Raw genomic sequence first — 288,358 nt, forward strand, 5'->3', positions numbered from 1 at the left:
TCCTTTCACAAATGGGTAGCTAAGTGAAAGGGGTGCAGACTGCAGTCTTCATTGTGTATGGGAATGACATGGAAAGCTTGTTGGGGTGCACAGTGCTGACCCCCAAACCCAGAGCTTGTGATTCAGCCTGTCTGGGATGGGGCCCAAGAATTTACCTTCCCACCAAGTTTCTAGATGATGCATGCATGCCAAGAACATTCTTAGAGAACCACTGGTACAGGGGTTGACTTTGGGTCAAAAGGACTGGCTCTGAATCCTATATCTGCTGCTCTCTGAGCAAGGGAACTTTTTTCCTAAAAAACCCTAATTTACATATAAGTTTGCTCATCTGAAAATATGGAAAATGCTATTTACCCAATAAACTTAGAAAAAGCAACAATATAGGCACAGTGGCTGATGTATAACAAATTCTCAAAAATATGATTTCCTTTTCTATCCCTTCAGTCTCTGAAGGAGGAGAGAAGACACCCAGCTAGAGACAGGCTTCCCCATCTGTTCGGATCCATATTTTAGGAGTGGCAAACTGGATTTTGGTAGGAAAAAAGAAACACATTCAGTCAACCTCTCCCAGGTTGTCCCACGGTGAACCCAGCAGGATTCCATGTGGGGGAAACCCCAGGTTTTATTGACTATGACTTTTAAGATCAACTCGAAAGGCTGCCTGCCTCACACCTGGCTCTTTCCCAAGGCCTGGACAACACCAGCAAGCTGGGAAAACTTGGTCCGGAACCAGGTGAAGTGACATTATGAATGTTCATTAACAATGATTCCCTCTTGCACTAAAGCAAACCTGGGGCAGAGATGCTTTTAATAGCCATCAGCTTCCATCTAATACTGAGACATTAGATCCATGAGGAGAGACTCAAATGTACCTCCAGGCTAAATATTATCATCAAAACACAAATAAATGCTTATCTAGCTTCAGTGACCACAAGAACATGAGATCGATCGATGGCTTTTTCTCAGGCCTTCCACTGATAACCATTCTCCAATGGAACTAAATTTCAGGACAAACTAAGCTCAAAAATGTCTCAAGCTTGATGCTTTTGGAAAAGCCACTTCACTTCTGAGACTGCTTTCTTATCTGCAAAACACAGAGTCTGGGCTAATGTGTATGCTACTTCTAAAGTTCTTTGGTTCTTTCCTTTCTTATATTCCTCACATTCAGTATTTTCCTGTTCTTCAGTTGACTCTAAGGTGACATGTGTTTATATGTCTCCATTTAGGTTCAGTGAGTTGTTTCTGGGAAGAGCATTCCCAAATTATAATATTAAAAAATGCTTACCAGAATGGTCTGCAAAGAAATGGACACAATAAATAAACACCCCTGCCATACACACCCCCCACCACCTCACACACACAGACACACAACATTTCTACAGCGACTTTTGACATAAATCATTGCATTTGTCCTCATCTCGTTAGAGAGTCCAAGCTCATACTGCTTGCTGCACACAGGCCAATAATCGAGAGAGGAGTTGCTGGGGCCAGGAATGGAGACTTTATCCACAAAGCTGGCAGACGGAGAAGATGGTGGACTCGTGTCCCAAAGGACCATCTTGCCTGAGTTTATTTCTGGTTCCTGTTATACTAAAAGGGGCGGGAGTAAAGTCAACACTTCCTGATTCCCGTCAGCCTCCGGAGGGGATGTGTTCATTTCTTCCTCCCTGCAGTCATTCACAGGTGGGCCTGGTCAGGCTGTTTCCTGGGAGCTAAACAAAGGTATTTTAGCTTAACGCTCATAACCTGGGAAGCAGGGTTCCCAGAGATGGGCCAGTATGTATAATTTAAGCCTATAGGCAACATCCCTTTAGTGATTAACTTGTAGTAGAATACAAAAGGTTCTTCCTTATTACAATCTGTAAACTGAAACTATTCTGATTTTTTTATATTTTCTTCACAGAAAGTCAGTGAACTGCATAGTGATCACAAAACCAAAAATAATCCTTTAGCCCACAGTTGTCTTAGGTTCAGATAACAGAGGAGGTGGCGACATCATCCACGTGTGGCGACATCATCCACGTGTGGCGACATCACCCACGTGTGGCGACATCATCCACGTGTGGCATCCGTTCCATCTTGCTGGTGCTGCCTTGATCCCACTTGATCATTTCCTTATACTGAGAAAACATACAACTGATTTCCTTGTCTCAGTTGTAAACCACATGGAGAAGAGACATAATTCCATCTGAGATGGGCATTTGGACACTGGTGGCTTGTCATTCTATCACTGTGATGGTAGACATGGTGTTGGTTTACCATCCCCTCTTCATTCTGCCAGATTTCACGTGTTAAAGAAAGGGTCCTAGGACGAGGGTAAAGGTACCAGAATACACCACTTTTGCGTGGTCTTCTTCCTCTTCCCCATCAAAGATGTTGTGAACAGTCTAATTCAGCAGAGGGATCTCAGTCTGGTGTGTGGAGGATCGGGGGCTGGGGAGACAGGAAGGGCTGCATGGACTTCTCAGGTAGGAGAGAGAGAGAGCTCAGAAATCTGTGCACCTTGTTTTCTCCAACTACCAATGGATTCTTTCCTCCTTTCCTTGCCTGTTTCTCTCTCAACTAACCTCAATGATGGGCAAATTATGGGATTACCTATATATCATACATGTCAAGTCTCCAGATCTCTTTGGACCATCAGTATGTCTGAAATATCATGAATAGATTCTTGTCCTTTGAGTCTTGGAGGCTTTTCGATGTTCCAGACACCCTACGAGTTGAAGATACTCCTAGTAGTTTTGAGTTGTGACCATCAACTCCTGTAATGGCAATGTGACCTTTTATTGAGAAAGCAAGATCCCACAGAACACAGTACATTGGGCAAAGTACAATAGTAAAGGCAAAGAAACACGCCCTGGAGGGCATCCCAAGGTCAAGGTTGGATCAGACTGCCATAGTTGGTTACCTTGCAAGCCCTGTTTCTCCCGTCTGGCCATCTGTCAGTCTGCTCTTGTCACATTCTGTGTGTGGAGAAATTCTTGGTACGGGGAAAACATGGATTCTCACAAACCCAAGGTAATGTCTTAATTCTCCCATTCCCTAGCTGTGTGGCCTTGTGTGTATTTACCCAAATGCACCAATTGCCCAGTACCTAAAAGAGTATCGATTTTTTAACTCGTAAGACTGCTGTGAGGTGTAACTGAGACCATATACAGAAAAAACTAAATTGGAATTTGGAAAAAAAAATGCAAGGTTATCTCCCTTCCTCCCCATTCTTTTTAGCTTTGCCTCTGAGTTTAAATATAGCTTGACAGTCTCTTCCCTGAAGGATCGTACTTTCTTTCTTATTGATTGAAATAAGATCATCTAAAATATTTCCTGAAACTGTAGATACAAAATCTTTCCTTTGGAAAAGCTTCTTTAAAAAGCAATAGTTATCGTCCTTGGGACGACTGCAAAACAGTCAATTCTTGTGTAACCGCTTTTAAATGTGGAGCAGTGCTGCAGTCAGACCCCAAACAGGAGGAGACTGCTGGCAATATTAACAGAAACAGCAGTAACATAACTTATGTGGAGCTTCTGACACACGCAGGGCACACAGGTATGAGGCAAGGCCCCTTTGTGCCCAGTTAGAAGAGAGAGGCGCCTACTATTTGCCAAGTATGTGATCGCAGACACACAGGCTCTGAAAGATGAATTGGCATGTCCTGGGTCACAGAAATAACTACGAGAAACAGGATGGAACTCAAGGATAAGGTCCAGGTTTCGTTCATGACATCTTGTTGCCCCTGGGGCTGCTACTGAAGATTCTCTGATATGCCGAGGTCTTGACTGACCCCGAAGGAGAGATGAAAATCACATATAGGCTTAAAGGATGAAGAGCATTGCAGGTGAGGACAAAAATACACGAGTAGGCTTGGAGGGATACATATATATACACACATACACACAAAGAATTCTCAGGCTTCCCTGGTGGCGCAGTGGTTGAGAGTCTGCCAGCCAATGCAGGGGACACGGGTTCGAACCCTGGTCTGGGAGGATCCCACATGCCGCGGAGCGGCTGCGGCCGTGAGCCACAACTACTGAGCCTGCGCATCTGGAGCCTGTGCTCCGCAACAAGAGAGGCTGCAATAGTGAGAGGCCTGTGCACTGCGATGAAGAGTGGCCCCCACTCGCCGCAACTAGAGAAAGCCCTCGCACAGAAACGAAGACCCAACACAGCCATAAATAAATAAATAAATAAATAAATAAATAAATAAATAAATAAATAAAAGCCATAAAAAAAAAAAGAATTCTCAAACAAATTTATATTTTGTTGGAAGACTTTTAAAAAAATTTTTGAGCATGAACCCTGGTTTGCTCATCCTAACATAAGTTTGTATTTACTGACTCTGGGCCATTTGATTATAGGGAGGGTCACCCAGATTGTGCTAGGTCAGAGGGAAGATGTTAAAATGTGAAATGTGATATGGTAAGTGAATGAGAATCAGAGTGGCCTGCCCATGATATCACTGCCACCACCACCCCCGGGACGCTGCAGCAACCCACCTTAGCAGACCCCAGACCTTGTCAATAATGCACTCAGAGAGTGCAGACAGCAGAAGCAAGAAGAACTACAATCCTGCAGCCTGTGGAACAAAAACCACATTCATAGAAAGATAGACGAGATGAAAAGGCAGAGGGCTATATACCAGAAGAAGGAACAAGAAAAAACCCCAGAAAAACAACTAAATGAAGTGGAGATAGGCAACCTTCCAGAAAAAGAATTCAGAATAATCATAGTGAAGATGATCCAGGACCTCGGAATAAGAATGGAGGCAAAGATCGAGAAGATGCAAGAAATGTTTAACAAAGACCTAGAAGAATTAAAGAACAAACAAACAGAGATGAACAATACAATAACTGAAATGAAAACTACACTAGAAGGAATCAACAGCAGAATAACTGAGGCAGAAGAACGGATAAGTGACCTGGAAGACAGAATGGTGGAATTCACTGCTGCGGAACAGAATAAAGAAAAAAGAATGAAAAGAAATGAAGACAGCCTAAGAGACCTCTGGGACAACATTAATTGCAATAACATTCACATAATAAGGGTCCCAGAAGGAGAAGAGAGAGAGAAAGGACCAGAGAAAATATTTGAAGATATTATAGTCGAAAACTTCCCTAACACGGGAAAGGAAATAGCCACCCAAGTCCAGGAAGCACAGAGAGTCCCATACAGGATAAACCCAAGGAGAAACACGCTGAGACACATAGTAATCAAACTGGCAAAAATTAAAGACAAAGAAAAACTACTGAAAGCAGCAAGAGAAAAACGACAAATAACATACAAGGGAACTCCCATAAGGTTAACAGCTGATTTCTCAGCAGAAACTCTACGAGCCAGATGGGAGTGGCATGACATATTTAAAGTGATGAAAGGGAAGAAACTACAACCAAGATTACTCTACCCGGCAAGGATCTCATTCAGATTCGATGGAGAAATCAAAAGCTTTACAGACAAGCAAAAGCTAAGAGAATTCAGCACCACCAAACAAGCTCTACAACAAATGCTAAAGGAACTTCTCTAGGCAGGAAACACAAGAGAAGGAAAAGATCTACAATAACAAACCCAAAACAATTAAGAAAATGGTAATAGGAACATACATATCGATAATTACCTTAAACGTGAATGGATTAAATGCTCCAACCAACAGACACAGGCTTGCTGAATGGATACAAAAACAAGACCCATATATATGCTGTCTACAAGAGACCCACGTCAGACCTAGGGATACATTCAGACTGAAAGTGAGGGGATGGAAAAAGATATTCCATGCAAATGGAAATCAAAAGAAAGCTGGAGTAGCAATACTCATATCAGATAAAATAGACTTTAAAATAAAGAATGTTACAAGAGACAAGGAAGGACACTACATCATGATCAAGGGATCAATCCAAGAAGATACGACAATTATAAATATATATGCACCCAACATAGGAGCACCTCAATACATAAGGCAACTGCTAACAGCTATAAAAGAGGAAATCGACAGTAACACAATAATAGTGGGGGACTTTAACACCTCACTTACACCAATGGACAGATCATCCAAAACGAAGATAAATAAGGAAACAGAAGCTTTAAATGACACAACAGATCAGATAGATTTAATTGATGTTTATAGGACATTCCATCCAAAAACAGCAGATTACACTTTCTTCTCAAGTGCGCACGGAACATTCTCCAGGATAGATCACATCATGGGTCACAAATCAAGCCCCAGTAAATTTAAGAAAACTGAATCACATCAAGCATCCTTTGTGACCACAACGCTATGAGATGAGAAATGAATTACAGGGAAAAAAACGTAAAAAACACAAACACATGGAGGCTAAACAATACATTACTAAATAACCAAGAGATCACTGAAGAAATCAAAGAGGAAATCAAAAAATACCTAGAGACAAATGACAATGAAAACATGACGATCCAAAACCTATGGGATGCAGCAAAAGCAGTTCTAAGAGGGAAGTTTATAGCTATACAAGCCTACCTCAAGAAACAAGAAAAATCTCAATAAAACAATCTAACGTTACACCTAAAGGAACTAGAGAAAGAAGAAGAAACAAAACCCAAAGTTAGCAGAAGGAAAGAAATCATAAAGATCAGAGCAGAAATAAATGAAATAGAAACAAAGAAAACAATAGCAAAGATCAATAAACCTAAAAGCTGGTTCTTTGAGAAGATAAACAAAATTGATAAACCATTAGCCAGACTCATCAAGAAAAAGAGGGAGAGGACTCAAATCAATAAAATTAGGAATGAAAAAGGAGAACTTACAACAGACACCGCAGAAATACAAAGCATCATAAGAGACGACTACAAGCAACCCTATGCCAATAAAATGGACAACCTGGAAGAAATGGACAAATTCTTAGAAAGGTATAACCTTCCCAGACTGAACCAGGAAGAAACAGAAAATATGAACAGACCAATCACAAGTAATGAAATTGAAATTGTGACTAAAAATCTTCCAACAAACAAAGGTTCAGGACCAGATGGCTTCACAGATGAATTCTATCAAACATTTAGAGAAAAGCTAACACCCATCCTTCTCAAACTCTTCTAAAAAATTGCGGAGGAAGGAACACTCCAAAACTCATTCTATGAGGCCACCATCACCCTGATACCAGCACCAGACAAAGATACTACAAAAAAAGAAAATTACAGACCAATATCACTGACGAATATAGATGCAAAAATCCTCAACAAAATACTAGCAAACAGAATCCAACAACACATTAAAAGGATCATACACCACGATCAAGTTGGATTTATCCCAGGGATGCAAGGATTCTTCAATATATGCAAATCAATCAATGTGATACACCATATTAACAAATTGAAGACAAAAACCCATATGATCATCTCAATAGATGTAGAAAAAGCTTTTGACAAAATTCAACACCCATTTATGATAAAAACTCTCCAGAAAGTGGGCATAGAGGGAACCTACCTCAACATAATAAAGGCCATATATGACAAACCCACAGCAAACATCATTCTCAATGGCGAAAACCTGAAAGCATTTCCTCTAAGATCAGGAACAAGACAAGGATGTCCACTATCACCACTATTATTCAACATAGTTTTGGAAGTTTTAGCCACAGCCATCAGAGAAGAAAAAGAAATAAAAGGAATACAAATTGGAAAAGAAGAAGTAAAACTGTCACTGTTTGCAGATGACATGATACTATACATAGAGAATCCTAAAGATGCCACCAGAAAACTACTAGAGCTAATCCATGAATTTGGTAAAGTTGCAGGATACAAAATTAATGCACAGAAATCTCTTGCATTCCTATACACTAATGATGAAAAATCTGAAAGAGAAATTAAGGAAACACTCCCATTTACCCTTGCAACAGAAAGAATAAAATACCTAGGAATAAACCTACCTAGGGAGACAAAAGACCTGTATGCAGAAAACTATAAGACACTGATGAAAGAAATTAAAGATGATACCAACAGATGGAGAGATACACCATGTTCTTGGATTGGAAGAATCAATATTGTGAAACTGACTACACTACCCAATTTGCTTCAAAGTTCAAGAGTCCATCTTAAGTCAGGCCAGGTGTGACCATTCGTGTGACTATCTCATACTAGGTATCAGGGCCTAATTCTTATGGGGTAGATTCAGGGAGGAAATATAAATGGACACACAGACAGGGACACACACACACACCTACTCATTTTCTCAGGACTCTGAGTCTCAAATGCCCAACTGCTTCTTTGTTAGTGGAGGGAAGACTCCTTTGCAGGCTGCATCTATTAGGAAGATGCTTTCCTCAGTGTTGTTTTTCAGAAATTCAGGTGGGGAAAGAGGGTAGGTCAGGCTGAGGAAATACTCCAGCAGCTGAGCGGGTACTCGGCTTCCGTCTGAGCAGAGACTTTGGAGGAAGGAACTGGGCTGAGTCTGCTGTTGGGAAGAGCTGGTGTCAGGGGAGGGGAGAGCGGAAGGACGTGAACGTGGAGAGAGGAGGCCTGGGCCCAAGTCCCTGGCCCCTGCTGGTCAGCTGTGAGGATTCGGGACAGTCATAATCCTACTCGGTCTGAATTCTTTTAGCCTGATAATAACTATGCCAGTAACACCTATTTGACCCACACCCCCAGGTGACTTTGAGACTGTAATAAATACCATACGGGAAAGCACTGTTGAAATTTAAAAGGTCTGCATAAATATTCGCTATTATTACTGATTTGGTCCAACTGTATTAATAAAGAGATTGGGAAATTGTTCACATTCCTTTGTCACTGCAAACACTGAGGTGTGAATTAATGTGACTGATGTGACCGTGATCGCGACAGCCAAGGAGATTATAGATTTAAACCTGTTTATAAACAGCAAAATGCTATAAACTGTTACTATCTTAAATGAGAAAGAAATCCAATAAGAAGGGATCACTAGACATCAAACAGTATAATCCCCTCCATTCTACAGGTAAGAAAATTACAAGAGAGATACATTCCCAAATTTACTCAATAAACCTCTTTTGAGTCTTATGATGTAGTAAGCATTGTGTCCACCACTGTATACAATAGCAACTACCACGGCACCGTCCCCTGCACCTGAACTCTGCATTTGTGTGCGTGACCCCATGCTGCCCTCACAGTAGCCCTGGTTATAGGTATGACAACTTCCACATAAGGAAATGAGGTTTGGAGGGCAGAATCAACCTGCTCAAAGCCGCAGCCCGTGTCAGTCTGTTGGTGACTGGACTAGGGTTTTTCCTAAAGGCAGATTTGAACTTTCGCAGATTTCAAATCGTTACAACAGTTCTGCAAAAATGCCTCATTGAAAGAAAGACTCTGATAAATACACCATCATAAAATATCTTCCTTCAGAATATTAAAAATCTTAATCATTTAAGAAAATCTTCCAGATGAGCAAGTAAACTCAAGATTTTAAATATTATAGAGAAAAGGACATCAACCTGGGTTCACACACTACGTCTTCAGGTGACCACTCAAATGGCCTGTGAGGTTTTTTTGCATGTATGTGTGTTCATTTTTCTGAAGAGACAGTCCATTGCCCCCAAAATATTCAACCCTGATATAAAGAATTCCTTAGTTTAGAAATAAAGCTAGTAATGAAGTACATTTCATCACCCTAAAAAATGCTCAATTCGTGTTGGATAAATGAAACAACCAGAACTTTTGCAAATAACACAGGCTCTGTTAGCAAGGGAACGGCATCAGAAAACATCAAAGAGAATTGCTGCTTCTCTCTCGGACCCTTAGAGTGTGTTGATTTAACCCCTTTTTCCTGCCAGGACAAGAATTTTCTTTATCACATTTCTAGAGCTTGGTGCAGTCTAGCTTTAAATGTCAAAGTGACTGAGTTTCCACCACTTTTATTAGGAAACAGTTCTCCCGCCCGGAATATCACACTGTCAAAGCACAAACCAGGTAGCCTGAGGACTGCTTTCCTTGGTTTTACCAAGGGCACGGAGAAGCCCCGGGTTAAATGTCACACGTCCCACTTTGGCCTTCTATGGTTGATCTATGTCGGTGTCTGGACCACGGGGGAGAGGCGTGTGTGTGTGTGTGTGTGTGTGTGTGTTTTGGGGGGGACCCCATGGCTGATACAGAGAAATAGCACCACTGTCTTAGCCTGCTTGGGCTGTGATAACAAAGATACCATAAACTGGCTGGCTTGAAAACGGAAATGTATTTCTCACAGTTCTGGAGGCTAGAAGTCCAATATCAAGGTGTTGGTAGATCTGGGGTCTGGTGAGAGCCCCCTTACTGGTGGAGGGCCATTTGCTGGCTGTGTCCTTTCATAGTGGAGGGGGGGAGGCCCCACCCTCATGACACAATCACCTCCCAAAGACCGTACCTCCTAACCCCCTCACATTGGGGGAATGGGCTTCAATAGCTGAATTTGAGGAGGGGGATGCAAATATTCGCTCTATAGAAACCACCATAAGAACATCACGTCCAAGGAAGAATAAGAGGCCCAACACGGTGGAAAAAACAAAAACAAAACCCCACCATCCACAGCGGCATCTCTGACCTCAAAGCCCACTTACAGCATACTTACAAATATGTCATATGCTTTCGCTCTTTCCACGTAATTCTTTCCCCACTCCTTGCAGTGTGTACTAGGCTTTGTGGTCCATCCCAAGCCCACTGTCTCTCAGTCATCACTGGGTAATTCCTTTGTGTGCGTTCTCTGATCCCTCCTTGCTGCCTCTACTCCTTCCATTAGACAGAGCCCATCGCTGAACGCAGGACGCTGTGTGGGGAAGTATCCCAGCTAGCAGAAACGGAGGGCCAGGCTTTGGAGACAAGATGCTGACCTTTCCTGAGCCCTGTGCGCCCATGAAGAAGTCCCGACCCTTTTGCGTTTCAGGACAGGGCTCACTGCACAGAACTGCCTTCCCCACGTGACTTAGATAGAACTCAAGGGGCCCCGTGTTGGCCTATGACAAGGCCAGACAGCAACCCTCCAAACTCCCATTTTTGGTCTTATAAACGATTAGCAGAACTGTTGGTCCCCACTGACCAACCTGGACAAAATGCCTGCTAACTTGAATGAACAACCTGTAGCCAGGAACCTTTCATTTACCCCTGGACATGGGCTCACCCCAAGCATTGGCATACGGAGCAGTGCCACCGCCCAAAAAGGCACCTCCCCGGAACCGGTAACCTTAGGGGAAAAACAGCCATCTCATCACTCCACAGGCCCTGCTGCCCTCCCACTCCTGGGATTTCTAGCCTGTTCACTCCTCCCTACGAAAGGGCAGCCCATCTCTACCAGATCTTTGAGACCGTGGAGTCTGAGAGTTCTCCCTGCTACAAACATCTCTTCAATGAGGTGTCTCTGTACTAAGCCTGGATTTGTTTGCATTTGACAGGACTCACCTGGGGTCGAGTCCTAGCTCATGAGTGCTGCGATATTAGATCCCCTCTGAGAAGGATACTGAACAGTTTCTCTTTGGAGAACGGTTGCTCTTTCCCCAGATTTATTTTCTTTTTGGAAATGTGAGCTTCTATCACCTGTTCTCCACAGGATGCTACTTTGATCACTTTGAGGCTGGCTCATTTTTTTAGATTCTTTCTTCCCTGTTAATAGAGAGGTGGGCTGTGCTCTTTCTACGCTTGCAGAAATGTATGTTTGCCTCTTGGCTTGTCTACCTTTTGCCCAAATATTAAGTATTTTGCTGTATGTTCTCCAACAGGCTGTTCATTCACAAACTCATGAAAGTTTTACTTTTTTAACAGGAATAGAAAAGAGTTTTATCCGAGCCAAACTGAGGATTATAGCTTGGGAAACACAAATTCAAGAAGCACTTGAATTGTGTTCTGCTGGACTACAAAATGGGGGAGGCTTATATAGGCAAACATTGAAAAGTTGCATAAATTGTTAAGAATTAGGATTAGAGCTGGCAAGAAGGGTGCTTGTCAATCAAGGATTGATTGGGGTCCGAAATGGTTGCATGTTTACAAGGGGAGACCTTGAGGCCATATGGTTGCATCTGGCAGCTGCTAGCAGATATTGTTTGGAAAATGGCCAGTGGTGTCCTTGAGTCTGATACAGTTCAGAAAATTCAGATTCTCAGTTGATGCAGGAATGTGTCTGAAACCACACTCACAATGGCCACCGGGCTCTACTCTGAATGCCCGAATCACAGTTACTCCGTTTGGATATAAAGGGTCTTAATCATGCCATCAGTGGGAGAGTTAGGCTGGTCAGAACCAGTGTGTCCCAGCAGAGCAGGGTGCTGGTCTTGCATGGGTCTGGGGCAGTGTGGAGAGCAGGGTCTGGCAGACTTGCAGAGCAGTAAGGAATTGACATCACCTGAACTATGATGATCTAGGTGACACTCTTGTTGGTTGGTTGGCACTCAGAGGTATGTTTATTTGATTAAGTCCATCCCTGACAGGCTGACTTTCAGCAGCAAGAGGTTCACACTGATCGGATGGCTTACAAAAATATATTCAGGGAGGTAGGTTTTCATTAATTGATTGAATACGCTTAATGGCTGGCAGAAGAGCCAGTCCTTTCTTAAGTTTGGAGGAATGTTATTCTCAACATAAAAAGTGACTTCCATATGTCCCAGTTTTCTCCTCAAGTGGCTGAATATCTCTTAGCTCTAGACAAGGGAACCTGTGGTACTTTCTGGCCAATTGACAAGTCTACACTCTGAATCCAAGTCAATGATGTTTTGTTGGTCTACAGAGGAAGGAACACAGGCTGGAGTCATCCTGGTTCCTCAGATCACTAGTTGTGTGGCCTCAGACAAGCCACGTGACTTCTCTGAGAGTCAGTTTCTTCATCTGTAATTGCAAACAATAATAACTACCTGTTGTTGTAAGAATCAAGGGCATAACTTAAGGGGAATGCCTAGCACAGTATCCATGGTAGTATCAGTTCATGCTTCTCGTCCCTGGCTTATTAGACTCACCTGGAGACCTTTAAAAAAATTGAGAATAGGAGTCTCCCCACCTGCCAGAGCTTCTGATTTAATTAGTGAGGGTTGATTCCAAGCAGGCGATTAAAAAATTCCCAAGGTGGTTCTGATGGACAGCCTGATTTGAGAACCACTATTAACTGCTCCCCAAAGGGGTAATTCTCTCTCAATCCACTCTCTTCTATCTCTATTAGTTTTCCCTCTGAACTCGATGGCCTTCCCAAACTTCAGGAATTTTTCTCCTATATACCCGAGAGGGAAAAGCCCTCCCCATGCCATGTGTGTATAGATTTTGATAGAATGTATATGGCTCTGATATTACTTTAAGGTGGCTATTCTCTTTTATTTTCAGTTGAGGTAAAATTGGTATATAACATTATATAGTTTCAGGTGTACAACATTTAATTTGATGTCTGTATACTCTGCAAAGTGATCACCACCCAAAGTCTAGTTACCATCTGTCACCATACAACTGACCCCTTCACCCCTTTCCCCCACCCCCTAACCTCTTTCCCCTCTGGTAAACAGCAGTCTGTTCTCTGTATCTATGAGACAAACTCATGAAAGTTTTAAATTAAATTACAAGTGATGCAGCTTCTAGACAGCTCTCTAAGCAAAATATTGCTAAACTTAACGGCCATCTACAAATGTTTATATGATTTTTCAGTGAATTTTCAAGTCATGAAACTATATTTAGACAAAATAATTTAAACAAGGTATACATTTTATAGTACTCCATAGCTTGGTCTTAAAAACGTTTGCCATTGAAATCTGCACTGAGATCACTGTAGATTCACACCAGCTGTAAGGAAGGATAGAGTCTTATTGCACTTGGCTCAGTTTCCCTCAATGGTAACAATCTGCCAACTGTAACATAACATCACACCCAGGATGCTGACATTCACATGGTCACTGACCGTATTCACATTGCCCCAGATTCACTTGCACTCGTTTATGGGTGTGTTTATTAAGTTCTATAAAAATGCATCACGCATTCACCACCACAGTCAAGGTCTGGAACAATTCCAACAAAAAGATCACCTGTGTTGCCCTGTACAACCATGCTCACCACTTGTTTTAACGTGCACCTGAGATGTGTTTCCATCAGGTATGGTTAGACATACAGACATGGAAATGACTGTCAGGAGGGAAGAGTGTTTATGCTCAAGATCCCTGGATACAGGAGGCCCAGGAAGGGCCACGTGGGGAAGCACCAGGTCATCCAGGAGGCAAAGAGATCAAGGCAAACATGGGCAAAAGCCTTTATGGTGATTTCTGCCCAAGGAATGGGCCAGGCAGGGTGGGCAGGCTTAGGATGGCAAGTTTGAATAATTTCAGTGGGCTCTGGGGCATAGCAGCTGTCCCAAGTCTTCTGGTACCTGGCCCTTGGGTGATGAGGGCAGGTGGATAGTGGCTCTGAGTCTGAGAGCTGATAAAGGAGGTGGCTGGGGTGTAGAACCTGGACCGGTTGTTTTGCGTAGGAAGGGTGTGCTCAGCAAGGGGTTTTCAAGCTCTCGGAATTAGCCAGCCCTGGGAGCGGCAATCTCCCCAAGATCAGTAAGGTCCCCAGATATCAAAACATCAGAAAGTAGGGAAAATTTTAAAAAGGCATAGTTAACATACCTCCTTTCCTCTCTCTAACACTTGCAACCACTAAGCTATCATACTTTTCTAACATTGTGTCTTTGAAAAATGTTATATAAATGGAACCATACAGTACGTCATCTTCTGGGACTGGCTTTGCTCACTCAGCATTTCTCTGGAGATTCATCCAAGTTGTGGTGTGTATCAGTGGTGCATTTATTTTTACTGCTAAGTAGTAGTCCATACTATGGATGTTTCTCAGTTTATTGAACCATTCACCTGTTAAAGGACATCTGGGCTTATTCCAGTTTTTGGCTATGACAAATAAAGTTGCTATGGATATTCATGTACAGGTTTTTGTGTGAACATATTTTTCATTGGTCTGGGTCATATAGCCCATGTGAATTCCCCTGAGACTTATCTATAGGCTTAATAAAATTCCTAGCAAAATCTCAGCAAAGGTTGGTCTTGAGTATCAGATGGAGCTACAATTGTTTTAATGATCAAATATGATTTATAAAAATCACGAGAAGAATGTTCAATTGCATACACCCATATTTCTGCTCTATCTGTTGTTCCTTCTTCCTTCTTCGTGCTCCAAGGTTCCTTCTTTTATGAGTTTATTTCTGTCTGAAGAATTTCCTTTAGCCAAACTCTGCAGGAATGTCTGCTAGTGACAAATTCTTTTAGTTTTCCCTCATATAAGAATATTTTTATTCCCCTTTCCTTTCTGTGGGATAGTTTCACCAGATATTGAATCTGCAATAGACAGTTTTTTTCTTTCAGAGCTTGAAAAATATTGTGCTACTTACTTCTGGGTTCTATGGTTTCAAATAAGAAATCTGCCATCATTCAAAGTGTTGTCCCCTACAGGGAATGTGTCATTTCTCCCACTGCTTTCAAGAATTTTTCTATATATTTGTTTTCAGAAGTTTTATTATGATGTGTCTTCCTGCATTTTGGTGGGGGTCTTGTATCCTGTTTGAAGTTTACTCAGCTTTCTGAATCTGTAGGCTTGTATCTTTTGCCAAATCTGGGAAGTTTAATCCATTATTTCTTCCAATACGTTATAGCCCTACTTACTTTCTCTCCTTCTGAGACTTCAAGGAAACAAATGTTGGATATTCTGTTATAGTCCCAAAGGCCCCCAAGACTCTGCTTATTTTTTTCCAGTCTAATTCTTTGTTGTTCAGGTTGGGTGAATTCTACTGTTTTCACATTTACGGATTTCATTCTCTATCTTTTCTTCTCTACTACTGGATCCATCTATTGAGTTTTTTTTTTTTTTTAATTCTATTATTGTGTTTTTCATGTTTATATTTCTATTTCATATATTTTATAAATTCCATGTTTTTGCTGAGATTTTCTTTGTTTTTGTTTTTGTTTTTCATTCATTTCAAGAGTTGAAAACTGAGAGCAAATTAGCAAGGACAGGAATTAATCCAGAGCTTTCAGAGGCTCAGAAAGAAGGATCAGAGATAAAAGAGAGTGAGAAAGAGATAAGTAAATGAGGGGGAAATGCCAGAGAAAAGCAGAATCCAGCAAAGATTAAGAGACAGATGCAGAGAAAGCAATGACCACAGATCAACAGCCTTGACAGAAACACCAAGGTCTCCTTCTCACGTGTTTCCATAAATTTCTTATTTAACAAATTATGTTTCCTAGAAACCAACACTGTTGAACATCAGCCCCTCCTGAGATATTATGCTGGAGTTGTCTTCCACAAGGAGCCCAGAGTTGACTACAGAAGCTGCAGGTCGTCACGGCGATGTGGTCCTGTCCCAACAATGATGTGTTCATCAACCATTAGAACCTGAGTTTTCTCTCTTGTCAAATTGAATAATACATTGTCCACAGGATTTCAATGAAAATCAAAAGACATGGTAAGTGTAACAAGTTTTTTTTTAATGTATCAAGTGATTTTTAATACTACTCAATGCACGTGAGACTTGGAGGGGGCTTTTGCTTCTTTGCTTCGGTTCACCTGATCTTCCAGCCTGTGGTGAGGGTTGGGTGCCACTTCCAGCATTATCTTTATCCATTCACAGGGGGCTGGTCTCCTGGTATCTGTCTCCTGGTTCTTCCCCGCAGAGTAAACATTGATTTGGGCCCATTCACCTTTCCCAACTAGAAATCGGATTTCTTTCTTTGACCCACAACCAACTTAGCTACAATTGTTCAAGTCAAGCTGGTCCTTAGGTTTAGGAGGATGAGTAATTGCTTTCTTGATGCTGATTAGGGCTTTATTTTGGGTAGTAGCGATACCAATCATTTCTTAAGTGCTTATGAATGCCAGGAGCTATCTACACACATTGTTTCCTTTAATCCTCACAATAATCCTATGAGGTAAATATTTTTATTATATAGAAATATGTTTGCCTAACCCTTAATCTTATATGTAAATATGAGGAAACTAAAGATTAAGCAGATGAAGGTCTTACAACCACCAGATGGTAAAGACAGGCTTTGAATTCCATCATTCTAATTCCAGACCTTAAACTCTCTCACTTAGCTCTTTTTCTGATGGAAACATACTCAAAGTCTGTCTTAATTCAGAAGAAGAATGAGTGGGAAGAAATATATCAAGAGAAAACATTACTGAGGTCTCTAAAGATTTGAAATTATAACTGAAAACTTTCACAGTGTGGAAAAAAAAAATCTAAACAATAGAACTATTTTCTTCTTTACAATATCCCTATCAATTTGAAACTGAATTTGCGGTTTCAGTGGAGAAACTGTCATTGTTTGTTACCTCAAGGGTTTCCCTCTCTCTCACAGAGTGATAGGATGTACAGTACCCTTTGAGGAAACATCATCCAGTTCCATCAATCTTCCTACACATTTGGGCAAGAAAATCCCAATGTTCAATATCCACCGTGTGAACTCAAGTCTTACTTTTACTCCAGTCCCCAGTAGCTTCAGGGTTATTTCCAGGCATTAATATGATATCACATACAAGGTTCAAATTTTGTTAAAAGATTGATCTAAATGGCCCTAAATCTCTTTTTTTCCCTTCTTACCCTACTATTTACATGAAATCATATTTTATTTTCAGCTATCCTTGTGCAGAGCATTGGCTATATAACAACAGGGTTATCTACACAAAGGGATTTAGTTTCTGGGTTTTTCCAGTAATGAGTCAATATTTAATGCTAATAATTCCACACAAAATTATTTATTTATACTGTGTGCTTCATCAATTCATCTGCTGATCTTTTATTTATAGGTTTACCATGTACATCTATTGGACTAAGCATTTTGTGAAGTAAATATTTAAAAATGGAACACCTGGCCACCATACATGACCTCCTTGGAGCCCACATGGGCACACAATTAGGAAGGGGGGTGAGGAAGGAGTGGATGGAACATGCCCTGTACTGTGGAAATAAAGAAGGAAGGAAGATTATGTGAATTCTCCTTTTTGGTTCTGTTCCTGCTGGGGGTGGCAGTCTGTGAGTGGACTGAAATGGCAGTGATTTTAAGAGGGGGTGCAAAGTGGAGAACAAAGAGAAGAACAAGGTGTGTTCAGGTAGGGGGCCTACAGAAGACAGGTCTTCCTCTCCTACTGTGAACAGAATTTGTTCTGTAAAGAAAAAAAAAACACAAGAAATGGGGTTTACAGGAAACAATAAGGGGTCTTGAATCCTAACCTTGAAAGTAGGCTTATCATCTAAAATAAGGAACCTATGGAATTTATGATTCTTATTTATAAAGGAGTGCAGTAAAATCCTACAAATGATGGAAGAGGAAGTATAAGGAATTAAAGATGAGGATACTTATGCTAACTGAAGGTAAACTGGAGAACAATGGAGGAATATTTGTGGGGAATATCACCCACAGGACAGGTACTGAAAAGCTGGTTTGAAATGCAAAGAAATGGGAGTGTGAGCATAGCCTTGTCTGCTGTGACTAGTACTAAAGAAAAATGAAGCTCGATACTATTGCCCTTTATCTCAGGATCCTCACATGGCAGAGGGAGCAGGGATTCCCTGAGGTCTCTGTTATAAGGGCACTAATCCCATTCATGAGGGCTCCACCCTCATGACTTAAGCATCTCCCAGAGGCTCCACCTCCAAACACTATTGCCTTGGGGGTTAGGTTTCAACATATGAATTTGGGGGACACAGACATTCAGACCACAGCAGCCTCCCTTCAGTCTCCCCTACTTGATGCCCGGGCAGCATTCTAAATGACAGAACAGGAGCAGCCCTCACGGTCACTGCAACTCTGGGGCCTTACTGACCTTCAGTTCTTTCTTACCCTCCCTCTGTTCTCAGGGACCCTCACAGTCCCTTTCACATATTTGCTTGTGGCTGGAATTAAAAGGAATTGTTCTTATTTCTGGAAATTCTTCCCTAGCAATTCAGAAGGTTTAGGTATTTCTTGCCACTTGAACTGTATAAGAACTTCTTAATCCAGAACCCAGAATCCACTGCCTTCCTTCAAACTTGCAAAGCCGTCTTTCACTACTGTAACCTCCCTGTTCCAATCACAAATTGACCCTCATCTCTTCCCCAAAAGGAGAAGCTCTGTCCTAGGGTCTGAGGCCCATTCCTAGTGGGGAGCTGGTGCAGAGCTGGAATACAGTAATGGTTGGTCTCTTCATTAGATGGTGTCTCTGGCCAATTTTTTGTTTTTCTTTTTGTCTTTATTACCACACTCCCAAACACAGTTTATTCTGATACATAATGTTTTCTTTGATCCAAATTAGCTCATTCATACAGGAAAATAATGTTCGTTTGTAGAGATCCTGATGGTTCACTGACAATTTCCACTAGCATGTTAATAATTTGAAGGGATTATACTCAGGATTCAAGATAAAAACATCAGCAATATATGAAGAACTTAAGAAAAAACAAAACAAAAGAAAACACAGCATCTTGCAGAAGTGTCTTATTTCAGGGCAAGAAATTGGTGATTTAGTCATTGTTTCCCAGTATGTTAAGCTGTCTGGAGAAGCTGCAAGGGTAGACAAGGAAGCTGCAAAGAAATATCCCTCTGTGTGAAACACTAATTGATGGAGAAGGTTACCTCTGAGTTGTATTTCTCATTTTGGTGAAATGGTCTCTATTAGAAGTAAATGTCTTCAAAGCTGTGCCGCTCTGAGGAGCTGCAAAGATGGAGGTGGGGATTCTAGGTGGCAGAGCCCGTGGAGAGGGCCAGGGTTCACATTACGATCAGTATTGTTGTAATTAGGGCTCTGGTTACGGAGCTACCCTGGGCTTATGAAGAGTTTGCTGCTGACCTTATCTTCCTTATAAGCCCTGTGACTTTTAGTCCATGGTTTTGCAGAATAGGACATTTCTCAGAACGCTTATGTGGGTTAGAACACTTATGGCAAGAAGACCTTACATTATTTTATGTCATTGTAGATAAACATTATTCCAACTTATTAGTGTCTCTGTTTATAAAAATAAGTTTAAATCATTTTAACAATCCAGATTCTGAGTTAACTGTTGACCCCTCTGGGATGCTGCAAGATTATGTTAGGAGTGTCCCTTTTCTCATTTTTTGCCTCTAGAAACATGGTCCGGTCTGAGGCCAGCTCACCTGATCTCTTAGATTCATGAAGAAGAGCAGGTGAGAAGGAGCCAGTCAGGGGGTCGAAGTGAGGGCCTGAGGTCTCAGAGCCTCCAGCCTACTTCATGGCCAGGTCCTGGGCACGCAACAGTCTTCACATAGGACACATAAAAAATCCAAACATCCTCTTTCTTAACGTTGCTCCAGATGTTACAGGAGTCTTTTTTGTTTGTTTTTGTTTTAATTATAGCTTATATTTTTAGCCAACATTCATCTTTAGTTCATTACTGCTTTGTTGAAGTTAAAGTGACCTTGGTCCAAATAAACGGTCTCTCAGGAGACCAAATGTCCAGCAATCCAGACATCCCGCCTGATCTCAAGAGACACAAACCCTTCCCTCTGTTAGAGTCGGACAATGAAGAACCAGGGCCCAGGGAAGATGGACAGCAGGCCTGGTGCCATGGACTGAATGCTTGTGCCCACCCCCCAATTCATACGTTGGAGCCCTAATGCCCAGTGTGTCTGCATTTGGACATGGGCCTCTGAAGAAATAACCGAGGTTACTTAAGTTTAAATGAGGTTCCAGGAGTGGGGCCCTGATCTCATAGGATTAGTGTCCTTATCAAAAGGGACCAGAGACTGCGCTGGCTCTTGTTGCTCTCTCTCTCTCTCTCTCTCTCTGTCTCCACATGTACTCCAAGGAAATGCTGAGTCTGCAAGCCAAGAAGAGAGTCCTCACCAGCAACTGAAACCTGACCTTGATCCGGAACCTCCAGCCTCCAGAAGTGTGAGACAATCAATGTCTGTTGTTTAAGACTCCCAGTCTGTGGCATTTTGTTATGGCAGCCTGGGCAGACTAACAGCCCTGGAGACAGGCAGTGATGTGACCAGCGGTGGTGGAGAGCTGCCAAAACTAGATTTCTTTACTCTGTTGCTACTATCTGACTTCCTTGTAAATATCCTAACCATAAGGTATTTGAATGACAAAAGCCCTCTTTCAAATTCAGAACTAGAAATGCATAATCATTAAAAACATAAATACCACGTTACCTTATAATCTTGCACTGCAAAATTTCCAACCTAAGGATTTCTTCTGAAATTAGCCTTTTTAATGTGTGTAATTCAGGAGTCCATCTTTGACCACCTACAAATCAAAGTGCTGTGCTACTTCCAGATGAATTTGCTGCCATGGAAACGTGTGAGGTCACCAGGAGAGCTCCATTGCTATGCAATGTACAGGGTGTGGGCTTACACTTCTTGAATTATAGGCAATAATGTCAAGCTTTGGATGGAAAGAGATAATGTTGTGTATATAAAATCCGAGTAGCAGGTATTCATTGCTAATTACCTCATTTTTATTTACTGATTCCTGACTTTCTGAATGGAGAAAATATCTGGGCATATGGCTATTGAGCTAATGACCTTAAAACACTAATGTAGTGTTGATTTAATGCAGGTCTCTCAAAGGTTAAAGATCCTTTGGCTTCTGCATAAACAGCATGGAACAAAACAAAATGCAAAATGCCACTTGATAAGAATCTTAATGTCTAATTACCTAAATTCAGAGACTTTGGAAGAAGTCTATGCAAATTTATTAACTATTTGGTTATGGTAAAATGCTTTTAAAACCAACTCCACAAATGCAGCAATTCTACATCTTGTATCTGTCAGCACACCCCCTATATATCAGATTTCCAATTCTCAGTTGTAAATATGGCAGTTTTCCTCCCTTTGTTCCAATGAATTCAGAACTTTGATAGTCTGCATCTTGACATTTGGCCCACTGAGAAAGTGTACAAAACCTCAAGACATCCGCAGTCATCACACCAGGAGCTATTTGTATGGGCAGATGCCTAAAAATGTTGTACTAGTCACTGTCTTAATTATCACACAGAAAAGTCTTAAAATACAAAAGGGAACATTACATCCAGCTCCTGAGAGCCCTGGGTGGTACAGAGAAGGACTGAATCACCTTAAAAAGCTTTGAGTCACAGCCTGCCTCAGCTGCTCTGGGGCTTTGAGCAAGGATTTTTGCTCAGAAGGAGTTTATTTCCTGACACTAGCAGGATGAAAGTTTAGACACAAGACACGCACATCACCACGATTTATCTCACCCAGGATCGTTCAGGAGTCAATGGAAAGCTGAAGAACACTTATGTCATGTATATGCCCTTTCAAGTCACATTTTTGACATATTCTCAAGATAATAATTTCATTTCCTTAAAAAGCAATCCCTTGCTTCCTTCTACCTTTTACTTGTGATTGCATCTGACAGATAGAAGCTCCGATATCAGATTATTATGTTGCAGCTTAGTTTTTTGTCAAAGTATATTCTTTCTTACTCTTCCTATTATCTTTAAATTGTACTATATGGGTACATCAATATTAAAATGCTGAACATGAAAATAGTTATAAAGACAAACATTCTCCATGACACAAAAGTCACACCCATAGGTTACAAAAATAATTCAGTGAATATGTGGGTATATGTATATGTAAGCATGTGTCCTCCGTGTGTGTGTGTGCACATCTATTCACAGGCATAATGATAACACACTCACTTGAAGAAAGCTAGGGCAGGAAGAAACAGAAAGAAACAGTGAGTCCATTTCTTTTCCCTACATGCTAAAATAAAGCATGTTAACATAAATGTTAACTAGACTTACTGGGGTAATTATTTCATGATATATACAAATATCAAATCATTATGTTGTATACCTGCAACTAATATAATATCATATGGCAATTCTATATCAATGAAAAACAAACAAATGAACAAGAATGAACAAAAATGATTCAGATTTTTCTACCCCGGACATCATGTTAGATTTGTAAAGACACGACCAGATATTTATTTACAGCTAAATACCTCATCTATATTTCAAAAATACCTGAAGTCTTCCACTAAATTTGAAGATGAATGTTGTTTAGGCATAACAATTCAATAAATATTCTGTCATTTTGAAAGAATGTTCACCATGTTAATTGTTGTTAGTAAGAGTATTAGATCAATCTGACTATATATATACATATATTTCCCATTAAAAGAAATCCATTGTATTAAAAGAAATCCATTTAATTCAGTAGAAACCCTGTGATAGTTGGCGTTTGATAGTAAAAGCAAAGGGAGTGACTTCAGCAAAACGGTGGAGTGGGCAGCTCCGAACTCCCCTCCCTCCACAGAAAAATTTAAGAAAAAACAAGCAGAAACTGTTAGAACCAACTATCTCAAAGTTTTACAGCAGCCAGGCAAATGCTGAATCAAGAAGAAGACGACTTGGAAACTGTTGGGAAGCCTGTGCCGTTTTTACTTGCCCTGCCCCACCACCCGCCCCGGCTCGTAGGAAGTCTCGAGACGCAGCCTGCACTCCTGGTGTGCAGCCCTGGTCCCTGGCTTCAGAGGGAGCAGGGTGTCTCCACAAATTATAGTGTTTGCCTGTCCTCACCTGTCTGGGGGCTCCCTGAGGACTGATGCAAGCCTTTCATTTCTGTTTCACCTAACTCAGAGCCCACTTGGGGCAGAAACGTGATGGGCATTGCTTGAAAACATTGTATGGCAGAGGAAAACCCACAGCCATGAGGGGCAAAAGGTAACAGCTGAGACATACAAGAGACCACAAAAGCCTGGGAGAAAAAGTCAGGAGAGCGTTTCCTTCAGAAATTAGGGCATTCACCAGGACCTACGTATACTGGGGTAATTTAGGATGCCATGCATGTGCCCAGGACAAGATGTGTGCTCAGAAAAGACCTGAGAAGAAAGACCCCAAGCTGATCTCTAGGCACAGTGCCAGCAGAAAAGGGAAAGCTGTAAATGGCCAAGCTAGGATTAAAGGAATCCCCAGGACAGTCAATCCACACAGTGTGGGGCAGTATTTTTGTTTGTTTGTTTTTGTTTTTTGTTTTGGTTTGCTTTCTGCTCTTGGCATTGAAGGAAATTTTTGTCTTAACACTATACCAGTTGAACAAAAGGTGAGCTTTCAACCATTAAGAAGAGAAAAACCTAAGGCAGGGAGACAATTTGACTGATAGAGTTACCACAGAATAATATTCTAATGTCCAATTTTCAACAACAACACAAAACCACAAAGCATACAATGAAACAAGAAGATATGACAGGTGCAAAGAAAAAAATAAATTGACCAAAATTGTCCTTGAAGAAGACCAGACATTGGAGTTACTAAAGGAAGACTTTAAATCAACTCTTTTCAATATTTTCAAAAGGTTAAAGAAAACCATAAGCAAAGAAGTAGAGGAAACCAGAAAAGTGATGGATGAATAAAATGGGAATATCAATAAAGAGGTAGAAACTATAAAGAAGAACCAAACAGAAATTCTAGAGCTGCAAAGTAAGTAAAAAATTCATAAGCAAGGTTCAACAGCATATTTGATTGGGTAGAAGAAATAATCAATGAACTTGGATAAGACAACTGAAATTATGAAGTCTGAAGAGCAGAATGAAAAAAGAATGAAGAAAGGTAAACAGAGCTAAGGGACCTGTGGGTCACCAACAAGCAGCCCAATATATGGGAGTCCCAGAAGGACAATGGTCCTCAATTATAATAATAGATTATTCCTCACAACAAACCATGAAGCAAGAAGGCAGTGGGATGATGTAATTAAAGTGTTAAAAAAAAACAAAAACAAAAGAACTGTCAACCAAGAATTTCAAATCAAAAACTACCTTTCAAAAATGAGGGGAGGGACTTCCCTGGTGGTCCAGTGGTTAGGACTCCGTGCTTCCACTGCAGGGGGCATGGGTTCGATCCCTGGTCAGGGAACTAAGATCCCACATGCCGGGTGCAGCACAGCCAAAAAAAAAAAAAAAAATGAGGGGGAAATTATGACATTCACAAACAAGCAAAAGCTGAGGGAGTTTATTCCCTTTATACTGGCCCTACAGGAAGTGCTAATGGGAGTCCCTCAAGTGGAAATGAAAGAACCCTAGGCAGTAAACACAAGCAGTATGAGAAAACAAACAACACTGGTCAAGGTAACCACAAAAGTAAAAGTTAATATTATTGAACCTCCGGTTTATAACTCCTCTTTCATTTTCCATATGATTTAAAAGGCAAATGCATAAAACAATATTTATATTGTTCATATCTATGTTAACAGGCACACAGTGCAGAAAGATGTAATCTGTGAAAATAACAATGTAAAAGGTGAGGGATAGAGATATACAGAAACAATGTCTATATACTTTTGACATTTGGCATTGTTCATACTAGATTGCCATAATGTGACAGCAATCCCCAAGGCAACCCACTAATAAAATAACAACAACAACAGCAACAAAAGAGAGAAAAGGAAAGAAGAAGGGAATCAAAATGGTATAACACACACACACACATCAACTACGGACAAGGAAATGCAATAATGGAAGACTGAAGAACAACATAAAAATATATACATATATAAGACATATAGAAAAATACTGCTAAATGATAGAAATAAACCTTTCCTTATTAATTATTACTTTATATGTAAATAGATTAAACTCCCCAACTAAGGCAGATTGGCAGAATGAATAAAAACATAATTTATCTATATGCTGTCTACAAGAGACGGCCTTGAGATACAAAGACACAAGGAAGTTAAAAATTAAAGGATGGTAAAAGATATTTCAAATAGTAACCAAAAGAGGGCTGGAGTGATTATATTATCAGACAAAATAGGTTTTAAGCTAAAAAAACAAAGTTACAAGACATAAAGAAGTACATTATATATTGTTAAAAGTTTCAAGCCATCATGAAGATGTAACAATTACAAAATTGTGTGCCTAACAAGAGTCCCAAAATACATGAAGCAAAAATCTAACAGAACTGAAGAGAGAAAAAGACAGTTCTACAATAATAGCTGGATACTTCGATATCCCATTTTCAGTGTGGAGAGAACCACCAGACAGATCAGTGGGGAAATAGGACTGGAACCAGGCTATAAATAAATTAGATTTAACAGATATTCAGAACTATTCAACTAACAACAGGAGAACCCACACTTTTCTAAGCTCAACTGGAACACTCACCATAATAGGTCATATGCTAGACCACAAAACAAGTCTTCCTGAATTAAAAAAAGATTGAGATTATACAAAGTACCTTTTCTAATCACTTTGGAATGAAACTAGAAATCAGTAACAGGAAAACTGGGAAATCCATAAATCTGTGGAAATTAACACACAAACAACCAATGGGTCAAACAAGAAAAAACAAGTGAAATCAGAAAATACAAGGGAAATCGGAAAATATCTTGATATGAATAAAAGCAAAAACACAAACTTTGTGATTCAGTGAAAACAGTGCTCAGATATGTAAAGAGTCAATGAACACATAAAAGATAGTCAGCATCATTCATTGCTAAGGAAATAACTTTGTAAATCAAAGTTGGAACCCTTGCACATTGCCAGTGGGAATGTAAAATGTACTGCTGCTGTGGGAACAGCTCAGTTGTTCCTCAAAAAGTTAAACGCAGAATTACCACATGAATCAGATTTCACTACTAGGTATACACTCAAAAGAATTGAAAGCAGGACTGAATTTTTCAGGAGATGGAGAAAATTAATTTGAAACAGGTGTCTTTGTTAGAAGAAAGTGAATTCATATATATATATATATATATATATACACACATACATATATATATATATATATATATATATATATATATATATATATATCTCCACACATATATCCAACATAAAAAAGAGAGACAGAGGACTATATTCCAGAAACCCTGATTACAAAAAAGTAGGCAAGATTACATAAGGGATACATTTCCTTAGTAATGGCAGATAACTGATAAAACAGATCAATCTGATTTTAGATGAATGGAGATTAATTTTTCTTTTAACAGAATTACCAACTATTCACCGGGTCATAAACATCCATCAGTCTGTCCCTGCCATAGAAAATATACAATAAACAAGATATATGCCCTTAAAGCAAAACAAACAAAATAAAGCATCAGTGACAACAAATTGCTTCTCTTATCTCATGGCTCATTTGAGATGAGAATTTCCTAATTATCAACCAATTCTTAGGTTTATAATTCTTTTTACCCACATGCAAAAAAGAAAAAAAAAAAAAGGGATTGAAGAGAGATTTGTACAGCCGTGTTCATGGCACCATTATCCACAACAGCCAAAAGGTGGAAGCAAGCCACATGTCCATCGACAGATGAATAGGCAAGCAAAATGTGCTCTACACATAGAATGGGGTAATTCATGGGTTATTCAGCCATAAAAAGAATGAAGTTCTGAAATATGCTACCACAGGGATGAACCTTTGAAACATTACGCTAAGTGAAATAGACCAGGCACACAAAGACAAATGTTGTATGATTCCATGTATGTGAATTACCTAGACTAGGCAAATTCATAGAGACAGAAAGTAGAATGAATTAAAGCTCATGATGGCCTGTGGGATAATGGAAAACATGCAAAACTGGAAAAGGAAACGACTAGACCAACCCCGTGTGCCAGACGTCATGCTCTACCTCATTACATTTGTGCACATACCTCTAAAATCAAAAAGGAAAAGTTCCTTTCCCATTAAATCAACAGTAATTTCCAAACTACCACCAGAAATTACACCTGCTGTTAGCTTATTTTCATTTACTAAATTATTGAGAGTCTAATCACATCTAATAATGTTTTTGGTTTAATCTACCGATGATAAAATGCACTGTTTACCATTTACATTTTTATATACAAATGTGTTAATGTAGCATTTTGTTATACCTACTTACATAGATGATCTTTTATGGTTTTTGTTCCTGCCCTGACCTCTTAGGCATGTGGTTGAACTTTCCTAAATGCCTACTGAGGAATCTGCTTTGAGCTTAGTCCGTAAATCCTAGGAAAGCTGTCCAATACACATACACATAATTCAGCTGCACCAAGGTTTTCATGAAATTATGCATTAAGACAGACTTAAAACTGTGAACAAATAGATAATTACTGATTAACAGTGATGTTACCAGTAATAGATTTCCTACGGATATTGGAATATATTAACTCCTTTCTGAATATAACTCAGGTGTTTGTGCTGGAGGAGAGTTTCACGCCCATTCGATCAGTTTCCTGACTAAGCTGGCTGATAGAAGCAACCTGGTCTTGCAGGAAGGGAGGGGAGTCAGTGGGTGAAGTGCTGGGTGTGTGTGGTGGTCAGCGTGCGGGGGCCCAGGGAACCCTGAAGGCGTGCACCTGCTCCTGGACATGCTGCCCCAGCATCCTTGGTCCTTGGGTAACTGCCCTCTCAGCTCTTCCTTCTCTGTGCAATTTCAATATCTATTGAGAGCATGTTAAATGTCCAACCTTCTCATTTGACCGTGATTTTGAATCTCTGCTGTCTGTTTCCATCCACTTCATAACTGTGGTAGCGAATAACGAGCAGGAAACAGAGAAAGATGCTTCTGTTTAACCACCTCCTAAAAGCATCCCCCCACAGTAGTGTTTCCGCTTAATCATGATACTCTGAACATCTTCCAGCACTCTCTACAAGTCTTTTAGTCTAATTTCCCTGGCCCTACTAACTCCACTTTAAAGCATAAAGATTTTCAGTTGCTTCCACTGAGAATGAAGAGTGTTGACAGTAAACAAACAAACAAAAACCCTACCTTGAGATTATCTGTCTAGAGATACCTGCAGACCAAGTGGTTTGGAATACCAGTGGGGATAATCAGAGTCTGTGGTAAATAAAGGGCCACTAATCTTCAAAGACAAAAAAAGGTGCATCCTGTGTGTTTAAGTATCCTCCCAACATAAATGCACAATAGCTGGTTCATCTTTGAATACAACATAAAGGAAATATTCATGCCTCCAAGAAAAGTGAAGGATGGATTTTTAAAATGCGTTCAAGTGTTTGCCAATTTTATGAAACAGTCTTCTGATCCCAGGGTTGAATGACCTTGACGGATAGTTACCACTATGCAGTTCTCTCCGCGGTGTACAATGCGTATCAGTGTACTGGATGTTTTAGGGGGCTCGGCAGTAAAGAGACCGATTTAACTTTGTTTAACCCAGCACTTGCCAAATTCACGAACCAGACATCCCTTTTCTGAATTAATACTTATTAATATGTTTTGTCCAATATCACAGAGAGGATGGAGGCATGACTTTTATTTTATAGATTGAGCAGAGAATAAGATAAAAAAGGCATTCACTGAAAAAGGACAGATGATTCGTTTTGACAAACATGACCCTGAGGGGAAAGTTGATAAAAACTAAAACACAGCAGTCAAAGCATTTTGAAAATCTCTTATTTCATTTTCATCGGCCTTTTAAATAATATAGACAGAACAGTGAGAATATTTAGGTCGGACCTGGCATCATGAGAACTCTGGTAATCCTAATATCTCTTACGGTTTATTTTCAGAAGTCAGAAGAACTAGTATACACTATTGAAATACTAGTCGATAAGATATTAAAAAGAAAAAAAGGAAACAGAGTCCACAGTTGTGATTTTGTTCACAGAGGAGGTGTGCTGTGAGGTGGGGCACAATTGCTAGAGGACACTCAACTCCTCAGACCATTCACTCTCGCCCTAGCCTCTGCACTCACATGCAACTAAGGTGCACTCACCTCCCTGCCAGATACAATCCATTCCGAGCTGTCTTACCCCCCAGGCACTGCCTGATGGAGGGTTCAACTACAGTCTACATGAAAGAGAAGCCAACAATCTACATGAAAGAGAACCCAATCTCCCTGGCTCTTTCTAAAACCTGCTCAGGCATGGTTTCCAAACTGCCACGTACTTCCCACAAATTCCAAGAAGTTTAAACCAATCCTGTTATCAGTGTAGTAATTGCCTACAGCTGCTGTCATTTCTTTTTTTTTTTTTTTCCCTCTTGCCCATTTCCTCTGGTCACCAGTGAATCCAACAGGCACCAAGCCCACTCCAGCAAGTACTGCCCATCCCAGGGTCTGCTGAGATTTCTCTGGACAAATAACAATTCAATGCCCTTTCCTTTTCCTATTCTTTACATATCAGGTCAACTTTTGTTGCGTGCGTGAGAAGAATACGACATCCCTTTAATAAAACCATGTACCTTTTATTTTCAAATATGGGGATCTCTGGTATACTTTTGTTACCTTTATCAACGTGTTGGGAAGAACTGCCCACTCCTAATAGATCCACCCTGTTGTGGATCTTTCCACGAGAGAATTCTGCTGACTGGACTTGCTCCTTTGGGGTCACCATCAGCAGGCTGATGCTCAGGGCATTGATGGAGTTGAGGCATGCAACCCCTCCATGTACATCAGGAAGAACAAAACCCAAATCCTACCCCCAAAACAATAAGCCGGTACCAGAGAGGAGGATTTACGTGTTGTTTGTTTCCAGACCAGAGCACATGTTACTGGGGACAGGGTACATATCCATTTTGCTCTTACGTAAGAAATCAAGTCTAAAACGTGGTAACACTCACCATGATTTCAATTTGTTCCCGGGATATTTGGGAAGGGTAATTGTCATCTTTGGCTGAATATCAAATGTATCTGGGGAGCTTTAAAATATACTGATACCTTGGCCTCACCCCTCAGAGAATCTGTTTAATTGTTGATTTAATTTAGTGGCATGTCATATGGGCCTCAGAATTCGTACATCTCCAGGAAACTCTAAGTGCCAGTTAACGTTGAGAACCCCTGCGTCAGACCCCCACAGATATGGGGGCCTCTCAGAAAAGCCCCTTTTCCAGGAGTTTTCTCCCAACACAGTTGAAGCCCAGGGGTCCCTGGTGCCCCAATTCACTGCATTCAGCCGCCAATCACAGAAGGAAAGCCTGTCTCCTTTCTCGGCGGTCCACCCTCGAGGACACAAACCCTGACACCACAAATTCTCCCTAACGTCCTCAACACCCCTACACTAGGGGTCGGCCCTTTAACTTTCGTTTTCACACTATCACACATCTTCTTCCAGTCCGGGAGCGCCAGGATGATAGAAATTAAAGATGGGCCAGACTTACCTTAAAAAGCAGTGTTCTGCACGTCTGGCTTCTGGGCTGAAGTGTAAGGAGGTTGCCAGTCATCACTTCCATCCTCACAGTAAGAATAAATGCTGAAGAAGCCGAAAACCAACAACTCTTTTTCAATGCATCCAAGAAATAAGGTCGTAGAGTAAACGGCTGCCACGCACGCTGGAGAAGCAGGCAACCACCGCGTATCTGAGAAGTCACAGCTGCGGCCTGTTGCAAACACTTAAAGGGGCCCCGAGCAACTGCTGGGCACTGGACTCCACGGAGGGGTGGGAACTCTGGGCCCCGCTTTCGCATGAGTTTTGCCACCGGGAACCTCGTCATGTTCTCAAGGTGATGATGCGAGAGAAACCCTCCCGTGTACCCAGCAGCGGCGGGGGCAGGGAGTCATCTCCGTGCAGGACGCCCGGGGCATCCTGTTACCATCAAGGAAGGACCGTGCACACGGGCAACATTGAACACACCTGGGTTTTACCAGCGCCCACGCGGCATGGGGGAGGGGGGCTGTCCAGGCGCCTGGGGGCGGGGTGGGGACGCCCTTAAGAAGGTCCCAGCCTAGGGACACAGGCCCCGTCGAAAGCCCACATGTAGGACTGCAGGATACTCGCGCTCCCATCTCTTCACTTACGTTTCCCGTCTGTTCCCATCATATTGTCCGCTTTTTCCCGGGGAGCCCTTAGCGTACTAATCACAGTTGCTTTAAACTCCTTCCCTGACAATCCCAAAATCTCTGTCCTCTCTTGGTCTGGCAGTGCTACTTGCTTTGTCTCATCAGACTGTATATTTATTTTTGTCTGTTAGTGGGTTTTGTACTTCCTGGATGAACCCCAAGCATGATGTATCAAGGGGGGAGGCGCTGAAACAAGCAAGCGTTTTCAGCGTGAGGAGCTGCGTGCGTCTGCGGGCGGGTAGGCAGTGTTTACCGTTTGCTAGAGATGAAAGTGTCAGAGGCTAGCCTTTCCTCCGCGTTCTTGTTTTGTTTTGTTTTGTTTTTCTCCCCTGTGGTCCCTCCCGGGTTTTACTTAGAGACTCGTAAGCACCGTCTGAGCCTTGCAGTTCATTTCAGCTGTAAAACCCGTTTTTATCCAGCAGCCCTGTGGACGTGATAGTGGGGAGAAGGTCTTTGTATCCTCATTTGTTCATGCACTGACGTGCTCTGTTGTTTTCCCGTGTCTACCGCTCGGTCTCATGGGCTTCCTTTGTGCGCATTTCCTATTTCTGCATGACCTGAACTAACGGTTGGCGCCCACGCTGCACGAGGGTGCAGGGAAGGCGGTCTGTACACAGGCCATAACTTTGCTTTGGGCTTTTTATAAAAAATTACTTGTGAAATATCTAATTGTCATTGACATGAAGGAATAGCTCCCTCAATATTTGGTATTCAAGAACTTGGCAAGGCTTAGAGACCAACACCTTGAGTAAAGCACTGAGACCTTCACGTTTTTGCACGTCTTTCCCCATCGCATTGCTGGGCCCACAGCCATTTCTTAGGCTTGAAGGCTACGGTGTAAAAACTTAGACGTGGTATTTCAGAGTAACTTCTCCTCTTACTCTGCCTCCCAAGCCTCACATTGAAACTCTAGAAGGTCAGCACAAGATTCTTTCATGATCCGTCCATATCATAAAGGCAATTTTTAACCAAAGATCACCTTCAAAATGTTGGTCCTTACAAAAATATAATTCGAAAACATACATGCACCCTTATGTTCATAACAACACTATTCACAATAGCCAAGACATGGAAACAACCTACATGTCCATCAACAGATGAATGGATAAGGAAGGTTGGGTACATATATACAAGGGATATTAGAAAATATTCAGTCATAAAAAATAATGAAATAATGCCATTTGCAGCATCATGGATGGACCTAGAGATGATCATACTAAGCGAAGCAAGTCAGACAGAGAAAGACAAATACCATATGATATCACTTATATGTGGAATCTAAAATATGACATGAGTGAACTTATGTACGAAACACAAGCAGACTCACAGACGTAGGGAACAGACTTGTTGCCAAAGGGGAGGGGAGGTGGGTGGGATTAGCAGATGCAAACTATTATATATAGGATGGATAAACAACAAGGTCCTACTGTATATAGCACAGGGAACCATATTCAATATCCTATAATAAACCACAATGAAGAATATGAAAAAGAATATATATATGTGTGTGTGTGTATAACTGAATCACTTTGCTGTACAGCAGAAATTAATACAACATTGTAAATCAACTATACTTCAATAAAATAAATTTTTTAAAATGTTGGACCTTATTTTAAAATAAATATGTTTTATTCTCCCCGAGGTCTGAGGATTTAGCTATTGTGTCAGCATCTTCTTTTGTTTTAGGCACATTTCATAGTTTTAGTGAAATACATCATAATGGTTAGGAGTTGTGGCCTACTCCATTTTTCACTGAAGACAGAGGTTTTATTTTTATTTTCTTCCTTTTTTTCAATTTTTTCTCAGTTTGGAAAAAGGAGAATGAGGAACAAAAACTAAAACACAACTAACGAAAACGTTTGTTAACCATTTTTTAAAAAATACTGTCTCTTCTTTGACATTATTACATTCTTCTTTGATATTATTACATTCTTCTTTGACAAATTACACCATTTTGGTTGAAATCAACCTATTGGTGAGTTACTGCAATATTTCTCTAACTGGACCGTTCACTTATATTCTCCACTCCCTTCTGTACTGTACATGCTGCCAGTTTAATTTTTATTAATATAGCATAGTATAAAGGTCAGTAGGGGCTATAACATTTATTCATCCATTCAACAAATATTTATTGAGAAGCTATTGAAATTACTTCAGAAAATAGCTGAGTATAAAAAGAAAAAGACGTTATGGAACAATATAAAAAGAGAGACAGACAATAAAAAGTAAACAAATAGATATATAAGTTATGGTAGCAATAAATGCTATGAAGAAAAAAATTTTTTTTTAATGACAGGAGTGCTTTTCTAGATAGGATTTTCAAAGATTTTTCTAGAAAGCTGATATTTGAACAGAAACAAAAATGTACTAAAGAATTAAGTAATATTAATATCTAGGGGAGAGCATTCCAGGCAGAGGGCAGGGAAAGTCCAACATGCTTGGTGGGAGTGTCCTTGCCACCTGTGAGGAACAGCAAGGAAGCCCTCATGGCTGGAAGGATGGACAAAGGTGAGAGTGACAAGGATGAGGTCAGAGGGACAGTCAGGGCAGGGTCACGTAGGACCTTAGAGGTCTCAGCAAGGACAGTGCACACAGCAGGCATACAAGGGGCTCAGAACAACACCGAGACCCTGAGTTTACAAAAGGGCTTAGAAATGCAGAGAGAACCCTCAGCCATCCATCCCACCTCCTCCTGCTGTTGGCTGAACTGAAGCCCAAAGAGGACAATCTCTTTCCCGAGGTCGCCCTGCCATTCTACAGGGTCCACAGCTCCATGTGAGGGTTTCATCTCCCCGGGGTGGTGGGTCCCCATTATGAAGGATGAGAATTAGAGAGTCTGGCTGCCGTGGGAAAAGGTCAGGGAAGGGATATCCCGGGGCTCAGTGAGCCGACCTTCTGATCTAGGACTATGAAGTCTCTACACCATGACACTTGGTGTTTCCCCAGAAAGTACCCCTTGGCAATGGAGTGGGGAGAACTCTGGGCCTGGGGGCATCAGATGTGAGGCCACATCCTCCTTCTGCCCTTTCACTAATAAGCTGCACGATGCAGACAAGCAAGGGAAGTCCTCTGGTTTCAGCTGTCCCATCTGCAGAATGGGAACAACTTTGCTGTCTCAGAGGGTTGTTGGGATGGTGAAAAGGCAGTAATGAAGGAAAGTGTCATGTAAGAGGTAGGATACAGAGGGAGAGATTGGACAGAAAGTAGTGGATTTCTGGAGTGATAAGAGTCTCCAAAGCCCAGAATTTGGTTGCTTCATGGGCTCTGCTTCATGAAAGGCCCCCCACGTAGAGCTTGGCTGACCTCAAATTCCACCAATACCATTGATGGGGTGATGGTTCCTTGTACCTATCCCATGTCCTTGGCTTTTGACAAGTTATCATTAAGATGCCTATTAGATACCTAAGTAGAAATGTCGGGTAGGCAATTGGAATTCCTAGTATGGAATTTAGGAGAGAGATGGGGATGTGAAATGTCAAATTTGGAAGTCATCAGTCTAAAGATGGCATTTAAAACCTAAGAACTGTTATGGGCTTAAAGGAAGGCGAGCATAGATAGAGAATAGGGAACCAAAAAAAGAGCCCTAGGGCACCTCAATATTTAGGGAATACGGCAAAATGAAGGCTCTAATAAAGGATTTTTTGAAAGGAGTGCGCAGTGAGATAGGAAAACCAAGAACACATATTGTCCCAGGAGCCAAATTAAAAATATGTTTCAAGAAAACAAACAAAAACAACACAACACATGATTCCCTGTATCAAATGGTGAAGGGCAGAATAAAACGAAAACAGAATTAATCATTGGACTTGGCAATGTGGAATCTACCAGTGACCTTGGAAAAGGTGATTTTGGGGGACAAGGTGGGAGAAAATTGTGACAGGTACCCCTATGACGTTTTTCTATTTTCTCAGTTAAATAAGAAGAAGGTCATTAGATGGGAAAGAAGAGAGAGGTGCTGTTCAGAGACAACGTGTGAAATAGTTATTTCAAAGAGAACTTGACTAGAAAAACATAGAAACGTAGTAGGATTGACAGACAGAAAGGGGCCATAGAACTTTGTAGTCATGAATATAAAGTGACAGCAGTCAGCACAGTTGTGTATTCTTTTCCACCAATTTTCAGGTATCGCGATGCTGCCGGGATTGGCAAAATTAGATTTAATTTAGGGATTATGGAATAAAGGTTAAGGAAGCTGAAAGACTGCAAAAAAGGAAGGGCTCATACAAGTGCTAGATCGTGGTATCTGAGCTGGATATAAATGGAGCTGAAAGCAGGGTAGTGAATAAAGAAAGCATGATGCTTCAATGGATGGGAAGTCCTAGTGGTATCAAATATTTGGTCAAACCAGGGTATCTGAAGAAAGGGTATGAGAGCTAGGAGGTGGTGGTCAGAGAAGGTCATCCTTTCAGTCGGCACCGTAAATGTTGCAGACTTGTGATACAGTCGCTGAGGGTACCCACGTTAAGGGCGACCACAAGTGAAATGGGAGACAAAATCAATAGAAGTGAGAAGGTCAGGGAACTAAAAAGCCTGGGATGAGACAGACTGTCTGCAGGGCTACCGAGTCACCAAGAAGGACAAGAATTGAAGTGATAAAAGACAGTGAGCCAGAACGAGGGGGAGGGGAGGTGGGTGGTTAAGTGACGACGGGAAGCACGGGTGTCCACAGTACGGCCTTGTTGTCTGTGCTTCAAGGAAAACACTGTTTACAGAGAGGAGTGGGGACCAGTCATCTGGAAGCGGGAGTGAAGTTCAAGGAGGAAACCTATCGCGTCTCCAAGATCAGGGGCGTGTGGGGAGGTTTGGAGAGGATAAACAGACACCACTCCGGAGGGTGAAGTGTTAGTGGTATCCTCCTGGGAAATGAGTTTTAGAGCAAAGTGTGAAAGCAGCGTGGGGTGTGACAGAGAATGAAGTCAGACTCTCGGGAGGGGCCTCGACCTACAGCCCACGTGTCATGACCAAGCTGTGATTGTGTCCTGCATGCTCTGGTGCACCGCGGAAGATGCGGGCTGGTGGAGTAGCAGGATCCCATGTGAGCATCTGTGTGTAAGGATGGTGGCAGGGAGCTAGGACCGGGGTAAGGAGAGACAAGACACAGGACTGGCGCATTAGTTCCGGAGATGAGGAAGCCATGGACCAGGACGGTGGTGACAGAGAGGGGGCAAAGGGCAGAAGAGAAGGGGGCAGGGAGGGGAGGTAAAGGAAGGCTGAGAAGGGCATACAATTGTAAGGGACAGGATTAACTCTGGGGCCTGAGTAAGGCAAGGCCAGACCGAGAGAGTCTGGAAGCTACTACAGGCAGCGTTGGTTTACAGATCAGAGTTGGAAAGCGGGTGGCCACGTACATGTATTTTCTCTGCACCATCCACCAAAGCATAAGCCCGCAGCACTGGCACCCCTCTATCAGCATCCAATGGAAAGGGTAGGCGAAAAGGATATGTTCTAATACGAAGGCACAACGATGTTTAGACCACATTTGCAAGTGTGTATACCTCCTGAAATGCCTTGTTTTGAATTCCAACTTTTTAATCCCCCCTTCCTAATCCCCCCAAATTCTTTTTCATACGTAAGGGGAAGGGGGTGAGATGGGAAACGTGAAGTGAAAGGGAAGAGAAGTACAGGCAAATCATTTTCATTTTTTAAGATATGTGGGCAGAGAGAAAAATACACTTTTCATGCTTTTTCTGTTCAAATGCCTGGAAATGAAGTGAACCAGGTAACTGTAAAACTCACGTCAGGGACCTGGATAGGGAAAGAAAAACCCAAGCTAAGTCAGAACAATTGGAAGTAAGATGAATTAAAATATTTACATTTAAAAATAAGGTTCCAAACTCCAAGTTTTAACTGCTCTCTTTTAAATGCATTGTGTGCATTTATGCAATGCTGAAAAGGGAAAAGTTAATGTAAATTTTATGCAAACTCTTTTTCATTGTAAATGCCTAAAAAACTGCAACATACTCCCGTAAAGCCTAGAAAAGCTAAGAAAATATGAGTTTAGGCTAAAAAATGAAATAGCAATATAATCAAGTGGAATTTATTTTAACAAGAATATCTCCTCCTGCAAAATGTTATCAATGGACTATTAATTAACAATCGGATTAGCAGTGAGGTCAGAGCTAACAAAAATTATTCTTTATTAGCATAACTTTTAGATTTGTGGTACTTTGTTTTGGTTCTTAACTCTTTACATAACTAAAATCAGAAACAACTTTACTGTCACCTCATCTTTCCTAAAATAGCCATCATTTATGAAATTTGGTCCTGTCAATGAAACAAATTTTATTCATATAAAACCTAACATATAATAGGGAAACATGGACGACATTGAAACTGAAGTGTTTTTCTGAATGACAGAGCTCTTTTTAATAACACCTTTGGCGCCAAGCTTGTTGCTGAGTGAACAGTAGACGCTGGGGTGAAGTCATTCAATTAAGCACATCACCTTGACACATCATTCAAGACAAGCGAAATATGGAAATTCTGTGAAGTAACAGAAATTATGTATGGTTTACAGTGGGCTTGGAAGGCGTCAGGTAAACTCTCCAGGAAGCATTCTGTGTCCAAAATGCCCATTTCCCACTCTTGTGCGAGTCTCAAAACTGTGATAACGGTTTTGATGAAAGGTTGATTCTAACTCAGTGTTTAGTAATTAGGGTCTGACCAATCAAGAGTAAAGAAATGGATGAAAAGAAAGCAGCACTGCCACTTAGGGCAAAATAAAACTTTGAGCAGATCATATCTGGGCCGAGCGAAGGTGTTATCTCCTCCGCTAGACTGTAAAATTCTCTACACAGGATAATAACCCCTGCCCTCCTTTTCCACATAGTATTGGGGTGCATATAAAATGCAGTGGTGCATGTGAATGTACTTGGTAAACTAGACAGTATTCTAGTGATATAAGGTTTATTTTTCCCTTTATTATGTTACTGTTTTGCACACAGCTGGGGTTCTTGTGTTTGGCTTTACCTGTAGAAGAGAGGAGAAGTCAAGTTACAATGGGCCCCCAGGACTGTTTGAAGAATAAGACTCCATAAGAAAAGGGAACCTTCCTGGTGGGAATGAGTAAGTTGGTGCAGCCACTATGGAAAACAGTATGGAGGTTCCTCAAAAAGCTAAAAATAGAGTTGCCATATGATCCAGCAATCCCACTGCTGGGCATATATCCAGACAAAACTATAATTCAAAAAGATACATGCACCCCTATGTTCATAGCAGCACTATTCACGATAGCCAAGTCCTGGAAACAACCTAAGCGTCTATTGACAGCTGAATGGATAAAGAAGATGTGGTACATGTATACAACAGAATACTAGTTACCCATCAAAAAGAATGAAATGATGCCATTTACAGCAACATGGGTGGACCTACAGATTATCATACTATGTGAAGTGAGTCAGAAAGAGAAAGACAAGTACCGTATGATATCACTTATACGTGGAATCGAAAATATGACCCAAATGAGCTTATCTACATAAAACAGAAACAGACTCACAGAAATAGAGAACAGACTTGTGGTTGCTGTGGGGGAGGGATGGATTGGGAGTTTGGCATTAGCAGATGCAAACTATTATATATAGAATGGATAACAACATATTCCTATTGTATAGCACAGGGAACTATATTCAATATCCTGTGATAAACCATAATGGAAAACAATATTAAAAAAGGAATGCGTATATATGTATAACTGAATCACTTTGCTATACAGTAGAAATTAACACAACACTGTAAATCAACTATACTTCAATAAAAATGAAATAAAATAAAATGCAGCAAGAAAAAAAATAAGAATCCATACAAGGCCACACTTGGGAGATTTTTGTAACCAGGGCTTTTTAATAATTGACCCTCAAATCATACCAAAGAATCCTGTTGACTATGCCTGGTGGGAGAGAGTGGGTATTGTGAAAAGAGTGGGCATTTGATTAAAAAGAGGGACCTTGATTTCCAGCTGAATTTCTGTGGTTCCCCTTGGGCTATGCCCTTAACTTAGCCAAGCCAGGTTTCCTCAGGTAAAATAAAGACAATAACATCACAACAACATGGATTGTGTGGGGATCAGCTCAGATAGAACAGGAATGAAATCGGATTGTAACCTGAAAAGTGCTAAAGATAATCATCGTCCTAACCTCTCAGAAAGTTAATCCTACTTGAAGGCTTATAAAATAACCTCAGTATTCTGGAGTCCTGTTAAATATGCTTTTATAAAGTTATTAAAGGTCTTTTAGTTAATTATAGTGGATTCTTAGCTGTCAAAATTTAGTGAACTAAAAAAACCTGTGAATTGCTATTCTTACGTGTTTACGTGACTATTAAAGAAAACATTCTAGGATTCAAAACAAATTTACATGCTCATGTAGATCATCTCATGCAAATCAGCCACAGAGCCAAGGACTCCTAGACTTCTAAGTCTTGCTGTAATTCAGTATCATTTATCATCACTTTTGAGATCAGTCTCTCACTGAGCTTTCATCTCATAAGCTGGTGAGCTAATATATGAAGTAACCAGAATGACGTAGAAAAACATCCGAGATGTTCATTTCTCAGGTGAGAGTGATTTCCCAAAGTATCCACATCTGCAGCATTCCTTTTGTTTGGTAATTGTGTAAATCGGTAAAGCCATCATGGGCTTGGTACAATTTTGATATTGGATTTTCAAACATATATGACTCTATTTCTCTCCAGATGTTTGCAAATAATCACCGATTCACCTACAGCTGAATTTGTTGGCAGGATTCGCCGATTTCCCAGTTTGTGGGGTCTTTTTCCATCTTTTTTCTCCTTTGAAGTCCATCTTCAAAGGAGCCAATGGCTTACAGCAGCTCCACCAGGAAACAGGCAAGGATGGAGAGAAACAAATCATTGTCACCTGTGAGCTTCTTTGAAAATACCTGAAAGTTTTGGCTAACGTGGCTTTTTTGATTATTTATTAATTTGAATAATGACTGATTTCTCAGGTACAAATTTGAAAGGTAAGTTAGATGGAGGTGGAAATATATGAATGAAAATTAAAATGGAATTTCAATACTATGCACGATGCACAGAAGGGCTCAGTGTTACGTGCAACACCTTGCATGGTTAGTTAAATGTGAGCTGAGAATGAAGGCACACCCCCAGTCTAACCAAGTCAGTCATTATTCTGCCACAGTCCTGAGGTTATGCAAACCCATGGTGATGAATGGTGGATCTTTCCAGAATATCCAAAGATACAACTTTCCATGTTAATCTAATTTTTGCTGAAAACATATATATTTTTTAATATTCATGATATGAGGCATACAAAGCAACTCTGTGGCCTAAACTGATCATGACCTTTGTTTAAATTCCAGCTTGCTGACTGGGGACCCTGACTTTCTGCCCAATTGCTTTCAGGTGTGTTCTCCTGCTACTGATGGGTTACTTACTCTATATAATTTTTTTTCCTCCCACTTTAAAAAAATAGCATTCATTTTTACTTTTTCATAGAAACATATATGGGGGCAGTAAAATATGTTCAGTAATTTTATAGTCCAGACGATGAGAGTTAGTAAGTAAAAGTAGTACATGTACAAGGTTAAGAAGTGCAAACAATAAAATTTTCCTACTCACAGTGTACCCCCTGACATCCCCACCATACACACACACACACACACACACACACACACACACACACACACACACAACTATGGGATCATTATCATGCTCAGAACATCTCATGCAAAACACACCATTCCTTTGCCTTGGCTTTATTTCCTACTCATGAAGTTTCAAATTTTTTCCATAAAATTCTCTCATTCTTTTAAATATATGTATTCTATTCCGTGTTATGCTATCATGAGTACGAATGATTTTTTTTTAGTCCATTTCATTCTTGATGAGCATTTATGTTGCTTTTATCTTTTTAGAACTATAATGCTCTGCTGACACCCTTGTTTACACGTCTTCCGATTTTTTTAAAGTATATTCATAATTTAAATGCCTAATCCTGGAATTGCTCATCAAAATTTAATGTGTATTTTAAATGTAGATATTGGGGCTTCCCTGGCAGCGCAGTGGTTAAGAATCTGCCCACCAATGCAGGGGACACGGGTTCGAGCCCTGGTCTGGGAAGATCCCACATGCCACGGAGCGACTAAGCCCGTGAGCCACAACTACTGAGCCTGTGCGTCTGGAGCCTGTGCTCCGCAACGGGAGAGGCCACGACGGTGAGAGGCCTGCGCACCGTGATGAGGAGTGGCCCCCGCTCGCCGCAACTGGAGAAAGCCCTCGCACAGAAACGAAGACCCAACACAGCCAAAAATTAAAATAAATAAATAAATAAATGTAGATATTTACTGGCAACTGTCCTCTGAAATGTTTGTGCCAATTTTCCTTCTTGCCTGAAGTGCAGGGGTGTGGTGTTTTCCCCACAATTCCCAAGGACTGTCGACTGATAAGAGGTTAGTATTAACTTATTGTCTAGAGATGCATGTTTTCCCAAAGATTAGCACCTTTCCGTGTCTTTATTGGGTATTTGTGTCTTTGTGAAATTTCAGTCCACGTAAATTTCTCATTTTTCTGTTTGGGTGTTCCTTCTTTTACAAATTTGCATGAATTTCTTTTGTTATTAAAGGGAGTTAACTATAATATATATCATGCAATTCAAATTGTTCATGAGTATTTTCCCCAGCAGACATTTTAGCAATATTATCAATCTGGAAAAAATGGAGTATTTTTAAAATATTTAAGTCTTTAGAATAATTAGAACAATTTATGACTGACAGTATGTACTAAATGTAATTTACATATTACTATTCTTAATGTTAATAACAAGAATTTTCATCCCAAGAATATATATATTTGTACTTTCTTCTATATCTTATATGCTTTCCTTTTTATATTAAGTTTTGACCGACTTGGATCATAATGCTAGGGTTTTAACTGTGAGCAAATAATCACAATAGCATTTTTTGACAAATTCTCATACCTTCATTGATGCAAACCTTAGAGTGATCTAAATCCTCATATATGTTTGGGTTTGTTTCTGAATAATGATCCCATTGATGTATATGAAATAACAATGTTAATTCTTTGAAATTTCGTAGCATATTTTTAATATATGATAGGGCTAATTTCCACCAAAACCTATATTTTATATTTTAAATTCATTTTCTTTTCTTTTTTTTTAACCTATTTTTTTTAGATGGGCTATGATGTTAATTTGTAAAATTAAACAAAATTCTCTTTAGAGAATTTAAATAATATTCTTTGGGTATATTAAATTTAATCACGTTCAATTTAAAAATTAACTTGGGAAAATTTCCAACTTTACAATATCAGTGTTTCTAGCAAATAAAACAATGTATTTTTATGTTTCTTATTTAAAATTTTTTTTTAACTTTTAAAAAATTTTTATTGGGGTATAGTTGACTTACAATGTTGTGTTAGTTTCAGGTGTATAGCAAAGGGAGTCAGTTATACATATACATATATCTACTCTATTTGTTTTAAAACAGTGTATGTTTATATTACCTTAAATATTTTTATTTAAGTCCCTCAGTTATGTTTAAATATTTTTCTCACATAGTTCCCACACAATTCTTATTAAATTATATTCACTGATTTCCAGTGTGAATGTAATAGTTTCTTGTATTATATTTTCTTACTAGGCATTGTTCACATCTCATAAGCTATTAGTTTTTGTATAATTTTAGAAGCCTTTCTTCAGAACTTTTCTGAATTTTCTTATATACGTTAATAGTTTTAAAATTAAATAATTGTTTCTTGTGGCATATAATGGTATTATATACAAATAAATGTGCCATTCTGCCATGTTTCTCAAATGTTTATCCCCCAGATATTAATTCATAATAGTGATAATGGAGATCATTTTCTTCCAATAAACAGAAATGTTTCTACTTTTTTACCTTAAAGTATGATTCTGATTTTTAAATATATTTTTTCATTATGTTTACCAGAATTTGATGTATTCTTTCCTGCTTAATTTTAATTTTGCCACCTTATATGATTTGAATGTTTATTTTGTCACATTTCCTATAAAGATTATATTTTCTGTTCTTTGTTTTAATGCATATGTTCAGGGGCACACAGTTTCCTACTGGCATTTTGAAAAGTGTATAGTCTAATTTTCACAATAATGAGCTTTATAGATTTGTACATTTTACCCAACATCTTAGCACTTTAGAAAACAGGCATGATTTCACACTATGGAAGAGGAGAGTGCTTGTTACTAATACACCTGCAAGACTCCTTTCCCTCCATCTCTGATTTGTTTTCAAATTATAATTATTTTCAATTATTCAAATTGCTATATGTAGTCTTTCATTCCTTGGTATTCAAACTTGGGTGATATCATTTAATTCCAAGATATATTAAGAATTAAAACAGTCACATTTTCTCCTACCTTTTCTCTGACCAAAATGGAATGGAATGCAGAAATTAAAAACCAAAAAAATTTTTGAAATTTACAGCAATTTAAACATTACAAAACTTATTCCTTATGTAGTAGATAAATACAGGTTAAAGAAGAAATCATAAAGGAAAATAGAAAAAAACTGAAGTGAATTAAAAAATACTAAAAGTTATGATATATAGTTGAAACTATGCTCACAGGGAAATTTATAGCTATTAAGTATCTGTATTTTAAAGGGAGAGGTATTTAAAATGAAGAACTAAATACTCCACCTTAAGAAGTTAGAAAAAGAAAAGAAAATTAAACCAAAGAAAGACTAATAAAGTAAAATAATAAAGATTAGAGTTAAAATAATGAAATAGGGATTAGAGAAAGAATAGGAAAAATCAAAAAAATTCAAAAGGTGAATTTTTTAAATGATTAACAAAAACCAACAAATCTTTACCTACACTGACCAAGAAACTAAACAAAAAAAGATGTATATATATTACAAAAATCAGGAATGAAAAGGGGATATTATTACCAGCCTTTCAGAAATAAAAAGAATAAACAACTGTATACCAACAAATGTGATATTCCTGATCAAACGTACAGATTCCCAAAAAGACACAAGCGACTTGTCATGGACTGAATGTTTGTGTCCTCCCAGCATTCATAGGTTAAAATCCTAACCTTCACCGCGATGGCATTAAGAGGTGGGAGCTTTGGGAAGTAATTAGGTCATGAGGGTGGAGTCCTCATGAAGGAGATTAGTGTCTTTATAAAAGAAGGCACAAAAGCTTCTTCCTCTCTGCTCTCTGCCATGTGAATAGACCATGAGAAGACAGCCACCCACAAGCCAGGAAGCAGGTCCACAGCACACAGTCGATCTACCAGTGACTTGATTTTGGACTTCCCAGCCTCCAGAAGTATGAGGAATAAATGTTTCTTACTTAAGCCACATAGTCTATGGTAATTTATTATAGCGGCCTGAGCAGACTAAGACACTTCTGAAACTGCCTTAATAAAAAAATGAATAAAGTAGAAAATCTGAATGGACCTTCAGTAAGGAATAAGATTCAATTATTCATTAAAAATCTTCCCACAAAGAAAAGCTCAGGCCCAGAGAGCTTTGCTAGTAAATTCTACAAATTGATTTAAGAAGGATTCACACAAATTCTTCAAAAATATTTTCATAAAATAGAAGAGGATATAAAATTTCCCAACTTATTCTATGAGGACAATATTACCCTGATAAGAAAACCAGGCAAAGGTACCACAAGAAAACTATAGACCATTATCTCTTATGAATATAGATGAAAAGAATTCAACAAATACTAGCAAACTGAATCCAACAGCATGTATAAAGGAATATATACCACAACCAGGGAATTTCATGCAAGAATACAATGTTGGTTAACATGAAAATCAATGTAATACACTATATTAAGAGAATAATGGACACAGATCACATAATTATCTCACTAGACTCAGAAAAAAGCATTTGAACTCTGTAATGACCTATATGGAAAAGAATCTAAAAAAGAGTATATATACATATATGTATAACAGATTCACTTTCGCTGTACAACAGAAACTAAGACAACACTGTAAATCAACTATACTCCAATAAAAAGTTTTTAAAAAAGAAAAAAGCATTTGACAAAGTCCAACACCCTTCAATGATAAAATCACTCAACAGAGTTTAGAAGGAAACTTCCTCAACCTGATAAAGGGCATTTATGAAATAGTCAAAGGTAACTGCATTCTGAATGGAGAAGACTCAATGCTTTCCCCCTAAAATCAGAAAAAAGACAAGGATCTCCATTCTTGTCACTTCTTTTAAACATTTTATGGAATTTCTAGCCAGGGCAATTAGGCATGAGAAAGAAATCAAAGACACCCAGTTTGGAAAGGAAAGAGTAATTCTGTCTCTGTTAGGAAAGACATGATCTTGGATACAGAACATCCTTAAAAATTACAAAATCCTATTAGAAATACTTAACAAGTTCAGGAAGGTTTCTGGATGGAAGATAAATATTAAAAAATAGTTACATTTCTATACACAAGCAATATCAATCTGAAAATGAAATTAAGAAAAATTCAATTCAAGATAGCATCAAAAAGACTAAAATGCTTAGCAACACATTTAACAAGAAAGGTCAAGCCTTGTATATTGAAAACTACAAAACATGGTTGAAATAAATTAAAGAAGACCTAAATAAATGGACAGATATCCCATGTTCATGGTATGGAAGACTTAAAATTGTTAAAATGGCAATACACCCCACATTTAACTGAAGGTTTAATGCAGTCTCTATAAAAACCCCAGCTTCTATTTCAGCAGAAACTGACAAGCTCATCCTAAAGCTCATATGGAAATGCAAGGACCCAGAAGAGCCAAACAGTCTTGTAAATAAAGAACAAAGCTGGAGGAAAACTACTTCCTTATTATAAAAATTACTACAAAACTATATATTAATAAAAATGGTGTGGTACTGGCATAAGTATAGACACATAGGTCAATGGGATATAACTGAGAGTTCAGAAATACGATATTTATAGATATTTATTTTTGACAAGGGTACCTACAGAGACACTTCAACAGAGAAAGAATAGTTTTTTCAGCAAATTATGCTGGGCCAGTTGTATACACAAATGCAAAAAACAAAGTTGGACTTCTACCTCACTCTTTATACAAAAATTAACTCAAAATAGATAAAATGCTTAAATGCAAGAGATATTTTTTAAACTCAGAAAAGAGAACATAGGAGCCAATTTTCTGAGCTTTGTGTTTGGCAATAATTTCTTATTTATGAAAACACAGGAACAGTGAAAACAAAAAAATAAACTAGACCATCATTATTAAATTTTTTTTCTGTTTAAAAGACATTATCAACAGTGAAAATACAATTGCAGATTTGGAGCATATACCTGCATATCATATACCTGATAAGGCACTTGTCTCCAGAATATATTGGGATAGCTTACAACTCAACAACAAACAGACAAATAACCCAACTGAAAAATTAGCAGCCTATGTGACTATATATTTCTCCAAAGAAGATATATAAGTGGCCAATAATAACATGCAAAGATGCTCAAAATCATAAGCCGTTAGCTAAATACAAATAAAAACCCAATGAGATACCACTTCTCACTCACTAGGATAACTATAATAATAAAAACAAATAAATAAAAGTTGTTGGCAAGGATGCAGAGAAACTGAAATTCAGTAACACTGTAGGTGGGAAGGCAAAATGCCACAGACACTGTGGAACATATTTTAGCAATTCATAAAATTGCAAATAGAATTACCAACCCCAAAATTCCACTCCCAGGTATATACACAAGAGCAATGAAAAAAAAGTATCCAAATATCACTTGTATAAGAATGATCATCTCAAAATTATTCATGCTAGCCAAAACGTGTGGACAATTCAAATGTCCGTCAACTGATGAATGGATAAATAAATGTGGTATATCCATACAACAGTATATCATTCAGTCATAAAAAAAGGAATGAAGTGCTATTACTAGCTGCAACATGGATGGACACTGAAAATATGCTGAGTGAATGAAGCCAGATACAAAAGGCTATATTTAGATACCCATATCTAAAATATAGTCTTGTATTTTATGTTTTAAAATATACACAGGGGCTTCCCTGGTGGCGCAGTGGTTGAGAATCCGTCTGCCAATGCAGGGGACACGGGTTCGAGCCCTGGTCCAGGAAGATCCCGCATGCCGCGGAGCAACTAGGCCCGTGAGCCACAACTACTGAGCCTGCGCATCTGGAGCCTGTGCTCCGCAACAAGAGAGGCTGCGATAGTGAGAGGCCCGCGCACCAGGATGAAGAGTGGCCCCCGCTTGCCGCAACTGGAGAAAGCCCTCGCACAGAAACAAAGACCCAACACAGCCAAAAATAAATAAATAAATAAATGTGAAATTCTTAAAAAAATATATATATATACATATATACACAGATTTCATGATACTGTGTAAATGCTTCTACCACTTGCTTTTATTCAACATTATTTTCAAGGTTTATAATTGTTGATTTAGTTCATTTATTTGATCTGCCATATAACACATCTATATTAACATACCAAATTTTATTTATTAATTGCTGTATTCATGGACACTTAGGTTGTGTTTCTTTTTTCTTTTCCTATTATAAAAGAATGCTGCAATAAACATGTCCGGATCTTTTTTTTTTTGAATGACAAGAAGATTATAGGACTGAGCCCTTAACTTGTGGGATCTGATGTGAACTTCAATAGTCAGTGTCCAGATGGAATTAAACTGTAGGACATCCAGCTGATGTCTGGAGGGTTGGAGAACTGTTTGTTGGCGTGAGGAAAACCCCACACATTTGATGTCAGGAATGTGTTGTGTAGAAAACAAACAAACAAACGAAACAGATAAGGATGAAGTGTTCTGTAGAAATAGATCGTAGTAGTAAAGGGAAAAGCAGCTCATGCTCCCGAGTGAGGGATTTGGGCTTCTTATATGAGACATCTTGTGACTTAGATTTAGCTTGGGAATAAATTACTTCACCTGTAACTGACTATCCTTGAGAGCCCCTTGGAGATCTTTGGTTTGAACAAACAATACACGCTCCTACCTAAAGGTAGAGGTATGGAGTCTTAAATTCTATTACTTTAAAATTTTAATCTACACATACGGTTAACTGCTAATTTACAAGGTAAAATTCTTTCTCTCCTCAGCGGGATTCAAACCTTTGTGTACATGGATCCCCTCCGTTATTCTCAGTGGGGGTGCGTTTGCTCCATATGAGAAATCCTTACATCTAAATGGATTTTCTAGACATATTATTTCAATGTTTCTGAGTATGTATTCACAGCCAAATAAATTTTATATTTCTTAAAGAATTTATAAAATGCTAACAGATTCCCAAAACTCGACACTTGCAAATCTGCAGCTTTTGGGGTCACTTTTAGATATAGTGGGTTTACCTTGAGGTTAATTAAAATGCTATCTTCCTTATCAAATTCAAAGAATGTGCTCACTGGGTCTTCTGGGGGGTGTCACCAAGAATGTTTTTGGCTTTTTTTTTTTCTTTTCTCCCCATGAACCCATCCTCGACTAAATAAATCTAGAAATATGTTTATTCTGTTTATGGGGGACAAATGTAACACTTACAAGCCAACTTTTTGCCCCAGGGGAGGAATGTCAGCTTGGCACGGTTTCTAATTTGGCTAATTTCATTGCTTGACACCAGCGGTTCATTTTGCAATTTATGGTCAAATACAGCCTAATCTTTCTGTGCCCATCTCATTATGTAAATATTGAAATCTGTAGAAATGACCCTCTGTGGCCTTGTCTGGATATACTAGAAAAGAGTAAACTAGCTTTTAGTCAAGTGATCTTGAAACAAATCACTTTCAGAAAGAGAAAAAGATTCAGCAAACATTCCAGTCATCTATGGAACAGGAATTACCAGGGTCTGGCATGCTCACACTTTTACCAACATCCCAGTGAACCTGCCTCTGGCCCAGGAAGGCAGCTCACTCAAAATAAAATTCTTACTTGATACTCAAATGTCAGGCTCATTGTCTAGATTTCATCCTCAGTCTAATCTTCGGTTGGGTTGAAGCTTTGCACCTGGCTTCTCTCAACTCTTTGCAGGTTTCTCCCTGGTCCTAACACCTCAGGCTGTGTCCTGGGCTGCTGGGACCCAGGTGCTTGTTTCTTCTCTGCCTCTCCGTGGTCCCCGCGTGACCTCCAAGCCTCTGGTACTCGTCATTTTTCCAGACCTTGTCTGTATTCTCCTGTCCCAACTTTCCACCTCCTCCCACTGCTTTCCAAGCTCAGTTGTAATAATGTAAACTTCTCCTAACTTGAGCTCTGCACTGACCAGAGTCGTAGGATCCCACTGAGAAACCAAAATAAAATGTTATCAGAAGTCTGCACTTAAATAACGAGAATGAAAACTGTCTGTGATGTCTCAGCATCACTGAAATCATGCAACGAGAGTTAGGAAGACCAGGTGCAAGTTTGTTTGAAGAGATTTCGTATATTCTCCTCTAACTGCAGTTTTTAAAATTATTATTGTTTTCTTCAGAACTCATGGCAATCAGTACTGATGAGGACATTCGCTTGAATTAATGCTCCTGTGACCTACAGTGGCACCACAGAAGAAAGGGAACTGAGTTGGATGGGGGGGATTACAAACATGAAGGAGGGAGTGAACTTTCTTTTGTACCAGATTTTTGCTCCTGAAAATTTTTTGAAAATTATTTGAAGGGCTCTATTCTTAACGCTATACCACCATCAAATTGATTCCTATATATCAACCATAAGGAACTAACTATATAAACTTAGTGTGGATACATATACACACTATATATATATATATATGTATATATGTATGTGACTAAATACATTGCACTAATAATTGTGGGCTGCATGTATACATATGTGTACGCACACACACACACACACGCACGCACACACACACACACAGACTATGCTAGCTAGTTAATTACAGACTTCATCGGGCAATCTTTGTTCCTACTCATCATCCATCTTCTCCCTTTAGGACAAAATCCTGACTTAGTTCTATGGCCCGTGGACGCCATGCAGCTACAGAACCATCCTCATCCCTAGGTGCAGAGGTAAATGCCAGTTTGTCCGAGCCAGGGATGGTAATCCCATTCCTTTTACCACGGTCAGCCCCGGGATCCAACCATAAGATGGTCAGCCCAGAGCTCTCGACAGAAAACCGTTATTAGTCTTAATGCAGGCTATGAATGAATGTGCTCAGAAGACAAGGTTTGTGGGTAGCTCTGGGGCCTTGATCAGGCACCCACTGTAGGTCTAGTTAACAAAATGATTTTCTTTTCATTTGCTCTGATGTGAGGCAGGTTTCTGGTTAGGTGTGGCTGGAAGCCTCTTTACTGGTACCTATTTCTTACCTACACAGCCGTCCTCCTATCTTTCAAACATTATCTTTTAGACTTTCAGACTGTGCTCTTTCAAAATAAACATCTTGCCATTTACTTTTATGTTTAAAATTATTCATCACTCAATTTCCTATGGGAAAAGGATTAAGAATTTTTATCATGGTTCCTACTACTTTTTTGATCTCCCCACACAAGCACCTTCCTTATCTGCCCTGTACTTGGAGTTGCCACAGCCTAGACTCTGGACCATCTCAAACACCCCCCTCAAAATCCATCCTCTTCCTGATCCAGCTAATTGTAATGACTCATCCTTCATGTCTCAGCCTGACTTTCCCTGTAGGGTTTTCAGTACCATCATCTCCTCCCACTGTCACCTCCTGTGACCCTTCCACTTTGACAAGCAAGATACCTGTAAAATGCATTTCCTCTGTGCCCTGGCACTCATCACATTGCAGTACACTTATGCTTATTTCTTTTTCTAACTGTGAACTCCTGGTGGGTAAGGATGATATTTTTCTTTTTATCCTTAGGATCTGGCACATAAAATTTACTTCTTATTTTTGCTGGAGTATATTATACGGGACTAGTTTTGGGCATCCATTTAATTATTTTAAAAAAATGCAATTCCTGAAAGCTATCAATTTGTATCTAAAAGGATAATCCTGAATGAGTTGAAAGAGTAAAATTTAACGTCTTCTTTAATAAGTATGTAGGGAAAAATAAGGGAAATAAAAGGGTTTTCTGTACTTGACAAAGCAGGACAGTTACCTGAGTGGTTCTCGGATATTTATGCAAAGCAGGTATTTTTATGGGATTTCTTGCCACTTTACCTGATTTGTATATTTTTGAAGTGAAGTGTTTTGTATGCTTGGGTTGTAAGGTCAGTGACTGGAGGCTGGGCAGGGTGATTTTCTTATCTTTTCTCCCCTTCCTTTCTTTTCATTTTTTCTCTTTTCTTGATTATCAATGATCTACCTTTATAAAGTAGTTATTAAGGATATTTTATAGTTTGCCATCTTTATATCTAGAATAGAAGCTCATGACAAGGTTTGCAAATGTAATGAACACTAGCTAGAGTCTTTAGGTAGTCCTTTTCAAGGTTTAATGCATATTCTCTCTGTGCAGTGCAACTGCTTTTCTCATAAAGATTAATCCTTAGGTATAGCCAAGACTTCTTTTGTACTGAATTCATTTGGCACTGGTGTAAGATAAGTACTGTTTGGACGTTAAAGGCAAGACTAAGTGAAATCCACAGAGCAAGGACAGCGGGCTTAAAGTCAGAAGACAGCATTACAAGTTTTACCACCTGTGTTGTAATTCATAAATCAGCCTTTTCTACATATAGGTTGCTTGCAAAGATCTGATGGCACATAACATTACTTTGCATATTAAAACGATATTCAAATCAAGTTATATTATAAATATTCATCCCCAGTAAAGTACGTAGGCATTTTCCCGCAGTGGAAAACATGCCATGATATACTTATATATCCATTTGTGAGATTATTTGATGAATGTTTCTTTAAAACCGGAGCACTCTAGAACAGACTGATAGCACAGATGGCTTGTGTTCTTCTGCTCACTAGCAAGACACACACTTGGGAGGTGTACAATCCCTCCATGGCTCAGTTTCCTCGACTGTAACATGGGGGTGATGATCATGGTAAAATAACACATTCTGTAAGGCTACTGTGACAATCAAAAGAGTTAACACAGATAAGTGCTTGGAAAGGCATCTGACACAGAGTGAGTGTCCGATAAGTATTAGCTGGAAATATGAATGTCTATTTCTCCTGCTAGAATCTATGCTCGAGAAGAGCAGGAATTATGTCTGTTTATTCCATCTCAGAGTTCCTAGCACCTGGCCCAGCACTTGACATTTAGCAGACATTGAAGACCAGCCTGAAGGAAAGCACAAATGGAACTCAGGGCTTTGAATACAATGGTTTTCTCCTGCTAACCGAGTGGGAAGGTCAGAAGTTGAGGGGCGGCACGGGAAAGGAGCAGAATGTTGGGGAGGAGTGGCGATAGCACCTGACCCGAAGGACGTTAGAGGTCGTGACAGTCACCACCCCAAGAGGCGGCTCATACGACACTTTTCCTTGATACAACCCCGACTTTACACCCTCCACCTTTCTGCCCTGCTTCTCTCCTCTTGAGTTCTCCCTGTTCCTTTAGACAGACTCATGATCTCTTTACTTTTGTCTTTCCCGCAATCTGCTCTCTTCAGAAGATTTAAGACTTTTATCTTTTTTGAGAACTTCAGATACCGTGCTACCTTTCCCCAGAAATATTTGCAGTTTTAACTGTATCTTTCATGACAGAAAGAAAAACAAACAAAAAGAGACCTTGCTCTCATGTTGCAAGATAGCAGGCATCACCAGCAGGCCTTGGAATTATCTTGCCGCCCAGAGAAAACTTTCTATTTCTCCTGAAATTCAATTCAGCAGACTCTCCCATGTTTTTATACAGTTGATGTGTATATAGACACAGACCAGCTTGCCAAATTTAATAGACCAGGCTTTATGATCAAAAGTCGTATTTTAGTTGAGACTCAGCAGAAACTAAGAATGAGAAAATGTTTACAAAGATAATAATCACCTTTGTATGGCTCCTTAATACATAGATTTTTATAAAATGTACTAGCAATTTGTTCTTCCCAAAATTTGCATTAGCACCATATTACAGATGAGGAAGCTGAGTTACAGACAGATTAAGTGATTGCCTTTAGGCAGATTCAGGATGCAAACCCAGACACCAGCATCGCAAACCCTGTTTCTTCCATGCTCCCCACTGAAGCAAGGCATCCCCCCTGATGGATGTAGAGTCCCTCCCCTGTGATCCTCCCTCCCCTGTGATCTTGATCTTTACCACCAGCAGGAAGTACCACCACTTCCTGCTCCTGTTGGGCAGGCGAAGAGGTGTAATTTTGGTTGTATACAGCCATAACCGGCAATGTGCAGAACACACTGAAAAGAAAGAAAACTTTCATAAAATAAATTAATGAAAACTTAGTTGAGAAATAGTCAACTTTAACCTACTTATAGATTCGATCACATCATGGGGGGTGGTCAATAAACGTTGGTCAATGTTTGTACGACCAGCGTACAAATAGGTACAAGTAAACTTTGACTAGAAATTGAATTAATGGAAGGAAATGACAGCACAGGCTTCTGTTCCTGAGACTTCTTGACTTTTTTGAGGTTTAGAGCTTCTCTTATTGGCTAGTACTCTTTCAAGACACTGTGTATTTCAGGACCGGCCTTTGTGATAATCATTGGTTAGGTGGGGAATTTGGTGTATCACTGCCTGAATTTAAGAAAGAAGGGGAAGGTAGGGGAAAATGGGTAAGATGCCTCTCAGATGATTCTTAGACGTACACCCTCTTTAGATCGATGACACAAATTGGTCAAAAACTAACCAGCCCGAAGAATCATTCTTTCCTACAACAGCACCCATTTAACAAGGGTTTGTTCAATGGCTGCCATGGTCCTGGACGTGCATAAGCAAAATGGACAAACGTTTCTGATGTTAAGAACCTTCCCTTCAAATCAAATCTATTGACTATTAGATGAATAGTATAGGGGGTAAAAAGCAAGAAAAGTGACAATAGGTTTTCACTAGCAGGTGGGACAGAGCTGATAAGTCTCCTAATTTTCCATGTAAGCCTTAGGCTAAAAAGAAAAAAAAAAAAAAAAAAAGAGGGAGAGAGACTTTCCCTAAGTGAACAGCCAGACAGCCAGGGCAACAGTCAACTGAAGAATTGTATTTAGAACAGAAAAGGTCTAACATCTAAACATATGCACAGCCTATCAGCAGATAACTTAGTACCGAATATTGGAAATGCATCATTAAAAAAGAGCATTTTACAGTTATTGAGTACTTACTATGTGCCAGACCCTCTGCTAAGTATTTTACAAATATCAATCTGTTGAATGTTCACAATACCCAGGAGCAGAGGCACTACCATTGTTCTCTTTTTATAGCGGAGAGCATTGAGGCATGAAGGAGTGAAATGATTTGCCCAAGACTAACAGCTACTGAGGTGTAAAAACAGGGTCTTGCAAGAGATATGGGAACATACGTATATGTATAACTGATTCACTTTGTTATAAAGCAGAAACTAACACACCATTGTAAAGCAATTATACACCAATAAAGATGTTAAAAAAACACACACACAAAAAAACCAGGGTCTTAACCACGAAATCCACTCCAAAGCAAACTCCTAACTAGGACCACATAAGCAGAGGTTTTTGTTTTTGATTTTTCTATGCATTTTTTCCTGACATTCTTATAACGGAAAAGCCTTCCTCTTAGTTGATCCACTGACAAAAAGAGACCTTTAAGTAAATTTATCAGCTGCTTCTTTAGTGCTTTGGTTATCACAAAATCATCCCAATTACTTACCTATGAGACATCTCCATCCTCAAAGGATTGCGAGTTGTGATTTAACACTAGAAGTCTCTCCATCCTCAAGGTTGCATGCCCGTGTTGATCAGACAAATCTTGATCTTCCTGACATTAAAAGATTAAGCAGGTATAAGTGTTTAATTGGGAAACATCAAAGGGAAAAGTTTCAGAAGACTTTACCATTCTCTTAACACCACACTGACTTCAGTTAGTGAGCCTGTTTTACTTTTTTTTTTAAAGAAAAAAAAAAAAGTACCTCTTGGAATAAACAAAGTGTTTTCTTTTTGTTTGCCTTGTTATTTTTTTCAAATACTTTTAAAACACAGGCTAGGATTAAACTTGTCTGAGCCTTAGAAATAGAGATAAAGCTGCAGTCACTAGGGACTTCTGATTTTATCTCCTTTCTGGAGAAATTGCCTCACGTCCAAAATCTTTTATTTGCAAATTTGGTCTGGTAGTCAGAAGTAGTTATTCTATTGTTTGCTTCTCTGACCCAGATACAAAATACACACACACACACACACACAAAACATGCACAGAACTTTTTTGAAAACTATATTTTTGATTGACTGGAAGTAAAGTCTCTTGCTTTCATCATAAATATTGTCAATTCAAGCTGGTTTAGGCATGCTACATTTTTTCAGTTATTTAAGTGTTTTTTTAGTTTTTTTGTTGTTGTTGTTATTTATTGTTTTATTTTTCAGTTAAGTAAAACTGAAATATTCACTGTCTCAACCTGATCTGACTCTCTTTATCTTTACATTTATAATATTTTTAAAAAGAAACAAATTTTAAAACTTTAAAAAAAAAATTTGAAATCATTATAAACTCAGAGCAAGGTACAAAAAATAGTACACAGAGACTCGTGTTGTCTTCACTCAGCTTCTGCCGATGCTAACGAAAGGAGAATTTAGCATTTCATATTATCCATCATTTTAGTGCTCTAGAAATGTGCTCCTCGTTTTCTGAATTTGATGCAAGTTATAAATACAGTACCTGAGGACTTAGGTGTGAATACAATGTTGTAATGAGAAATATTTTTAAAGCTACCTAATTAAAATATATCCTCCAGTTCTTCCAAATATAACCCTAATTAAGCTTTCCAGGTTGTAGATACCCAAGGCTTTTAGATGTACAGGACACTTTAAAAAGTGTACCTTTTTTTTATTTTGAAAAGTAGTTTCTACATCAATGTACTTACTTACTACTGAAGCAGAGAAGCTGTTTGTACTTGGCTGTGGCTTGAGAAAGGCCTTTTGTGTGATTGATTCTATTCAAAACAGAATAGTCGAGGGCAATGCTTTAACACAAAAAAAACAAAGTAGACCAAAATAAGACAGAGAGTAATTATGCACAGTTGCAACCAAGAAACAACTAGCATATACCACAGAAGATGTAATTCAACAACGTGGTTAATTTGTAGATTTGCTAAAAAAAAGGAAAAGAAAGAAACAAGAACTAGAACTAGTGATGGCTAAAGAGATGGGCAAGTCAGTTCTCATCATTGATCCAGGGATGTTCGTCCTGGTCCACAAGGGTTGCAGTTTGCTGACTATGAACTCGGGCTCTGATGGTGGGCAGGCCTGGCTTGGGCTCACCTTCTCTGTTTATTAGTGGTGTGAACTTGGGACAGTCATTTAACTTCTCTACATTTTAGTGCCCTCATCTGGAAAATGGGAGCTGATATTTATTACCACTTAGTTTCATGGGTGTAAACTTATCTCCAAACTCATCACGTTGTATGGACTAAATATGAACAGCTTTTCATCAATCATTCTCCACAAAACAATTCTTAAAAAAGAATCTCTGCTTAGGTCTGTTGTGAGCATATAGTGGCACAGTGAAAAAAAGTATTCAGTGTAATTCCTGACATAGAATAAGCCCCTTGTAACTGCGGCCGTTATCATCATGATTCTGGACATCTTTTAAAGCAAGTGCTACTTCTAATCTGGAGCCTGGTCTCGAAATCCTCTTGAAACTTACCCTGAGAGGATTTTGGTTGCTGTGGATTTGCTTAAATGAATGCCATGAAACAATATGTATGTTTAAATTCCATTACGTCTAACAGGAAAATGAATTATAAATTTAGAGCCAGATAGACGACGAGGAGGCAGGTACAAGGGCTGAAAGCCGAGGGTTTTGGTAGCATCACTTAGCGCTGGGCTTCCCATCCTCCCCTGGACAAGGCAGCACCCTTTTCTCATATATGTATCCATTTTTTTCCTCATAAGCAAGGCTCGTTTCACTCTGACTGGGTTTTACGATGTAGCTGTGAACTGATATTAAGGAAATGCTTGGTTGCCTGGGCATTTTAAATCCATTTGAATGATTCAAATTACCCTCAAATCTCAGACACCCTTTCTGTTGTTTGTATTTTTTATGTTCCACCTTCAGTTCTAGTTAAATTCCTTTCTCTAGTCCCAAATGTGCCTGAATTTTATATCTACCTGGGGATAGTTGTTGAAGTTTTCTAATGATCACATTGAAGTACATGTTTCAAACTTTAATTTGAAAAATAAACTAGATAGGCCTCAAATTAGAGTGACTAGTATAATGAGTCCCATATGCCTATTACTCTGAATCAATTTCTTTAAAAATTTGGTTATGTTTGATTCAAGTATATAATTTTTCTTTTATTGATTTGTTGATAAGGTATTTTAAAGCAAATCGTAGACATCACGTTTTTCTACCCCTACATGCCTCAACATGCACCTCTAAAAACTAAACATTTTCGTACAAAACCAGAATGTAATTATTAAATTAATAAAATTAACAATAATTCTTTGTTGCCCATTCCATAATCACATTGTTTGATATATCTAATATTATGCTATTTTAACATGGGTTTATTTGAATCTGTATGCAAACAAATATACCACAATACTAAAGCATTTTTAAATGAAAGATGAACTTGAACATAAACAGATATTAGTAGAAAGTCAGGGATACCCATATGGGTAGAAGCTTTTTGTAAATTTTGTGGATTTATAATAGAAAGACCTCAGACTGTAATATGGAACTCAGCCAGGAGGGGGAGTAAGCACCAAAGAGCTTTCTTTTCACTATTTCTACTAGGGTGGTATTCACTAAATTTGAGGAGGGAGATAAAATATCCATTGGAGATAAAGCTCTCCAGAACTTTTAATGCCATAATTCCTGTTGGTTAAAATTTTAAAAACAAAACAAAACAAAAAAAATCAAACGAGAATAAAATCAGAAAAGATACTGCAGAAAAAAAAAAGATAAGCAGAAATGGATACTGACTATCAAGAAAATTGTTCATATTTGGGCCTGCTAAATTTGTTAGGCATTATGCAAAGACTGTAGAAATGAAGCCGAAACAAAGTTGAAAACAGAATGTCCAATCAAATGATCTGTCATCAACCACGTTGTGCTTTAGCAATTATGTTTAAAAGTTATAAAGTAACATGCACACCCCTCTTACCACTCACGATTGTGTTCTGTATATTTGACAAAGTAAAAGAATGTCATTTGAAAGTGTAAATAACGCATGGCAACAATTAAATTAACTCTACGTGTTTTCCTTTGTTCAATAGATAATTATGCAGCTCTGAATACCCGCGAGGCACTGGGTGAGGCATTGAGGAAACTAAGAGATAAGTAAGATCATCTTCCAACATTAGTAACACTAAGTATTTGAAATAGGGAGAGGAATTCTGTTTTACTTTCTTTTTTTTTTTAATTAATTAATTAATTTATTTATTTATTTATTTATGGCTGTGTTGGGTCTTCGTTTCTGTGCGAGGGCTTTCTCTAGTTGCGGCAAGCGGGGGCCACTCTTCATCGTGGTGCGCGGGCCTCTCACTATCGCGGCCTCTCTTGTTGCGGAGCACAGGCTCCAGACGCGCAGGCTCAGTAGTTGTGGCTCACGGGCCCAGTTGCTCCGCGGCATGTAGAATCTTCCCAGACCAGGGCTCAAACCCGTGTCCCCTGCATTAGCAGGCAGATTCTCAACCACTGCACCACCAGGGAAGCCCTGTTTTACTTTCTGATATTACTATGCTAGGCCATTGGTTGCTGAACTTCTGCTACATTTTCTCTTTCATAAAATTGGGAAAGTTGTATTTTCATGGAAATTGATGTGGTTAGAATGTACATGCTTTTTGTAAAAATAGCAAATCATCCTGAGACGATACCTTATAAAGTTGAACAATTTGGTCAATGCAAGTATTAACACACAAAGAACTTACTAAAATAAATATTCAAATAAAATGAAAAATGTGTATTATATTAAGAATCTTTAAGGATCATATGCATGACAATATCCCATGCATTTTGGGAAATATAATCTTCATCAGGACTCTCTGCAAGCATAATGTTATTAATTAAAATTACACCTCATATAGAGATGCATAGGTAAAAATTAAATTTCTGGTATTTTCCTTATTTCAAAATTTTCAGTTACTTTCAGATTTTGAATTCTCTTTGGTCATCTATTAGGGATTAATTTATTGTTTGATCAATCATTGCCAGAACTAATAAAAGTATTTTAAAAGTTAGTAGAAAAAATATTTAGAGATTATAGTGTTAAATGTGAATATTGCTTTTGCCTTATCAAATCACTAGCTTCTGTGCTTCTCGTGAAAAGCAAAAAAATCATGTTTATCAAAACCCTAATGGTTTAATGGTTGTTAAATCACATTGTTGCCAAATAAAAAAGAAACAATTCTGCTAAGATATTTGTCTAAGTTTCTAAGAGTTTTTCAAAAGTTGATTTAATTTTTTTGTTGTTTTTCTTGTCTCAAACAGTGAAACTTGGCATATTTTCTAAGTTGACTGATATTTGGAATACTAAACCTTTTTGTAAACAAGACATTTTGAGAATAGGCAACAACGCAAGTAGTTTTGAAACGATCACGTTGTAACCAACAGAGGAAAGAGTATTATACCAAGACAGTTCTCATAAACGACATATAATTTAAATAATCAGGGTGGAACAAGCACTAATATTATTCACGTCAAGTTCTGTAACTCTAAAGAACATTTTAAATGCTGTGAATATCTGTGTTTTGGGTTATGATTCACTTGCTAATAATTCATTACAACCTACGTGAAACCCAGTTAGCTAAATGACTCGAAGGGACTTTGATTCTACCTTGTTATGTTCAAAGACATAAGAATAATTAGTAATAGATCTTTACACAGAGAACAAAGTATCACTGAAATATACTCTTTCTTCCAAGAGAGTTATTGCTATGCATTATGCAAACAGAAGGGGATCAATAAACGTTTATTACAAGGTCCATGAGAGTCCAGGTTTGCTTTTGTTCCGTGTTGAATCCCTTGTGGCTAGAACAGTATCTGGTATCTATTAAGTAGGTGTTGTAGAAACATTTCTTGAAATGAATGAATTTGGGGATCCATGAATAGGTTGCTAGTCCTTGAGATGGAGAATTCAAGCGTGTTGAGATATCTTTTGGAGGCAGAACTGCCAGGATTGTTGGTGGATATTTGGAGGAGAAGACAAATGAAGAGGAGTTAAAGAAGATTCCTAACACATGATTTTTCTGACCAGGTCGAAAGGCACATTTGCTGAAAGGGAGTACAGTTTGCGGTAGAAGTTAATATGTCTGGTTAAAAGAAAAAGTGGCATCCCAAGCAAAAGATAATTATGAAGTAATATAAGCCCATCTGGGGTCCAGAGGCAAGGTTTTGATTGACATTATAAACATGAGAGTGTGATGCCTATAAATAGAATGTTCGGTCCAAAAGGGCTGATGGAATCTCCTAAGAATAAGGGCGAATACAGAGAGAAAGAGACCTCTCCCTCCTGAGAGCTCAATGTCGTCAAACAGAGAAAAGGAAACTAGAGTAACGGCCAGGAGAAATTCCAGACCTACCTTCAACATCTGGGGCCACCTTAAGTGTTCGCCACATTGAGCCCAGCATCTAGGAGACAAAACAGAAAGTGACAAGTCAGATGAGGGGCTCTCCATAAAGACCTTCAGCTCAGTAAAAATAAATGTAAATGTATCATCAACAAAGAACAGCTGTCAAGTACTCCTGATGTTCTGTACTTGATGTTAATTTTAGGGACTTGAAATGAGTCTTCCTCAGGAAGCCTTTGCTTGCAAAATATACCCCAAGAGGAGAAGGGGTTTTGTGTGTCCTGCCATATGCTATTGCGCACTTGGTTCTTTACCACAATAGAATTAATTGCAAGCCCTGAGGCATGGCTTCTATAAAGCACTTTCACACTAAGAGTCAGAATCTCCCCATTGGAGCCAGAAAACCTTGAGCCTTAGTCTCCACATCTTTAAAATGAGTCTCATTCATTTGACCCTGCAGAATTCTGTGAGGTTTAAAATATCTAGCATACTACTCAGTACTTCATAAAGTCTCAATAAATGCTATTCTAATAATAAATATCTTCAAGTTTTTAAAGTTCCATGTCACGTGGTTAAAATAACATAACTGTCTTTGAGATTAAAACATGATTTATCTTAAAGAGGACTTTATGTCTTATACTGTTTTTTAAACTTAAGGTGCTTTTTCAATTGGCTACACCTACTTTTAAATAAAATATGATCTGGAAGTCTCTCCTACAATATGATAATCTTAGAAACTAAGTTTCTAGAAATTGTCTAGAAAAAAAAGTGTTTTACATAGGATTTCAATGGCATGGGGTGTTGGACCTCTACATTTGATACTGATCTTCTCAGTATAAAAATAAACACGAATAAAACTACTAAGAATACCCCAGTGCCATGTCTGTGATAACAATCAAGTGACTGAATCAATTTTATTTAGGTAAGCTACGCTGAGAAGGATCATTACATCCTCTCCATCAGGATTACTTAACTGAAGTTTTCATGAATAGAATTCACCAGGCCGGGGAACTCAAGGGGCAGATATAATTACATATTTATTTTCACTAACCTTTAAGTAAAATTTAGCATCCCTTTCTTCTCCAAATAAAAGTTATTAAACAAATGTATATACCTATATAATTATATATAGTTAAATATATACAGTCAGTCACAATCTATAATTGGATATAATTAGAAATTACATAAGACAGACATTTCACAATGCTGAAAGATATTACCAACACATTGTTTAGATCTTTCTGTTTGGCTTTCCTGAAAAATAAGAAAGACAACAATTTCTAGCCTAGATGTAATTCTAACTAAAAAATTAGATGGAGTATATTGTGTTAAAAATTCATCAACTCAGGGAGACCTTCAAAATGGTGGAGGAGTAAGACGTGGAGATCACCTTCCTCCCCACAAATATATCAAAAATACATCTACATGTGGAACAACTCCTACAGAACACCTACTGAATGCTGGCAGAAGACCTCAGACCTCCCAAAAGGCAAGAAACTCCCCACGTAACTGCACTGGGCAAAAGAAAAAAAGAAAAAACAGAGACAAAAGAATAGGGATGGGACCTGCACCTCTGAGAGGGAGCGGTGAAGGAGGAAAAGTTTCCACACACTAGGAAGCCCCTTCGTGGGCGGAGACTGCGGGTGGCGGAGGTGGGGAGCTTCGGAGTCACGGAGGAGAGTGCAGCCACAGGGGTGCGGAGGGCAAAGTGGAGAGATTCCTGCACAGAGGATCGGTGCCGACCAGCACTCACCAGCCCGAGAGGCTTGTCTGCTCACCCGCCGGGGCGGGCGGGGCCTGGGAGCTGAGGCTCGGGCTTCGGAGGTGGATCCCAGGGAGAGGACTGGGGTTGGCTGTGTGAACACAGCCTGAAGGGGGCTAGTGCGCCACAGCTAGCCGGGAGGGAGTCCAGGAAAAACTCTGGAACTGCTGAAGAGGCAAGAGACCACTGTTTTGCTGTGCACGAGGAGAGGGGCTTCCTGTTCTGCGTGCCCACAGAGGGCAGAGCACTGCCTAAGCAAGCTCCAGAGATGGGTGCAAGCCACAGCTATCAGCTCTGACCCCAAAAATGGGCATAGACCACTAACACTGCCGTCGTTGCCACCAAGAATCCTGTGTGCAAGCGCAGGTCACTACCCACACCCCCGCCCCCCGCCCCCCCCCCTGCCAGGAGCCTGTGCAGCCCGCCACTGCCAGGGTGCCGTGATCCAGGGACAACTTCCCTGGGAGAACACAGCGTGCCTCAGGCTGTTGCAACGTCAGACCAGCCTCTGCCGCCACAGGCTTGTGACGCATTCCAATTATGACTACTGTAACCTCCCTCTCCCTGGCCTGAGTGAACAAGGGAGCCCTAATCAGCCGCTGCTTTAACCCCGTCCTGTCTGGGGGAAGAACAGATGCCTAGGGGTGGCTTACATGCAGAGGCGGGGCCAAATCCAAAGCTGAACCCCAGGAGCTGTGCGAACAAAGAAGAGAAAGGGAAATCTCTCCCAGAAGCCTCAGGAGCAGCGGATTAAATCTCCACAATCAACTTGAGGTACCTTGCATCTCTGGAATACCTCAATAGACAACGAATGTTCCCAAAATTGAGACAGTGGATTTCGGGAGCAACTGTAGACTTGGGGTTTGCTTTCTGTGTCTGATTTGTTTTTGGTTTTATGTTTATCTTAGTTTAGTTTTTAATGCTTGTTAGCATTGGTGGATTTGTTTATTGGTTTGGTTGCTCTCTTCCTTTTTTCTGTTTTTGTGAGTGTGTGTGTATGTTTCTTTGTGTGATTTTGTCTGTTTAGTTTCCTTTTACAGTTTGTTTTGGGGTTCTCTCTGTTCTTTTTTTTTTTCTTCCTTTTCTTCTGAGCCGTGCAGCTGGTAGGGTCTTCGTGCTGCAGCTGGGTGTCAGGCCTGAGCCACCGAGGTGGGAGAGACAAGTCCAGTAAATTGGATGACCAGAGACCTCCTGGCTCCACGTAATATTAATCGGCAAGAGCTTTCCCAGAGATCTCCGTCTCAACACTAAGACTCAGCTCCACCCAATGGCCAGCAAGCTCTAGTGCTGGACGCCCCATGCCAAACATCTAGCAAGACAGGAGCACAACCGCACCCATTAGCAGAGAGACTGCCTAAAGTCATACTAAGTTCACAGACAACCCAAAACACACCACCGGACGTGACCCTGCCCACCAGAAGGACAAGATCCAGCCCCACCCACGAGAACACAGGCACAAGGAAACCCCACCAGGAAGCCTACACGAGCCACTGAACCAACTGCGCCCACTGGGGGCAGACACCAAAAATAACAGGAACTACAAACCTGCAGCCTGAAAAAAGGAGACCCCCAAACACAGTAAGTTAAACAAAATGAGAAGACAGAAATATGCAGCAGATGAAGGAGCAAGGTAAAAACCCACCAGACTGGGCTTCCCTTGTGGCGCAGTGGTTGAGAATCTGCCTGCCAATGCAGGGGACACAGGTTCGAGCCCTGGTCTGGGAAGATCCCACATGCCGCGGAGCAACTGGGCCCGTGAGCCACAACTACTGAGCCTGAGCGTCTGGAGCCTCTGCTCCGCAACAAGAGAGGCCGCGATAGTGAGACGCCCGTGCACCGCGATGAAGAGTGGCCCCCACTCGCCGCAACTGGAGAAAGCCCTCACACAGAAACGAAGACCCAACACAGCCAAAAATAAAAATAAGAAATAAATAATTAAAAAAAAAAAACCCACCAGACCAAGCAAATGAAGAGGAAATAGGCAGGCTATGTGAAAAATAATTCAAAGTAATGATAGTAAAGATGATCCAAAATCTCAGAAGTAGGATGGAGAAAATACAAGAAACATTTAACAAGGAACTAGGAGAAGTAAAGAGCAAACAAACAATGATGAACAACACAATAAATGAAATTTAAAAATCTCTAGAAGGAATCAGTAGCAGAATAACTGAGGCAGAAGAACAGATAAGTGACCTGGAAAAGAGAATAGTGGAAATAACTGCCACAGAGCAGAATAAAGAGAAAAGAAAGAAAAGAATTGAGGACAGCCTCAGAGACAACTGGGACAACATTAAACATGCCAACATTTGAATTATAGGGGTCCCAGAAGAACAAGAGAAAAAGAAAGGGTCTGAGAAAATATTTGAAGAGATTATAGTTGAAAACTTAACTAAAGTGGGAAAGGAAATAGTCAACCAAGTCCAGGAAGCACAGAGAGTCCCATACAGGATAAATCCAAGGAGAAACATGCCAAGACACATATTAATCAAACAATCAAAAATTAAATACAAAGAAAAAATATTAAAGGCAGCAAAGGAAAAGCAACAAATAACATACAAGGGAATCCCCATAAGGTTAACAGCTGATATTTCAGCAGAAACTCTGCAAGCCAGAAGGGAGTGGCAGGACATATTTAAAGTGATGAAAGCATATACAGTGGAGAAAAGACAGCCTCTTCAATAAGTGGTGCTGGGAAAACTGGACAGCTACATGTAAAAGAATGAAATTAGAACACTCCCTAACACCATACACAAAAATAAACTCAAAATGGATTAAAGACCTAAATGTAAGGCCAGACACTATCAAACTCTTAGAGAAAAACACAGGCAGAACACTCTATGACATAAATCACAGCAAGATCCTTTCTGACCCAGCTCCTAGAGAAATGGAAATAAAAACAAAAATAAACAAATGGGACCTAATGAAACTTAAAAGCTTTTGCACAGCAAAGGAAACTATAAACAAGACCAAAAGACAGCCCTCAGAATGGAAGAAAATATTTGCAAATGAAGCAACTGACAAAGGCTTAATCTCCAAGATTTACAAGCAGCTCATGCAGCTCAATAACAAAAAAACAAACAACCCAATCCAAAAATGAGCAGAAGACCTAAATTGACATTTCTCCAAAGAAGATATACAGATTGCCAACAAACACATGAAAGAATGCTCAACATCATTAATCATTAGAGAAATGCAAATCAAAACTACAATGAGATATCATCTCACACCAGTCAGAATGGCCATCATCAAAAAATCTATAAACAATAAATGCTGGAGAGGGTGTGGAGAAAAGTGAACCCTCTTGTACTGTTGGTGGGAATGTAAATTGATCCAGCCACTATGGAGAACAGTATGGAGGTTCCTTAAAAAACTAAAAATAGAACTACCATACGACCCAGCAATCCCACTACTGGGCATATACCCTGAGAAAACCATAATGCAAAAAGAGTCATGTACCAAAATGTTCATTGCAGCTCTATTTACAATAGCCAGGACATGGAAGCAACCTAAGTGTCCATCATCGGATGAATGGATAAAGAAGATGTGGCACATATATACAATGGAATATTACTCAGTCATAAAAAGAAATGAAATGGAGTTATTTGTAGTGAGGTGGATGGAGTTAGAGTCTGTCATACAGACTGAACTAAGTCAGAAAGAGAAAAACAAATATCATATGCTAACACATATATACGGAATCTAAGAAAAAAAAAAAAAGGTCATGAAGAACCTAGTGGCAAGATGCGAATAAAGACACAGACCTACTAGAGAATGGACTTGAGGATATGGGGAGGGGGAAGGGTAAGATGTGACAAAGAGAGAGAGTGGCATGGACATATATACACTACCAAATGTAAAATAGATAGCTAGGGGGAAGCAGCTGCATAGCACAGGGAGATCAGCTCTGTGCTTTGTGACCCCCTAGAGGTGTGGGATAGGGAGGGCAGGAGGGAGGGAGATGCAAGAGGGAAGAGATATGGGAACATATGTATATGTATAACTGATTCAATTTGTTATAAAGCAGAAACTAACACACCATTGTAAAGCAATTATACTCCAATAAAGATGTTTAAAAAATAAATAAATAAAATAAAGTGATAAAGGAGAAAAACCTACAAACAAGATTACTCTACCCAGCAAGGATCTAATTCAGATTGGAGGGAGAAATTAAAACCTTACAGACAAACAAAAGTTAACAGAATTCAGCACCACCAAACCAGCTTTACAACAAATGGTAAAGGAACTTCTCTAGGTGGGAAACACAAGAGAAGTAAAAGACCTACAAAAACAAACCCAAAACAATTTAAAAATGGTAATAGGAGCATACATATCAATAATTACCTTAAATGTAAATGGATTAAATGCTCCAACCAAAAGACACAGACTGGCTGAATGGAGACAATAACAAGACTCATATATATGCTGTCTACAAGAGACCCACTTCAGACCTAGGGACACATACAGACCAAGAGTGAGGGGATGGAAAAAGATATTCCATGCAAATGGAAATCAAAAGAAAGCTGGAGTAGCAATTCTCATATCAGACAAAATAGACTTTAAAATAAAGACTATTACAAGAGGCAAAGAAGGACACTACATAATGATCAAGGGATCAATCCAAGAAGATATAACAACTGTAAATATTTATGTACCCAACATAGGAGCACCTCAATACATAAAGCAAATGCTCACAGCCATAAAAGGGGAAATTGACAGTAACACAATAATAGTATGGGACTTTAACACCCCACTTTCACCAATGGACAGATCAACCAAAATGAAAATAAATATGGAAACACAAGCTTTAAATGACACATTAGACCAGATGGACTTAATTGATATTTATAGGACATTCCATCCAAAAACAACAGAATACACTTCTCAAGTGCACATGGAACATTCTCCAGTATAGATCATATCTTGGGTCACAAATCAAGCCTCAGACAATTTAAGAATATTGAAATTGTATCAAGTATCTTTTCTGACCACAACATTATGAGATTAGATATCAACTATAGGGTAAAAAATAAAAACACATGGAGGCTAAACAATACACTACTAAATAACTACAAGATCATTGAAGAAATCAAAGAGGAAATCAAAAAATACCTAAAAACAAATGACAATGAAAACACAATGCCCCAAAACCTATGGGATGCAGCAAAAGCAGTTCTAAGAGGGAAGTTTAGAGCAATTCAATCCTACCTCAAGAAAGAAGAAAAATCTCAAATAAACAATCTAACCTTACACCTAAAGCAATTAGAGAAAGAAGAATTAAAAAAAAAAACCAAAGTTAGCAGAAGGAAAGAAATCATAAAGATCACATTAGAAATAAATGAAAAAGAAATGAAGGAAACAGTAGCAAAGATCAATAAAACTAAAAGCTGGTTCTTTGAGAAGACAAACAAAATTGATAAACCATTAGCCAGACTCATCAAGAAAAAAAGGGAGAAGACTCAAATCAACAGAATTAGAAATGAAAAAGAAGTAACAACTGACACTGCAGAAACACAAACGATCATGAGAGACTACTACAAGCAACTCTATGCCAATAAAATGGACAACCTGGAAGAAATGGACAAATTCTTAGACAAGTACAACCTTCCAAGACTGAACGAGGAAGATATAGAAAGTATGAATAGACCAATCACAAGCACTGAAATTGAAACTGTGATTAAAAATCTTCCAACAAACAAAAGCCCAGGACCAGATGGCTTCACAGGTGAATTCTATCAAACATTTAGAGAAGAGCTAACACCTATCTTTCTCAAACTCTTCCAAAATACAGCAAAGGGAGGAACACTCCCAAAGTCATTCTATGAGGCCACCATCATCCTGATAGCAAAACCAGACAAAGATGTCACAAAAAAAGAAAACTACAGGCCAATATCACTGATGAACATAGATGCAAAAATCCTCAACAAAATACTAGCAAACAGAATCCAACAACACATTAAAATGATCATACACTATGATCAAGTGGGGTTTATCCCAGGAATCCAAGGATTCTTCAATACATGCAAATCAATCAATGTGATACACCATATTAACAAATTGAAGAAGAAAAACCATATGATAATCTCAATAGATGCAGAAAAAGCTTTTGACAAAATTCCACACCCATTTATGATAAAAACTCTCCAGAAAGTGGGCATAGAGGGAACCTACCTCAACATAATAAAGGCCATACATGACAAACCCACAGCAACATCATTCTCAATGGTGAAGACATGAAACCATTTCCTATAAGATCAGGAACAAGACAAGGTTGTCCACTCTCACCACAATTATTTGACATAGTTTTGGAAATTTTAGCCATGGCAATCAGAGAAGAAAAAGAAATAAAAGGAATCTGAATCGGAAAAGAAGTAGTAAAACTGTCACTGCTTGCAGATGACATGATATCATACACAGAGAATCCTAAAGATGTTACCAGAAAAGTACTAGAGCTAATCAATGAATTTAATAAAGTAACAGGATACAAAATTAATGCACAGAAATCTCTTGCATTCTTATACACTAATGATGAAAAATCTGAAAGAGAAATTAAGGAAACACTCCCATTTACCATTGCAACAAAAAGAATAAAATACCTAGGAATAAACCTACCTAAGGAGACAAAAGACCTGTATGCAGAAAACTGTAAGACACTGATGAAAGAAATTAAAGATGATACAAACAGATGGAGAGATATACCATATTCCTGGATTGGAAGAATCAACACTGTGAAAATGACTATACTGCCCAAAGCAATCTACAGACTTAATGTAATCCCTACCACACTACCAGTGGCATTTTTCAGAGAACTGGAACAAAATATTTCACAATTTGTATGGATACACAAAAGACCCTGAAGAGCTAAAGCAATCTTGAGAAAGAAAAACCGAGCTGGAGGAATCAGGTTCCCAGACTTCAGACTATACTACAAAGCTACAGTAATCAAGACAGTATGGTACTGGCACAAAAACAGAAATATAGATCAGTGCAACAGGATACAAAGCCCAGAGATAAACCCAAGCACCTATGGTCACCTTATCTTTGATAAAGGAGGCAAGAATATACAATGGAGGAAAGACAGCCTCTTCAATAATTGGTGCTGGGAAAACTGGACAGCTACAGTAAAAGAATGAAATTAGAACACTTCCTAACACCATACACAAAAATCAACTCAAAATGGATTAAAGACCTAAATGTAAGGCCAGACACTATAAAACTCTTACAGGAAAGCATAGGCAGAACATTCTATGACATAAATCACAGCAAGATCCTTTCTGACCCACCCCCTAGAGAAATGGAAATAAAAAGGAAAATAAACAAATGGGAACTAATGAAACTTAAAAGCTTTTACACAGCAAAGGAAACCATAAACAAGACCAAAAGACAACCATCAGAATGGGAGAAAATATTTGCAAACAAAGCAGCAGACAAAGGATTAATCTCTAAAATATACAAGCAGCTCATGCAGCTCAGTATGAAAAAAACAAACAACTCAATCCAAATGGGTGGAAGACCTAAATAGACATTTCTCCAAAGAAGATATACAGATTGCCAACAAACACATGAAAGAATGCTCAACATCACTAATTATTTGAGAAATGCAAATCAAAGCTACAATGAGGTATCACCTCACACTGATCAGAATGGCCATCATCAAAAAATGTACAAACAACAAATGCTGGAGAGGGTGTGGAGAAAAGGGAACCCTCTTTCACTGTAGGTGGGAATGTAAACTGATACAGCCATTATGGAGAACAGTATGGAGGTTCCTTAAAAAACTAAAAAATAGAACCACCATATGACCCAGCAATCCCACTACTGGGCATATATCCAGAGAAAACCATAATTCAGAAATAGTCATGTACCACAGTGTTCACTGCAGCACTATTTACAATAGCCAGGACGTGGAAACAACCTAAGTGTCCATCAACAGATGAATGGATAAAGATGATGTGGCACAGATATACAATGTAATATTACTCAGCCATAAAAGGAAACAAAATTGAGTTATTTGTAGTGAGGTGGATGGACTTAGAGTCTGTCATACAGAGTGAAGTAAGTCAGAAAGAGAAAAACAAATACCGTATGCTAACACATACATACGGAATCTTAAAAAAAAAATTGGTTTTGATGAACATAGGGGCAGAACAGGAATAAAGACGCAAACGTAGAGAATGGACTTGAGGACACGGGGAGGGGGAAGGGTAAGCTAGGACGAAGTGAGAGAGTCGCATTGACATATATACACTACCAAATGTAAAATAGATAGCTAGTAGGAAGCAGCTGCTCAGCACAGGGAGATCAGCTTGATGCTTTGTAACCACCTAGAGGGGTGGGATAGGGAGGGTGAGAGGGAGATGAAAGAGGGAGGGGATATGGGGATATATGTATACACAGCTGATTCACTTTGTTATACAGCAGAAAGTAACACAACATTGTAAAGCAATTATACTCCAATAAAGATGTTTAAAAAAATAGCTTAAAAAAATTCATCAAGTGTTATAGAATTTAAGAAGTATAGAGCTTTATATACAACCTTTCAGGCTTGCTATAAAAGTAAAAAAAGAAATCAAAAGAAATAGAACTTATACTTCTAATTAACAATAGTGAAGATAGATTTTCATACTGAACTAAAGAATTATGGACTAGAAAGGAAATTGATTCTCAAGTTTTTAATCCATACACTTAGATTTTAATTCTTTATAAAATCCCATCAGTGTTTAGAAGCTTATTACTAGGATAAATTAATCTTAAACAGTAATTATGGAAGACTTCTTTAGTTGAAAGGTACACACATTTCTCTTGTGATTAAAAAAATGCATCCCTTGTCTTCCATTTTCCTTAAAAAAATTTTTTTCAGTAAAAATACTTCATCCTGTTGTTATTTTACAATTGTCTTATTCTTCTTTCTGGTCCCGCGTTTGCTTTTGTGAGGAAATTAATCTAACACTTTCAACAGTTTAACGAATTGGTCCTGTTGATTCAGTTTTAGCAAATATTCCATTTATAATGTTGTAAACTATGCTAATATCATTTTAGGTTGTATTTAGTACTTAAGCTAAGAATGCTAGGAAAGAGGGTTTTTTTTAACCATGTTAAGTATCAATTCTCTATCATATGTATGTAAGTTACAAAAAAACATACTCCTTTGAATTCTTCATGGTTTGACCCAAGTACAAGTGTGATGTGATTATCATAAATTTTAACACTCTACATTAAGAGAGTAATTAAACACTGTAAACAACTTGATTTGTTACCTTCTTTTGGGGGGAGGTGTTTCTGAAAAACATGTTTTATATTATTTAACAACTATAAAATAGGAATGAAACAAATGTTAGAATTCTTCTAATCTTTGATTTTAAGTATGAAATGGCTTTGACTCATACTTTTCAGGTTTCTTGGATTCATTTTATTATGTTTGAGGGCCCTTTTCCACGCTGGAATGTTAGCTTCACAAGACAGGATCTTATCTAAGTCACTCAGGATGGGTCTGAAGCACTCAAAACAATGTCTGGAACATAGTAAACCCTCTGTTGGTTTCCTGTCTGCTGTTCTGAATGAAGAGAATTAAAACACACAGTGAGACAGAAAGATGGAACATATCCACTTTGTAATTGACTATTTTTATGTAGGCACTCCAATATCTAATATTTAGTAATGTCTCCACTAAACTCTTACTGAGCCACTTGCACTAGCAAAGACCACTCTAGGAATGATGAGAGTATATAACTTTTAATGAAATGAGACATGTTCACTGAAAATGGAATTGCTGTAATGTCTAGAATGGGAATTGATTCAATATTTCAAATCAGGTAAAGAACCGCTTATTTAAAAGTGAGCAAATTATGTTTAGTCAGACGACTCTCTTCTGAAATCTGTTTTTCTCACTCTTTGCCAGAAACAATGAATACCTTAATATGTCTTTACACTGATGGTTGAGATCTGCCATGGCTTTGAGTATATGCTCTTTGAAGAAAGCAAGATTTATCACATTTAAAAGGATAACAGTTGTTATGTGATCACCTAACATTTTTGCCCTTCCGTATTAGCTAACACACACTTAAAGCTTTTTTCTATATTAAGGAAAAAAGTAAAATCTGTACAGCTTGTATTACTAAATGTATATTCTGTAAACATTTTTAAAAGCTTTCTTTTTTTTTACTTCTAGCAAATTTATTTCACTTACTGCATCTTTCACTTTTCCCTTCGGCGCTAAAATCCTCAGCTGTGCTCATTCGTTTCTCAGCAACAGTCACCTCACTGATGAGATTATTTCTTAACTCCGTTTTAATTTTCACTTCAAACCTGCTTTTCCTATCAACATACTGTGGCCATGATTTGTTATGTTCATTTCACCAACCTGAATTTTACTTTTGAACTTAAAAATCCCCTTGGTTCCTGGGCATTTCTGCTTTTACTTTTCTTTCTTCCTATCTTTAAATTCACGCTCATTAATATTTAAATGCTTTGAAGGGATGCTTATTGATTAAAATGGCTACTCTTTAAAAACAAAAAAAAACAAAAAAAACACAGCTTTATCCCAAACCATGACTCACTGTAAGCAATTTATCAGAAGATGCCAAATGACCTGATTTTCCTCCCTTTTTCCAGAAGGAGTAGACGTTGTGGGATCTGTTCAGCTGCCCTGGAACGTCTCTGAGTTGACGCCACATCAATACCTTTCTTCTTTATAAATCAAGCACCATAAATGATATTAGGCAATATCATAGTATTCCAGTCAGTGATGTGTTTAAATCTCTTTTCAAGTATTGGTAGGTTGTCTATTTTTTAAAATGTTTAAAGTGTTTTAGTCAGGGAAAGGGAAAAAGGAATTTTAGAAACATTCACACGAGAGAATTTTGAATATATCTATCATATTATGTAAGATATGCTATATATGTCATATACCATAGATGATATATGCCACAAATATATAGTATATACCATATAAATACAGTATACATATATTATATGCCATATATATGTATATACACACATAATGTATATATAGAAGGAAGATGGATTCTGACAAAAGTTAATACATAACACTGCTTAAATAATTCCCAAGGTTCATACAGCTTAAAATAAAATTCTTAATACATATCTAAAAATAGTCTTTATACTACTCAGCCATAAAAAAGAATGAAATAATGCCATTTTGCAGCAACATGAATGGAAATAAAGATTATCATATTAAGTGAAGTAAGTCAGACAAAGATAAATAACATATATCACTTATATGTGGAATCTGTAAAATGATACAAATGAACTTATTTACAAAACAGAAATAGACCCACAGTCATAGAAAACAAACTTATGGTTACCAAAGGGGAAAGGGGTGGCAGGATAAATTAGGAGTTTGGGATTAAGAGATACACACAACTAAACGTAAAATAGATAAACAACAAGGGTCACTGTACAGCACAGGGAACTATATTCAATATCTTGTAATAACCTATAATGGAAAAGAATATATATATATATATATATATATGTATGTCTGAATCATTTTGCTGTACACTTGAGACTAACACAACATTGTAAATAAACTATACTTCAATTAAAAAAATAAAAAAATAAATAAATGCCTTTAGAAGCAAGACCTTTAAGTTCTCAAGCTTGAAGAAACTGCATTATTTCTGGTTATTTTCTATTTATAAGTCTTCTCCATGTTCGTGTTCATAAAGGATGTAAGAATTTGATGAATTTATTAAGATCACCAGGATAAAAAATTTTTTTTCCTGAGATCGAATAAATATTTTACTTCCCCTCAGCAAGAAGAAAATATGTACCTTCCTGTCAGCCAATTCTGAATATAAGTTTCCAATGGATGAGATGATTTCTGAAGACACTTGTTCTCCTTTTCCATGTGCCAGCTCCCACCTGGGCTCGCGGTACATGGTTTCTCATGCAGCGGGGATGAATCCTGGGGAGTCGGTTACTCTAAACACAGGTGAATGTCCAGTGTTGGACAGGCCTGAAATCTAAACCCTAAGGCCTCATGGGAGCAACTTCCCGTAGGGAGCTCTGTAGTGATGTTACCCTTGTCTGCTGTCACTGAGACTTTTACCTTCACAATTGATCACTGCACATCTGTTAGGCAACGCAATGACTGGATTTTCAAAACAGATGTCTAAGGAATGCATATTCCTCTAGAATTTCTACACTATATCCTCATATCAAGTTAAATGATCAGAAAACCACGGTCCTCTTAGCGAGTGCAACTACACAATGCAGGCTTGTGAACTGAAGTCGTGCTGGAGTACATTGGATCCTCAGAACATACTCAACTTACACAAATGAAACTCGGGAACATGGTAAGTATGTGAGGGGACAGACACATTAATTAGCTTGATTGCGGTGACTATTTCACAAGATAGATACGTATCAAAACATCCAGTTGTACATTTTCAATATATACAATTTTTATTTGTCAATTATATCTCAATAAGGTTGGGGGACAAAAAAGATAGAAAACCCCATTCCTGGTTTATTACGGCAGCTGTAGGGCTGCCCCAAACCTGGTGCCTCCCCTTTTTTGGGCCAGGCCACATGTACATTTTCCTCATCACAGTAAAAGAGAAAGTTCAGGACATTAACTTAATAGGAAAGAACAAATCTGACTCCACATTGGATCTCTTTCTTTTACTTTAACCTTTGTATTCTACTGCTTTTCTACAAGTTAACCATGAATGGGATGTTGCCTACAGCTTGAAGTGTACACAAGGGCCCATCTCTGGCCACTGAGCCCTACCTGCCACTCCTGAGTGTTAAGCCAAAATACCTTTGTTTAGCTCACAGGAAGCGTCCTGACCAGGCCTACCTATGAATGGCTGCAGGAAGGAAGAAATGAACACATCCCCTCCGGAGTCTGGCCGGAGCCAGGAAATATCTGCAACAGCTTATTGTCTTTTTTTCTTCATCTCCTCACCTCCTCACCTCCCACTCTTTGTTCTATAAAAGAAACTAGCATCCAAACCTGGGCAAGATGGTTCTTTGGAACACGAATCCCCCATCTTCTCGGTCTGCTGGTTTCCGAATAAACTTGCTATCCATTGCCCCAACAACTCGTCTCTCGGTTCACTGGCCTGTCATGCAGCGAGCAGTATGACCTTGCACTTGGTAACGTTAAGATCTGGAGACCAGTGAGCATGCCTTTCAGGCCCTCTCTTCCCAGTAGAGTGTAATTCCCAGGAACCATCTGTAGGTACCCTCATTCCTCACTGTTCTAAGCAGTCCTGATACCCCCTGATGTCAGGCTCCTGTTTGACACCCACAGCCAGCACATTTCTTTGAAGATTTGGAGGCAAAAGAGAAGGAGAAGGGAGAGGAAATGGGGCTCCTGGTGAAATCTAACTGTGCATCTCTCATCTCGTTAAAAAAAAAAATAGTCAGCCTGCACTTGATACCAGTTCTGCCACTTAGAAAAATGCATGAATATGGGCAGCATAACTAAATTATTTGAACTCAGTTCCTTCATCTGTAGAACAGGTTCTAGTGTCAATGCCAAGATGAAATGGCTTCATATATGTGAAGCCCTTCCAAGGACGCCTGGCACGTGGGACTACTCTGTGTGTACTTGCCACTGTTTTTGTTGTTAGTATTATTATTTAGTCTCCTCTGGAAATAAGGCATCGGTTTCTGACTCACCTGTGATATCAAACAGGGCAAACACATAGGACCCCAAATGAAGGCACTTTAATCTTGTGATTGGCTGGTTTTATTTATTCTTCTTCAGTGTAACTATGGAAAAGATGAGGATACCTTGAAATACTGTGCTCAAGAAAATGTGCCACCCATTGTCAACCTACCCACTGACAATTGCATTGTCAATGCAATGTGAAAGAACCTCTCACTTTACGGTAGATGTGAAGGCCTTGGTTCTCATTTGAGTTGTTTTATGAGGATCTTCCGTAACAATTGCTTAAAATGCCCAACAAAAAACATTCACAGGACTGCAACCGAGTATTATCCTTTAAAAATGTACACTATATCATAAATTGCTTAACATCTCTCATATAAACTTATACACAAAATTCAGTCTTAACGCTGGTAGTGCAAAAGATTTCACTTTTTTCCCCAAACAGTGAATGTGGTTATTCAGACGAACCCGATAGTTTTGTTAGTTATATCTTTGTAGACAAATGTCTTCTTAACATAACCAATAGCATATTACTATTTTAGAGAGGGGAAATGTGATCAGGGGAAACTTTAGTGACTTTTTAACCCAAAATTTAAATAAAAAGATACATCACAGAATTATCCAATTCCCAATTTGGATCTAAAGGAAATAATGTGAAAGCAAGATTGCACTCATATTAAGAGATTATAGCATCTTTTTATACACGTACGCCACATACACATCTTACTTTATGTTTCCTGTGTACTTTTATCCATATAGTAAAATCTATTGTGCCCCAAATTTCTGAAGGTTTGGTCATTTTTAGATTACATATATTGTCACAATATTTAAGTCTTTAGGTATGTAATTCTTTTCCATCAAGAATGTTCAAAATCTAATTTAACATAAGCCTGATATTTAGAAAATTTTAAGTATTTAAAATACTATCTCTGATTCATGCACTAACCAGTAATGGGCTGGTCTACTCAGTTTATCCACATTCAACAGTTTGGGATAACAGTTTTAGGATAACAGTTTGGGATAACTGAGTCATATATAATATGACTTGTCAAATTTCCATTAGAGAAAGATTTTTCAAAATGTACATTATTCTTACAATCTAAATGAGTGCTAAGACCTGCCACCATTGTTTCATGAAGTTAAACATGAAAACGAAAGTATTACCTTGTGGATAGGATGCGGGATTCAAGAGGAGGGAAGCCGGGGTGACTGCAAGCCTCTTGGTCTGAGCAAAGTGCAGGACGGAGCTGCCACTGACTGAGGTTGGAAAGACTGAGTGAGAAATGGGTCTGAGGCAGAGAGAGAGGAATGGCTCGTTTTAGTGCATGTTGAATTTGAGATGCTCATTACACATCCAAGCAGAAGTGTCAAGTAAGCAGTTTAGATACAGGCTTCTGGAGTTCATCAGAGATGGTTGTGTGGGAAGAGTAGATGCGGAGTCATTAAAAGCCAAGAAACTGGATTGGATCAGCCCGGGGTGAGGATAAGCAGAAAAGAGAGGAGGGCAGGTGATAAGGCGTGATGGGGAGTTGCTGGATGTGTTTTTGGAAAGGAGGTTAAGGAGTGGATCAGGTTAGACTGAGCCTGCAGAGAAGGTCTTCCTGTGGAAGGCAAAAGATGCAAGAGGGCCAGTCAAGGGCGAAGAACAAAGATGCACGGGGAAAGGACATTCAATACCGAGGCCTGCCCATGGAAGGAGCTGAGACAAACAGACTAGTCCACTCTTCTCTCTGAGCCTAATTCCTCCTCCTGCATGTTTTAATTCCATAATGCCATTGCTCCTTTCACCATATGCAATTTCTCTTTGAATCTTTTTTTCTCTCGCTTGGAAACATCCACCCGGTCCCTGTTTATATCCTTCAGCTAAATGGCAGGTCACACCTACAGCCGCATCCTTGCACTGGGGCACAAGTATCAACTCTTCCATTTCTTGAGGACCCTGAGCCATCACTGATTGTCACTATAAAGTCTCTCACACACACACCCCCTTCTTAGGTTTGGGGAGGTACACATACAGATCATACAAGCGTGTCACACAGCAAACCTCTTGCTGTTTGATGTAACCAACGATCCAGTCTCAGAAACCGTTGTAGAAACCGCCTATTCCTTTACAACACTCTGAATCTTGAATAATTTCTCAGAGATATTTGAATTTACATCGCTACTTATTATTTCAATTTAAACCTACCAAAATCCCACAAAAATATTATTAGGAAGTAAACATGCCACAGAGTGTTTCCACACAGTACTGTGCAACTTGGATAAATTACACTGCATCATGAAAAAGTTACAGTAAAACTCAAAACCTCATGAATCAGGTCACACAGAAAAACGAAGACAGTCTCTAGGCTGGTATGTCTTACACTCTGGGGTATACTTGATTAAAATTTCCTATTCACATTTGCATCTCTTCTCCTGTCGAAATACTATTCAAAGTAATTCCCCAATCAAACGATGGCTCCCTCTCTCTCTCTCTCTCTATATATATATATATATTCATGTGCCTGTAATATACACAACTTTATTTTGCATTGATTCAATAGCCATGTATGCATTCTCAATTTTGTGTTCTGGGCAACTATATAACCACCAAAAGAATAAAATAAGACTGTACCTTTTCACAACATAGAAACCCAGGAAGAAAGACATAATATAGTAATAAAATGTTTTCCCAATTTCAACTCAACCCATAAGATGATAAATTCCTGTGTGTAGAAATGTAATCATCTATGATTTTTTTCACTGGAGCTCAGTTAATATGACCAATTAAACCCACATGGACTGTTGCACTTTTATTTAAGGTTGACACACGAAAAAGCCAATTCAAAAATTCAACTAGCAGTTTAACAAAATAAATCAGTAAGGCTTATTAGTTTGACCTTAGCAGCCTTAACCCAATATGATGTCTCTCTACTACTTCTTGCAAACTACAATAAGTCCTTTTTCTATTGACCACATCTAGAAAAGCAACAGTCTTCAGTTAATGATTTTTTTTCCCAATAAGATCCAATCTTTAGAAGAAAATAAATCCTGACAAAAACAGTATTAACACTTTCTCCCTTATTCTGGGGCTCCAGAAATACCCCAGAGAACAGTCAACTTTTAGGACACTTCTTGAAAATGATGACTTACTACATGTTTGAGCATCTCTCCTCCCCAAAACTCCTGGACCACTCTCCCCACCATTTGTCTCCCTCACACAAGGTAATCTAGCCTTCTTCCTGAAACTAGAGAGTGAGAAGCTTGGTCCTACCTTCAGACAAAACACAGAGCTAGACCTAAAAGGCATTTAAAATAATTTCCTTAAATAACATCCTAAAGATGGCTTTTTTATGTTCAATCACACACCATTCAAAACAATGATGTCTCACTCGCCCCAAACACTTTAAAAATTGTTTCAAAGAATGTAGTTGACTTCATTGTTCTAACAAACATCTCATTCATAATAATGAATTATCCAACATTAACTAAAATTTCATGAATTACTCTTTAATATTTGAAAGAATAAGAATTGTTTCTCATACTTAAGCAAATACTTCTTGCAGTTGTGTATTCAAACACACACATATTAAAATTGTTACAGACAGGCAAAGCTTTTTTCCCAAATGAGCCATGTATTTCCTTAATGAAGAATTCGCTATACAAATGTAGCCAGTTTAAAAGCCTACAGAAGTCTATTCTTTCTTCTGTTCCAACCATATCCATTCCAGCAGAGACAGTCAAGCTCTCTAGCAAACGCTGGAACACCAGTTCCTGTTTAATATCACAGAAACATTAGCTCACAGTCACTCCAGTTTCCCAATTATCTTGAGTTTAGAGACTGTCCCAACCTCATAGGCTCAGACAGATGCCTCTTCTTTCCCCGTGAAAAAATAATTCCGGAGGTAATACTAAGAGCAGGAGACCATGAGGCAAGCATTGGCCCTTTACAGCTATTCCAAAGTTGTTTTGTTTGCTGAGTTATTTGGCATTAAAATCAGACTTCTGAGTATTTATTATCATTCTTCCACTCTGATCATAATGGTGTTTTCAGACATCTCTTACCACTTGAGAAATCAACAAGGCAGAGTGAGGTTTGCAGGAAGCATTGCAGGGCGAGGAGGAAGATTTCCCCACACCCTGTAACAGAACCAGTTGTTTATTTGGGCCGCAATAAATTCTTCCCAGATCTGCAGTGTGTGCATTCTACCTGTAAGTTTTGCTTTTCTTATTGCTTTTCTAAAAGTCTGAAGGTGTCAACAGAAAACTCACAGTTTATCATTAGCCAGAAACCCCTACGTCTGGCATTAAATATTAGTTATTTTTAACCTTAATGGCAGACTAACATTATTTTGAAATTTGCAAAAAATAAAGCTAAAATTGTATAGCTCTTAAAAAAAAATTGCCTAAATAAATCTTGGGTTTGAGGATTTTTCAACCTCTCTTTACTCTCAGGGATAATTTCCACACATGGAATTAAACGGATCAGCAGAGACATAGAAAAAGCTTCTACGGAGATTGCTTATGAAACTCATGTAGAGTCTAATCATTCTAATACTCATTTTTCCACCCACTAAATCATTACCTTCATTAACAGTGATTAAAACTAAGCCTCAAAGCTGGCAGAGTTGGATGGACTCTCACATCTTTCTAATGACTACAGTCTAAAGCACCCTTCAGGGAAAATGAGCTCCTCGGAGCCAGTGGACACAGCAGACAGGGAGCTGAAGATGACTCACAGTTTCTGTGGATGTGAAACAGAGAAAAGGCTCAGTTCCAGGAGGGGGCTTTCCAAATTTTTAAATACACAACATCTAATGTATATTTATTTGTAGAGCTGAATTTTGCATGTGAAAATCAATTGATACTTTGAGGATTATCAGAAAACACGACATAGTAGATGAAAAGGTCAATAATCACTCATTTCTTTGGACTGAAGTCAGATCCCACAGGTAGCACAGAAATGAATCACCACTTTTTTCAAGAGATCACTGACAAGTCTTGAGTGCAGTGTCAAATTGGTTTCTAATTTTTAAAATAAATTATGGGGAAATATCCACCAATCTGGTAGTGTAATACTACACATGATTCTTATAAAATACAGGAGCTAATACGTACTTGTTACAGGAAAGGCAGATGGTGGAGAGATTCTATTCAGAAACTCCATAACTAATTATAGAACACAGTTTTAGGAGAACGTGTCGACTGCTTGCTCAAAAGGATTATTTTGGAGTAATAATAATCATAAATTGACCTTTCGACCTTTAAAATTGTACATACACCTTAAAAGACATGACAGAAGAATTTGCTTCCTAAGAAGTATTTTCTTACAGAGTTCTGAATTACTGAATTACCTCTTTACACAAGACAGCTAATTTAACGTAGCAGTCATCCAATAGTGCAAAGAAAAAGGGGTCTTGAAAATAAGCACATCAAAGGGGCAGAAGAAACAATATAAAAGGAGTGGGAATAAAGTAACTATAAGGGGATTTTAGAAATTTTGTCTTATTGAATATATGCCTATTTTATCTTCAAATGCCTGTTTGAGTACTTATAAAGAATGGAAAATAACATGGCTATTGAAAAAAAAGTGACGATGTTTAAAACAGAATTCTTTTTTTCTTATCATTTGTATCTTGCACCTAAAACTAATTTCTAGAAGTTACAGCTCAGAAAGAGCAAATGGCTTCCCTGAAGTATTCTCATGTGACTGTCCCTCATCATAATCTCAGTCTGCCGAATTGATCAGGCTGGGAAAGCAGATGTGAGAGAAAATTCTAGCATGTGTTTTCTCTTTTAAATGAAATGCTAATTTAGAAATATTACTGCTTGACCCAATTGATGCCATAGCTGTAGGGATTAAACAGAAGTTTGTCAAGGGCTACAGAATTTACTACCAAGTCTGCTCATTTACCAATTCCATTATACTAATTTAAAGAAGGAAAAAATATGTATCATCTTGAGATTTGTATTCACAGGAATTGCAAACAAAATAGTTTATGTTCACCATAGTCAGAATGTTTGCTTAGTTTTTAAATTGATCAAATAACAAAGTGAAATGCAGTGTTGCCCAGTTTCTGCTTCTTTAAAATGGTATAACACTCCCAGCCCCATCCAACTTAAAGGATGGGTGTGAGGACCTGTAAACCTGAGTTGAATATCCTAGGAAGGGAATTATGGGGGCGTGATGGTCAGAAGACTGGGGAGGTTTGGAACCAAATATTGAGAAGCAAATTGGAAAGAGCAGCAAATTGGACCAAAAAAAAAAAAAAAAAAAAACCTGCATAGGTAATGACAGCAGAGAAAGCCCTGGAGGGGTTTGATTGTATCAAGTGAAGAAATTTTTCTCCAAGTTTTGGTTTTTGCTGGAAAATGGGGGTCTTGCAAAACAGGAAGAAATAGGGCAAACTGAAAAGACATAAAGACAGAAAAAGAGGATTGGAGTGAAGGCAGCAAAAATTAGAGGAGATACTGATGATCAATCTTGCTCTTCAATCAAGCTGGAGAGAGAGGCTTCACAGAAGAAGGAAGGGACACAGATCTCAGATTGGGGGCTGGAGAACCAGAGGACCATGCCGAAGCAGTGGCTTTGGTAACCACCTGTGGTCAAGAGGGGGAAGAGCTGCCTAGCAGGCAGGCGAGGTGGAGGAAGTGAACAGTGGTGGGGAGGGGAGGGAAAGAGTGGATTCCAAGTGGTGGGAGACAAAGAGGGTTGGGGTGAGGCTTCTCAGGGAGAGGAGAGCTTTGTTGGAGACAGAAGGGGAAACCATGAGGTCAAGCGTGAGAATAAACAAGGGAGGACACAGAGAGCTTATGATATTAGGCAAGATTTAGGCAATATAATTCAATCCAGAGGGTAGGGTTTTATTTTAGGTATAAGCAGATGTTTAGGAGTCATATTTTTGGAGAGAAAATTGATATATGCTTATAGAACAGTTTTAGGTCAAGGATTTGACTTAAGTGATAGATATGTATCACTAAGAAAGAAAGCACCTAAATCTGTTATCGATGGTGCCTTTTTGACAGAATACGTGTTGACAATTTTCTTTTCCTTCAGAGGGGAAAATTCTTGGTTTAAGTTAGTGAGATGACGACTATAAAGCCTGTTCTTGGTAATGACTCAAAAGTCATAGTTTTAGGGGATGTTATTTCATTTAAAGCAGACGGACCAAGACAAACTTATGAATCATAAAGGACAAACTGTGCCACTATGTGATCAGAAAAGCAGTTCACAGCTAAGAGTACTGTTAAGATGGGAAACTTACTTAATTTTTAAGAAATCTAGGGAAGCCACCACAGTTTAAGAAAAATTAAAAAATACTTGAGACATGACTGGAGGAAAGACAGCTCTACCCGTGAGACGCCAAAGGAAGCAGATGTACAACAAAATTTCAAAGCAACTGTGAAAAATCCAAGGCAGCTAACAGTGGTTAGAATGGCCGTGGAATGGGAAATAAAGACTTTCTTTTCATTATTAGTACTCTGATTGGGTGAAATACCTTGTTTTAATAAAATGACCGTGGGAAACACTCTAAAGATGTGGAATAATTCACTAATTTCAAAAAGCAAAATACCTGTTACCAACTACAGAATCAGATCATGAAGGCCATAGAATAGATACAAGTGAATAAGAAGCGAAAAATCAAAAATTGAGGAAAGTTCATTATGACCGTGCAAGGAAAAAGAGAATGCCAAGTAAAAGTAAGGTTTAAGACTTCCTTAAACTCATTTGACAGGAAAGGAAGGTGATGCCCACAGTGGTGCATGTGGGGGGCACAGGGTTGCTTCAGGGACTTGCCCTTTGATAACTCTTTCAGGATTAAGAGAGAAAAAGTGTGAAAATAGAAGCCCATGATGAAAGACCAAGCAAAAGATAAAGAAAAATTGTCTAATGCCAGATGTCACAACTAAAGGAATGTGAACAGCATGATAAACAGCTGGGAAAGGAAAGAGCTCTTTGAACATAACAGTGAGGCTTTGGGGAGGTTCTGCTCCCAACACAACACATAAAATTCGCATCATTTGCCAGTCTCAAATTCTATTTCAACAAAAATAGCTTCCAAATGAACGTAAAATAAAGACTTTTTAGACATAGAAAAGGTGGAAGAATTCACCTGGAGTAGATCTCCAGTAATAGCCATGTTAAGGAATATTATACGAACAGCAGAAAAGTGATACCAAATGGAAATATGGATCTACACAAAGAAATGAAAAGATGACTTTGTGATTAAATACATAAGTTTTTTGGCACTATTTAAATCTCTTTAAAAAAAGGACTGTTTTAAGGGAAAAATGACAATGAAGTGTAGGGTTTATAATACCTGTAAACATAAATTGTATGGCAACAGGAACACAAATATCAGGAGGAGAGAAATGGAATTGACATATCGTTATAAAGTTCTTATTCTAACTGACATGGTGTAATGTAATTTGAAGTTAGCCTGTGGTATTTTAAAGATGTATTCTTTAAACCCCCAAATATCCACTAAAATATAAAATAAGAGCTTATGCCTAATAAGCTAACAAAGGAGATAAAATATAAAAATTAAAAGAAAACACACAAATGATCTCAAAGAAGGCAGAAAAGAAGGAAAAGGGGAACAAGAAAAAGAGGAACAAATATAGAACAAATAAAATGACAGATTTAAATTGAACCATATCAACAATCACATTAAATTTAAGTGATCTAAATACCATCTTTAAAAGGCAGGGATTGTCAGATTGGATAAAAATAGCAAGACCCAGCTATAGGTTGCCTACAATAAACTTTAACTTTGTAAAGAAACAAGTAGGTTAAAAGTAAAAGAATGTAAAAATATACTATGAAAATATGAATTAAATCAAAGCTGGGGTAACTATATTAAAATATAGTTACAAACAAAAATATTTTTCAAAACAAAAAATATTAGCATGGATAAAGATAATTTCATAATGATAAAGAGGTCAGGTCATCAAGAAGAGAAAGCAACCCTAAATAATAGAGTGCCATGGTCTAAATGTTTGTGTCACCCCAAATTCATATGTTAAAATCCTAATCTTCAAAGGTGACGGTTTGGGGGAGGTATTTAAATCACGAGTGTGGAGCCCTTCTGAATAAGATTAGTGCCTTATCAACAAGGCTGCAAAGTGACCCTTCTCCCTTCCATCATGTGCGGACACAGCAAGAAAGCTGTGAACCAGCCATGAACCAGAAGAAAGACTCTCACTAGAACAGGACCTGGCACCTGGATCTTAGACGCCCCACCCTCCAGAACGATGAGAAATGAACATCTTTCGTTTATAAGCCACCCAGTCTGTGGCATTTTGTTATAGCAGCCCAAAGAGACTGAGACATGAAGCATCAAGACACATGATGTAAAAACTGACAGAACAACAAGAGAAATAGACTAATCCAAAATTGCAACTGGAGATTTCAATATTCTTCTCTCAACAACTGCTAGAACAAATAGAAAATCAACAAGGATACAGAAGACTTGAGAAGCATAACTGACCTAACTGACATTTATTTACAGGATACTCTACCCCCTAGCAGCAGAGAATACACTCTTCTCAAGTTCATAAAGACCAGATTTAAAGAGAAACCACTTTCTGGGCTATAAACTGAGGTTCAAATATATTTGAAATAATTCATATCATACAAAGAATGTTCTCTGATGACAATGAGATTAAATTAGAAATCAATAACAGATCAGTGGAAAGTCCCTGATTTTTCAAAAGGAAAATAATAACATTTCTAAATAATTCATGGGTCAAAAGGAAATGAAAAGGTATTTGAACTGAATTATAATGAAAATGCACCATTTGCAAATTTGTAAAATGCTGTTATAACAGGGCTTAAGGGGAATCATCCATATTAGAAAAGAAGAAGGATCTGAAATCAACATTCTCAGCTCACACTTTAAGAAACTAGGAATACAAAAGGTAATTGAACCAATGTAAATAAAAGAAAGAAAATAATAAAGATGATGGTGGAAGTCAACACATAGAAAATCGAAAAACAATAGAAAGAGATCATGGAAACCAAATACCGATTCTTTGAGAAGACCAATAATACTTGTAAACCTCTAGCCAGATAGATCAGGAAAAAAAGAGAGAAGACACAATTACCCATATCAGAGGTGAAATCACCTCAATCTTACAGATATAAAAACATGAAGAGATGATATGAATACTCTATGTAAATAAGTTCAGCAACTTAGCTGAGACAGAAAAAGTCCTCAATGGCACAAACACCAAGGCTTACTTATGAAGAAACAAATAACCTGAATGCCCTATGTCTGTTAAAGAAATTGACTTTGTGGTTAAAAGCCTTATGACACAGAAAAATCAAGGTCTAAGTTTCTTCACTGAAAATGATACCAAACATTCACGTAAGAGTGAAAACGATCCTACACAAATTCTTCTAGAACATACAGAGGTGGGAATACTTTCCAACTCACTCAGTGATGTTAGCAGTACCCCAATACCTAGAGCAGACAATGATAACACAAGGAAAAACCAAAAATGTCAGACCAATTTCCTTCATGAGCATAGATGCAAAAATTTAAAGAGATTTGGAAAATGGAATCCAAAAATAAATAAAACCGTAACATATAACAATCAATTGCAGTTTATCCTAAGAATGCAAGGTCAAGTAAAAATTTGAAAATCAGTCCATGAGATTTTCTATACTAGCAAATTAAAAGAAATTCATGTTGTTATTTCAATAAACAGAGAGAAAACGTATTTGATAAAATCCAACATAAATTCTTGATTAAAGAAACTCTCAGCGGATGGGTCATAGAAGGAAAGTTCCTCAAGCTGATGAATATAAGCCTGAACGTACAGCTAAGCCCTAATATCAGGAACGACAGAAGAATGTCAGAGCATAGCTTAGCAACATTTTCTGCTTCAGGGTCTTGCGAGGCTGCAGCAGGGTGTCAGCGAGGCTGTGGTCTCCTGCGAGACTCAAGCGGGGAAGGACCTGCTTCTGAGCTCACGTGGTTGTTGGTGCTATTCAGTTCCTTGAGGGCTCTGACACTGAGGGTCTGCGTGTCTTCCTGGCTGTTGGCTGGAGGCAAACCTCAGTCTCTTGCCAGGTGGACGTTCCAGTGTTGCCGCTTGCTTCCTCAGTGTCGGCAAGGGAGACAGAGTGTCTTTGCCAGATGGATACCGAATCTTATATAACATAATCACACAAACATAACTTAACAGCCTGTCACCTTGGCCGTATTCTGTTGGTTAGAATCAACTTACAGGTCCCAACCACGCTCAAGAGGCAAGGATCACACACAAGCAAGGATATCAGGAGCTGGAGATCATGGGGGTCACCTCAGATTCTGTCTGACTCAGATTCTGACAAAAGACATGAAGGACCTGTACACTGAAAACTACAGCACTTCTGAGAGAGAGAAACTAAGGTGGACCTAAATAAGTGGAGGAATATCCTATTTTCATAGACCAGAAACTCAATATAGTTAGTATGTCAATTCTCCCCAGATTGGTCTATACATTCATTCAGTCCTAGTTGAAGGTTTTGGAGAAGTAGAAAAATTAAAAATTTTGTAAAAATTGACAAAATTATTCTAAAATTATTATGAAAATTCGAAGGACCCCAAACACCAAATATCTTGAAAAAAGGAGAAATATAGAGTAATAATTCTATCTGATTTCAAGACTTATTTAAAGCCTCAGTAATCATGACATGTGGTATTGGTTTAATGATGGACAGTAGGTTAAGGAAATATAATATTGAATCCAGAGACTGACCCACACATATATGGACAACTAGTTTCTGACAAAGTTTAAAGGCAATTGAGTAGATAAAGGATAGTCTCTGTCATAAATGGTGCTGGCACAACTGAATATATATATGAATAAAGTATTATTCCCCACTTACAAAATTTAGTGCAAAACAAATCACAAACCTAAATGCAAACCCTAAAACTGTAAAACCTCTACAGAAAAAAACAACCACATGTTTTATGACCTTGAGTTAGATAAATGTATCTTAGATACTACGCAAAAAAGCACTATTCATATGGGAACACATGTACAAAAGATATTTCATTAAAATTACATACTTCTACTATTCAAAAGACACTGGTAAGAAAATGGAAAGATTAGACACAGATTTAGAAAAATATTTTAAAATTATATATCAGATAAAGGACCTGTATCCAGAACATACAAAGTGCTCTTGCAAATTAATAAATACAAAATCAAACAACCCAATAAAAAATGGCCAAACAATTTTAAGAGATACCTCATCAAAGATATATGGATAGCAAATAGATAGTAAGAACAAGTTCAGCATCATTAACCAAATTAGAATGATTAAAATAAAAAAACTTAAAAAGCTGACCACAACAAACATTTGCAAACTTGAGCAGAAATTGGAACTCCAATACAAGTCTAGTGAAAATATAAAATGGTATAACTACTTTGAATAATACTTTTACAGTTTCTTAAAATATTAGACATACATACTGTATCATCCAGCTATTCCACACCTTAGTAATTATCCAAGGGAAATGAAATTACATGTCCATTAAATAACTTCTGCATTAACACTCATAACAGCTTTATTTGTTGTAGTCATCAAATACTAGAAGGAACCCAGCCTTGCAACAAGGGCATGGATACACAGACTGTGGTATACCCATGGAATGAAATCAAATTCGGCAATAAAAAGAATGAATAATGAATACACACGTGAACAAATCTCAAGAGAGTTGTTCAGTGAGAGAAGGATCACAAAAAAAGACTGCATGCTGGGTGGCTTCATTTACAAAAATTCTAGAGAAGGTAAACTAAAGTGACAGAGAACAGGTCAGCGGCTACAGGAGGAGGTGGGGGAAGGGTTGGAGGCAGAGATTACAAGGATTTTGAAAACACTTTTTGGAGTGATGGATGTGTCCCTTGTCTTCACTGAGGTAATGGTATCAAGAGTATATACATATCTCAAAGCTTATGAAATCAGACATGTTAAATAGGTGCAGTTTATTGTATACCAATTACACCTGACTAAAGCTATGACAAATAATTTAAATATTCACCAACAAATAGACCCACAGTTGGTAACCTGAAAAAGAAGTTTCTTTCTCTGAGCCTGAAGACTGAGGTTTGTATACTGGGTTCTGACAACTTTTCAAATCCGTCAGGAGACACTTGGATTTGGCCAGATTCACTGCCATCTTCCCTGTGCTACTCACTCCCCTTGAAATCCTGGCATTCGTGTATAAGATCTATATTTTCCATTTAATTTGAACTTATACCAACTCTAGGAAGAAACTTTAAAGTGTTGCATAGTGAAGGGGTGATGTTAATTAGACAAAACCTGGTGTTATTTCTGGTCGGGAAGACTGTCACTTCTGATCAGGTTCCTAAGTAAAAGTTGTTAATTGACTCGGAATGGGTCATATTTTTTCTCCAGTGTTGTCTTCTTTTAAACTTTTCTGCATTGTGCACAAAGGGCATGGTTAGGGTGATATTTTAGTTAAATGATTGTCCAATCTTACACCACTTCATATTACACCAAACTTATATATTTAGAATCCCCCAAAAGAAGCTGCCAGAACCTCATTTTATAATTCATTCATAGAACTGTATCATGGAGTCTGAAAAAACAAAAAAACAGAATACAAGCAAACACACAGAAAAACGATGTTTCACAGATTGCTACACAGCTTGATTTCTGATTCTGCTGGGTCTATAAGTTGAAAAGTTTTGCTCTTAACTCAATACAAACTTGCAACCTTCACAAACATAAGTAAGATCCTATACTGGATTTTCTCCATCAAGATAATTTTGATATTTTGATGCTATTTCTGTGACAAATTCCCATCAGTTTGTAACTATTTTAAGTATAGACTGTCCCTCGAGTGACAGAGACTAGATAGGTGGTCACCTGACATCTCCCTGGGCCCCTGACAGGTGCATATTTCGCAGCCTGTCTTGCAGTTAAATTGGGACAAAGCACTGGTAAAGGCCAGTGGCAAGTGAGCAGAGGTGACCTATGGCATTTCCAGCAGCCAATACCAGGCTCCTTCTCTTCCCTCAAAATACTGAAACAACAAAACAGAAGCAACCTAAAGACCTAAGTTATAGCTTAGAGCTGACCCACATCACCTTCCTCAGACTGACTCATAACCAAGAAATAAACTCATACTGTCGGAGACCATTGTAAGTTTAGTTTTCACAGAAGAGAAGCCCAGCTTATCTTGAGAAATACACCTTGTTTTCAGAAATATTAGTGGTTAAACTCGTATTAAATGAAATCGAGGATGGAATTCAAGCATAAAACCAGTAAGAAATGAAGTGGTATGCAGTCAGCTTGGTGATATCGTTATATTCCTCTCAACTGCACCCGCCCATCAGAATCTCCATGCTCCAGGGTTTTTGTCTCCCAGACCCCTTTATGAAACACTAGGGTTCCACAGAAAGTAGGCTGAAATTTTTCAGGATGAATACCAGTTTTCTAGTTGTATGTGTTATGAATTTTGTCTTTCCCTCCTGATTTTTTTTTAATAAATTTATTTATTTATTTATTGGCTGTGTTGGGGTTTTTTTGTTGCTGCACGTGTGGGCTTTCTTTAGTTGTGTCAAGCGGGGGCTACTCTTCGTTGCGGTGCGTGGGCTTCTCATTGCGGTGGCTTCTCTTGTTGTGAAGCACGGGCCCTAGGCGTGCAGGCTTCAGTAGTTGTGGCACGTGGGCTCAGTAGTTGTGGCTCGCGGGCTCCAGAGCGCAGGCTCTGCAGTTGTGGCACACGGGCTTAGTTGCTCCGCGGCATGTGGGATCTTCCTGGACCAGGGCTCGAACCCATGTCCCCTGCATTGGTAGGTGGATTCTTAACCACTGCGCCACCAGGGAAGCCCCCCTCCTGATTTTTGTTTTATTAACAGACTTTATTTTTTAGGACAGTTTTAGGTTTGCAGAAAAAGCAGAAAGTACTGAGAGTTCTCATATATTCACTCACCTCATCATCTCATCTGCCCTATCACTAACATCTTGCCTTGGTGTAGTACGTTTGTTACAACTAATGCGCCACTGTCGATAGGTTATTTTTCACTAAATTCCATAGTTGACATTACGGCTCACTTCATGTTGTACATTATATGGGTTCCGACAAATGTACAACGACATGTATTCACCATTACGATGATTTCACTGTCCTAAAAGTCCTCTGTGTTCCTCTTATTCATCCCTCCCTGCCCCCAAACTCCTGACAACCACCCATCTTTTATTGTTCCTCCTTTTCCACAATATTGTGTACTTAGGATAATACAATGTATATCAATCAATGGTGTCAATTACTGATAAAGGTGTGTTGGAGTCTCCAACTGTAATAGTGGTATCACCTATCTCTCCTTCCACTTCTATTGGTTATTTGTTTCTTTTTTATGGTGGTAAAGTATCCATATCATAAAATTTACCATATTAACTATTTTTAAGGCACAATTCAGTTGTGCTGACGTCTTGGGCTGACGTATCAAAACACTATAGACCAGGTGGCTAAAACAACAGGAATTTATTTCTCAATGTTCTGAAGGCTGATCATCTCAGATCAAGGCGCCTGCCTATTAGGTTCCCTGGTGAGGGCTCTCTGTATGGGATGAATTTGAGTCAGGAGACTGAGTAAAGCAGATGGCTCTTCCCAGGGTGCGTGAGCCTCATCCAATCAGTTGAAGGCCTGAATAGAATAAAAATCTGAGCAAGAAAGAATTCTGCTTCTCTGCCTGCCTACGTTTGAGCTGAGACACCGGGCTGCTGCCTTTGGACCCAGAGCGCACTTGTACCATTGGCTGCCCTGAATCTCCAGCTGGCCAACTGCAGATCTTGGAATTCTTGTGTGTGTGTGTGTTATTTTTTTTTTCCTGGATAAACCAGACTAATACAGATTTCGGTACCAAGAAGTATGGTGCCACTGTAACAAATATAACAAATACCTAAATATGTGGAAGTGGCTTTGGAACTAGTCAATGGGGAGGGGGTGGAAGAGTTCTGAGGTGCGTGGTAGAAGGAGACACTATTGCCATGAACGGACTTTTCACGGTGATTCTAGGGAGGGCTCAGAGACAAAGAGGAGAGCTGGAGAGAATACCTAGGTAATCATGAACAGAATGTTGCTAGAAGTATGGATGGTAGAGGCCATTCTGAGAAGGCCTCAGGAGGAAATGAGGAACAAGTTATCAGACAATGGAGAAAATGTGGTTAATGTTTCAAGGTGGCAAATAACTTGCTGAAATGTGTGTGTGTTCTAGTGTTTTGTGGAAGTCAGAAGTAGCTGGCGATGAAAGTGGATATTTAGCTGAGGAGTTTTCTAAGCAAAGTGTTGAAGGAGCAACTTGATTCCTCCTGGACTCAAGCGACATGAATTGAAGAAGGAATTGTTAGGTAAAAAGAACCAGAATCATTAGTTAACTTAGTCAAGAAAAAAAGGCAGGAGGAGAGTGTACATATACATTAAATTAGAAGTAATATAGGCTAATAAACCCAAATATAAAAAAAGAAAAGCTTAGGATTTTTTCAGTTGATGCTTATGCATTGAAAACCAAGATGGAATTGATTATTTTTCAAGATACATAAATATTTTATGTTATTGAGGAGTTACTAAAGTCTAAAGTAATATTACCATAGAAAAAAAAGAGACAGTTTTTTAAAAATCTACATTCTTCCCACACAAAATAAATAAATAAGCTCTAGACAATTTCATAGGTGATTTTAGCAGACTTTAAAGAAGAGATACTCTCTTTTAGAGCACAGGAAAGGGAAAGCAATATAATTTTTTGGTACGCAGTGCAAAAACTTTGACACAAAATCAGAGAGACCACACATATACCGAATTTCTAGACTGATATCACTTATGATTAATAATGCAAATATTCCAAATGAGATATTAAAGCTTGAAGTAGAATAAAATCAATATAATAATATTTGAAATCTATTAAAATAATTCAGAATAAGATATCAAAGGATAAACATATCTCCGCAGGAGCTAAAATGCATTTGATAAAATCCATCATTTGATAAAGCGCCTTCAAATGAATATCTGGTTGTTGTTATGACAGGAGTGTGTGTGTGTGTGTGTGTGTGTGTCTGGTAATTAAGGCACAATTACCTTAATTAGTCACTGTTCTTCCTGAGGTACTATTAATATATAGAATAAGAAAAAAATGATGTCCACAAATTGTGGTTTTATAAAGACTCTAAAGAGACTTTTTACAGTTAACTCTCCTGTGCTATCTGATTGTACAGCATTTGCTGTATTACTTATTTTAAAAACTTGTAAAAAATTCAGTGTTTAAAACTGTCCTGTAAAAATATATCTTTCAAGAGTTCATCTTTGTTCTTCAAATCTATGTTATACAAACACTGGCTCGACAATTGAAAAATTCGTTTGAATCCTAACTTTTATATAAATGGTCAATACTCACCATTTAATGATGAAAAAGTAGAGGTTGCATTCCAAAGGATAAAATGTGTTACTTAGAATTAAATTGTTTTGTGTAAACATAAAATTTGTCATTCTTACCCTAATCTTATTTTCCTGTCTACAAAGATATAACATGAGATCATGTTTGTATAATGTATGATCAGCTAAACCTTAAATATCAAACCACAGCCACTGTGCAGCTTTATTTTGAAGTTAATAGATCCTCTAATGACATTATTCCATTTTAGGAAAACAGTTTTACATGTTTTCAGAGTTCATCATCCAACAAACTGTTACATACGCATGTCAAGGGGTTGCTCAACTGCTGGAATATTCATATTAGAAGCAACTTAAATTATTTATCACCCTGTTAACATGTTGGCCCTACAGCAGGAATTATATATATGTTCAGCTATAAAATGCAAAACTCTGTGGAATTAGCCAAGAAGTGGTGACAGTTAAGCTTGCTCTCACAGAAGACATCAGAGGGAGGTAGGGGGAACCTTCAAGAGATGAAGTTTTCAGTGCCCAAGACACTGCCATAAATGCTTCACAAAAAGCATGTTCTCCACCCTTTACAACTCTAGAAACTGACAGTTGATGAGTCAATAAAATTTTTACACTTTCTGGAGGATCTCCAAGCCTCAAAATCACCCATAAAAAGTTAAAAATTCTGACACATTTATTTTCTGACAAAGGATCTTTATAAAGAAATTATAAAACCAAAGCAAATAAAAAAACAAAAAAACTACTATTCGGGGCCAGGGACAACCGTGCTGTTCAATTACTTTCTTTGCTGTCCCAGGTTTCCCTGCCTCCTGATAGGCAGTCAAGTGACCAGTTCTGGCCCATGGGCTGAGGACAGACGGACTTTGTTTCTCATCCATCCTAAGGCATAAGAGAACTGGCAAGACACCCCGAGACTCATTCGTTATCTGCCCCCAGAGACCTGGAAGCCACTTACATCAGAAGGTCCCTCCACAGCCCGGGTCCCAGAGTGGAGCAGTCACTAGACAGAGCACATAGGGCATGAAGAGAGTGACCAATAAATAACCTTCTGTCTCTTTAAGCTCTTGGGATTTCAAAGTTGTTATCACCTGGTCCTTTCTGAACAATACATGTCTCTGTCCCATGTCTGTTCCATATCCACACACGACCTGCCTTCACAGAGTGCTTTCGTGTGTCAGATTCAGTAAAGACTTGGGAAACCACGACCCACTAAGGAAGCAGGTGCAAGTTGCCCACTACGTTTACCCATTGCCTTGAAGCTGCTCCAGTGACAGCAGCTCCAGTGAAGTCTCGGGCAGCTTCGCCTAGAACTCCTCCACTGCTCCCTGTTCAGTAGAGCCTGCCCCATTGGAAGGTCCTCTTTCGTCTCTTCATGATACAGCAGTTTACACGTAATTAGCATGATGTATTTTATAATAACACTACATTTTTAATGCTACATCCAACATTAAACACAAAACATAATTCTAAAATAACAAACATAAGGGAGGATAGAGCATGTGCAATTGTTACTGTGATAGCCACACCCTACTCCCTGTTGTTCAGAATATCATCGTGTGAAAACCTGTGTCGTATTCTAGGAACCTCATGGTAACACAGACACAGAAAAATTAGATCAATGACTAGCCAAGGGTATTGTTTAGAGGGGAACGAGGTTAGAAGAAGTATCTCCTAACCTCGTAACTGAAAGAAACTGGAATACAGGCTAGATGGAGAAGAGAAAATGTCTCGAATGTTCTCTGGACTAGTTTAGGTCTCCCTGGTTTACTCTCTCGCAATTCTCTGTATTTCTTTATAATTTATAACAAATTTAGTTAACTTTTTGCATACTTATCTGTTTAATATTTGCTCTTTTTATTAAAAGATTAGTGAAGGAACAGACATCACATTTAGACATCATGTCTTCCACCACTGTGTTTATTTTACCTACGCATCGTGGGACAGAGTATGTGCCCAATACAAATGTGTCTTCGGGATTTTTCAGGAATATAGGCAGATGCTACAAGCATAAAGAGTGAGCTCAAAAGGGAATTGAGTTCTGGCAGCAAAGAGGTGAAAGTTCCTCAGATGTGAGTCTTCATATCAGCTTTATTGTGCAGAAAGGCACTAGGACCAGGAAGCGGACAGCACAGAGAACCATTTGAGTTCACAACGCAGGAGAACTCTCTGAGTTTATCTCCAGATGAAATACCCCTCATCACGGGATATGACAAAAGAAGAGACTGGCTCACGGGAAACTGGAGACACACAGGCTGAATCAAGGCAAGTCAGCATGAACAAATTAATACTACTTAAGTACAGTTTATAAAACACTACAGACACTGACACCTGAGAAAATTAGTGAATAGACACAGAAACAAAGAAGGACAGAGAATTGAACATGGTGATGATGGAGGTCGGGATCTTTTTTTTTTTCTGGCTGCTCTGCGCAGCATGTGGGATCTTAGTTTCCTGACCAGGGATGGAACCCGTGCCCCCTGCAGTGGAAGTGTGGAGTGCCAGCCACTGGAGCGCCAGGGAAGTCCTCAGTGTACCTTTTGAGGTTGTCAGATTTTCACTTAATTACCAGAGAATGTTGGGGGGCAGGGAGTGAACATCTGGGGACTGATGTCATCTATAAGTGGGACATCAAGAACCATCTAAAGATGGGCATCCCTGGGTTCCACTCTTCCTCTGTCATCTATTTGTTACATGGCTTGAGGTCAGTGCTTTTACCTTGCTGAGTCCATATTTCCTTACCTTTAATATTAAGGAATAAATTGAGATGATTTGTCTCTTTGTGATTTAACATCTTATGAAATACAGTATAGTCAACACCACAGATATTTAATCCTATGCAACCAGAGCTGTACTACTTATAGAGAGAATTATGGGAGGAAGAGTTAGTACAAAGAAGACAAAGCTGGTGAAGAGAGATAGATGCTTCCTTTAATCCCAGATATTGCCGTGATCCCAGGAAAATGGTTCCCTTTATTAGCTGCTTTCACGTACAAAATATGTACTGTGGTAGGACTCTCTCAAAGTTCATTGAGATTTATTATTTAATTTAAAGTGTTTAAGTAAAACTAATAAGCCAAGGTATGAATTTTCAGACTAGGCATTTCCTCAGATTAGAACCTGTAGCTTAGATGGCTTCACTGTTGATGAGTAGTTATAAAGTAGGAAGCAACCAAGGACCCAGGGAAATACATACCACGATGGCTTTCAGAGTTCTTCTGAGAGTTTCCATATTCCTAATTAAGAGAGTCATCTCCACTGTCAATGTACTTATTTATTTATTGTAGTAAGAACACAATGACATCTACCCTCAGTGAACTTTCAAGTGCACAATACAGGATTGTGAACTATGACCACAGGGGTGTACAGCAGATTTCTAGAACTTACTCATTCTTCAGAACTGAAACTTTATACACACTGAACTGGAACGCTCCCTTCCCCCTTTTCCCAACCCCTGGCAACCGCCAGCACGGTCTCTGCTTCTATGAGTTTGAACATCTTAGATACTTCATGTAAGTGGAATCGTGCAGTATTTGTCCTTCTGTGTCTGGCCTATCTCACTTAGAATAACGTCCCTTAGGTTCTTCCATGTTGTTGCATATGGCAGGATTTCCTTCTTTTGTAAAGACATATCTATATCTATAAGACATTTTTCTTAGCCATTCTTCACTTGATGGATGTTTAGATTGTTTTCATATCTTGGCTACTGTGAATAACGGGAGCCCAGGCATTCTCTTCCAAATCCCGATTTCAATTATTTTAGATACATAATTAGAATTGGGCTTACTGGAAAATTGGATATTTGTTTTCAAAATAATAAAAGTGGACCATTATCTTACATCATACACAAACCTCAACTCAAATGAATTAAAGGCTTAAATGTAAGACCTAAAACTAAAACTCCTAGAAGAAAACATAGGGGAGAAGTTTCATGACATTGATCTAGGCAATTACTTATTGGATATGACACCATAAGCACAAGCAACAAAGCAAAAATATGTAAGTGGACTGTATCAAACTGAAAAGCTTCTGACCAGCAAGGGAAACAATCAAGAGAGTGAAAAGACATCCCACAGAGCAGGAGAAAATATGTGCAAAAAATATATCTGATAAGGGGTTAATTTCCAAAATGTAGAAGGAATTCCTACTCTTTGCAAGAGTGAAAAATCAAAAACCTGATTGTAATTTGGGCAAAGGATCTGAATAGACATTTCTCCAAAGACATACGAATGGCCAACAGGTATATGAAAAAATTCTCAAGGTCACTAATCCTCAGGGAAATGGAAATCAAAACCACAATGAGACATCGTCGCATACCTGTTAGGATGGCTATTATTAAAAAAAAAAATCACAAAGGATAAGAAGTATTGAGGAGGATGTGGAGAATTTAGAGAACACCTGTACACTTTTGGTGGGAATGTAAATTGGCACAGCCATTATAGTAATGAGTATGGCGGTTCTTCAAAAAATTAAAAATAGAACTACCTTATGACAGTCAATACATTTTAGATCTTGCCAGAAGACTGACTCTTCTTCCCATATATCAGGTGCAGTCAGTGTATGCGTGTGTGTGTATGTGTGTGTGTGTGTGTTTATTCACCAATCTAGAACATAGCATTGACATGTAAACATCACATGGAAGTCAGTCTGTACCTCTCTATCCCCGTCTCTCTCTTAGACACGTATGTATATGTCTATGGCTTCCCTTCATAGAAGATGTAGGGAGGAAAAAAGAGCAATAAACTAAGAACTAGGTGACCTGGTTTCTCACAACATCATTACTAGTTGTACCCAGGATGTATGCCAGGACCACCCACGCTGAACTGCCTTTATTAACTTTCCTTTTGATATTGTATGATTGGTTTATATTAAGAAATTTAATACATATAACCCTGTGAAACTCACTGTCGTGTTTATTATTATAAGGATGTTCCTGAAGATAATTTGCCATATTACACAAAGCTTATTCTGTGAAGACCCAGGGGATCTATTTCTCTATTATAATTATAAGGAATAGTTGTACTTATTTTGAACACTTCTTTTTTCCTAAGAACAACGTAATTGATTCTATTTCCTTTTTCTCTTTGACTCCATAAGATCCCCTTGTATCCAACCTCTAGCAACAATTTAAGCTTCAGAGTTACTGTTTGCCAGACAACCAATTAAAGTCTTCAATCCAGCTTTAGAAGAATTTATTATAGGGAATCCAAGTACTTGAAGAAAACTAAGGGCAGAAATGTTTGGTTAGAGTTTGTCATTGGGAGCCATCGGGAACCAAGTCAATCATTCTTGCCATTTATCTCTGGGACCAAAAGGTTTCTCATTTCTGTGCATGTATTTTATTATGCTTTCTAGATTTTCTTGCCTGCTCCCATTTTTAAGTAAGATGGAACTTAGTAAATCAACTACATGAGTTAGCTTAGATCACCTCTTTAACATCAGTTTTATAATGCCCTAAATAATTGTGTTTTGATAGTTTTTTTAATAATCATGTAGCTCTTTTAAAAAATAATCTTACTTAAAAGTCCAATATACAAAAGAAATAAAGGATAACACAAAAGTTTCCCCCCAAAATGATATCCATAGCCTCATAATCTCATAATTCCACTCGAAAACTAAGTGGAAGGAGTCTCAGTTCTCAGGAAGGAAAATCTGGACTGTTTCTGGTTCATTTCCCTGTGGTGTCAGAAAACCATCACTTGGTGGGAGCTGTAGTGTCATACTCTGGGAAGGAAGTATGGGAAAGGAGACACTGGGAAATGGAGAATTCTTAGCTCCTAAAATATCTATTAAACACATGTCAGTGTTCCCTACCCCTATTACCTTATCTGTTTTACATTCCATCATATCTCACAGGTATTTCTGTGATCAGCCTTGAACCCTCCTTTTTGAACAAATAGAGACATAGTAAACCACTTTCATGACCTAGGTTAAGTTGCCTCGTTACACTTCAATTCCACAATGCACAAAATGAAGTTGTTTAGATAAAGCACTTAAAAAATATTCATAGAGTCCACACATAGAAACCCAATATATAAAGAAAACAAAAGCTTTTGTAAAGCAGGTGAGTGGAGTTCTAGAGACCCATTTGACCCCTCCATATCTCCCTTGGTGACCCCTGCATTACTACTCAAGATAATCAATAATGTTAATTCTAGGCATAGAAATCTAGTTTCCAAGCTTGAGAGAGAGACTGATAAAGATTAAAAGGAAAACTAGAGGAATGCTACTGGCAGCATGGCTATATTTATAGGCATAGATTTGACAGTATGACCGCATTCATTTTCAAGAAACCCATTATATGATATGATCTACACGACATGCTTTGGATGAAACCAGAATCCTTCACTTATTTTGGCAGTCCAACGTCTTCCCCATTCACTGGCGCTGAGTCTAAAATTTCTCTCCTTAAAGATTTTTTTTCTTCAATGCAAAGACACATGATCTAGTGAGAATATCAATGATGTGAAAGCCAGTCAACTGAATTACTGTCTCACCTGTGCCAGGAACACCCTCTCAGGCGTCAGACACCTCAGTGAACCTCGGGGAAGAAGGAGGGACAGCTTTCAGGTACGGATCAGGCCCCACAGTCCGTTCCAAAATTCTTGACTAATCAACCTGATGTACCTAAGAATGACTTCAACCTGAATTAATGGTTGATGCTCTAAAATCTGGGCCACAGTTTCAAAACAGGAAAGTATTATTCTCAGAATGGAAAAGGAAAAATTAAATGTAGAATCCATAATGTTTTTAAGTGTCAACTACAAAGTGGTACTTGCCATTGGCACTGGCCATCTACCTCTACAAGGAGTAAATCATGTGCTGCTTCAGCTGCTGACTTTCAACACCTCCTGAAAGGAGTTCAGGGTGGAGAGCAGAAATGAGGCCCTCTGTGCTCTGGGAAAAACTGGCAGAACGGGTCTTCAGATAGTTAGATATTTAGAGGAGCCCTTTTTTTTTTTTTTTTTTTTTTTTCTGGAGCCCATTTTATGAGCCCAATTCTTGTAACTCCTCATATCTAGAAAAGCACTAAAATCCTTCTTGGTGACAACTGCTCCTCATGACTAGCAGTAACCTTCACGAGATGAGCAGAAACGTTCTGCAAAAAAATATGTGCTTGATTGCGTGTATGTTCCCCCAAATCACATATATACTGACCTTCCCCCCTACCTCTTTGGAGCAGTTTCTCAGAGCCATCTGAAATGCTGTCTCCCAGGCTGCAGTCCTCATTTTGCCCCAAATAAAACCTAACTCGCAACTCTCACGTTGTGCTTTTTTTTTTTTAAGTCTGCGTAAGTTTGACAGGAAGTTGAGAGAATTTTAAATATGCACATTTTTATTTTTCTCTGATTTATCACATCTCTTGAGATTGGTGGGAAGTGTGGGGTTTAGAGTTTTCAGGGGAGTAGAGAGTTTTTAATGGCCACCGTGGAGAATCTGGGGAGAGTTGGCGAAAAACCACAGTAACTTCCATGCTCAGTGGAGGCTGAGGACTTTAAGGTTTAGTGGTAGCGTGATGCAAGGAAAAGTAGCTCCTGAAAAGCTCTAGTGTAGGTGGAGAAAGAGGGGAAAGTTAAACTCAACTGAGATGAATTTCTCTGCGCGTCCCTGGTAGGAGAGGACAGTGGCAAGAAAGTTAACGATGCTGGCAGGTGTGGGTGTCACCTGAAGCGCTGCAGAGCCTGACAGCTGAGTGTGGAGGGACGTGCAGGCAGGAGACCACGAGCAGATCTGAACAAAGGATGGCGCTGGGAATGAAGACATTTTCCTCTACCCTTCTAGGTTCTTCTGGATGGTCTAAGAATGAAGTCAACATGAGATAGATTGACAGGGGAAAATCAAACACAAGTTTAATAGCATGTATACATGGAAGAGACCCAGGAAAACTGAGTAACTTGCCAAACTGGCCAGAGCCCTCACCTTAAATACCATCCTCAGCTTAAGACAAAGGAGGATGTTGAAGGCTGGGAGAGTCAGTTATGGGAGGTCACCAGGAAACATACAGTAAATGAGGTTAAGATTGTGATGCAGATTTAAGATACTGCCTTCTCCACTGATAAGTTTCTAGAAAATCTGGTCACCCTCCTCTTCCTGGTACAGTGAGGGAGACACCTTTACAAATGGAGATTTCCCTTACAAATGTAAATGTTTCTTACAAAAAAGTAACTCCTACTTGGTTTTCAGAGTTTCTGCTGTTTCTTAGAAAATAACCAGCTTAGAGACACATTTTGGGGTGGCAACTTCTGTTCCCCGACAATGTCTATGGGTTTAAGGCAAGAAGAAGAAGAAGAAGTAAAACTGGTATAGCATTTGGATCATAAAGAAGGAAGAATAAATGGTTCTGACCACAAAGGCAGTTCTAAATATATAATACCACAAATGAAATAAGTCCAGTTGCATGGTGAGAGAGTCAAGATCAGAGTTATGAAAGTTACCAGCTGAAGCCCTTGTTTTTTTGAGTTCCTGGACCCCACTGCAATGTGTGTGGAAGCTTCTCCAAACCAACAAACAATTCTTAGACATCAGCAGGGTGTCTGAGAATGCAGCTCAGTTCTGACACCATCTACCTGGAGTCACAGCATCAGGTTCCACAGGCAAACGCCTGTCTCCCAAGACCGCCCTCCTCTTCAGACACCAAAGGCAAGCCCGGGTTAACGAACACCTGTGTTTCTGACCAACTGGCTACCAACCGGGGGTTCCCCCCTCCACCTCAGAATGCCAGTCATAGGTCCACCTTGTCACCTGTGCCTCTAACTGACTGGTTATAAGTCAGAGGTTCCCATGACGTCCTCCTTGGATTCTATTAACTTGCTTTAACAGCTTACAGAACTCAGGAAACCTGTTTATGCACTAGATTACCATGTTATTACAAAGGATATTTAAAGATGCAAACAAGAGCCAGATCAAAAGATACACGGGATAAGGTCCCAAACACAGGCGCCTATGTCCTCCTGGCATTTGGGGCCCGGTACGGCAGCATGTGAATCTTCTTCCCCAACCTGGAAGCGCTCTGAACACCCTCCTTTTGTTAGGGGAACCAGTGACCGAAACTGCATGCCCTGGCCACGCCCAAAGGTAACCACTTGCATGAGTTATCTTACAACAGGAGGTCCTGGTAAGGAATGTGGAACTAACAAGCTACCACCAACCGGAATAATTCAGGAAAGGTCAAAAGGAGAGAGGAGACACCAGTCCATATGTCCTGCCAACCTCCCAGAGTCCTTCACACTGGAATCCATCTTGGCTGAGTGATGCGCGTGCCACCAGGAAGGACCCTGAGTCAGAGTGATTGGCCAGAGACAACCCAAAAACAAACCACATTACCATAAAACCCGAGACTGCGAGCCCTGTGGCAGAGCAGTTCTCCTGGGTTCCATTACCCTGCTGCTCTATGCCCGGGCGCCCTTTCTCAATAAAGTCTCCTGCTTTGTCAGCATGCGTGTCTCCTCGGACAATTCATTTCCGAGTGTTAGACAAGAACCCACTCTCAGGCCCTGGAAGGGGTCCCCCTTCCTGCAACGCTGTTATTGGTTTTTATGGAGGCTTCATTGCACAGACATGATTGATTAACTCACTGGCCATTGGCCATTGATTCAACCTCTAGACCCTCTCCCCTCCCTGGAAATCGGGGGTGGGTCCAAAAGTTCCAACCCTCTATTCAAGGTTGGTTCCCCTTCTAAAAGTCACCTCATTGACACAAACCCAGTTGTGGTGGAAAGGGGCTTGTTACGAATTATGAGAAACCCACACTTATGGTAATGTCATCTGAAACTTACACGACTCTTGGATACTGTAACATGGTTTTCATCTTAGTGGGTTCCAGGTCGGCAGATTACTTCCAAGCTCTTCCCCTTTTATAGAGATCATGGAAATCTAGGCAGAAGCAGTAAATCTGGTTATCTACCCCAACTGAGAATGAACTGAGACCCCATTTTACACTGCCCCACAGGACACCCAGGCTCCAGTTCTGCACTGTCAAGGAAAGAACCCATTCCCTGAGATTTAGTCCATTCCTTACACAGGTTTTGTAGATCGGTCTCAGCCCTGTCCTTTGGACTAATACTCATGATTCAAAGGCAGTAGCTAGGTCCCTTGTAAGACATCTATTTCCAAAAATCAACATGTATAGTTCATTTTAGCATTTGGTGACCCATCATCACGTTGGTGTGTGCAATCTTCAGCTTCTTTACTGTTCCCTATGCATTGATTTTAACATTTAGACCCAATGGCAATTAATACCACCTAAGTTTGGGTGGCATTTAGTTTAAGCAGTTGACTCATGAGTGCAGTTACTTAAAACCTCTGAGGCTTTTTTTTCTTTTTTTTTTAATGCCCTGCCATGAAGCCAGATTTATCATGTCTCTACTCCCCCACCATGAGATGGTGTAATACAGAAACAATCAGAGGCTGGCAGTCAATGTGTCCCCTAAAAACTGTTATTCAAACAAATAGGGATCCAAAGTCACAACTCAAAGGATTTATAATCAAGTGGAACAAATTAAAAAAGAAAAGAAACCATTAATCTATACACAGTAGAGAACTGCAACCCCTCAAGAGACAGATTATCCAAGAACCCATCACATCCCTTAGTCTAGTACCTCAAATACGTCAATCATCATTAATGCAATTCTAAAACTGAGAAATATTAGAATGTTTTTACATTAGAATAGAATGTAATAGGAATTCTATCTTTTATAATTAAGTTTTGCAATGCATTGAATTTTGGAAATCCATGAAATTATTTAATATCCTTAACTAAATACTGTATAGTATATATGCTGTTTAGGAACTCAGGAAAGAAATTTCAGTAAAAGTTTGTATTACCATGTTTAAACTTAAATAACCACATAAATGTTGCTTATACCACATACGAAAATCTTTTTTTATTTTTTTAATCAGAGAGCATTACCGACTCATGAAATGTCAATGAATATAATTTTTTTCTATATTTCTTTGTCTCTTTATTTTTAAAATTGAGGTATAATTGACATGTAACATTATATTAGTTTGCATATTCCAGTTTAATATTTCAAAAAAGAAACCCTCTGTCAAAAACTTTGTATGCAAACACAGCTCCAAATAATATACTATAATTTACTTACTGCTTGAAAAGCCTTTGGCATACATAATCCAAAGTTTCAGCACATAAGACTGTGAAGACAAAAAAGATGACCCTAATTGGATAATAAAAGGGAGATACTGTGCTTCCAACTAGCATTACGGAGAACTAGAAGTTTTCTCTTTTTAAAAGTTCAGTTCAAAGAAGAGTCCCAAAGCCCTGCATCTATCAACTTTATAAAATAATTATGATATGTTTGAAAACCAGTGATTGTAAACTTTCTCATGTTTCTTCTAGGAAACAAAGTTTTGATTTCATGGTTGAAAAACAATGCATGTTTTATGACAGTTAATTTGAAGAACACAGGACAGAAAAAAGAATAAAGGAAACAAGTCATCAATTATACCCATCCAAAAATTCTTATTAGTATTTTGGTCCATTCCGTGTTCCATGAGTACGATACTGCTAGGTTCTGCAATGGCACTTTTGTGTACATGCATGGGAGTAATAGAATATTATGCATTATTTCTCATCTCCTGTTACCTTCTAAATTCTCCTGGTACAAAGAAGAGAGCACTTTGTCTCGTGCTCTGGGTGTAGATATGCCAGCAGACTGGAACTGGCATGATGGTAAAGTTCTAGCTGACAAAAAAAGGAAGTAAAATGTTTCCATCCACCAAGAAAAGGGTGATACTTTGGAGAGACAATGAGGGAATGTGCAGATCAAAGCAAGTTTTGAACCAGTTAGGCTGGCAGTCACTTTTAAAGGAGGATGTAATATCTTATTAGGCAGCATGACCAGAGATCATTCTTAACTTAAAAAAGTATGCTATGGAGTTTGTGAACCTTTGGCTTGTAAACCTTGGATAAACTCTAATGTATTATGCGCTCGAAAGTAATGTGCCTTTTTTTTCATATTAAGGGCAGATATAACTAAAATAAATGTCATTATTTGCAGATGTCAAACCTGTTTATTCAGTATATCATAAGCAATCTACAGATATCTACTAGAACTAACAAGTGAATTTAGTAAGGTTATAAGGTTAATATAAAAATGTGTGTTCTAGAAGCAAACAATTGGAAAATAATGAATAATTCTCTTTAAACTGGAATCAAAAAACATTACGCATTTAGAATAAACTTAACAAATGAAGCGCAAGACCTCTGCATTGACATCAACAGAATGTTTATAAATAGAGACGGTATGCATGGTTGGGAAGCCTCAATATTGGTTAGTTGTCGTTTGCCTACAAATTGATACACAGGTTCAAGGCAATCACAAAAAAAAAATTCCAACAGGCTTTTGTGGAAACTGTCAAGATTATTCTTTCTTGCATTTACATGAATCCAAATGACTTAGAATAGTCAAAGCAATTTTTAAAAAGAAGAAATTTAGAGTATTTAAATGGCCTCATTTTAAGACTTATGAAGATTCGATAAACCAGAAAGTGGTGAATTGCTTAAGTAGAGACATATAGACTAATCAAGCAGATCACTTACTGAAGAAAAATTGATCCACAGAATTAAATAACTGATTTTGGTGAAGGTGTCAAGAAAAGTCATTGAGGAAAGAAAAGTGTTTTCAACAAAATGGTGGGAGAATAAATTCATGCAAAGTGGATCCTAGACTTGAAGATACAAATCTAAAACTATAAATTTTCTAGAAGAAAATATAAGGGAAAAATTTTGGAACTCTCTTTGGCAAGGATTTTGAAGATGGGTAAAAAAATGCATTAACTATTAAAGAAACACTGATAAATTGAACTATATCAAAATCAAAAATATTTGTTCTATGAAAGCACCATAAAGAAAAAAAAAGTCAAACCACAGTATGGTATCAATTTTCAAAACATGCATATGTGATAAAAGACTTTTATATGCAACAAACCCACAGCAAACATCATTCTCAACGATGAAAAACTGAAAGCATTTCCTCTAAGATCAGGAACAAGACAAGGATGTCCACTCTCGCCACTATTATTCAACATAGTTTTGGAAGTCCTAGCCACGGGAATCAGAGAAGAAAAAGAAATAAAAGGAATACAAATTGGAAAAGAAGAAGTAAAACTGTCACTGTTTGCAGATGACATGATACTACACATAGAGAATCCTAAAAGTGCCACCAGAAAACTACTAGAGCTAATCAATGAATTTGGTAAAGTTGCAGGATACAAAATTAATGCACAGGAATCTCTTGCATTCCTATAAACTAACAACGAAAGATCAGAAAGAGAAATTAAGGAAACAATCCCATTCACCACTGCAACAAAAAGAATAAAATACCTAGGAATAAACCTACCTAAGGAGGTGAAAGACCTGTACTCAGAAAACTATAAGACACTGATGAAAGAAATCAAAGATGACACAAACAGATAGAGAGATATACCATGTTCTTGGATGGGAAGAATCAATATTGTGAAAATGACTATACTGCCCAAAGCTATCTACAAATTCAATGCAATCACTATCAAATTACCAATGGCATTTTTTACAGAACTAGAACAAAAAGTCTTAAAATTTGTATGGAAACACAAAAGACACCAAATAGCCAAAGCAATCTTGAGGGAAAAAAACGGAGCTGGAGGAATCAGGCTCCCTGACTTCAGACAATACTACAAAGCTACAGTAATCAAGATAATATGGTGCTGGCACAAAAACAGAAATATAGATAAACTGAACGGATAGAAAGCCCAAAGATAAACCCACACACCTATGGTCAACTAATCTATGACAAAGGAGGCAAGGATATACAATGGAGAAAAGACAGTCTCTTCAATAAGTGGTGCTGGGAAAACTGGACAGCTACATGTAAAAGAATGAAATTAGAACACTCCCTAACACCATACACAAAAGTAAACTCAAAATGGATTAAAGACCTACATGTAAGACCAGACACTATAAAACTCTTAGAGGAAAACATAGGCAGAACACTCTATGACATAAATCACCGCAAGATCTTTTTTGACCCACCTCCTACAGTAATGGAAATAAAAACAAAAATAAACAAATGGGACCTAATGAAACTTAAAAGTTTTTGCACAGCAAAGGAAACTATAAACAAGACGAAAAGACAACCCTCAGAATGGGAGAAAGTATTTGCCAATGAATCAATGGACAAAGGATTAATCTCCAAAATATATAAACAGCTCATGCAGCTCAATATTAAAAAAACAAACAACCCAATCAACAAAAGGGCAGAAGGCCTAACTAGACATTTCTCCAAAGAAGGCATACAGATGGCCAAGAGGCACATGAAAATCTGCTCAACATCACTAATTATTAGAGAAATGCAAATCTAAACTACAATGAGGTATCGCCTCACTCCTGTTAGTATGGGCATCATCAGAAAATCTACAAACAACAAATGCTGGAGAGGGTGTGGAGAAAAGGGAACCCTCTTGCACTGTTGGTGGGAGTGTAAATTTATACAGTCACTATGGAGAACAGCATGGAGGTTCCTTGAAAAACTAAAAATAGAATTACCATATGATCCAGCAATCCCACTACTGGGCATATACCCAGAAAAAACCATAATTCAAAAAGACACATGCACCCCAATGTTCATTGCAGCACTATTTACAATAGCCAGGTCATGGAAGCAACCTAAATGCCCATTGACAGACGAATGGATAAAGAAGATGTGGTACCTATATACAATGGAATATTGCTCAGCCATAAAAAGCAATGGAATTGGGTCATTTGTAGAGATGTGGTTGGATCTAGAGACTGTCATACAGAGTGAAGTAAGTCAGAAAGAGAAAAACAAATATTGTATATTAACGCATGTATGTGGAGTCTAGAAATATGGCACAGATGAACCGGTTTGCAGGGCAGAAGTAGAGACACAGATGTAGAGAACAAACGTATGGACACCAAGGGGGGAAAGCTGCGGGGGAGGGCGGGGTGGTGGTGTGATGAACTGGGCGATTGGGATTGACATGCATACACTGATGTGTATAAAATAGATACCTAATAAAAAAAAAACCTTAAAAAAATCTTTTATATGGAACTCTTAAAACTCAATATTATAAAGAGTGTAAGTTAAAATGTATGGGCAAACATTTGAACAGATGATATTCAAAAGAAGAAACACGAATGGCTAACAAGTATATCAAGCACATTCACTATGTTTGCTATTGGAAAAACACAAATTGAAACCTCAAATTAATGCCACCATACATCCATTAGAATGGATCAAATTAAAAATACCCACAATACCAAGTCCTGCAAGGATGTGGAGCAACTGGAACTCTCATACACACTAATGAGAATTTAAACTACTACAACAACTGTGGAAAATTGTTTGGCGCTTTTTTAAGAAGTTAAATATGCCCTTACTATTTGTCCCAGCAATTCATTTTTACGTATTTACGCAAGAGAAATAAAAACATAAACTTACAACATACTTGTAAACAAATGTTTATGATAGCCTCAAACTGGAAACAAAATGTGTATCAACCAGCGAATGGATATAAAAATGCGGTGTATCCATATAATAGAACACTACTTGGCAATAAAAAGAATGAACTGCTGGTACATATAACCAGTCTGCTTATTAAAAGAAGCCAACTGAAAGAGTGTACACCATATGATTCCACTGACGTAAAATATTAGAAAATGCAAACTAACTGATGGTGACATCAAGCAGATTGCTGGTGACCTGGGGCTAGGTGCAGAGAGGGCTAGACCAGCTAAGGTCTTTTGGGGGTGAGGGATACGCCTTGTCTATGGTAATAATATCCTGAGTGTGTATATATCTCAAAGTCATCAAACTGTACCCTTTATATTGATGCAACTTACTGCACATAAATTATATTTCCATAAAGTTGAATTTTTAAAAAGCAAAGTTCAATGAAAAAAATCAAGATACAAAATTGAATATAACCTAAAATAACAACAATTCACAAGACAAGTGACCACAGTTAGTTAGTGGGTAAGCAGGGAGTTAAAATGAAGACAGCACTTCTGTAACATTACAAGTGATGCTTTTCCTCTGTGCTCCAGCATTTGAAAATCATTTTATAATTTTAATCACTATTAATAGTAATAAAATTGAAAACACCACGGCAGAACACTAAGTCCTCTATGCTCTGATGGGAACACTCTTTGTTCCTGCATTGAGACAGAGGGGACAATTTGGCTGAATGAAATATTTGGAATGCTTTTTATACTGGTATGAGAAAGTTCTGTCACTATTGCTTTATGGATGAAAGAGCAGATAGGACCTCTGTCTCACATGAATGTATCCCTAAACTGAAGATTTTTCTCTGCTAGTTCTCTCAGGACTCTCAGTGCCATGGATGCTATGTTGTACGGTCCTGATGCTCTGTTCCAGACGGAAGCCTTCATCCTCAAATCTGGGGTTAGTGCTGGCTGCTGAAGGCTCACAGTTGAGTCTCACGTGGAATTTATTGAGCATCTCCTTGGAATTGTCTTTAGCCAAAGAGAATTTCTTTGTTCAGGTTATAGTTCTTCCCCAGGAGCAGCCTGCAGACAGTGACTTGCTCCATTCTAGGGTATATGCCTCAGTCAATCCTGGACAAATTTCAAGAGCCATCCTAGCACCAGAGTTCCCATTGGGACTGGCTGATACCACTATTACGAGTGCATCACAGCTGACCTTCTAGCTCTAATTCTAACCTCCTTCATACCATCATATGTATCACTCGATCATTCCTTGGTGAATTTCCTGCCTCAAATTCAGTATTCAGGGACCTCCCTGGTGGTCCAGTGGTTAAGACTCCGACTTCCAATGCATGGGGTGTGGGTTCGATTCCTGGTCGGGGAGCTGAGATCCTACATGCCTCGTGGCCAAAAAACCAAAACATAAAACGGAAGCAATCTTGTAACAAATTCAGTAAAGACTTTTAAAAAACTCAGTATTCGGGGGTTTAAGTATCCCTATCTCAAAGACTGAGTCTCAGTGACTTTGACCTTAGACAGTGGGTACTAGAAGTAGTCTGATAACTAAGACTTTATAATGAGATCTTAAAATTGTATCACATCTGCTATGGTCTGAACGTCTCCCCTCTCCAAATTCATATTTTGAAATCCTAACCCCCAATGTGATGGTATTGGGAGGTGGGGCCTTTAGAAGGGGCTTAAGTCATGAGGGCAGGACCCTCACGGATGGGATTAGTGCCCTTATAAGAGAGACCCCACAAAGCTCCCTTTCTCCTTCTATGTGTGAAGACCCAGCGAGAAGACACTGGCTATGAACCAGGAAGAGGGCCCTCAACCAACCACGCTGGCACCCTGATCTCAGACGTCCAGCATCTAGAATTGTAAGAAATAGGTTTGTGCTGTTGATAAGGCACCGAGACTACGGTATTTTGTTGGATTAGCCAGAACAGACAAAGACGACGTCTCTTGCCAATTGTTTGGCCATCACTGGTCCTAACTGGATTTTGGGTAGCCCCCAGTATGCTGTAGCCATGAAATTGCTAAAGTGTCACTGGTGGTGAACAGGGATGGGCTAACAGTGGAGGACAATGCGCTGGCCTGGGCCACATCTACAGCACCTGAGAGGTAAGTGGGCGTCACAATAAAAAGAATAATGGCAGTAGGTGACCCTTGCTAAGTGCCATAGCTGTACTGGAGAAAGAGAAAGCGTTACTGATGACCAATTTAAGGAAAGTCTGACAGTCCTTTGGACATCTCCGGTAGCATAGAAATAGAAACGCTGTCTCCTGAAGCCAGAAAGATCCGGTCCAGGACTTAATGACAAGGGTAGCGAAGCTCTGGAGAAAGCTGACTTCTATCCGGCAGTGCTGCTACCCCAGAGTCAGGGCCCTGGACAGAAAAGGTGCGGGGATGGGACCCTGAGACCTGGGATGGAGACTTCAGGGCCGATGCTCTACCGAACCGTGAAACCCCACGTCCCCCTTCACCTCCTGAGCCTGCAGAGTTGCCCCCGCCTTTACCTATTCCAGCCCAGTGGTCTCCCCCTTTCACAGCTGAAAGGTAACACAGAGGCCTCTGCTTTACAGGGCAACATGCTTTCCTTCAGAATCTGCCTCACCTCGCTCAGCTCCACCAGAGAATACAAGGGGCACATCATCACTTAACCTGATAAGGAAAGAGCTGGGTCCCTAGAGACAGTAAGAGGCTACACTGGGGTCCACACTGGAGAACCAAACAAATAAACAAAAACCACCGCTGATTGGATGAGTTGCTGAGAAACAGAAGGCTTGTAATACTGCCCCCTCACCCCCGGAGGCCGCCTTAAAGATCAAAGTGGGCCCTGGGGAAAAAAACCAGCAACGGAAGACCCAAGATTGCTGATGACAATAAAATGCAACAGGTGGTGAGGCAGTTACAGGCGACGAACCTGCCTCAAGAGCTCTGTAAAACGCAGAGGCTCAAGGTGTTTGAGGGCTGGCGGTGCTGTTTACAGGCGGGAAAACATCGTGCGCTCCTTTAGTGACAGGAAAATAAGAGCAAGATGAATGATGCATTTCAGCGTCAGAGTAAAGGGGCTGGACGGCTGCATTAGAAGCGTGAGGGCACTGAAAAAGGAGTTTAAATAATTAAATTTAAAATGTTTCCATGATATGCCTGGGAATATCACAGGAATCTCGGTGCTGGTGGGTTTCAGGGACGCTGGTTAAGGTGGAAGAAGAAAGAGAACGCACAGCCACTGTCCTCGCCTTATGTCGGCGCAGGCAGCGGATGAGTGTGAAGCCTGGTCCTCATCAGAATGCACACGTGTATGTAATTCACTAATATTTACGACAGTTTTGTTCACCGGTGGCGATAAGAGTATTGCTCGGTAAGCCACTGAGGAAGGGTATTTTCTGTTTTAAAAATTCACAACTTCAGGAAAGCACAATGAAAAATTTACGATCACCTTTCTCCTTTTAAGAGACAACTTGCGGAAATTAACTGAAATGATTTTTTTTTTTAACATCTTTATTGGAGTACAATTGCTTTACAATGGTTAGTTTCTGTTTTATAACAAAGTGAATCAGTTATACATATACGTATGTCCCCATATCTCTTCCCTCTTGCGTCTCCCTCCCTTCCACCCTCCCTATCCCACACCTCTAGGTGGTCACAAAGCACAGAGGTGATCTCCCTGTGCTATGCGGTTGCTTCCCACTAGCTATCTATTTTATGTTTGGTAGTGTATATATGTCCATGCGTGGAAATGATTCTCTTTAGCAATCCGAAAAGTTTAACAGGTTCTGTCAGCAAGTTTACAAACCAGGCAGATACAGCAGACTAATCTGTCAGTTTTTGGGTAAAGCAGAACATAATTTCAACATCGGCTTTGCCAATTACTAGCTCTGATACCTGGGGTACCTTGTTTAATGGCTCCGAGCCGCAGCTTTCTCCTTGTGAATACGCGGGCATTGCCTAGTGTCATTTTAATAATTTAATGAGTAAATTGGGATAAACCACCTGACAGAATGTGGTTTATTGAATAGCCGTTGTTTTTATTAACCAAGTGAACTGAATCAACATGATTTCCAACCTTTTCATATTGTATAAAAAAATCTATATTAGCTTAAATCTGATCTAATAGGTGTCCGTTGAAGTTTGTATGTATGTCTTTTTTAAAAAACTGTGATTTTTAAATATGTGAATGAGAAAGTCCTAAACCTTCTGTAGAGTAAGTAGGGTAAAACACGTAGATTGAGAGCCTCCAATGTTTAGAAGACCGTGCTTTTCACCCACTCCTACCGGACCGTATACGTAACAGGAGAACTCAGAAGTTCATAATAAAGAAATACAAGAAATATTATACATGTTTGCTACTAGTTACTATCCGGAATCAGACGGGACTATCCAGAAGCACATTAACTTACGTGCTTCCTTTCTAAGTAGTTTTCATAGGAGTGAATATATAAACAACTAATCGATGAGATGTAAGTTAAATAAGGGAGCAAATATTTGCTCACAGAAATGCTCATCAAAGATTCTTTTTTCTGATTTTATACAGAAATGAAAATTATAAACGATGTTGAATATATTGTAGTAAATTCACTTAATATACTATATGAAATCTATTAAAGCTACTGTAGAAGGAATGGACATTTCTGCAAAATCATTTATACAATATAATACCACCAAAATAAACATGTAACTCCATGTTTGACATTTTTGGAATTTTATGTCAGAATGTTATGAGTGTTTATCTTTAGGCCATGTAGTTACGTCTTTCTTCATATCTAGGTTTTCACATCAATAGATATTTTTTCTTTAATTAAGAATATATGTTATGATTAATAAGAATAAAAGAAAATATACATTCATCTGTTGTGCATATGAAGTTTCTCCCCTTTTCAACACACGGAGAGTGAAAAGTTGCTCTCTTAGGAGATTTTTTTTCCCCTGTAAAATATTTATAAGGTTTCTCCTCTTTGCAGAGTCTCCAATGAGTCTATATAAATTTGTTCATAAAGATGTAAACACTAAAGTAGTCCTTAAAATGATCATCACCAATCATGGAATTTCTCTCTGCTGTGAGTTCTTTGACCTTGAGGGTATGATCGCAAACAAAACCTTCTTTTTAAAATTTATTTTACTGAAGTATAGTTGATTTACAATGTTGTGTTAGCTTCTGCTGTACAGCAAAGTGATTCAGTTATATATTATATATGTTCTTTTTCATATTCTTTTCCATTACGGTTTATCACAGGATATTGAATATAGTTCCCTGTGCTATACAGTAGAACCTTGTTTTTTATCAATTCTAGATATACTAGTTTGCATCTGCTAATCCCAAACTCCCAATCCATCCCTCCCCCACCCCCCTCTCTCTTGGCAACCGCAAGTCTGTTCTCTTTGTGAGTCTGTTTCTGTTTCACAAATAAATTTATTTGTGTCATATTTTAGAGTCCACATATAAGTGATATCATATGGTATTTATCTTTCTCTGTCTGACTTACTTCACTTAGTATGATAATCTCTAGGTCCACCCGTGTTGTTGCAAATGGCATTATTTCCTTCTTTTTTATGGCAGAGTAATATTCTATTGTGTATATACACTACATCCTCTTTATCCATTCATCTGCTGATGGACACTAAGTTTGCTCCCATGTCTCGGCTATTGTCAATTATGCTGCTGTGAACACAGGGGTGCATTTACCTTTTGAAACATAGTTTTGTCGCAAGTAGAATCTTTTATCCCACTTATCACATTTATAAGTTTGTTCTCTCCATAGGATCTTGGATGGTTATCAAATCCTGATCTTTATATATGTTTTTCTCTTTATGAAGCATTTACAGAACGTATTTCTCAAGGCTCCTTTCATGCCTTCATGGGTCCCATGCTCCCATCTTTAATGTGAAATGTATTATAGCTGCTGGACCCACGGGGCTGCTGTTCTGCTGTGAATCTCGGCTGCCCGTTATGAGGAATGCGCTAGCCAAGGTGTCACGGGGAGGCTTAGGTGATGAGAAGAGGCTGATGTGACACTGTTTCTGTGCACCTCTTCTTTCAAACATGTTCTAATTAACAAAATGGCATTGGGTTATTAAATGCCCCATGAGAAGTCATCATTCCCAGGGGCTTATGAAGCATAAATACTTGAGCTTTTCAATTCTGTCGGCTCCTTCTGTGAAGACACATTCCCTTCCTCTAATTTCTGGAAATGTGAGGAGATAACAGTCTCCACCGGGGGAGCCAGGAAAGTCTTGCTGCTATTGCCTCTTGGAGGGTTCTTGTGGGAGTGTCAAAACGTGGTTCTTAGCTCTCCCACATCTTTGGCTTTAAGATACCTAAATGGTCATCTTTAGGCAGTCCTGACCATCACACAGATCAACACGTTCCAAAAAGCTAAATCTGGGTCCCAGGGGATTTGATTTCCAGAGTAGTTTTCACTCAAATTTTATAAAGATCAATCATCACCTCTGTCCTGCTTTGTGACAAAGTGACCTGCTCTCCCCTGCTTTCTGAGAACTCTAAATCTTTCCATTCCTCACCAGTAAGAGGCTGGTTGGATCTGTAATTTCACTAACACGTGAGTGAAAGCCACAGTCCACAAGAGTGTAAACTCTTGTGGGGAAAAGAGACAAAAAAAAAAAAAATTCCAATAAGCATTCTTTTTAAGAAAGCACTCTGACAGCAGTCCCCAGAAATTGAAAATATTCAGAAGCCAAGGCAAAACAAAACAAACAACTGTGTCCCTACCCTGATTTAGTCTCAGGTATATTTACTGTGTACTATTAAACATCTTTTTAATTAGACTCCACAATGATAATTTAAGGTACGCTAAGTTATCTGTTGGTACTTTTAGAACATGTTTTATAGTACAATAAATAGAGATAAAAATGTGGCTCATAAGTTCCACATAGCTTGTACCTACTCATAATGAAGTGTACTATACACACTCCAAAACGTTTTCTAAAGATATTTAATTCTTCATCCATGTTAGACTGTATCACTTACAAGGAAATTCTAATAAAATTTCAAAATGCATAAATATGTCTTCTTTCATAAATGTACTGAAAATTTGCCTAAATAGAGAGGAGAGATGAGAATAAACTTACAGTGTACACTGTGAATAAATCTTGTACAACATTCTGCTATTTTCCAAATTTATGTTGTCATAAGCTGTTAGTCCTTACCCAATTAAGCAACATACATAGGATTGGTAAAGTTTTCAAAGAGGCAATATATATATATCATCAACAGGAATTTTATGTGGTAAAAATGTATTATTGAGTGTTTCACATTAAAACGAAACCAATAGCTGTGCTTTTACGGCTGGAAGGTCCATTTTGACGTAACACTCCAGGTATCTACTAGGAATCTGTTTCCCTTGGGATATGAGAACTGGTCAAAGAACGAATTAAATAAATTAAAATGAATTAAAAGTCGGGATCTCACATTCCAGTCCTTTCTCAGTGACTAACCGGCTGTGAGACATTTGAATATTCCCTGTCTTATAAGGTCTAGGTTTCTTCTCTGTAGAATGAGTAGTTTTGACTATTTTAGTTCTAAAGTCTTTCAGCATTTTGTCTATTTGAATCACATTTGTATCTCTAGTGTGTAGAACAAGGTCTAATTGAATTGAAGTAATTCAATAGACTAATTCTGTACTAGATTCAATAAATCTAGTACAGAATGCACAGAAAAGCACCAGGTGCTGAAAATTAAAACTTAACAAAAGCACACATTGTACAGGATCTTGCATTATTTACCAAATAGTGTTGGTCAAAGATTCCAGCCTAAAAATTCTATGAGTCCAAATAGTCAGAATTGGAATCAATCTAAGCGTTTGCCTTGGGAAACTTTAATGATTTCAGATCACGATTTTTCCTGTTTAAAATTTCACTTGCATATTCTTGGGTAATTATACATTTTCTTTAGTGAAACAGTTTATAGCTCTTTCAATTCCCTGAACTGCCTCAAATATCTTAATTATTATTATAGCCTTAGTATATCTTTTTTCATAGGTATACTAAAAGGTAAATTTCATCCTTATTTTAAAAAGGTCAGGGGACTTCCTTGGTGGTCCAGTGGTAAAGAATCCACTCTGCAATGCAGGGGATGCAGGTTCGATCCCTGGTCAGGGAACTAAGATCCCACATGCCACGGGGCAACTAAGCCTGCGTGCTACAACTACTGAGCCCATGCGCCCAGGCTTGCGCGCCACAACTAGAAAGGAGAAAACCCGCACGCCACAACTAGAGAGAAGCCCATGCTCCGCAACGAAGAGCCCACATGCCGCAACTAAGACCCAATGCAGCCAAAACTAAATAAAATAAAATAAATAATAAATAACTCTTTAAAAAACTAAAAAGGTCAGTCCAATTCCTCTACCAATTACCTTAAATATAAAGTTGGCTAGCATTTCTTTCCTAAGAGTTGGTTCTGTGTTCAAGATGATATAAAGTGTTCTGTTTTTATTACGGATTAAGTATAATCATGAGGCTAGTGTTTAGTCTTGACTTTAGAAGTTTCTAAAATTTGGCCCTGATTTACCTTGGATCACCTACTAGGCACCTATCTTGTTCAGACTTGCATGAAACTCTCTGAGAGGGAAAGAAAATGAACTAATATTTACTGTGTCCGTAGTATAAGATAATATATCCTGGAGTCTAAACACCAGAAGCTTCCAAATAGGCCTTGCTAACGAGGATTTACCTTCTCATGATCACTCGTTTTTAGTCCCTCTTTACATAAAGAATGATTTGCTACAGTATTAGCAAGTGATACCAGTTCACATTGTGATTTCTATCCTACTGTGTGATGGTCTCTTCCCAGAATTCCAAGCAGAAAGTGGAGAACAAGATTCCCTTGACTTTGAACCCCTAAAATGTACCTGGGGTTCCTAATCCTCCTGAAACCCACTGGGGCCTTTCAAGCAGGAGTGACTGCGGGAGCCCAGGTCTCACACCACCCTCCACACCCCCAAGCTTTCTTCTCTCAGACCTTTTCAGACCTCCTCACACCAGCCCGAAATCAAGGAGGGATTTACACGAACCTCCTGAGAAGTGAGAGAAAACTGGCCTTTTTCATGTTTTCCATCTTACTAGTGTTCTGGATTGTAGTAAAACCTTCTACAATCAGTTCACCAAATTTCTCTCTTGGTATTTAGATACCAGACTTGAGAGTTCACTTCTCTGACATTTTATATGGTGGTGGTCTGTCTTATGAGCTTTTAAAAGTCCATTTAAAAAGTTAAGCTGAAAAGTGACTTCTCTGCCCTTGGCAAAGGGTTCTGTCTTTCCCACAAACCAATGAAGAATGGTAATACTTTGTGAATTTTACCCATGTATCTTACATTTTCCAGAAAGTCCTTGTTTCACAAACTCTGATATGCTTCTCTCAGTAACAATATTTATTCATTAATCAGCCAATAATTACTGAATAACGATTAGGTGTTAGGCATTTCTAAATCCTGGGCTATGATAGAGAAAAAAATATATGCAATATAAAACATTAAAAAATTAACCAAGCAATAAAAATCTATACAAACCCAAAAAGTCCTAAAGATTTTAAGCATGTAAGAGTCCACATATTAAGACAAATAGTTGCCTTGTGGTGACCAATAATTAAAACCCTAGACTATAAAATTCCATGATTTCAGTGTCACACTGACATAATCAAGAAGAGATTTCACATTTACATATTAGGCTAATCATTGCCAAAATTACTGTGCCCTCCCCAGCCATCCGCATTCCCCATGCTCTTACGGGAGGTTTGTGTATAACCCCTGTTAACCAACACTGGCCTCATTTCCACTACTTAAATATGTACTGGTAGGATTTCCCTCTATATGTGTGGTATTTCCTCGTCACACTGAATCCTGTATAAAAGTTTCATGGGAGGACCAAAGAGGATCATTCTCTTTATGTATTCTGTGTATATTGCTAATACAGATCTATTTAGGACATTCATTTTTTGTGTACTCTCTTTACCAGCTGTGAAAAAGAACAATTACTCATTCATGAAGAATTGCCATATTTGATCATTAAGTCCTTCCCCAAATCCACTATCGCGAATTATTTCTTAACTTATAATAGGACTCCCATATTTTAAAGTTAACAGCATACTCATAAAATATGGAAAAGAACAATACAAAACAAAAGTAAATGCAGTTTCAGAAAGACCTGTGAGTGTTACTCTTTTTTCTAGCATTCCTGGATGCCTCTTGCTTCATACAAGTGATGGGAGCTTTGGTAAAATTTAGTTTCCTTTCAAAAATAGAATTTATTTTTTTCTATTACAAGGCTTTTAAGAAAGAGAAGACAAGAGCTAAGATGACCTTTTCATTTCCCTTTCATGGGCGTTCTTAGTTACATATCTAAATAATATTTCCCACTCTCCAGGGAGTATATAGGACCGTGACTCCCAAAACAGATGGAGTGTTCCCCCTACGAGTTCCAGAGATTTTTATTTAAAGTATACAGTTCATAGCCAAGCAACTCCCTCTTAAAATCCAGAGTCTGTCTGAACTGTCCATTTAGTAGCAAGTGTAGCTTGCATGGTATTATCCCGACAATCATTCTATGTATTTTATTAACCATTAATCATGGAAGGTGGAAAACAGAGGATACGAAAAAGGGGTGAAAGTGGGAAGAGTTAATAACAGAAAAAGAAAACTGAAGCAGTTATTCTCAGGTCTTCCTTATAGAAATTCTGTATTATGTCTGCCTTATTTAAATATGTGCAGGTCAATGACAAAATGTGTCATGAAGCCTAATAATCTTAGTAGAGAACAATAAACAACAGCCTCTCAATAGCTGCTTAACCTGTCACTTCTAAGCGCAGATTCTCTGGAAACTACTGTTGAAAGTGGCAGAGGGAATCTGAGCTACATTAAAACAAAAGCGATGCCAAGGGGGAGGGGGAAAGAGAGGGAAGGAGTTTGGGAGTAGCAGAGGCAAACTACTATATATAGAATGGATAAACAACAAGGTTCTACTGTATAGCACAGGGAACTATATTCAATTTCCTATGACAAACCATAACAGAAAAGAATATGAAAAAGAATGTGTGTGTGTGTGTGTGTGTGTGTGTGTACATACACACACGTACACGCATAACTGAGTCACTTCGCTGTACAGCAGAAATTAACACAATATTGTAAATTAACTATACCTCAATAAAACTGAAGAAAAAAAAAAAAAAGAAGGGAATTCCCTGGCTGTCCAGTGGTTAGGACTTGGTGCTTTCACTGCCGAGGACGCAGGTTCAATCCTTGGTCGGGGAACTAAGATCCCACAAGCCACGCAGTGCAGCCAAAGAAAACAACAGAAAAAAAGAAAAGAAGAGAAAGGGAATCATTGCTTGGAAGTAAAATCACTAGGCACAATCAGCTGGAACATCCCAAAACGCCAGTTATGCTTCCCATTGGATGATTAAGTTTTATGAGTCAGGACATCACTGTTACTTAGGAAACCTTTTCTTAACGTTGTCTCTAGAAAAGTTGCCCATTTGCACTAATGTTCAGAAAGGCATCTATTAAAACAGTCCCTAAAGACAGTTTGCTGTCCCAGAGATATAAAACGTGGAAAAGCTGTTGTTTTTCCTCTATAATCACGTGATTTGACAACCTTAGTTCTTCAGATACAAAGGGATTTCTTATTCTTAAAATAAGGGCATACTTGTTTTCGAGTCGCATGTATAAAATTGGTGTCACAGATGACTGTGAATGTTCATGCTGAACGTGTATTTCTGAGTCATGCTATCCCAGTCTTTTCCTGAAATTGCAATTGGAAACAGTCCTTTTATGGCTCATTTTTATGGCTAAAACTGAATGAAATTCAGTAATCACAAAAATAGTCAGTGAGTTTCAATTTTGTGTGTCCTGTCACTTTTTGAATTTGGAGCACCTCCCATCCACTCTCAAGCTATCGTGTTGTCTACGTCAATCGTACTGGTGTGCTCGCACAGTTGTGAAACGTCTCCATGAGTTCGTAACTAGCCAAGAGTCCCAGCTGAGCACTTACAAGCAGGGGGACAGAATTAAAGATGGGCTATTGCTCATCCCGCCAAACTCTTTCCCTTCCATTGTTTGGCTTCTGTTGAGAGTCTGTGATGGACAGAAGACACATCACCTGTTGCCAGAAAGGACAGACCCATCAACCCTCCCTTTACTCGCATGACCTTTAAACAAACTGTGAAGAGAAAAATCGATTGAGTAGATCTAATAAGACCTTGGAGAGATAGTTCTCTGTTAAACTCACAGACGTTATTTTTAACCAGTAATTTACAGGGGCATTTTGTTTGAATAATTGATTATGATTTGGCTTTTACATTCATAGATTGGCTAATGGCTGGCTGTTTACGGCTTATTCACAAATTGTGCGGTTGATTCCAGTCTACAAAGGAAAAAGTCTATGGTATGTGTACTCAAATCACGCTATTTTCACTTATGAATTTAGGTTTGATGTTTGTATAATTAGCTTTGCTAACTCCTTAGCAACTAAAAATGTTTTCCTGAATACATTCTATTCATCTCAGAGATGGGTACAAGGGCTGCAGAGAACCCAAGAGACTGGAAATCACAGACTTTGCCAAATGATTATCACATGGGATTTTCATTTTCAACATCCTTCTGGGATAGTATGTCTCTATTATATGGTTATTGGTAGAAATCATTGTTATGGTGTTGAAGAAAGATGAACCAATTCAAACTTTATACATATTCTGAACCACAACTTCCTTGGGGAAATAAACTACTCTTGCTACAAAGACATTTTGGGCATTGATGTAATAAATGAAGCAGTGCTAATGGCATGTTGGCACTGACCGCCATGGATACTTTCCTCAACCAAACTAGCCCTGGACTCCTCTGAGCCCTTTTAGATGAGCTGCCGTCCTCAGGCACATCCTCAAGAGACCAAGTTCAGCAAGATTCTTGCTAAGTCAGTTTATGCAGAATCCACCCTATCCCCAATATTTCCTTTCAGTAATTTTCTAGCCACTGACTCCACACTGCTTTTTAGCTATAAATCCCCACTTTTCCTTGTTGTATTTGGAGTTGAACCTAATCTCCCTTCCCTACTACAAAACCCCATTGCACTGGTCCCTACACCTGTGAAGATAGTCTATCTACTGTTTTAACAAGTATTGTGAATTTTTTTTTTAATTTGACAATGCCTCTTTGTAATTTACTTTTGCATGTTGCATGTGGGTACAAAACCTTGACATTTAAAAAATTGATGGAAATAAACTCAAAGTTACTTTAACTTCTAAGGTATAACATTTCTCTGTGAATTATTTTCTGGAACATTTACAAAGGATACCAAACATCTTTTTAAGAATGTGAAGTTTCTTCCAAATGATCAGGTAGAGGACAAAATCATCTGTTTCTTCAACAAGTATTTATCATTTACTTATGCTACGGGCTATGGGTGCAAAAATAAAAATAACATATGGTCCTTGCCTGCAGAGGGCCTCAAACTTTGTGATGAACAAAACAGATGATGATAAAATATGCTAAGGGTATTGTTAGACAGATGCTCAGGGTTTAAGGGGAGTAGAGAAAAGGAGAGAAGCCAATTCAGACTGAGGGATGGAGAAAAAAGAGAAATTTTCTAGAAATGATCCAGGGCTAAATCCTTAAAAAGAGAATACATAGGTGAGGGGTAGACCAAAAACAGGTGGGTTAGCATTCCAGTAAGAGTGGACCCTGTTGTAGGGTCCTTCTCAATCTTGGGAGAAAACTACAAATCACCAGTTAATGGAGAAGGGAAGAGATGCCAGGTCACCCAGCTCCTGCTACGCCATGCTAAGGAACATGGCTTTTAGATACTTTTCTTAAAAAATCATTTTGTTTTATCTTTATTTAATTTTGACCATGAGATAGTTGCATACTTAACGTAGATTTTCTAATGGTTATACAGGGCACAAGCCTGGAGGCACGGAGTCTGACCATTTCCGTCAGTATATTCCTGTAGAACAAGATAACAAGGATGAGAAGCTGACCATGGGCACTAAAAGTAGAGATAAAGAACAAAGGATGGAGTTGAGATATATTTAGAATGTGATACCGCAGAATCCTGTAATTAAACTGATAAGAACAGATACTACACTTAAGCTTAGCCAAAAGGCCAAGAAGTTTCTGTCTTCTACCTCAGCCGAAGACCAGAAAATTATTTTCTGGAAAAGGCAGATCTTAGGATCCCTGGACTTTAATACTTCAGGCCTAACTGAGGGTAGTATATTCATTTTGAAAGTAGCAAAATTAAGTAAATGTTTATACATGGAATCTTGAGACTCCCAACTTCTTCCTCTAATTGAATTCTAGAATGTAAGCCTCATATTTTCAAATCGTTAGTTTAAGATTAGGGGTGCCTTTTATTTACGTTGAAGTGATGGCAAATTGTGAAGGGGCAGAAAGCAAAGTGGAAGTCTGGACATTTATATTCTTTAATTCAAGGTGTAAGACAGTTTTCATTTGGTATGACTCAATATATTAAACTGTATTCATATTCATGATTGCACTAAATGATTTTACAAGTACGCAGATGAAACAACGTTTTTGCAACTGTTGGAATTTGGAAGCGGTTTCCAAAGACTCAAAGAAGCTCTTGGGTTTTGAATGAGTTCTGAGTGACCTCAGTAAGTACTCGTAAATAACCTTGGTGGGTGTCCCTGGAATGTCTCGTGTAATCAAGCATGAAGAAATCTTGAGTGTTGTCTAGAATTCTTTTATCTTTACAGCAATTCCACGACAAAGATGTGCTTATAAAGCTTCTCAACAGAGACAGCCAGTGACAGTACCCACTTCCCCTGTTTCTTCAGATGCAGGTGGAGTCATGAGGATCATTAGTCTCTCATCTAATTGACGGTCAAGAAGGGAAATGTGGCGGCGACCTTGTACACAATTGTCTTTCTGGGGAGAAAATAGCCTAACGTTTGAGAAAGATACAAAATGAATGGATCCTTTAGTTTTTAATGATCAACTCTAATATATAACTTATTAACTATGGGAACCTCCTAATTCATGAAGATATCCAATGTGGGTGATTTGAGTTCAAAAGAGTAGAGCATCAACCAGATGGTCCAGTCCAACTCCATGTTTGCAGTGTAACTGTTTTTTCAGAAAATTATCTTAGGACAAAAGAGAAAGGAATAAATGCTGTATCTCATTAGACAGCATCACTATGGAAACCTGTATTGATGAACCTTATTCTTCACCTGTGATTAGTAAGAGGGAAGTCCCACATCCACTCCTCCACTTCAATTTCCTTCCTATTTCTATCATAGCAGATGACCTCAAATCTGGCTGGGTATGTGTAGATACGTAGGTAGTAAAGATTATTAGCTTAGTATTTGAAGCCAACAGTGGAACACATTTGACTGAATGCCAAGATATGTGTGTGTGAGTGTGTGTGTGTGTAGTATGAGACGGGTGTCTGTTTTTTGAGTTAGCTGCAGAAATGCTCCACGTCTCTACTTTCAAGCCACATTCTGGCAGACGGTGTACTCCAAAGATGCTCACCACCACAACCCCTGACCTGCAAGCTCTTCTGCAGTGTCTTACTGCCACTCCTGTGCCTTCTGAACCTGGGCAAATCCTGGGACCCACAGACTATGAACAAAGTGGCCGTCTGCCAAATGCAGGCGAGACAAGAGGGCAGGGGGCAGGGCACAGCCTTTGAGGGTACGGCATAAACTAGTCAAAGCCAGCCAGGCCCAAGATGGCAGAAGGTTTGACTTCCGGTAGACGTTGAGCCTCGGTATACACTCATTATAATACACTAGCATCTAAGTGACACACCCACAGGCATCATGACATAAAAGTGGGCAGTGGTGCAATTCCTGGAAACCCCTGCCTCTTCTCCAAGATAGTTGGAATAATCCTCCCACTTGTTAGCCTATGAAGTTAACCAGCCCATGGGACTTCCCTGGTGGCGCAGTGGTTCACACTATGCTCCCGATGCAGGGGGCCCGGGTTCGATCTCTGGCCAGGGAACTAGATCCCACATGCATGCCACAACTAAGAGTTCACATGTCATAACTAAGGAGCTGGCGAGCTGCAACTAAGGAGCCCACGATCCACAACTAAGGAGCCCGCCTGCCGCAACTAAGACCCGGCACAACCAAATAAATAAATAAATAAATATTTTTTAAAAAAAATTGCCCAGCCCATTAAAAACTAACCACCCTGAACCCTGGGGCCTCTCACCTTCTGAGATGGCCCACACTCTGTCTATGGAGTGTGTATCTCCCTGAATAAACCTGTTTTCACTCTACTTTGGCTCACTCTTGAATTCTTCCCTGTGTGAAGCCAAGGACCCTCACTTGGATGTCCGTCCCAAGGACTCTCCCAAGACCTGAGAAGTAACCATCTCTCACACCCCAATTTTCCTGCAACAGAGGGATAGTCCTCTACAGCAGTGGCCCCCAACCATTTTGGCACCAGGGACCAGTTTAGTGGAAGAGAATTTTTCCAGGGACTGGGGAGGGGGATGGTTTTAGGATGATTCAAGCACATTACATTTCTTGTGCACTTTATTTCTATCATTATTATACTGTAACATATAATGAAATAATTATACAACTCACCATAATGTTGACAGGAGGCAGAGCTCAAGCGGTAATGCAAGCAATGGGGAGCGTTTGTAAATACAGATGAAGCTTCACTCACTCGCCATTCACCTCCTTCTCTGCAGCCTGGTTCCTAACAGACCACGGACCAATAACGGTCTGTGGCATGGGGGTTGGGGACCCCTGCTCTACAGAACTGGAAGTTTCTTCCTATTCCTGCCTCACACTTACCCTTTACTTTTTTTCTCCTAAATGCAGCCGTCATGCTATAAGAGGTCCATGTCTTCAGAGAGAAGACAGTGTAGACACTTGGGTTGGAAGCCCCAGTGAACTCTCTGCACCAACTGACATCCATGTGAGTGAGCCACTGGGACACCCAGTCTTGTCCAGCCTTCGGATGAAGTAGTCCCAACTACCTGACTACAACTACAGGGACCTGAAGCAAGAACCACCTAGCTCAGGACAGTGTACCCACAGTGCCACGAGAGATGGTAAATTGTCTTACGGTATGTTTGGCATTATTTTCTATGACACACCAGAATAACCGCTGAGGGGACAGCTGACATTTTTGGAACATCTCCCTAAATTTGAATAAGGTGCCCATATTCTAAGTAGTGCCTTTCCAAGATAGAGTCCAAAAACACACATTTCTTAGTTTGCTTGTGGTTAGAATACAGACTTGAGATGTAGATTCACAGATGCCTACAGGCCTCAGTGTACAGGTGGGCAACTGTAGGAAAAAGACTCCGTGGGAAGAATTGACTCTGCTGGTAGGAGTGGTAGCTGTGAACATGCTGAAGATTTCAAAGGTGGACTAATAAAGCAGTAAGGTTACAGGACTGACAATAGTTTGCACGTTAGGACATAGCAGGAGGCCTATGGTTTAATGGTATGGTTCTGAGCATTATCCCTGCAATTTTATCCTTAAGTATATTTCTTTGGCCAGCCCAACAATTCTATGATTCATGTAAGAACCTCTTAAAAATGCATTTTCTACTTAAACAACTTTGAATGCATTCCTATTTTTTTTTTTGAAGTTAGAAAAAGTGGTGCATGCATGACCCAGCCTGGCAACTTGAAAAAAGCTTGGGTATGCCAAGACTTCTAATGGTCACCAAGAGCACGGTTAACAGAAATTCCAGTGAAAGACGTTACATCATTCTGGCCTGCAGATTAAGAAGAATGCAGCTTGAAAGGGCGCTTACATCACATCTGGACTTCTCTCTCCAGATGGCGTCAGAGCTCGTTACCTCAGGTGGGGAGTCAAGCACAGCGTCCCGTGACTCTCCCAGTGGCTCTAAATGGGATTCCAGCATCAGCATCACCTGGAAATCTGTGAAACATACAAATTCTCAAGTCCCAATCCAGACTTCCTGACACTCTTGAATGGGAGCCCAGCGGTCTGTTTATCAAACCCACCAGGTGATTTTGAAGCATGCTCAACTTTAACAACCCCATTTTACAGATACCTTTCCCAGGTCCTCTTTAAAAAGAAATGAATTCGTGTGACATGGCTTACTCTAAGAGAATCCATATTGAACGAAGCATAGTGGTGCTACTTCACCTGGGTTTTCACAAACTCAATAATCACGTTTCCTCGGAGGTCACTGACAATATTTTAAGCAAACTAATTTGCAAATTTCTAACTCCCTATCACAAAAATTAACTGGGTTAAGTGTGCTCTTAGGAATTCTTCAACCATCTTGGGTTTCTTTTCCTTTGTTAAAGTTAATCTCCTGGGACTTCCCTGGGGGTCCAGTGGTTAAGACTCCGTGCTTCCAATGCAGGGGGCACGGGTTTGATCTCTGGTCAAGGAACTAAGATCCCACATGCTGCACAGTGCGGCCAAAAAATTAAAAAAAAAAAAAAAAAAAAAAGAATGCTTTATAAAAAAACAAAAAAAACCCCAGTTAATCTCCTGCATTTAGTTCAGAGTATGTCAATCCCAGAGTGTATCTTGGAAGCTGTTTTTATCATCTTTGTGAATTCATAGCTCTTCTTTTACACTTAATAGTTCATAAATAGTTCTGCTTAATAACAAAGCCTACTTAGTCTTGTTACAAATAACCACATTTTTTTCTGTAAGGTTTACTTCCCTTTACTCATGGACTGCAAATGAGACACACTCATAATGCTCTTCCTTCACGAAGCTGCATGATTCTTTAAATGTTTCCTGCCCTTGTCAGTTCAGCATTTCATATGCTCAGCTCTGCTACTCTTAACACATTATTGACTGGGGGATTTTTGCAGAAACTAACGCCTGTGGCCAGCGATTTTTATTTTGGCTGGCCAAAAAATTAATTCCGTTATTTCACTAACACTTTGTGTGTTATTACATTCAGTAGTTACACCTAACATACCTGTACGGTCTTCTAATTTTCATGAAATATTGTGTTCAATCCACTCTTGTGTAGAAGCAAAAGAGCATTCTCCAGCACCGTGAGTTTCATTTTCACTTTCCGTATCAGAATCAATCACTAAGGTTTTTTTGTCTCTTTGTTTGGTCTAACATTCACATCGTCTGAATCAGAACTATATTGTGAAGAACTGTCATCTTCTGAGACACTCGTATATATGTCGCTTGGACAATCAGAGATAGTATCTGCATAAAATTCACCGAAAAATTCTTCTTCACTCAAAATTTCGCGATGCGTCATTTTTGAAAATTTTACGTTTATAATATACACAAGGTTGCAACAAAAACCTAACAGAGCAAAATGTGAATTACAACGACAATCATAAGTTGTATAATGAACCCTTCATCAATTTTAAGCTCTAACAACTTCGCATGGTGATGTTAATTGTATCACTCTCTAAAAACGTATTGATACATCTCTGTCAGTAACAAAAGACGTATTAATATGTCTCCAGTCAATAATGTGTTAAGCTACCTTGATTTTCCAAGTCTCGATTACCTTATATGTAAATGGTGTGCTTGTGGTCCTCAGACAAGGACCTTGTGAAATTCACATTAAACAGTATATCCAAAAACATCTGTAAACTAAAGAGTTCTACATCAAACACAGAGATTTAGTCAATAGGACTCAAACATAGATTGACTTGATAAGAATCTAAAACACAAATTCTTTAATCAATAAAATTAAAGAAATCAATACTGACCAAGTTGGCTTTTATTTTGTAAAAGTGTTCAGTATAATATGTTTAGACATATTTTAAGTACTCTGCCTAGGAGGACCGCAATTAAGAGAATATGAATTCAGAGGCACCTCCAGATATGAAGATTTCATGTACTACGGTAGGTTGGTGGGTGAGGCCATTTTAATCAAGCGTGTCTCCTACCCACCCCCTCTCCCAAATGAGCTACTGGAGAAAGTAAATAACTAGGATCATTCATGCTATTAGTAAGCTGATAGGAGATGAACATGTCCTTCAGGTCAGGCAGACATGGCTTTACATCCTGACGCTATACCCTATTCTTCGTGTGTAATCTGGGGAGTACACAGCAACTTCTCTGTACCCAGGTTTTGTTCTTTTTAGAGCAAGAAAAATACTATCTAGTAGTCATCAAAGTCTGACAAACAATGCGCCAAACACACATCTACCTTGCTTTTTAAATAAACTGCCCATCTCTATTTTAGGAGATACTGGGGGGATGGTTCAGCGTTTGCTCTAAATGTGATCATCTGAATTTATGTCTGTCTGATATGCCAAGAATGCATGCTGTCCATGGCATCAGCCAATTGATCCCTGACAGGTTCAGCTCTCTGGATCACTTACTTGCTGTCTCTAGTATCCCCTCCTGTCTCATCAGCAAGAGGATTGCCTACTTATTCATCAGAATTCTTTCCACTGCAAGAAACCCTATTCTCCCTGGTTTATGGAAAAAATGAAATAAAATAAAATCCATAGACCTAATTTGAGGCATCCCTTCCTCCCCATCTTTGGCTTCTTTCCTTGGTGTGGATTTACTCCTGGCAGGCTCTCTCTACACCGCCCTCAGCATCCCCATGCCTGCCTCTCATCAGCCAGCAACTTGCTTGGAAAGGAAGACCTTCTTTCTTATTAGCTCAAAATTATAGGTCTCTCTCATTGGTTCAGAATTACCTTGTAAACTTAGTATGGTCAATCTTTGTGTCCGAAGTCTGGGTCAGATGTTCCCTTCTAGGACTGAAGGGAAAGGGTCAAACACAAGCCAACTACATAGACTGAGAGTGGGAAAAGGTAGGTTTCAAAAGAAAGCCGACTTAACAGAAAAGCAGGGAATGACTGACTGGGAGGGAGAAATGGCAGCTGTCCAGTGTGTTGTGAATTACAACTCCTGCCTGGACTGATAACTAAATAATGGGCAGCTCCATCATGAGTGACAGCATTCTGGTTCTGCAGACGCTATAAATCGGAATAAAATAAGCAATTCTTTGGTGATATGACAGAAGAATCTATCTTCCGTCACTTCACCTACGCAGGGCGGACAGCAGCCTCTGAATTCTTGCTTTGTGTGGCTGTGTTCTGAAAGGTGTCTACCGCAGTCACCAAGGATGGTGTATAAAAAAGTAAGAAAAAGGTGGGATGTTGAAACCAAATTAAGATGTGATTAATATTCATGTCATTTTGGTTAACCCTTAAAATGTGTTCTGTTTTTAATTTTATAGATAATTGAAATTTAAAAAGTATTTTTAACCCACACAAAGAATAAGTGAACGCAATCTCTGGAGGAGAAGGAATTGGTCAAATACGAAGATTTGGAGCTCATTTCTTTGGGAATTTGGCCATGAACACTTCAAAATTATGATGAGATTAAATGGCATAATTTAAATAGAAGGTTTTCTTCAGGCCTGAAAAGTAGAAGGAAAGTGGAAGGAACTCTGTTGTGTCCTGAACTATTTTTGATGATAAAGGAATACAGGGAAATGGAGAATCTTTATGACTTCACCTCCAGTGTTTATAAGAAGATGGCTAACAATAAAACGCTATTTTTTCTATATTTGTTTTAACTTCTAGATTAACAATAAAATATCCCTACCTATTCATCATGTCAAAAATAAGTTAAACGTAAGCCAATGATCTTATCAGGAGCAGCAGAATTTCATTACAACAGCTGTATTTCAGCTGTGCTCCAGTCAAGACGCTTCTTTAATCTCTCGCTCTGCGTGATCACCGTACCCTCATCTTCTCTCAAAACTAAATGCCATTTAGATCCACATCCTGCTTGATGGTGGCAAAGCGGGGAGCAGACGCTAGGAGATTAACTCCTCTGGATAAGGTGGCTGTTCTTTTAGCAGCAAAGGATGATGAATGTTATATAGAAAGATCCTCTTCCTTCCTTTATCCCCCCAGTAAGAGTAATGATTAACCTTGCTTTTTATGTAAATGCTCCCTAGCATACACATCTCAGTTTACTCACTAACAGGTTACCCCCTTCACCTGGCTTGTCCAAACTCCCAAAAACATCTGTAAAAAATATGATAGTCAATTAACTGCACATGCTTGACCTCTTCAGAGAACTACTTGGACGGGAAACCAGGATCATATCAGACCTACGATCACCAGAGAATAGTATCAACCCACCCCTTTGCAGGAACTCAGATTTACAAAGAATGAGTTAAAGGTTAAAGATAGAGTTGAGATCTTACTGTGTTCCATCCTCTTAGACCAGGATAGAAAGACTTCTCTTGGCATCCCTTTGGCTTGGGAAGTCCGCCATTCAGGGAAGCAAACAGCAAAGTGGTAGGGTTTGTGGGAAAAAGGAAAAGGTGAAATAACGTTCATCTCTAATCCTCTCTAGGCTTTGAAGGAGAAGGATAAGGTAGAGATGTTTGGTCCAGGTATGCAGCAAGGTAGGGGTAAGGGAAGGGATTTGAGGTAGAAATTTAAGCTAGATCACAAGAAAATTGACCAGCCTAACATCTTATATGTCTTTACAGACAGCAATATAATTCTGTATAGGAAAGGAAATCTCGGACCCTGGATTCAGAATGAGTTACTGCAAATCACTCAACACTTTACACTTCCGCAGAATTTTCACAAAAGTGGTTTAAGTTGCAATTAAGAGGAAAAAAAGTACATATGTCTCCCACTTTCATGGACATGTCTTACTATGATCTACATGACACATGAAGATACTTGGTAGGAGAAGGAAATGGGAAATATTTCTGAAATGGAAAGAAACCTTGCAATATTCCAGGATACTCATTTTTCATGTGACGAACAAGCGTGTGTTAGTAAATCTAACTTCACATTGAAATATTAACTTGTTATTTATAGGTAATATGTAGAAAATGAATTATTATCAAAGGTTAAGTCAATCTTCCTCTATAAAATGCAATTTTTAAGTCATCTTATATATATGATCTTATTTCAAAACACAATTTGTATAAAACATTTGTGACTGGGCAGAATATACGTAATTATGTTCATTTTAAAAATGTAGAAACATATCATAATTAGATAAGTTTTTCATGGAAATACAGATCATAAGTAGCAATGCTTTACATCCAAGACTTTTTGACTTCTCATCTAATGTGTAATCTTGGTAGAGGTTTAAATACATTTTTAAAAAGTATGTTTATAATATATTAAAAATCCTAAGATAGAGAAAGCACACATTAAGTATGACATAAGATCAGTGAAGGTAAATGGACACAAAGAACATCATTTGCCCACACTCCCAAGTCAGAGCCTGAGACAAGGAACTGAATGCATGTAATTGGTTTTTGAGGTGATTGCAAGATGTAAAAGCAAGGGAGTGAGGGGCAGGAGAAACAGAAAAAGGCAATATCAATATGCATTAATAATCCAGGAGGATATTATTGTAGAAATTAAAAGATCACACACACACACACACACACACACACACACACACAGACTTAGAAAAACCAAAGCAAGCTTGACCAAAAAAAGAACATAGTTAGAAATCTTACACTATCTGCTTTCAAGATTTACTCTAGAACTATAGTAGCTAAGACAGAGTGGAGCTGACAGAGAGCTCAGAGATAGACCCACACATGTAATTTTTGAAAAAGGTGCCAAGATAGTCCAATAGAGAAAGAAAAGTCTTTTTAACAAATAATGCTGTAATACCTGAATATCCATTAAAAAAAAAAAAGAAGCTTATCCCCCAAGTCACACCTTACACACAAATTAAGTCAAGGTAGATCAAAGAACTAATGTAAAATATAAAATCATAAAGCATTAGAGAAAAATATGGAAGAAAGACCTCATGACTTGGGTGTAGGCCAAGTTTTCTTAGACAAATCATAGCAATTAATATGATACGTTAGACTTTACACATATTTTAAAAAATGCAAAACTTCCATTTATTTTCTTAAGAAAATAAATAAGCAAGTCACAGACTTAGAGAAAATAATTACATGATTATAAAACATGCATTTGACGAAGGAATGGTACCTCAGATTTACAAAAGAACTTTTATGACACTATTTAAGAAACTCACACAAATAGAATAAAAATGTAAAATATTTGAACTGACACTTTGCAAAAAGAAAATATTCAAATGTCCAATAAACATGTGAAAAATTGCGGCCCATCATCAGAAATCAGAGAAATACATATTAAAACTGCTATGAAATGTACATCATTAGTATACCTAAAAAGAAAAAAAAGAATTTATTATAACACAAAGTGTTGGCGAGAATGCTGGGCAAATGGAACATGCAAACATCGTTGGTGTGAGTTTATAATGATATATATACCACTTAGAAGAAAGGCCTGGCAGCCTCTTATAAATCAAACTCACACCTGACATATGGCCCACAAAGTCAAGTCCTCGGTATTTACAAAAGAGAAAGGAAATATAGAAACAAAGACACACAGACACACACACACAATGTGTTTGGAACACACAATGTGTTCCAAAATGTTTACAGTGACTTTACCCATAAGGGCAAACACTGGAAACAAACCAGATCTTCCTCAATAAGGGAATAAGCACCCTGATGATATTCATCCAACGTAATACGAACTGGCATAGAAAACAGTAAACTGCTGACACCCATGACATCACAACATGGATGGAGAGCAAGGCATTGTAGTTCCTTTCATTTTATTCATGGTAATTTTTGACAGAGTGGATTCCAAATTTACAAATCTATCAGTCTTATCCTTAGAAGTCCTTTCTCACCCCTCTTGTCGATAAATATTCTCTTAATTGCTTCTAGTTCTTATGACTTCATTTTGTACATTTCCAAACATATTTGCAATTAAGTATGGTGGACAGTCTGAGGAAAGATTCCAATTTCCGGTTTCTCTAAATAATTAATTATGATTCTTCTTAGCATCATCATAGAGTAACTCTTTCCCTACTTATTTGTCATTACGCTTTTAGCATTTACAAAATTCTCATCTACCCTAAGTCTATTGTTGGCCTGTCTTTTCTGTTCTAGTCATATCATTTTTGTGTGACAATAACAGGTTTCAGCTATGATGAGTTTATAGTTCACTTAGCTTCAAATAGCACAATCTTTTTTTTTTTGGAGCTCTTTCAAAGGATTTATTTGCTACAGAATTGCCTGAGCCCACCAACAAGATGAACTCAGGATTTCTGTGTTTAAAAGGATTTTGCTCACTGCTTCATTTTTACCAGAAATTCAACATTCAAAAAGCAATTCTTTTTGCCAGCAATTGGCATGCCTAAAAGAGGTTAGAAAAAGATGGAATCTATAGAATAAGATGTCTAAAAATAGGGGAAAAAAATTCCAAACATTAAAAAATTCCTAATTTGACTTGAGGATGTGGGGAGGGGGAAGGGAAAGCTGGGATGAAGTGAGAGAGTGGCATGGACATATATACACTACCAAATGGAAGATAGATAGCTGGTGGGAAGCAGCCGCATAGCACAGGGAGATCAGCTCGGTGCTTTGTGACCACCTAGAGGGGAGGGATAGGGAGGGTGGGAGGGAGATGCAAGAGGGAGAAGATATGGGGATATATGTATATGTATAGCTGATTCACTTTGTTATAAAGCAGAAAGTAACACACCATTGTAAAGCAATAAAGATGTTTAAAAAAATTTCCTAATTTGGACAGGTCCTTAGTTGAAATCACATTCATCTGCAAAAAGAACAGTTTTAGGTCAGAAATGCCGTATTTTATAACTCCAGATCCCGACCTCGGACTTGCCTGGGGAGGATTCTAGGAAATGCATGAACTGACAAGGAGGGATGCCATTCCGTCGGCCAATTCTGGCATGTGTCCTGGCTTGTGAAGTTTTATAAATCTCTCTTAAACCCAAGCCTCCTGGTTCTGTGATGCCAAAGGCCTAAATCTGATTCTCAATACTCTTTTAAACAAATAAACAAAAAACCTTCCCTGTAAGACCACACATTTAAGCCTTTGCTGCTTGCGGATACATACAGAGAAACCGAGCACGGAAGTGAGTTAACGATTCCGTGATGGAGCTGGGAAGCTCTGCATGGCTACGTGCGCTGTAAGAAAAGTCCCTCACTGGACCTGCGCTGGCTGGGCCCCAGAGGTGACCGTCCAGGCAAGGGCAACCTGAAGAGGGTGTGAACCCCAGCACTGCTCGACGGGTTTAAATCGCCCCCCACCTGCCTCCAGCTCTTCCAGCAAACCAGCTAGTTTTCCCGTCCGAGCAACTTGTTGACCATATTCCACCTGTGTGAGCGTAGATGCCACTTGGTAGCTGAAAACGGGTTCGCAGAGGAGTCTCTCAGAGCCATCTTCGCGGTCTGGCACCTTCTCTACAGCCCCGCCCCCTTTTACTGCGACCCGGGCGGGCGGCCGCGCGCCCCAAACAGCACAATCTAGCAGTTCCTCAAACTCGACACTAGACTTCTTATCCTTTTAGATGAATCAATCAGCCAGTCTTTCCTTTCATACACTTTTTTTAAGTATCTGTATTTTCTTGTCGCAACCATTTAAAAGATGCCTGTCTTGTTAAAACTGCTGATATAGAAAAGAGGACTTAAACTACAGTCGTTTGATTCTAGGGAGATTTTTAACTTCCTGAAACTTAGTATATTACAGATTTGGTCGTAGAGCTATCTAATTCTGCAGAAGTGTCATAGACCATAATTTAAAAATTTACATAGGAGGGAGAGTTTTATAGGTGGGGTTGAGAATGCATAGATTCTAATCTTCTAATGGCTTTGCAGTAAAAAAGCAACTTGGATTTTATAGCTAAAAGTAATCTCAGAAGCACCCAATTCAAAATCTTCATGTCACTGATAGGAAACAGAGGTTCAGATGCAAAGTAATTTGTATTAATACAATGATAAGCCCCTTCCATGTGGCTGAATCACAGGGAGAGCACAGATCTTCTTATTCCTTTACTGTCTCCTTTCTACCCATCAGGCTACCTCGGAGAAATAGCTATATCTCAATATGGTTTTGTACAGGGATCTTATATGCAGAGCCGGGCAAGTTTGAAATCTTGTTAGAAGAAAGGCAACAGGAGGAAATCTAAGCCACCAAGGAGAGCAATTAAAATGCAAACAGGTTTGATCTGTCCCAAGGCAGGCACTTTAAAGGTGCTCATTAACTACATCATCTGGTAACCACGCCGAGAGAGCCGCAATTCTGCACTGGGCCAGCCCCAAGTTCATTGCCAACAGGAGCTACTCTGATGATGAAAGCAGCTGAGCCCTTGGTAACCCCTTGGCTGTCTGTCTCATTGTCTAGTATCTGGAAATGGAAGAAAGACATTTCATCATCTTAAAATGAATTTTTGAATATTTTTGGAGAAACAATTGTTCAGGAGCTGAACTGCTCAATCTCTAAGGCTGTGCCACAGAGGGGAACTTTTCCATCAAAGAAAAGTGCACACGAAGGGGATGGGAAATGGCAAACTGGGAGAAAATTATAGCATTTGCTGAGATGAGTCTTCAAGAAAGTCACTGCCACAGAGAGAGCTTTGCCACACGGGAAGAGCTGTCATTTCAAAATGAAAGATATAACCTACAGTTTAAAAACTTTTCAATGTGTATTGGAAGTTTGCAATGCGACCTGCAGAATCCCTGTTACTTTTGGGGAAGAAATTTTTTCTTCCTGTTATTGTAAATGAATATCTTTAGCTTAGCTATTAAAATCACAGATATTTTCAATTAAATATACGTATCATTTTATTACATATTATTTATAATTATATTTGCACACACATAGATATATAAACTTCTTCCCTTGTTTTTCTTAAAAATGTTTTCACTTTTAAAATCTAACTTAATCTACACCCTTTAGAGAAAGTTGTAGTCCTAATTTTACAGATGAGAAAACTGAGGTGGATCTGATCCTGTTTGTCTTAGAAAACTCATCCCAGTGTTTATCTTTGATCTGTTCAATGAAAAAGAGAAAATTTGAGTTCTAAAAAATAAATGTCAAAATCTTCTCTTCTGCAGGAGTAGATATGTGGATGCAACCACGTAATTTTAAGTAATTATGTACCCAAATAAATTTGATGAGCCCTTTTGATAACAGAGTATTTGAGCTGGGAGAAATTTTATGGGGGAAATGACTCCTAATCCTATATTCTACTGTACACTTTTGACTTCAGGCTGATTCTAAATAACTGTCTTTAATGGGTAAAAAAAAAAAAAATGAACAGGACCTTCAAGATGGTGGAGGAGTAAGATGTGGAGATCACCTTCCTCCCCACAAATACATCAGAAATACATCTACATGTGCAACAACTCCTACAGAACACCTACTGAACGCTGGCAGAAGACCTCAGACTTCCCAAAAGGCAAGAAACTCCCCACATACCTGGCCGTGTGGCTGACAGGGTCTTGGTGCTCCAGCCGGGTGCCAGGCCTGTGCCTCTGAGGTGGGAGAGCCGAGTTCAGGACATTGGTCCACCAGAGACCTACCAGCTGCACATATTATCGTACAGTGAAAGCTCTCCCAGAGATCTCCATCTCAACGCTAAGACCCAGCTCCACTCAATGACCAGCAAGCTACAGTGCTGGACACCCGATGCCAAACAACTAGAAAGATAGGAACACAGCCCCACCCATTATCAGAGAGGCTGCCTAAAATCATAAGAAGGTCACAGACACCCCAAAACACACCACTGGATGTGGTCCTGCCCACCAGAAAGACAAGATCCAGCCTCATCCACCAGAACACAGGCACCAGTCCCCTCCACCAGGAAGCCTACAAAACCCACTGAACCAATCTTACCCACTGGGGGCAGACACCAAAAACAATGGGAACTACGAACCTGTAGCTTGTGAAAAGGAGACCCCAAACACAGTAAGTTAAGCAAAATGAGAAGACAGAGAAACACACAGCAGATGAAGGAGCAAGGTGAAAACCCACCAGACCAAACAAATGAAGAGGAAATAGGCAGTCTATCTGAAAAAGAATCCAGAGTAATGATAATAAAGATGATCCAAAATCTTGGAAACAGAATGGAGAAAATAAAAGAAACGTTTAACAAGGACATAGAAGAACTAAAGAGCAAACAAACAATGATGAACAACATAATAAATGAAATTAAAAATTCTCTAGAAGGAATCAATAGCAGAATAATTGAGGCAGAAGAATGCATAAGTGATCTGGAAGATAAAATAGTGGAAATAACTACTGCAGAGCAGAATAAAGAAAAAAGAATGAAAAGAATTGAGGACAGTCTTAGAGACCTCCGGGATAACATTAAATGCATGAACATTCCCAGAAGAACAAGAGAAAAAGAAAGGGTCTGAGAAAATATTTGAAGAGATTATAGTTGAAAACTCCCTTAACATGGGAAAGGAAATAGGCAACCAGTCCAGGAACCACAGAGAGTCCCAGACAGGATAAATCCAAGAAGAAACACGCCAAGACACATTAATCAAACTAGCAAAAATTAAATACAAAGAAAAAATATTAAAAGCAGCATGGGAAAAAAACCAAACAACATACAAGGGAATTCCCATAATGTTAACAGTTGATCTTTCAGCAGAAAATCTTCAAGCCAGAGGGGAGTGGCAGGACATATTTAAAGTGACGAAAGAGAAAAACCTACAACCAAGATTACTCTACCCAGCAAGGATCTCATTCAGATTTGATGGAGAAATTAAAAGCTTTACAGACAAGCAAAAGCTAAGAGAACTCAGCACCACCAAACCAGCTTTACAACAAATGGTAAAGGAACTTCTCTAGGCAGGAAACACAAGAGAAGGAAAAGACCTACGATAATAAACCCAAAACGATTAAGAAAATGGTAATAGGAACATACATATCAATAATTACCTTAAATGTAAATGGACTAAATGCTCCAACCAAAAGACATAGACTGGCTGAATGGATGCAAAAACAAGACCTGTATATATGCTGTCTACAAGAGACCCACTTCAGACGTAGGGACACATGCAGACTGAAAGTGAGGGAATGGAAAAAGATATTCCAAGCAAATGGAAATCAAAAGAAAGCTGGAATAGCAATTCTCATGTCAGACAAAATAGACTTTAAAACAAAGACTATTACAAGAGACAAAGAAGGCCACTACATAATGATCAAGGGATCAATCAAAGAAGAAGATACAACAATCGTAAATATTTATGCACCCAACATAGGAGCACCTCAATACATAAGGCAAGTACTAACAGCCATAAAAGGGGAAATCGACAGTAACACAATCAGAGTAGGGACTTTAACACCCCACTTTCACCAATGGACAGATCATCCAAAATGAAAATAAATAAGGAAACACAAGCTTTAAATGATACATTAAACAAGATGGACTTAATTGATATTTATAGGACATTCCATCCAAAAACAACAGAATACACATTCTTCTCAAGTGCTCATGGAACATTCTCCAGGATAGATCACATCTTGGGTCACAAATCAAGCCTTGGTAAATTTAAGAAAATTGAAATCATATCAAGTATCTTTTATGACCACAGCGCTATGAGACTAGATATCAATTACAGGAAAAAATCTGTAAGAAATACAAACACATGGAGGCTAAACAACACCTTACTTAATAACCAAGAGATCACTGAAGAAATTACAGAGGAAATCAAAAAATACCTAGAAACACATGACAATAAAACACAACGACCCAAAACCTATGGGATGCAGCAAAAGCAGTTCTAAGAGGGAAGTTTATAGCTACACAAGCCTTCCTTAAGAAACAAGAAACATCTCAAATAAACAACCTAACATTACACCTAAAGCAATTAGAGAAAGCAGAACAAAAAAACCCCAAAGTTAGCAGAAGGAAAGAAATCATAAAGATCAGATCAGAAATAAATGAAAAAGAAATGAAGGAAATGATAGCAAAGATCAATAAAACTAAAAGTTGGTTCTTTGAGAAGATAAACAAAATTGATAAACCATTAGCCAGACTCATCAAGAAAAAAAGGGAGAAGACTCAAATCAATAGAATTAGAAATGAAAAAGGAGAAGTAACAATTGACACTGCAGAAATACAAAGGATCATGAGAGAGTACTACAAGCAACTATATGCCAATAAAATGGACAACCTGGAAGAAATGGACAAATTCTTAGAAATGCATAACCTTCCGAGACTGAACCAGGAAGAAATAGAAAATATGAACAGACCAATCACAAGCACTGAAATTGAAACTGTGATTAAAAATCTTCCAACAAACAAAAGCCCAGGACCAGATGGCTTCACAGGCGAATTCTATCAAACATTTAGAGAAGAGCTAACATCTATCCTTCTCAAACTCTTCCAAAATATAGCAGAGGGAGGAACACTCCCAAACTCATTCTACAAGGCCACCATCACTCTGATACCAAAACAAGACAAAGATGTCACAAAGAAAGAAAACTACAGGCCAATATCACTGATGAACATAGATGCAAAAATCCTCAACAAAGTACTAGCAAACAGAATCCAACAGCACATTAAAAGGATCATACACTATGATCAAGTGGGGTTTATCCCAGGAATGCAAGGATTCTTCAATATATGCAAATCAATCAACGTGATACACCATATTCACAAATTAAAGGAGAAAAACCATATGACAATCTCAATAGATGCAGAGAAAGCTTTCAAAAAAATTCAACGCCCATTTATGATAAAAACCCTCCAGAAAGTAGGCATAGAGGGAAATTTCAACAGAATAAAGGCCATATGTGAAAAACCCACAGCCAACATCGTCCTCAATGGTGAAAAATTGAAACCATTTCCACTAAGATCAGGAACAAGACAAGGCTGCCCACTCTCACCACTATTATTCAACATAGTTTTGGAAGTTTTAGCCGCAGCAATCAGAGAAGAAAAAGAAATAAAAGGAATCCAAATCGGAAGAGAAGAAGTAAAGCTGTCACTGTTTGCAGATGACATGATACTATACATAGAGAATCCTAAAGATGCTAGCAGAAAACTACTAGAGCTAATCAATGAATTTGGTAAAGTAGCAGGATACAAAATTAAGGCACAGAAATATCTTGCATTCCTATACATTAATGATGAAAAATCTGGAGGAGAAATTAAGGAAACACTCCCATTTCCATTGCAACAAAAAGAATAAAATACCTAGGAATAAACCTAACTAAGGAGACAAACGACCTGTATGCAGAAAACTATAAGACACTGTTAAAAGAAATTAAAGATGATACAAACAGACGGAGGGATATACCATGTTCTTGGATTGGAAGAATCAACATTGTGAAAATGACTATACTACCCAAAGCAATCTACAGATTCAATGCAATCCCTATCAAACTACCAATGGTATTTTTCATAGAACTAGAATGAAAAATTTCACAATTTGTATGGAAACACAAAAGACCCCAAAAAGCCAAAGCAACCTTGAGAAAGAAAAACGAAGCTGGAGGAATCAGTTTCCCGGACTTTAGACTATACTACAAAGCTACAGTAATCAAGGCAGTATGGTACTGGCACAAAAACAGAAATATAGATCAGTGGAACAGGATGGAAAGCCCAGAGATAAACCCATGCACATATGGTCACCTTATTTTTGATAAACAAAGAATATACAATGGAGAAAAGACAGCCTCTTCAATAAGTGGTGGGAAAACTGGACAGCTACATGTAAAAGAATAAAATTAGAACACTCCCTAACACCATACGCAAAAGTAAACTCAACATGGACTAAAGACCTAACTGTAAGGCCAGACACTATAAAACTCTTAGAGGAAAACATAGGCAGAACACTCTATGACATAAATCATAGCGAGATCCTTTTTGACCCACCTCCTAGAGAAATGGAAATAAAAACAAAAATAAACAAATGGGAGCTGATGAAACTTAAAAGCTTTTGCGCGGGAAAGGAAACCATAAACAAGACCAAAAGACAACCCTCAGAATGGGAGAAAATATTTGCAAACGAAACAACTGATAAAGGATTAATCTCCAAAATTTACAAGCAGCTCATGCAGCTCAATATAAAAAAAACAAACAACCCAATCCAAAAATGGGTAGAAGACCTAAATAGACATTTCTCTGGGAAGATATACACATTGCCAACAAACAGATGAAAGGACGCTCAACACCACTAATCATTAGAGAAATGCAAATCAAAACCACAATGAGGTATCATCTCACACCAGTCAGAATGGCCGTCATCAAAAAATCTACAAACAATAAATGCTGGAGAGGGTGTGGAGAAAAGGGAACTCTCTTGCACTGTTGCACTGTTGGTGGGAATATAAATTGATACACCCACTATGGAGAACAGTATGGAGGTTCCTTAAAAAACTAAAAATAGAAGTACCACACGACCCAGCAATCCCACTACTGGGCATATATCCAGAGAAAACCATAATTCAAAAAGAGTCATGTACCACAATGTTCACTGAAGCTCTATTTACAATAGCCAGGACGAAGCAACCTAAGTGTCCATCGACAGATGATTGGAAAAAGAAGATGTGGCACATATATACAATGGAATATTACTCAGCCATAAAAAGAAATGAAATTTGAGTTATTTGTAGTGAGGTGGATGGACCTAGACACTGTCATACAGCGTGAAGTAAGTCAGAAAGAGAAAAACAAATATCATATGCTAACACATATATATGGATGGAATCTAAAAAAAAAAAAGGTCCTGATGAAACTAGGGGCAGGATAGGAATAAAGACACAGACATAGAGAATGGACTTGGCGACACGGGGAGGGGGAAGGGTAAGTTGGGATGAAGTGAGAAAGCAGCATGGACATATATACGCTACCAAATGTAAAATAGATAGCTAGTGGGAAGCAGCCGCATAGCACAGGGAGATCAGCTCGGTGCTTTGTGACCACCTAGAGGGGAGGGGTAGGGAGGGTGGGAGGGAGACGCAAGAGGGAGGAGATATGGGGATATATGCATATGTATAGCTGATTCAATTTGTTATAAAGCAGAAACTAACACACCATTGTAAAGCAATTATACTCCAAAAAAGATGTTAAAAAAAACACAATAGCTCAAGGAGTTTAACTTCTGATAATAAAGTCACCTTGTTTGCTATATCTTAAAAAAAAATAATAATAAACAGAAACAGATACTGAATTCATAATTCCAGGATTGCCTTTACCCTCTTAACACAGATTTCTAAGCCCCCTAAGATATTCTAGAGTAATCCAGAATATATACATTATCTTTAGGATGGCAGGTTTTCATCAGGTTTCATGGTCACTAGATTATATATTACAGGTGAAAGAAAATGCATAGTACAGCAGGGTGGTAGTCAATTTAAGGCCCTAGGGTTATGTACATGACATGTATTTAAACACATGTATATATAAACTTCATATACAAATATATAGTTATATATAATTTATAATATATATTGCTAATTCACTACAGCTGCAAGGTCTTAGGCGATGAGGTGACATTCTTGAGGCCTTTATTGCTAACAGATTCATAGTTTTTAAAGATAAGCTCTCTGGAGGCATGATTTTGATCCCCAGATCTTTTAAGCATCAACCCGCAGCAGCAACCAAGTGTGTCCTGTTAATTATCTTTGCCCAATTCTAATTGATGGCACATGGCTATGCCGTGGACTAAACACCTTGCAAAACCATTCAGAGGTCATCAAGGAGAGGGTATTAGTCTTATCAATAACTGGCCCACGATTATAGGATCCAGAGAATAGCTGTTCAGTGTGGACAGTAATCTAGCACTTCTGACCTTGCATTTTAACATTTGAGAGTGGATCTTAACCTGATTTATGAACAAACTGGGTCTTTTTTTTTTTTGAACTCTACACAATTATTTTATAATCACTTGCATAAGGATAACCTAATGATGACTCCAAAGAAAGAAAAAAATATATAAATGAAAAATTCCCCTTGTTTATAAACAAATTCAGGAAGAATGATATAGAGGAAGGAGGTAGAATAGAAGATTCTTCACAAGCCTTAATAATACCCAGCAACTAACGTGGAACCAAAATATTAGCACAATATAATGATATGACATGTTTCACAAAGTTCTTAGAATCTGAGTTCGCAGATTCTGTATTTTTTATAATATCACAAGCGTGTGTATATTTTAAAAGTCTAGTTACACAATGGTCACATGACTATAAATCAGAATGTTCTACTAGTCATAATATTTTAACAGTATATGAATAGTTTAAAACTATGTGAGTTAGAGCATAGGCACTAATTTCTACATATCTCACTACTGGTACATGATTAGGACATATATCCACCTATAGTTTCTCACTAATGAGGAAAATGAGGTTGAAATTGAATTAACAGTTTAAGACTCTGTGGTTGGAAAGTTTCAAAGCCAGGGATGAACTCAGGTCTCTTTGTTCCTCTTATACAGCTCTTTATAATATATGTTTCCTTTCCCAAGAAAATGTAACACAACTGAAGGTCTGTTACAAACCAACGAATAAAAAAATAAAGTACATTAAAATAATGTTACTGAGCTTCAGATGCCATCTTACTATGACTAAAATAATCCTGTACAATGTATAATCTTTTTCAAATCATAAGTCATCAAGTACCAGTAATTTATAAACAATGAGGCATCGTCCCATATTACATATATTGATCCGCTTAGGGTTTTTTGTCCAAATGGAACTCAGCTATACATGGGAAATGCTAGCTAATTTGAAAACAAAACCAAAGAACTTCAAATTAACTTTATAAGATAATGGACCTTTTTTTCATTATTTTATCCAGTTTTACTGAGATGTAATTGACATAAAGCACTGTGTAAGTTTAAGATGTACAGCATACTGACTTGACTTTCATATACTGTGAAATGATGACCACGATAAGATTAGTTAACATCCATCATCTCATACAGATACAGAAAGAAAAAGAAAGAGAAAACAATGACTTTTTTTTCTAGTGATGAAAAAACTCTTAGGATCTAGTCTCTTAGCAACTTTCCAATTCACCACACAGCAGTGTTAATTACAGTCATGTTGTATACTACATCCTGGGATTTATTTGTCTAATAACTGGAAATTTGTTTTATCTTATAACTTGGAAATAGGTTTGAAACTTATTTTTAGTCAAGCAATAGTGCAACATGGGTGGTGGCTTTCATCCTAGTGTCTTGGGTCTTTCCATCTTGATGCCCACCCCCATCTCCAAGGTCCTCACTGCCATCTGTCTGCTGACTCTGGAAGAGGAGGAGAAAGAAAAGAGCAGAAGAGAAGAGAAGGACTTTCTTACAAGCCCCCTGACCCAGAAGAGAAACAAGTCATTGTCACTCTCACCTTCCTTTTCTGACAGTTTGTCACGTAACTACAGCTAGATACAAGGGGCCTGACACATAAAGTCCCAAATCTTTTCTGGCAATAATGCTATTCTCTGAAAGGGGGGGCATCTACTTTTTTGGACATCTGATCTTATCTGCTGTGTTAATGTTTCATCACATTTGATCAGGTAAGCTAATCACCCCCAAGTTTCCAAAACCCTATTTCATGGTGATAAATAAAAAACTCTGTCCTTCTATCCACAGGTGAAACTATTCTGCACTCCTCTAGAGCCGTCGACGAGAAGGGTAGTATACAAGAAAAATTTTAGAGGATCAGGGTTCAAAATCTAGTCTAAGAGTTGTGTCACCGTGGACATATCATTCAGTTTTGAACCTCTGTTTGCACCCAAGTAAAGAATCATTTCACGTGGAGGTAAACACGGGGACGGGGGATGGACGTAATGTCTGATAATAACTCTTGGTATAAAGCACTTGACAGTTTCCATAACCATTTTACATGCTCCTCGCAACATTAGTAGGAGTGGTTAATGAGAAAGTGTTTTATAAAAAAACTGTGTGGTGATCAGCCCAATCCTGCCTGGGATTTTGTTAAGGGGAAAAATACTATGCAATCCTGCCCCTTTTGGATGGAGATTTTGGGGGACCATGAGAGGTGATAGTGCTTATTAAAAACCCCATGCAATAATAAGCTTGCTGCTCGGCACTTGGTGTGTTGTAACTTAGTTACCCCAGTAGCTTTGTGAATGGGAATATTATACCCATGTTAATCAATAAAGAATTTACAACTCAAGAGAGTCAGGTATGCCCAGGATTCAAATTTAGGTTTCTCCGAATAAAAGTCCTATTGTCTTTCTATTAGGGCTCAGATCTCTGCTCCATAGACTTCATGGGGCGGATGGTCATGCTACTGCTGGACCAGACTTTAAGAATTACATCAGCTGCTACGGATGGAAACCGGGCCATTTGTCATGCACCCCAGCTGCATCGGAAGCTTATGCTTTAGATGAAAGTTGCACGTACACTGCAGGCTGAACAAACTCAACTCCCTTGCTCACTCTTTCTCATTTATGAGATTTGTCCTCTTCCAACGGGTAGAACTCTTCTTTATTATTTCTGTGATTCCCTGAGCCTCATCCACTATACTTTGGGTGGGAGGAAGGCTAAATACAGGCATGAATAGATGGTATTTATTTAATCAGAAAATGAAAAGGATGTATTTGCGGACATAACACACATGACACTGACCCAAATTACTTACGCCATCTCCTGTTTTTATGATACCATCTAATTTGCCATTATAATTCAAAGTAACTTCATTTTCCCAGGTGGAAGACGGGACATTACTGTAACTTATAATTTGATGGTAATTAGAGTGCGAACTCACATAATTAGTGTAGCAAGATCACTCTTCTGTTTGTTTCCCAAATGAATCACATCCCTCATAGGGGAAGCTCTTGAAGGGTAGGTTTAAAGTTTCAAGTGCTATGTATAGATTGGATGGCATCTCAATAATCATAACATGATCTTCTTTCCATTTCCAGAGAATATTCTGAAATAGTCTCCCTGGCCATACTGAGGAAAGATCTAAGTTCATGGATGAATTCTAGAAGCATGGATGTGCCTGGGACACTCAGGCTATACCGTGAAGGATGAAGAGAAACTCACGGCACTTAGAACACTTACTCATGCTTGGTCTCCAGATTTTCATGCATAATATTCATTTATTCTACAAACAAATTCCGCTCTGAGCGCAGGACGCACCTGCCCCGAATCCTCCTTCCCCGTGTGGACTGCTGACCGCACACTCACCTACACTCCTTACTCACATGATTTGACGACCAGCCCCCTGCCCAGTATCTTCACCCTTTTAAAGTGACTACCTTCTTCTTCTTTCAGTTTTTAGCTTCAACTTGTGATTTAGTAACAACCTTACTAATGTCTCAAGTCCTCCTCTCCAGACCCATCGTTTCTGCCTTAGTTACTCCTGGCTGCATTCAAAGTCTCCTTGGAAACACACCCACCTGTAGAGATTATCACTCCATTCCTGTGCCCCAGGTATCCTTCCACAAACCTGAAAATGTCTTGGCAATGACATAGAGCAACAGGCACTTTCATGCAAAAACAAGTGGGTATTTTATACAAAGTAAAAATGAATGCCAGTTACAAGTTGGAAACTATAAATGACTTTGTCAGTTTTGGTAATTCAAATGCATAAAATGGATTAAGGATATGTAAATTGCAGAGAAAAGTGAAACTTCCATACTTCTCATACAATATCAAGTAATATTATGAATACATATATAGTGAAATATCCAGAACATTGGCTGAGCATTATGTGCCCAGGTATGTTCTAAGTATTTTGCTCTTGGGAAGCGTAAACATGGAATTTATGAGAATATTTTTCCGTGCTGAGGGGTTCGTGGTGGAGAGGGTGAGAAATAGGTACAGGAAAGTTGCCTAGGCTTCATGTATAATGTGCATTTTCTTTTCAAAGGTGTCTGCAGCAAGAAGGGAATTTTCCATATGTTGTCCTCTCTGCTATATTCTTATTTTTGATGTCTGTTCAGCCTCACAAGTTACAATCATGCCACTGTTTTCTGAGAAAACCTTTGTAGATTAATCTTCTCTGAGTTGATGTTCTCTGTGTAAAAATGCTACTTGTAATAGGATGCCCAAATCTAAATAATCTTAAGCATATAAAATCAAGAAGAATTAAGAAACTATCAAGGTGTGACACTGTCATGTTTCCTTCTAATTCAGTGGGCACCAAACTGCAAAAATATATAAAAATGAAGATAAACTATTGCCCATGGATGAAGTTTTAGGACATTTATTATACATAATAGCACATGAAATGGCCAATAGTATCTTTATTTCCATAAAAAATAAGTTTCTCTTGAGAAGTCTAGTCAAACTGGGAGAAAATATTTGCAAAAGACACATCTGATAAAGGACTGTTATCCAAAATATACAAAGAGCTCCTGAAACTCATCAATAAGAAAACAAACTGACTAAAACTGGGCTAACAACCTTGACAGACACCTCACCAAAGACAATGGCAAATAAGCAAATAAGCACAGGAAAAGATGCTCCACATCACACATCATTAGGGAAGTGCAAATTAAAACAACAATGAGACACCACTACGCCCCTATTACAATGGTCAGAATCCAGAGCACTGACAACGCAAAGAGCTGCGGAAGATGTGGAGCAACGGGAACTCTCGTTCACTGCTGGTGGGAATGCAAAATGGTGCAGCCACTTTGGAAGACAGTTTGGCAGCTTCTTATAAAGCTAAACATACTCTTATCATATAATATATCAGTCATACTCCTTGGTATCTACTCAAAGGTGTTGAAAACTTACATCCACACAAAAACATGCACACAAATGTTTATAGCAGATATATTCATAACTGCCAAAACCTGGAGGCAACTGAGATGTCCTTCAGTAGGTGATGGATAAACTATGAAACATCCAGACAATGGAATATTATTCAGCAATAAAAAGAAATGAGCTGTCAAACCATGAAAAAATATGGAGAAAGCTTAAGTTCATGTGACGAAGTGAATGAAGCCAATCTGAAAGGCTGTATGCTGTATTATTCCAACTATGTGACATTCTATAAAAAGCAAAATTATGGACACAGTAAAAGAATGATAGTGGTTACCAGGATTTGGTGGGGGAAGGAAGGATGAATAGGCTGGCAAAAAAGGTTTTTCAGGGCAATGAAACTATTATGTAAGATACTGTAATGCTGGATACATGTCATTATACATTCGACCAAACCCATAGAATGCACACCACCAAGATGTTGTAAACTGATGTAAACTATGGACTTGGGGGGATAATGATGTGTCAAAATAGGTTCATGGGTTATAAAATAATACATATCATCTGGTGGGGTTGTTGATAATGGAGGACACTCTGCATGTGTGGGGGGACAGGGGGTGTATGGGAAATCTTACACCTGCTCATTTTTGCTGTGACCCTAAAACTACTCTAAAAAATAAAGTCCATTAAAATATATAAGTTTCTCAATTTTGTCAATTACTTTAAAAAATAAGTCTCTAAAAATCCCTTCTAAACTCTAAATGCATATTGAATTACAAAACCAAAATATCTAATTAGGGTTTATAATATATGTCAAATCAAAATACATAATCATGGACTTCTGCTTTCATGAACAATCATCTGTTGTGGAAAATGCTCTCTTGTAGTAAACAACTAGTAAGCTACACAGGATATATTAAATTGATTTTTTTCATTATTTGGGCAAAAGACAAACACAGGGTTGTCATTCTTGAGAGAAAAGAAACCAATGAAATAAGTCTTATGCCAGCCCCTTAAGGCTAGGAGAAAGCTTCAAAGCCAGAGTACACGGGGAAAAACAAAAACAAAAACAAAAAACAAAAAAGCTTAACTAATAGAGCCCAAAGTTCTCTGAGTCTAGGAGACAGAGATCAGAATTCACTGAGGCAGAGCTTGTTAGATTTTGGGGATGAGAACATCAGAGGGGAGACAGGTGGATGGAAAGAGAACTTTAGAGATATGCAAAAGAATTCCTGAATTTTTGTTTATTTAATCCAGCACGTATGAGGTGAAATTCAATGATGCTAGAGAAAAAACACAGGAAGATGTAGGCCGAAAAACCCCCAGAGCCACAAAGAGCTGGAAAAATTCTGTATCCAACCAGACAGAATGTAGAGACCCTGAAATACACACAGCATCTAGTGGAGTTCTCCCAAAGACAGTAGCAGGCAACATTAGCTCCAGGCTGAAGCGTCCTCTGGCTCAGCCCTGAGGAAGCTTAAAATAAGCACTGCATGGGTAAAACTGACTCTAAGTTATCGGAATTTCTGAACAAAGCTCAACACCATTAAAGGAACAGAACAAAACTCAGTACCCAGCAGTGTAAAATCATAATGTCTGTCATCCAATAAAATATTACCAGACATATGAAGAGACAGAAATATATGATCCATAACCAGGAGATAAATCAGTAATAAAATTAGAGAAATGGCAGAGATGATAAAATTAGTAGATGTGGTAGTTAGCAAAGCCAGTATAAATATAATCCATATGCTCAAGAATGTAGAAGAAAACATGAGCATGTTGAGGAAAAACATTGGAAAACATAAAAATCTAAGTTGAACTTCTAGAGATGAAAATTTAACATCTAAAATAAAAAGTACACTGGGTATGATGAAGAGGATTAAAAACCCAGAATAAAACATTAGTGAATTCGAAGAAATAGCAATAGAAACTCTCAAAAATTAAACACACAGAAAGAAAAGACTGAATTAAAATGAACAGAGTATCATTGACCCATGGTAAAATATAAAGCAGTCAAAAATGCATACGATTTGAGCCCTAGGAGGAGAGAAGGAACTAAAAACAAAAAATATGTATATATTTAAAGAAATAGTAGATAGAAACTTATTTGATGAATAGTATAATCCTACAGATCCAAGAATTCAACAACCTCCAACCACAAGAACATACGAAAATTCTACAAAGATGTATCATAATAAAATTGCTGAAGAACAGTAATAAAAATGAAGATCTAAAAAGCAGACAGTATAAAGGTGGAGGGGATAACTTACTTTTAGATTAAAAAAATAGGAATTATCACAGACTTCTCATGAGAAACTGTACAGGCTACAAAACAATGGAGCAACAATTTTTAGAGTACTAAAAGACAAAAGTCTGTATCTAGTAAAAATACATTTAAAAAACTAGTCAAAAAGGGGCATTTTTAGACATGACTCTCTCAGTAAAGCTGAGAGAAGTCATCACCATCACATGTACTACAAGAATATCATAAAGGGTATTCTTCAAGCCAAAAGAAAAAGCTTAAGAGATGAAAAGTTGTAACTAATCAAAACATCATAAATATTTTGAATGTGGCTCAATATTATAAAATACATTCCTCCCCAGTTTTGAAATCTCTAAAAGATAACTGACAATTTAATGCAAAAATAAGATCAATGTATTATGGGGTTTAAACATGTGTAAAAATAGTAAAATGTTGACAACAATAGCATAAAGGATGGGAGCAGGGAAATATAACTATGCTTCTATAATGTTCTTATAATATATGTGAAATGGTATAATGTTATTTGAAGATGAATTGTGATTGGTTAAAGGGGTATATTATAAATCCTAGAGCAGCCACTATTAAAATACAACAAGATGAAACAAGGTAACAATTATAGCTAATAAGCCAATTGTAAAGAAAAAACCTGAAAATACACTCAATCTACCAAAAAAGCAGAGAAAAAGAAAAAAAACAAAAACACTTGAAAAAATAGAAAACAGATAGCAAGATATGCATAAGTACATTAAATATAAATCGTCTATAAAGATAAATAGTCTATGCAACTCAACAAAATTCAGAGATTGTTGGATTGCATGAAAAAGCATATCTTAACTATTTGCTGTTTTCAAGAAACTAACTTTCCATATGAAGACACAAATAGGTTAAAAGGATGGACAAAGATGTAACTGAAGTACCTCACCTATGTCATGATCCCTTTATTTGCTTGCAGACATACTTCTAGGGAGAACCCAAGTCTCCACATTGTAGTTGATTGTCTTCCCAAGATGTGTCTAACAAAGGACTTGTATCTTATGTAAAAATCTCTCATGAATCAATCATGAGAAGGCAGGAACTCTGTAAAAAGAGTAACTCCTTTATTTGCTTGCTGGTCCGCTGGAAGAGGTGCACAAAATGGCCAGGTAGTATTTCTTAGCTTTGAGTTCAATAAAAATCAAATTGCATCCCAGGGCAGAAGTACTCCTTCTTGGAAACCAGAACTGTGATCCAGACAGCCTACTTTTGTAGGTTCGAGAAACACAGATTTTGGCATTGGATCACAAGATGTGGCCACCACATAACTAGGCTAATTGGTTCTCCTCAACAAAAAGAAATTGCTGTTCAGCCTCAAGGAATCTAGTTATTGAGGAATTCCAGATCTAGCACCTGTCAGAAGTGACCTCATGGTCTTCTGTGTCAGTTGGTAGACACTTATTGAGAACAGGGTGGGCTACACACATATATACTGCAACATGTTTACCACAGTACGGTTAATTAATACGTTATTTACGTCACGTAATTACCGTTATGTTGCCCTTGCTATTAGACGAAGAACATCAAATCTCTTTCACAGCAACTTTCAAATGTGCAGTATTGTTAACTAGAGTCACCATGCTGTATGTTGGATCCCTGGAACTTATTCGTCTTATAACTGCAAGTTTGCACACTGACCAATGTCACCACATTTCCCTCACACTCCAGTCCCTGGCAACCACCATTCTCCCCTCTATTTATATGAGTTCAATGTTTTAAAATTCCACATATCAGACTACCTATCATACAGTATATGTATTTCTCGTCTAACTTAGCATAATACATTCAAAGTCCATCCATGTTGTGATAAATGGCAGGATCTCCTTCTTTCTTAAGGCTGAATAATATTATATATATATATATATATATATATATATACACATTTTCTTTTCCATTCATTTATCAATGGACACATAGGCTGTTTCCATATATATATTTTGGCTATTGTAAATAATGCTGCAATGAACATGGGCATGCAGATACCACTTTGACATAATGATTTTATCTTCTTTGGATATATAACCAGACATGAAATTGCTGAATCACATGGTAGTTCAATTTTTAAATGAGGAACCTCCACACTATTCCATAGTGGATGAACCAATTTACATTCCCACCAACAGTGAACCAAGGTCCCCTTTTCTCCACATTTTTGCAAGCATTTGTTATTTCTTATTTTTTTGATGACAGTCATTCTATTGGATATGATCTTTAATCAATAACTTAACCTTCAATGTAAAATAACAACAACAACAAAAAGAACAAATTAAACACGGGGTGAGCAGGATGATGGAAATATAAAGAGAAATAACTGATGAATTATAAAGCATAAAAACAATAGAATAACAATCAAAACAAAAGGTGACAGATCAGTATAGTGGCTTATGGCAGTGAGTACTTTCTTAAGAAGAGCATAAATAAACTTTCTCAATTGAGTAGAATATTCTAGGTCTTGATAAGGTGGTGGTTACCTGGCTGTATAAGTTTGTAAAACTCCACCCATGTTTAACAGTTGGGCATTTCACTGCATATAAATTTTCCCAGAATAAAACCAATAAATCTCATACAGGAAAATACCATATGAATGGTTGTTGACTTCCCATCAAAAACAATGGGGACAGTATATTTAAATTGTTGCAAGAAAGAGAATGTCAACTCAGATTTATATATGCAGCAAAAATAGCCTTAAATAATGGACGTAAATAAGACATTGCCAAACAATTGAAGACAGACAGAATCCACTGCAGTAGAGTTAACCATTCTACTGCATTTTTAAATGTTAAAAGACATCTTTAAGCTGAAAGAAATGAAAACAGATGGTACGTGGAATCTTCTAGAAGGAATGAAGAGCACCAGAAATAAAAAAATAAAGAAGAAAGAAGAAAATTCCTTAGTAAAATAAAGATAGTATTAATTAATAACAGGAAACTTGACAACTTCTACTCTCAACATTTTGTGTGATCTGGAGGATATTCAATGACATTTTTAAAAATTTCTGATTATTTATATGTGTGTGTATATATATGTATACATATATATACACACACATATATATCAGAAAAATAATTAATAATCAGGATAAATAATTGATTAAAAAGTAATGTAAAAAAATCCATAATGGGTGGGATTCATATATATCAAAGGAACTAAGGAGCCAAGTGAAAAGGATGTCAATGGCCAAAGCTGCACCATTTGACCCCCCCCTCAAAAAAGTAGTATCAGATTATAATACAAAGTACAAAATAAAAATCCATGAGTCCATAATGTCCTAACTAAATGACTGAATAAATAAATGGTGGAGAACAGATAAATCTCCTGTGTAAATGAATTCAAAAAAAAATTTCCAAATGCTGTCATCTGCCCGCAGTTTGTTGGAGCACAGCCCCTTACCCCTTAGGTGTGGGCTCTGCATAGTGAATTCTTCCAAAGAATACAGTATGGAAAGAGGAAACAGAGGAGGGCCTTTACAGGGAACAATCCTGAGAAACACTAACTTGGTCAGGTGATCAAAGTAAACATCAATAATTGCAAAGGTACATAAAAATGACTTTACATACCCTTGATGTGATATGATGGAAATGGCGCTGAATCTCTGTCGTTTTCCTGCCCTGAACTCACAATCCCAGGGTGGCAATGAGGAAAGAATCAAACAATCCTAATTTAGGCACATCCTATAAAATACCTGACCAGCTCTTTTCAAAGCTGTCAAGTTCATCAAAAGCAAAGAAAGTCTGAGAAACTTAAGGCCAAAAGAAGCCCAAGGAGATGGGACAACTAAATATAATTTGGTATCCTGGGTGGGCTCCTGGAACAGAAAAATGACTTTAGGTAAAATCTAAGGAAATCTGAATCAAGCATGGACTTCCATTAATAATAACGGATGAGTATGTGCTCACTGTATTAAATACACCATGCTAAGGTTATTTTTATGATTTATTTAAAACTTTTTTTATTGAAGTATAATTGATTTACAATGTGTTCACTATGCTAAATTAAGATGTTAATAACAGAAGGAGTAGGGTGTGGGATATATGGAGATTCTAAAATTCATTCTCAACTTTTCTGTGACTCTAAAACTATTTTTAAATTCGGAAAGTTTATTCAAAAATAAGGAATAATAATGCTGGGCACTTGATCCTCATGTTTTTGACCAGATGATAACATAGCCAAGCTGTCACTACATCCAGCATCTCTATTTAAACATACATTTTATTATCCTAACTAGTAAACTTGTGAAGGTAAAAGAAGGAGGTACTAAACAATAAACAAAATGATAGTCTTCTTGTTAAATCGCATCGGCAAACCTAAAACACAGCTCACCAAACATATTACAGACAGATTCTTTACTAGAATCAAAGGGACATGTGTACACACATTTAAACAAAATTATAAAAGCAATTTATTCATACTGCTTATCTCACCATTATAAAAGTGTAGTCAGAATCATTTATCTTGGTAATACATATTTAAGTATTTCATAAGTTTCTCAGTCCTATCTGACACTGGTATTTTCAATTTCTTTTCTTTTCTTTTCATTTGAGGATTTCTAATTTCTTTTTTAATGATTATTGTTTTTTTAATATTTATTTATTTTATTTATTTATTTTCCTTTTTTTTTTTTTTTTTTTGGTTGCTTTGGCTCTTAGTTGCGGCACCCGGGATATTTGTTGAGGCATGCGGGATCTTTTCGTTATAGTGGGCTGTCTGCTCGGGTTCCTCTCTAGTTGTGGGGGGCGGGTTTTTTCTCTAGCTGTGGCGTGCAGGCTTAGTTGCCCCGCAGCATTTGGGATCTTAGTTCCCCAACCAGGGATCAAACCCACATACCCAGCATTAGAAGGCAGATTCTTTACCACTGGACCATGAGGGAAGTCCCGAGGATTTTTTAAAATATGTGAGCTTTAAATAAAATTGTCCTCAATCTTCTTTAAAGTTGCATCTTATGGTTAACAAATTTGAAATTATTGACACCTTCAATTGATACCTTTGTATTTTTAAATGAGAAAATCCTGTCTTTGCAATGCAGTAGGTACACGTTAAGTTTAGCAAGTTATTCTAGATGGAGTATGTTCTTAGTTCTCACACGGTTAATGGAGTCATTTGTAAATATTTAAGGAACATTAGTGTACCACTTTTTCCTCTTTTATATGTAGTCATGACACCTCCCACTGAACAAATATGTTTTACAAGATAAAGCATGTCTAATAGGTTTTCTCTGTTTATAATTCTTTCAAATGTTGCACCAAATTTAGATACTACAGAATCACAGACCTTTGCATTTTCATTTTATTAGAGTCCAGGATATAAATGTATATAACTAAAATTAGAACCATTTTCAAACAAATCAAGATATCCCATAGGGTAATTATAGGTTCTGAAAATTAAATATTCTAGGTAGTTTGGGCCTCCATGCTGTTTGCTAGCTTTGTTTTAAATAAATGGAATTTTCTAAAACTTTCAGAAGCTGAAGTTTGGTGTTTCTCTTGTTTACATATTTTCAACTGATTTTTAATGAACTGCAACCAAACTTTAGAAGAACTTATTATAGAAGTATTTAATATTGTTCCAGGATACAGAACTGATTTATAACGTAGGTTTTAAAGGCTCAATTATTTCTAAAATATAATTGATCATGAATAGCAAAGAGGAAAAATGCATAAAAATAAGCTGATTTTCTATTCAAAACAGAATCATGAAACATACTTTTTTAATTTAGTTATTCTGAAAAAAATACATGAGCATTATTTATGAAGTTTGAAAACTATGGTTTCTTTCAGTTGCTTTTAGATGCTTTTTGGATGACATTATGAACTATTTTAACCACAATTCATCTCAAAGATATTCATGTTACGTAACCTTCTTAATTTAGTAAGACGACTGTGTTACTATGTTTCCCCACCCCCAAAAGTCTTTGTACATTTTTATGTTTCAAAAACAACCACTGCTCTTCTTCAAGGTTGAACTGCAGAATTCATGGTAGCCTTCACAATAATCTCTGCTCTTTCACTTTTTACTGAACAAATTTTCAAGAGCTTTGCTTTTCTTCCATAAATGTGTGTTAAAAAATAAACTGCTGTCGGAGTTAGCCTAATTTTTTTTTGATAAACACTGCTATTAAAGTGGCACCTTTTCAAATGTCTGTGAAGTTCTGCCACTGTTCATGATGCCGATCCAATAACATCTATTTCTTGACCTTTCACATATGCACCGCTGCCCACACACACACTTTGAGTTGGAAATGAGATGACTTAATTGACAAGAAGACTCATTTGATCTAAATGAAAACTCACGATGCACAGAGAGGTCCTTCCATATCTGTTCTTCTGCTCAACACGTTAAACCATCTCTTTGGGCACAGACTTTGAAAAATGACTGCACACTGTTGAAGTACATGCCGCTGCTTCTGACTTGCATCTTCTGGATTTTAGGTGAACAAATGATGTCAACCAGTAGGAGCACCAGAGCAGATGGTAAATGTCGACAAATCTTTTCTGCAAGTTACATGCTTGTCAGGAATCTTCTTCAACAACAAAATCATTACTTTATTTTTTTAAATTAAATACACATTCAGTTTGTTGTCTTCTGATTGATGCTGAAAGGGTTCCTTGGAAAGAGGAGCGGCCAGTAGAGGTCAAGGGGTCATTGGAGAATGGGTGTCGAGGATACAGCTAACAGGTGAGGATGTTTGCTGAGCCCCACCATACACCCTGGGGGCCAGGTGGTCATAACTAAGCAAAATAGGTTTTGAAAAAAGAAAAAAAAAGGTCAAAATTGGTGAATGAAAGTAAAAACCTTCAAAGGACCAACTGCAGATAAAAATGTTAAGCCAGGATCAAAGCACAACACTACTCCATCAAAAGTTCCACTCCTATGTGGCTTTCCCTGAGAATGCTCAAAAAACCCCTCCGTTAAAGGAAAATCCTCTGACTCATAAAAGGTTTATTTCCTCACAATAGACTGAAACGAAAGTCACCCAATTGATTTTGTAAGTTTAATACAACCTTGATTACAAAGCCAGATAAAGAGCAAAAATTCGTAGCATAGCTCTGAAAAATCCAAAGTATGATATTATCTAACCAAATCCAGAAGTGCATCAAAAAATAACAAACCATTGCAATCAACATGAGTCTATTCCAGAAATGCAAGATTTTAAAACTTCTGAAAAATCCAACAACTGAATCCATCACTTCGATCAACTATATAAAAATCACATAATTATCTGAATAGATGCATACAATTGTTGGTAAATTTTAAAACTGAAATTAATATACAAGATATATATATAAATTGAAAAAAATAGAAACTGCCTCACATGGAAAAAAAAGCATGTACAAAAATCTTACTGCAATCCCACTCCTAGGCATATATCCAGAGAAAACCATAATTCAAAAAGACACATGCACCCTAGTGTTCACTGCAGCACTGTTTAACAGTAGCCAAGACATGGAAGCAACCTAAATGTCTACCAACAGATGAATGGATAAAGAAGAAGCAGTACATATATACAATGGAATATTACTCAGCTATAAAAAAAGAATGAAATAATGCCATTTGCAGAGACATGGATGGACCTAGAGGTTATCATACTAAGGTGAAGTAAGCCAGACAGAGAGATATTGCTTATATTTGGAATCTAAAAAAAAAAAAAAAAAGATACGAATGAACTTATATACAAAACAGCAATAGACCCACAGACATAGAAAACAACTTATGGTTACCAAAGGGGAAAGGGGGAGGGAAGGATAAGTTAGGAGTTGGGGATTAATATATACACCCTACTGTATATAAAATAGATAACCGACAAGGACCTACTGTACAGCACAGGGAATCTACTCAATATTCTGTAATAACCTATAAGGGAAAAGAATCTGAAAAATATATATATATATGCATAACTGAGTCACTTTGCTGTACACCTGAAACTAACACAACATTGTAATTCAACTGTACCTCAATTAAAAAAAAAAAAGAAAAAGAATTCATGAGAAAAATCTTACAGCAAATCTCACGAACAATAGAAACAACTTGGTTGTGCTTCCTTTATTACTCAGAACAAAGCACATACTGTTACCATTATCATCCAATATAATAAGTCTAGAATAGAAAAGCAAGAAAGAAAAATCAAGAGAAAGAGACAAGTGAAGTTTAAAACAGGTAGGTGTATCCGACACCTAGTATACACCCTTCCTGCCTCCCCAGCCTTTTCTGACTTGCGTTCCAGCCACTGTCACGGTGACTAAAGTTGTGTGAACTCCACCCGAATTCTCTCTGAGGAAACCTCACCCTTGCCCGTGGGTCTCCTTTAGCCAGTTTCCTCAGTCTCTTTGGCCACACAGCTGTTTTCTCCCCGAGCAGAGAGCTAGTCCCCTCTCTGAATGAGTTGTGACCTGCCTCTGGTTCTGGCCAGGAAGCGGTGAGAAGCCAGGTAGCAAATCCTGAGGAAAGTCTGCGTCTCTGGGGCACACCCCTACGTCTGGAACTCATTGCATCGTCTCTGGGTAAAATGTCTCAGACACCTCTTTGCCAAAAATCAGTAGAAGGCTTCTACCAATCAGAAGTTTCAAGAGTATCTCAAGATTCAAGACAGCCAGATTCATCCACCCAGATATCCCTACCTTAGCATTCAGGGCCCAGTCTGCATCTCAGGGCTCTGATTCTCATTTTGGAGCACGTGGGCATTAGGCATGAGTCTCCCTTGAAGCCTCACCACCACAGTTACAAGGCAATTCTGCCCATGAAGTTTAGCATAGTCTGCTCTGCTCCTACAGACAAGAAAAGCTCTTTGAGAAAAGTCCCTCGGATGGATTTCATGGTGCACCTTGTGATGGAAGTTCACTGCCCTAAACCTATTATTTTCTTTTGTCCAAGATTCCAAACGTATTTAATCTAAACCGACTCACTCTACAACCCTCGTTCTTTTCTTTGCTCTCCATGCTATTCAGGTGCCGTTGTACACTAATGTTTCACTTCCCACCTGTTTCTCACCACGACTGACCACAGACAAAAGCCTTCATAATTGCAACGCTGCTTAAGCCAGCAGTTATCACTGTCACATCTGCACCAGGATTTGGTTTGTGTGTAACGTTGAAACTGTTAAATAACACAGATACAAAATCCCGACGTGACTGTCTGTGTTCTAGGGCCGAACGTTAACTTTTGTCTTAGCTTTAGTTTCTCGGAAAGAATCTCAGGCAAAGGCTCCCATGCAGCTCCTTCACTAGGGGACATAATCGCAAAGAGAAGGAGTGACTGACAAGGATAATGTCGAGGAAAAGTATGGAGAAGCAATGAATTAGCTACTGCTAATTGCAACACCCTCCAAGAAGAGGAATAAACTGCGTCTCTGGAGAGACTGTCTGGAGGAGAAAAGGGGAGAATTTACCATCTGGCTCCTACATCTCATTCGTCAAGGGTTGGCCCATGGGACATGAAATAACCCACAGTTCTGAGTTTCACAACCGTCCTGCCAGGTAGGGGTCCCATCATGTCCCAGCTTTGGCATCAACAAGAAACCGCGGGGCAGGACACACAGCAGAGAGAGAGGGGAATTATAGTCTCTGCTCTGAGAGGAAACAGCTATATGGCCAAAGAAACTGAAGCGACTGGCTCATCGACCAATGGGAATAGGAGAGCACAGATGGATCACGAGGCTGGATGTTAAGGGTATTGAACTGAAGGTTAGAGATGTATAAATAGGGTGCATTTATTGACACGGGGTACGCAGGTCACGAGGCACATGGTCAAGGGTTCGGCGTTCTGGCAAACACACCACAATGCGATCCTAATAGTTCACTGAGCTGCTCCTTGAACCAACTCTGACACTCAAAGCCTTGCCCAGTCAATAAGGTAAATATGCCAGAAATTTCTTGGCACAGTATTGAGGGAAATATCAGTCATCTCAGGGAAGTGAGAATGTTAGAACAGACTTGCTATGTAAGAACTGAGAAACTACAGCCAACCATGTTCCTCGAGATGGTCCAAGGACACGCCCTTTACTAAGGAAATTAGGAATATATTTTTGAGAGAAGTCATATAATATCTGAGGAAATGGAGGCTATGTTCTGTAGGCCAAGGTGGCTGTAAGATGTGCTGCCATAGACTGAGTTCCCTAATAGCATTGAGGGTGATAGGATTCCAAAAATGGCACGGTGACATGCAACACATTCTGAGGCAAGGCGATATACAATTACCGCAATGGCGAGTAAGGCTAATGGGTCAGCAATGGATATGTGACCATAGTGTTTTCATGGTTAAGAGAGATGGACAGCCAATTAGGGTGAGAGGGACGATAAATTGATAGATAGATCTATCCTTTAGTCAATCTATCTATCCATCGATTGATTGATAGATAGAACTTTTCTGTGCTGATATGTCCTACACAGCCTGGTGGACTGAAGGCTATTATCAGCTGACAAATGGAAAATCATGGTTCTTCACCAAGTTTCCAGATCAAAATCAGTCCACAGACCAAAAGCTCTCTGCAATGTCACCACAAGTATATGCCCAAATACTTCTTCAACTTTTCTCAAAGAGATCTATGACGATTTTCTGGGTAGCTGTGCCCTGGAGATGGAGATAAGGATACCCAGATATTTTGAGGATTAGCAGAAATGAAGCCTGAGCTGACACTGATACCAGGAGACAGTCATTACCACCGTGATCCTCTGGATAGAGGGGGGGCATCTGGAGGTTATGTGATAAATGGAGTTTTAGCTAAGGCCTGTCTCATAGTAGGACCAATGGATCTGAAGATCTACCCTGGGGTTATTCTTCTGTTTTTCCAGTGTATAATAGGAATATATGTGCAAAACTACCACCTGGCAAAAAAAAAAAAAAAAAAAAGAAATGAACAACTCAATTCTCTTGGGGATGAAGGCTGGATTACTCCACCATTTAAGCAACAAAGATCAGCCAAAATACTGGCCAATGGTGAGAGAAAACCGAAATGGATGTCGAAGGGTTAGAGGATGAACATCAGTTACAACCTGTAGCTTGTTGCACTCTCCATTTTGCCTGAAATCTTTGTAGCATCTACATCTGGCTGCCATCTTGGAGGAGACTCTGGGACAAACTGGACTTTTCAATCTCTTCTCAGAGAACGAGTGACAGCACCTGTTCTCACCCTTCTGGAGATCCCATATTGCAACAGGGGGGCCAGCTCTAGCGGAGGGAACAAGTGGTGCCCAGGAGGGGGTCTGTCAGACGCATCCCACGAGCCACATCAAATTTTCTTGGCCTTCCTTACCTACGGCCAGTTCTAGCCATTGCTAGAGATGAACTCACCTGTGATTTAACCAATTTCCACTCAGACACAACTGGGGAGGGCTTTGTTGCTTGCCCAAACTGTAGTCCTCTCTCTTCCTTTACCGGTTATGATGGTGCATGGAGCTTGTTTGGTGCCCAAGGAGGTGAAATTTGTAAGTTCAAGGAAGTTAATGCACATTGGTGTAAATCTTTAGCCAAGCGGAGGTGTGAGCCAGTGGGCTCATTTTTCTCCCTTCTTCCTCTGGATGCACTGCCCTAAACTGCAACTCAAATGACTTCTTGGTAAACAAAGCCAAGGATTAGCCTTGGGTTGCACTTGGGGGCAGCTGCTTGACTGAATTCTCCGTCCTCTGCTTCCCTCTTCCCTGGCCCTCAGTCCTATTTCTGGAATTGTCCTCTCTAATATGTCATTAGCACATAAGCCACTGCATTAGCTGCTGCTTCCTGGGAATCCCAGGCTAGAAGAGAAGGGAATCAACAATTGGCATTATGTGTATACAACATGCTCATTGTTAAAGAAAACACAATAGAATCATCAGATAAACATGTTAAACAAGTTAGAGTTCAGCAAATTTGTCAGCTACAAGATGATCTCCAACAATGAATTAGAAAAACATCCTGAATAGAAGATATCATTCATAGGAATAGTATTAAAAACAGTGACAAATTAGCGCAGAAAGAAGAAAACGTAACTGATTATATACAAAGTGAGGAGTTTCCATTCAGTCATAGATACAAAGGAAGCTTGCCTATGATAGAGATGGCTTCAAAACAGTGGGGAATTTTTAATAATAGAATCTGAAACATTATCTTTTTAATATATCATACATGGATTTCAAATGAATGCTTTGTGAAAAAACATTTTTATTTGATCATGACCTATGAATAAATGCAAATTTCATTTCCCTGCAGCCCCAGATTTCAGGTTTTTGTTTTTTTTATGGGAGCCTACCATAATTTTAATTTTGTGCCTGCAGAATAAGAAGCAAATGTGTCTTCCAGCAGTGTGGAGGAGGGCAAGTGAGGAAAACAGAGCTCTGAGTCTGGGTCGCTGTGTCACCACCAACAAAGCCCTGCTGGCTTGTTTGTAGGTGCAAGAGCATCAGAGTGTGAACAACGGCTTGAGCGTTTCAGGTGTTGCCCCTTTGGCTTGTAGTATCCACCTGCAGTTTAAGAAAAAGCCTGGCAGTGTAAAAGGAGGAGAGTAAATCAAATGTTCTGTTGTCTCAATTTTCAAAATGATGGGAGTTGGAGCAATTTCCACACCTTTCTTGTATGCAGGTCAGCTGGGGGATTTAAGTGACATGGCACTTATTGTGATGAGTTTCAGACACTCATCACAGCTGGCCTAAAGCCTAATCACAGACTCCCGGTAAGGGGACCTATGCTTGGCAGGCATTCCTGGGAAAGAACTTACAAGGGTTCTTCTGGAAACATCTTCACAATACGTGCATCTCCTGAACCCTATGGTGGCCCACTGCTGGGGTCATCAGTGCACCTGCTTGCCTTGTTCCCTGGAGAATCTGTTATGCTGTAAGGGAATCTCTCCCTGTGTGAAAATGGATGGATCAACCTCAGAGTATTTATAAAAAATGGGCTGTGCTTTCTGCATGTGTAAAAGTGCATCACAGGAGTGACAATACCGTTTGTAGCAATGGAGACGGTAAACGTCAGGATGTGACCACTGGCCCTCGGGTTCTGTCTCCATTGGCTGCCGTGGAAAGCCAGCGAGGGAATCACTCCCATGACTGGATGAAGATGGTGCTGAGATGGAGGCGGGGTGGTGGTGCTGGTGTTAGTAGTTGGTAGTTAAGGCCACGTACCTACCGGACACTTACCATGAACCCCAAACTGACCTAAGCCCTTTATGAGCACGAACACATTCAATCCTCTCAAAGGTATTATGAGCTCAGCACTTCTGCTATCCCATTGGGAAAATGTCATCCCATCTAACTCTGGGTACCATCTTCTCTCTGATGCTCATTTGCCTTTTATCCATCAGTTCCCTCTGACACATAACAAAAGCCCAGGAACAGAGGTAGGAGAATTAAAGGAACCTCACGCTTAGGTGTCACACCTACCTTATCTCCACGAAAACTGAGAGTCTTTACCACTTTCTGTTAGCGTCCTAGTGCTAAGGGCAAACACAGGCATTTGAAAAAGAGCCCTGAATTAAGACCAATAAAGTATCTTTACAACCTACTAAAAATATTTAAAAATGAAGATACAAGGGGAAAATGTAAAGTCGAGACCTTATGTTTCAAAACAGCTTTCTTGAGTAAGGGAAAGTGGATACTATGCTCAATGTGTGGTTGTGTGGTTGTGTTTGTGGTTTTCTCCTCTTCCTCACTTTCATAGTTTATCAAGGGAAGCATGCTACATAATTAGTGTCAACTTAGGGGCAGGCTAACCTTCAGGTCTCCAAATATTTTCCCCCAGTTTCTGTACATGGTAAGATGCCATGCAAATGTTTAAAGTGCATGGTTCAGAAAGTACTATTAGTTCTCCAGACACGGTTTCTGCTCATAAACATAATTACTCACAGGAACATTTTTTCCAGGAGTGACTGGTGTGACTTTTCCGTTTGTACAAGAACAGCGCCTAACATCCAACTAAAATGCCAGAGCGAAGACCAGACTGTCTCGGAAGCCATACTCGTCTCATTTTAGACAAAATGCCACAAAGTTTCAGCCTGTAAAGTTTGGATACCAGAGCAGGCAAGGGACCGGCCAGCTGACATGGAGGGCTCAGGCCAGCCTTCTGGTTTGTCTCTGGAACTGGGCTCAAAGGAGACTTTGCTATTTGACAAAAGTCCTGAATTCCTCAGGGCTGTTGTGTTGGTGAACATTTTGGCCACCTGAGCCCACCCTTTCCGTGTGACAGATTCTCAACCCAAAGCCTTCAATGAATAAACTGGGAGAATGATTACAGAGCTTTGTCAAGTAATTTACAAAGTATGGTTTAACATAATGCGTCGTTCCATTCGGGAAAAGTTGTCTGTCATTTTTTCATCTTCCAACTATATGCCTCTCTATGAAGAGAAAAAAAAAAAAAAAGTTGTTCCTGTTGTTTGTTTGTTTGTCTTTTTTTCAAGTTTGGACGCCCTGTTCCGGCTTCCACTAGCAAATCAGGCGGCTCAGTTTGGCAAATGACCCTCCATGAAGATACGAACATCATGCAAGAAACTCAACATCGCACGCTTCTTTTAGGGTAAGCAACTTAACGGAAAACAAATCGAATGGCCACTGAAACAACACGAATGCCAGCCCCAGCACCGGCTGGCCCTGCAGGCTGTACGGATCAGTGAACAGGAACAGGGGTGTTGCCGCCAGACGCATCTAGGTTCAAACTGCCTTCCAAAATTCCAACATTTACTAAGTAGACAACTCTGGACATGTACCTTAATTTTCCCACACCTCTCTTCCCTCATTTGTTAAGTCATACAAGGTCAGCATCCTTTTACTCCAATGTGAGAATTTAATTAATGTTCAAATTCTCTGGACATAGGATATGCTCAATAAATAATTTCTATCCTGCCACTAAACCCTTGTCATTTCCATCTTATGTAAAAAGAATGTGATAACTTGGGTGGAAAGCAAAGAGGACTGGAAATGCTTTGATATCAACTCTCACACAAGATCCGAGCTGGTGCTACACAGAATATTAGGGTCGCTGGACCAACACGTTTTGGAAATTAAACGGTTTGGGCTGAAGGACAGCAAAGGGGTTCATTCTTTCAAAAGAGTTTTGAGTACATTCTATGGGCAAGTCCCTTTTTCCAACAAGCCCTTAAAAATAGTTATGAATCAGGTCATGTTCTCAGCATGTTAAATACTTTATTTGAATTATCATAACAATCCCAAGAGGCATGTAGTATTTATGGCACCATTTCACAGATGAGGAAAAAATGGCATAGAGGTGAAGCAGGAAATGTAGCAGGTTCCCAAGCTACAGGGCAGAAGAACACACAGACTACGATGACCATGTTTGTTCGGTTTTTTTTGGCTGCTCCATGCAGCTTGCAGGATCTTAGTTCCCCGACCAGGGATCGAAGCCAGGCCATGGCAGTGAAAGCACCGAGTACTAACCACTGGACCACCAGGGAATTCCTGATGAACATGTTTGTTACAACTACATTCTCTGCCTTTTCAGTTACCAGGAGCTGCTTACTACACTGACTTCCTGTCTCTGGTGAGATCAGTTTGTAATTTTTCTTTCTGTTGAATTTTATTTGTGATTTTTTTTTTTTTACCTTTCAGATCTGTCTCAACTGTATCAGTTTGTCCTAATTCCCTGCCTCTTGCTTAATTTTTTTTTTATTATTTTATTTATAAACAATGAAGTCTTTTTGGTGCAGCTTTAATGGGTACTCTGAGTCTCTGTTCTTTAAAGGGTTTGGGTCAGCCTGGCCTGGCCTGGCTTGTCATGAAGAACCCTTGTCAGCTCTGACACTATTTATTTTGTTTTGTTTTGTTTTTGAATTTTATTTTATTTATTTTTTATACAGCAGGTTCTTATTAGTTGTCTATTTTACACATATTGGTGTACACATGTCAATCCCAATCTCCCAGTTCATCCCACCACCATCATCTCCCCCCACCACTTTCCCCCCTTCCTCTTGCTTAATTTTTGTGAAGGTCAGCTAACTGCTGCATCTGCCTCTGACATTTTCAAATCTCTATATAACCTTGTCACATTTTATCAAAGACTCTCTCCTTTTACCCAGGTAAATTCAAGCCAGATTTCTGATAAAAATGTCTGCACTGTCTCCTCAGCACATGGAGTATAAAATCCATACACTTTATGCTGGTGCGTGAGACCATTCATAATTGTGCTTTGACGTACCTTTATTTTTTTTCCTGCATAATCCCATCCTCCCAAAACAATCTTATTCTTGAACCCTGGACTCCTTTTCTCTCTTGAAATGGACCCTACATTTCCTTCCTTCCCAGCTCATAAAACATCCCTTCCTATCACCTCCGCCTCTTAAAATCATATATTTTTTTCTTCGAGGCCCCACTTAAATGCATCTTCTCGAAATCACCTCCTGAATTTTCCCAAGTAGAAGTATTTTTCTTCTTTTTAATAACTTGGGAGAGTTTGGCCTAAGTTGGATTCTGGATCTGTCACATGCATTGTGTGTGCCTTTGGATGAGTTATATCATCTCCAGGATTCTCGGGTCTTTATGTAAAAATCAGTGAGCCCCTCAGGAAACGCCGAACAAGATACCCGAAGATCTCCGGCCTCATCATGTTATGCTTCTCACTTTTCACTGAAAGCAGATGAGGCCAGCACACTATGACTACATAGTGTCCTTAAGTCAGTTACACTTAGACCTCTGTGCCCGTCCTCACAGACAGACACGACACGGAAGAAAAGCAGGTGTCATCTCCAAATCTTCTGCTCAAATAATTTTTTTAGCTATGACTTTTGCTTTATTATTGTTATAAAAATTAGATAAAACATGTCTTCTAGTGTACCAAGTTAGGAAATGATTGCAAAAGTGACAAAAAATGAAGTAAGTGGGAAATGACCTCTTCTGTCTTTCTCCGAGCACAGGGGTCATGCCACGCCAGCTCTAGAGCAAATTATCCTATGGGTGACAAACCCCACCCTCAGACTGATGACAGGGCCAGCAATACTGGACATTTCATTCAATAAGGAATCTTGTAAGTTACACCCTTCTATTTGTAACTGACTCTTACTGTCCTAAGGTTTCTAACTTATTGCAATCACATAAAATAAGGTAAGATCTTTCCCAAGAGGTGAGATAATTCTAAGGTTGACAGAAGGTAAGTTCTGAGCTCATAAGACTGCTGTGAAGATATAAATAAAATAAGGTATGTTGAGTACCTAGCACACTACAAAGCATATATTAGACAGTCAGTAAAAATCCCCTTTCCTATTTTTTCTATTTTTACCAACACTTTGTTATGCCCTAACAACATGCTTTTACATTTGTCTTCTTTCTTTTACACACAAAGACCTGGACCTCTTTAATGCACACAATTTGATGAGTCTTCTAACTGTGGTGGGCCATTCTTCTTTACTGTCCAAGACTGTGAACTCTTCGTGGACAAAACCCCCAATTTATTCACCATTGCATATTTACCCAGTTTTTGCATAGAGTAGTTATTAGTAAATGTTGGAATTAAATTGACTCTGCTAAGTTTGATATACTGAGACTACACTTATACTTTTAGCTGAAGAACGACTGGGGAACAGTTTGCACAGACTTTTCATTGGACTAATGAGTGAGCTCAATATGCAAATAGCTTAAACAGGCAAGACAGGAATTAACACAAAGACTGTTTTGTTGTGAAACTCACCAGGCATGAGTTTTGAGTTTAAGAGAGCCTCGCTTGCTTAGGCATTTCTAAAGACCTGGATGAATGTGCTACATCTTTCACACTATCATATATTTTTATAAATTTGTAAAATCACAGTTGATTAAAAAACCTTTCTACTTCCTCTCCAATTTGTCCTTTGCCTCGCTTTTGCTTTTATTGGGTAAATGGCAGTGGATGCAGATACTTTCAGTATCCAGTGAAGGAGAAGTTGGGTGGAGAAACACATTTAATCCGATTACATGGTTTGCAGCTACTCTGTGAACCACTCTTCCAGTATATAAATGGTTTCCAGTTACACTTCTTTAGCCCATGGTGCCAACCTACACAGCACTGTGACAAATTTTCAGGGAAAGGAGATGAGTCACTGTTTGGACATAGCCTGGCATTGTAAATACACGGGTAGTAGAGAAAAAACAAAGTTTGAAATGTGTGCATCCAACAGCTAGACTTGCAAAAGTCTTCTAATCATCAGATGTGTAAAAAACATAGACAGAAGACCTGAAGATACCTCCTAGAAGGAGTATACTTAGTAATCCAGTATATAAATCAATATAAATGCAGGTGGTGGATTGAACAACCAGCCCTATTTCTTCATGTCTCTATCCATCCACATTTCGCTATGCTCTTGTTACAGGGAAATCACACTTGCTCAGCCATCTCTTCACTCTTCCAAGTGGCATACTTTGCCCAAAGGAATGAGGTGGAAATATCAATGTGTCCATTCTGGCCTGGGCTTTCAGAGACAAAACGTAGTTCTGCTTGTCTGCCTTCCCTCTGCAACTGCCATGAGCAAAATATGCCCTGTTTAGCTCCCAGTTCTAGAAGAAAAAGAGTAGAGCCACCTGGCTGACCCACAGAACTTCAGTGAGAAGCTAGGTTGTCCCAGCCATCTAGCTGAGGCACCCAGACCAGTCAAGCACCAGGCAACCCATAGATCCATGAGAATGAATAATTCTTACCTAAGCCACTAAGTCTGGCAGAGTTTGGTCATGCAGTAGTGTTACGGAAGTAGATAAATGAATGATACAATATGATCACTCCCTTTTTTGTTGGAGATTGTATGACATAAGTTTATTAGCACTGAAACGTTTGAGAACAGTGTAATTGAAGTAAAGTGTACTAAGTGTAAAGTTGTATGTTTTAGGAACCCAAGCATCCCCAATAAATTTTGACCAGTAATAGTAGAGACTAAATTTTGACCAGTAATAGTAGAGACTAAATATCCCACTGTGTGAATTGGCCATAGTTTGTTTAAACATTCACCCCCTGATGAACATTTAGATTATTTCCAGCATTTGGGTAACACAAACAAAGGTGATAGGCACATTCACGTCTAAGTCTTTATATGGACATATGCGTTCATATCTCTTGGGCAAATGCCAAGGAGTGGAATGAATGAATATTTGGTAGGTGTGTATTTAGCTTTTTAAGAATTTGCTGATCCGTTTTCCAAAAATCGTTGTATCATTTTATATTCCCACCATCACTGTGAGAGAGTTCTAGTTCCTACACGTCCTTGCCAAGACTTGGTCTGGACAGTCTTTTTCTTTTCTTTCTTCTTTAGTTATTCCAACAGTTGGTTAGTAATTTCTCATTGTGGCTTCATTTGCATTTACCTAAAATGACTAATAAGTTGAGTATCTTTCAAGTACTCAATTGCTATCTGGATATCCTCTTTGGTGAAGTGCCTGTCCCAGTTTTTTCCCATTTATATATAGAGTTGTTTTCTTATTAATGAGTTTACATCATTATTTACATATTCTGGATACAAAGCCCTTTATCAGCTGTCTGATTTGCAAATATTTTCTCCAAGTCCTTGACTTGTCTTTTCATTTCCAAGCAGAGTCTTATTAAGAAGAGATGTTTTCATTTTGATAAACTCCAATTTATCAATTTATTCTTGTATAGATAATTCTTTTGGTATTGTACCTATAAAATCTTTGCCTAACCTATAGTCATAAAGGTATTTTTCCCTATATTTTTCTTCTAGAGGTTTTATAGATTAGTTATGCCATATTTTGAATTAATATTTGTATATGGGACAAGATACAGAGTAAAGTTTGTTTGCTTGCTTGTTTTTGCCTCTGATTCTTAAAAAAACTATCTTCTTTTCCACTGAATTGCTATTGCACTTTTATTAAAAGTCAACTGACCGTACACACGTAGGTGTTAACCTGGAATCACTATTTTGTTCATTGATGTATATGTTTATCTTAATGCTAGCACCATATATATATTGTATTATAATATAAACTATATTATAATATATATAATATATTATACATATATAATGTATTAGATTTGTTGGAAATGTGTTAAAACTTTTTGCATCTATTTTATGAGACATATTGTTCTGTATTTTTCTTGTAATATCTTTGGTTTTTATATCAAAGTAATTCTGGCATCATAGAATGAATGGTGAATTTTCCCTTCTTTTCAGTTTTCTGGAAGATTTTTGTATAGCATTGACATTATTTCTTCATTAAATATTTTATAGAATTAACCAGTGAAGACATCTGGATATACAGATATTTCAGGGGAAGGTTTTCAGCAATAAATTCCCTTTCTCTAATAGTTGTAGAGTGACTCAGGTTATCTGTCTGTGTGAGCCTTGATAGTTTGTGTCCTTAAGGAAACTTTTCCACTTCATCTATGTTGTTGTATCTATCATCTTGAAGTTGTCTGTGATATTCCCTTATTACTCTCTTAATAGCTTATTATCATTTTAATATGTTTTATTGTAAATATTCACTTTTCTGTTCATAACTTTGTATTCTTTGTCAAAAAAGTATTTAATCTTATGGAAATACGTATTCTGGAACTGCTCCTGTTATTAACCTGCATAATCTTAGAGGTGGCTGCTCTTCTCAAATGTACTTTGCTGCTTCAAGAATATGTGCAGGACCACCCTTCCCCCACTGGCCCACCATCAAGTCTCCTTCCACCAGAAGATAAGTGGTAATGAAGACAGGGTCAGCAGGTGATATTTTTGGAGGATATGTGGCTATTGTGACTGTTTTCTGAGCACAAATCCATTCATCTTCTAGAGTGTCAACTCTAAAATGCTGTAGCTACTACTGACCAGAATTCCTTCCATCACGAACACCAGATATGATTTAGATACTACCGATAATGTGCACTAAACAAGTACTTGCATTAAGAATTTGCATAAGAGAAGAGGAGGAGCTATCAGACATATGACTGCCACGGTCAGCTACTGTTTACCTGTTCCTGATACCTTTTACAACAACAGTAAGGAAGAACAAAGAATACACCATGAAAATAAAATATATGAAATACAAAGAACAAGAGATGAATGACTAATCATTCCATGGGACTTATAGGTCTTTTGTTATGATTTTCTGCTGTGCTAATACCTGAGCTTTTAGCTCCTTTCTATTTCTTTCAAAATATATTACTGAAGATTGTTTCCTTAATTTAAAAGGCACTTTAATGTTTTTCCAATTTCATAGATTATCTGTCCATACCATGCTCTTTGAACAATCTCTCCACCTCCCCACTCACACACAATATAATGGACCTCTTTTACCACTGATCCTCAGGGAAAGATAATTCAAAATTGTCCATAACCATTTAATACAACCCCAAATGTGTTTTGGGCACAGTTTTACCCAATTGAATACTTAATCATCCATGTCATACTGGCTAACTTGGTATATTACCATTTATTACTCCATATTGAAAAGTTCCTCTATCTATAGAAACATATACCTAATGGTCTTCCAGGATTCTTTCATTGCAAAATTTTCAGAGACATTAAGAAAATCTGCTATCCATAACATTCCTTTTCAAATCTCTGTATGTGTCAGGTTTTATTCTACTTATCCAAAAGCTGATGACTATGAAAGGTACAGGATTTAATATGTCACACCAATTTCGCTCTCCTACAAAATTCCTTATATCCACATCACACTAAGGAAACCCTCATAGACCAGGTGAGCAATTTTCATGGAGTAAATTAAAGAATCAGTATTTTGAAGACAGGGCCAGCTCCCAAGTGGCATCTACCTGTGATATATCCATGTATTCACAATACTCAGGAAAAATGGGACCTTGTTTTTGATATAAAAGTACCAAGATTATGAATGGTCATAGGGGTGGGTAATTAGAAAGTTTGGGAGAAATGCTCAAGGACTGAAGTCAGGGCAAGTTTTAGTTCCTCAGCAGGACTGGATTCTTGAGTACTGGAGACACAAGAACTGATGCCATTATAACAGAGCCTCATGAACGGAGGCAGTGTATCTTAGTGGTTAACAACAGACCCTTGGACCACATAGATCGAAACTGAAATTCTCACCCCTCTTCTTCATGTCCTCGGGAGAAATTTTTTTAATCTCTCTAATTACAAGTTCCCCAATCTATGTAATAATAGAACTTACCTAATATTCTTACAATAATAAATAAATAAGGACTAATGAAAAAAGTTAGTACAAAACTTGACAAACAGAGGACAAAAATGTTAGTGCCACAGACTGGATATTTGTGTCCCCCCAAAATTTATACGTTGAAACCTAATCCTTAACACGCTGCTATTAGGAGGTGAGGCCTTTGGGAGGTGAATAGATCATGAGGGGTAGGGCTATCGTGAATGGGATTAGTGCCCTTATAAAAGGCACCCCATAGAACTTCCGTGTCTCTTCTGCCAGGTGAGGACACAGCGAGAAGACAATGTTTATGAAGAGGAAGGGGGTTCTCATCAGACACAGATGTGCCAGCACCTTGATCCTGGACGCCCCAGTCCCCAGAACTGTGAGCAATGATTTCTGTTGTTTATAAGCCATCCGGTCACTCTGAAATTTAGTGACAGCAGCCCCAGAGAGTTGGCCTGTATTATCTTAGCCTGGTTTAGAAACAGAGGCACTGAGAGGTTAAGAACAGCCTAGTCTCCACCCAAGTAAACAGCAGCTTCCACACTCAAGCCAGGCTCCCTCACTCCAAGATCTCGAGAAGTATTCCCACTCTCCTACTGTCTTATCCCATCTCCACTTTTGCGGAAGCCTATCACTTGTTACTATATTCTTGCAGTGGACGTCCCAACCTAAATACTTAAGGTATATACATGCCTGCACAGTCCACAGAGATGATGTGAACCCATGTCTGTGCCTGGAAACCCACAGCATCCTTCCACCTCGACGATGCGCAGCACGACAACCAGAGATGTGCAGTCACACGAGAAAATGTAACGTTACAGAGAGCAAAGGCAGAAGAGGACAAGGTAAGTGGAACGACTTGAGACTTACAGACTGAGAGAGTTACAGAGACAAGAGAAAAGACACCTAGTAAGGGTGTTCGCAAGCATTCAAGACACTCCACCTAAAACGAGGAAATGAGACAATAAACAAAGTTGGCACTGGGTGAAAAGTGATGTGGTGAGAGACTGTTGTTTTCACAATCATCAGTCCTATAAATTAGACTTTTTAGTATTGAAGTATAGAATAAAAATTACAGGTGTACAGCTTGAGTTATTATCTCAAAATCGATACACCTAGGCTAAGAAAGAGCCACAATCCAGAATAGAATTATATGTATATATGTATACATATACATACATGTATACAGATATATGTCATTACGTGCATCTATCACTTGGATTTCAAATGTTATTATCGATTTAGTGATGATTAACTTGATTATAGTTATACGGATATTTATTTACTCTCACCGATAGGATAAGTTTTTCTGAAAATTATTTTTAAAATAAAAAAATTCAGGATTTCATACTAAGAAAATGAAAAGCCCAAATCCTTCCTGGATTCAAACTAAGAAAATCATAACCCGAATCCTACCTGGTAACATTTCAGATGGTTTATGACCATTTTCCACAATGATATACCAAGTGAATCTCATATTTATAGTAGATTCCAGTGAAAATCACCCTTCATTAAACAAGAAGGACAGCAAGGAAAAGATCGTATCTTTTGCATCTTTTTAGACCAGGAGAGAAAATGCATTTACAAACAACAAGGTGTTTTTTGTTTGTTTGGATATTGGTTTGTTTTTCTTCCTTCGGGAATACCACTTGGACCTCAAGAAGAGCTACTTGTGAAGTTCTTGAGTCCAACCAATAAGAGCCATGAGTCCGACGCCACCTTCTAAAAGACACACTCTCATGGAAAGACTGCACTCTTGGGTGCATAGTCAGACTTGTGGCATTCAGTCCTAACACAGGAGGAAGGTGAAACTGCGCCTCGTCACACCAGATTCTAATCGCAGTCACTCTCACGGGCGGTCGGCGCCCGGAGATGGAGAAGGAGGCTCCCTAGCTTCTGTCCTGTGAGCTCCCACGTTGAGGCTGATAGAAGTTATAGGTGTGAAATGTGCTGCTTCTACCTAGAAACTTCTGCCTCCCAGAAGTGACCACCTCTCCACCTCAGGTATTCGTTTAAACACAGGAAAGGGAAGAAAACACTGAGTCTTAAAGAGATGAGTCCCATTCTGCCCCTGTGACGACCGATGTATGTGTCAACTTGGTTAGACTGTGGTGCCCAGATACTTGGTCAGAGACCGGTCGAAATGCTGCTGTGAAGGCATTTTATTAGGTATGATTAACATTTAAATCGGTAGACCTTGAGAGTACACATTACTCTTTAAACTGCGGGTGAGCCTTAAGAGCAAAAGACCTTCAAAGAAAAAGACTGAGCTCCTCCAGAGGAAGAAGAAATTCTGTCTCCAGACTTGGGCTTCGACATCCACCTCTCCCTCTGCCCCCAGCCCGCTGGCTGGCCCTGCAGAATGTGGACGTGCAAGCCCCTCCAATCACGGGAACCAACTCCTCAAAATAAAATCCTCTGTCTCTCGGGTTTGCGATAACTGTCTTTCCATCTATGATAATAACGACTGCATCACATCTTCTTTGCATGCAATTTATATGTAAGGCGAGTTTATTCATCATGACAGGTGAGGTCTCCCTGACCTTCACTCACCCTGCACGGCTAATGCAGGGTGATGGGAGCCTTGTCTTCCTCCCTGTCACCAGGGCTCGTGGTGACAGGGGACCCTTCTCATGCAGTGCACCCACTCACTGAGGTGACCTGTGCGCTGCCTTTTAAAGTGTCTGCCCAGAAAAGACTCGGGTACTTTTGTTCCGATTGCATTGGCCAAAATATGACATTATTTCACTTAATTTCACAGAAGGTTGAGAGGTGCAATTCTATCATCTACCCAGAAGAAAGAGAAATGATGTTTTGTGAGCAATAGTAATAAAAAGCAGTGTGTGGCCTTCTGAACGTGGCCTTTATGTGAGACACGCTCATCGTGTTCCCAAGGGTCTTCATCACTCCCATCAGGCCAGCGTGTCAAGGTCATAGCCTGGGATCTGAACCAGTGCCCTGTTCTCACATGATATTCTCTGGGTGCCGCTCTTGGTAGACAGACGCCGAGCCGGAATGAAAAGAAACCTCCCTTGCACTCCTACAGCCCATAGTAACAGAACAGTCACAAGATCACCACAGAAAACACCTCCCTCTCGGAGTGGGGAGAGATGTAAGGCTCACCAGTATCACCAGTCCCTGGCAGCTCTAAAATACCACAGGGACACACTGCTGGGGTGGAGAATTTTCTCTGGTTACACCGGATGCTTACCTTCAGGGGACCAGGGTCTGCCCTCGGGAGAGGCCTTACTTTTCCATGTTCATCCTTGGCCACATCTGCAGTAGACGACAGAGAAGAAGCTCTCCTGGGGTCCGAGCAGGTGGTCCAGGATGCTTCCTGCCAATGGAACATGGGAAGCCTCAGTTTTGCTTTGCAGACTAAAGGGTCACAAACATGTCTTGAGACTAAGATTTTGGTGTCTTTAGCAATAAAACTCTCTTAAGACAAATCTTATGTATTTGATGACCATCGATCTTTACTAAAGATTTTTTTTCTCCAGCCAAAGACTCACTTCTTCCATTTTGTTTTCTCATGGAGATGCCTCGGAATGTAAATACCACTGTATGTGGGTAGTTTCCCTAAAATGGACAGAAATTTCTTTCTCTGCCCTTATTTCAGAGAAAAACTGATATAAGTAAGAGAGATAAACCAGATGCAATTTTAGTAAAAGAAAACAAAGAAGCTAAATGCAGGCCAATTAACTCTGTGAACAATAAGACCAAATATCAATCCAACTTCAATCACAAGATTCATAAGTTGTTGATTTCAGAGAAAGTATAGCTAAATATGTTCAAGAGCATAAACTTTTAGGATTTGAAAAGTAATTTCCTCTCATATTATTTGAATTTTAACTGATAACGATAAACAACTGTGACCATGTTGAAGTGACAAAAAATGTGTTTATTTGCAGAACTGCACAGGACGGAATATAACATTTTTTTGTAAAAATGGGTATAAAATTATAAACTATTGTCCTGTGAATACAGATAATGCAACATCACTCCAATAGGGTCTGAGCTTTCAGGATTCCATTTTATGAAATTATACAATTAATGGAGCAAACATTCCATTATAATATTAGGAGAATAAGAAACTAATCTTTTCATATCAATATTTTTCTCTTAGTAGAGAAGCTACTTACTTGGAAAAGGGAGATCAATGTGACATAATTGCCCCCCATTTTATTATTTTTGAATGCATTTCAAAAATATATTTTCCATTGGGATTTAAAGAATAAGTACATATATGTCCATTTGTTTTCAATATTACTCGAATATTAAGTGTGAAATTAAAGAAGACATTTCTTAGATTTTATTTAAGAAACATATGATTTTAGTAGAAATTTAAAATTGTGTATAACATTCAGGTGAAAAGCACATACAACAGTGCTTCAGAAATATAACCATAAAGATGGAAACTTAACCCCTGTTTAATTTAAAACTAAGAAGATAATAAACACAGTGGAAAAATCTAAATGTCTGGCAACTAATCTTAATCAAGTATTGACTTAAACGTGAGTTATGCTAAAATATGAGCACTTTAAAAAAGCCTTCATGTTAAAAGATGTTAAAAGTTTGTCTAGTAAAGCAAAGTAAGCTTTTATTAAATTAAACTTTTTATATGAGCTAATTGTAGACTCACATGCAGTTGTTAAGAATAATAAAAAGAGATTCCATTTACTCTGTATCCAACGGTAATATCTTGTACAACTATAGCACAATATCATAATTAGGATATTGACATTGATGCCCTCAGGGTGCAGACATTTCCATCACCACAAGCATCCCCCATGTTGCCCTTTTAAAGCCACACTCAATTCCCTCCCACTTCCCCCTCACCCCCAGGAACCATTAATCTGCTCTCCATTTCTGCAATTCCTTCATTTCTAGACTATGTAAGTGGGTTTATCCATCATGTAACAACCTGATACTGACTTTTTCACTCAACATAATTTCTGGAGATTCATACAAGCTGTTGCCAAGTAACATTTCATGGGATGGTTGGACCACAGACTGTTTAACCATTCACCTGTACAAGGACATCTGGGTTGTTTCCAGTTAGGCCTATTAAGAAATCTGCTGTAAACATTCACAAATTTTCTTGTTTCTTTTTCGTATGGACATAAGTTTTCATTTCTCTGGGATACATGCCCATGAATGCGATGGCTGGATAATGTGGTAACTGCATATTCAGCTTTTTAAGAATCTGCCAAACTAGTTCCCAGAGCGGCTGCACGATGTTACATTCCCACCAGGAATGCATGTGTGCTTTGTTTCTCTGCCTCTTTGTCAGCGTTTGAATGTTATCGCTATTTTTTATTTTAGCCATTCTGATAAGTGTGTGGTGATATCTCACTGAAGTTGTGCTTTGCATTGCCCTAATGGCTAATGTTGAATATCATTCTCTGGGCTTATCTACAATTTTTATATCCTCTTCATTGAAATGTCTCTATGTATTTTGCCCATTTTCTAATTGGATTAATTTTTTTTAACTATTGAGTTTTGAGAGATATTTATATATTCTACAGACTGGTGCATTGCCGGATATACGGTTTGCAAATATTTTCTCCCAGTCTGTAGCTTGTCTTTTCATCCTCTTGACAGGGTCTTTTGCAAAGCAAAAGTTTTAAATTATGAGGAAGTCCAATTTACCTGTTTCTTTTTTCTTTTATGGATTGTTTATGTGGTGTCAAGTCCAAGAACTCTTTACCTAGCCCTAGATCTTAAAGATTCTTTTTTCCTTTCTCCCTCAGAGTCTTATAGTATTAATTTAAGTCTGTGATCCATTTTAAGTTAGTATTCGTGTAAAGTGTGAAGTTTAGGTCCAGGTTTGTTTTTTGTTTTGTTTTTTGGCCCATGAATATGCAATTGCTCCAGCACTGTATTCTGAAAAGGCTATTCTTCAATTGAATTGTTTTAACCCTTTGGTCAAAAATCAGCTGGGCATATTTGTTCACATCTATTGCTGAGTTATCTATTCTGCTCCACTGATTTATATTAAACTCTTTTTAAGAATTAAAAAATATAGGGACCTTCCTGGTGGCCCAGTGGTTAAGAATCCGCCTGCCAATGCAGGGGACACGGGTTTGAGCCCTGGTCTGGGAAGATCCCACATGCCGTGGAGCAACTAAGCCCGTGAGCCACAACTACTGAGCCTGCGCTCTAGAGCCCGCGAGCCACAACTACTGAAGCCCACACGCCTAGAGCCCGTGCTCTGCAACAAGAGAAGCCACTGCAATGAGAAGCCTGTGCACAGTAATGAAGAGTAGCCCCCGCTCGCCGCTACTAGAGAAAGCCTGCGCGCAGCAACGAAGACCCAACGCAGCCAAAAAATAAGTAAATAAATAAATAAAATAAATTTATAAAATATATATATACATATATCATGAAGAAAAGTAGAGTATTTAGTAGTTAATTCCTTTTGTTAATTGTAATACAGAACAAACTGCTCTCATATTCCATTTCCTCTCTCCTCTGCAGAGTCAGCCTCTATTGCACACAAGCGAGGCCATGTAAATGAGTCAGACCCATAGACTTTATGTATGGAATGTAGATAGATTTTACATAAGCCCCTTACAGTCCTGGCTCCTAAAACCTCTTTGGTAATCCTACGTGCTTTCACTTTCCCATCTATTGGTTTGGCCAAAAAGTTCATTCCATTTTAAGTAAAAATAAAAGACACAGTTTTCATTTTCACCAAGAACTTTACTGAACAACATATTTACTAACCGAACAAACTTTTTGGCCAACCCAATACCAGCTAACGAAGGACTACTGAATGACCATAAAGGAAAGTGGGGACACAGAGACAAGGATACTGAGCTCCTGAATGACTGAACGGAGTAGATCCCTTCCCCCAGCTAAACTCCAGTGCATGTGCAAAATAAACTTCCTCTGTGCTAAGATATGGAGGTTGTTCATAAAAGCAGAAAATATCCTGATTTTCTTATCCCCTCTCCCTTAATGACCTGGGATTCTACTTCTCTATAAAGCATTGCCACATATTCCAAGAAATCGTAGCTTTTACCCAACATCAAATAAAAACAAGAAGTCACAGCCAGTGACGTTCTGTTTGGCCTACCTCTCCCACAGACACCAACGGCAACCCGCTGAGTCCACTTTATCAAGGCAGGACACATTTTGCTTTCTGAGTGACAGAATAATGCCAACTGCATATGTGATATGAGTTAGTATGCGTCTTTCTATTCAACAAACAAGGAAGTCTGGTCTAATTCAAAACTGCCTTCTTCAGGCATTCCGAGGAGGGAGGGAAACAAATCAAAACGGGAACACAACATACTAAAATGTACGGGGTGCTGCAAAAGCAGTTTTAAGAGGGAAGTTTATAGCTATAAATACCTATTGATACATTAAGGAAAGTGAAAGATAAATAAACAACCTACCTTTATACCCCAAGGAACTAGAAAAGGAGGAAAAAATGATCCAAAAGTTGTTAGAGAGAGGAAATTACAAGGATCAAACATAAATAGATGAAACAAGACTAAAAAGAATAGGGAAAACAGTACAGCTACATACAAAAGAATCTAAATGGACCACTTTCTCACGCTACATACAAAACTAAACTCAGAATGGATTAAAGACTTAAATTAAGACCTGAAACCATAAAACTCCTAAAAGAAAACATAGGCAGTATGCCCTTTTACATTGGTCTTAGCAATATTTTTTTGGATATGTTTCCTCAGGCAAGGGAAACAAAAGCAAAAAATAAACAAATTGGACTACATCAAACTAAAATGCTTTTTGCACAGCAAAGGAAACCATCAACAGAATGAAAAGGCTGCCTACTGAATGGGAGAAGATATTTTCAAACAATATATCTGATAAGGGGTTAATAACCAACATATACAAAGAACTCACACCTCTACACCAAAAAACAAGCAACCCAATTTAAAAAATGAGCAGGTGACCTAATAGAGATTTTTCCAAAGAAAACATACACATGGCCAACAGACACATGAAAAAGCACTCAACATCACTAATCATCAGGGAAATGCAAATTAAAACCACAGTGAGATATTACCTCACATCTGTTAGAATGGCTATTATCAAACAGACAAATAGCAAGTGTCGGCGAGGATGTGGAGAAAGGGGAACCCTCGTGCACTGTTGGTGGGGATGTAAATTGGTGCAGCCACTGTGGAAAACAGTATAGAAGTTGCTCAGAAAAATTTTTTAAAAAATGGACTACAACATGATTCAGCCATTTCACTTCTGGATATTTTTCCAAAGAAAACAAAAACGCCAATTTGAAAAGATACATGCACCCCTATGTTCACTGCAGCATTATTTACCATAGCCAAGATATGGACGCAACCTCAGTGCCCATCAATAGATGAATACATAAAGAAGTGTGGAAATATATGCAATGGAATGTTACTCAGCCATAAAGCAGAATGGAATCTTGCCATCTGCAACAACACAGATGGACATAGAGGGTATGATGCTAAGTGAAATAAATCAGACGTACACTGTATGATTTCACTTATATGTGGACTCTTAAGAAACAAAACAAAACAAACAAACAAAAGCAAAACCAACCATAACAAAACAGAAAAAGAGTCATAGATACAGAGAACAAACTGGTAGTTTCCAGAGGGAAAGAAGGTAGGGGAGGATGAGTGAAATAGGTGAGTGAGATCAAGAGATACAAACCAAATAATAATAATGATAATAAATAAATAAAATTAAAATAATGGAGAAGCTCAATGAAACTAAGAATTTTTTAAAAAGATAAAATTGACAAACATTTATTAGCTAAATGAACCAAGATTAAAATAGAGAAGATTCTAATAAACAAAATCAGGAATGTAACAGAGGCATTACAACTGATAAAGAAATATTAAGGATCATAAGAAAAGAGCATGAAAAATGTTATGTCAACAAATTAGATAACCTAGAAGAAATGGATAAATTCCTACCAAGACTGAATCATAAAGAAACAGAACAGACCAATTACTAGTAAGGAGATTGAATCAGTAATCAAAAACCTCCCAACAAAAAAACATCCAGGACCAGATGGCTTCACTGGTGAATCCCACTAAACATTTAAAAAAGAACTAATACCAGTCTTTCTGAAACTCTTCCTAAAAACAAAATAGAAGCAAATACTCCCAAACTAATTTTATGAGGCCAGTATTATCCTGATACCAAAACCCGACAAGGATGCAACAAAAAAAGAAAATTACAGGCCAACACCCATGACGCACACAGAAGCAAAAATCCTCAACAGAATATAGCCAACCAAATGCAACAGTACATTACAAGGGTCATGCATCATGATCAGGTGGGATTTATTCCTGGGATGCAAGGATGGTTCAGCATACACAGATCAATAAATGTGATAAACCACATTAAAAAAATGAAAGGCAAAAATCATATGCTTCTCTCAATAGACACAGATAAAGCATTTGACAGAAATCAGCATCCTTTCATGATAAAATCTCCCAGCAAACTGAGTATGTAAGGAGCATACCTCAATATAGCAAAGGCCATGTATTACAAGCCCACTGCTAATATCATATATTCTATAGAGAAAATGTGAAAGCTTTTTCTCTAAGATCAGGAACAAGACAAGGATGTCCACTCCCACCACGTTTATTTAACATATTGCTGGAAGTCCCAGCCAGAACAATAGGATAAAAATATTGCTTAATATTACAATTACCAAGTATTTCTTTCAGAGGTGAATTTGAAGGGATGGATTCCCTTTTCATTCTGCCTATACTTACAAAAAATAAATGTTTTAGTTAAAAACAATAGACTATCTCAAATCAGACAACAGGAAACAGTTTCAAACTGGAAACATGAAATCCAGATCAGGGAGTATGACCATTAAATTTGTAGCCAGGTTATGATTATTATATATAATTTTTCACATAGGAAGCTAATTTTATTAATAACACAAAAATAGCTTTTTGAAACTATATTAGGTTGTATCTAAGGAATGTATATAGTTCCACCATTAAATGTTAATTAAATGTCCTATTTTTTCTTCTAATATAAACCTGTACATTCTTTTTTTTTAATTTTTTTTTCATTATTTTTAATTTTTTTTTTTTTTTGGCTACACCATGCGGCATGTGGGATCTTAGTTCCCCTACCAGGGATCAAACCCATGACCCCTGTGGTGGAAGCACAGAGTCTTAACCACTAGACCACCAGGGAAGTCCCTAAACCTGTAAATTCTTAACATTGTTTCATTTTTTAAGCTCTTTTGAGGTACAATTGACAAATAAAATGGCATTATATTTAAAGTCTAAGTATGATGCTTTGATAGATGTGTACATTGTGAAAGGATCTCCTCCATTAGGTTAATTAACACATCCAGCACATGACATATTTACCTTTTTAAAAATTTTTGTAAGGACGCAAATTATACTCTCTTGGCACATATCAAGTATACAATACAGCAGTATTACCAACTAAGGTCACGATGCTATTCTCTATCATTGCACCCTTTGTAATTCATCAGGATCCTTGTCTAAAGGCTTACACTCGTTTGATGCTCCTAGAACATAACTCCTTAAGGACAGAAATCAGAGATTTTACAGAATAACGTTAGCACAGTCCTAGCAGGAATGGTGTGTGTGTGTGTACAAATATATAAATATACATATATATAAAATTTAACTAAATGCCTGAATGAGTGGTTGGCACTCAGTTAATTTCGGATAAATGAGTAATGCAAGACAGCCCCCAGGAGGCCAACAGAGAAATAATAGAGCGTTTGGCGGGTTTATTTCCTACAAATAAAACATATTTGACATGAGACAAACCAGAACTATTGTCATGGGTTCAGGAAACACAAGAGGTCTAGGAATTTCAGTCTTCCATGTCCCAGATAGAAGAGAGAACTGGACTTTGCTGAAAAGCTGCAATGACTACTACAAGAAAAAAAAAAAAAATGCAATGAAAATATTCTTCATAAAACATTTTGCTTTTCAAATTACGTTTAGTGACCTAAGGTAGAAATTATATTTACATTTCTTTCTATCAGACAGTGTTTATCAAACTAGGGTCCTATATAATAATTTGAACATTTGTATTTTGGTTTAAAATAAAACAGTTTAACCGTAGTTAGAGATTATCCGGACGATTACCCTTATGGACTGAATATTGTACCCCCTCCCCCAAATTCATATGTTAAATCCTTAATCCCCAGTGTGATGGTATTGGGACTTGGGGCTTTGGGGAGGTGATTAGGTCAGGAGGGTGGAGCCTCACAATGGGATTAGTGCCCTTATGAGGAGAGACAGAAGAGAGCTTGCTTGCTTTTTTTATTTTTTATTTTTTCTCTTTCTCTCCACCATGCAAAAAAAACCAGGAATAGAGCTCTTACCAGAACCTGATCATGCTGACACCGTGATCTCAGAGTGCCAGACTTCAGAATTGTGAAGCATAAATGCTTATTGTTTAAGCCACACAGTCTATGGCATTTGCTACAGCAGCCCAAACTGACAGAGACAATTACAGTATAGCTAAGCACCGTTACATGATTTCAGTCCTAGATTTGCCTCACATTTGATGGTTTTATGGGGCCAAATGATTACTTAGAGATTGTTCAACTTGTAAAGTATTGGGTGGTGTGTTAACTGCCAGTAAGTTGTCACATCGCAATGTCAAGATGACAACTCTGTGGCATATTTATAAACAATATTCTAAGGGATGGGAGAGCATTAGGTGAGCTAAATTAAATTTAATTAATTAGATTAAGAGTCTCCAGCATTTGGAGATCCCATTTCTGGATGGCATAGACATGATAGGACTGAGGTCTCTGAAGGCACCAGGGTGACAGGGACCCCTGTGCAACCCTGCCTTCTAACTTTTGACCCTCTGTTTTGTTTTTTTCCTGAATGGAGTAAACCCAAAAGTTCACTGGAAAAGTGGCTCTCTTTAAATTTCATTAAATATCACTGAAGATATTTGGGGGTCCCAATAAGCTTATTGTAATGAAATTCCATCTGTGTAATCTGTACCCTCTGCCACGCTTGAGACATTCTTTTCTCAGACTCGAAATTTTAGCATTCAGCAGCTATGAATTAAGAATAACCAGATTAGATAACTGACAGATTTAAATATAAACACACACATGCACCCAAGTGGAATAGAGAGCATGATTGCCATACTATTATATAGTATCTGCATTTAATCTAATCGCCAAATGTCCTAACCTCTTGAGTGTTTGCTTTGTAAACTGTCCTGAAATTTCAAACCTGGAAAGGCCCTGCCTCACCACTGAGCTTATATCTCCAACTTTATGCAAGTAAAATATTAGGCCCAGCAAAGTTAAAGGATATGCTTAAAACTACCTAGTTTGCCTATGGCAGAGTTAAGATCAAATTTAAATCTCTTGGCTATCAATCTAAAGATGTTAAAAAAACAAAGCCATTATGAAGTATTATCATGTTTAAATAACTTTTTTTTTATATTGGCCCCTTGAAAATAACAGTGCCAGGGCTTCCCTGATGGCGCAGTGGTTAAGAATTCGCCTGCCAATGCAGGGGACACGGGTTCGGGCCCTGGTCCGGGAATATCCCACATGCCACAGAGCAACTAAGCCCGTGCACCCACAACTACTGAGCCTGTGCTCTGGAGCCCACGAGCCACAACTACTGAGCCCACATGTTACAACTACTGAGCCTGCGCTCTAGAGCCTGTGAGCCACAACTACTGAGCCTGCATGCCACAACTACTGAATCCCATGTGCCTACAGCCTGTGCTCTGCAACATGAGAAGCCACTGCACTAAGAAGCCTGTACCCCACAACGAAGATCCAATGCAGTCAAAAATAAATAAATAAAACAAATAAATTAAAACAAAAAAACAGTGCCAATCTGACATGCTTGCTGAAGGGAGTAAACTCTGGTGAAGAGCTCAGTACTCAATGTTATCTGATAATGATGGCAATGATGATATTAACAATAATAATAGCACTTAAGGCACACTATCATATAAGGTAATTTAGAGATAAGACTTTGATTTATTCAAAATTCACCATTACATTCTCAGTCTGGTAGTTATAGTATCTTTAAGCTAAGCATTCAACAAATGGTAAATGTTATTGATTGAATAAGGTACCATATATGAACATACATGTCTATATCTGCCTATATCTATCTATCTTTCTAGTCTTATCCAAAATCAGAAAGTTAGGACTATGAGATTATATAGACTCTAAAACCGGTATTCTTGAAAGTAATATAGGAAAAGGGATCTATGTAATCAATATAATCTGAAGGACAATCTTAAAATTTAAAATCAGATCCAGGATAGAACATATTTCACAGAAAACAAGGGAAACCTCTGTAATAGGTTGAATGGTAGCCCTTTCAAAAGATACGTCCACATCCCAACTTTTGAAAACCGTGAATATGACCTTATCTGGCAACAGGGTCTTTGCAGATGTAATTAAGTTAGGGAACTTGAGATGAGATCATTCTGGACCACCCAGGTGGACCTTAAATCCAATGACAAGCGTCCTTGAAAGAGAAGAGAAGGCCATGTAAAGACAGAGGCAAAGGTTGGGTAGTCACAAAGAAGAAAGCAAGCCACCAGAAAGTGGAAGAGTCACGGAAGAATTTTCCCCAAGGGTCTTCTGAGAGATTGCAGCCCTGCTGGCTCCATGATTGTGGACTTTGGTGAAAGAATAAATTTCTGCTGTCTAAAGCTTTTCAGTTTATGGTAATTTATTATGGCAGCCACAGGAAACTAATACAGTCTCCAAGACCGAAAAACAAACACAATTGAAAATTATAGGGATCTATAATCATTAAGTAAAAGAATAAGGGAACCATGAGCACTAAGTAAAAAAGAGTGGGGAACCACGAGCAAACATGGGGATGACTGGGGGCAAGAACCAAAACCAGTGCTTTCACTGACCTTAGATGATACTCAGAGCCCATAACAAATCCGCAGAACTGAATTTGAAATTACTGAGTTAAGACCTGACTTTTGAAAGGTACTAGGACAACAGGATTCCTGAAGATAAAAACCAAGCAACTATGATTTCACAATCCAAAATTACCAACACACGAAGAAGAAGTCAGCATGAGAATCAGAGACAACAAATAATTTAAACTCTGAAGATATGATCTTAAAATATAAGATACTAGTTACAGTAATAAAATAAAAATGAAGACAATGATTAAAGAAATAAAAAATAACTAAAAATAATGAGCAAGCAACAGGGGTCTCTTAAGTGACCACAAAGATAGGAAAATAAACAAATATTTACATGATAAAAGTGTACTATTTTTATATTTAAAACTCAAAGGATAAGTTAAATAAATTAGATACAGCTGAAGAGAAATAGCAAACTCAAAGGTGGATCTGGAAAAAATTACCCAGAAATTGGCATAAAGCAAAATGAAGAAAGAAAACATGAAATCTGAGAGACACAGGTGATAAAATTAGGATTACTATATGGCTGAGTAAGGTCCACAAAGAGTTAATAGCGTAAATGAAGGAGAAGTATTATTTAAAATGTTAAAAACTGAACATTGTTTACAACTTAAGGCATGAATACAAAGACACAGGAAAGGCAATGGCTATATCAGGCAAAAAGGAAAGCAAATTCACTTGTAGACATAATTTGATGAATTTGTAAAATATCAAAGATGATGGAAGAGAGGAGACATTGCAGGAACAGATCCACAGTCATATGAGAAAATGAAAGTCGCAGCATAGCATAAAAATAACTGATTATTTAACAATGATCCTGGAACAATTGGTTATTATCATGGAAAACAAATTAAACTGGATTCTTACATTAGGCCATAGCTTAAAATTGACTTAGGTATATTAACAAAGACAAATATAAAAAGCAAAAATTTTAAGGTTTTAAAAGAAAATATAGGATTTTTTTTTTTCTGAATTTAGAGAAGTAAAAAATTTCTTAAGTATCACCCCATTTTAACCACAATCCAATTACATGAAAATGAAAGCCTCTGTTCTTCAAAAGGCACCATTAGGTAAAAGAACAGACAATTCTCCAATCAGAAGAGGTTCACAGACATTTTTACTGAAATATCCTATTCACTTGTAAATGTGTCACAGCTGTATTAGTCCACGTTCAACAGAAAAATGTATCAATGCATTGCATCATTCACAAATGAATAGTAAAGTTGCCTGAGAAATACTGAATATCAAATATAGAATGCTGAATGAAAATATTACAAAAGTCTACACAGAGTATACTGTTTATACAATTACAAAGTGAACTAGACAAAACAATATGTTGTTCAAATATCGCAAAAAATGAGAAACACAAAGTCCAGTTGGGTGACAACGTCTAGGTTGGGAGCAGGTTGGGGATGGGGTTTTGGGAAGAATGCATTTATTGAATCATGAACAATTAAGTTAAATGAATTCTCTTCTGAACTATACATTTTTAAATACATTTTCTTATTTAAAGGTAACTCAAAACATATTTAAATAAATTTAATTCATTTGAACTCTTTTAATAGCCCTGAATAAAGTTCATGACAAACTACTTTGTAACACCAGCCTTCAGAATAGAATTCAGTATTCTCCATAGAAAGCAGGGTTTCAGTAAACATTTTTAAAAGGTGTTTTCTACTCAGTGAATATGGGCTTCAACCTCCAACTGCAGTATATAAACAGCATTTGGGGGCAAAAATAATCACAACATTGATGAGATGAAAATGTCCTAAATTTGAGTTACATATTTAAAAGTTATTATCATAATTTTAAGTTAATATCATAAATGACATTTTCAACAGGAGGAAAATACTTGTGGTTTCAACTGAGTCCCTGGGCAGCGGGGGAGGTGAAGATGTTAATTTAGAAATGTTTCTCCAAGATTACTGAAAGAAAAGACCACAGTTCCATTCAAAAACTACTGTTTGACAATGCACTGATTCATTCACCAAATAAGAATTTATTTCCCACCTACTTAAAGAAGGACACTGCTAGGTAATGTGAGAGAGATAAAAATTATCTCTTTCCTCCAATAGCTTATAGACTGCTGTACTGGTATGAAACTGCATGGTAAGACCTGCAGTGGTGGTATCCTGCCTACATACAAATTCCTCATATTTGAGTAAGAAATCTCTATCTTTCTTGCTACTAACTATGGCAAAACCTACTAAATCATGCAAACTCATGATTTTCTCCCCTAAAAATCTCTATGTCACAAAGAAAATAATTTGGTTTGATTATGTGAAAAATTACATTTTCTAAATAAAAGCTTATGTAAATGGACAAAATTCAATTTTAGACCCATTTTGGAATTCTGAAGCACTCCACATCATTTTAAAGTAACATAATACAGAGATTAGAGGGAAGAGGCAAAAGGTATTTTATCCTTGGCTGCCAGCAGAGTACCAGGTCAGCAAACAATTTCGTTCAAATAGCCAGAGGTCAACTTATCAACATTCAGTGAGGGAAAAGAAAGCCAGTCTATCGATTTTAAAGTTTCCTTTAACTCTAGAAGTCCTGAGTCTCTGTTTTCAATTCACTAGAGCTCACACCCACTGTTCCATGCAGTCTTCAAATGCGTCATCTTTGTCTGATACTTGTACCAAATTAAGTTTTCCTGATCATAATAAAGGACTTCAAAGTGAAGGATCCAACCAGAGTAGTCATAATATTTTGGTAGTTTAAAAACTATGAGAATTAGATGGTTTGATATCCCACAATTACTTTTGGAGGAACAATTTCTGAAATACACAGTTGTGCCCAAAATGTTAATAAAATCTAATAAGGCATCAATAATGAAAACTAATCTTTGTGTGTGTGCGAAGTACTGTCCTGAGCATTATATACGTTGACTTATGTAATTATTAACATGACTTTACAAAATATATGCTGTTATTATCTCTATTTTGTAAATTAAGAAACCAAGATGGAAAGAATTTTAAGTCACTTGTCCAAAGCCACAGAGTTAAGCAAATGGAGTGCTGAGTTTAAAATTCTGTCACCCGGATTCAAATCCCATGCTTAGAGCTCCCAACCACCAAAACAAAGATGATTTACCACCTAAGTTCAATGTCAACAAAACAACAGCACACAAACATATACACGGCAGAAGTGCTGTCTCTTGAGCTTAATCATGTGATGAGATGATTCACTTGACTTAAATTCATATTAGTGCTAATCCTTGAGTAGATTTTTGTGGGTTTTTGTTGTTGTTAATCATACAAAAAACTGTTTAGCTGTAATATTATTTGAATCTATGTGAATAGTTCAAGTGCTTCTCAGATGAAGTTTACATTAAATTAACATATGTGTCTTTGCATATATTTTAAAATCAGCAAAAATCCAAAGATACTGTCTAAGCAGAGTGAGATTTTAAAAATAGAGTTTTAAAAATATTTGTAAAAAATATAAAATATTGAATATGGTAACATAGCTTGAGCTCCACATAAATGACCAAGACAGTGCAGCAAAAGTTAAAGGAAACAAGCTATTCCTATAGCTTGAAGTAGTTAGGGTATCCTTCACATGAAAAAAATCAAATTGAAAAAACCCTTGATGGATGGACAAAATATATGAAACTGAATTGGCAGAATAAATATTTTCCAAGCAGATGAACACTGTGAGCAAAGGAAATGAATAAGACTCATGATGTTTTGTGATGAAAACCACTGATATGAGTCCATACGTGTATGATTATAAGTCCTTGCATCTCTCATAATACAAGATACTTCATTTACTTTCAATAACTAAGTACTATTTGAAAATTTCATATTAGTGTGACAGCACCCAGATTGATACTAGCTTTTAGTAAATTAAATGCTTATACATATCATCTGGTAGAATTCCTGAAAATAAACAAAAATGAAAGTATTTAATACAAAGTGAATAATAAGGGGCTACTGACTACACAATGGTAGTGATGGGTGTCTTAGTAAATAAGTTAAAAATAATACTGTAATTGCTCAAAATGTGGACATCACACATATATCTTTACATGATAAATATAAAATTATATATAATTATAGGACATACCTACAACAGTTTATTTCCCTGAAGACGGATATTTATGAATTAGAAATTTTCTGCGTATCATAGTTTTAAAAGATGAATAGAAATAGTCTAGAATAGTTTCATAAAATATGAACCTACATACAGTAAATATTTGGCATTCTCTATGTCTAACCAGCCTCATAGCATAATCTCTCCTTTACTTGCCTGTATACTCTTTTTGAAGTTTCTTCAATTGTTAATATTTTGCCATTTTCACCACATCACATCAAGGGTACACAGCATCAACATGACTCATCATAGCTGATGTTTAACTTGATCACCTGACTGAAGGAGTGTTTGTTAGGCTTCTCCACTGAAAAGTCATGCTTTTTCCCGCCACTTTCCATACTCCATCTTTTGAAAGAAAATTACTATAAACAAGTGAAATTTATGGAATGAGGAGTTATGTTCCACCTCCTTCAGGGCAGAAAATATACATAAATTATCTGGAATTCTTCTGCATGGGAGAGTTGTCCCTTTTTCAGCATGTATTTTAATTCTTTGATCCTTAATTTATAACAGTATGGATGCAAAGATATTTATTTTATACTTGAGGTTATTATCCAATGATTATTATTATACTCAACTCATTCCAGTTTGTAGCACTTCTTTCACTTGTTAATATGCATTTAAGGTTTCACGATGTCTGTTGCCAGATAGCTCATTTCTTTTTTATCACTGAATAATATTCCATTGTATGGATATACCACAGTTTGTTTAACCATTATCCCATTCAAGGACAATTTCCACTTCTTGATGCTATTGTAAATCACGTTTTATTAATTTCAAATTCAAACAGTTTATCAATGATATTTAGGAAACTAATTGACTATTGTATATTACTTTGTGTATCTTGTGATCCTATTGTACTCACTTATTAGTTCCAGAATGTTCTGTGTCCATAGCAGCATTATCTGTAATATCCAAAAGGAAGCAGCTTATCCCAAGTGTCCATCCACAGATGAATGGATAACCAAAATGTGGCAAATACACACACACACACACACACACACACATGCACACACAAACATCAGAATATTATTCAGCCTTAAAAAGGAAGGAAATTTTGATGCACACTATGATATGGATGAACTTTGAGGATATTATACTGATTGAAATAGCTAGTCACAGAAAAACCAATACTGTATGATTTTATTTATGCAAGGTACCTAGAGTTGTCACACTCATAGAGATGGAGAGTAGAATGGTGGGTGCCAGTGGCTGGCGGGAGAGGGAATGGGAGGTACATCTTAATGAATATAGAGTTTCAGCTTTGCAAAATGAATAGAGCTCTGGAGATCGGTTGCACAACAATGTGAATATACTCAATCAGTCCTGAACTGTGCACTTAAAAATGATTAAGATGATAACTTTTACGTGTTTTACCACAATTTTAAAAATGTTTTAAATGAAAAATATTAAGAAAAATAAAACTTTCTATTTTACCTTCATTTTCCTTTCTGATGCTCTTCCTTTCTTTCTATAGATCTGAGACTCTGATCTATGTAATTTTCCTTCCCCCTAAAGAACTAACATTTCTTTCCTGCAGGATGGTTTTGTTTGTCTAAGAAACTTCTTATTTCCTTCTTTTTCAAAGATTCATTTCACTTGATATAGAATTCTCACTTGTTTTTGTTGTTGTTGTTTTCTTCAACATTTTCAATGTTTTAGTTTACCCTTTTCTTCCTTGTATGGTTCTGATGAGAGTTTGCTATTATTTTTATTTTTGGTCCTTAAAAAAAAAAAAACCACTTTACCTGTTAAATCTGGCTTCTTTACATTTTACATTTTTTCCTTTGTCTTTTGAAAAAGATTGACAAAGATACATGCACTGAATATGATATGCCTAGGAGTATATTTCTTTTACGTTTCCGGACTGGTATTCATTGAGCTTCCCTAATCTGGGGTTTTGTGTCTGCCATTAATTTGTAAAATTCCTGTCATGATTACTTCATATATTTTTTTTCTACTCCACTCTTTCCTACTTCCCCTTCTGGTATTCTAATTATGTATATGTTCTCCTTTGAAATTGTACTACTGTTCTTGGATGTTCTGATCTTTTATTTTTTATTTTTTGGATTCTTTATTCTCCTTGTGTTGTTAAGTGTGAGAAGTTTCTATTGACTTATCCTCAAGCTCACTGATTCTTACCTTGGCTGTGCCTGGTCTACTGATGAGCCCAGCAAGGGCTTTCTTCACTTACGTTACAGTGCATTTGATTTCTAGCATTTCCTTTTGATTCTCTCTTAGGGTGTTCATTTCTTAGCTTACTTAAATCCATCGGTTCTTTGATGTAGTCTACATGTTTTTCCATTAAAGCCCTTAACATATTAATCATGGTTATTTTAAATATCTGGTCTTACAATCCCAACATGCATGCAGTCTGAGTCTGCTTCTAATGTTGCTTTGCCTCTTCAAATTTTTTTAATCTTTTCTTTTATTTCAGTATGCCTTGTAATTCATGGTGGAAACCTGGACATGATGTATCAGGCAATAGGAGCTAAGGTGAACAGGCCTATAGCACAAGGTTTTATGCTATTCTGGTATTTGTTCAATATTTGCTGTAGCTGTAGATATCAGAGACACCAACTTCCTCCAGTGTCCTAGTTTTCATCCACAATGTTGACATTTGCACCCCCTCTTTCTTGGAGACTCTGTGTTTTACAGCTCTTTCAACTCTAACCCACTGTCTTATACTGGGTCCCTGTTGGAGGTTGGTGAAATGAGTGGAGGGGAAGGGTTCTATAATCTTATGACTAAATTTAAAGTCTTTTAATGGGTCTGTGCCTCTGAGCTGTGACCTTCGCGAGTGTTTCTCCACTGTCCTGGCTTTTCCCTCGGCCTGTACAGTGAATGAGGAAGGCTAGAGGGGGGTGGATTAGAAACAGTGCCCTCCCTCCAGCTGGGAGAAGGCTCCGTTAAATCTCTTTCCCCAGAGATTAAGCCTTTGTTATAGAGAACACACTTGGTGTGTTTCACAATTATAACCCTTTCTCTCCTCCTTCCAGGGTCAGTTGGAGATTCCTCTTGGTTCTTCATTGTGAAACCCAATACAGTTCCCAGAGGTAAAACCTACAAGAGTGGGGCCACCTCCAGAGAGCACGGTCCAAGTAGTTCTTTCCGCACTCAGCCTCCAGCAGTTCATCAAACGTACTCTTTGAGCCTTCCTACCAGCTCCTGGCTCCTGAAGCTCCTGCTCCAGGTAAGCAAACATCAGCCCTGATGCTTTGGGGTCCCCTGTGCCTCCAGAATGGTGGTTTACCTGCAACCACAGTTGTCTGAAATGCTCAGGAATGGTCATTTACTTTCAGTTTGCTTGGCGATTTCCTGTTGTAACGATGTGACTGACAGCTTCCAAGCTTTTTACACGTTAGGAACTGAAACCAGACAAATAAAGAAATCCTGTGGGTGGCATATATGTGGAAAAGAAACCCAGAGAGCCAGCATTTCAATTCAGTGGTGGATTCCGATACTGGATTGGAAAAATAATTCCAGCCAAATTTCACTGTCTATTTAGCCTTAATTTACTCACAATTTGAAGAAACAGCCATTAGCTTAGGAGTATCAGACTTTGGTAGCAGTAGGCCAAGTGGCACTTGTTGCCAACTACATCCAGTGCCAAGATTTAGAATGCCTGCCTGGATACTATAGTACACAACTGTTGGCCATTGTTTTGGCTGCTGCCATCTGTCTTGCTTCCCAAATAAATTCTCTCCCCTGTTGACTGACATAAATGACATTCTGTAGAAGGCCAGCGCACGAATTTCTGAAAGACATTCCCAAGCAAGGGCTTTCTCTGTCATTCACGGCTGCCAGGCTTCTGACGTGACTTGCTGGTGTGCTGATTTGTAAGGCGACTTCCAGGGTAGCTCCTGTGTGAAATGTCTGAGGAGCCAGATTATTTACTGCTTTCCTCCTACAGCCAAGGCTCATTCAGCCCTGGATTCCACTCAGTGTGATTCAAAAGTGGGATTAATAGAGCAGGCATGGTAGTTTGGTACTACTGCCCATGTGAAGCTGTGGGAAAAATAACCTCAGATGCATCACATTCACGAGCACAATACCATCATTGTGTTTCTCAGTGTATATTTGTCTAATCTCCCCTCCTCTTTGCAAATTTGTGAGTAACTACAACTTCAAAAATAGAGACATATATATAAATAGATAGATAGATAGATAGATAGATAGATAGATAGATAGATAGATAGATGATAGATAGATATAGATAGATATAGATAGATATATTAGCCTGTGGTAGAATTAGGTTTCCTGGGAACAGAAGATACTGGGTACTCATGGTAACCGACCACCACTGCCAAAGATTTTAGTTGGAAATAATCCCAGAACTTTCTGTTTATTTATATTCTGTTCAACACTTCATGCTGTACGAGAGTTAAATGAATAAAAAAATCTGTAACTAACTTTACCCATGATTCACTTATCTTTAAAAGAACTGAGATTCACCTTCCCGGTGTCCAATAAAGGGGCAGTATATTAATCCAAGGCTGGTGTTAATTCATGTACCAATTTAACACAAAATATCTTTGAGAAATGTGTGTCTCAGTGACAATTCAACTATCCTTCTGTTAGTGACAAAAAATTCATTAAAATTCACCCTGAGAAGCACAGGGAAGGAAGACCTCACTGAATTTCTAGAATATGAATTTTTTTAGCTCCCAGTCATCCTATTCTTCACATTGCTTTCAATTCTTAGAACACAGAAATGAAAGATGAGAGAGAAAGACAGGGCGAGTTAAGGTGTGTATTTAGCCTTAATGAAGGGTCTTAACGGTAATCTATCATGTTAAAAAATAAAACATTATATCCACTCCAACTTAATCTTCTATTCCTCCCTCAAAATAGTTTCATTATAATATTATCTACTTTAACTAGAAAACATTAAAAAAAAAAGGAAACATATTAGGGAGAACCACGGGCTAAATCTGGTTCAAACCAAATGCTAACATTATATTGATTTAGACAAATGATTTTTTTTAACTCGGAAAACCACACAGCCTGAATTTAAAAACTAAGTCAGCCTTGAACATCATAGTGATAATGACTAAACACTTGAATGCACATAAATCAGGAAAATGGGGATCATGAAATTAAAACAGCACTCTCATTTATTTCATTTACTTACAAATTATCTTTTAAATATCAGTGGATTTGGAATATGAACCTAAATTTTCAAGGAGTTTTTTTTTTTTTTTTTTTTTGCCAACAATATGAGAAGAATCTTAAAACAACAGTTATTCAGGAGGGAGGTAAGAAGTGATGTAATAAAATGGAAAGCACCTGAGTTTGGAAACTGACACCTTGATTGAACATTTAGCCCTGCTTACTGCTTATTTGAGACCTTAGATAAACTGAGGCTTAGTTTCCTCATCTGCAAAATGGGAATAATAATAGAATATTCTTCTCACAGTCACTGTTAGGATTTAGTCATTGTCAGGATTTAGTCTACCTGTGTCAGTGAACACATCTGACTAGCAAAAGATATACAGGATGTATTCGTAAAGAGAAATCCAGGAATATCCCTAGAGAGTGATAAAATGGGATATCACTGAAAAATTACTACTTCTATAGCTTTTCCCTTAGGAAGACACGCTTTTGTTTTACCTCCACCATTTCACTCCCCTGATTTTTGAAACTGAATTTAGACTGTGGATGTACTGAAAATGATGCTGAGAACTTAACTTTGAATCTCTGTGGTGCCATATTGTATCAGGACTCAACTACACTTTAATCTAAAATCCAAACTTCAGAGTCCAGCTGCAATGAACTTACTTTCTCACAGTAAACAACTATAAAAACTTGACAACTTACATGAAACAACTGGCTTTATAAAACTGATCAGACAGGATCCGGCTCAGGGTGCAAAAACGAACATCATTATTCACTGCAATTTTCACATTACGGCAATTTCCAAGGGAGAGAAGAAAGACACAGAGAAGGAGCCCCTAAAATATGTGAAAAGTCTCCTCTTAGGTTTCTGGCTGACCCTTAAGCTAGACATGGACAGTGAGAGCCGAGGAGAGATTTCAGCAGCTGTGCAGCAAATGGGAGATATCAGTGTTTAGACTTGGGCAGAGTGGATTCCCCATAGTGGAGACCACAGGTTTTCACTTAAGGTCCAGGAAAGATCATATCCTGGGCATAAGTGTCATGCTCTGAACACCCAGAATCACTTTTGAGAGATTCTTGTGTTATTAGGGAAAAGGTTAGAGTGTAGCACATCAAATAAAACTATTCTAATATTGTGAAAGTTTGTTAAATTGAAAAAATAATACTGGTGTAATAAACAGTACAACTCCATTTTTCCTGTTGGGTTCGTAATGACTTTCAAGCCTCACCACCCCTCTTTCTGCTCCTCCCCACCTGCCCATATCTCAGCAAGCTAATAAGAAAACCCTGGTTTTCCTCTTCCTTTGGCGCTGCAGGACACCAAACTGTGCGGACCCAGCCCCCATGTGGAAACCCTCCTTCCAGCCCTACCCTTTAACCACTATAAAAATCCAAGCCAGTCCCTTTTCCCTGCTCTCTCAAGCCATTTCAGACCAGTTTAGAAGCTCACTGTGTTCTCACAGGAAAGACTTAACATGTAAATAATAAATATCTTGTCCCATGTGTGACATCATTGGTCTCCATATCCAAATCGAACCTGAGAGTGGGGTTTATTCTGTTATGTGGAGTAACCACAACAACTGGACAAAAGGATTTTATAATAATAAAAATTATAGTAATAATAATACAATATTTGAATAATCAAACATAAGGAGACAAAAGGAGATATAAATCAATAAAGATTGTTACGAATCTGTTTTCCATTACTATAATTATAGTAAAACTTACCAGTTGCTTAGCTTAAATATGTGTAGTTTAATGTATATCAATTATACTTCAGTAAAGCTATTAAAAAGATTGTCAGACTAGATTAATTAATAAAATCCAATTATATAATATTTATAAGATATACTTTTAAACATAAAGATAGAAAAATTTAAAGTAAAAGTATGTAATGGTATATCATGCAATCTCTAACCAGAAAGAGATATCTGATGTGGCTATATTAGTATTAGACAGAAAAAATATTTAATGCAAAAAGCATTAAGGTAGATAATGAAAATAATGTTAAGTGGCTCAAATTAAAAAAATATATATATATATGTAAAATTGAGATATATAGTTATATAGGTATAGCTCAATTATAAGTACGGACCCCTAATAATGTAACTTCAATATACAGAAAACTGAAAGAAATTAAAGAAATAGACAATCCTAGTATTATATTTGGAATTTTTAACACACATCTCCAGTCACTGATAGAAGAGCAGACAAAAATTATTCATACTATAAAAGATTTAAACATAAAGAGTAACTTGAATTAATTGACATATATAAAGGGCTACATCCAACAACTGCAGCATACAAATCCTTTTAATGTGTAAATAAAATATTTACCAAAATAGACTGGGTATCTGACAACAAAGCTAAGGCCCATATATTTTAATTAGCTAAATAATTCAGTGATTTTTTTTAACTTCTGTAGAATTACATTAAAATCAAGAATATTAAGGTAACTAGAAAATCAACAGATGATTGCAAGTCAGCTAAGTAATAACGAGTATATGACAAACAGTCAAGCAGTGGTTTAGAAGAAAATGTATAGCTTAAATTGCATATAATGGTAAAGAAAATTTAAAAATGCTTAAAATAAAGAATCTTGGCTTTCAGCTAAGGAGCTAGAAAAATAACAGAAAATTAAATACACAGAAATTAGATGGATAAAATTAATACAAATAAAGGAAGAAAAAAAGAAAATAGAAAACAGACATAGAATAGAAGCAAAATCCAATACAGACAGAAATTTATTCTTTGAAAATATTAATAAACTTAATAAACCCTAGCATAAGTAATCCAAAAAATATTAAAAGGCAAACAATCATTACAAATAGCAAGACTGAAAGAAAGATCTCTACTACAGACCCTATGGACAGTTGAATGGTAATGGGATTATTATAAAGAACTTTATGACAATAAATTTGAATATTTTGATGAAATTTTCAGATCCTTTGAAAAATAAACATAAAAACTGACACAAGAAGAAATATAAAACATGAATGACCTATATCTTTAAGGAAACTGAATCCTTAATCAGTAACCTTTTGATAAAGAAAACTGCAGTCTCAAATGTTTTTGAAGTGAAGTCTCAAAAATTTATGAGAGAAATAATACCAATTTTGCATGAAAACTGCGGAGGACAGTAAGCAGAGGGAAGATTTTCAAACATATTTTACAAAACCAGTAGAAGCTTTATATCAAAATCTTATAAGACATTCCAATTAAGGGAAATAAACAACCAATATCTCTCATGAACATGGATACAAGACTACTAAGCAAAATGTTAGCAAATGGAATCCAGTTACATATATAATAATGGAAAAAAAAAGATTCAAGTAATAAGATTCATTCCAAAAATATAGAGATCATTTAATATATTTGAAAATAATGAATATAATTCATCACATTAATAGAATAAAGGACATAATGATCACTTTAATAGATATAAAAAAATTTCATAAATTTAAAAAATTCTTAATTAAATTTGTAGCAAATCAGGAATAGAAGGGGACATTCTCATCTAATACAGAACATGCTATAAAAGCTACAGGTAACATAATATCTAATGATAAAGTTTTGAAAGCTTTTCCCGTATAGTTGAGTATAAACATGGATGAGTACTATCACCGTTTCAATCCAACATTGTACAGAAGCCCCTAGCTAATGTAATAATGCACGTGTTCTCAACGTGGTTCCTGGAAACAAAGTCAGCAGAAAAATAATCAACTTTATTTCTATATGCTAGCAAGACAGAGGAAGGCAAAACAAAATATAATTTATGATAGGATTTAAAAAATCAAATATCTAGAAATAAATCAACTAAATTGTTTGTAAGACTCACACACCATAAACTGCAAAATGCTCTTGAGTGAGAACAATGGAATATTACTGAATCATTACAAAAGAAAAATAATCTTGCCATTTGCAACAACATGGATTGACCTAGGGGGCATTATGCTAACTGAAATAAGTCAGAGAGAGAAAGATAAATACTGTATAATTTCACTTATCTGTGGAATCTAAAAGAGAAAGCAAATGAATAAACATAACAAAACAGAAACAGAGTCATAGACACAGAGAATAAACAGATGGTTTCCAGAGGGGAGGGGAGATTAAGAGGTACAAACTTCCAGTTGCAAAATGAATGAGTCATGGGTATCAAATGTACGGTGTGGGTAATATAGTCATCAATATATTGGGTTGGCCAGAAAGTGCCTTTGGTTTTTTAAGTAAAAATAAAAGACACATTTTTTCATTTTCACCAAGAACTTTATTGAACAATGTATTCACCCTTTTGTTCCACTACCTTCTGCCATCTTTCAGGCAACTTCATAATTCCATCTTCCCAAAACTTCTTATCTTTTTGAGCAAAGAACTCTTCCAGGTGCCTTTTACAGTCTGCCAGGGAATTGAAATTTTTTCCATTAAGAGAATTTTGTAAAGACCTAAATACATGAAAATCTGAAGGTGCAATGTCTGGTGAATAAGGCGGATGAATCAGAACTTCCCAGCCAAGCTGGAACAGTTTTTGCCTGGTCATCACAGAAACATGCGGTCTTGCGTTATCCTGATGGAAGATTATGCATTTTCTGTTGACTAATTCCGGATGCTTTTCATCGAGTGCTGCTTTCAGTTGGTCTAATTGGGAGCAGTACTTGTTGGAATTAATCCTCTGGTTTTCAGGAAGGAGCTTATAATAGAGGACTCCCTTCCAATCCCACCATATATACAACATCACCTTCTTTGGATGAAAACCGGCCTTTGGTGTGGTTGGTGGTGGTTCATTTCGCTTGCCTCACAATCTCTTCCGTTCCACGTTATTCCACAGTATCCACTTTTCATCGCCCGTCACAATTTGTTTCACAAATGGAACATTTTCATTACATTAAGTAGAGAATCTCATGCGGAAACCATGGTCAAGAAGGTTTTTTTTGCTTAACTTATGTGGAACCCAAACATCAAAGCGATTAACATAACCAAGCTGGTGCAAATGATTTTCAAGGCTTGATTTGGATACTCTGAGTATGTCGGCTGTCTCCCGCATGGTATAATGCTCACTGTTCTCAAGTAATGTCTCGATTTGATCGCCATCAACTTCAACTGGTCTACCCGACTGTGAAACATCATCATATCTAGCAAGAAATCTCCAGCACAAAACTTCGCAAACCACTTTTGACATGTTCAATCAGTCATAGCACCTTCTCCATACACTGCACAAACCTTTTTTTGCACTTCAGTTGTGTTCTTACCTTTCTTGAAATAATAAAGCATAATATGCTGAAAATGTTGCTTTTTTCTTCCATCTTCAATATTAAAATGGCGACACAAAAATTCACCAATTTTGATAAGTCTTCTTTTAAGTGCACACTGATATGACAGCTGTCACATACAATCTAACGACATTTTTTTGAATTAAGTTAAAGACAACTAAGTGCTACTAGAGCCATCTTAGGGAAAAAAACAATGGAAACTTTTGGCCAACCCAATATAATACCTTTGTATGGTGACAGATGGTAACTAGACTTATCTTGGTGATAATTTTGAAATGTATAGAAATATCAAAACACTGTATTGTGTAACAGGAACAAACATAGTTTCTGTAGGTCAATTATACTTCAAAAACAATCAATCAAACAAACTCATAGAAAAATAGATCAGATTTACGGTTACCAGAAGTGGGGGGATAGGGGAAGGGGGATTGGATGAAGACAGTCAAAAGGTCCAAAATTCCAGTTATAAGATAAACAAGTACTAGGGATGTAATGTATACTATGACAAACATAATCACCATTTCTCTATGTTATATATGAAAGTCGTTAAGAAAGTAAATTCTAAGAGTTCTCATCAGAAGGAAAAAAATTTATTTCTCTATTTCTTTTATTTTGTATCTATATGAGACACTGGATGTTCACTTGACTTGTGATAATCATTTCATGATGTACGTAAGTCAAATCATTATGCTGTACACCTTAAACTTATACAGTGCTGTATGTCCAATGATGGACATACAATAAAACTGGAAGAAAAAAGATCAAACATCTAGAAATAAATCAACTAAAGCATGCGCAAAACTCCTACACTGTAATTTGCAAAATGTACTTGAGAGAGATTTAAGAACACCTAAATCAATGGAGAGAGCGATGTAGTTTTCATAGACCAGAAAACTTGATATATATCAATCCTTCCAAACTTACTGTCAGATTCAGTGCAATGTCATTCAAATCACGAGGATTTGAGTACATTAACTTTCCTACTGTAAAGTTCACACAGAATCACGAAGACCCAAGAAGAGCTACAGGTAGCCTTAAGTTGGAAGCTACAGGTCTTAACTCTACCAAATCTTCTACCAGATGATAAGACAGTACAGCTTTCTGGAAAGCCCCAGAGCGGGAGAGCATTTGCTATTGACGAATAGACTAGGGGACAGAATAGAGGGTCCAGAAAGAGATTCACTCACATAAGTTAACATGATTTCAGAAAGGCATAACTTGGTATCAGTTCAGAAAGCATGGTCTTCTCAATTAATGGCACTGAATCACTTGCATAATTATTTAGAAAATTAACAAAATTTAACTTGAGATGGAGCATGTATGTAAAAGTGAGAGCTAGAGTTTTAGAGCTTCTAGAAGAAAACTGAAGAGAATCACTTCGTGATTAAGGTAGATTTATTAAACAGAATTCAAAAAGCATTTTTCATAAAATAAAACTTGGATACTTTTACTTCAAAAATAAAAACTTTCACCCATACAAATGTCATATAGTAAGTAAAAAGTCAGGCCCCAGATGGGATAATATATTTGTAACCTATTTATTTAATAGACTCACATCCATCAAAATATAGAACTATTTCAAATCAATTATAAAAAGAGAGAAACTAATTAAGATTGGGTAAAATGCTTTACATAGGAGAATATCAAAATATCCATTCACATATGAAACATGGTTAAACATCATTATTCATAAGACAAATGGAAATTAAAAATAACAGTGAGATACCCATTAATCCTACCATAATTGCTGAAATTTAGAAGACTGGCAGTACCAAGGCTGCAGAACAATGGGAACCTTCAGACATTTCTCATGTGAGATGAGTAGTTAGAAGCATTTGGAAAAATGTGAGTAATGTCTACTAAAACACTAAATATTAGCATAACCTACAGACCAGCAATTTCACTCCTGGCTATGTGATACGTGACAAATGATTACATCCATGAAAATGCAAGATGTACAAAGGACAAGAATGCTCATACTAGCTTTATTTGTCATGGCCCCAAACTGGAAATAATCCAAACAATGATCAATGGTAGAACAGCAAATCATAGGACAGTCATACAGTGGAACAGCAGAGTAATATACTAAAGCATAGAACAACATGGATGTATCTCGTAGGTATACTGATGAGTAAAATAAGTAAGATACAGAGTGCATACCATGTGCTTTTACTCATATATAGCCCAAGAACAGAAAGAACTAATCTACTGTAATAGGAGTAAGAGTGAATGCCCCATGATACCCACGGGGAGGTTGTACTGAGTGGGTGTGGGTGTGAGGGAGCTTTCCTGGGGGGTGGAATTGCCCCATATTTGGTCTGAGTGGTGATTATAAAAGTCAATACCTGTGCGTAAAAATGGCTGAGCTGTACACCTAATTATGATAAGGGCATTTGCTGTCAATGATTCCCCAACTTAAAACATGTAACTTTTAAAAAAACTTAGTGTGTAATACTGAACAACCTATTTAAATTCCCTCAGACGTGACTCTTTCACATGCAAAATGAGATAAGTAATACCAACCAAAATATGAGATTATTACAAATATTCAATATTAAATGAGTTAATGAATAATAATAACACACAATCCATTATGTAGGAAACATGGTTTGCATTCCCATATGAAGCTAGCCTTCGATTTTTTCTCACTCCATTTAATTCATTTGTTGTCAGTCACATTGACATTTAACTCTATCTATTTAAATGCCCATGGAATACAAATTTCTAAACATCATATGCAACACAAAGCGTGTATTTCTTCATTCATAAAAATAAAATGAAACATCCCAATTTGAGGGTACAATTGCTTTCATATCAGAAAAGGAACACAAAAATTTCAAGTAACAGGAAAACATTTTCAAAAAAAGGAATAGCGGGAATTTTAAAATTAAACATGTTTTTACATTTTATTTGCAACTAGGGGCAGTTTTTGCCTCCCCAGGGTAGACTGGGCAGTGTCTGGAGATATTTTAATTTGTTACAAGGCAGGTGTGCAACTGACATCTGGTGGGTGGAGGCAAGAGATGCCGCTAAATATCTTATGATGCACAGGACAGACCCCACCAACAAAGACACATTGGGCCAAAATGTCTATAGTGCCCACGTTAAGAACAATCTAAACCCTGGCTCAGGACAATGAATATCTACTATCACTGCCTGCAGACTCTGGCAGAAATCAGTCTCATCTTTCCCCAGACAGTTTTCACAAATTATAGATTTTGAAACTCCATATAAGTTTGGACCAAAATTTCTTACTCAAAATTATAAAATCCAAAACATCCTTAAATCAGAATTCATATCATCATGAACTGACTGGACCTGTTTTACTGTGAGGTTATTTATTGCCTTTATTTATCCAATATCATGTATGTCTGCCTTCCATTGTAGACATAATAATGCATGTGACTAAAGGGTACTGCCCCAGAGGTATCTGGGGGGTTATTAGAGTTTTATATGATATATGCACTGTAGTGCTTTCTTGAAAGTCAAGAATCCTGAAAGGTATCTATCCCCAAATGTTTAGGATAAGGAAGTGTTGATCAATATTAGACCAGGGCATTATAAGGAAATTAGAAAGCAGCATTTTTTCCCTTCTCCCAACCACTCCACTTATTAGCAAACTAATTCTACATGGGTAATTTACCCCAGGTTCCTCACGTAAAAAACATAAATAATAATAACACCTAGGTAATAATAATAACACCTACCTCGTAGGTAGAGTATTAAATGAGTGAATATTTTAAATGACCACAATAATTCCCAATATCTAGCTGGTGTTCAATGAATGACAGCTTTTCTATATGTCTTTTCTCTGTTATTATTTATTATTATTTTATTAATAAATGAAATATATTGCTTTTTAATACTTGAATTGAGCACTCACAAATTAAGAAGTCTTTTTTAACTGACTATATATATATATATATATATATATATATATATATATCAATATATATGTTATATATATATAAATAATTAGAGATGATCTGGGCACACCACTTGGAAACCTGATTATATTACATCCTTACTTGAATCTACACAGTTAAAAGGTCAGAGTCACCTGCTAAAGGCATAGCAGCAGAAGCTCCAATCTGGAGCAAGGGCTCTACTGGGGTGCTTTTAAAGAATGGGGCTTGACTGTGCATGAGGCAATAATGTGTAAACTGTGGACACGGTACACACTGCATTCAACACCGATCACCTTCAATGCCTTTATGCAGCCATTAAGAAAAATCTTCACATATGAATAAATGGGGGATTGCAAGTGAAGTTGCTGACAAGTCAGTGAGTCAACCTGGATAAGCATTCTGTACTTCTCATCCCTGCAGCTGTATGTTCTGGAATGTATGTACGGAATATCTCACTATTCCATAGTCCTTTGTTCCAATCCCCATGTGTTCTAGTGAAGGAGAATCATTTCTGCTTTGGAAGCATTAGCTTTTTTCAGTGAATAAGGGCAGTAATTTAGGACTAAGAGAACATATCATGGGTGTATTGTGTTTGTGTTTTCTCTAGTTAAAAAATTCCTAAGTATGGAAGAAACAAAGTTGAATAGGAATGTATACTGAGCGAAACAGACTCACAGAAATAGAAAACAAACTTATGGTTACCAAAGGGGACAGTGGGACGATGGGAGGAGGGCGATAAATTAGGAGTATGGGATTAGCAGATACACACTACTATATATAAAATAGATAAACAACAAGGACCTACTGTATAGTACAGGGAACTCTACTCAATATCTTGCAATAACCTTTAATGGAAAAGAATCTGAAAAAGTATATACACACACATATGTATATATATGTACAACTAATCACTTTGCTGTACACTTGAAATTAACACAACATTGTAAATTAACTATACTTCAACTAAAAGATAGAGTTCAATGGAAAGAAAAAAAGAATGTGTGCTGCGGTGCTGCACCCAGATTCCCTCTCGCACTCACACTCTCGGACACTGAAAACATTAGCTGCTGACAGCTCACAGCTGCCTCTCCGTGGAAAGTGCTTTCGGTAGCTTCACCCAAGATGACGTTTCCTCCAAGGCGGTAGTCCACGCTGAGAACCAGCAAGGATAAATGGCCTAACCCCTTGCCTTAATTTGGGACCGTCCCAACTCCAGAGCTCCCTACAGGATTGGCTGAGGCCTCAGGTGCACACGTAGGTCAGATCAGCGCTCTTCCCCGCAATCCTGCCTTCCTCTCGCCCTTCCAGATGTTTCTCCCAAGAACACTCCCCAACAGACCTTCTGCTCACATTCTGTACTCAGAGTGAGAAACTCAAGCTGGTACAAATAATTATTTTATTCATTCAACAAATATTTATTAAGTATCTACTGCACAATGCAATGCACTGGGTCCTGGAGATACAATGGCAAAAGAGATTAAACAATTTCCCATATGAGGTAAATGTACTAACAGTTTGCACTGGTTTTTAACCAAGGGGTGGATCGACCCATATTTGTACTTTCTTGCAAACGCAAAATCCATTTCGAATGCCTTCTAAACTAAACATTAGGTATCGATTCCTAAATTTGATATATCGTCAAGTTGGTGGTGGCAGGTGAGTGTGGAGGAGTGTGGCAGGATTTTAAGTGTTTTTTCTGAATGGTAAAAGACACAGAACAGTAGAATTCTAACCTCGGCTCCCCTCTTAATTTTCTGCATAAATTAGTAAGTCACTTTGCCTTCTTAAGGGTCATTTTTCTATCGCAGAGTGAGGCTGCGAATTTCTTTGAGATTAATATTAAATATTATTGAACAGTTAGCCACTGAGGTTTTCAGGTGGCCATAATGTAGGGGGAGACCAAGGGGACCCCATCTGAGTGATTGGTGTGGGGAAAAGAGCTATAAGTAAGAACTGAGAGATACAGAAGAGCCAAAGAATTTACGAAATAATGAGAACTATGAACTAAATTTCTAGGCACTTCAGTATTTAGACGTAATGGTTCAGATTCTCTAGTTTTGTCCTTTTATTGCCTATGTGACAGCAGATGTTAAAATGAAAGACAAAAATAACTGGAGAATTAAAAGTGAGAATGAAGCTAGACTTACTAAACTGCACATGTATTTATATGCTAGAAATAGCACTTCAATGAAGAACAAATAACATACAAGCCCCTGTAACATAAGAAAATGTTAGATTTAATGTTTTACTCCTGATTTATATGTATTACACAAACAGTATGCAACAATAAAAATAATGTTAAAATGTCAACTACCAACTTCCCTTAATTACAGTTTTTCATTTTCTAACACATGCCATAGGAAATAATGGAATGATTGGTCTAACTCGAATATAAGGAAGAAATATTTTCAACACAGCTAATTAGAATCTTGTAGCATCTCTCTTGTCAAAGGTATTGATTTGTTTACAATATTCTTCTTTCATTTCTTCTCTAGTGCTTGCTCATGAGTGAATCACATTCCCACATTTTTATTTCATGAGACAGTAAATCTTAGCATCAAGTTTGTGGTTTGTTCTTACAAAAGAGAGTATATGGATCTAAGACTTTGTCCAAACATCAAGAATGTAACCTGCACCTACACTGTCAACTTTTAAAAGTGTGCCTTCTTTATATATTTGATTTGGTATAAGATGACCCTTAAGAAAACGTGGGAGACGTATAAATCTGACTCAGAAGACTCCATAAATCTACTTTCCCTACTTCCTAGGAAACCGCTTTGGAGTAGATGCCTTTTTATCAGCTAGGCTCCATATGGAACAATGGAACCCAGGCCAGCTTATTCCATGGAGAAAATTGATACAGCTGGTATATTTAGTGGAAGAGCTAAAAACAGGAAAAAAGTGAAGCAAAACAGAAATAAAAAGTGGGAGGGGTACCCTGGGAATGCAGGGGCACGGAGAGAAATTGGCTTCTGCAGAGTGCAGGAGCTGAATGGCCTGGCCAGCACTGTGATCTTGAAGAAAAGGCTGCCAGGTGGGAGCTAGGACCCTAGAAGGAGGAGCTGACTGGTGGGAGTGGAAACCAGTGAGGAGAACCATCGCCTCCAGAAATACTATGAGAGACAGAGACAGAGAGACAGAGAGAGACAGAGAGGGAGGGAGAAAGAGCGGTAGGTTCAAATTCTTTTTAGAAAAAATAAAAATGTTTTGGTTCTCTTAACTGAAATATTCAGGAAGTCAGAAATGCTGGGAGGAATCTTGCTAGCTTTCAAGTTTGAGCTCTGCTTTCCTCTGTGCGGCCAACATGTTGCAGTAGGGCTTCTTGTGTTTTTAGAAGAATTGTCTCCATCTTCTTTAGGTTTACTTGGTCCTTACAGCTTGTGAGATCTCGGAAGCAGAGGCTGCAATCCCCTAGTGTCCACAAGGAAGATCCTGCCCCTCCATCATGTGAACATCCCAGGACAAATGATTGGGTTCAAGTGGATGGCGGCCCTCTGGCCAGTTTGGGTCACGTGTTTGCCACGATGGAGAAGGGAGGTGCCTCACGTATGAGAGAGGGAGCAATAAACATACACAAACAAATTGGAAGCAAGACGGATGACAAAGTGGTATCCATCGCACTTGGTACTACGTTATTTTCATCACGTTCTCTATTTATCAGCATGTCACTAGGCACGAAGTGGTTAAATGGGTCAAGGCAATTTAGAAAGATTAACCATCTGGAAGTAAATTCCTTATGGAAAGTGCAAAGATAGGGGAGTGGACATACATGGCTCTAGACAATAAATACAATCCAGTTTGCAGAAATATAGGCAAATAAGGTCAGGAATAACTGTAAGAACATGGCTAGAGATTGGGCATCTGGTCTCAAAATCACAACAGAGACCAATGATCTGACTTGGGTCTTTAGCAACAAAGACGAGTTTTGCACTTTTATACTAGACTTCCTTAAATCCCCTCTTCCTAATCTGAAATAGTTCAAGATAGTGGGGGTAAAGCTATTCCCTGTTATGTGCTACAGAAATCATCAGAGACTGGCAAAATTAGGCAAGGCCTGAGAATTTCAGTGCTTTTGAGAGGAACACCAACCCCTCTGTTTTTCAGAAACAATTTTTTTCTGATTTTCTCTTATATATCATCTGGCTCATAGCTATTGTAGAATTTTCAACTAAGAAAATACTATCCAGGTCTCCTTCTACTTCTTAATTCATTTTCGTCTCCTCTTATTGATTGAATAATGTAATTAAAGCAACACCATTTGCTATATTGCCTGCAGTCATGATATTTCCACCATTTTTTTTTTTTTGGAGCTGTGTATAATTATATTAATCTGAAGCTTTTCAAACTAGCTCAATCGATCTTCAATAGAATGTTGAATTAGGTAATTGATGTCAGGAAAGTCTTGTTGTTGTTGTTATATCTTATTCACTTTGAACTGAATGGCCCCAAATGTTTTTTACATTTGAATGAGTCCATTCATGTTGACTGTATATATTACATACAACTTAACTTTGGTTCAAACCTCATTTATTTTTATTTATCCTTCTATGTATTTATACAAATGTTGCCTGTAGGTTGCCATGACCTTTCAGAGTTGTAATAATCTTCTAAAAGTGGACCATTCTTTCAGTGTTCCATATTATAATTTAAGGTATAGCATCTATTATAATCAATCATTCATAAAAGCTTAATACTGCAGAAAGCTAAATAGCAACCCAAAAATAATCTTTTCATCATTAAGAAAAAAAATGGCAAATTATGCATGAATGCTAACAGTATAAGCTCTTAAGTGCATCTGATGACTGTTAAATATTGATGTCGTAGAAGAGGCCTCCTTTATATTTGTCAAGTCTTACTGGAACACCCTGATATAAAAGCCACAATTACATTTATGGTGACAGAGTTAATGTATTGTTAGCAAATCTACATTTGTCAGTGGGGTCAAGAATACCTTGGTGTCTACATTAAACTTTAATACAGGAGTTTTTAGTGAATAATAATTACTGGTAGTATATGTATAGCTGATTCACTTTGTTATAAAGCAGAAACTAACACACCACTGTAAAGCAATTATACTCCAATAAAGATGTTAAAAAAATAATAATAAATTTTAAATAAACAAAAAACAAAAAAAACCCAAAGAGGCAGTAAATATCTACTTTTAAAAGGGATACCTGGAGCGATCTTGTTTGGCTATGACCTCAACCCAACTGTCTCTGTGATTTACAGTCTTCTGATGCCAGTCTAGATACTAGTTACCTCCTGGGCTCTGGGCTCATTCTGAGACTGGCCACTGGAAGGATTTCTACTTGTCCAGATGCTCCTCGTCCTAACCATCCTTTGCACCGAAGTGTTTTCTCAAAGACTCTAAAATACTGTCCCTTCCCTTCCATGTTTAATAAAATTAGCAGGTGATTCTGGTTTCTCCATTAAGTTGAAAGATCCTTGAGAACAGAGACTATGCCATGTATGACTAAATGGATGAATAAACTGTATTTTTCCCATAAAAATAATAATTACTGGTAAAGTAAAGCTCTAAGGAAACCTCTTGCAAACATGCATATGTGAGATACTCTGTGAGTCCAGGGTCTTTTAGAAACAAGTATAGTGCGACAGTAAAAAGCAAGAAAAAAATAGAGTGCAATTTAAAAACAGAAATCTGAGTCAGCAGTGGAGTCTAGCTCCGTGTTCCTTAGAGAAATGCGTTACCGTCTTTTCCGTCAGAGCTAAAACATCAATACATCTGGGTGGGTCTACCCTACTACCTAACTTACTGGAAGGAACTTGACCACTGCACGAAGGACTGCAGCAGCGGCATGAAAAGAGGGAGGGGGGAGAGAAGGAGTTATCAATGGTTCTGTTCTAGTCCTGATCTCTACTGCCCATTTTTACATTCTTTCTTGTATCAAAATGCTTCAATGTGTTATCTTATAGCATCACACAGTTACATAATTTACATTAATGGCCAGAAAAATCCTTACAATCAAGATTCTTAACGGGGGGTCCCAGATCTACACGTGGGCTTCAGACAGCCTTTGAACACTGAATTTTTTGTACTGACATTTGCAATTTGTTTCTGGAAAGGACATCAATGGGATCACAAATGATTTTTCACATGGGCTACAAAACACAGTTTAAGAATTCCTGCTGTAGAAACTAGATTCAAATAAAGTTATTTTGGGGGGAGTGATTATGTTTTGGAGAGACAGTCCCCCGTGGATCCCTTGTGTTTCTACACTCTTGCAAGCAGAGACACTTACCGTCTGTTCGGGACTGTCTTTACAAGGGTGTCCCTATAGCAAGTCCTCTTGGAAGACAGAGCTCTCCCTCCGGCACAAGGGGAAGGTTTGCATATAGACTTAGAAGATACAGGGAGTATCTCTCTCTGGAGCCAAAGGCCAATTTGCTTACTGCAATTATAGTAAACACTTTGGGCTCCCTAATCTCAGGGTCCCTTTCTTGTAATGGAGGTCACTGCATGTTGCCAGTGTCGCCTGAGTCTCTTAGTGTCATCCTGTGGGGATTAGGACTCAGAGAACTGGGATAGGGAAATGCTGGCCCTCTGGCTTCTGTGTTGCTCTGTGTAATCAAGTCCTTTGTCTTGACTCAGGAATCTGATACCTTCAGCCCAGCCAGCATCCAGGAACCAACTGCAGGCTACCTGTACGATATCATAGCCTTCACAGTTTTGGCCATAAGCATGGAAACGCTGACAAAGGCATGCCTTTGGAAGAGGAAAAATCAAAGCCCTCTTGGACAGGCTGTAACCGAGCAGGACCCTACGAGGTCTTCCCAGAACAGACCCCCACCTGTGTCCTCCACCTGCCTTTTGTCTGTAGAAAAACTTTGGTCAAAGAATAAATTTCCTCAGAGAAGCGAGAAAACGCAGAAAGAAAGGAAAATAGTCAAGCAAGACAAAATAATAATACTTTAGCCACTGAACAAAGTCAAGGACCTTTAGCTCGTCCTCAAGGGCTGTAGATAACACTCTGAGCCGTGTCCTTTGAGCTGTTTTGCAGATACTGAAACTCCCACCAGGTGGAAGAAGTTAACCGCATGCTGCCCACCAGCACGTAGACCGTGGACCGGGTGGAGCCAGAAGGCCGATGATGCTGATTCCCCATTACCTCACCACCAACCAATCAGAAGAAGGTCCACGAGCTGACCACGCCCTGCTCCCTGGACACTGTAAGACTCCTCAATACCCCTCCAGGGGGGACACACAGTCTCGAGGGCAGTAGCTTGCTGTGGCCCCCTTTGCCTGGCAAAGCAATTAAGTTATTCTTTTCCACTTCACCCAGAACTCTGTCTCTGCATTTCTATTCAGCACCATTGAACAGAGGCTGAGTTTCAGCAACAAGATTAACAGGATTTGAGGGAAGTCCACGATCATCAATAGCAACCATACTGACCAAAATGCACAGTCAACTGGGCAATCAATGGTTCTTTACACCATAGCTGTTGATTAGTAGGAACTGGGGAGGCGGCTGCCGGCTGAGTACCATCAAGTAAGTTCAAGGACTTGTGTCCAAAGACTGCTCTAGTCATGGTTAGCTCTCCTAAGGAAGCGGCACTTCCTGGCCAGTCTGATGCCAGCCTTAGGTTTGCCCCATTATAAAAACTAATACTAAGATTCTTCCTGGGGGTGCTGAATTTTCCACTCCTTTTCAGACAAGAGTTGCGGAATTGCATAACCATACTGAATATGAGGGGAGAGACATGGCAACCACTGTGGGCAGAAACCAGGAGTAATGTGAGGACAGACTGTCCAGCCTGGGCAGGGAGAGCGTGGGGTACAGGACATTTTGTCAAAGAAGGACCACAACAACTATTCATTATGGCTGGACCCCTTCTGTGGTCTCTCAGGCCAGCCTTAGATCATTCAGAGACAACAGGAAAAGATGCTACAGATTTTTGCAATGGGTCCACTCAGCTACAAAGGAAGTTCAAGTCTTCAGGGAAGATTTCCCTGAGTCAGACAAACTCCCATGGGAACCCACAGAAGAGACTGACCCTTGTATGAGGCTCTCACTGCCCTGGGCTGGGTTTACAAGGTAAAAGATGACCCACTAGACAATGAGACTGAACAAAGGGATTTCAGACAAATTATTTCAGTCATCCATGCATCCCTGGAAGACTCTCCTAGCTCATTTGTTGGAAACGGGAAGAACTTAAGAGATGACGTGGTAATGGAACACTGAGGTGGGTGGACGCCTTTAAAGGATGCCACAGTGCGAGTCCGTCCCAGGTCAGCCGAAGGGGGCAAACCCTGCAACCCAGCAGCAATATGGGGAGGACTGCTAAGAGGCTCCCAACGCTGAAACAGATGGTGTCAATAGTGAAGACCTTGCTACTCAATATATAAAACAGATGGTGTCAATAATGATGACCTTGCTACTGAAACACTGAATTTTGTTCGAGTTGCTAGCAGTAGCCATGCCACTCAGAGACAAAAGCCAATGTGTCTCAGGGGCTTCCCTGGTGGCGCAGTGGTTGAGAATCTGCCTGCCAATGCAGGGGACACGGGTTCGAGCCCTGGTCTGGGAAGATGCCGCGGAGCAACTAGGCCCGTGAGCCACAACTACTGAGCCTGCGCGTCTGGAGCCTGTGCTCCGCAACAAGAGGGGCCGCGATAGTGAGAGGCCCGTGCACCGTGATGAAGAGTGGCCCCCACTCGCCGCAACTAGAGAAAGCCCTCGCACAGAAACGAAGACCCAACACAGCCATAAAATAAATAAATAAATAAATAAATAAATTAAAAAAAAAAAAAAAAAGGTCAATGTGCCTCGTGTATTGGGTGGAGCCAAACGCTCCAACACGACCCCGATGCTCAGACCTTCTCTGTTGCTCGGACCTCAGCTGGTGTAAGGAAAAAGATGGTTAGGGGTTGAGGCCAGGATCTCAAACTTCAGGGACGGGAGGAGCTCCAACCTGTGTGACTTTGTTGGAGCCCCAGTCACTGTGTGACCAACCTACCTGACACTGTGGGGAGAAGGGGCATCTCCCTGTCCCCTAAATAGGTTTTACTGGTGTTCTCAATGGGAAGGGACGTGAAACTGACCTTGACCTTGGGGGTACAAGAGATGGACCAAATCAGTGTTCTTTAGTTGTTCCTACAACCAAGTATAGAGTAGGCATTGAGGTGCTGTGTACCTGTTCATCCCTGTCGCATAAATTCTAGGACTCTTTCAATTGGGGGCTTCTCATGCAGAGAGGCGCTAGCACCTTTGGGACCCTGCGATCCTGAAGAGCACTTTGAGCTGTAAGTTTCTCTGCCTGAGGCTGTTGCCAAATGGAGCCCCTGGCAAAGGAGGTGCTCTCCGCACAGACACAGCCCTCCAGGGTTTTGGACTTGTTGCCCCCTTGACACAGCGACCAGCCACACCCCGCTTCAAAAGCAGCCATTAGCTTCCTAATGGGACGATGGGCTTTTATTCAAACCGAACACTTGACCCAGGAGGCCTTGTGACTGAAATGCTCCTGTTGGGTGTGTCAACTCAGACTCCAGGACTCGCAATGAAAGAAAGACCCGAGGGCACTCACTTTTCAGATGGAAATGACGTATTCAAGAAGCAACACCTCTGAGCCCTCTTCCTGACCTGGCCTCAGCCTTGACCTCCGAGAACCACAGACTCACATCATAGATTCTTTTGTCCTCCCTCCACACTGAGAGACGTGAACAAACATGTCTTAGTCAGCTCAGGCTCCTATAACAAAATACCATATTTTTCACAGTTGTGGAGGCTGGAAGTCCAAGATCAAGGTGCCAGCTAGCTGGGCTCCTAATGAGAGCTTTCTTCTTGGCTCGCAGACAGTAGGTCCTGGCAAGGTGGAAAGAGTGCTACAGTCTCTCCCCCTTCTTATAAGGACACTAATCCCATCATGGGGCTCCACCCTTATGACCCCATCTGAACCTAACTGCCACCATAAGGCTCCACCTCCTAATATCAGCACATTGGGGATTAGGGTTTCAACATAGGAATTTCAGAGGGACCAATGTGCAGTCCATAACAAAGCCCCAGCATCGTTTCTAACAGCTTAAGGCTGTATCCTAGAATGTCCCCAGCCTCAAGTACTTCCTGAGAAAGCTCAGAGCTGCCAGGAGAACTTACTGTTTGTTTCAGCCAAAACTCAATGATAGGCAGATAGACTCCTTAACCCCTCTTGGATCAGTTACTTTAGAAAGGCTCGCAATTATAAATGCTTTCTCTGACCCTTTGAGATGTAAATCTTCTAAGATCCAGAGCTCTCTTCTCAAGGACCTGAGAACCATCTCTTTACAAGGCAAACACTCAAGTTACTTTGGGCTCCCAAATCTCAGGGTTCCTTTCTTGTAATGATGGTAGCCTTAATTAGATCCTGTATCAGGAAAATTGAATGGATTTCATTCCACCCTCTAGGTCCTATGAATCAGAATGGACAACAGAGTGCCTTACTCTTAGGAAATGTTTTCGAAAAGCAAGGTAGCATAGAAATGAGTGGTGTTTATTATCAGAAGACAATTCCCTATGGGCTTCTCACATTTCCGCTTATCTTGCAATAAAGCAGAGGTGCTGACTGCCTTTGTTCCACAACATCTTTGTTCCAAAATGTCAAGGGTGTTTTCAGAGTGATCAGTCTTGGAAGATAAGAGATAGCATCTCTGTCCAGAGCAAAGGGCAGGTTTATTTACTGGCCACTATGAAAGAGTTATGTTCCAAAAGCTCAGACTCCTCTCTGGTAACGCGACCCGCTGCATACATAGGTGTCACCAGGCAAGTCATGTTTCTCTGAGGGAATTAGGGCTGGTGGAAGCAGCTGCAAGAAAATGCTGATATTCTGACCTATTACTACTTTTGGGAGTAATAATGTCCTTTATTTCTGACCCAGGAATCTCACGTCCCAGCCAGCATTCATGAAACTGGAGGCCCAGAATTTTAATTGCAAGTAGGGTAAATTAGTAAACCCTTCACAATTCTTGACATATGCTGAATTTGTTTGCTGGGATTTTTTTTTTCTATCAACTCATTTCTATAATTTTTATTTATTAGCTCAGTTAGCATAAAAGAGTAATGCATTGGGGCTTGCAGAGAGATATATAATATTTTTAAAAATTCTGTTCATTAGCAGCTAACTATAGTTTCATACAATTACGAATCTATTTATTAAACAAATACTGATTGTCAACAATGCTCTAAAAGTTATAGGGATACATATAGTATGTCCTCATGGAGTTAGGTACACACCGTTATCACTTACTTCATTTTGTTAGAGCTAAGTTGAGAAAAGATAAGTATATAGTGCTTTCATGTTTATCAGACAGAAGGGAACTCACTTCAGTCTGGCTGGGCAGCAGAGAGGTTTGGGGCTGGGGAGATACACCAGCTATCTCGTATGCCCACTTGAGATCCTCTGGCCTCACTTGCCTCTATTTTTCATTCCAGCCACTACTGTGTAGGGGATTCAGCTCTTTTCCATATGCCTCTCACCGCCTGCCCTAGAGCTTCCCATGTGACACTGAGGCACACGAGACCTTGGAAAGCCACTTAACGGTCATGTGTGAGCAACCAGGGGTGCAGGTGGGATCATGCCCTATGGGGTAAACCTCTGACCAGCAGAGTCAGGAAAGGAGGCATACATTTGTTTCCCTTTCTCATATACCTAACCCAACACGTGGAATATCCTGAGACACCATAGCTATATACTCTGTTGGAAGATGGTCGCTTAAGATTGAACAATTAGCTTCACTTGAGAGATAACAGGTGGTAGACATCTGAGAAAGGTGCCTTCGTTTTGACTCTTTCTTTTTTCCCTGTCTCTTCTTTTTCCTTACTCCTGCTTCCCTGAGATAATACACTAATAAAGTTATAATGCATAAGGTTATAACACACATGGTAGGGATTGTACTTTTTAGAGAAGTCAATCAAGAACGAGGTAGAAATTAAGTGGAACACAAAAATAGTTGAGATGTGTGGAGAGGCCATAAAGCCTGAAACAAAAGGTCATCTAGCTGAAGCCAAGAGTAAAAATACTTATAATGGGAAAACGAAAGACAAGGCATGCATCAGAAATGGCAAGTGGAATTTCATTGCAGGGCTTGTTGTATAAACGTCAGCTGGGTGATTCTGTGCTGAGAGTTTAACAATTCAGATTGAAGGGATTTGTGGTCCCATTACAGAACCTACATGGCACAGATCACTGTAAGCAGGATGTTAAGAGCATCAAATCCAAATTCAAGCAAATGAAATAACTTAAAATGAAGACAGGTTATCAGGCAAGGATTAGTGCCAATGAGAAGAATATGCCCCCTTCAAAACCCAACACATTTTCTCTCATCTTAGGCTCAGCCTTGGAATTTTCAAATAAATACAAGTCTAGAAGTTATTCTGATATAGATCTCGCTAGCCCCTCTGGCTTCTGTAGTTGTCTTCCATAAAGGCTACGTTTACTTTGATCAGTCCTAGTGACACAACAGGATCCATAGACGAGGAGGTGGTGTGGGCAGACATGTGGAAGACGGCAGAATCTCCTTAGTGAGGGGAACTAGAGGGGCTCTACACGAACTTGCTTGACTGGTTTTTACTTGGTCACGTGAGGATGAAGAGGTGAAGGGAAGTAAAAAGGACTCAAAGGAAGACAGAACATGAGCAGGAAAGATAAAAATCGGGCATTTAAGAGACTACAAGGAAGACAGAAGATTCAGTAAAGGTGCTTCCAAATTTAAACCCAAAGTTAATGACACAGGGCCACAGGCTAGGGAATGCAATGGGCGGCTTATCGTAGAATAGGAAAAACTCTGCGCCACAGGGAAAACATCCTAAGAAAGTTTATTCAACCTCATTAGCAACCAAAGAAAAGAAAAGGAAATGTGCCTTTAAAAACAGTAGATTTTTTAGTAATAGTTTTGGTTAGGTTGGGCTATGACAAAAGGCTCTTTTTTGTCTGAGAAAGCCTTTTGGAACTGAGTTTTGGAACGTAATTTGCTAAAATGTATTGGAAACTTATAAATACTTAATACTCAAGAAGATGATCCAACTCCTAGGACTATGTATCTATAGCACATTTATTGAGTGCACAATATATTTTAAGTGCTGAGCCGATTGTTTTCTGAGTGTTACACCTTTCCACTCTTTTGCACCTCAGAAGGTAGCTGATATTTTCATCTTCATTCTACAGACAAAGAAATTGAGGCTTGGTGATGCTAAGGATATTGCCCAAGTTTAAATAAATTTTAAGTGATAAAAACAGAATTAACTTCAGATTCTCACCTTTAATTACTCACTACACATACTCTGTTTAAACTACTCACAACATACACTTTAATCCTAATTTATCTTAAAGAAATATGGATATGCCAATGATTATAAGGATATTCCAAAAGCAAGAAACAAAGTTAGAAACAACCTCTTTGTTCCACAGCAGAAAAACTACATATGTATTTTTTCTTGGAGTATTATGATGTCTTTACATATAATTTTCATGGAAGAACAACTAACAAAAATGATACAATGTCATGATACAGTCAGTTCTGTATAAAAACATGTTTTGAAAACATGACATTGTTCCAATAGGGTTGATACACTGGGAACAATTTGAGCATAAGGGGAGTTTTGTTTATTCTCAGTTTCATCTTCAAAAGGACTAGGCAAGTGCAGAAAACTGCACTCAGTTGAAATGAGCTGCAGAAGAATACACTACCTGCACACACATACACACACACACACCTCCGATATCTACAAGCTACCGCAGTTTACTCCTTGTATCATGAGCAACACACATCTACCTCTGCTGTGTCAACCTCAGTTCCATTTCAGGTCATCCTCCTTTAGAACTTTATCATAATTCACAAGCTCCAGCCCTTCTGAAGGGCTTCCACAAATAAGGTTTAGGTCTTTGTGAACGCAAGGTACCACATTTATTGTAGTATTATGTATCCTGTAATCATTTGACATGTATAATATTGTGCCTACTTTTTTATTAGATTCCTATCTTTTTTTTTAATCACTAACCAAGTTGTTGAGTGGTGTGACCCTAGCCCAATTCTCCCTTTACTTAAGCCCTGTGTTTTGTTTTATTTTGCTTTCATTGTGTGTTTTTTTTTACACTATGTGGTGACGTTTAGGAACACACATTGCATTATAGCAGAACTGACTGCACAGTGTTGAGAGGGGAAGGATATGGAACTCTAGAGAGTGTATTACATCTGCATAAACAGTACAGTAGTGGAAGAAATTATACCAAAATATGGAGTGATTATTTCCTGGTGTTTATATTTCTATAAGATTTCATGGGCAGTGGTATTTCTGGTATTTCCTCCCTCTCAGGTCCAAATACTTTACTATGATGCCTTATACTTCATCTTTTTCCTTCCTGTGTTAAATTTGCATTATTTTCATTCTAAAACAAAAATTAAGATCGGCTGAGATCTTATTTTTTAAAGTAAAATGACCTTTTATTTTCTAGTAATAAAAGTAAAATGCTAAGTGATCCCATAGCTTAAAAGCCAATTGTACTTATATTTTGAATTATCCTTATATATATAGTTGTGAGAGAGACTGTCATTACAAATTAACATTGGATATGATAGAAAATATCAGTGATTCAATTTTGGAAGATGAGAGTATAGGAATGAAGGAGACCTCAGCTGATTATAACAATACACATATGGGCTTATACATCCTTGCTTTAAAAATACTGCTGAGCTCTTAGTTATAAAAATTACAAGATTTCTGGCATGTTATCCTTAAACTCTGAGAATTAAACCTTATTCAATATATATTTTCCAGATTATCTGCTCGCAAGTTACTCTGCTGGGAATATTCTAAATTAACATAACTTGAAAAGAAATATTACACTGTAAAGCTTTTATCTGAACATTTAAAAATGAGGGGTTTTTTTGTTTTTTTTTTTTTTAGAAGCAGTGATCTCTGAGGACGGGGCATTGCTTAGAAATCAAATAACATACTTTCAGGAAATAAAGCTTAACTGCGTCACCCAGAGTTTTCACCTCACTAAAAATTCAATGAAAATAATATGATATTATGGTGTTCATGTAATAGGGAAGAACGAATCTGACTCCACATTAGATCTGCTCCTTTTGCTTTAACTTTTGTGCCCTGTGGCCTGTGCTTAGCCATGCTGGCTCTGCACCTTCTGTAAAATAATGTTGCCTGTAGCCTGAAATATACAGGATAAGTCCTTTCTCAGGACTCTGACTTTCAAGAGTGTAACACTTCTCCATTCATATAAAGATAAAAAGTTGCAGAACAGAAAATAACATTTGTCTTGTTTGGAAGTTTACAGGAACATCCTGACCTGACCTAGGCGGACAGCTGTGAGAACAAAGGATTCCGACACCAGGAAGTTTGCAGCAACTAACCACTTCCCTCCCTCACCGGGCCTTTAAAAGTGCTTTGCTGAAACCCTTCAGGGAGTTCTGGGTTCTCTGGGCACAAGCCACCAGTCTCTTCGTATGGCCCTGCAGGAAACCTCTTCTCTGCTCCAACTCCAATGTTTCAGTATTGTTTGGCCTCACCGTGCATCTGGCGCACGAGCTTGTGTTCAGTAACATTCACTCTGTTTTGCATTTTGCTATGCTTTTATCATGTGTAAGTCCCTGTTATCTGAGGCTCTGATGTGCTCAGAATGGACGGTGCGGTTCAGAAAATGCGATGAATTCAGGCTTAAATCTTGAAGCCCTGACTTCAGATTAAATGTCTCCAAAAATGCACCTTATTAAAGGCTGTGTCAGTAGCCCTTTAAAAGATTGATCTTTAGAGTGAGTTCTCTTATTATTTTATATGATGTCAAAAAAATCTTACACATATCAGTTTTCCTTTATTTCATTTACAGGTAGTAGGTTGTAACCTTGATCCAACTGTAAATTTAACAACATTAAGATCAGAGAATTGTTATACCAGGTTTTATTTTTATGCTTCCTTGGACAATACAGTGCATGAAAAGGTGATCTTCACCTTCTCAGAAAGCACCCTATTGTTGCCAAATATGTACTTTCACCAGGCATAGTTGCAGGACCCTTGAGGCAGGTCCTATTTCTCATGTAGTCACTCAAGACAAGTGTTAACTATAACACAAATCAACAATACCTGAGTATTGACTCAACATCTGGGTCAATCAAAAATAATTCTCTTGGGCTCTAAAAACTCATATAAAATGAGATAACTGTCATCCAGTGTGAGAGGAAGATGAATCTGAGCGAGAACTAATAACACAAGCTAGTGAAATACAAATTCCAAAGAAGTTTAGTAATATCTGTGTTGTGTCATTAACTGGTATGAAAAAAATCCTGGTTTGTAAAATTGGGGTAAATAATCATAACTCCCAAGGGTGATATGAGGATTAAATAGGAGAACTTTGTGAATATACTTAATGCAGATTGCCATATTCTGTTGATTCTGCATTTGTACATGTGGAAGAGAAGGCAGGGGTGGTCACATCAGCTTCCGGATGAATATGATAGAATCAAATGAGGTATTGTCACTAAACTACAAAATGTTTCCACTGCAGGATGTGTTTTTGTAGTAGTTATTCCTAGATAGATTCATGTACTTCTACGAACACTATCACTACTCCTAACCTAGACCCAGGGTAGAAATGAAAACAATAAGAAGTTATCCAGTTAACTAACTTGAATGAGTGCTTACCATATTCTAGACAAATTTCTAGGCACTGGGACTAAATTAGTGAATAAAACAATAATAAATATCTCCATTTGGGGGTTTAAATTCCAGTATACTGTAACCTAATACAAATAAGGTTACTTTATCATCCTTAAACAATGCAAACATCTCATGGATGCTATGGTCTGAATATCTGCATCCCTCAAAAATTCATATGTTGAAATCTTAATGTCCAAGGTGATGGTTGTTAGGAGGTGGGGACTTTGGGAGGTGATTAGGTCATAAGGGTGGAGCCCTCATGAATGGGATTAGTGCCTTTATAAAAGAGGCCACAGAGAGCTTTCCAGCCCCTTCCACCATGGAAAGATACAAGGAGAAGTTGGCAATGTAGAAGAAGACTTTCACCCTGCTACACTGGTACCCAGATCAGACTTCCAGCCTCCAGAACTGTGAGAAATGAATTTCTGTTGCTTACAAGTCACCCAGTGTATTGTATTTTGTTATAGCAGCCCAGCTGGACTAAGACAAACCATACATACAAAACATAACCATACGCACAAAAACAGTTACCAGAGCCACAAGTATAACACAGGCTCCAGCTTCAGAAATAGATCAGTGGCAGGTAAGCTTAACTCCTCTAGGATATTTTGGGCCAGAGAGGGTTTGGTGCAATGTCAGGATAAAATACAAAGCCACACCTGGAAGTCAGGGGCTGCATGTAGCACAGACCCCCATGGAGAAGACTTCCAGGAGCTGCCCTCAATACCTGGATCTACAGATCACTGAAAGACACATCCGTTACAAGTAGAACCTGGCAAAGCCATGTGTTTGACTGTGTAACGGGATCTGTGATATCACTAATGTCCTAGCAAGATGAATTCACAAGCGGCTATGATCTGGTTTGAACTTTAGCTACATAGATGCTCAAGTAATTATGTAAGTATGTATGATAAGTATTTAGTGGAAGAATTAAAAAAAAAAAAAAAGAGAGCATACTTATACAGTAACTCATAATGTCCAAATTACTAACTGGAATGAGGAGGGAAAAAACAGTCATAATAATAATGATAATAATAGCAATAATAATAATAATTCTATAATAACATATAAGCTAATAATTTAAAATTTTTGATAAAGTAGACATTTTCATAGAAAAATGTAAATTACCAAAATTGGTTTAAAAATAAAATGGAAAACCAGAATATCTTTAAATTACACAAATATTGCCCTAAAAAGTGACACATCAGGCTAAAATAATTTTTTCAAAGGTAGGATTTACCTAAACACTGAAGAACAGATAACATTTGTGATAGTTAATTTTATGTGTCAACTTGACTGGGCCATAGGGTGTCCCAATATTTGGTCAAACATTATTCTGGGAGTGTCTGTGAGAGTGGTTTTGGGTGGGATTAACACTTGTACTGGTAGACTAAGTACAGCAGATTGCCCGCCCTATTGTGGGTAAGCCTTGCGCAATCAGTTGAAGGCCTGAATAGAGCAAACAGGCAGAGGAAAAGGGAACTCCTCTTATCCAACTACCTTGAGCTGGGATATCCATCTTTTCCTGCCTTTGGACTTGAACTGAAACACTGGCTCTTATTGGGTCTTGAGCCTGTGGGCTTTCCAACTGACACTACATCACTGATTCTCCTGGGTCTCCAGCTTGCTGACTGAAGATCTTGGGACTTCTCCTTAATTGGCATGATCCAACTCATTATAATAAATCTATATCTATATCATCTTTTGTCTATCTATCTCTATTGAGATATACCCTATTGGTTCTGTCTTTCTGGAAAACACTGATGAATAGCATTAACAGAAATAAATAGAAACAAATAAGAAATAAATAAATGGATTTGTATAATTTTTCAAACAGAAAAAAAGTAGGACAGGACAGTACATAGCAAAAAATTAAATATGCTCACCCATGAACAAAACAGAAAACAAGATGTAAAAATGTTAACTAAAATATTAACAAATAAAATACAGAAGAATATGTCTATGAGTGTGTGTGTGTGTATTCCCAAAAGTTTAGTACAGTTTCAAGCTTTTATAACTTCTGAGGTATAAATTCTACAAACTGTGTAAACATCACTTAAAGTGTAATTACAGTTGACCCTTGAACAACATGGGTGTGAACTGCGTGGGTTCACTTAAATGTGAATTTTTTTCAATAATTGCATACAGTACTACAAGATCCATGGTTGGCTGAATCCGTGGATATGGAGGGCCAACGGTAAAGTTATACACAGATTTTCGACTATGTGGGGGGTCAGCACTCCTAACCCTCACACTTTCTAAGAGTCAACTGCACTTATATTTCTTAATCACTTATATGAGTGATATTTTATTTATTTATTTATTTTTGGCTGTGTTGGGTCTTCGTTTCTGTGCGAGGGCTTTCTCTAGTTGCGGCAAGCGGGGGCCACTCTTCATCGCGGTGCGCGGGCCTCTCACTATAACGGCCTCTCTTGTTGCGGAGCACAGGCTCCAGACGTGCAGGCTCAGTAGTTGTGGCTCACGGGCCTAGTTGCTCCGCGGCATGTGGGATCTTCCCAGACCAGGGCTCGAACTCATGTCCCCTGCATCGGCAGGCAGATTCTCAACCACTGCACCACCAGGGAAGCCCTATGAGTGATATTTTAATAATGCATCTTCAGTTCTTCTTTGTGTGCTTTCATTTGGAAAATTTGAATTAGACTGTGTTTGAGTTTACTGATTCCTCCCTCCACTGTGTCATGTCCACTAATGAATCTTTCAAAGACATTCTTCATTGCTGTTAACATGCTTTTCTTTTCCAGCATTTCTAGTTAATTCTTTTCATTTCCATTTCTCTGCTGAAATTCTTCACCCATTCATGCATGTTTCCTACCTTCCCACTGAAGCCTTTTACATATTAATCATTGTTATTTTAAATTGTAGTTTTAAATTTTGAATTGTATGATAGTCCAAACATCTGGGTCATATGTGAACCTGGTCCTATTGTTTTTTTTTTCTTTGAATATCATGTAATTTTCAGCTGAAAGCTAAGTGTTTTATGTGGGGCAAAGTAGACTGAGGTAAATAATATTTAGGCCTGGAAATGGAATGTCTCTTCTCTTGCCAAAACTATAGTTTGCGGTGTTGAGTCAACCTGACTGAAGATGGGAAACCTTGAAAAAAATTCAAATAAATTTTTTTCACAATTAAAAGACTTCAAAATAATGCTTTTTAAAAATATGTACCGATTACACTTGTGAAGTTATAAAAGCTTAAAACTGCATGATTATTTGTGTATACACACACACATATGCAAACACACACACACAGAGTATTGGTTTTGTTAGCCTGCCATAACAAAGGGTCAGCTTAAAACAACAGAAATTTTTCTTTATCAGTTCAGGAATCTAGAAGTCCCAAATCAAGGTGTTGGTAGGGCCATGTTCTCTGAAGAATCTAGGGAAGAATCTGTTCCATGAATTTCTTTTCCTAGTTTGTGGTGTTCCCTGGCTTACAGACAGAGCACCTCAATCTCTACCTCCATCTTCACATGGCTTTTTTCTCTTGTGTGTCTGTGTCTCTGTGTCTCTTCTCCTCTCCTCAAGTACACCAGTTATATTTGGTCAAGGGTTCATTCCACGCCAGTATGGTCACATCTTAAATTAACTAATTACGTCTGTGCTGACCTTATTTCCAAATAATTAATGCTCTGAGGAACTAGCAGTCAGGACTTCAACATATCTCCTTGCAGGACACAATATAACACATAACACATACTCACACATGCACAGAATTCTGACAGGGCTGATTGTACTCTAGGACTGCAAGGATGGTTCAACATCAGATAATACAGCATCATAATTCATCACATTAATATTCATATAATCATCTTATTTGATAATGAAGGAAACATTACATTTAACTTTACCCATTCATTTTACAATAATACTACTTTAATCTAAAAAAGCTCATCTACTAGAAATCTTTCTTAAATAGCTTATTATTTATGAAACTTTAGGAATACTACCAAATGATCACAGAGGGAAATGACAGCCAATCTCCCTCTTACTATGATATTTTGTCCTGGAGTTCTTAACAACTTTCAGAAAAAAAAAACCAAAAAACAAAACAAACACACCAAAAAAAAAAAAAACAAGAGAGAGAGAGACTTGCATAAATGTTGGACAAAAAGAAACACCATTTTCATTTATTCAGATAATCTTATATTTTCCTAAAATTCTACATATACTTACCAAAATGTATAGCTAAATAGGTGTGTTTTTAAATGTTAATCATTTGTCAGTAAAATATAAAAAAACAAATATTAGGAGCTTATGGAAAAAGAATATCACCGAACACAGTTCTTTTATTACACGGATTCTAAAATAATAAATAATAAAATCAAACCAGCTAGAAAAATAGAAACATAGTGAAGTTTCCTATTTGTTCCAAGTGTTTAGTATTTATGTTTTTACTACCAGCAACGACTGAGAACTGGGATTCTGAATCACAGACTGCAAATCAGAGATAAGGGAAAATGTTCTACTCTGAATATCTGTATCTAGAAACACGTACTCACCAATATTCTGACTGGATAGTGTCGGTTAGTAACTCTGAATATCCTTTTATTTACACCCATAGGTAATATTTCTATTTTATATATTTAAGTGTAAGCACACTCTAAGAATGACATCCATTTCATTACACAGATTTAATTCTTCACATCATTTGCTACCCTCCTAAAGTCTAAAGATAAAGATCAACCATAAATATTGCTAAAGAGATAAACTGATCTTAGTAGATACAACTATACTTTCGTAGCTACTATTCTAGGATACAGGTGTGCACTTTTAATCTGAACACACTGTGTGATACAGAACTCTCAATGTTTGACTTTGAATGGGTTCTACAGCTGCACGGAGAAGATCTAAGAGAATGGAAGGTGAACTTGAGCTCAAAGACCATGCAGAGGCATTGGCCATGCTGAACACCAGCCCCTGTCGTGTTAATTATATGCAGTGGTCAATTACCCACACCAATGACCCCCTTTATGGCACTAGAAAATCGAAATTTCGATACTGTACTCAGATCACATACAAATCAAGTTGATCTTGGAGTAGTAACATCCTTAAATATGAAGGACAAAAAAAATAACCCTTTAATTACCATGTTTATGTCGCCTTTTTTAGTTACCCACAGAACATAAACATGCTCAAGAGCATCATGGCAATTACTGCCTGCTTTTCAGACTGTTTAATTATGAGTGAATCAATCAATATGGTTCTATTCACTGCCTCACTCCAATGCTTTATACCAGTTCTGAAAGTGAACATTTCCCATAGACTTGGGCTTATATTTCCCCCTTATATAGTTATCTTAACCCTTACAATATGGCTAAATATAAAAGCGCATCATTCCCTTGTACTTTCCGTGGCACTAGCTTTTTCTCAAGTTTTTTTTTTTTTTAACATCTTTATTGGAGTATAATTGCTTTACATTGTTGTGTTACTTTCTGCTGTATAACAAAGTGAATCAGCTATACATATACATATATCCCCATATCTCCTCCCTCTTGCGTCTCCCTCTCACCCTCCTTACCCCTCCCCTCTAGGTGGTCACAAAGCACCGAGCTGATCTCCCTGTGCTATGCAGCTGCTTCCCACTAGCTATCTATTTTACATTTGGTAGTGTATATATGTCCATGCCACTCTCTCACTTCGTCCCAGCTTACCCTTTCCTCTCCCCATGTCCTCAGGTCCATTCTCTACGTCTGTGTCTTTATTCCTGTCCTGCCCCTAGGTTCTTCAGAACCATATATATATATATATATTTTTTAGATTCCATATATATGTCTTAGCATACGGTATTTGTTTTTCTCTTTCTGACTTACTTCACTCTGTATGACAGACTCTAACTCCATCCACCTCATTACAAAAAACTCAATTTCATTTCTTTTTATGGCTGAGTAATATTCCATTGTATATATGTGCCATATCTTCTTTATCCATTCATCTGTCGATGGACACTTAGGTTGCTTCCATGTCCTGGCTATTGTAAATAGAGCTGCAATGAACATTTTGGTACATGACTCTTTTTGAATTATGGTTTTCTCAGGGTACATGCCCAGTAGTCGGATTGCTGGGTCATATGGTAGTTCTATTTTTAGTTTTTGAAGGAACCTCCACACTGTTCTCCATAGTGGCTGTATCAATTTACATTCCCACCAACAGCGCAAGAGGGTTCCCTTTTCTCCACACCCTCTCCAGCATTTGCTTGTAGATTTTTTGATGATGGCCATTCTGACTGGTGTGAGGTGATACCTCATTGTGGTTTTGATTTGTATTTCTCTAATGATTAGTGATGTTGAGCATCCTTTCATGTGTTTGTTGGCAATCTGTATATCTTCTTTGGAGAAATGTCTCTTTAGGTCTTCTGCCCATTTTTGGATTGGGTTGTTTGCTTTTCTGATATTGAGCTGAATGAGCTGCTTGTAATTTTTGGAGATTAATCCTTTGTCAGTTGCTTCATTTGCAAATATTTTCTCCCATTCTGAGGGTTGTCTTTTTGTCTTGTTTATGGTTTCCTTTGCTGTGCAAAAGCTTTTAAGTTTCATTAGGTCACATTTGTTTATTTTTGTTTTTATTTCCATTTCTCTAGGAGGTGGGTCAAAAAGGATCTTGCTGTGATTTATGTCATAGAGTGTTCTGTCTATGTTTTCCTCTAAGAGTTTGATAGTGTCTGGCCTTACATTTAGGTCTTTAATCCATTTTGAGTTTATTTCTGTGTATGGTGTTAGGAAGTGTTCTAATTTCATTCTTTTACACGTAGCTGTCCAGTTTTTCCAGCACCACTTATTAAAGAGGCTGTCTTTTCTCCATTGTATATTCTTGCCTCATTTATCAAAGATAAGAGGATCATAGGTGCATGGGTTTATCTCTGTGCTTTCTATCTTGTTCCATTGATCTACGTTTCTGGTTTTGTGCCAGTACCATACTGTCTTGATTACTGTCGCTTTGTAGTATAGTCTGAAGTCCAGGAGCCTGATTCCTCCAGCTCCGTTTTTCTTTCTCAAGATTGCTTTGGCTATTCGGGGTCTTTTGTGTTTCCATACACGTTGTGAAATTTTTTGTTCTGTTCTGTGAAAAATGCCATTGGTAGTTTGATAGGGATTGCATTGAATCTGTAGATTGCTTTGGGTAGTATAGTCATTTTCACAATGTTGATTCTTCCAATGCAAGAGCATGGTATATCTCTCCATCTGTTTGTATCATCTTTAATTTCTTTCATCAGTGTCTTACAGTTCTCTGCATACAGGTCTTTTGTCTCTTTAGGTAGGTTTTTCTCTCAAGCTTTTTAATGGCTGTCCTTTTGTTTATACCCATCACACAGCCCTTCTTCCATGTAGATGGCACAATTTCATCTGTCACCCCAGAATGAGTCTCTGCCATATGCCTCAAAGCCCACAATTTCTGTACAAGAGGCAGACACTTTCATTTGCTCCTTAAAGGTGAAATTTTAAAAACTAAATAATTCAGTGTATAATAATATCTGCTATGCCTTTGGGAAGCTATTGATGACATTGGACCCAGGCGGTACCCATCTTTTCCTGGGATTTAACATACAGTGTAGGCTTGCTTCAATTTTCCCACATAGCAATTAATTTCTCCATTATGTTCAACATCCTCTCTTTCCGTTCACATTTTCCTCTCAAGAAATAAGCCAGGATTACTAAAAACAAAAAAAACAGAAAAACAAACAAACAAAAAAACACAAGAAAGAACAAGTGCTGGTGAGGATGTGGAGAAAAGGTAACTCTTGCACTCCGTTGGTGTAAATAGGTACAGCCACTTTGGAAAATAGTAATGAGGTTCCTTAAAGATAGAACTACCATATGATCCAGCAATCTCACTTCTGGTTATATATCCAAGGAAATGAAATCATGATCTTGAAAAGATATCTGCACCCCCAAGTTCACTGCACCATTATTTACAATAGCCAAGACACGGAAACAACGTAGTATCCGACAACGATGAATATATAAAGAATGTGTGCTATGTACATACAATTATTCAGCTATAAAAAAGAAGGAAATCCTGTCATTTGCAACAACATGGATGAACCTGGAGGACACTGTACTAAGTTAAATAAACCCGAGACAGAGAGACAAGCATGGCATGATAGCATTTATAAGTGAAATTTTTAAAAGTCAAACTCATAGAACAGAGAGTAGAATGATGGTTGCCAGGGGCTGGGGTGTGGGGGAAATAGGGCGACATTTGTCAAAAGGTACTAACTTTCATTTATAAGATAAATAAGCTCTGGGATCTAATGTAGAGAATGGTGACTATAGTTAATAATATTGCATTATATACTTGAAACTTGCTAAGAGAGTAGATATTAAATGTTCTCACCACATATAAAAAGGGTTACAATCAATGTGAGGTGATAAGTGTGTTAATAAACTTCATTTTACAATGTGTTTGTACATGAAATCATCACATTATACACCCTAAACAGATATTTTAAAACTATTATGCTATTACAAATAAGTTAAGTCAGGGTTAACAATGTTTCCGTGGGCACCAAGTTTGGGATATTCCCTTACTGGAGGCAGGCTATCCTGATGAGCTAGAACTTAGCGTTTCTAAGTCTTTGAATTCCAGTCTTAGTCCTAAAATTTCCTGCTAGCCATGGTTGTACTCCTACCATGACCTGTCTATAATTATGACCTCAAAATGGAAAGAGTGGATATTAAGAAAAGATAAATATTTGGTCAAATGAAGATATTTGCTTACTGAAATAATATAGCCAAGAAGTGCTTTTTCCCTTATATCCAGTGAGTGTACAAGTATTTTTTAGGTGTTTTTTGAATTCCAGTCAATAATAAAAGCACTTCCACAGTTCATGACATTTGACTGATACTTGACTAAATATTTTTCTTGTTGTTGCTCTTTTTTTGGGGGCCTTTTCTTTTGTCCAGAATCTTCCTTATTAATTATCTGCCAGATACTAGAAGAAATGCAAAGAGAAGTGAACATCTCGTCCTGTTCTCCTATTTTAAATGGAGATTGTCAAGGTCCTTTTTTGCTAGCAAATTCTCTGAAATTTGCTAGTGTAACCCCAAGACTAATGCTTTCCCCATTACTGTGCAGCTACATGCTTTCCAGAACTGACCTTAAACAAATCACATGTCTTTGATGCATGTCCATGTTTTGTGCACTGAAAACTTAGAGAAGAACTGCCAATGAGAAAACTCACACACAATGTATTCTCCACTGAGTAGCGCATGTTTGGGAAAATGTACTTGTGTGAGTTCTATGGGGGCCCAACAATAAAACTCATCTATCCATCAGGACAAACCAAAGGGCAGCAGAATTGCTTCTGTCTGCCTTCGCTTTTTTTTTTTTTTTAATTGACGTGTAGTTGATTTACAATGTTGTGTTAGTTTCTGCTGTATTGCAAAGTGATTCAGTTATACATACATATGCATTCTTTTTCATATTCTTTTCCATTATGGTTTATCATAGGATATTGAATAGAGTTCTCTGTGCTATACAGTAGGACCTTGTTGTTTATCCATTCTATATACTAGGTTACATCTGCTAATCCTAAACTCCCAATCAAACCCTCTCCCATCCCCTCCCCCTTGGCAACCACCAGTCTGTTCTCTATGTCTGTGAGACAGTTTCTGTTTCATAGATAAGTTCATTTGTGTCATACTTTAGATTCCATGTATAAGTGATATCATATGGTATTTGTCTGTCTCTTTCCGACTTACTTCACTTAGTATGATAATCTCTAGGTCCATCCACGTTGCTGCCTTAGCTTTTGAAGTGATGGTTTACAGCAGTGTGTCCATAAGAGCTCCCACTGCTCAACCTAACACCGTCTTCCGATAAATCTTCATTAGTTAAAAATACAGATAAACACAGATCTAGGACTTCTGATATGACAATGTCTAATTCCTCGCTCACTACACGAAGCAAAACTTATTCACAAGTACTAATCAAATTGCTCTTGCTCTAGACAGAGCAAACTCTGTTAATGCTTTCTTTGATTTAAAATCAATTTAAAAGCCAACCTCAAATTTGCTGTATTTTGAAAGGGTTATTGTGAATCCTCCCCAAATGCAGCAAATGAGCAAATAAATGAAACTCTCTCTCAGGAGAGAGTCTGACCAAATTCATGAAGAGAAGACACTGAAGATTTATGGTGAGAGGTTAGAGGAGTGAAGCCCAAATGAGTAAGCATTCAAAGTGGTAGAAATAATGAATGGAAAGCGATCCTTTGAGACAAATATTTTACTCTGTCCTGTTATGTTATGTTATAGTTTATACAATAAAATTCACATTTTTAAGTACACATATGACAATCATAGTCTACAAAGCACATTTTAAAACGTTGAACTTTTTCATATAGAAGACAATATTTGTTTTATCAAAATAATATTTTAGACATGTTTTCCTACTTAGTTTAAAATATGTTCAAGGATTTTTCCAAATTCAAACACACACACACACACACACACACACACACACACACACATTCTACTGTCTGGTTCTACATTTATGCATCCTTTTACTTATCAAAGTCTGAGGTATTCTAGAAGCAAGAATTCTTAATCTTAATATTTCAGAAATTTGGACTTTGCACAAGCAAAACCCACATTTTTCTTGGAAAAATTAATGGTAATATTTTAGAGATGTAACGTTAAAACAGGCTTTCTTTTTTGAATGATGACTGAGCATGTAAGTGATAGCCTACGCTGTACATGTACATACGTCCACAAGGGGTCACAAAATGATATAATGAAATCTGTCTTTATCTTTTGGCAAGTCTTAACGGTATACTGAAAAAACTGAGAAAACAGTAGATTCATTAATAATGAAAAAATGTAATGACATGAATTAACTGTTTCACTGTATCTTTTCTTTTAAAAATAAACAAGAAAGAAGGATACTGCTCTTAACTAATAAAAAGATAAGTATTCCTTTGGGAAAGAAAAAGAGAAAGAAAATATAGCATTTATAAACTACCTTTTAATTATATAACTTAAAATGGTAATGCAATTTAGGTTTACCTTTATCTAGAACCATTTTGAATTAACATTGTAACAATTTTTTTATATCAGTACATGGATACTGCTCAGATAAACAAATCCCTCATGTCTGGAAAAAGAGAGTGAGTCTAATAGAAAATGTCAGAAGAAAATACGTATAAAGGAGAGAGTGGTAGAATGCAAAACATAAGAAACAAGAAGGCAATAAAAGAGGATAATGGTACGGCTGTAGGCAGCTATTTTTCATACACACAGTTGTAATTTTAGCCATGCAAAATTAAAAGCAAAAAAAAAAAACAAACTTTATTGCAAAATGCAGTCTAGAAACAATACATGTATGAAATCCTGGTTTTCTTATTTGGCTGGTTTCATCCATTTCAGTGAAGTAGTTCACAATGATGGGTAGAAATTGGGGGATAAATAATTTGTAACTTTGCTCTAAAATTGCGTGTTTTTTTTTTTAAACCACTACTTGGTGTCTCTTACTATTTTAAAAAAAATTATATTGCTACAATTTTTAAAAGTGTAACATAACACGATGTGATCCTGGGAGGTGCCAAGAAATAATGTTGATTTAAAACTCTACTGTCTTTTCTTATCTTATACCTTCCTTCATTGAGAGAGAGGCATGGTGTTTCCACTCCTTATAGTTGTTACTTCAAAAGAGCTACCACAACTTTGACAGCTGAACACACTGCTCTTAAGAAACTACCGTTTTCAGAAAAGAGAAAATCACTATCTCATGCAAAATGAAGACATTCTGGAAAGATCTCTGGGTATCTAAGAATCAAAAATCAAGACCTGTACCGGTGTCATGGGTGCTCCAGAGAATTTAGCAGCAGAAATCCGTAGAGCTTTATACTAGGGCCCCATCGTTAACCTGACTTCAATACATTCTTGAGTGAAAGGAATTCTGTGGACGGTTGCCAGGCAAACATGAGGATGAAGTAGTCTACACGGTGAGGGTCATGTAACGGAGACATGGATGCTGTGCTTTACCTTGAAGTTGTGATTCAAGTTCTCAGAGAAGAGGGATTGGCTGAGAAGCAAGCTAAACGCTTCCTACTCTAATGCATGGACGGATATTTCACATCACATTGCCTCACCGAGCAGAAAATCATTTTCCTCATCTCTGTCTCCAGCCCTTTCCCCTGAGAAAAGCATATTCTTTCTTAAATCAGTCAAAATCCCTTCCTAGCTTCAAAAAGATAATTACTTGAAATACCAATTGTAGTATTAAATTACAGAGGCTCTGGATCAGAAATATATTGCCCATGAACCCCAGACCTAACTACGCAGTATACTGGAACTTAAAAGAATAAAGTGAGGTAATTTCTTTACGGTGATTTCAAACATCCGCTTTTCCAATGAGAAATGTCAAATGGAGTTTGTTCACAAACCAGGGAAGGGGAACAACAGTCACTCTGGAATAGCTGTAATTCAGCCCTTTGAATTTTGAGAATTTTCTAGAAGCTAAATATATACATCGACTCCATAATTATTTCTATCTCAAGGATTAGTCAAAACATGATTCGCAGCTAGTCAAAATAAGGTAACGGTTTTTTAAATGTGTTCGCGTACTTTAATAACAATACATCTACCGTGTTATCACCAAAGAATGGAGTTAGTTTTTGACAGATTTTAACAAGTAAGCCAAAGTTTGTGTCAAATGTCTCATCAAACCGACTTACTCATAAATCATCAATCACTGCCAATATGGAGTAATGGATTTAGTTTAACATTTGTGACTCTTACAGAGAAAGTAACTGCACACATTTAAAAAGTGATCGTCATTCATTTTTGAATCTGCACTTTGTATTACACAATTCTATTTAAAATGATATTCAAAATTATTCTAATATGACAACAGCAAAAGTGTAATTCTGTAAGTATAAAAAAATCTGAACTGCTCCCCCAAAAAGTCTAGGGCTGCCAAACACATGGGGGCTTGGTGAATGGGCATGGCTGTGTTTCTGTGACTGTTTGATTTATATAATCTATACATAATAATTGCTGCAAAGCCTGTCATTTCTACTGGCATGAACCCCTGATCTTCATCATATAAACAAAGAGACCTGGGTCAACTAAGAAGGTGATTTACTGAAAAATCTTTCACTAGATAGCAGAATACTTCATACTCCTACGGGCTTCACAAGCACACAGGCTTTTGATATAATCACCTTTTTATTAAAAAAAGGAAAAAAAATCATTCTAATCTTGCTTTTTTTCTTCTCTCTCTCTTTCTGATTCACAGTCTCCTTAAAGAGAATATATTATGGTATACGATCCAGAGTTGACCAGTGAGTTCCTGAATCTTCTATAATACAATTCTAAGAAAGTAAAACATTTCTTTATGTAATCCTTATCGGGTCCAGAGATCATAGAAAGAGCCAAAACAGACAAACAAAAGAACCCTGTAGCATGTGGAGAAAAAAGGGGCGAGACTCATTCACCACACCAAGTTGCTTCCATAGGACCCTGATTTTATAGTAAAGTGAGTAAAACTCAAATCTTTGAATTTGGAAATATTCGTTTCCATGTAATCCATGTATATTCTTCACAACTCACAAGGTTTCCTAGGTGTTTGTAGAAAGATTCGAGATTTTAGTCCCTTTTTTTTTTTTTTGGATAATGCCTCCTTTGCTCAGTAATCAAGGCCTCACACATGATCAGGACTCAAAGTTGTTAACTGTTTTCAAGTACACAGTAAAAAATATCGGTGTGTTCTACCCAAGCCTGTAGAAATAACAAAGAAACGGTATATGCATTTCCATTCATATGTCTAAAAATTCTTGATGGAAATATCTTGGACTTGGCTAAAACAATGTCTTAAAAACATCTAATGAGCAGATCATGCCAACTGAAAGCTTTCCCTGGGCACAAATACTTCCCTTTACCTTCACCTAGAAGACCTGGCTTTCATAGCTTTCCTTCCGTGCTGATAAATTCCCAATTGATCCTCAAAACTTACCTAAAATAACTCCTTTCTTGAAAAGCTTCACTTCTCTGCTTCACTCCTCCAGGCAAGTTTAAATACACTCTTTTCTTTCAGAGTGCACTGTTATGCCTCTGGGGCAGTGGTGGTGAAGTGCTGAAACGATGTGTTTGTGTGTCTCGACCTCCTCTTCCCAGACCAGATGAGACTCTTTGATGAGCAAGGCCTGCCTCTAGCTTTCTTAAAATACAGTCTTACTGAACAGCCCCATAGCTATGGTTGTGGGGGGCACAGCAGCAAGAAAAATAATAATATGTGGTAGGGAACATGCTAAGAGTTTACCCACATATAATCCTCAGAAGTCATCCCTGTTCTCTTACCCAAGGCAAAAAGGAGAAAACCAAACGTTAGGAATCACAGAGCTGGGAATCAATCCATATCTGTCTGAGCACAAACTCTCAATCACAGTGCCATACTGTTTCACTGTTTTTTAGAATATGTATCAAATGAACGATGATAGAAAGAACTTGTTACGTTGATTGATTTGACTCAAATGTTGAGGTCCCACTCCAATATCATTTCCTCTGTCAAGTCTCCTTTCCCACCCAGCCACTTTTCCCACAGGCGATCCTAATTGCACTTTCTTTGACATTGTTCATATGAGGGTATAACACCTAGCGCGTGCTATTACCGTTATCGTCCTACATTGTGAGACTCTTGAGGACTGGGGCAGTGCTTTTCTTCTTCGCTGGGTCACCAGAGAATAAATATTTGCTGAAATAACTGGAAAAATTAAGTCACTTGCATAGTCATTAAAGTGCATGAAAATGCAGCTTTAGTTGTAACTGTTGGTCTCACTCATCTTTTAAGGTGGTAGCTGTGCATTAGAACTATCTAGAGAGGTTTTTAAAACACGAATTCTCAGACCCCATCAATGGGCATTCGGATCACATGGGTGGGGCCCTGAAATATACAATTAAGAAAAACCGCAGTGTGAATCAGGTGCTGTGACTGCTTGGCTTCTCTCCATTGCTCTCAGCTACTTTCTCTATCCATGTATATTCACTTTAACCCTAAAAGCAGGGGTGGGGGAAGCCAACCCCGCTCATATCAGACCTAAGTATTTTCTTTTTCACAGATTGCAATTATCTAGTTTTGTGTTAATTTTGGTACCTGTGCCCTGTATAGCAGCTGGTGCATATGGGCATTTAATGAGTATTTAATGATTTGCTAAGGATGATTTAGTGTACTGGACAGGTATTATAATGAATAATAGCTGAAAGTTTTGAGATGTTAACTACAACACTGGCCAACTTCCACCTAAGTAACTTTAATCATCTGTCAGAATTTGTCACAATATTTTTTTTAATAAAAGTTGTGTTATTTTGTTTCATTTTCTGATGAAGAACATTTTCTCCAGGTACTGTATTAGTTTACTGTTGCTACATAACAAATTAATGCAAATTTATCAGCTTAAGACAGCACAACTTTGCGAGGTCAGTGTTTCCTGGGAACAGGGATCTAGGCATGATGACTTGGTCCCAGAGGTAGGAGTCAAGTTGTCAGGCTGCGCATCTCATCTGGGAGCCAGGGGGGCTCCTCCAAGGTTATTCAGGTCAACGGCACAATGCAATCCATTGAGGGAGCAGGATGGAGGTCCCTGTCTGCTCACTAGCTGGAGTTCACTCTCAGCTCCTCCAGGCCACACACAGAGGCCTCCTGTGACCCCCCACCCCCCATGTGCACCAGGAATTCCTGATGGGCAGGTGTGAGCCCATCAAGTTGACTTCCCATCCCCCATCCAGTCTGCTCTCTATATAACTTAATCATGAGAGTGACCGTCCACCACCACTTACTGTGTGAAGTAACTAAATCGAGGGACCTGATATCCAGATAATTCATATTCAGAGGTTGTATCCACCCTCAAGGAGAGGGAACATGCAGGTTGGCATGCCCTGTGCCAGGAATCACAGCGGCCATCAGAGAATTCTGCTTACCACACTTTCCTAGGGAGCTGCGTGACTCTAGAAGCTCAAATTCTATCTTTTAGAGCTATTCCCCATTGAAGGTCACATGCCTGAATTTTACATCAGCAAATTTTCTTCACCTTACAATTTTATAGGTAAAAAAATACGATATTCTATTTCATCCATGCCTTGGTTGTTGTTTTTATTTAGAGTCTAACAATAGGCTTTGTAGGCAGGCTTGGAGGTTTTGCATTCTAAATTAGAGATCAATGACCTTGAGGCAAACTACACTGGGTTTTTATTTGAAACACAAGAGAACAAAAAGGAGAACGGCTGTTTCAGTGTTTTTCTGTAAGCCCATTTGCCAACATGAGAAGATATTAATCCTCAGGGTTATAAAGTCCATAAATGATTTTGATTTCTTTTTCTTGCAAAGAGTATGCATACATTAAGAGTTTATGTGATGATTCTCCATCATTATTATATTTTACTAACCTCGAGGGATGTTCTCACCTTCAGCATTTGGCTCTCAGCTTTTTTTCTACAACTTGCTCTGCTATCATTCTTGTGACTTCTATGCTGAGGATGGTTCAGACTAAAGTTAGACTGGCTATATGGCCTCGTAGCACAGGACACTGGGGGCAGGTTGCCTGGATTAGAATCCCAACTCTGACACCTATAAATCTCTCTGTGCTTTATGCATAACAGTAACGGAAACTCTTTTTTGGTGACTGTGAAACATAAATGAGTATTTACGATACCTGTAAAGTATTTAGGACAGTGCCTAACACATTATAAGCATCATATAAGTGTTCACAGTTATTTTGAGCTTACAATCACATCCTCTTCACTTTTATCTAAATTCCACCCTGGCTCACCGCTAAACTGACCAAGCCTTATACCCTCTACTTCTGAGAAAGGACTTTAGGATTCCTGAATGTAAGAAGACCAGTCTCATTTTAATTTATACTTATGCTCTTTTGAACACTGAATTAACTATCATCTTCTATTATCAACTTTATATCTTGGCGTTTTCTTAGTTAATCCTTGGAAGTAGATTTCATTTTATTCTCTTCCCAGCCCTCCATCTCTAAACTTAAAGTTTTCTCATCTCTGTATTGCCAACTCTAACAATCCAAATTTTGCGTTTGTCAACGAATATTTTCCAATATCGAACACGTTATGATTAAAAAAAAAAACAAAACTCTAGGCAATATGTAAGAGCAGAAAGGAAAAGCCTCTTCTCAGTGATAGGCACGGTTGCTTTTAGTCTACATGCCTAAACACAACTCTTATGTATGTATATTTATATGTAATCATATGATGTGCATTTCTGTGAAGGCTGCTTTTTCACTTAATTTGATTTTAGTGTCATTTTATATGAAATACAAAACTATATCATCATTTTAATTGTGGAATGGTATTTGGTTGTGTAAGTGAACTACAATTTATTTAATAATCCTCTGTTATTGAGTTGTTTGCAATTTCTAACACACACATGTACGTGCACACACACATTCACACACCTACACAAATCCAGATTGGTCATTCATGGAGTATCCTATATCTTAGATTCTTCTTCATCTTAGATTAGTTCCTGAAAACCAATATTTAGAAGTGAGATTAAAACAACAAGGTCCTACTGTATAGCACAGGGAACTATATTTAATATCCTGTGATAAACCATAATGGAAACGAATATAAAAAAAGAATGTACATATATATATATATATATATATATATATATATATATATATGTATAACTGAATCACTTTGCTGTACATCAGAAATTAACACATTGTAAATCAACTGTACTTCAATAAAATTCTTTTAAAAAGAAGTGAGATTACTATAACGTACCTCACTAAGATTTTCTATATGTTACCCTATTTTACTAAAACACGATACCAATTCATGATCTGATAACAGTATACATGATGGAGGCTGTGTCTTCTCTTCAATGACAACATTGAAAATGGTCATCTGAATTAAGCTGTGGTATTCTTCCTTCTCAGCTAAACCTTGTACTTTATCACCTACTTCTCACCTCACTAAACTTACTAAAACCTGTCAAGATGCTAAAGACAGCCACAAGTCATGACACAGAAGTGACAGACTGAAGGCTCTTAGTCTTTTACAAAGTCTTACACTTACTTTAGATTAAAGTGATAACAAATAGAGGAAAAAATGATCTAACACCATCATCACATGTGCAGGAAAAGAATAAGTCAAATGTTGCAGAAGATTACTTATTTCAATATCTCTCTTAAAATCTTATACCTGAAAGACATGAGAGCATTGAAATAAAATGTTTGCAATGTGTAACACCATAAATATCATGCGCCATTATTATCTTTTTACATGAGAATTTTCCTGAGAAATTTTATGTCTCATTTTTTTTTCACATCTTACTCCTGAAATTTTTTGAGTACTTTTTTGTCATTTTCAGACTCCTTCTGGGATAGTGGTTTAAAGAATAATTTCCAGAAGTATGATAAGATAATATAGTTTTCTGTGGCAGAGAATGTGAATTTTAAGTATCTGCTTCTTTTCGCCTTAATGCAGATTCTTTACAAAATTTGCCTCAAAAAAGAAATTCTTGGAGTGATGTTAGCAAATGGCAAACTAGGGCAGCTCCAAGCTCTCATTCTTGTACACAAATGCTGAATAAAAGAGCAGGATCAACTTTGTTGGAGCTCTGGAAACAGTCAAAGGTTTACAGCAAACAAAAGCCCCATCAACAATAAGCACGTTCAAAAGGATAAGAAAGATTTGTGGCATTTTCACTTGCCCCGGACCCACTCCCTCCCTGAGCAGTGGAAGCCCATCTCCCTGGTCCCTCCCCTTGAGCCCGAGGGAGGGAGCAGAGGAGACTTAATTGCAAGTTGTCCTGTGGGGCTGCGCTAACCTGTCTACAGGATATCTGAAGGAATGGGGCAAGGTGGGTGTCTCTGTTTCAACTAATGAACAACTCAGTTTGGAAAAGCAGGAGGCACTGTTCATTTAAGCATAATGAGCTCATAATACACTTTAAACCAAATAAGGTTATGAGAGACCAAGAAGGACATTATATATTAATAAAAGATTCCATACCTTAGGAAGATATAACAATTATAAGATATAACAATTATAAATATTTACTTAGGTAACAACAGATACATTACATAAAGCAAAAACTGATAGAATTAACGGGAGAAATGGACACTTTTACAATAATGGTTGGAGACTACAGTTCCCCACTTTCAATAATGGATAGAAAAACCAGACCAGAAGATCAGTAAGGAAATAGAGGACTTTAACACAGTAGGATGACTAAATCTCACACACACGTACAGAACTCTCTACCCACCCAACCATAGCAAAACACACATTCGTCTCAAATGCACAGAGGACATTCTCCATCGTCTCAATGTACCCACTACTGGCTAATGGCCCAAACATAAGCTCTGGTTCCTGAAATTCAACATCATCATTAAGACTTTGGCATAAGATTTAAAGTGAGAATATGTTCTGTCTTGATTCTATCACATCTTTGAAGACGTACTCATCAAAGTGTGCAGGAAATAATTAAGTGATTATAGGCTTAATTCTATTATCTTATATGATAAATTATTTGATATAAAACAACATCAACAATAATGCTACCTATTTAATCAACTCCATTATATTTGGATCTACAAGTCTCCTAAAACAACTTTATTATAACATTTAATAGATAGACATTTCCAAGTCTCTGGGTGGACTTAAAATTTTAGAAAAAGATATATATTTAGATAAAGATATATTGGTATCTTGACAACCAAATCCTATGCCTATTCATGCAATAAGAAATTTTCCTAGGGGAAAAAAAAATGCAGGCTAGATGTCACCTATCACAAGTTGGCACTATGCTAAAAGGAAATAACATATGTCACATTTTCTCCCCCAAATTCAAACTCTGGATTATCACTCTCCATTTGTTTCAACAAGATAAACACAGTACACCTGCCTTGTATTGGTCAGAATTCAGCAGCAGAGGACAGATTTCACTTCAGCTGGTTTAAACAGAAAGAGATTAATTACAAAATATTCTATGGCATCCAGAAGTTCTGGGAGTGCTCAAGGGACAGATGCTGGGCTAAGTTTGCAAGAACAACTCCAAAACTCCTGTCACAGATAAGCGTTGCCAGGGGAGCTTCTGCTCTTCCACTGTTGGAGAGCTACCTCTGCCACACCAGAAAGCCATCCCTGCAGCATCCAGCTCCAGAACACATTATCTTCCAATTAATGTTGAAACAGAGCAGGACCCTATGGTCCTTGCTCCCCCCGACCATGTCCTCAGCCTGCCTTTTGTCTGCGGAAAAACTTTAGCCAAAAAATAAGTTTAATCAGAGAAGTGAGAAAATGCAGAAACAAAGCAAAACAGTCAAAGGAGACTAAATAATAATACTTTAGTCATTAAGCAAAGTCAAGAACCTTTAGGTCCTCCATAAAGGCTACAGATAATATTCTGAGCCATATCCTGTGAGCTGTCTTACAGCTACAGAAACCCACACCAGGTGGAAGGAGTTAACTACACGATGACCAGGCTGTAGCCATGACATAAACTGCCGCAATTCCGAGAACTGGCCTCAAGGAAATGGGAACAAATCAACCCTGGAACGGAAGATTAACTATACCTAAAACAATCAAGATGACGCTGGTCAGAGCACCGATGACCAATTTCAAGATGACGGTCAGAGCTGACTGTGCTGTTTCTGCAGGTAGCCCCTCCCTGCGCCTATAAAAGCTCTTGCCCGCTGACTGTCGGGGGAGGGGGAGCTGACCTTTGGACAGGTATCCGCCCTCCCCCCCACCCCCGCTCGCCAGCATCCAAAATAAAGCAAACTTTCCTTTCCACCAACCTGGCCTCTTTATTGGCTTTTGAACGGCGAGCAGCCGGACCCCACTTTTGGGGGGGTCCACAATATCATCACTTAATCCAGCTCTGAATTCAGCACCCAAGTAACATATGCAGTCTGCAAAGGGGTCTGAGAATTCTGAGAAATAAGTGTTTCTTGTTTAAGCCACCCATTCTCTGGTATTTTGTTACAGCAACCTAAACTAAGACGATACGCAAACATGCCATCTGCAAATAAGTAAAATAAGTACAGCTTTACTTCTTCCTTTCCAATCTGTATGCCTTTAATTTCCCCTTCTTGCCTTACTGCACTGGCTAAAACTTCCAACACCACCAAATAAGAGTGGGGAGAGCAGGCACCCTTGCCTTATTGATTATAGGGGAAAAACATTCAGTTTTCCAAAACTCGTATTTCTTCTCAAAATTCAAAATGAAATATCATGTTTGTTGTATGTTTTTTGTGGTTGCTCCTTATCAAGTTGAGAAAGTTCCCCTCTGTTCCTACTTTTTTGAGAATTTTTATCTTGAATGGATGTTGAATTTTGTCAAATGCTATCTCCACAATGAGTATATAAAAGTGAGAAAACAGAGTAGATTACATTGATTTTTGAATACTGAACCAGTCTTGAATCCCTAGAATAAACTCTCCTTTATCATGGTGTGTCATTCATTTTATGAAAGGGTGATTTCTAATTGCTAATATTATGTTAATGATTTGTACAAATACTTTCATATAGATTTTGGTCTATAGTTGTTTTTGTGTGTGTTTATTTTTGTACTATATTTTTCTGGTTTTAGTATTAGGATAAAGCTACCTTCATAAAATGATTTGTGAATGATTCACCTTCTAATTTCTGGAAGAGACTGTGTGGAATTGGAGTCAATTACTCTTTAAAGTTCTGGTAGAATTCTCCAGTGAAAACCATTCTGAACTGAGGATTTCTTTGTTGAAGTTTTCATTTGTTTGTTGTTTTAAGTTAGGAATTCAAATTCCTTAATAGATGTAATAGGACAATTCAAATGATTTACTTCATATTGAGTGAGTTGTGGTAATTTGAGGGGTTTTTGTTTGTTTTCTTGAGGAACTGGCTCATTTTACCTATTTTTTCAGATTTATATGAGCAGAACTGGAGTATCCCTTACTTTCCTATTGGTGTATACAGGTCTGATTCATTCCTGATATTGGCCATCTTCTATTTTTCTTTGACAGTTTTGCTAAACATTTGTTAATTTTATTGATCTTTCCAAAGAACTTTTTCATTCACTTTCTGAATTTTTTTTTTATTCATTTCTACTTGTCTTTATTTCTTCCTTTCCCTGTTTGTTTTATTTTGCTCTTCTTTTTTATGTAATTGAGGTGGGAGCTTAGATCATTGATCTGAAACTTGTTCTTTTTTCTAATGTATGCATTTAGTGCTTCAAAATTTCCCCTTTATACTGCTTTAGCATGATTTTTGATACATTTTATTTTCATTTCAATCAGTTATATATGTGTGTGTGTGTATATATATATATATATATATATACACATATATAAAATTAAATATATATTTAATTTTCTTTGAGGCTTTCTCCATCCTTGGATTATTTTGAAGCAGACTGTTTAGTTTCCAAGTATTTGGGAAATTTCCTGTCATGTCACTATTATTGATTCCTAATTTTATCTTACTGTGGTCAGAGAACATACACTGTATGATTTTAGTTCTTTTAAATTTGTTCAGCCATGTTCTATGACCTAGGATATAATATATATCGGTATTTATTCAATGGGTATTTTAAAAGAACATGCTATTCTTACATGGCATGTTCTATAAATGTCCATTAGATCCTTTGGTTGGTGATGTTGGATTCGTCTACATCCTTGCTGATTTTCTGTCTAGTTTCATCCACTGTTTATAGAGGATATTTAATTATCTAAATATAATAGTGGATTTATCTATTTCTCCTTTCATTTTTATTAATTTTTGCTTTATATATTTTGAAGCTTTGTTGTTTGATGCATAGAAGTTTAGGATTGCCATATCTTCTTGGTGGACTGACTTATCATTATATAATGTTTCTTACTGTATCTGGTAATTTTCTTTGTTCTGAAGTCTACTTTATCTGGTGTTAATATAACCATTTTTGTTTTCTTTTCATTATGTTTTTATGACGTATCTTTTCCAATCCTTTTACTTTCTAACAGCCAATATTATAAGTGAATTTCTTCTGGACAGTGGGGTCATGATTTTGGATCCACTGTACCATTTATGTCTTTTAATTGACATATTTAGACTACTTACAAATTTGGAAAACAACAGAAGCCTCCAGATTAAAAAAACTGAACAAACTCTAAAGAAACTCTAAACAAGATAAACAACAAACTCTAAACTCTAAACCCAAAGAAATCCACATCAAGACAAACTATAGACAAGCTTTTGGAAACTAAAGAGAGCTATTATTTACTTTTTTTTTCAAAAGTAATTGATTTGTTTATTGGTTATCTATTTTAAATATAGCAGTGTATACATGTCAATCCCAAACTCCCGGTCTATCCAGTCTATTATTTACTTTTTAAATTTTAATTTTCATGTCATCTCCTCTAGGAATAACCCCAAGTCACTGTCCCCATCACATCATAGACTAAAAGATTAGATATTATTCCCATGGGCTTCCTTCTAACCCTGACCATTCCTTAATATGACTTTCATCAATTAGAAATGACTGAAGTTCTAAAACACAGAATATCTGACTGATATTTGCTTAAGTAATAGTGACTTTTTTCTCATGCAAAAAAATATAGAGTTTAGTAGTTTCAGTGTTGATGCAAATCTCAGTTATGCCAGAGATCTTGGTCAGCATTTTGGCAATGATCTTGGCCACTGCCCTAGCTGCACGATGGCTGCTGCAGTTGTGGTTTTTACATCTTTAGATTATCATTTCAAACTTACAGAAAGGAACGGTCAGAAAAAGAGGAATTTCTTTTTAACAGGGAGAAAAATGTTTTCCAAACAGCCTTTCATCAGGTTTTGACCAATAACTCATCTGGCTTCCAGGGAGGTTGTCAAACAAGTGTTTTTTTTTTTTTTCCTAGCCTTATTACGGGAGGTGACAAGACAGGTTTGAGAATGGCTTTTGGAAAGCCAGGAAAAGTCAGCCACAATCCTAATGATGCTACATTTAATTTATTTAGTAATTTCTCTTAGATCAAACTTTCTTGAAAATATATATTAAGTACTTAGAATGTGGTTTTTAATAAATTTATAACAAGTATCTGAACATCAATAAAATATTTCTATCATTTATGGAATGATTATAGGCCAGACAATGTTAAACCTAAAAGATTAAAGTATAATATTTCACTTATCCTTAAGAGGTGTGAATTATCATTTTCAATTTTGTAACCGAGGCTGAATGAAGTTCATTAATTTATCCAAGGTTAAAGACATTAATGGAGAAGTCTTCTTTGAACACAGACATGTATGTTTTCAAAGGCACTTTTACTCTAGATCATTCATTTTGTCCCCAGAGCCCAGCACAGCACCTGCAGCACAAGAAGCCTTGATATAACTAATGAATGAGTGGAAGTGGACTAAAAGTCAGGCATGGATTTGGATGAAAAGCAAAGGACAGAATGAATTCAGAACATTTATTTTCACGGAATAATTACATTCTGTCTTCCTGTTTACCTTTTCATTTCCCATCACCACAATCACATCTTATTTGTTCTAAAATAATTTTATCAAGTGTTCCAACCAATTCAAAATGTTCCTTACTTTTCTTATCTCTCCCTAGTGCATACAGTTAATAACTACAAGGATAATTCAAAGAGCATTCTTGGTTGGTGGAGCTTTAGCTCGAGATAGAGGAGATCTTATTTTTAGGGTGTTTGCAGCCTCATCCAATTCTAACTTCTATCCCAACTGTTCTCCTGTTAAACCTGAATGATTTTAGTTTCAAATTTGGATGATACAGTCAGTCAACTGGTTCTGGTTTTAAAGCACTTAACCTAATAATGTGTCTTCATAAGAGAAATTAGATCCCTCTCTTTTACTGGTATTTTTGGAATCATTCAGTATACGTTAAAATAGTCAAAATTATAAATTAGTTAGTATTTAATTTCAATTTGCTTACGTTAGGGGATATGCATTTACAACATGGCCATCCAGAGTAGAGAAATCACAAAACATCCTTTAATACCCATCCACAATCAAAATTATTTGAGTATTACCTTTCCTTAATTTATTCCGAAATAAGAGTCTAACTTGACTGAGAAACATAATTTTCTCTCCCTTGTGACCAGTGATCCTCATTATGGTTCCATCTTACATGTGTCTAGCACTTTCCAAGAAGAATTCAGAGGTGCTAAACAGGATCACTATCTCCATGCATAACCTTTTAATAACATTTTTTTGGAAGCCCAAACCCCTTTAAACTGACAAAGGCAAAATAACTGTCTTTCCTCTCTAGAGCATCATTGAACTAGTAGGTAGCTCTGTTTTCCATTTTCTCCCTACTTAAAAAAAAAAAAAAAAAATTGATGTTAGCTCTATTCAGCGATATTTACCAGGGAAGCCCTTTTAAGAGCTCACTTGCCAAGTACAAATGTGTTAATGTTTTATACATGTTAAATGGCAACCAGCACACAGCCTCCCAAAGCTCCTTAGGCTGTGATCCACCAGCCTCATTCCTCAGAGCACCTATACTGCCCTGGGATCAGCCATCACCTGATTGGTGGGGAACTCCCTCACTTGCTCCCCCCCTCCCAAATCCTTTCCTTCAGAGAAGCAGTGCTTCTTACAAACCCCACAGCTCCATTAATTCTGCCCAGAGTGCCACTGCCTTCCAGATGCATGGGTCCATTCTCCTGAAAACCCTTCTCTTCCCTCCTCTTCTGACATTTTGCCAGTTCCTTTTTTTGTTTCCTTTTGTTCTTTTCCTCTTTCATTCATCCTATTAGTGAGTGAAAGGAAAACATCTCTAAACCTTGCTAATTGATAAAGATATCCTTAATGATAAAATCCCATCACGTAAAAAGTAAAGCTAAAATTAATGAAATAAAATATTACACACTACAAAACTAACCTTATCAATCTCTGAGTTTATAAACCAAAATGTTCAAAAATAACTGCAGTGTAAGTAGGACCTATTTGAATTCAAATAGGAAATCACTGATACCTGGACCCTAATGTTCATAGCAGCACTGTTTACAACAGCCAAGACATGGAAGCAACCTAAGTGTCCATCGACAGATGACTGGGGATAAAGAAGATGTGGCACATTTATACAATGGAATACTACTCAGCCATAAAGAAGGATGAAATAATGTCATTTGCAGCAACATGGATGGACCTAGAGATTATCATACTAAGTGAAGTATGACAGAAAAAGACAAATATCATATGATATCACTTATATGTGGAATCTAAAAAAATGATACAAATGAATTTAAAAAACAGAAATAGACTCACAGTCATAGAAAACATACTTACGGTTACCAAAGGTGAAAGGGGGTGTAGAGATAAATTAGGAGTTTGGGATTAGCAGATACAAATTACTATCTATAAAATAGGTAACAACAAGGTCCTACTGTACGGCACAGGGAACTATACTCAATATCTTGTAATAACACTTAATGGAAAAGAATCTGAAAAAGAACTGAATCACTTTGCTGTACAGTTGAAACTAATACAACATTGTAAATTAACTATACTTCTAATAAAAAAAGAATACAATTTATCAACATGGAAAAAAATAACAAATCACTGAATTTAACAAGAAAAGTAAAATGACGTTTAAAAGTAGTGTAGTAAAATTTTAATTTTAGGACTGCTTTAGCTTTGAAATAAGCCCTGGAATATCATCAGCATTTTACCAGGAAATAAAGCATTTGTAACAACATTGGAATTTAGCCGGTGAAATTAGGCATTTGTTAAATCTTGGCTATGCACTTTGAGACAGTAAAACTTGGACAATTCATTTAACCTGAGAATCTTAATCTATAAAAAGATGAGGTTGTCATATGTAATCTCCCTTGTCCTTTTAAACTACTGGACATTAAACCTTTTGCAATTTTAAAACTATACTCCTAAACAATAACACTATTTCATTGCAAAGATATACGTGTATTTGTGTGTATGTATGTAATAAATATACATATATGTGCTTTTAATAATTTGAGATCATTGTTCTGTCTAAAGTCAGAAATTATTTAAATTTGCATCAACACACTTTTTTAAAAAAGACCGTTAAAAATATACATTCCAAAAAAAAAATACGTTCCAATAGACTTCATTCCATTATATTTTTGGAACATGTAAACATGCACGTTGAGTCTAAAAGGCTGAAATAAATAGCAGTGATTTTTCCTCCTGGGACAGGTGCTGGATTATTCTGTTTAGTCTAAGTGGTTCTGACTGCTCATCAAAGGTATCTATGTACCTCCCAGTTTGCATCCACTCATTTTGACCATAGCAAATGAAGGATTAATGAGGAAAAATTAATCTAATGGAAAGAAGAAAACATTATAAGCAAACAGACTATAGCTGATAGTAAGCTGATAATTTACTCACAAAATCTTGCTTCATATGTCTGCCTGTTAAACATGCTAAACACAGCTGCTGGGAGACATACCTCCTTATTTCCATCAGAAATAAGGAATTTATTTTCCAACCTGTTTTTAATAATACGCCTAGGAAATGACTGCTTATTGCTTTGTTTATTCACCACCATTTGCATTTGCGTATGACTTTCTCTGCTCTCCGACGCTAACTTATTGAGAGGATAACTCAGAGTTACGAGGGGATAAGAATTTATCCTTAAGAGGACGTGCAGCTGTCAAGCACAGAAAATGTCTGTTTAGTCTAAATTAGAGGGATCGTGTTTAATTTATATGCTTCCTTTCTCAAGGAGCAAGTAGAATTTATCTTTAAAAAATGTTTTTAGTAATATTCCACTTTAGAATTTTAAAGTGTTCACATCTTATTTTTTTAATATCCTGATTTTTTTTCTTATTTGAGAAAAATGGATCTTTCCATTGATAAATACAAGTTCAACATAAATTAGATGATAGGCACATCAGAATTCAATTTGGTTCAGATATAAAATATTGTGAGAAATGTTTACTACTTGAAATTAGTTTAGAAACATATGTCCGTTACTAAAAGAATAAAGGAATTCTCATTTTTATTTCGTGGTACAGAAACAATCTATTAACAGTCATCTTCAAACAGTCCCCTTCAAAAACACGTGTGTGATTGGACCTAGAAGGAGCTCTGTTGTCATGATTTGGAAACTGATGCTCAGTCATTAGGACTTTGTCATCTACTGTGATTAGTAGGTTAATATGCCTCAATTTAGATGTTTTTCAATGCAAATTCTGCTTTTGATTAACTTTCAGTGGTGAAGTACGGAGAAATGACTCAAAGTTCATTTAAAGATGTCCAGGATGTAAAAGTAAGGAAGAAAAACACCAACTTTAATGCCAAATTTCTAATGTTTCAGCCTTTAAAAAAATCATTTCTTAGAGTTTTGTGTTATTCAGTTAAACTTATAAAATCACAGTTGCTTCATCTATTAGAGGTACTTTTTATTATCTCAAAATTAAATTAGCTTATTTATGTGGAAGGAACCAGCCACGAGTAATACTATAATTATGTTAGATAGATCAAAAGTTTCATTCATAAACAATTTATAACAGCTTCAGGAGCTAATAATTCACCCAAATATAGTCATAATGGAGGACCCAAAAGTATCACTGTTATCAAGCTACCTTTTGTAAGATTTGATACTGTCTAGATTACTGACTTGCAAGATCAGAATTTATAGACAGGCCAGAAACCATTCAGTAGCGATTCTCAATATCTTAATAACCCCTTGATTATATTATTCCATTCATTAGTTATGGATTACTTATCGTTTATTTAGGGTCCACTTTAATTATGTATGAAGACTTGGACAATCAAAATAGCCGGATAAACATTAATGATCATACCAATAACACCTAAGGAATATGTCAATCTCATGAAAACCAATATAACACTTTTTTTTTTTTTTAATATAACACTTTTTTAAAAGATTTTTTTGTCCTCTTTTATTTCTTTTTTTTCCTGCATCAAAATGGCATATAATTATTTAAATCATTTAAAGAGTGTCCACATATGAACACAGAAACTTGCTCAGGGTCGTAAGAAAATATACGATTGGGAAGTCTGTCAATGATAATAACTTTAAAATTTTTCAATGTGTTTTCACCAGGCTCTCTCACTGTGTTATCACAAGAGCTCTGAGAAGGATGGGGTGAGATTTCATGAACCATGGTTGTGGTTGAGCACATGAAGTCATGATCAAGCAGTCAGAGCACAACTGGAGAATAACCCTCCTGATTCCAGGTGTGGCATTCCCTGAAAACACGGGAAGGATGGGCTCCTGGTTAGTCTGCTTTTAGTCTATCTTTGCCAGTTCTTGCCTTTGCATTTATAAATTATTCACTACAAGTGGGTACATGCCAAGCTGTTTCGTATTGATTTCCTCAGCAATATAATTTCCTCTTACCAGGTCTCTCTTCCTTTATTTTGAGCATTTATCACAAGTTGTAATGTAGCCTTTCAGGGCCCAAATGGCTACTCTTGGAAGGAGCAGTTATCAATATTTCAGAATCATAATTAGTTTAAAGAGAAGAGAGCCCATGGAAGGATTATTTGACTACTTATCTCTTTAAATATCAATAGATTAATATGTGTTGAAGCAACCATTCAGAATCCTTTTTTGCAGTTAGATGACCATGATTTTAATACATGAGGGAAGAGATGGAGTTTCCAGGGGTGGAGATGAGGCTGATTAGTACTTGTATGGTCTTACTGTCATCAGTTGCTGATGCTTTCTTTCGTTCACTCATCATGCACTATTTTATTTGTTTAGAAGCAATTGTTTACTTGGACCTAAAGATGATTTAGGAATCCTTTCTGTGTCATTTGTGTTAGCTGTTCCTCTCTATTTAACATTTATATTGCATTGCCTGTTAAATAAATAATTTCACAAGCTTAGTGATTCTTAATTTATGGACATATCTCTTCTGTTATATTTTTCTTTTCTTCCACTTTTCTTACTGATAATTGACATACAGCGCTGCATAAGTCTAAGGTGTACAGCATAGGGATGTGGCTTGCATACATCATGAAATGATCATCACAACAAGTTTAGTGAACATCTGTCAGCTCACATAGACACAAAATTAAAGAAACAGAAAAAAAAAATTTTTCCTTGTGATGAGAACTCAGGATTTACTCTCAACAGTTTTCATATGTAATATAATACATCAGTGTTAACTATATTCTTCATGTTGTACATCCCCAGGACTGACTTGCAACTGGAAGTCTGTACCTTTTGACCACCTTAGTCCAGTGCCCTCTCCCCCCACCTCCCCCCCACACTGTCTCTGACAACCACAAATCTGACCTCGTTTTCTATGAGTTTGCTTGTTTTTGAAGAATAATTGACCACCAACACTATGTTAGTTCCTGTTACACAACGTAGTGAATCGGTATTTCTATACATTTCACACTATATTATAAACTATACTAGGTATTTCTATACAAGACCATAATGTCTAGTTCCAATATTATACCATACAAAGAAATTACACAGTTATTGACTATATTCCCCACACTGTACATTTCACACCCATGACTCATTTATTTTGCAACTGTAAGTTTGTACCTCTTAATCTCCCTCACCTATTTCTTTCCTGCCCTCACTCCCCTCCCCTCTGGCAATCATCTGTTTGTTCTCGGAATCTATACCTCTGTTTCTGTTTTGTTATGTTTGTTCATTTATTTTGTTTTTTTAGAGTCCACATATAAGTGAAATCATACAATATATGTCTGACTTATTTCACTTAGCAGAACACCCCCTAGGTCTATCCGTGTTGTTGCAAATGGTAAGAAACAGGATACTGAGGAAGGATGGATTCAAACACCAGAGGTGTTTGGGATCATGAAGTCTGGGATTCAACAAACTGGCTGTACTGTGATTTTAGAAGAGAAATTTGACTCTCCTGCTTTTTCATACATAAAACAGTGGAAAAACCCCAAATCCTTGCTTTCTATTTTTGTTTGGCTTTATATTTTTTGGTTAATTAAATTAGATAATTATGTTTGTTAGTTTGAATTATTAAAATGTTAAATTTTCATTACATATACAAATAATATGCATAGGGGTTTTGTTGTTGCTGTTTGCAGCTGGCAATAGAAATATAAGACAAAGAATTTTTTTTTTTTTCTTTTGGGACTAAAATAAAATAAATTACTTTAAAAATAGGTGATTTTTCTCGAGTACTTATTATATTCCAGACATTACACTAGATTTCTTCAAGTGAATTAGTTCAGAGTCAATTATTCTTTCACCTGGATATAATTAGCTTTGCAATGGGTTTTCAATCTTTTACACATTCACTATGGTCTAAAATATCACTTGCCTTTATAAAATGAGGTCCCCATTTAAAAAAAAATAGATGTCTCTCAAACCATCTTAGGATATTTATATATCAGGTACAAGAATATGATTTAGATGGACCATTTTCTTCAGTATGGTAGAGCTTTCTTTTAGTCATTCTTATAATCCACGAATTTAGGAATGAAGTTTTGTACAGTAATATACCAAGGATGTTGGATCTCATGGAGTTTGTTTTTTTATTCCACAATAAATGAGCCAAAAAATATACATTTTCCAGTGATGTTTCCATTTTTCTTGTGTCATTAAAGGGTAATATTATGACAGAACATCATAATCATTATGACAGAGGTTCCTTTATATGCATTCAAATCAACATGGGTGCATGTCTAACTTGATCCACTGACTTGACCCTGTTTGCTTTACTAAATGCTTATATTTTTAGGAACATAAAATCTGCTTGACTATAATTTCAGATTCTTCCAGTAGGTGAATAGGAGACTACTGATGTATATAATAGAATTCATTGATCATTTTTTTTGAAACAAACAAGCAAAGATTGAGTAATCCTAACCTAAGTTGCATTGCCTTTCAAAAATCAGCATCTCAAAATTCCTTGATTAGAAAATGTGCTTCATTTGCAGAAGATTTTATCATTTTATGTATGAAAATCTTGCATACATTCTTAAGAGCACGAAATTCTTCTATTTGATTTCATAAAAGTCAGGCAGACTGAATATTTTAAAATATCATGTACTTTATGAATTTATACATATATATGAGATTATTTTGTAACATGGAATGAAAGTAAATGAATACTCAACCAAAGCAATAAAGTCCAAACTCTGCATTTTTGAAGTTTACCATCATTAGTGATTTGGGCTCATTTTAGCTACTCAGTAAATACAGTTAATTTTAGGAACAGTTGAATGAATTAAAGAAATCTGATGCAACTAGAGATTATCATACTAAGTAAGTCAGAAAGAAAAATACAGATACCATATCACTTATATGTGGAATCTAAAATACAACACAAATGAACCTATGTACGAAACGGAAACAGAATCACTGACACAGAGAACAGACAGGTGGTTGCCAAGGGGGCGGGGGTAGGGGGAGGGATGGAGTGGGAGTTTGGGGTCAGCAGATGCAAGCTTTTATATATGGAATGGATAAACAACAAGGTCCTACTGTAGAGCACAGGGCACTATATTCAATACCCTGTGATAAACCAACATGGAAAAGAATATTAAATATTAAAAAGAATGTATATATATACATTATTTTTTAATATATATTCTTTATAAGTATATGTATAACTGAATCACTTTGCTGTACAGCAGTAATTAACACAACATTGTAAATCAACTATACTTCAATTTAAAAAAATAAAATAAAGTTCCAAACCTTAAAAAAAAAAAAAAATCTGGAGGTCTTTCCATCATATGTGTTAGGATATGAGAAAGTCTAAAGACAAATTTATTTCATCTGCTTGGAGATGACTGAGAGAGAGAATTTATTGAGTATTCTGACTCCAGAAGTCATATTTATGAAAGACAAAGTGTTCTGGGGCTAAAGATTTTTATAGACATGCAGTGGAAGTGTGCAAAGGGCTCAGGCTTTTCCTTATTAACCACTGGGGCTGAGGAGTCCCTACTGAGCTATTTGCAATTCGAGAGGAAGTCCTGTACAAGAGCACAGTGCTGTGTTCATTATTCATTTAACAAAATCACTGTGTGTCTCTTAAACCAGATTTTCCTATTACTCACTTTCCTTCGGGGAGGCAATTCAGCCTGAATTTGATTAGACAAAAATGTGACCCACAGTGAACTCTGCTAACCTGTCAGTTAATGAAAACATACTTAGAGCCATGTAACTTACACAACTATAATCTTACATTCAGTATATATACAGTGTAAACATCACACACTGTTTACCCGATGACAGTGCAAGCTAATGATAGTGACAGAGCAGAAATATTTTCACTCCTTACTAAATTTACTGCTATTTTTAGAAGAATAAACACATTACAATAGAGTTTTAGGCAGGTTGACGCACTGCTTAAATGCAGACTATAGGAGATAATTTGATTTGCAAAACAAATGCAACACGGTAGTATACAGCATGCAGGGGCATTTTAAATCCACCGTTTATAAAATCCCAAAGAGCAGTGGCTCTCTTTTTCCACGTGATTCTCAGCAAGGAACCTACATTTTTATTCTGTTTCTGCCAATATTATAGCATGGCCTTAGGCTGTGGTCCAAAAGGCATTCTAATGATCTTTAGATGACAGGATGAAAGATGAGAAAAATCAATTTCTATGCCCTAAAGACATAACTACTACCACTGAATTTCACCGGACGTCAGTTGCTTCACAGGACCTTAAATAAGAACCCAAAACTATTGAGAGTGTAGGATTTACTGTATAGGTATCCAATAATCTATTTCTTGAAAATAGCAAAAATAAAATGAATCACAAAAAAGTACATAAAGGAAAAAGAATTGAAAAGAACTCAAAAAAGCAAAATTTTTTTTGCTAATCTTATTGTGGACTATTTTCTAATCTCCTCCAGTACAAGGCATAGAGAACATCTAAAGAGATGTTCTGAAGTAGATATGCTTGGACTTTAGACATCTGTAATTATGCCTTGTGCACTTTTCTGGATTGTTTTTTAGATACCTTCAATTTCTTAAGTAGCCATTGAGAATCTGGGATCATTGCTTAATGTTAAAAGAGAAGGATGCTAATATTTATTAACGATCTACAACATGTCACCAATTTGGGAAACTTTTTCCATGATTACTTTTCACAATACCCCTGTGAGGAAGATATCATCCAAACTTGAGAAGACCAATCCTCAATGACTTGCCCAAGTTCTCACAGCTAGGAAAGGATGGCACTAGACTTTATCCTACCCTTCCAATGCCAAGCACAATGCTCTGTTTTTTAATATCTTCTCAGAAACCACATATAATGTATCATTTCCTCTTTGTATTCTTTTTTCAGTCTCTCCTATTTATACACATGGATCATATCTGGACCGAAGCCGGTGCCCAGCTCATGGTACGTATGTGCTCGATGCTTGCTTTTGGAATAGATTTGTACATATGAGCCATGTGTACTCCATGAATGCATATATCCACATAGAAACTACCTGTATCTATTCTCACTTCACAGCTTCTCAGAGACACAGACATTATTGACTGATGTGACTGCAAAACAATGTTTTTAAAGACAGAAGTGGATAAATTATAGAGCTGGAGCTTTTAACACTAGAAAAGCACTAATGGATCGTGTAAAATATGTGACATATCACCATCTTTTTAGAACTCAGAATTCTAAGTAGACATAAGCATATATATATATACACACACACACACACACACACACACACACACAGCGTTCTGACTAGAACCAACCACTAACTGTAAAAGCACTTTATTCCATTTAGCACTTTACACTTTCAAAATCCTTCTTAATCACTTTATTATTTATATCATATCAGGCCAAAGCATATTAAGAAATAGTGGTCTGGAGATTTTGTGTTTTTAATCCATTAATGCCTCTGCCTATAAAACAGAATGCTGTAGACAGTGTTTATGGGAATTAAAAATGAACTCTCTCAGCAGTATATACCTGATCCAAAGGCCCTTTGACAGTAAACTACACATGCATATGGGACGCATGCACCCTCTCTGAGGCCCAGACACCAGTGTGTGATTCAGGAAATCCTATTTGCTGTACACCTAACGAGACACAGAAGGAGTAGCAATGCTATCTTGGGAAGGTCTCTGATGACTTGCACACTTCCATGGATGGAGTGAGTACTTTATTAAACTTTCCCCTTTGAAGTATGAATAGTTTGAACATAGAAAACCTCTCATTGGAAAAATAAAAATCATTCAAATTAGTGCAACTTCATAGGTATGACCAACATTTAGCTCTGAGTGTAATGATTTCAACCTTATGTAATTTTACAGGAAATTTTCTAGAATGTTTTTATTCCTGGAGGCTAGTGATTTCTATGATGCTTCCACTCATTTTCAATTTGATTTCGAACGATTTGTGTTTTTTTCTAAAATGTCTTGTTATTTCAAGGGGTTTCTTTCTCTGGGCAACACTTGGGGTAAACAGTTTGGAACGAAAACAACTCTATTTCTACTCTACCCATAATCCCAGGTGCATTTCTCTCTATTCGTATTCCAACTAGCAGCTGAACAAATAAAATACTTTTTAAAAAGTATCAGAGAATGTCTATATCTGAAAATTTAAAGAATGCCTCAGGAACGTCAAAATTATATTACAAATTTACAGACAAACACTTGTAAATATTTACAATATTGTTTTCATAATTCAGTGCTGATAGTTAATTTTATGTCAACTTGGCTAGGTTATGGCACCGAGTTTTGGGGTCAAACACTACTTGAGATACTGCTGTAAAGATATTTTTTAGATGTGATTAACACTTACATCAGTAGGCTTTGAGTAAAGCAGGTAACACTTCATAATGTGGGTGGGTCTTGTCCAATCAGTTGAAGGCCTTAAGAGAAAAGACTAAACTCCTCCAAAGGAAGAAGGGATTCTGCCTCCAGTCTGTCTTTGGTCTCAAGACTGAAACATCAACTCCTGGTGGAACTTCCAGCCTGCCAGACCACCACTCAGATTTCAGACCTGCCAGCCCCCCACAATCGCAAGGGTCAGCTCCTTAAAGTCAATCTCTCTCTCTTGCTCACTGGTGCTATTTGTCTACAGAACCCTAAAACAAGTGAGATATAAACCTTGAAATAAAAATCACATGCTTATATTCATGGAGATGTCTTCACTCCCGAATACTCAAGCTACTTAAATTCACTCCCTAATATTCAAACATCTCAGTTCTTCCAGAAAGTAAAAAATTTATCATTTTACTGCAAAATGGTGACTTGAGATGACTTCTCAACGTTAAGTCCAAATCAAAACAAAGAGTGCAACAAGAAAATAGAGAATAAAGTGTACGCATATCCAAACTTCAAAATGTACCTGTATACGTCTCAAATTTGGGAAAAATTCTTTTAAATATGATGCAAATTGACCAATTTGTATAAATACCTATACCTAACCTATATCACACTGAATATTTTCTTCCTGAGAATTCATCCCAGTCGACGGCAAACAGTGTGTGTACTGGCTTCTTACTAACGTTCCTACTTTGGAGGAAGAATAATGAGCTGGGGGTAGAAGGGAATCATTTATTCCTTTTTTTTTTTTCATTTATTCTTGAAATGTGTTTGCCACTCTAAGAGATCCAGAGTCTGCATCAGCTGGTCCCTCTCGGGCTATGAGTACACACAATTGGAAAAGAACCAAAGGTATCTGAATTCTACTGGATTCAGTAGGCAGCAACATTGGGAAGAAGACCAAAGACTGAGGACATCCCTGACTGCAGGTTAGACCAGATTGAAAAAATGGGAAAGAAGAGTGCAGGAAAACAAAAGTCAAGATAAATAAAACTAAGCAGAGAAAAACAAAAGCTCATCCTGGGATTTACCATACTCAGATTCCCCGAATGCTTTCTTTATAGTGCTGTCTGGTAGCACATCCTTTAATGAAATTTTTACTGAGCTCTCACTGTATGCTCGCCCTCGAGCTGGTGGCTGGGACGAAAACCGTGAGCAGAAGTGGCCCTGGACACCTTAGCTTTTCCACGTGTAAATCACGTGTGGTAATTTGCAATCACGCCCAGTGCTGGGAGGGAGGAAGGCTCGGTGCTATGAAGTGCGTGACCAAGGGCTCTGACGCGGTCAGGCAGGTCAGTCAATGTTCTTTTAAGTTATGATGCATAATTGAGAACTGTGGATCACAGTGTACATATGCCTACAGCAGGAGAACAGGGCACCAATCAGAGACTCAAAGAAGTAAATAAGCTGTTGTGTTGGGAGGCCAAGCAGGACTGTGAGGTGGGAGAGAAGGCCTGAGGGGTGGCTGGGGCCATGATGCCTGGGACCTGATGGGGCACGTTACTGGGTTTGGATTCGCTGCAAGAGCGCTCTGAAGACACCCAGGCATTTTAAGAAGGGACTGAAAATACCAGGCTTGAGTTTTAAGAAGATAATTTGAGCAGCGCTGTGGGGATGGCTGGGCGGAAGGCAAGCAGGGGCTGGAAGCCTGCTGGGAGGGTATCTCTGGGGAGCACACCGCAGTCGCTACCGTCTTGGAGGGAAGGGGCAGAGGGGCTGGAGGGCAGTGTGGGTGGTGCCGCTGCTGGAAGGTCCAGGTCGCTGGACTTCACGGTGGGTGAGGCACAGGGCAAGGGGCTGTCCAAGGTGAAGGAGGAGAAGATGCCAAGATTCACACTCTGGATTCCTGTCTGAACAACTGGATGGATCACGCTGTCTTTCAATGACATCAATAAAACAGGAAGAACCAAGGAAGGAGGTGAGTTCATTTGTGTATTGTTGAACCCTAGATGCACCAAAAAGAAGATATAAATTAAGCAGTTGGATGTAATGGTGTAGAGCACTGAGAAAAACTGGGGGCTTGAAATGTATTTTCTGGAGTCATTTCCACCGCAAAGCAAAGGATCTGGTTGGTGTTTCTAAGCATGAGTGTTAGTTAGTGTTAGTCTTCGCATTTCAGCGTAAGAGAAATGACCTTGGGCTGTCCTCTGATAAAATACAATGTCCAAAAACTCACACTGTAAACAATGAAGGAATAACCCCAAAATGGAAAGGAGGCAAGGGCCCTGTTACATGAGAGAAAGCAAGAAAAAAGAAAGCAATGCTGAAAATGTGGGAAGGGTTCAAGTACAACAGTAACGTTTACATGACCATTATATTTTGCAGGGTGACCAGTGCAAATGACCTTAGTCAAGGGTGTTTGGTTGAAATAGTGTAGACAGGATCCACAATCGGAATGGGTAGAAGAAGCAGATGGGAAGTGTGTAGACAACCCTATTATGAAGTTTGTGTAGTTGAGAGAATAAGGAGTGTGTGTGTTTGTGTGTGTGTGTGTAGACGTGCACTGGATACATATTTTGGCAGAAGTTTGAATAGTCAAATACTAAAATCAATATTTGATTGGAGCTAACAATTACTGTTACTAAAGGAACTTCTGGAATACACAAGTTAATATAAGTAATATAAATATATTAATTCATTTTACTATTAAAATAATTCATTCAAATGAAATTTTTTTACAACAAAGAGGTAAGGTATCTCTGGACTATAAATTGGAAGGTTGTACCTGAAAGTCATCAGATGGCACACTTTTGTTTTTAAATATGCATTATATTAATGTAAATTTTAATTAAAATATTATATATGTGTGTATACATACATCTAGAGAAAGTGACAGAGAGAAGGAAAATGCAACTACTGTAAATGAAAATCTTGATTATGTTTTACAACATGAACATGACTGTGAAACCAGCACACGGCCTGATTCTAAAAGGCCAGAAGGCCCCGAACACCCTTCAGTCACTGCAGAAACCCTCAAGGTACATCCATGTACACAGCCAAGGGCCTCACTATCCTGACTGCTAACTCCATAGGTTTTTGTTGTTATATATACCACACTGTATGACTTTCATTCTACATTACGGTTCTGAGATCCATTTATTTGGCTACAGGTAACTGTAATTTGTTTATTCTCGTTGCTGTATAATATTCCATTGTATGAATACCCCACAATATTTTTATCCTTTCTTCTGTTGATGGACATTTGAGTTGTGTGCATATTTGAAACATTTCAAACAGTGCTGCTATGAACATCACTGTACCTGTTTTTTGGTGAATGCATGCACATATTTCAAGAAGTGGAATTTCTGGGACATAAGAGTATGTGATAAACAGTTTTCACAGACAGTGTCTATTGTTGAAAAATGTACACTCGATCCAGAAGTATATAAGAGTTGCAATTAGTCCACATCCTCACCTTCACTTGTTAGCAGGCTTTTCAGTTATTCCGGTGGGTTGGTATCAGTATCCATTTGAGGCTCTCATCATTACAGGATAAGTAAATAAACATCAACAAAATGAAACACAGACCATGTGAAATAAGGAAACAGAGGATTTACAAAGCATTCGAGGTATTTTATTCATATTTTAACACATTTCTATTAAAAATATATTTAAGAGACAATCTGCTACTTAAAAATAGAAAATAATATAGACTTTATCCAATGATAAATGAAAACTGAAAATAAAAGACAACACATTGAGATAATAAGGGACCTAAAGGACAGAACAGAACAAAAGAGAGACAAAAACAGGAACAAACAGGGAAAAAGCAATGCTCTGAGTAATTATAATCGCCTTGAAGTCAGTAAATCACACTCAAGTTCATGAAAGAGGGTAAACTTGAGAACTTCTTTAAAATTTTACCTAAAAATGAAGAAGACCTAGAATTGACTCTGAAGACAGTGCTACGTCAGGAATGCAAAGAAAGAAGAGAGATTTGACATACAGATAGATCATTGGTTTCCCTTAAGTAAAGGTTGGAACATATTTCTGAATATTTAGTTCAGATTTTTATAGCCTTGAATGTCATTAATGACATCATTAATATGAATTGCGAAGTAATTAAGTTGCTCTTTTCATTAAGCAGAAATATAGGACAAGAAAGTTCCCGAGACCCAGACGAGGGCATTAGTCCACCTCTGCTGACTTCCTCCTGGTCGGTTCACTGGCCACACATCATCAGTCCAAGAAAGAAGAGTCTTTATGGCCACTGAAATCTAGGAAGAGTTTCTACCAACATTCCAGAAACACTGAGGAACAGTGGCAGGAAATCTTGAAGTTTAAAGAAGACGAGATCACTGGCTACCGAAATTCACCCCCAAGGGAGAGTGCAGCATATCATTCCCAGTGGGAACCCCGGTGGCAAACTCTAGTCCAGTCTGGACAACGATTCTCAAGTCTCTGAACAGGCTCCAGCCTTTGTGGAAGGGACACAGCGGTGACACTCATGTGCCATCAGGTGGCAAGTGCAGGTGGGGAGGGACCTGGGCGTCGGTGCCTCCCACCAGTTGGAGAAACAGTCACTGTCCCTGCTGGGTCAGGTAAGGGTGCTTGTGACTGACTGAAGCAGATGTTCTCTGCACCTAAAGCTCACTCTTGTGTGCACAGCTCTATCTCCCCAGTATGAACTTTCACATATGCAGGGTGGCAAAAAAGAAGCAAAAATAAAACTGTCATTATTTAAAGTTTATTTTCTCATTAGAACTAAATACTAAGAGTAATCTACATGGTTCCCAAGGATACACTCTAAACTATAATATGACTAAAAGAACAATTGTCACCAGACTATTGGGGGAAAAAAAAAAAAAAAGAAGAGATCCTCAGCTCTTAACACTCAAGAGCTAGTCATACTGAAGTAAAATCATTCTGGAATCAGTAGAACATTTCTGTAATATTGATTTTTTTAAATGATAATTAAAAGACTATTTCTTCAACAACAGCTTGAATCTGCTATCATGAAAAAGGATAAAACAGACAATAAGAGAAGCTTTCTAAAATTGAAAAGTATCATTACTGGCATATTGAAAAAAATCAGTGGAACTATTGATAATCCAAGGACTAAGGCTTAAAACTGAAAAAGTGAATTATAATCAGAAGAAATTTGCTTACAGGTATAAAAATGAATTTCCAAATCTAGACATTGTGCTGAGTAACTCTCTACATTTTATGAAAATGTACCAGGAGCCACCATTTTGTGAACGAAAGTTTCCTGCTATGCACTCTTCATAAGTATGAACCACAGAAGGCAATTTAATTACGATTATACATGGAACATAGGGGAATATTATGAGTTTCATCTTTCAGGGTTTTATATGCATATTTTTGACACTTTCATAAAATATTCTATATTGCATGTATTTAAAATCCTCTCTAAAATTTAAATCACTATAAATGGTAGTGAGACAGAATTGCAGCCTCCACCATAATTTATTTGGGTACGACTGAGTGAAATATGATGTATTTAGGATGAAAATAAGGGCCAACGGCATGTGCAGAAGGCTTTTTAATAAAATCATAGAGACTTTATTTGATATTAACATGTAAATTGTGTACAGGATGATGATTCTCTAGTTAATTCATAAAGAAAAGACTGAAGGATGAAAATATGTCTCCCCAGCACTGGACAGTGCATTAACCTGATGTTCTCAAACATAGATTTAATTTAGATTCCATCAAATAACAATTGCCAGTTCTCAGTTTCAAACACTTGCTCCGTGACAAAATCATATCCATTAAAGAAAGATAAAAAGGCCTGAAGCAAAATAGCTCATGGATTAAAAAGCAACATTAGAGGTTATAAGGTGTTCATTTATTTTTTTCTAAATCAATAATAACACTGCATTTGCATATCAGAGTTTTTAAAGCTCATTCAAATATGTTATCTCATCTGAAACACTCATGAAAGTGTTTTGAAAGTTCAATAAGACCCTGTGATTTGCTCAGGAGAGACTGTTACCCCAATATTATTGATGAGGCAACAGACGAAGACTGAGAGAAAAAGTGGCTTTCTCAACTTAACACAGTTCATGGAATGGCAGATACAAACCTCAAAAGATGAGAAGCATCAGTATTGTTTATGGTGTTCAGGTAATCTCAAGATCTTTAAAATATCTAACATAAACTAATGGTCAGGTAGATAAAACAGACAGGTAGATAGATACAGATAGGAACATGGTTATTGACATATATAGATGTATATATGGATTTGGACATAGATATATATTAATGGCAACCTGTTCATCTAGAGAATCAATCTCCTGTGGTCTTGGCAGCCTTGTCAAAAATCATTTGACCATATATATACATAGGTTTATTTCTCGGCTGTCTATTCTGTTCCACTGGTCTATGAATCTGTCATTATGCTAGCATCACAGTGTTTTAATTACTGCAGCTGTGCAACATGTCTTGAAATCAAAAGTGTGAGCCCTTCAACTTTGTTCTTCTTTTTCCAGATTGTTTTGACAATTTGAAGTCCCTTGGGATATCATGTGAATTTTCAAAATTTTTTCAATTTCTCAAAAAAAATACCATTGGGATTTTGATAGGGATTAACCTGAATTTGCAGATGGCTTTAGGGAGTGCAGACATTTTAACAATACTGAGTCTTCTGATCTATAAACATGAGATAAATTTTCATTTTTTCCAGGCCCATAACTAGTAAAGACATTGAATCAGTAATCAAAACCCTCCCATCAAACAAAGGCCCAGGACTAGACAGCTTCACTGGAGAAATCTATGAAATATTCACATAAGAATTAACACTAATCCTCCTGCAATTCTTCCAAAAAAATAAAGAGGAAGGAACACTTTCAAATTTGTTTTATGAGGCTAGAATTATCCTGATACCAAAAGCAGACCAAGAAATTAAAATGAAACAAAATAAAACAAACAAAAAAATCCACTACAGGTCAATATCACTGATGAATATTGATGCAAAAACCCTCAACAAAATACTAGAAATCTGAATTCTACAGCATAATAAAGGACTTTACATCATGGCCAAGTGAGATTTATACCTAAATGCAAGGTTGGCTAAATATATGCAAATAAATCAATGTAAATACCACAGTAACAGAATGAAGGACAAAAACCACATGATCATATCAACTGATGCAGAAGCAGCATTAGGCAAACTCCAACATCCTTTCACAGTAAAACCACTCCACAAACTAGGAACTGACAGAGATTATCTCAACATACCAAAGGTCATATATGAAAAGCCCACAGCTACTATAATACTCAAGGGTGAAAAAGTGAAAGTTTTCATGGAAGATCAGGAATAAGGTAAGGATGGGTTACTCTGTCCACTTCTATTCAACATGATACTTGAAGTCCTAATCAGAGCAATGAGGCGAGAAAAATAAATTTTAAAAAATCCAAATTGGAAAGGAAGCAGTAAAATTACCTCTTTCTGCACACAACATGATCTTACATGTAGAAAAACCTAAAGATTCAAACAAAAACAAAAGCAAAGCTGATGAGAGTCTAGTGGGCATTGTTAAATAGTACTTGTGACTGAACAGTAGGGATCCTTGCCTCATCTACGATTATGAGGGATAAATTTACATTAATTCCCCCACTAATATGATATTTTTCTTTACATTTTTAGTTTGCTTGTTCATTTTTCATGTTTTATGGTGTCCTTTGACAAATAAGCATACTCCTTTCTATCCCCAGTTTTTTTAATGAATCTGTATCATAAATGGAAGTTATTATTGTATTATATTATTGTATTCAATTTGCCAATTTATTTTAGTGTTCTAAAAAAGGGTTCATGATAGACATTGATCTGTTGTTTCCTTATCCTGTATTATCCATGTGTTTTGGTTTCCTGCTACTGTAACTAGTACCAGACTCAGCAGTTTAAAACAACATTCATTATTATCTCAATATTGCTGGGTCATGAGTCTAGTTACAGGTCAGCATGGTGCTCTGCTCAGGTCTCACAGGCTGAAATCAAAGTGTCAACTGGTGTTACAATGTTCATTTGAGGCCCAGGGTCTTCCTAAAACACACTGATTGTTTGTCAAGTTTGTTTCCTTGTGTCTGTTTTGTTTTTTGCTTTTTGTTTTTTTTTCTGGCTGTCAGACATGATGCACTTTCAGCTTCTTAAGGCCCCCTTCTCTCCATCAGCAATTCAGAACATAGCTGTTTACTTCCTTCTCCAATGCCAGCAAGAGCCCACCTCTCTGAATTCTCCTGATACCAGCTGGAGAAAATTTATCTCTGCTTTTAGAAGATCAGGTAGCTACTTAAATCTAGACATGCCAGTAATTTCCATATCTTAATGTCAACAGACCTCAGACTATAATTACTTATGAAAATTCTCCTTTACAGCTGTACCTATATTAATGTTTTATTGAATAGCCTACAGGCAAGAATATTGAGGGTGTATATTTTAGAAATTTGCCTACCACAGTACACTCTCTACCCGCAAAGAGTCACATCCCTCCTAAGTAAAAAAATACATCCACCTCCTTTCAAGGTCCTAAAAAAATCTTAGCCCATCATAGCATCAGTTCTATGTCTAAAATCTCATCACTAGTATCAGGTATAAATGAAGCTCCTGGGTATTAAATCTCCTGGGATCTAATTCTTTTCCATTTGTGAAACTTTAATACTAATACATAAGGCATTTGCCTCCAATACACCCAAAATACAATGATGAGACAGGCATAGGATAATAATTATAGAAAATGTGGCTCAAAAAAACATGGGAATAGGAGGTAAAAAAGAGTTTCTGGTCCAAAGCAGTTTTGAAATCCAGCTGAGCAAACTCTATTAGATTTTAAGGCTTGGAAATACTCTTCCCTGGCTCTGATCTCTTGATCTCTGGGGTCTCAGCTTTGCTCTTCGAGTCATTCTGCCTTTTTCGTAGTTTTTTTTTTTTTTTGAACTACTAGATATATGTTTAACAATCATGGGTGCAGATGTGTGCCAAAGACATGTACCAGCGTGTTCTTGGCAACACTATTTGAATAGTCCCAAATTAACAACTAATGCCCATTAACAGTAGTCTGGATAAATAAACTGTGGTCTAATTTCATAGTGATCTAGACATGGTGGTGAAAATTAATGAATTGCAACAATATATATGAATATCATAAATATAATATTGAGTGCAAATGATGACACAGAAAACATATAGTAGGATTCTACATAATTTACAAAACTTAGCAAGATTACTTGACACTGACAGAATTCAGAAAGTAGTAACTTTTGAAGGGCTAGTGACTAGAATGGGGCAGAAGAAAGGGCTTTTGGGGATGCTGGTAAAGCTATGCTTTTAGATCTGATATTTAATTACCAGAATAAGTTTGTTATTAATGAAAATCCATCACAGGCATTGATTTGCAATATGTACTTCTTTGCATGTATATTATACATTAATAACAATGTTTTAAATATTGAAATAGAGTTAAAATACCACCAGATTAACACTGCATCTACCTCAAGGAAATGATGTGGATGTTGAAGCATTATAGGTTTTTGTATTATGTGAGAGGTGTCTAAAGACAAGAATTAAATTTAAAATTTAAGTGTAGATTTCAGAATTTTAAGGGTAATCAGGAAAATAATGACTATTTTTTGTGCACCTGAACTCATGTATACTCTCTGTTCCTGTTAGGTAAGACTTCTTTACATAAGTATTTCATAGATTCATTCTCATTTCAACAAAGATCATTTTTGCGCTTATGTGTGCAGATATCATTGTCTCATAACACAGCTAAAGATTAAATCTATAAACCTCAATGTGGCTTACAAATTCCTATACACTATATTCCTTAGTTACTTCTCCAGCCTCATTTCTGGCCACTTGTTAACTTGCTCTCTTTGTTCATGGGTATAAAAAGTCTTCCTTCAACTCTGGGAGGTCCCATCATCTCTGGAGTTGAGAACTTGATGTTCCCTTTCTGTAGGCTGTTCTTCACCCAAACTGCTGGCTAGACAGAAAATCTAATTGATGCTTCAAGCTTGAACTGTAATAGCTCTTCCTTACAGATGACTTTGCTGACACTTCAGACTTTATGAATCCCTCTCATTCATGCTTTGATAATATCCCATATTTCTCCTGTTGTAACACTCATACTAACAAAAGTAATACACTTCTGCAAGCGAGTCTAAAGGTTATAAAGCTATAATAATACTTTCCTCTTTTCATAAAGAAAAAAACAAGTGCTTGAATTTAAATCTGAAATTCTGAAGTTTTTCAGGTCTGATAGTATTTTAGATTTAAATGAAAGCTTGTATGTTTTAATGAAGAGTGAAAGTGTATTAACACATGGTAAGATGAGGTTATATTAATACCAAATTGAAACACTGTGATTACATTGGAATATTATTGCATGAAAAATACAAATCAGAAAAGGATGTGGATATATAGATATTTCCTACTTAATTTACTTAAAATATTTTAGCTGCTGAGAGGTTAACTTTGAATCAATATCTTCTAAAGAACTTAACACTGGAACAAAAAAAAACTTTCTTAATATCTTTTCCATCAATTTAATTTGGAAAGCATTTTTTTCTTGCATATTTTAATAGTTTTAGAATAGCTTCATTGCTGCAAAATGCATGTGCATTGATCTATTCTCTCAAAAATTGTCTTAAATACAAATTGTATCCAAACATATTCTTAAAATAACATTTATCTGGGTTTCCCCATTAGCCTCCATTTTGGTTGCTTTTCAACTGTGCCCCTTAGAAGTGTACATTAAAAGATTTTTTTTGTCTGTTTAATGTGCATTTATGGCATAGCAGATATTTTAAAACTAAATTTTCTTGGTTCATTTGCTCTCTTCTTTTAAAAGTAGGCTGTTAATTGGTCTATGTCTAAATAGCTTTGTTAACTTGAACATATTCTATGGCATTTGACTTTAAATATTTCATGTTACTTCATACTTAAGACTATGAAATTAGATAAAATTTTAGCTAAGAATTTCCCTGAAATTAAAGAAGAAAAAATCATGGTTTTAATTTGAAATATAAAATGATGTATGATATATTAAGAAAATAATTATTTATTTGTACTGTACCAAATATATACTACATATAGAATATATAGCATTTAAATAATGTTCTAGTGACATCAGTATATTTGAAGTAGAAAAAAAAATTACACTATGTTTGTGACTTTAAACAAGTAAGTGATGTTTTGTTTGATGACATGAGAAATGTGAATTAAGAAATATTTAAAGATAGATATAAGCACGGCATAATTTTAAAATGCCTCATCTAAACAAGCAATGGAAATTATTTAAATATAATTTGACTGCTATTAAGAGCTGACAGTTATGAAAAATGCTTCTGAAATACAAGGCTTCAACTAAAATTAGAAATATAAATTCATTGGTAACTGTGCATGTTTTAAAATCTTTACAAAGATAGGGATTTACCATTAAAATAAATATATATATATTTTAATATCGGTGAACTGGAATAGTACTTTTCCATATTCAATGTAACATTTGATATTATTTTTACAACTTTTTACATAAAAACAAGAATTCTGCACAATGCTGAAAGTGATAATTAGGAAAAAAACATTCCTTCTTAAAGGTGCTATATATCATTCCTAACACAATGAATTAGCATTCATGCATTGTTTTAAAACCATATTATGCAGTCTATGGTATATTTATATTTGCACATAAATCATATATTCTGAAAGGAACTTTGCTGATTTAGTCCAGTAAGTTCCAATAAATCTAAACAAAACAAAGCAAGGATAAAATGATCACTGAGAACTATCTGAATGGGGGAAAATAAAGTTTTAAAAAGTACAAACCCATATTTCTGAGTGAGAACTGAAGCTTCAAGAATTTTATTATATACCTAATACAGTCATCAGAGGGAAGACAGAAGTGGTCAAACCCGTATGGAGACTCAGGGTTCATATAATTTTACACAAAAAGGATAAGATGGGGTTCCTAAGGCACACAGCATGGGGAAATGTGTCCAAGACTCCAAGGCACGGAGCAATACTACTGGTGTAGGACCGGCCATCATGTCCAGATGGACAAAGGATTGAGTCTCCTGTTCACAGCTCTGGTAACAGTTCCAACATGTAAAAAGCTTGGACGCCATCCTCCTATCCCTGTTCCTCAAAAAAAAGGCTAAAATATCAATATCCGTCCTTGGATCCATCAGTGAAGTGAGGTCACAGAGATCTCTGCCACCAAAATCTACAGAGACAGGTAAATCCAGAGTCACAGTTATGATGTGCTTCCCTGGAACAGGAGCTACTAGACCCTCCTTGTAGGGCCGGGTACATTGAAGTGGCAATTGGATGAATTACTGGAGACTTTATCTGGACTCTATGGAGAAGAATTCCTGGGGGCCTTAGTTTAGGGTGCACGCACATTTTCAGGGGGTTTATCTGCAGGAACCCCACCAGGTTCCCCACCAGGAACCCCAGCCAAGAATGTTCCCTGTTGGCCTTGGCAGGGATGCTGAGAAAACCAGCCATGGTCAAATCCACTCAGGGCACTCTCCACGACAAAGGCCAATGCCGCCCAGTGGAAAGACTGGAGAGCAGTATTTCTCCCACTCCAGGCCCCTCTGCTTTCCTGAATCACCTAAGGGAAGAGGGAAGCAAAGGAATGTTTGTGAAAGTCACAGCCCAAGGACTGCGGCAAAGTAACATACTGACATTTAGTTACCGGATTACAGAACTCTTTCCTTCTCTCACAGCTACCACTACATCAACAGGCCTCCGGTGGGTTATAGCTGAGAGAGCTGTAAGGCACAGACTCTCTCTCTAAGCAAAGTCCAACGTCAAGAGGAAGGACAAAAACCAGGCACAAGAGGATTTGAAATCTCTGTCACCTAGAACTGTAGCAAACAGTACGAACAGCAGAACTCGTTGCCACATTAACATAAACTTCACTCGGAAAGGCTACTTAGCTCAATTCCTGTTACTTAATACACCTTGTTCAGCTTTCGACAAAAAACTGCAAGGCCTATTAAAAGGTGAGAAAGCACAGTCTGAGGAGCAAAGGCAAATGTCAGAACCGGATTCAGATAACAGAGATGTCACAACTAACAGAATGGGAATTTAAAATAAGTATGATGAATATGTTAAGGGCACTCTGGAAAAGTAGAGAGCAGACAGACAATGTAAACTTAGAGATGAACACGGTAATGATCAAAATAAAATGCTAGAAATTAAAAGCACTGCAACAGAGACGGAGGCTGCCTCTACCGGGCTCCACTGGACACTGGACGTGGCCAAGGAAGAATAAGTGTGATGACAGGTCAACAGAAACGTCACCGACTGAAATAGAAAGAGAAAGAAAAAAAAAGGTAAAAAAAAAAAATAATAATAACAGAGCAGAACATGTGAGGACTGTGAGACAATTTTAAAAAGATTTACATACACGTAATTGGAATATCAGAAGCAAAGAAAGAGAATATGGAGAAGAAACATTTTAGGTAATAACGGCTAAGAACTTTGCTAAATCAATGTCAGACACCAAACCACTAGATAAATGGCAGACACCTGATGAAGGAGGCTCAGATAATAACAAAAACTATAAATATCAAAATATCTACATTTGGATACATCATAACCAAACTGTAAAAAACCAAAGACAAAGAGAAAAATCTTGAAAGAAGCCAGTGGGGGCAAAAGACACATTACCAATAGAGGGACAAGGATAAAATGTAAGCAGGTTTCTTGTCAGAAACCATGCATCACACATTCAGGGAAGTGAAATACTTTAAGTGCTGGAAGGAAGGGAGGGAGGGAGGGAGGGAAGGAAGGAAAGGCAACCTAGAATTCTATATCCAGGAAATTACCTTCAAAAGTGAAGGAGAAGTAAAGACTGTCAGACAAACAAAACCCAAGAGACTTTATTGTCATCACATTTGTTTTGAAAGAAATATTAACAGAAGTACATCAGGGAGAAGGGAAATTATATAGACTAAAAACTGGGATAACAAAAAAGGAAAAATGTTGAAAAAGGAATGAAGGATGATAAAATAATAGTTTTTAAAATTCTTACCTGATCTAAAAGATAACTCTTTGTTAAAAGTGATAGTAGTAAAGGTGAACTGAGTGAGTATAGCAGGAGGATAAATGACATGAATAACAGTGACCTGTACGTAAGGGGTGGGAGGGAGGAATTGGGAACATTGTCACAAGGTAACTGCCCTACACATCAATCGTTATTTCAAGGTAGACTTAGATTAGTTTAAAATGTATATTGCAACCTCTAGGAAACCACTATTTTTTCAAAACAAGTATAACTTGTATGTAAAGAGAAGAAATAAAGTAAATTATATAAAATGCTCAATTGAAACTGAGAATGCATAAAAAGAGAAAAAAAAACAAAAGAAACACAATGAACAGAAATAGTTACAAACATGGCAGATACTCATCAAATCATATCAATGTATTTTCTACTGCTTCCATAACAAACTGCCACAATCTTAGGGCTTTACAATACAAGCTATTATTTTACAATTCAGTAATTCAGAAATTCAACATGGGTCTCACCGGGTTAAAATTAAGATGTTAGCAGGGGTAGCCTAACTCCTCACTCCTTGAGTGCGGGCTGCATATAGTGACTTCTTTCCAAGTAGTTGAGTAGGTAAAAAGAGAAGAAGAGGAATTTCACAGTGCAGAACGCTGACAAACACTATCTCAGCTCAAAGTGATCAAGGTCAACATTGATAGTGATAAATCATGTTGATAGTATGCACTGGTGATGTGGTGTGATGAAAGTAACACTTTACCTTTGTAGTCTTCTTTCCAAAAATCATAACTCCGGTCCGATATTGAGGAAAATGTCAGATAAATGGCAATTGAGGAACGTTCAACAAAATGCCTAACCAGATCTCAAAATTGTCAGTCATTAAAAAAAAAAAGTAAAGTGTAAGAATCTGTCGTAGCGAAGAAGAGCCTAAGGACTCATAACGCATCATTACTTTAATGTGTCATGTATGGAATCCTGGATTGGAAACAGGACATTACGTAAAAAATGAGGAGAATATGAAAAATGTGCATTTTAATTAATAATAGTGTACCAATATTGCTTCATTAATTGTAGCAAATGTACCATGCTAATTGCTAATAGGAAAAACTGGGTGTGGGGTATGTAGGAATTCTCTACACTATCTTTGCAGGGTTTTTGTTTTTGTTTTTGTTTTGGTACCTCTCATACTGTTCCAAAACATACAGTATTTAAATAAAAGGGGGTGCTAGTAGTGTCAGGAGTAAGGTTTGAGATTATAAAAGGCCTTCTACCCCAAAACAGAAGATGCTAAATTTTATTCCAAAAGGTTTTAATCAGTGTTGGAATGTGACAGTCCTTCTAATTAAGAAAGATAAAATGTAATTTCTAAGAAACATGCTGGCAAAATAGCAGAATGGTCAAAAATCCCAAAAGGGTAAAAATAAAACAAAACTACAATTTCTGAAACATAGAAATGGTCTAAAAAACCATAGCACCCATTTGAGGAATTCTGGACCAGTACATTAATGATTGATCTATGCTGGATAAGAACACACAATTCTTTTCATCCTTCCTTGAAAAGGCAGCGCATTTTCAGGGAAAATTAGTAGGAAAAAATACAGAAAACATCATCAAGAGCACTAATTCAAGGACCGAGGGCTGAAGCAGATGTAGACACTGGGAGAAATGGTCATCACTGCATTTGCTGCCTTGTCTACATCTGAGGATTTAGCTGTGGGACTGGAAGAAAAAATTCATATAACCACTATCATCTATTTACTCTGGTCCTATATGTTTTTCATGATCTAAGTCTACTATAATGTGGCAGGGTTCTTCTTATCCGGATAACCGAAATTTATGCGAGGGAAGATAATGGGTAAACTTAACCACATTATTTAAATCAACTTTCAGACCCTCAGAATAAGATCAGTGAAGTCAACTGTGCTGCGGAAATTATTCTTGTCTGGTGCACTCTGAAGTGGAAGAATACTTTAAAAAGTTAGAGGAGGGCTTCCCTGGTGGCGCAGTGGTTGAGAATCTGCCTGCCAATGCAGGGGACACGGGTTCGAGCCCTGGTCTGGGAAGATCCCACATGCCGCAGAGCAACTGGGCCCGTGAGCCACAATTACTGAGCCTGCGCGTCTGGAGCCCGTGCCCTGCAACGGGAGAGGCCGCGACAGTGAGAGGCCCGCGCACCGCGATGAAGAGTGGCCCCCGCTCGCCGCAACTAGAGAAAGCCCTAGCACAGAAACGAAGACCGAACACAGCCATAAATTAATTAATTAATTAATTAATTAAAAAAAAAAAAAAAGTTAGAGGAGACCACCTAACAGGGAATGAGCCCTCCATCCTCACGTAGAAATAACTTTACAAAGCTTTAGGGAGGAGGACCAACAAGCACAAGGAACAGGGGTAAGAAAGAAAACCAAGCAAGGAAACTGCCTCCTAGTGAGATAAAATGCTTAAAAATTGCTCAGAATTCAGAGAAAGAGGATAAAAAAATGAAAATTATGAGACCATAAATTTAGTAGAAAGACACTGGAGAATGCACATAATTTTTTTCTTGCAGTAAATTATAAATGAAGTCGAATTTTAAATGGTAAAATACATGAAAGAAGTAAATTTTTTGAATTTAGAAAGAAGACCTAAATCTGAAGAACCTCTCAGATTTGCTTTGTTTCGGTTCCCACACAACACCACAAAAGAAAAAAAAAAATTAATTTGAATGAAAATAAACATTTTATTCAAACAAGCAAGTGAAACAAACAATTTAGCTAGAAAGAGACAAGCAAACCCACTCCCACTCTACTCACCACCAGGAAAGCCTTTGGTCCAAATTCACCAACCACGCTCAACACTAAATGAGCTTCAAAACTGACAAATTTACTGTCTGCTTGTAAGAAAGAATTTAGATCAAGAAGCCCAGCAGGAGCATCAGTGGCACAGGGGACATCTCATGACTCACTGGTGAGGCCTCCGTGTCACAGGTCAGATGCAGCTGCTCATCACAGGCATGACTAGGAGGTGTGGGCTACCTTTACTCAATGAAACCGGGATTCCCTCAGGTGTTACATTCTCTAGCCACAGAGCAGCCCACTTGGGGTAAATGAAGAGCACCGATCTCTCAATACAGGTGTGTGTCATAAATATTATTGACTCATCAATTACAATTGCTTATTACTCAATCATCAATCCTTACAGTGAGCTGCAGGTGTCTGATTGTGCAAAAAGTAAGCTTCATCGGATTCTGATATCTTCAGTCTCCAATGGAATTTTTTTTTTTTTACATTAGGAAAGGAGGATTCAACCAAGACTCAAATCCTCACATGTCCCTGATCATAGAGAGGAAGCATTTGCTTCTACTCTAAAATTCTGAAAGGAGACATTCGGACAAAGAATCGCCAGCCAAATGCCAACAAAGCTGAAGCAAGGACGGCAATATTAATATGAGAAAAACAGACTTGAATTTAAAAATTATTTGTGCAAAAAGGTCACGTTTTAGTGGTTAAATATTCACTCTTCAACATGCATAGATGTCATGATTTAATATATGCCAAATAGAGTAATACTAAAACAGAAATTGTTCACGATAAGAAATGAATGATAATTTTTTGCTGACAAATATTAATGGGACACTTGAGCTTATGTTCATGTATAAACATGTCAAGCCAAAAATAGAGAGGTTTTGAATAATATAATTATTAAAATATGCATTATATATACACATACAGACTCAAATATTTTTGACACATAAAAGTTCACCTTCCTCTCAAGTACCTTGAAAAACTTAGAAAACTACTGGTTGTTGGATTTCCAAAGCACAGAGCACAGAGATGACTGTGAAATCTATCATTCCCACATTTTCTATGACAGCCGTGTAATAACAAAATACTTAGATTGAGCAGGTGAAGAAAAATAACACGCAAAAAAGAAGAGACTTGCACAGCAGATCAAGAAGGCTAATGGTATAGGAATATGAGTTCTGGAAAGAAAAAGGAATGGAAAGAAGAGTTTCAATTATTATTATATTGTTTTTAGAAAGAGTAGAAGAAAATATTCCCAAGTTGCACTAAAAATAACACAGAATATTAGAAATCATAACTGGTATTAGAATAACCCTACCAAAGATAATGACTTTGAAAGTATACTGAATAGTGTGAAAGATAACACTTTGACAGCATCAGGACTCAACACTTGAGGAGCCAAGTTCCCAGAGAAAAGGAATGTACAACTACGTGTATTCTGCACTTTCAAAAATGTGGTTCTCCTCAGAAATGTCCTGATTTTCATGCGGCATGAAGGCAGGAAAGAAAGTGGGGCCTGGAACTTACTTGTGGCAACCTCACAGGGCTGAAGGTAAAATGCATTGGATTTCATGGATACCAACAGAAGCCTCAAGAGCCAATATTCCAGGGAAAAAGGGGTCAAATCTGATATTCTCTGTGCAATTTCCCCTCCAATCATTTGTTAACTCACAGTTTACATATGAGGAAGATATTCCATGGTTAACCAAGAAATAGGTTGAGGCTCACAAGCCAAAAGCACATTTTATCAACCTCCATGGTCTGGGGAAAGAAAGAATGGATCTGCTACATATTCCAAGATGTCAGCTGAGAACCTTGAAAGGTACCCCAAAGTGGGTCACACTGGAGATGGGTAAGACTCAGCTGGATCAAGGTACCTAACCTGTACACACTCCACTTGTCTAAAAAAAAAATCCTCTCTGGAGAAAGATAATCATTAACAAATAACTCTAATTTTTCTTATGCAATATCCAATACTCAATTTAAAAATTACTGGATGTGAAAAGATATAGGACAACATGCCTGAAAAACCAAAGAATGAACACAGAGTAGAAACAGACACACATCATCCAGATATTGGAAATAATAGACAAATAATAAAAATAACTATGATTAATCCATTCAATAAACAGGTGAAGGGATTAGAAAACTTCACCAGAGAACTTCAATATGTTTTTGAAAGGATATTCTAGAACTGAAAATTTAGTCCAGATATAAAAGGACTCCAATGCTTTTAAGACTAAAAATTAAAAATTTTGTTTTATGAACTTCTGATACCACAGCAACCATCAAAAGACCACCAATCCAGGACTCATGTTTCTTTCCAACATTATTCAAAATTCCAGTCAAAATTCTCAAGCACAACAGTAAATAGAATCCAGTATGTTTAATAGTAAATAACTACTTCCATGAATTCAAGAATGGTTCAATATTTAAAATGATGTTAAGGCTAACTTCATACATGCTCTTCTATCTTTCTCTGATGTTATTTCTAATTTTCTTGGCGTCACAATTAATCTTCCCAAGCATTTGCTTTTGCTCTTTTTGATGTGTAAAACCTTTTGTAATTTTCTCCAAACTGTTCCAAATTTCTCCAAATTGGAAAATCAGAATCTCCCCACTGACAAATAGTTAAAATGGAAAAATGACTAAAGTCTCAAGACAGCAGAAAATAATACAAAAACATGTAGGCTGCATCTTAAGGGAGAGAAACCTCTCCAGAGTACTGTGTCCAGGGCTCAGAATCACTAGAAATTTTTACATTGTCTGAAACTGGAGAAACTATGAGATACTCAGAAAAATGCAATTTTACATTAGATCCAATAGCTTTACTTCACTCCTGTAAAATAACTTCAATGAAAAAAAAATCAGCAAAAAGTGCTGAGAAGGAAGAGGTTGAGAACCCCTCAACAGTGTGAAAATTTGGATTTCCCCAAATTTCCTCTGAAGGAACACAAGCCAGCAGCCATCTGAAATGTGATGCCACCTTGTCTGTGACAGTGGAGTGTTCTTACGTCAATCTCACCATCAGTTTCATTAGTAACGCAACGTACACTGTTGCCAATGACACCTTGCAGGACAGCCTGTGCAAACTCAAAAGAACAAAACTCTTACAAAGACGAAACTACTGATGATTTTATTCCACTTTTAACTTAAAATGTTAGAGAAGTATGTGCCCTTAAAAAATATTAAAAATGTTCAATATAATTAAACTGAAGTGGTAAGCAAAATGATGAAATCTTAATCAAATGGACGGTTCTACTGAAGGCTAAGTAAGGTGAAAGTGAATCTTGAGACTATCCACTTGGGTCAAAGTGACTTCACCAACTAGTAGATGATATTAAAATTATGGAGAAAAACTGTTGTACATTTTATCATTAAATTAGCTTGATAAAATCTTAAACTTGACATTTCAGAAAAGGCCTAGATAAAATTTAATTTGTAATATCCACCATTGTGTAACCTCTGATAATAAGTAGTATGGACACATATTAGAGGGAACCAGTGTGAATTGATTTCTCTTTTAGTTGCAGGAAGTGACGATATTGAATTATTGTCTACCTTTAAGTAAAAAACTAAATATAATTTTGAAATATTTACAATCTGGTTAGACTAAACAGGAAATATACTCAAAGACCCCTGTAAAGCAATTTAAGTTCAACTCCTTGTGACTGATTATAGGAATTAAAACTCTGATCTCCTTATTTGCAAATAAGTAATCTATTCATAGCTGTGAAACTGTATGCACATAACCTAGAAGCCTTAAAATATAAAGAAATCAGTATACTGAACAGAATAAAGGAAGATAAAGCAGTGCTATAGCGTGAAAAATATTTTGCTATTTCTAGAAGGGTAAACTACTTAAACTTCTAGGAGATATATGACTTATCTTGGTCTCTAGATCTGATTTTCCTAACTAATTAAGCATTCTTCAAGGGATTTTTGATATAATAAGATACATTGACTTAAAATGAACAAATTGTTTGTGTCCCTAATTCTTTGTGAAACTCTTCAACATGTTTAGTAAAATCAAAATACCATTCAATGGTTATTAATGAGATTGGGAATTTCATGATTTCATCCTCAATTAGTGTCACTATTAAATAATAAATCTGGTTTCTCGAACCAAGATGGTGGAGTAGAAGGACGTGCTCTCACTCCCTCGTGCGAGAGCATCAGAATCAAAACTGGCTGCTGGACAATCATTGACAGGAAGAACCTGGACTTCACCAAGGAGGATACCCCACATCCAAGGACAGAGGAGAAGCCACAGTGAGACGGTAGGAGGGGCGCAATCAGAGTAAAATCAAATCCCATAACTGCTGGGTGGGTGACTCACAGACTGGCGAACATTTATACCACAGAAGTCCACCCACTGGAGTGAAGGTTCTGAGCCCCACGTCAGGCTTCCCAACCCGGGGGTCCGGCTACGGGAGAAGGAATTCCTAGAGAATCAGACTTTGAAGCCTAGTGGGAATTGATTGCAGGACTTTGACAGGACTGGGGGAAACAGAGACCCCACTCTTGGAAGGCACACACAAAGTAATGTGTGCATCGGGACCCAGGGGAAGGAGCAGTGACCCTGGGGGAGACTGAACCAGACCTACCTGCTGGTGTTGGGGGGTCTCCTGCAGAGGCGAGTGGTGGCTCTGTTTCGCCGGGGGGATAAGGACACTGGCAGCTGAGGTTCTGGGAAGTTCTCCTTGCCGTGAGCCCTCCCAGAGTCTGCCATTAACCCCACCAAAGAGCACGGGTAGGCTCCAGTGTTGGGTTGCCTCAGGCAAAACAACCAACAGGGAGGGAACCCAGCCCCACCCATAAACAGTCAAGTGGATTAAGGTTTTACTGAGCTCTGACCACCACAGCAACAGGGAGGGAACCCAGCCCCACCCATCAACAGTCAAGTGGATTAAGGTTTTACTGAGCTCTGACCGCCACAGCAACAGTCAGCTCTACCCACCATCAGAGCCTACCATCAAGCCTCTTAGATAGCCTCAACCACCAGAGGGCAGAGAGCAGAAGCAAGAAAAACTACAATCCTGCAGCCTGCGGACCAAAAACCACAGTTACAGAAAGATAGAGAAGATGAAAAGGCAGAGGGCTATATACCAGATGAAGGAACAAGAAAAAACCCCAGAACAACAACTAAATGAAGTGGAGATAGGCAACCTTCCAGAGAAAGAATTCAGAATAATGATAGTGAAGATGATCCAGGACCTCGGAATAAGAATGGAGGCAAAGATTGAGAAGATGCAAGAAATGATTAACAAAGACCTAGAAGAATTAAAGAACAAACAAACAGAGATGACCAATACAATAACTGAAATGAAAACTACACTAGAAGGAATCAATAGCAGAATAACTGAGGCAGAAGAACGGATAAGTGACCTGGAAGACAGAATGGTGGAATTCACTGCTGCGGAACAGACTAAAGAAAAAAGAATGAAAAGAAATGAAGACAGCCTAAGAGACCTCTGGGACAACATTAAATGCAACAACATTCGCATTATAGGGGTCCCAGAAGGAGAAGAGAGAGAGAAAGGACCAGAGAAAATATTTGAAGAGATTATAGTCGAAAACTTCCCTAACATGGGAAAGGAGATAGCCACCCAAGTCCAGGAAGCACAGAGAGTCCCATACAGAATAAACCCAAGGAGAAATACGCCGAGACACATAGTAATCAAAGTGGCAAAAATTAAAGACAAAGAAAAATTATTGAAAGCAGCAAGGGAAAAACGACAAATAACATACAAGGGAACTCCCATAAGGTTAACAGCTGATTTCTCAGCAGAAACTCTGCAAGCCAGAAGGGAGTGGCATGATATACTTAAAGTGATGAAAGGGAAGAACCTACAACCAAGATTACTCTACCCGGCAAGGATCTCATTTAGATTTGATGGAGAAATCAAAAGCTTTACTGACAAGCAAAAGCTAAGAGAATTCAGCACCACCAAACCAGCTCTACAACAAATGCTAAAGGAACTTCTCTAAGTGGGAAACACAAGAGAAGAAAAGGACCTACAAAAACAAACCCAAAACAATTAACAAAATGGTCATAGGAACATACATATCGATAATTACCTTAAACGTGAATGGATTAAACGCCCCAACCAAAAGACATAGACTGGCTGAATGGATACAAAAACAGGACCCATATATATGCTGTCTACAAGAGACCCACTTTAGACCTAGGGACACATACAGACTGAAAGTGAGGGGATGGAAAAAGATATTCCATGCAAATGGAAATCAAAAGAAAGCTGGAGTAGCTATACTCATATCAGATAAAATAGACTTTAAAATAAAGAATGTTACAAGAGACAAGGAAGGACACTACATAATGATCCAGGGATCAATCCAAGAAGAAGATATAACAATTATAAATATATATGCACCCAACATAGGAGCACCTCAATACATAAGGCAACTGCTAACAGCTATAAAAGAGGAAATCGACAGTAACACAATAATAGTGGGGGACTTTAACACTTCACTTACACCAATGGACAGATCATCCAAAATGAAAATAAATAAGGAAACAGAAGCTTTAAATGACACAATAGACCAGATAGATTTAATTGATATATATAGGACATTCCATCCAAAAACAGCAGATTACACATTCTTCTCAAGTGCGCACGGAACATTCTCCAGGATAGATCACATCTTGGGTCACAAATCAAGCCTCAGTAAATTTAAGAAAATTGAAATCATACCAAGCATCTTTTCTGACCACAACGCTATGAGATTAGAAATGAATTACAGGGAAAAAAACGTAAAAAAGACAAACACATGGAGGCTAAACAATACGTTACTAAATAACTAAAAGATCACTGAAGAAATCAAAGAGGAAATAAAAAAATACCTAGAGACAAATGACAATGAAAACACGACGACCCAAAACCTATGGGATGCAGCAAAAGCGGTTCTAAGAGGGAAGTTTATAGCTATACAAGCCTACCTAAAGAAACAAGAAGAATCTCAAGTAAACACTCTAACCTTACACCTAAAGAAACTAGAGAAAGAAGAACAAACAAAACCCAAAGTTAGCAGAAGGAAAGAAATCATAAAGATCAGAGCAGAAATAAATGAGATAGAAACAAAGAAAACAATAGCAAAGATCAATAAAACTAAAAGTTGGTTCTTTGAGAAGATAAACAAAATTGATAAGCCATTAGCCAGACTCATCAAGAAAAAGAGGGAGAGGACTCAAATCAATAAAATCAGAAATGAAAAAGGAGAAGTTACAACAGACACCACAGAAATACAAAACATACTAAGAGACTACTATAAGCAACTTTATGCCAATAAAATGGACAACCTGGAAGAAATGGACAAATTCTTAGAAAGGTATAACCTTCCAAGACTGAATCAGGAAGAAACAGAAAATATGAACAGACCAATCACAAGTAATGAAATTGAAACTGTGATTAAAAATCTTCCAACAAACAAAAGTCCAGGACCAGATGGCTTCACAGGTGAATTCTATCAAACATTTAGAGAAGAGCTAACACCCATCCTTCTCAAACTCTTCCAAACAATTGCAGAGGAAGGAACACTCCCAAACTCATTCTATGAGGCCACCATCACCCTCATACCAAAACCAGACAAAGACACTACAAAAAAAGAAAATTACAGACCAATATCACTGATGAATATAGATGCAAAAATCCTCAACAAAATACTAGCAAACAGAATCCAACAACACATTAAAAGGATCATACACCACGATCAAGTGGGATTTATCCCAGGGATGCAAGGATTCTTCAATATACGCAAATCAATCAATGTGATACACCATATTAACAAACTGAAGAATAAAAACCATATGATCATCTCAATAGATGCAGAAAAAGCTTTTGACAAAATTCAACACCCATTTCTGATAAAAACTCTCCAGAAAGTGGGCATAGAGGGAACCTACCTCAACATAATAAAGGCCATATATGACAAACCCACAGCAAACATCATTCTCAATGGTGAAAAACTGAAAGCATTTCCTCTAAGATCAGGAACGAGACAAGGATGTCCACTCGCACCACTATTATTCAACATAGTTCTGGAAGTCCTAGCCACGGCAATCAGAGAAGAAAAAGAAATAAAAGGAATACAAATTGGAAAAGAGGAAGTAAAACTGTCACTCTTTGCGGATGACATGATACTATACATAGAGAATCCTAAAACTGCCACCAGAAAACTGCTAGAGCTAATTAATGAATATGGTAAAGTTGCAGGATACAAAATTAATGCACAGAAATCTCTTGCATTCCTATACACTAATGATGAAAAATCTGAAAGAGAAATTAAGGAAACACTCCCATTTACCATTGCAACAAAAAGAATAAAATACCTAGGAATAAACCTACCTAGGGAGACAAAAGACCTGTATGCAGAAAACTATAAGACACTGATGGAAGAAATTAAAGATGATACCAACAGATGGAGAGATATACCATGTTCTTGGATTGGAAGAATCAACATTGTGAAAATGAGTATACTACCCAAAGCAATCTACAGATTCAATGCAATCCCTATCAAATTACCAATGGCATTTTTTACGGAGCTAGAACAAATCATCTTAAAATTTGTATGGAGACACAAAAGACCCCGAATAGCCAAAGCAGTCTTGAGGCAAAAAAATGGAGCTGGAGCAATCAGACTCCCTGACTTCAGACTATACTACAAAGCTACAGTAATCAAGACAATATGGTACTGGCACAAAAACAGAAACATAGATCAATGGAACAAGATAGAAAGCCCAGAGATTAACCCACGCACCTATGGTCAACTAATCTATGACAAAGGAGGCAAAGATATACAATGGAGAAAAGACAGTCTCTTCAATAAGTGGTGCTGGGAAAACTGGACAGCTACATGTAAAAGAATGAAATTAGAATACTCCCTAACACCATACACAAAAATAAACTCAAAATGGATTAGAGACCTAAACATAAGACTGGACACTATAAAACTCTTAGAGGAAAACATAGGAAGAACACTCTTTGACATAAATCACAGCAAGATCTTTTTTGATCCACCTCCTACAGTAATGGAAATAAAAACAAAAATAAACAAGTGGGACCTAATGAAACTTCAAAGCTTTTGCACAGCAAAGGAAACCATAAACAAGACGAAAAGACAACCCTCAGACTGGGAGAAAATATTTGCAAATGAATCAACGGACAAAGGATTAATCTCCAAAATATATAAACAGCTCATTCAGCTCAATATCAAAGAAACAAACACCCCAATCCAAAAATGGGCAGAAGACCTAAATAGACATTTCTCCAAAGAAGACATACAGACGGCCACGAAGCACATGAAAAGCTGCTCAACATCACTAATTATTAGAGAAATGCAAATCAAAACTACAATGAGGTATCACCTCACTCCTGTTAGAATGGGCATCATCAGAAAATCTACAAACAACAAATGCTGGAGAGGGTGTGGAGAAAAGGGAACCCTCTTGCACTGTTGGTGGGAATGTAAATTGATACAGCCACTCTGGAGAACAATATGGAGGTTCCTTAAAAAACTAAAAATAGAATTACCATATGACCCAGCAATCCCACTACTGGGCATATACCCAGAGAAAACCGTAATTCAAAAAGACACATGCACCCGAATGTTCATTGCAGCACTATTTACAATAGCCAGGTCATGGAAGCAACCTAAATGCCCATCAACAGATGAATGGATAAAGAAGATGTGGTACATATATACAATGGAATATTACTCAGCCATAAAAAGGAACGAAATTGAGTCATTTGTTGAGACGTGGATGGATCTAGAGACTGTCATACAGAGTGAAGTAAGTCAGAAAGAGAAAAAGAAATATCGTATATTAATGCATGCATGTGGAACCTAGAAAAATGGTACAGATGAGCCAGTTTGCAGGGCAGAAGTTGAGACACAGATGTAGAGAACAAACGTATGGACACCAAGGGGGGAAAACTGCGGTGAGGTGGGGATGGTGGTGTGCTGAATTGGGCGATTGGGATTGGCATGTATACACTGTTATGTATAAAATTGATGCCTAATAAGAACCTGCAGTATAAAAAAAACAAACAAAACAACTAATACTAAACTTTCATTGGGTTATTTGTATGGAAATATGTTAATATAAATGTTTCAGACATTACATGAAATTCCTAAAAATCTTATATTTGTATTTGTATGGAAATATGTATGGAAATATGTTAATATAAACGTTTCAGACATTACATGAAATTTCTAAAAATCTTATATTTGTATTTGTATGGAAATATGTATGGAAATATGTTAATATAAATGTTTCAGACATTACATGAAATTTCTAAAAATCTTATATGTTCTGGTATAATGTTATAAGTAATAATCCTAGTTATTACTTTAAAATGTATATCTCAGAAATAACTAATTTTCTTGTCAACTGCATTATTATGAACTTTCATCAAATCTTTTACCGTGGTCATTTTTAAGTCTTTTGTCATTTACAGACAGTTCTGGGTGTACTCTGATGATTTTGCAAATATGTTCCTATAAAAGGGTTTCATCTTCAAGAAATTCATGGAAAAGACTCTGACAAGTACAGGTTTCTGGTAACTGACTGTACTGCTGAACTGAATGAATAAGCATTTTCAGAACTCTGATGAAAAAGTGATGAACTCATAAAAGTGCTAACAAAAGATCAAGATGAAAAAAAAAACAATTAATTACATGGGACTGAGTGAACTGATGAGGATGAGTATAATTTTTGTGACTTTCTGTCTGAATTAAAAAAAAAAAAATCCCACAAGGACTCAGAGGCAAAGAATATACAAATCAATTTTCACTGCAAAGTAAAGGAGCTGTTACAGTGGAGGATTACTGGACTGAATGTCAATATTATGACATAGTATGAGTGTGTTTCATGTTTGGTAATTGCAATCATTGTTGCTTTTGTTGTGGTCATCCATGTACAATGCTTGGTGTCAGTCTATTTATCTCTTGTAAAAATAAAATACAGTGTGTGTGTGTGAAAAAAAAAAAAAATAAAAATAAATAAATAAATAAATAATAAATCTCGTTATCCAAGCTATTTTTAAGACTAAAGTAAATAGGAAGACAATCATTGTCTTATCTATTTGTAGAGAAATACTTAAAACTAGCCGAAGATTTTTGATAGTTTTCGCCAACTCTATGTTGAAGGGATTAATGGATGCTTTTATGTTAGAAATTGTAAACCTGGATGAAAATAGAATCCAGAAGTGGTTATTGTAAACTAATTTCCATAATGAGAACCTGGCTAATAAACTGAGACAAATTTTATGTCTGACATTAACTACAAACGATAATTTTTTAAAAATTATGCCAAATGATTTCTCACGTAGTGCTAAAGGACTACAGTGTATGTGAAAATGAGGCGTTAACGAGAAACTTTAGACAGAAACCTCACAGTGTTGTATTTATTCAATGACTCTCTTTTCTTTTCAATTCACTCTTAATTGTATGCAATTTCAGTGAAACATTAGGTGATTATGTTCCTGTACTATTCACAGTTCCTAGGAAGAAAACTGGCTTTTCCTTTTTTACCTTACCTGCAGCTGGTTCTGGGTGATGGCAAAGAAATAAAGATATCACCTGGAAGTATATGCTTGAAGGTAAATCCAGGATGCTTGAGCCAAGGGTTAAAAAGAAGGAGGATGAAAGAAAACAGAGATGGCTAAACTGAACAACAGTAATTGAACAATGTCAAAGGACACTCTAGAAAATGTTGCCTTAAAATACATTTCACCCTTGAACAACACAGGTTTGAGCTGGCTGGTCCACTTATACACGAATATTTTTCAATAATAAACACAACAGTACTACATAATCCATGGTTGGCTGAATTCACTGATGCAGAGGAATTGTAAATGCAGAGGAACCTCGGGTAGGAAGGGCCAACTAAAGCTATATAGGGAGTTTCGACTGGACAGAGGGTCAGCTCCCCTAACCCCTACATTGGTCAAGTGTCAACTGTAGTTTAAAAATGGAATAGTGTAATAAATATGCTCTCAGATTAAATGAAAATAAAAGAAAATACTTGAATTGGCAATGTCAGCATGAACATAGAAACTTTTAAGTACTGATAATTTTCTTCTTTGTCTCCTTCCCTTTTCTTTACCATGCTTTTTTTTCACTGAAATTTTCTGTGAATACTTAATAAATCACATACACAAAAATGGGTCTGCCCCTGGGAGACTCTGACTTAAGTTGATGCCATTATTGTTATCTTGTTATTAACTTTATGTCCCTTGTACTGTTGTTTTCCAATTTCTTGTATGAAGATCATACTTTCTTAGTTTTATCATCAGCACATAGAGATTTCACTTCTTAAAGAGAAATCTAAATACTCTCAAGCATTCTTACAACAATTTATTGGTTTTACTAGTAGTAGTAGTAGTATTATGTCCCCAAAGGATGACAAAGAGTGAGAATACCACGCTTTCCAGACCAGCTTACTAGATGAATAGATAGGTATCCATACCTCCCTTAGCTGAGAAGTCCTGTATCTGTGAGGCTGGAAAATGTAGTGATAATGTTCATCTGTTGATATTTTTCCGGCTTGAAGAAGTCACTGTAAAATCTTTGAAGCCATCTCTTTTAAATACCATTTTATCCTCAGCACCCAACACTGGCTTGGTATATAGTAGGTGCTCAACACATAAGAATGGCAACATAAGTGAGACTCAGGGTTTCATCAAACTTGGCTATTTTAGATAGATAGTTAGATAGATAGGTAGATAGATAGGTAGATAGAAAGAATCACAACATTATGTCTATTTTCTACTATACTGTGGAAATCACAACTATTTTTTCCTTCAAAAATAATTTTGTTAATGATATAAAGTAGAACCTATTGAATATGATTCCAGTCCGGAAATCTCTGTGATGTGTCTATCAAGTGACATGGTATATGTGGAAAGTCATATCCTTCACAAGTACCAAGTGCAATATTTTTCTAAACTCCATATCAATATCTCATACTCTGCATCTGGAGTTATGCCCAGAACATATTCCAAGAGGTCTACCCTGTTGCCCAGAGGAGTCATACCCTCTAAAGGGATGAAGAAAGTCTTCCTAGTAGAAGGAGGTTCTTGCTGGCTGGTGTACCATTTTTCCTGCAGTGAGAGTAGTGTCTGTTCAGTTTTCTGGTTAGTATAGTTTGGGCCATCTTGAAATAACAAAAGAAACCAAAACAAGAAAAAAGGAACAGGTGGGGATAAAGAAATCGTTGTGGTTCTATTAGTCCAAATGCAATACAGGTCAAAGCAAATAGCAAGTTATTCCTAATCGTTAGAGGTACCAAATCTCATCCACATCTGATTCTCTTTTCCACTGCAGCACATGGTAGTGTTAAATGTCTCCAACCCCATTCCTGGCAGGGCCACGAGACCAATTCTGGACAATGGGTTTGGGATGGAAATGCTATGGTCTCATTTGTACTGTGATCTCTCTCTCCTGTCCCCTTGTGTGAAAGACCCTGGATCCTAGTGCTGAAATAGGAGAGACCCCAAAATTCTACAACCAATAACAAAACCTTATTTCAACCTGTGTTCCCCTGACAGGCATTAGAAAGGAAAGTGAGAAATAAACCTTTGTTTCATAAGCCCCTCAGATTTCAGGGTTATTATTTTTTCCACAGCATAATAAAGACTACATAAGCTCATCTT

At 37.8% G+C, this 288,358-nt stretch overlaps 1 protein-coding gene and 1 long non-coding RNA gene across 2 annotated transcripts in view; one reads left to right on the plus strand and one right to left on the minus strand.

The window, feature by feature from the left end:
- The window catches only part of LOC309651595 (uncharacterized protein), a gene marked incomplete at its 5' end in the record, with an annotated part of 10,262 nt that extends 5,270 nt beyond the window's left edge, over positions 1–4,992 (plus strand). Inside the window, 1 exon segment of the mRNA XM_082444426.1 lies at positions 1–4,992. This exon segment is cut by the window's left edge and continues 749 nt beyond it.
- A 36,301-nt stretch (positions 4,993–41,293) lies between these two features.
- Positions 41,294–192,994, minus strand: LOC309651407. The gene is made up of 3 exons (XR_014258102.1): positions 176,458–192,994; positions 56,568–61,276; positions 41,294–55,471 (listed from the first exon to the last, which is right to left on the minus strand). It is a non-coding gene; the product is annotated as an uncharacterized lncRNA (long non-coding RNA).
- Positions 192,995–288,358: the final 95,364 nt, after the last annotated feature.

Source organism: Balaenoptera physalus, assembly GCF_965194825.1.
Source record: "Balaenoptera physalus genome assembly, chromosome: 21".
In the NCBI taxonomy this organism is placed as follows: domain Eukaryota; kingdom Metazoa; phylum Chordata; class Mammalia; order Artiodactyla; family Balaenopteridae; genus Balaenoptera; species Balaenoptera physalus.